Raw genomic sequence first — 288,358 nt, 5'->3', positions numbered from 1 at the left:
AACAGAATCCTGGAGTAAATAAACCTTTGGTTTCATCCAGCAGGGTTCTTCTAATGTTTTTAGCTTCTTGCCTCCTGGAGGTTTGCCAAAGCTCCCTTTTGAGATTAGTCACCTTGAGCACCACACTGACTTTTAAAGTTAGTTCTCAAACAGCGAGAATGCTGCAGAACTCAGAATACATTCTGCATTGTAAATAATGCATCACATAATGAGTTAGACAAGTTCAGTCTGGAGAATTATTTGTTAGGTATAAATTTAGCACAGAAAATACCGCATTGGCATTTAGCAAAATCAAGCTCATTTGTGTTAAAAGTGGGGTTATGTAACTGTACAAGACACCCAGTGTGCCTTTTGCAATGAAAGGGGAAAGATGGTAGAAGCACTGCATGTCACAACCACTTCACATCAGTCAGGCAAGCCCCTGCCTACCCCAGCATTTAGAGCTGCAGCCTCTGCGTTCCACGTGACTCTCATCATTCATGCAAAAATAATTCCCTGGGAGTCCTGTTTAAACTTAGTTTTAAGATTTTGTTAAAAAGACAGCCCTGAGATGGTTCAAGCTAGAGCTTCACACAAACAGCTTCTTAATATTCTTCACCCTACTCGTAGATGGAAAGATTTCACCTGGTTTGTCCAGTTTCGTAGAGCAGGCTCCTCATGAGCAGTGGCAACAGCACATCTTGGGATTCAGTCACCATCACTTTCTCAGGGAGTGAGGATTTGGGGCGGGGGATGGAGAGAGCAGGCTGGGCATAACACTACCTAAAATCTCTTTCTTACTGGTCAACAATCACCACTTCTGGCCTCATTTGCATGAAGCTACATACAATATTTTTGCCCCAATATGCATCACTTTACAGTAGCTTATATTGAACTGCATATGTTATTTTACTGCCCATTCAATTCACATAGTTCAGAAAAATCAGTATGGAAAGAAGAAGAAGAAGAAGAAGAAGAAGAAGAAGAAGAAGAAGAAGAAGAAGAAGAAGAAGAAGAAGAAGAAGAAGTGGTGCTTTTTTCAGGTGGGACACAGCATACCCCTAAACATTTTGTTAATATTTGTACTTTTGTCCATTTACTTTATTTATTTTCCCCAATTTGTACTATAAAATGGTGGGTTTTTTGAGTCAAAATGAGAGTAGCCTTAAACATCTTTTTTTGAAAAAGCACTGATAACAACAACAACAACAACAACAACAACAACAACAATGTTATTATTTGTACTCCGCCCATCTGACTAGGTTTCCCCAGCCACTCTGTGCAGCTTCCAACAAAATATAAAACCACAATAAAATAACAAACACTAAAACTTCCATTGCAACCACTTTTTTGTTCTTTGCATCCTGAACAATTTAGTCTTATAAGCCAATTTGGCCACATCATGGCTCACCCTTAATTCCTGATAATTTATGAAAAAGCTTAAAAGCAGTACCAATTTTTAGGTCACCCCGTTTCTTCCATGCCTCCATTGTGAGAACTGTCCATTTATTCCTACTCTCCAGTTCCCGTTCTTTAACCAGCTACTGAATTAGAAGAGGACCTGACTTCTTATCCCATGACTGCTGAGCTTATGTAGCAGACTTTGGTGAGGACTTTCTCAAAAGCTGTTTGGGGGGGAAAGATTTTACTGTCAATATTCCAAAACCAACATTTCCCTTCAACAATCAGAGTGTCGGAGAACAGTGCCAAATAACTAATCAGATGTGATTTCATCACCATTTTTGGAGAGGTTTGGAAATAGGAAGTTTTTGGAACTTCCCAGAAGTAGCTGGAATTAGCTTCCCCTTGTCACCACATCCTTCATTTTTATCAGTAAATTGGAACTGTTCTGCTTTCACTAGAAGTTCCCCATTGTTTCTGTCAATTAGATGCAATATCCGGTTTCCTGTTAGTTTAAACCAGTGTTAAATTTTCTGACTTTAGCCTTTGGTCATACCACTCAACACTCTTAGTCCCAGTGTATTACAAAATTCCAGGCTCTGTGCATCACCAAACTCAGTCTGAGTAGAAACCTTTTTCCGCTTCTTTAGCATTTCAGGTCTGGTTACTCAGTTGTGATGGGGAATATGCAAAGCACTAGAGGGGGGTGTTGGTTCAAGCTTTTTCCTAAGGTTCTGCATGTTGGGAGAAAACGCCCTGGGGTGCCTGCAGCCCCCATTTCTCCGGACATACTCTGGTGGGCGTAGCTCTGGAAAAGGCATCCTCTTCTTCTCCAGGGAGCCAGTGTGGTGTAGTGGTTAAGAGTGGTGGACTTGTAATCTGGTGAACCGGGTTCGATTCCCCGCTCCTCCACATGCAGCTGCTGGGTGACCTTGGGCTAGTCACACTTCTTTGAAGTCTCTCAGCCCCACTCACCTCATAGAGTTTTTGTTGTGGGGGAGGAAGGGAAAGGAGATTGTTAGCCACTTTGAGACTCCTTAGGGTAGTGATAAAGCGGGATATCAAATCCAAACTCCAGGGCACTCCCAGTGACCTACACCAGCTGGTGTAAGCACACTATCCTTCTGGCTTAACACAGCAAGAAGTTAGAGACATTGTAGTTCTAAACTACTGATTTATTTACAGAATATACAGACAAGCAATCATGGTGCTCTCTCCCAGCTCCGAGAGCAGAAGAATCCACAGTGTAAAAGTGAAAGTACAATTTTACAGTCTCATACCGGAAGAAAGATAAGCCTGTCTTCCCTTCTCACACTCCTCACAGACAGGCGTGTGAATCACACAAATCATACAATGCAGCTTCGGAGGCCTGGTTTGCTAACACTGCATCTTCTCCTCTCTGTGGGTTCTTAATCACTCGGATGCAAAGAAGCTGGTAGCAATCTCCTGAGCTCAAATGCGCACCTCAGGCTGAGAGCACTTAGGTTTGGGCATCTGGCAAGTCATAGCCAAATAAATATTTGGCAAGGTGGAAGGAGCAGAGCAATCAAACTCAATGGGTGGTTTTTCAGGTGTACCCAAGCCTGTCTTTAATGTATGATGAAAGCTACCCCATGTCTGCTGAGTTCTTTCCTTGAAATGTCTCTTTTCCTAAGCAAATCTGGCTCCTGCCTCTGCTGTGAGATTGATGGTGAGTAAATGCTCGAGGCTGAATGTTTGACTAGATGAACTTTCACCATCTGTAGTGAAAGAACTGTACTAATCAAAGTGGAGAGTTTTCTTGATGCTCCCAAAATGCCCCAGCAAAGGAGCAGATTAGATGAGATACTAAAGCTAAACGCATTGTTCATTAAGATGATGGTGATAGAGAACCATTGTGGTGTGAGATTTTCACTCTAATTATGGCATGAGTGGAAAAAAAAAAGAGCTAACGCTTTTCTTCCCTGCTACAATCCAAATGAAAATTGTTCCGGGGGGCCACTAGGTGGCGCATCGGAAGATGGCTGATAATAACATCTCTCCGACCCACACGAGGTAATTTGGAGGCTATGATGGGGGTAATTAGCCTCCTTAACCCCCCCCCAGGATTATGGGGGGGACGGCCCTTGCCTGCTGTGCCCTATACCACCCCCGAATTTGTGGGGGTGGGGGCACTAGGCACAAAGCCCTCCTGTGGGATTTTCGGCACTCCTCGACGCCGTCCCCGATTCGCGCCGCTGGTTGCAATGATCTTTAAAAGAAATAATTTGGACATGATTAATTGCACATACATCAAGGAAAAAGGGGAGTAAATACTGCTGACAGAAGAGATCTCTGATAACAAGACAACAATAAAATACGAGAAGAACGTCAAGATACGGTAATGACTGAGGGGGGAGGGGGGGAAAAACCTGCCTCTACCTTTTTATGTGACTTAACAAGAATCCCCCTCCCCTAATGAGTCAGAAATTAAGGACTTAAGCTGTGGATTTAAGGCTGTGTGGAGATAAACTTTCGATCCAAAGCAATGTTTCAAGATGAAGCTGGAAAGCTAAGAGTTTTGGAGTGACGCAGTCAGGAAAAAATGCCGTTCGCCATTTTGTGAGGCATTGTGGGAGCTCTTGGGTCTGGGAGGAGAAAGAGAGAAATAGAGTTGTTTACATATCGTGAATCAACTCCTCGGTGGGACTTAAGAGCGACAAATGCCAAAATTTACGATGGAAAAAGTGATGTTATCTACGAAGGAGATATATGGAAACCATCTGGACTTAGTGGAGGAACGGGAAATCCACACAGGATTATTACACTTGCTATCGGCTTAAGGAGACTAACAGAAGAGATCGTAAAGGAAAAAGAGAAATTATACGAACAAGATATGATGTGGCAACACCAAGATAAGACTGGATAGAATTATGAACTTTGTTCGGACTGATTGGGACTGATTTGGACATTAACGCAGTAATAAGAAGATGATCTGAATTCCCCTTTGGATCTTGAAGTATGGGTCCCCCCAACAAAATTTAAAAATTTGGCTTTGTAATTCGGAATTTATATGATGTGATTTAATTTGATGTGATTGGCCAGTTAATAAAAATTATTTTTTAAAAAAAAACAAATGAAAATTGTTCCCCCACCCCATGGTGGTTAATAAGTCCTGGAAGGTAAGATTGCACAGGTGCCTCTAGGAGGTGACCTTCCAGTGCATTGTGGTGGTGGCGGCTCATCAAAACTGAGCAATGAAAATGGGAAGGGGGGCGTTTAACAGCTGCTAGCAAGGAAAAAAATGTTATGTCAAGTGAGCCATTTAGCTCCATCTAATTTGGCTCTCTGTATTCTGGTTTAAGGAAGCAACTATGGGAGGAAAGGGGACCATGGATTCTATGTGTTTGTCATCACCTGGACATTTTTATGTATCCTCTTCATCCTGCCACTTCCTTTAAAATGGGACCTTTTCCTTTCATTCATTTTCTTTTCTCAAACAAAATTAAGAAACATGAGTGCCGATTTCCTGTTATTCAAGTAATGAGGTGACTTCACAAATGCCAACCACAACAACCAGATGACTCAGGAGTAAGTGCAGGGAACTGGATGTGAAAGCGGTTTTCCAGAAATAATTTCTTGTAAGAGCAGTGTAGTCAATCTTTCTTTCTTTTTTAAAGTAAATTTGTAGGGGAGTAAATCAGACTATATACTTCTAAAACAGCCCACAGAACAATAGTTTTCAGCTTCCTCATTCAGTATCACTCAGGTCAAAAATGCTGGGAGTTTGATGACTTCCTGCTGTAATGGCACATAAGAAGTTCTTTCTCTTTCCCTCTTATTCCCAACCAAGTGCTAATCCTTTTCTCTCTTGGTATATTCACAGAACGAGGACATAACATATTAATTCTATTGCACTCTTCTGACTTATATGGCTTCAGCGAGATTTCATTTTAATTGATTTTGTTGCCAACGTGTGAACTCTGATGCAAAAGGAAAGAAAGGAGGGTGGACTGTTGCATTGAGCAAGTGATATATGGTGCCTGCACTTCCATATGATATAACTACTCTCCAAAGCATCCGTCAGAAAAGGTCTACTTTACTTCATTAAAATAACAAATATAATCAATTCAAACATGATTTACAGGCTTTACAGTGGGAAGCAGACAGCCCTAAACTTTATTTTTAATGGATTTAAGATGTACATCATACAATATTAAGTCTCCTTAGCATGGTGTGTGAGAGCTAGTAATCAAAGTGAGAGTTCTTGTTAAATAATTCTAGCCTTGGCCCCAATTGGAGTTTCACATTACGGGCATTAATTTTAAAATGCACGCTTTGCTTTTCCATTGCATGGAAGGACTCGTTAGTAATAATTGGAGGGGAATAAGATTAACCCTTGGGTTATCTCAGTGCTTGTGCTAAGCTATTTTGTGCCCTAAACAAGGCAAACTATTTGCACACCCCCCCCCAAAAAAATCAGCTAATTACAAAATTCAAAAACAGATGTCTTGTAGAAATGATACGATTCCTCAAAATATAAAATATATAATATTATCAGAATTCTGTACTATTGCCATGTGTCATCAGACACCCATTCATGCAGGCATAGTTGAATGACACATGCATTGAAGTATGTCAAGTGAATCTCTACTTCACATTCTTCAGGATCCACTGTTGGACTCAAATCCCAATACAGTGGTACCTCGGGTTAAGTACTTAATTTGTTCCAGAGGTCCGTTCTTAACCTGAAACTGTTCTTAACCTGAAGCACCACTTTAGCTTATGGGGCCTCCTGCTGCTGCCGCACCGCCGTAGCACAATTTCTGTACTCATCCTGAAGCAAAGTTCTTAACCTGAGGTACTATTTCTGGGTTAGTGGAGTCTGTAACCTGAAGCGTATGTAACCTGAAGCGTATATAACCCGAGGTACCACTGTATTCCCAGAAAAGTACATTTCAGATCTCACTGAATTGCATCTGAATGTTTCTTAGCTGAGTAGTAGACATCTTATATTAATTAATTTCAGATATCCCTTCTTTCTGTTGGAATTCTCAAGGCAGCAAACAATATAACAAAAGCATGCAACTACATTAAGGCAGTGTGGTGCAGTGGTTAGAGCATTGGCCAGGGAGCTGCTTTGCTATGAAGTCTGCTAGGTGACCTTGGGCCAGTCATTGAACCTCAGCCTAACCCGAGTTGTTGTGAAGATGAACTGATGGCTGAGGAAAACAGTCTAAGCCACCTGGAGCTCCTTGAAAAGAAGATAGGATACAAATGTAGTGTGTAGTAGTAGTAGTAGTAGTAGTAGTAAATATGTTACCGGCTTTAACTTGCTAATATGTCTTAAAAATGGCAGACAAATCAATAATTGCATTTTAAGCCAGACAAATTAAGCTCCCTCTCCCTGTCCAAAATAACCATTGAAAAAGAAAAGAATTGGATGCCTCACCCCAAAAAGCATTCAGTGAGGGGTCAAGTAAGTTTCCCTCAGGTTGACAGGTTGTGCCAATGTCTCTGTGCCACAACAGAAATGGTCCTGTCCCCTCTGCCTGCCCAAAAGAAGCTAGAGTTGAGGCAGATCTCAGGACTCAGGCAAGTTCATACAGGAAGAGGCTGTTCTTGAGATACTGTGGTTCCAAACAATGAAGAGCCATAAGCATCGTTGTTGTTTCTATTTATGGTGTATGATTTAAAAACAAACAAACCAACACTTTAACTGAGCCCTGGAAAGAAAACTGATGGCAGTTTACCCATTTCCAAACGTTCCCTGTTTTTAATAAGCAGAAACTGAACTACAAGGCTTTGCGAAGAAACTTTGAATAAGATTGTGATATTTAAATAAGCTATAGGAGCTTCTCAAGCAATTCCCCCCTCCCCCCCAAAAAACAGCACACACATCGCTGTCTCCTTTTACTATTTCTGCCAGGGTCCTGCCATTTCTATTTCAGATGGAGACAAGGCAGCAAATGACATCAATAGCTGGCAAAGCCTTTTGTACAGAGGTGCAGCAGCTGCATCCTAGACAACCACTCTCAGGGCCCTGAAAGGGTGAAAGCATGAGTGTAGCAGGAAGCCGGCAGAAGCAGAGCTTTTTCCTGCCCCTCCAGAATGGCTTGATTGCTTCTCATCTGCTTTAATTTTTCCCTGATGACAAGCCGTGCTTGGGAGTAATAAGTGCGGCATGAACTAAATACATCACAATTGACTGCCTGCATAATAGCATTGGTGAAAAGGAATCAAATGGACTTAGGCTTCATCAACTTGCTGCTATTGATTCCCCCCCTCCCTCTAACAAAAGCGGATTTACAAGGGAGAAAAAGGATGAGGCTTTGCTTTCTATGATTTTTATTTTTTAAACGATTCTTTAAGGTAGCAGTAGAATTTGGTTGTTTTTAGATTAAGTAAATAATAATGCAATAGCCATCTGATGGCAGAGAATGGCAGGTAAGATATCACCATAGTCAATATATGCCCATTCAACCTCTTTGATGTTACAGGTGCCACATAATATGCACACTTGTAAGTAGAATGCAGAATTCCTCATGCGAAAGGCTGGACTGGATGAATCCCAAACCAGAATTAGGATTGCCGGAAGAAATATCAAAAACCTCAGATATGCAGATGACACAACCTTGATGGCAGAAAGTGAGGAGGAATTAAAGAACCTTTTAATGAGAGTGAAAGAGGAGAGCGCAAATTATGGTCTGAAGCTCAACATCAAAAAAACTAAGATCATGACCACTGGTCCCATCACCTCCTGGCAAACAGAAGAGGAAGAAATGGAGGCAGTGAGAGATTTTCCTTTCTTGGGCTCCATGATCACTCTAGATGGTGACAGCCGTCATGAAATTAAAAGATCCCTGCTTCTTGGGAGGAAAGCAATGATAAACCTAGACAGCATCTTAAAAAGCAGAGACATCACCTTGCCGACAAAGGTCCATATAGTTAAAGCCATGGTTTTCCCAGTAGTGATGTATGGAAGTGAGAGCTGGACCATAAAAAAGGCTGATCACCAAAGAATGGATGTTTTTGAATTATGGTGCTGGAGGAGACTCTTGAGAGTCTCATGGACTGCATGGAGATCCAACCTATCCATTCTTAAGGAAATCAGCCCTGAGTGCTCACTGGAGGGAAAGATCCTGAAGCTGAGGCTCCAATACTTTGGCCACATGAGAAGAGAAGACTCCCTGGAAAAGACCCTGATGTTGGGAAAGATTGAGGGCACAAGGAGAAGGGGACGACAGAGGACGAGATGGTTGGACAGTGTTCTTGAAGCTACTAACATGAGTTTGACCAAGCTGCAGGAGGCAGTGGAAGACAGGAGTGCTTGGAGTGCTCTGGTCCATGGGGTCACAAAGAGTTGGACATGACTAAATGACTAAACAACAAACAACAAGAAATCAGTCTTTCACCATGGCATCCCCCATACTTTGGAACTCCCTGCCTGTTGGCACCAGGCTAGGGCTGCCATATGTGCAGATGTTCCTGGATATTACCAGGATTTCAAAGGCAGAATTGATGTCTGCAGGGAATTTTCTGGTGTGTCCTGGTTTTTACTTTTTGAAACACAACAGCCCTACATCAGGCAGCTGTCTTTGCTGTACTCTTTTGGGTGCCTACTTAAAACATTTTTGTTTAGGCAAACCATAACACATGTAGACATTTTATGTGCTTTATTTCTTCATGAGCTCTGCAAAGGAATATAACAAAAGCAATGATTCACAGGTAAGATTTTATAACAATTCAAACAAACAAGAAATGTTAAAGCAAAGCTGTCACTAGATATGAAATAATCTCAATTTTTACCTCCCGGTTATTGAGGGGGAAAACTCCTATGGAGCCATGAAAAGAACCTTTTCTGTTCCTTGTATAGATGTTCTTTAGTTCAGAAGATAAAACAATTTGCTTATTTTGGCATAGTTTAAACTCTAGGGTTTAGAGTGCTGTCTGGCAGGGTTGGAAAGGACAAAATAGAATGAATATCTGTGTCCTGCAAGTAAATTGCAGGTGAGCACTGTTTAAAAGTTACTTGACAGTGTGGAATTGATGCTTCTCGTTACCATCCATGGCCACTGCTTTTCAAATGTTTGTTTTTCATCCACTGTTTTCTACCAATGATATGTGGCCCTCCGAATGTAAAGGGCTCCTGCCAATCAACTATTCGTTTCAAGCTTATCACTTGGAATTAAACACCAGAATCTGCATAATTAGAAATAACCTCAACCTAGAAAATGGCATAATGACAGAGTCCTTGAAATCAATGAAGGTGAAAGCTGTATGTTATAACACATTCCTATAAGCTTATGATTGAACACTGATTAGGATTTTGTCTCAGCATTACAACTCAGTGATATTTATTTGTGGAAGTTTATTTTGAGCACAGTATGACCTTACATAAGGCAGTCAAAAATGAAGTACAAACATGACTTAATTTCTGTGGCCAATTCAAGGTCTTATTGTTCATAAACGACAAGGGACTCAAATACCTGAAGGAACACCTCTCTTTGTACCATCCTGTCCATGTCTTGAAATCTTTAGGGGAGAACCTAATCACTGTCCAGATACTAGAGGAGATATATTTTACTAGGGCCTTCTCTATGTTGGCACCCCCTTATTAAATGCCTTCCCCTCTGAAGTAAGGTTAGCACCAACCAGTTTTCTGCTTGTACACTTCCTTCTGGCAACACCTGCAGCCAAGCTGGTGCCAACTGTATGTCATGAATTGGCAGGACAATGGGGAGGAGGAAAAGAAGGGAGTGGATCCCAGTGAGGGGTGTAGCTGGGACACACCAGGGCAAGCTGGGGATGGGGAAGGAGAAGATGGCATAGGAAGTTCTCATGGGGTGACAGAGGAGGATGAAGGGATGGGGGTCTGTGCACAGGAACCAGAGCAGCAAGACCCATCACCAGAGCCGGAGAGGTTCCTGTCGCCACAAACATGGTAGGGAGCAGCAGGCAAGGCACTCCAGGAGGCAGAGGCAGACAAGGGCCCACAGCTGCAATCAGCATGCAAAGTATAAAAGGGCAGCAGGGCTGAGGTGCTGTGTCTGCTGAAGATCCCATGTTGATGGACCTCAGCTTGGATGGCCCAGGATCTTTGGACATATGGATTGACCCTGGACTGGCGACTTGACATACTGACTTGCTGCCATGTAGGGCAGGAGTTCAGGACAATGTATTGGTCTGTTTTCCTTTGGACCACATCAGCGAGGCCAAGAGGGGGCAACCCAGGACCTCTATACACGCTACGCAGGCTGGCATGCAGAAGAGGTCACTTTAGTACCGCTCATGCAGCGAAAACAACACAGGAGGCAGCAGTTATGAGTTACCAGTTCCTGGAGGCATATTAGGTGCTGTGATTCTCCAGCAAATTGAGTTCTCCCCTGGAGGTGTACTCTATTGTGTCTTGAGACAGATGGATGCCAAGAAAAGTACCTTTTTAATTGAGGCCTTATTCAGGCGGACATCAAAATGCTAGGAAGCAAAATGGGAATCACCAAAAAGTAACACTTGGCACCATATTATTATAAATGATACTTTCCCAAAAGTCTGACAGGAATGTCATCCCGGTTTCACAGTCCATTCATGATGTCAGCTGGGAATATATACAATCTGCACCTTGCGATATAGCAAGAGAGTCACATCAGTACGTGGAAGATGGGCTGTCTGGAGTGCCCTGTTTTGTCCACTCCAATGGATCCTCTTGATTTTTTCCTGACATTTGTGATAAATTGTCAGGAGTTGCTTTCTTCTCAGTATCCTTCTCACTTACATTGTTCGTACTCTGCTCTCCAGCTGCCACAACACATTTCTCTGAAAAATTGAAATATGTCTTTGTATTTCAGGTAAAACTTTAGATCAGACCTAACCTGTCACACATCAACTAACATTGGCTAATAATAGCAAAGCTCCTGTGAATAATGGAACTTTAGAGTGTATACAGAATCCAATCTCCCACACAGCACTTTTCCCCCCCCCGCAACTGAAAACAATTCCATCTCTTTGCATCCTATGAGCCTGTTTTCCTAGTTATCTAACTGAACCTATTTCATCTGGCGTGTTCCCCAAATCCAATATGTCTATCCCTCTTTGAAGAAGCAACATTTAAAATGTAACAGCTGGTGATGGTTTTAAAGTTTTCATTTCCTACAAAATAATTATGCCGAAGGGTTACCTTCTGCAAACCTTCTTCAAGAACACAGAAAATAGAATTTTGAAGTTGGTGCTTAATTCATTTGTGATATTTTTACAATGTTGTAAACTGCTTTGAGACATCGTTGAAGTACGAAGCAGTATATAACTGACAAGAATCATCACCTTCTGCTACTGAAATCAATGGAACTTAAAAGTGTGTAACTTTGGTTGTTTGTGCCAAGTTATTAATATTCTTGAAAATCTATGGAAATTTGTTTTAAAATGTTTTCTATATTTGTAGACTGAATGCATTTCATCATGAAAAAAGTTGGCTACCTCTGACAAAATGATGGAACTGAAGAAAACTGAAACAAAAGTGAACTCTGTATACTTCAGAAACGATACCAAAATTAGTGGAAAGTCTTCCAGACAGATTGAATTTCTATTATCTTAAGCTGGTGCAAAAGTTTCTCAGTCAGCAGTATCTACCACCAAACATTAGTGATGCTCACATAAGAAGATAAGAAGAGCTTGCTGGATCACACCAATGTCCCATTGAGTCCAGTATTCTGTCATCACAGTACCCAAACCAATACCGATTTGAAGCCCAAAAGCAGGACCTGAGTGAAACAGCACTCCCCTTCACAGTTTGATAACATCTGGCTCACAATACAAATTTAGCTAGCTTGCAGTATACAAATATATTTTGAGAAGACAAGCTGCCCTTACCTGAAGATAATCTTCTGCTCACAAAAAATAAATAAATCAGAATATTATGAGTTCCAATACCCATTTTGCATTTGTATTGTCTGGGTTGCTCGGACTAGATTATTGGGAAGGCAATGGCTGTGTGCATTGGCTGGCTGGCTGGCACATGTTTGTTCATTGCTGAAATTACTGTAACAAAGAAGAATGAGGAAATGATTGTCAAAAAGGAAAATAGTATTGGCACAGTATGTTCACAGCAATTTCAGAAACCACTTGAATTCTACTCCTTCCTTCCCTCCCCCCATGCCCCCAAGTGTAGGGGTGTTGCATCTGGTCCCAAAGAGGTGTGAGCATCTAGAACATCAGCATGTTCAGTCTTTGTTGGCACATTTTTAATTGTCAGAGGCGGAGGTCTGTAGCTACATGCTTTGCACGTAGAAGGCATTGGGTTCAATACCCAGCATCCCCAGGTAGGGCTGGAAAACACCCCTATATGAAACCCTAAAAAAACCACTGCCAGTCAAAGTTAGCAGTACTAGGCCAGAAGGACAAATGGTCTGACTTTTTATAAGGCAGCTTCCCATATTCCCATTTCCCACACTTTGGTTTCAGTACAAAAGCCAGTTACTATTTCCCTAATAAAGCTGTCAAAAATGCAGTTCCAATACAGATATTAAACTTACAAAATCCTAACTCTTGCACACGACTTTCTTTAGAACACAACATATTCATATAAATACTGTACTCAACAACTTAGCTCCAGTCCAGGTCACTAACAAGCAAGTATTAGCTCCAGTCCTTGCTTCTCCAATCTATTATTTCACTTTAACCAATCAGCCTCACCAGCTGCTGAATATAATATTCTGGCAACCAATTAGATGCAGTGGCAAGGAACCAGTTTTTCAGATCCACAGCTGCTGCAAGAATCACTGTTTATGCAATCCACTGTGTTGCCAGGTAAGTATCCCAGCAGTGGTTACTAGCCTGTATCTAAGCAACAGCATCAGGCTCCCTCAGGCACTTTAGGATAGCAGGCCATTCATACCCTTAGGCAAAATAGAGACCTGAATGAATTTGTCCTCAACCCTTCCTTCTCAGAATTATCCTCTGAATTTTGATGGTGAATATTCTCTGGGAGTGTGAATATTTGCTGAATATTTTATGTTTGGCATCTGCATCTGACATCTGAAGGTCTTGTCTTTGATAGAATCTGACAGTTGGCATGTAGGAGCAGCCAGTGCTTAAGAGGACCCGACATGTAGCCATTGGTATTGACAGCAACTCACATGTAGCTATCAGGATTTACTCACAAGCGTGATCAAGGTGAGCAGGGAGCAGTGGCCTCCCTTCAGGCTCTCACTTCATCATCTCTCACTTCCCCAAGGTCCAACCTTGAGGACACTGGTGGGTTCTCCCAGGCCCCAGAAGACCATCTTTCCCTACTGAAGAATAGAACTGGGAGCGCTAGTCTCCAAATCTCCAGCAGGAGAATGAGTGAGTCGAGGGACCTATCTGCTCTCCTAGATGCTTGAAAGAAATTAGTTGATGCTGTTTAATGTTTCAAGCTTTTCTCTCAGCACTGCTCTATTTTATTCATGATTGGTTTATAGTATTTTGCTTGATCGTTGCTTTATCTTAAAAGAAATATATTATGTTGGAGACTGCCCTGGGATCAATCAAGAAATCTTATAAAAGTCTATATGATTATTCATGGTATGGAGAAAGCAGATAGAAAGGTATTTTCCTCCTGCCACTCATAATGCTAGAACTCAGAGTCATTCAGAAGAACAGAAGATGAGTCCTGCTGGAGCAGGTCAGTAGCCCATATAATCTAGCATCCTGTTCTCACAATGGCCAACCTGATGCCTGTGGGGAAGTCCATAACTAGGACCTGAACACAACTGTACTCTACCCTTCTGCGGTTTCCAGCAACTGATAAACTTTAAACAGTTTTAGAAAGATTAAACTTCTACTTCTATTTATGATAGCAATATACTACCTGCAGGAAGAGGGGAATACCTGTTATTGGGGAACAGCTACAGGAGAGGGCTACTGCACTTATGTCCTGCTCTGGGGTTTCCCATAGGCATCTCACTGTGGAAACAGAATGCTTGCTTAAATAATCCTGCTTGCATCCGGGCATTTCTTAATGTTCTCATGTACCATAGAGTTTGCACTTTAAATTTCAACAGAGGACAAGGTTTTAAATGTGCTTTGTTGTGTTAGGAATTGACTGTCAGTAGTGTCCCCAAACAATATTACAGTAAATAATGTCAACTTGTTAACCTTAACCGTCACAGGATGAATTGAATGTAGACTCTCTGATTCCGTAGCACATAAAAACATTAGTATAACATTAGAGTAATTTGCAGCCTTTTGGGGAGGCTATAATTCAAGAGAGTTTTCATGTAAATGAAGCAGGAGCTGCCAATACTTCAAAGAATATAGTAACATGTAAAATATGGCTGGCTTTTATAAGTACCTGTTGAGAATTTAAATGAGCAGCATCATAAAATGCTCGAATCTTCTTCTGGCAGGTTCTTCTACAAATTCTATTGCTAAAATCTCTTTTAAAGTCCTGGTGAAATTAAATGTAATCGTTTCCAATCAACTTCTCTTTCAGACTTGAGTTTAGATGAGGTAGCTGCAAGCACTGACTCTTTTTGCAGAGAAGCATTTTAATTTAGCATCATTTTGGCATGAGAAATTGGCAAGCGGAACTCCTGCTGAGGCAGTCGCTTTAATAGGTTTGGCTGAAACCCTGGGTTTTTATGCTCTTTAAGCGCATGTAATGGCTGGAAATCTCAACCTTTCTCAAGGGCTGACTGCCCAGACAGACAAACCTATCATTAGAAGGACCCACCCACGTGGACAGGCTTTTCGAATGGGAAGTTAAGATGGTCACCTATACTGTTCAAAGGAGCTGTAAGAGTATACTTGGAATCCAGTAGCACTGGATAATCAACATTGCATTGTCCATCTACTTCTGTTAGACTAAAATTCACGTCAGCCTCCGCTGGTATGACCACCAGGTTGGCTACCCCTGATCTAGCAAGACTGGGCTCTAAGAATCTAGTAGCACCGGGATAATGCTGATACCAGATTGAATGTCTGCTATTTCATCCATCACTCCATCTTACAAAATGCAACCAGAGATAGCTTCACCAGAAAGTAAATATATTTTTCTCTGTCCATCCCACCCCATTTCCCAAGGAGGGGTAGCACTTTGCCATCTAGCCTTATAAAGAGTTCTTTGAAAATCAAAAGCTTGCACATTGTATTGTATCATTTTGATTGGTCAAATAAAGCTATTGCCAAAAAGCAGATTTTGATCTGTTTTCTTGTGGGACAACACTGCATTTTGTATGATTTGGGCTAGAGTCTCAAAGCTTCTAGATCAGTTTCCTTGGCATATTGGTGGTGAGTCAAACGCATATTTGAATCCTATTCACAATCTGAATTCAGATCCTAATCCTGCTCCCTTTAAACCTCTCCCAGAGTTTGCATGTGATTTGAACAGGGGGAATGAATGGATAGGGGCTCCACTCTGCCTTACGTAACATAATCCATGCCTGGCAGCTGTCAAACATGACTGACATTCAGTTGAAGATCTCAAGCTTTCCAGTAATTTTTTGAAAGGGTTTGACTCTTTATAGCATGCCTTGAGCAGTAACTTGCAGCTGTTGGCACACATGTTTTTTAGCACGTAAGAGAGAGAGAAAACTTCACACCTAAGGCTCTGCTTATCAATAGAATATAGCTGTGACAGCTGCCACTTAATGTAGGATGATAGCAGCAAACATAATTAGTGTCTTTTTTGTTTTTTTTAAAAAAAGCTTGTGGCATATCTGTTTCCTTCACAATTGTATTAATGACTTCAGGGGAACCTCTAGTCTTAGTGAGAGAGATTGTCTTGAATTGAAACAAGACTCAACAGGATTAAGGAAGGTTGAGGATTTCAGTCTTTGTGAATTCTGATACCAGCTGACCTCATCTGTACCTCCCAGAGTAATGCGCCGATCAGAACTTGGTGATCAGCAAAGCTTTCTTGCTTCCTGAACATTCTAAAGCAATGCTCAGCTTGTAAAGGCATTAGAATGTATTTAAAGATGTGTTTCTTGTGGGGGGGGTGTTTTAAAATTATTTATTTAAATGTGAATCTTGGTGCAGATTTGGTTTCTTTTTAAATAGTAAGGTAAAGGTAAAGGCCAGACCTTGCTGCTTCTTGCTTCTCATGACCTTGGACCCTCAGCCTTCTTGACCCCCGGATCATCTGACTACGTGAATTGAAACTCCTTATCTTAGGACTGGACTGAATCTTGCATGTGGACTCTGCCAGCAGGCAAGAACTCCCCTGAGACTTGGCTGGTTGGCTGGCTTTTTATTCCACTGAGCTCTGCCATGGCTGGCAGCATAGGACTATAACATATATGGATTGTCAAAATAAATAAGAGTAACCATAGCTTAAAAGTATAGTGAATCCTTTGCATTCAAAAGGTCCTTGATCCTGACCATGTGAATATTCAGTGGAAAAAGGACATTCAGATACAGCAAGCAGAAGGGACATCTGTTGAATCCTTTTAAAACAAAACAAAACCAGTGCCAGTCAGATTACCAGGTAGTGGCAGGGGCGTACGAAGGGGGGCGGGGGCACCCCACCCCAGGTGCCACCCTCGGGGGAGCGGTGACAAGATGGCCCGCTGCCTCCCCCCCCAGCTGTAGAGCGGCCGAGGGCACACACAGTCCATACGGGCTGCCGCTTGAGCCCTGTCAGTATGGGCACCGCGCATGCACAGTCCGTATGGGCGCTATTAAGTAGTGGGTGGACATAGCAGACGACACAGAGATTTCTCCAAGTAGTTCTTTATAAGTAAGCTGGACCTGAACTGAACAGCAAACAGCTCAGCCGGCCTGCTTTTATAAGCAGTCGGCTGTCAACATTGTAACTACAGCCCAGGGTTTCCCGCCAAATTAACTTATGTGGACCTAAGTGAAAACTATATACACAATACCCCTGGTGGCCAGGGTGAGAACTTCAGTACATAACAGGTGCCACACATGTGCAGTCTGTATGCCACCACACTTCACCCCACCCCTCGGCACCCCGCCTCAGGTGCCAGAGAGGCTTCCTCCATCACTGGGTATGGGGCAATGTGGTGCCCTTCACATATTGTTGGGCTCCATCTCCCATCAGCCTCAGCTAGCCTAGCCAATGATCAGAAGTGTTGGGATGAGGAGAGGTGTGGTCCAACAACATCTGGAGGGTGTAACATTGACTATCTCTGAATTAGACAACACTAGGCTAAAATGGCCAATGGCCTGACTCATTATAAAGTAGCTACATATCCTCAATGAATAATTGTAATCTCATTCCCTTCTCACCCAAGTGGATGAATGTGGTACAAGAAGATTGTAGGGGAGGATTCTTTACGTTCTTCCTATTATTATATTTTTGTCAAATTAGAATGCAGGAGATGAATGCAGCTGCATCTTTTACCCAAAGGAAGATGGAACTTTTTTGCATATTTTTGATATGTGATCTTAACAGCAGACAGCTTTTTTTCCTCTCTCTCTCTCTCTTTCTCCCTGTACAATAAATCCTTGTAATTCCACAGTACAGGAACCTGACAGTACAGAAAGTAATCTTTATGATTGCTACAAGTCTTTGAGCAGTATATATCGTAGATTACAACCATTGCCTATTACGGGCATAATCATTACAGAGTGCTTAATTTGCTTCTGGACAGTGGGCAGCAGTAGACGGTATGGGAGAAATGCTAATACGAATCCCTTAAGTGCCAGTTAGTTTTTAGCATTTCGAGCAAGATATAATATTTTCTCTGCTATGCATTAGGGATCTTAAAAAAAAAGGGGCCAACTTATGGATCTTGTGACCCACCTTGTTAAATCTTTCCATCTAGCCTCTTAACAACCACGAAAGTTAAAATACTAGAACTTTTTTAAACAGAAGAGGTTTAAGGAATATATTAGACATTTAATGCCTTGCCATTGCAAGATGGCTCCCTAAAGGATATCTTCTACTACTTTCTTGCCGTACAATATTTCCCCACTTTTTATTTTGAATTTTCACTTCATTGCCGCACTGTGTAATGATGTTTCATTTGCCATTTGCTTTCCCTGCTTAAATTATTCCATTGCCTGATTGACCTTAAGATTAAGTTATATATATATATATATACCTTAATGTTTAATGTGATTGCCCACCCCCCTTCTTACCTGCAAGCCATTTCCCTCTTTAAATACCTGGTCATTCCTCACCATCTGCACCATTGCTATGCTTAGATGTTTAGATATGCAGATGGCCCCTCTTTCTTGCCCTCCATTTGTGGTGACAAAAAATGACAGATACCTAAGTTATATGATGAATTGAAGACACAGGCAAAATAGCATTTATCACATGATTCAGCTGTAGCCATGTATCTATTTCTCATTGTAATTCATTTTTTCTCTTGATAACTAAAAGTCCCTCCTGTTCTGTTGCCTTGTTTATTTACTTAAAATGTTTAATCTACCTCTTGGTAAAAAATACACTTCCAAAGTAGCAAACATATGCTACTTGAAACATATGCATCAATAACTAACCAAATAAAACAGCAATTTAAAAAAAATTAATGTCTAATACAATCAGAAGAAATGAGGCAATTAAACAGAAAGAGAAACATTCTGTAAAAAAAATAAAAAATGAAGGATCTTTTTTTTTTAAGTCAGCAATGATAATGCAAGGCTTCCTTTTCAGAAGTTGAAAATGGCTCGTTCTGCTGCTCATTACACATCGGTGCCAGCCAGCGAGGCATTCTTTGCAGCCTATTCGAGCCAAAAGTGGCAGCCCACATTTTGGTTGTGTACCTGGGTGGCAATGATTTGGGTTTGCTTGAAACGAAGGCTTTAAGCCTTCAGCCGCCTGGGATTTTCAGTTAATCAAGCCCTATTGGTCTGATGTTTAAATTGTGTGGTCAGACCTTCTACCATGCATAGTTTGGAATTGTGAGGAGGACCCTAGGGCAATTAATAGGGTCCTCAAAAAAGTTAGCAGGAAAGGAAGGCTTGTTGCACATGAGCTGATGGGTTGGTGATTTACCATGCAAACATCATGTCCACTAGAGTTGGGGGCCATCCTATAAATGTTGGTAACATCATCTTTTTGTCTTGGGGCCTCCAAGAGGTGCATCTCAGTGGGTAAAGGGGTACTAAACAGGCTAACTACTACCAAGAAAGTGTGGATAACCATGTGACACCTGCCCCAACCCATTGCACCCTCATTCTTCCCTCTTCCAGGTCCCAAAGGACCCATGCGTCTGGAATTGCGCATCAATTGGACACGCCTAAAATGGTCATTGCCTGTGAGTGGCTTTCTCAGAGTGGTTTAACAGTGAATCCTCCTTTCCAGGGAACTCTGGGAATTGTAGCTCCGGGAGGGTTATGTTGTTGTTTAGTCATTTAGTCATGTCCAACTCTTCATGACCCCATGGGCCAGAGCACGCCCGGCGCTCCTGTCTTCCACTGCCTCCCGCAGTTTGGTCAAACTCATGCTGATAGCTTTGAGAACACTGTCCAACCATCTCATCCTCTGTCATCCCCTTCTCCTTGTACCCTCAATCTTTCCCAACATCAGGGTCTTTTCCAGGGAGTCTTCTCTTCTCATGAGGTGGCCAAAGTATTGGAGCCTCAGCTTCAGGATCTGTCCTTCCAGTGAGCACTCAGGGCAGATTTCCTTCAGAATGGATAGGTTTGATCTTCTTGCAGTCCATGGGACTCTCAGGAGTCTCCTCCAACACCATAATTCAAAAGCATCAATTCTTTGGCGATTAGCCTTCTTTATGGTCTAGATCTCACTTCCATACATTACTACTGGGAAAACCATAGCTTTAACTATGCGGACCTTTGTTGGCAAGGTTATAGGGCTCCCCAAACAACTTTTAGCACCCTTAACAAGCCATAGTTTCCAGGATTCTTTAGGGGAAGGCTGTGACTGTGTAAAGTGGCATGATGCTGCTTTAAATGGGGCTTTTGTCTCTGATTATTTGCAAGGCTGGAAAGCTATTCTTCCTGACGATCACAATTTGCTCTTAATTATCGTGTGCATAATTAAATATATATGAGCTATGGACAAAATGCATCGTCTCCCTATCAAGGAATTAAACTTCTAGAGATCATGGGGAAACAGCTCATCTTTTAGATGGAAGGCATCTCCCCATGTTTCTGGTTACTTATTGTATCTCACCAACAAGAATGTTTCATGTGTGATGATGTAGAAAGGTACCCTTATTCTGCATGCTTATCAAGGGTTGCCAATGTGGTACCCTCCACTTATAGTCGGATATCAGGCTTGATTAGTGGACAAATAATATTTCTAAGAGATATTTCTAAATTTGTCTGGCAGGGCAAAAAGCCCAGAATTAAGTTTAAAATACTAACTGATGCTAAAGAAAGAGGGGGGTTTGCCCTGCCAGACTTAAGGTTGTACTATGAATCAGCAGCTTTTTGCTGGCTGAAAGATTGGCTGCTTCTTGAAAACACTGATGTTTTAGATTTGGAAGGATTTAACAATGCTTTTGGATGGCATGCATATTTGTGGTATGACAAGGTTAAGACGCGGGTGGTGCTGTGGGTAAAACCTCAGCGCCTAGGACTTGCCGATCGCATGGTCGGCGGTTCGAATCCCCGCGGCGGGGTGAGCTCCCGTCCTTCGGTCCCAGCTCCTGCCCACCTAGCAGTACGAAAGCACCCTTAAGTGCAAGTAGATAAATAGGTACTGCTTTATAGCGGGAAGGTAAACGGCGTTCCGTGTGCTGTTCTGGTGCAGGTTCGCCAGAGCAGCTTCGTCACGCTGGCCATGTGACCCGGAAGTGTCTGCGGACAGCGCTGGCTCCCGGCCTATAGAGTGAGATGAGCGCACAACCCTAGAGTCTGTCAAGACTGGCCCGTACGGGCAGGGGTACCTTTACCTTTACCTTTACCTAAGGTTAAGATTCACAAGAATTTCAAGAACCATATTGTAAGGAAAGCAGTGTTTAATGTCTGGACAAAATATAAAGACTTATTAGAAAATAAGACCCCGAGGTGGTTATCACCTATGGAAGCTAAAGCAGTGAAAAGACCCAATATGGAGGTCAAATGGCCAAAGTATTGGGAAATATTAGAAAGAGATGGAGACAACTGGAGATTGCAGAGTATGGAGAAACTAAAAGATAAAGTGCGAGATTGGCTACATTATGCTCAGATTAAAGAGGCTTTTAAATTGGATAAAAAGTTAGGATTCCAGGTGGAAAAATCGAAATTGGAAACAGAATTGTTAGAACCTAAGACTAAATTACTTTCAAGAATGTATAACTTGCTGCTGAGGTGGAATACACAGGATGAAACGGTTAAATCAGTTATGATAAAGTGGGCACAGGACATTGGGTATAATATCATGTTTGCTGACTGGGAAAAGTTATGGACCACCGGTATGAAGTTTACGGCATGTAATGCCTTGAAAGAAAATATTATGAAAATGATATATAGGTGGTACATGACCCCAGTCAAGCTAGCAAAAATATATCACCTGTCAGATAATAAGTGTTGGAAATGTAAGGAAACTGAAGGAATGTTCTTTCACCTCTGGTGGACTTGCCCTAAGGTTAAGGCCTTCTGGGAAATGATATACAATGAGCTGAAAAAGGTATTTAAGTATACCTTCCCCAAGAAACCAGAGGCCTTCCTCTTGGGCATTGTTGGCCAGAGGGTGCTAAAGAATGATCGAACATTTTTTATGTATGCAACAACAGCAGCAAGGATACTTGTAACGAAACATTGGAAAACTCAAGATTTGCCCATGCTGGAAGAATGGCAGATGCAACTGATGCTGGAAGAATGGCAGATGCAACTGATGGACTACATGGAGCTGGCAGAAATGACTGGCAGAATCCGAGACCTGGGAGAAGAAGCAGTGGAGGAGGATTGGAAGAAATTTAAGGACTATTTACAAAGACACTGTAAACTATATGAATGTTAAGAAGGATGAGAGATTTGAAAACAACAGGGCACCATAAAGTTAGACGAAAAGAGTATGAGAATGAGTGGATTCTATGAGAATAATAAATTTTGAACAAATAATATGTTAAAATTAGGTATTTAAGATTTAGATTATATTCAAAGTTAGGGACAAATTATTGAAAATGTGTATAATAAGAATGGAAATAAGGTGACAAATTGCTGATTAAAGATTTATCAAATATGGAATGCAGGAGCGGGAAATGTGAGGAAGTCCAAAGATGAAGAAAAGTTGGTTATTACATGATGCTAATTATTATGTTTGTTTTTGTTATTTGCATATGTCGTTTTTTTTCTGTTTTGTATTTTAAAGAAAAAACCCTTAATAAAAAATTTATTAAAAAAATGATTAGTGGACAAATATGCAGGGATAACTGGAGTTGTTGTTTGCCTAACCACATCTGGAGGACACAGTGTTGGCTACCCCCACCCCAGAGAGAGGGGAATAATATGCATTGCTTATCATTACTAATTTGACAACAGTAGCAAATCACACCAACAATATTTTATCAAGGCATCTCTTCCCAAGGCTAAAAAAGGAACATGATATGGAGAGGGAGTTTGATCAGGGTGCCAGAAAATAAGGAAAGTTCCCAATAAATAGGAATTGTGGAGCATATGCAGGCAACCAAATGAAGTTTGTGTAGAAAAGGTTCCTGATCAACCTTATACAATCATTAGGACGATAAATTAGCATCATTATGTACATCATGTTTTGCTCGATGAATGGAAAGGGGGATACAAAGTGTGTTACTATGATATGTATTTTTGTGTTTTTCTATTGTAAACTGCCCTGTGATCCTCAGAAGGGTGGTACAGAAATTAAATTTAATGATAAAAATAATAATAAATATCAAAGTAAATCATATAGTTGTGCCTTTCTTTATTGTACATGGTGATTTTTTAAATCTCAAAACATTGATATTCTTTCTTTTTTTTAATAAAATTTTTATTAATTTCCAAATTTATAACATACACAAAAACAACATAAAAACAAACACAAAAAATCATAATTTCTTAACCTTATTTCCATAAACCTCTTTTCCCGGACTTCCCCATACCTTCCCCTTTTTGCATCCTTTATTTTAAACAATTGTTCAGCAACCCTTCTTAGCCAATTAAATATAAATTCATTCTCCTTTTCAATTTCAGCCTAAACTAAACACAATTTACCGCTGCAATTCTACGTCTTCCTCTCCCTCAGCATTTTAGCACTCCTCAATTTTGTAGTAACTCTTAAGATATATTTTAAACTTCTTCCAATCTTCTTCCACAGTCTCTTTCTCTTGGTCGCGGATTCTGCCGGTCATTTCTGCCAGTCCCATAAAGTCGATCACTTTCGCTTGCCATTCCTCCAGCGTGGGTAGCTCTTGTGTCTTCCAATACTTTGCTAGGAGAATCCTTGCTGCCGTAGTAGCGTACAAAATGAAATTCTTATCCTTCTTCGGCACCAGCTGGCCGACCATACCCAAGAGAAATGCCTCTGGTTTCTTGTGAAAGGTGCACTTAAGCACTTTCTTAATCTCATTGTAAATCATTTCCCAGAAGGCCTTAATCTTTGGGCAGGTCCACCAAAGGTGGAAGAAGGTACCTTCAGTCTCTTTACATTTCCAACATTTGTTATTGGGCAAATGATAAATCTTCGCAAGCTTGACTGGGGTCATGTACCACCTGTAGATCATTTTCATAATGTTTTCTCGTAGGGCATTACATGCCGTGAATTTAATACCTGTGGTCCATAACTGCTCCCAGTCAGCAAACATAATGTCATGACCTATGTCCTGTGCCCATTTAACCATGGCTGACTTCACTGTCTCATCTATTGTATTCCACTTCAACAGCAAGTTATACATTCTTGATAAATTCTTAGTATTGGGTTCTAACAGTTCTGTTTCTAATTTCCATTTCTCCACCTGGAAACCAATTTTCCTTTCTTGTTTGTAGGCCTCCATTATTTGAAAATAATGGAGCCAATCCCGTACCTTGGACTTTATTTTCTCATAACTTTGTAGTTTAAGTTCACCACCTTCTTGTTCTAAAATTTCAGAATATTTCGGCCAATTAGTTCTCATATTGAGTTTCTTTACCTCCTTGGCCTCCATTGCTGAGAGCCACCTGGGAGTTTTATTTTCCAATAAATCTTTGTACCGAATCCAAACGTTGTATAGTGCTTTCCTAACAATGTGATTTTTAAAACCCTTGTACACTTTAGCCTTGTCATACCAAATATATGCATGCCAACCGAAGTTATTATCGAAACCTTCCAAGTCTAGAATGTCTGCATTTTCAAGAAGTAGCCAGTCTTTTAACCAGCAGAAAGCTGCCGATTCATAGTGCAGTCTTAAGTCCGGCAGGGCAAACCCCCCTCTTTCTTTAGAATCGGTAAGTATCTTAAACTTAATTCTGGGCTTTTTGCCCTGCCAGACGAATTTAGATATATCTTTCTGCCACTTCTTGAAACAGTCCAGTTTATCAACAATTTGTAATGTCTGAAACAAAAATAACATTCTAGGCAATACATTCATTTTAATTACTGCAATTCGACCTAACAAGGAAAGCTTCAGGTTTGACCATATTTCTAAGTCTTTCTTTATCTCTGTCCAGCACTTATCATAATTATCTTTAAATAGGTTTACATTCTTAGATGTCATGTTAATCCCCAGGTATTTTACACTCTTTGCCACCGCTAACCCAGTTTCCTCTTGGAATCTCTCTCTTTCAACATTTGTTAAGTTTTTTTCCAGTACCTTAGTTTTTTGTTTGTTCAACTTAAATCCTGCGACCTGGCCAAATACTTGAATTAATTCTAGAACTCTTTTGGTACTAGTGTCTGGCTCTTGCAAGGTCAATACTAGGTCGTCTGCAAAGGCCTTCAATTTGTAATGTCTGGCTCCGACCAGAATCCCTTTTACCAGCTGATCCCCCCTAATCATATTTAACAAAACCTCCAGGACCGATATAAAAAGTAATGGGGATATTGGGCACCCCTGCCGTGTCCCTTTTTCAATAGGTAGTTCATCCATAACCACATTATTTACAATTAACTTTGCCTTTTGCTCAGAATAAATTGCACTTATACCATTTTCAAACTTTTGGCCTACCCCCATCCCATGGAGATTCTTCTTCATAAATTTCCAAGATATATTGTCAAAGGCTTTCTCCGCGTCCACAAAGATTAAAACTGCCTTTGTATTAATATTCACTGTCAACATTTCTATAATGTCAATTATATTCCTTACATTGGTAGATATATGTCTACCCGGGAGAAAGCCTGCCTGATCTTTGTGAATCTCCTCCACCAGCACCTTCTTCAGTCTTTTTGCCAAAATGTCTGCAAAAATTTTGTAATCCACATTGAGTAATGATATAGGGCGGTAGTTCTTGATCTGTTTTTTATCAATCTCAGTCTTTGGTATAAGTGTAATAAAAGCTTCTTTCCACGTCTCAGGTGCCCTTTTCCCCTCTAATATCTCGTTGCAAACCTCCTTAAGCGGCTGTATTAACCAGTCCTTCAAAGCTTTGTAGTATCTGGAGGTTAATCCATCTGGCCCTGGAGATTTCCCCAATTGCATATTTTGAATGGCACCCTCTATTTCTTCTTCAGTTATTTTCTCATTTAATAGCAACATACTTTGTTGCGGAATTTTTTGTAATCCATATTTCTTGAGAAATTCTTCCATTTCTCTTTCGTTTTCCGGCCCTTGTGCGTATAATCTTCTGAAATAACTCTGAAAGCAATTGCTGATCTCATTTGGTTTAGAAATGTTCTTTCCATCTACCTCCAAACTTGTGACTGTGTTCAATTTCTGTCTCTTCTTCAATTGCCATGATAGGAGTTTTCCACATTTATCTGCCGATTCGAATTTCTTTTGTCTCATTCGCTTAATTTTCCATTCAATCTCCTGGTTCATCAATTCCATATATTGCTTCTGGTACAGTTTAATTTCTCTCAAGATCTCATGTGACTTTGGTTTAGATCTCAATTTCTTTTCACTATCTTTTATTTTTTCCAAAATTTTATCTTTCTTCTCATGCTGTTTCCTCCTTTTTAAGGAATTCTGTTGTATCAGGAAACCCCTCATCACGGCCTTGCTTGCGTCCCAGATCACTCGTTTCTCCACTTCTGTCCTCAGGTTTATCTCAAAATAGTCCTTCAAAGTCTTTTGGGCCTTTTGGTAAACCTCTGGATCTCTAAATAAGGTGTCATTCATTCTCCATCTAAAGGAGCCAGCTGTTGTTATTTTCATTTCCATCTTTACCGCATTATGGTCGGAGCATGTCTTTGGGCAGATTTCCACTTTCTTTATCTTTGGACCCATTCCACTAGTAATCCATATTTGTTCTATTCTTGTCCAGGTCATCTGTGATTCCGAAAAGTATGTTCCCTCCCTCTCGAGAGGATTTCTTGTTCTCCAGATGTCAATCAAGTCCAAATTGTCAGTCATTTCGAAGAAAGTCTTAGGTAATCTCCCGTCCTTGGAGATCACCTGTCTTTGTGCAAAACATTGATATTCTTGTGCCTTGATCAATAGGTTAGATTAGCAGATTACTGAACTTCACATAACAAACGTTCCATAAAAGGGCATGTTTTGTAATTACTAATTAGTCTGAGTAATCATTTTTAATAGGGATGCAATCCCTGTATTTACTCTGATTCCATTTATTTGGTGAAAACTTGTAAGTTAAAATGTGGCTGTTTATCCTCTGTACAGTACTCTGCTGGTGAGCAGTCTACAAAATTAATTTCCTTCACCTTTAATGAGACTCTGTTCTGTAGTTTTGTGTGCATTATTGTATGTATTAGTCATAGCTTCACTGAGGGGAAATGCAGCATCAAATTTATTGTCACAGCAATTTTCTTTAAAGTATATTAAAAGACGAATTGGCAGATTCCTAGTTCATTTGCAGTAGCCAATATTTTATGCAATATTGCCCTCTATGGGAGCACCAGATATTTTCTAGATCAGCAACAAACTTCTCTATCTATGATGTTTAGCTTTTTCCTAAGTTGCTGACTTTCTGTACCTGTATTTGTCAAGTTGCTTTTAAAAAAATCCTATCTGGGTAGCAATGGTTCTTTTATTTTTATCCTATTTCTGTCAAAGGTAGTTATTTCAGAGCTATCATATTACAATAGCAATGCATATTACTTAGTCATAAAACCCTTTGGGTTTCTTATGTATTTCGCCCCCTGAAATCAGAGCACTGACATTTCATAATAAAACACTGCATCTTGCTAAGCTGCATAGGAAATGTAAACAGATCCCTGGTCCAAGGAGATCACAAATTGAAATATACAGTGGAGAAACAGTAGAAGAGAAAGAGGAATAGACAACTGCAAGGAGGGAAGAATGTGAACTATTGCTTAATGCAGGGGCTGTCAAGCTTTTGGGGCTGGTGGGAATATTTGGATTTTTAAAGAAGCGCTGTAGGCACCATTCACAACATAGCTGCTGACATGATAAAACACAGAATTGATGCCATAGGGAATGACTTCCAGGTCTAAAAGAGGCAGACCCACAAAATGGCATGGGCATACCAAGCCCCATGTTTCAGTCACCCTATTAACATGGGAAATGCACCTTTATCAGCTGCTGTGGTGTTAACACATAACACTACTCTTCTGCTCAAAACAGATGAGAGGATGGGCATCACAATTTAGCATCCAATCAAATGTAGGCATGTTTCAGAGTGTGCGTTCAATGTAGGGGAGGCTGAGCCAGTGCAAAAAGGAACTGAGCCAGTGCAAAAAGGAATTGAGCAGGAAAAACTTCTCACAGATTTTTAGGGGGATATTTACTAATACCTTTTACAGGCCCGCTCAGGATACGGTTGGCACTGTGGTCTAAACCACAGAGCCTAGGACTTGCCGATCAGAAGGTTGGCAGTTCAAATCCCCACGACGGGATGAACTCCCATTGTTCAGTCCCAGCTCCTGCCCACCTAGCAGTTGGAAAGCACATCAAGTGAAAGTAGATAAATAGGTACCGCTCTGGCGGGAAGGTAACCGGCGTTTCTGTGCGCTGCTCTGGCTCGCCAGAAGCTGGCCACATGATCTGGAAGCTGTACGCCGGTTCCCTCGGCCAGTAAATCAAGATGAGTGCCGCAACCCCAGAGTTGTCCGCGACTGGACCTAGTGATCAGGGATACCTTTACCTTTACCTTTACCTTTACCTTTACCTTTACAGGCCCACAGGTTCAAGTAAGTGAGACCTAAGGATTAAATTAGTTTTCAGAAGGAAGATAAATATTTTTAAAAACACTCTGCAAAGGTGTATTTAGCAGGGGGCAGCAAACTTTTACATCAGGGGGCCGGTCCACTGCCCCTCAGACCTTGTGGGGGGCCGGACTATATTTTGAAGGGGGGGGGATGAATGAATTCCATGCCCCACAAATAACCCAGAGATGCATTTTAAATAAAAGGACACATTCTACTCATGTAAAAACATGCTGATTCTCGGACCATCCACGGGCCGGATTTAGAAGGTGATTGGGCCTGATCCAGCCCCTGGGCCTTAGTTTGCCTACCAATGATTTAGAGGATTTAATGGAAAGGAGAGATGATATGGTTGCATGTATATTTACATAATAATTATTGCATATTAATGGACATAATTTGCACTGATGGTGCGAATTAAGAAAGTATATGACAAGTAATGTAGTTAGTCAGACATTTGTGAGCTGTGCCATTCATTTCAAAGGAAATGGCAACTCCATATGTGCAAAGGAATGAATGTGCAAGTGTTTCTCTATTGAAATGAATGGAGATACTGGGGTGTGGGTGGGTGGGTGGGTGCAAAAAAGCCTCTGCAGCACATGCCTCTGGACCAGATGAATGCAAGCAAGAAAATACATCCAATTTGTCATGTTAGTGCATTTACTTTTTGGAATTCTCCCAATGGCATATTTAGTTTAGCTGATACTTTGCAAAAATTACTTATTTTTCAAAGATTTTTGGAAAACCATGTGAATGAGTACCAGAGTGTCTTGAATATAATAGACTGAGTTGTGTGTATAATAGTTTGACTTACATGAAAATATACTCAACAGGGCACATTATGATGAAAATAGGACAGTTCTTCATATATAAATATCTCATTGTGATAACTCAGGTATCCACTAGTCACAGACTACTTTGTCAAGAAGTAGATATTTACCATGAGTGTCCACTTTGTGTGGTTGTAGTTTTGTTTTAAATGTTTTTGCTATTTTGGTGTTAGTTAAAAAAAAAATCTTTACTGTGTGTTGCTTTGAGACAGTTGTTTAGAAGGCAATTAAAAAATCAAAGATGACTATATTTTTAATATTAAAATGGAGTGAGATCATGCTCTTCTTTTATCAAGCATTTTGATTATATTGATCAGGTGAATAATATTGTCTGAAATAATAACCAAAAAAGCAACACGCAGTGTTTTTGGCACATTTATGAACAAGTATATTTTTTTAATGGTGCTTTCATTCTTTTTTACGTTAAGAATGCCCTGGGATTTCCCCCTCCCTGTGTCTTGTCCCCCACCCCCAAATCTCAACATAGATAGAGTTGGTCATTGTGCTCATTATGATCCAGGGAAGAAATTAAGTCAGACCTTGGTATAAGTGGCTTATGTCACAGTTCCCAAAGAATGTGAGCATTCAAATGTTTCACACATTCAGGGCGATATGAATGGGAGGCTGTCACGATCATGTCACGCAAGAATTCTCTGGCTTTGTTCTTGCACTGGGTGGAATTTGGTGGCATTAGTTGAAAGTAAGCATGCAGATGGTGATTGATGGTGCTCCATGAAGACACACATCAGTGCCGAGCCCTCTGCTGTTCTGACTGAATTCCAAAATGTTGCTTCTACGTGTGTGTCAGGCCAGTTGGATTTCGTTCTTGAAGAAACTTTCAAACTGAATTTCTTCATTCCCCCTAAGACATTCACTGTGCTAGGTGCATCACAGGCAACTTTGAACCATCTTTTCAAACTGAGCAGTGTTCTTCTGCTGCCTATCCACTGAAAATCAAAATCAATTTGTTAATGTGTGTGAGAGAGAAGGAAAAGGTGAAGGAGGCAATGCTGCAATACTTCATCACAGAATAGTGGTATTTTACAGATGAGAAAGCTACCTGAAAGAACAGAAACCCTATGCAGGAATCTTAGTGCAACATTAAGAGTTCCCATTTTGGCTGGAACATTAGTAAGAGGAACTCATAAATAAGATGCTTCTTTAAAAAAAAACACAGAAACAGAAAATAAATTATGTTGGGCTAACATAAAAGCTAGAAGCCCATAATTAGGCAGATTCAAGCTTTACAGTGATTTGAATTAATTTAGCAGTAGGATTATGTGCTTTTATTGTGGGGGGGGGGGGAATGCACCAAGGGTTTGGGGGTTTCAAATTATTTTAGCCACTGTTATAAGAGCCAGTGTGGAAAGAAATGATCGATAAAGTGCAATGGAAACTTGATATCTGGATTGCTGCAAAAGGGAAAGATAAATGCTTTTGTAGTTTCACCTTTGAAAGATGCCTTTTGTAGTTTCACCTTTTATTCTGCAATGTCTTGGGGTATTGAAAGATCCACCTCCATGGATATGTTAAAGGAGTCTCCCTTTGGAACTGGTGTCTGTCTAATTAAGGCACTTTATAAGCCTTTCAGCATGTTTGAATAAGAAGAGGAGAGTGGGGGGAATAGAAAGAATCACTTAAGCTCTTAAACCAAGAGCTCACAATGCAGAGCCCTCTGATTTCGAACCATCAAGGAGAAAGAAAACCCCCAGATTGGTATTTGCATGCCATGGCTTGGGTTACAGAATGGCGCTGTCTGATGTGAGGATTGGTTTGCCAAAAGCTGCTTTTGATTTCTGTTTATTAGAATCTATGTGCCTTTAGGCAACTTGTGAGCCAAAGTAGGCTTTGACTCTTTAGATCGTTTGTTCTCTTGCGTGAGCTTTCGACTGTTGGCTCTTCAAAGGATACATCTGAAGTCTTGCCATACTGCTTTACCCACTTGTAGAACAATGTGCCACAGTGATATAAGCAATCTGTTTCTCTTTGTCCTTTCTTACAAAGCTCTTTTGACTGACACATGCAACTGATGAACATGTCAAAGAATGATGTTATACTCTTTCATTTTGTTTCCACGCTCTATAATGCTATGAGATCAGCAAGATAGGAATGACAGTCACTTCCTATTTAACCCCAGCTTTTATTTGCAAAAGGCTTCATTCTCTATACTGTTTTGCCACCGGGTCCTATGCATGATTATTTGGTCACATCAATTTCAAAAGTTGCCTCCAAGTAAGCTACTAACTAGGATTGTTGTTGCTACTGTTGTTGTGGTTCATGTGGAGCCAAAGACCGCCCACCCCAAGATGCAGACTGTATAGTCAAGGAAAATAAACACAATATATCATAAATCAAATCAACAATATATGGCAGAAGAATTGCAACCCAGGGGGACAAAAATAAAGTAAAGCCTTTCTAAGTGGAAGGATTATAGAGTGCTGTCACCAGCCCTGTACCTGACAAACTTGAGAGTTAAAAACCTGAACAGGCAAGGAACATACTGAAACTGCTTGCTGTCAATTAGAGGAATTAAAGTGCTAATCCCCATTTTCCCAAAATGAACCTCCCTTCTCGCTGTGTTAAATGCATGTAGGAAAATCATGTAGGAAGTCAGAGGCAGATGGGGTGTTGCAAGGGGAGAACTGAGTATGTAATGGGCGTGCAAATTCTGGAGCTGTGCAAGAGGCAGGATCTAGCCCATAATGACTTTTCCAAAAGTAATATAGAGTCATAGAGTTGGAAGGGACCCTGAGGATCATCTAGTCCAACCCCCTGCAATGCAGAAATATGCAGCTGTCCCGTACGGGCATTAATTCCTTGGCATTATCAGCACTGCACTCTAACCACATCAAAGTATTTTTTACAGCCCAGGGGTCCTTTTGTTGTTGTTGTTTAGTCCTTTAGTCGTGGCCAACTTTTTGTGATTCCATGGACCAGAGCACGCCAGGTACTCCTGTCTTCCACTGCCTCCCACAGTTTGATCAAACTCATGTTAGTAGCTTCGAGAACGCTGTCAAACCATTTCGTCCTCTGCCGTCCCCTTCTCCTTGTGCCCTCAATCTTTCCCAGCATCAGGGAGTCTTCTCTTCTCATGATATGGCCAAAGTATTGGAGTCCGGTTTGATCTTCTTGCAGTCCATGGGACTCTCAAGAGTCTCCTCCAGCACCATAATTCAAAAGCATTGATTCTTTGGTGATCAGCCTTATTTATGGTCCAGCTCTCACTTCCATACGTCACTACTGGGAAAACCATAGCTTTTAACTATATGAACCTTTGCTGGCAAGGTGATGTCTCTGCTTTTTAAGATGCTGTCTAGGTTTGTCATTGCTTTTCTCCCAAGAAGCAGGCATCTTTTAATTTTGTGGCTGCTGTCACCATCTGCAGTGATCATGGAGCCCAAGAAAGTAAAATCTCTCACTGTCTCCATTTCTTCCCCTTCTATTTGCCAGGAGGTGATGGGACCAGTGGCCATGATCTTCGTTTTTTTGATGTTGAGCTTCAATCCATATTTTGCGCTCTCCTCTTTCACCCTCATTAAAAGGTTCTTTAATTCCTCCTCACTTTCTGCCATCAAGGTTGTGTCATCTGCATATCTGAGGTTGTTGATATTTCTTCCAGCAATCTTAATTCTGGCTAGGGATTCATCCAGCCCAGCCTTTCGCATGATGAATTCTGCATATAAGTTAAATAGGCAGGGTGACAATATACAGCCTTGTCGTACTCATTTCCCAATTTTGAACCAATCAGTTGTTCCATATCCAGTTCTAACTGTGGCTTCTTTTCCCACATAGAGATTTCTCAGGAGACAGATGAGGTGATCAGGCACTCTCATTTCTTTAAGAACTTGCCATAGTTTGCTGTGGTCAACACAGTCAAAGGCTTTTGCACAGTCAATGAAGCAGAAGTAGATGTTTTTCTGGAACTCTCTAGCTTTCTCCATAATCCAGCGCATGTTTGCAATTTGGTCTCTGGTTCCTCTGCCCCTTCAAAATCCAGCTTGCACTTCTGGGAGTTCTCGGTCCACATATTGCTTAAGCATGCCTTGTAGAATTTTAAGCATAACCTTGCTAGCGTGTGAAATGAGTGCAATTGTATGGTAGCTGGTGCATTCTTTGGCACTGCCCTTCTTTGGGATTGGGATGTAGACTGATCTTCTCCAATCCTCTGGCTACTGCTGAGTTTTCCAAACTTGCTGGCATATTGAGTGTAGCACCTTAACAGCATCAAAAATTTAAATAGTTCAGCTGGAATACCATCACTTCCACTGGCCTTGTTATTTGCAGTGCTTTCTAAGGCCAATTTGACTTCACTCTCCAGGACGTCTGGCTCAAGGTCAGCAACCACACTGACCTTCACCCTTTACCTTTACCTCACATACCCTAACAGAAAATGAGAGATGGAACATCTGTTTCCTACTGCCCAGTTCTTTTCTTCTAGAAAAAGGTGCCAGGACTCACCATGAAGTTGTTATAGTAAGTGCCACACATTTAACCAGAGTTTTTCTTCCAGAAAAAAAAAGTGCTGGTACTGCGTACCCTTAAGTCCTCCCCCACCAAAAAAAAAAACCCCACTGCCTTTGCCTTTTATGAAAGGGCTACCAAAATATCCAATATATTCATACTTATATTTACAGGAGTAAAATGCCAAGGTTCAGGAAGTGCACGATATCCGTCTGTAGATTGTGGACGGCTTACTATAGGCTGGGTTAGCTTGAGTCAATTTGCAGAACTTCATGCTCTCTCATAATAATGAATGACATTCATAAAAATGGGAGAAGGTAGTGGGGATTCTTGAGAGACATGCCTGAGGTAGCAGCTGAGTTCATGGGGGGGGGGGGGACATGGTGCCTTTCAACTCCTGTCTTTGCTGATTTCAATCGGCTTTATTTTCCTGCAGAAGCTTAAGCAGCCCAAGCCTATCTGCATAGCCCTAACTCACTCATACCCTCCAACATTTCTCCAATGAAAATAGGGACATCCCAATCCATAGTGATAATTGTACTATTTATACCCCACACATCTTACTGGGTTGCCCCAACCACTCTGGGCAGCTTCCAACATATATAAAAACATAATAAAACATTAAACCTTACAAAAACCTCCCTATACAGAGTTGCTTTCATACGACTCGGGGGTTGGATAGCTCCATACCATCCAACGTTTCTCCAGTGAAAATAGGGACATTCTACCATACCCTCCAACATCCCAAGGAAGAGTGGGACATTGCAGGATCAAATCAGAAACCAAGATGGCTTCTCTAAATCAGGGATGTCCCTGGAAAAAGGGATGCTTGGAGGGTCTGCTAACTCCTGCTTTAGATCAGTGATGGCTAAGCTGCGGCCGTCCCAATTTTGCTCAGCTACAATTCTCACCATCATAGCTTGGCATGGTGGGAGCTGGAATCCAATAATATGTGGAGGGTTACAGGTTATCCCCCTCTGTCTTAGGCATTTTTAAATGGCACAAAGAACCTCTTCTGGTATTACTAAGAAAAGGTTAAGTCATTGCATGAGGGATTCAGCAGGGATGAATGTGCTAGTTCTACTCCCCTTGACACCATTCTTGTTATCTCCCATGTTTAGAGGGCAATATGGAAAAGTGGGGAGACCTTTGTACTCCTGGGGGCTCCCCATGTATCTTATAATCTTGATTTTCAGGGAGCTCCACAAGCAGAGGAGGACCCCCCTTTAGCCCAAAATCACCCTCCACCACCCATTGAAAATCTGATGCTTGCTTCATGGCAAGGCAGGTCTTGTATTTATTGTGTATTGCATTCTCTAGCTCCTTTCACATAAAACAAAGCAACACAAATAAGGATAGCATTTGCAGACTTCATGTTATTTCAAAAGTGGAACCAAAGTTTATACATGTGCAACTTTGTCAGCTATTGTGATCCCTGAAAAACCCTAGGCACAGATTTAATGGAGGAGGGCTGTACAAATTCAAGTTGTATGAGCATTTGCAAGAGGACAGGAAGTAGAGGACAAGAAATGAAAGCATGGTTCTTCCTTGCATTCATTCTATGCATATTTGCTGGTAAAAGGGATTCTTGCTGAGATGTTCTGTAAGACATCTGTACTTATGGAAAGTTAAGGCCTACATTTTGATAGCAATGCCTTCAATCACTGTACTTCCCTTTCTAAAACATCAATATGTCTCCACATGCAATTTAATCAATTACAGTGGTACCTCGTGTTATGTACCGTCCCCCTTGTGAATGCTTCTGGATATGCACTCTGCTAACCCAGAAATAGATGCCCCTTGTTGCGAACTTTGCCCCGGGATGCAAGCGGAAGTCGCGCTTTGGCAGCACACGTGCAGCGAGAGACACCATTAGCGAAAGCGTACCTCATGTTGGGAGCAGTTTCCGGTTACGAACGGACCTCCAGAGCTAATTAAGTTTGTAACTGGAGGTACCACTGTATTACCATTTTGAAATTAGAAAGCCAATACCATAGAGCATGTTTATATCACAATCTGGAACATCATCCTTATACCTTCAGTTATTCTTAAATTATATTATGAGAACAAACTGGAGTAATCACATTCTTTAATATTACATAGCATGAAAGCCTTTTGTGGTTTCTAGGTCTCACTCCTTTTCAAAGCAAGGAAGACTTGTATTGACTTTAGTCAGAAGAAAATGCATCCCATGAAAGACTTTCATTGTAGATAAAAAAAAAGAATGTAACCGAATCCTGAAAAATTAATGTAAATCGTAAAATATACAATGGCATTTTAACAGAAAAGGAGTAACAAAACTTACTCCATCCAATGTCAAATTGAGCTTTGTGGTTGAAGAGGTAGTTAGGGATGGATGGATCTGCCTATTTCAGAATGTTCATTCAGAAGTCCATTTTATCCTAGTTTTGCATCAGTGTGCAATTATTATTTTTAAAAATGTACAAAAAATAAATTTAAACACATATTTTATCTCAATGTATGCAGTTCTTAAAACACACATTTTATCTTAAAACACACATTTTAATGCATTTTGGTACCTTTTGAGCTGAGAACTGTCTGGCAAAATTCAGAGAATTGCAAAATCCAAGGGATAAATGCATTCCAATCAATGAGTTAGTCTGGGAGGTGTGAATTAAATCACTCGTCTTAAAAATGCAGACCAAACCGAATTCTCTTCCATCTCTATTAATGATAAGATGTTTCAAAAGAATGGGTGCAGGAAAGAGCCACTTCAGTTCTAGATCAATGCAGCATTATGGACCCAATATATTGTCGTTGTCCCCATATAATCCAGGAGGAGGGGGGGGCATTTTCATAGGGTAGGAGCAGGGAACTTTTTTCAGCCCCAGGGCTGCATTTCCTCATAAGGAACCTTCTGGGGTCTGAGTGCCACTGGCAGTTGAAGACAGAGGCAAAAGTGGAAGGAGGAATGTTAGTGACTCATTGCACATTCAGTGAAGGCTCAACCTTTGGGGGAAATGGAGCCCTGCCTCTTCAGCCTCAGTTGGCTGTCAACCAGCCTCCACTTGCTTGCCTGCCTTCCAACTGGTCCAAGGGGTGTCACTGCTTGTCAGTCATCCCGCCCGTCTGGCTGGGTTTCCCCAGTCACTCTGGGCGGCTTACAGCACATAGAAAATTGTAAAGCATCAGACATTAAATAAAATTGATACAGGGCTGACTTCAGATGTCTTTGGAAAGTTCGTTGTTTATTTCCTTGACATCTGAAGGGAGGGAGGGTGTTCCACAGGGTGCGTGCCACTGCCGAGAAGGCCCTCTGCCTGGTTTCCTGTAACCTTACTTCTCACAGTGAGGCAACCACCAGAAGGCCCTCGGAGCTGGACCTCAGTGTCTGGGCAGAATGATGGGGGTGGAGACGCTCCTTCAGGTATACTGGGCCAAGGCAGTTTAGGGCTTTAAAGATCAGCACCAACCCTTTGAATTGTGCTCAGAAACGTACTGGGAGCCAATGTAGGTCTTTCAGGACTGGTGTTATATGGCCTCAGCGGCCACTCCCAGTCACCAGTCTAGCTGCTGTATTCTGGATTAGTTGTAGTTTCCGGGTCACCTTCAAAGATACCCCACATACAGGGCATTGCAGTAGTTCAAGCGGGAGATAACCAGAGCATGCACCACTCTGACGAGACAGTCTGTGGGGAGGTAGGGTCTCAGCCTGCACATCAGATGGAGCTAGTAGACAGCTGCCGTGGACACAGAATTGGCCTGTGCCTCCATGGACAGTTGTGAGTCCAAAATGACTCCCAGGATGCGCACCTGGTCTTTCAGGGGCACAGTTACCCATTCAGGACCAGGGAGTCCCCCACACCTGCCTGGCCCCTGGCCCCCCCAAACAGTACTGTCTTGTCAGGATTCAACCTCAATCCGTTACCTGCCATCCATCCTCCAACCGCCTCCAGACACTCACAGTAACTATGCAATCTTTAGAAGACATCTGAAGGCAACCCTCTTAATGTTTCATTATGTTTTTATATATGTTGGAAGCCACCCAGAGTGGCTGGATAACCCAGTCAGATGGGCAGGGTATAAATATGATGATATAGGACATCCCTATTTTCATTGGAGAAATGCTGGATATATAACCCCACCCCACAAGAAACGTTGTATGCATATACCATGCCAATAATACAGTCAAACATTGGGTTTATAAGTAGTTTGGAATTGATGACATCCGTGCATGGATGGTGCTGAGAGGGCAACACTGTCCTTAGTGATATACTGAATAAACGTGTGCCATACAGTTTCAAAATCATCTTTCATCTTTGTGTTTCTGAGCACTCTAAGTTTCTTTGTTAGTTTCTCCTTAAGGGCTATATTAGGGACGCTGGTGGCGCTGTGGGTTAAACTACAGAGCCTAGGACTTGCCGATCAGAAGGTTGGCAGTTCGAATCCCCGCAACGGGGTGAGTTCCCGTTGCTAGGTCCCAGCTCCTGCCAACCAAGCAGTTCGAAAGCACATCAAAGTGCAAGTAGATAAATAGGTACCGTTCCGGCAGGAAGGTAAACGGCGTTTCCGTGCACTGCTCTGGTTCGCCAGAAGCGGCTTAGTCCTGCTGGCCAAATAACCTGGAAGCTGTACGCCGGCTTCCTAGGCCAATAAAGCGAGATGAGCACCGCAACCCCAGAGTTGGCCATGACTGAACCTAATGGTTAGGGGTCCCTTTACCTTTACCTTTACCTTTACCTTTACCTTTACCTTTAAGGACCATATTCCATATTCTATCCCACCATACCTCTAGAGTTGTTAGTGGCTGTTTTCCAATACTGAAGTTTTAGGATTAGAAGCATACCCATTTATTCATTTTATGACCAGTTTTCATTTTTTTCTTAAAGGAAGATGCCTTCCATATGCATTTGCACTGCATTCTACTCTTTCTGGGTGGTATCCAGTGCTGACTTTCTGCTGAAGGAAGGAACACATCAGCAGAACTGGCAGGAAATCAATTTAGGGTGATTGCCCTCACCCTGCCCTACCCCAGCTAATACAATTACACACACACACACCCAAAAAGTCGGGAGTAGATTTGCGGAGTGGGAGTGCCGGGTACAGTGCAAGGGGTGGAGAATGCCCCCAAATTGCCTCCCACTCCCATTTCGTTGATGGATTCCTTCCATCAGCAGACCCTTTTGAGTTCTGTTTAAGTGGAAGAATTGTTAGAATTAGTTCCATAATTGAAGCATGTGCAATTTCCTGCAGTTTCTCCCCTCTACATTACCAATATGAATCTGCAAATTGATAGGACTCTGGGAAAAAAGCAATTGCAATGTGTTTGCAGCGCTTTGTACCTATGATTGCATTCAGATTCTCCCCACCCCCACCCCTCTGCTATGTTTAACCAATGTGCACATGAGTGCCTGCATGCTAATAAAACCACACAAAGAATAATATTGGGCCAAATCACATCAAGATTGCTTTCATCAATGGGCCCATCTGCATCTGTGATGCAAAGTGGAGAGGGAACGGCGCACATCAGCTAAAGTAACTGAAGGCTTCGGCAAAACGCATGTGCAGAGTGGAGGATTTACACGCCTCTTTTTCTTTGCAAACAAGACCAGGTAATTTGAAACTTCAAAATCCAGGAAGAAATGAAGGAAGAGATCTAAGCCATCCTATGGGTGGGTGGGTGGGTGGGGTTTTTTAGCATAAATTTTACACATGTCCATTTCTAAATTCCAGTTTTCATGACCCCTTGGCATGTAGATTCTAGACAAAATTCTTTAGCTGAGGGACTGGGTCTTAGTCTGCCATACTTCTTCCAGGCCACATTTGGGTGGTAGGGGTTTTGGGGTGGGTTGTATGCCAGTAGTGTGCAGGATAAGAGCCAGCTGTAAGTGGGTCACCCCTTTCTCCCTCCCTTCTCTCCACCGTTTCTCTCTCTTTCTGCAGCCCTTTCTTTCTTTCTTTCTTTCTTTCTTTCTTTCTTCACCTATTCCACTCCCTCTCCCCAACCACTTTCTCTCCCTTTGCTACCGCTTCTTCTCCTGTTTTCTCTCCCTCTTTCCTACCTCCATTTAATTTATCTGAGAGGCACATGGAACTCACAGAGACTTGTTTTTAAAGATAACTCTGGAAACCTATAGTACGAAGCGCATATATACGTGTGTGTGTGTGTGTGTGTGTGTGAATGCCCTTGGTACAATAGGTTTCTCATATATATATATATATATATATGAGAGAGAAACACATTCACATCTGCTGTTCCTCCTGGAAGACGATAATAAGAACGTCAACATAAATGTTGTGCATTTGACAGTAATAAAGTGCAGGACCTATAGTTCCCCAAACATTCCTGTAGCAGAGGCAGGCAATAAAATTAAGAACTTTACCACAATTCAGGCAAAATAGGTTTTGTGAAAATAGTGGCTGGCATTTCTGGACATTCTCAGGAAAGAATCTATAGAATACAAAATGGTTAATTAAAAGATGGATTGTTGTCTGATGCAGGTAACTGACCAGCATTCTCAGGGTTCTATCTATAACTTTCCCATTAATGGGAACAAAAACCATTAATGACAATCTATAGTGTTTATAGATTACAACCTAGCTAACTGGAAGAGTCTGCCATGTGAAATGTATAGGATATCTGAGATGTAAACAATGTAAACAGTGCTTTCCCAACCTGGTGCCCTCCAAATGCTTCAGAGCACATCTTCTATAAGTCCAGCCAAGTTGGTGGAGGGTGACATAAACACATACAGTGGTACCTCGGGTTAAGAACTTAATTCGTTCTGGAGGTCCGTTCTTAACCTGAAACAGTTCTTAACCTGAGGTACCACTTTAGCTAAAGGGGCCCCCTGCTGCCACCGCGCCACCGCCACACGATTTCTGTTGTCATCCTGAAGCAAAGTTCTTAACCTGATGTACTATTTCTGGATTAGTGGAGTCTGTAAACTGAAGTGTCTGTAACTCGAGGTACCACTGTATGTTGCTTTTATCTTGGAGCTAGAGCTTTCTCTTCTTCTTCTTCTTCTTCTTCTTCTTCTTCTTCTTCTTCTTCTTCTTCTTCTTCTTTGCCCTTAATTGCTTTTTTTCTCTTTCCCTTACTGATTTTATCCTCTGCCTCTATTTTTGCCCTGTATATTCTGAAAAAGAAAACACAGAAGCGAATAATGTGTGTTGATGACTGCCTTTTTTCATCTCTTGTTACAAAGTTAGTTTTATCTTGTTGGCCATATTTCAGCAAATCAGTACAAATATTTTACATACACACAAAAAAAAGTGAGGGGGAAGAAAACTGCTGTAGGAGACACAGCTGTTGAAAAGGACTGGCTTCTTTCTACTTGCTTCCTTTCTTTGGATCCATAGCTGCACTTTTTCTCCTGATGTAACATGAGTGCTAGAAACGTACTGTTAAAGCAAAAAAGTACAGATTGTCAGGTTACTTTATTTGGATGTGTTCGTGCCTCCACTTGCACAGATCATTTTCAAATATTCTAACTATACACGGAGGCAGGGCCATTACTCCATGGTAGAGCATCTTCTCTGCCTGCAGAAGAACTCGGGTTCAATCTTGGTGTCACCAAGAAGGTCTGGGAGAGATGGCCTCAACAGCTGCTGCCAGCCAACACAGGCAATACTGGGGTAAATTGACAAAAAATGATCTGATTCAAGGGGATCATAGCAACCGGATCTGGGATAGTCTGATAACAGCAGGCAACCTTAGGAGTAGGAAAATAAGAAAGCACCCTTAAGGTAGAGTCAATAAAGTGTTAGGGCAAAAAACTGAAACTACACATATTCTTCATCCTGGCCTTTGCAACTCAATATATATGTGTTTTAGGGCCCACGGTATTCATCTTATTGTAAATTATTTTAGCTGATTTAATACCGTAGTTTATATTATTTTGTAACCCACCGAGAGACCCTATGTTGAAGAGCAGGTAAGAAATCCCATGTTTAGTGGCAACTGATGGAGTATGAACAGCTTGCGGATCTAACATATAGAATAAGAGAACAAGAACATACATTAAAAGAAGATTGCAAAATGTTTATTAAATATATGGGGGGAAATTGTGTACACTTGAAAACGTTGGCTGCATTAAGATAAATTCAACAGTGTAAGTATGTGTTGATGGATATAATAATGGAATACTGAATGGTTTGGTTTATGCAAAATATGCAGGGATTTATGATATGCAAAATGAACCATGGAAAGAGAAGAAGGGAAGTCATTGATATTTTAAGCTTGTTTAAATGAGTGTTCTAAGTTGTAAACCAGAAAATTTAATAAAAATTATATATATAAGAAGTCCCGTGCCTAGTAGTAATTAATAATAATAATAGCTCAAGTTTGGATCTGAAAGATTTGAAAGGAATACACAGTTTGGATGTCTTTTCTGATGGCAGATTCTCTAAAGTTAGGATGCTTTGCTTTCCCATTCAAGATACTTGTAAGGTACAGGGAAATATGAGGTAGTACATATATTACTAGACAAGCTGTTTTATGCTGGATTCTTGCAGTATAGCAGGCTATTCTGCTAAGCAACAAAGCTTTGGTACAGACTAAGCGTATTGATTTTAGCCTTTAAATTAAAACAAATTTCGGAGGACAAGCTTAACCACTTGGCCGAAGTCCCTCAGTAGGAGCATCTGTGCTGCTGCATTCTATTGATGTTCCATTACATGGTGTGTGTCTTGCTACGCATGGCAGAAAGGCAAGAGGAAGATGCCAGGTCTTGGAAACTACTTTCCACGCAAAATTTCAAAATGTTTATACGCTTAAAGGTTTGCAATATGTTTGATTTCAGTAGGGGGGATTAAAGCTGAGAGAGAAGAAAGCTTCAAACACATCCCAAAGTCTTGATTTCACTTGAATACATTTTGCACTGTAAAAAGGCTGCTTATATTTAGAGTATTTGTTGTGATTATCATCTATTTCTCTCTCTCTCTCTCTCTCTCTCTCACACACACACACACACAGAGAGAGAGAGAGAGAGAGCACAACTATTTGTGTTTAGAAGGCCCATTTTAATAACTTTAGAGTCTCGATTCACACATCAGTATTCATCTCCTTCCTCCTTCCTCTAAAGAGCTCAACGTGAAATGCCTGCTTCTTCTCCTATTTTATCTTCACAACAAACCTATGAGGTAGGCTAGGTTGGTTAGACTGATTGGTTGGTTGGTAAAAGTTGGTTGGTTGGTAAAAGTTCATAGGATTCTCTTTGAGTAACATACATTGATGGATGCCTTCCACCCTAAACATTCCATTAGAAGGAACACCATAGCCTATTCTTCTTGCATCAGAACTGGACCTATGTTGCTTCAGGATTTTGGATTCTGTGAGATTCATATTTGATACTGAGTTTTAATCTGTAAATTTGCTAGAGATGCCTTAGGAATTTGGGGAGGGAAAGCAGATTTTCCAGAAATCTAGGGCTGATGGGAGCTATATGGAGAAGAAATACAATTTTGTTTTCATTTTAATGAGAAACTACCAGATTCAGGGTTTTGAACCAATACTTGAACCAAAACACAGTTCGCACTTTTCAAAATCTTGCAATGCAAGTCTTCAGTGCACATAGATGCATTATATTACTGAAAAGTGTTCTTAAAATGTATATTTTAGTGACAATAACAAAATATGCATTAGATTGGGGAAATTGCTTGCAAAAAAATGTATGTGCTATAGAGCTGCATTAAAAAATGTATTAAGGTAAAGGCATTTTGAGGTGTTTTTTACTTGTTCTTTTCATATATGGCCTCCAGTAATATTGTTCTCTAGGTGGCTCACAAACATAACATGATAAAACACAACTGAAATATTGTAAAAGAACAATGCAGTCTAAAAACTTCCAGCAGAGAGAAGAATAAACCAACAGGAGAATTCATCAGTAAAACCACATTTTTCAAAAAGTCCTGGGAGAAATTTTCTTCAAAAAGAAGGCACCAGACGAACCTCTTGGGGTGGGGTGCTTTCTGAAACTGGGGTGTCACCATCAAGAAGCCACTCTCCCTGGCAGCTTCAGTTTAGTTGGTCCGGACAACCACAACAAAATATCTGAAGCAGAACTCAGAGCTTAGGTAGACATATGCAGGAGAAGGTAATACTTCAGATATCCCGCTTTCAAGCTCTTAAAGTATTTTACCTGGCACTGTGTTTGGATGATCAAGTCTTAGCTGAATAAGCTAAGATATGACTGAGCTTCATATACCCGCATGCAGTTGCTCCATGACTGCTGGAAGAAGACAGGAAGGCTGTTGCATCGAAACCAAGAAACTATGTTTAATGGCTTAAAAGACAAGCCAGGAAATAAAATTATGGAGTGAAGCAGCTGCATTTGGAGCAGGGGGCTCATTCAGCTCTCACTTATTAAGCAATATTTGTCTGAATGCAGTACAGATCAGGCAAACCTCCTTAGGAAGAGAATACAAGCTGGGTGCCACAACCGAGAAGGTCCTCTCCCCACTCATCTCAGACAGTGGGGTCAGAGACTCCAATGATGTTCTCAACACACAGGGAGGCTGATGTGTGCCTGTTGTAATGATTTCATCTGTCACTTGCCAACATAAGGGCAATAAAGCCATCCCTGGCCCAACTAGGATTTCCCTGAGATATAACCCTGTGCACCTAAGGAAATTATTCTTGGAAGAAAAGCTCTTCCAGAAAAAGCGCATCACTGAGCCAGATAACAAGTGCTGATTTCGTTCATTCCTGCACCTGTGATTCAGATCCCTTTTGATAACAATGACAGGTTGGTTTGCTTTCTTTCTTGCTCGCTTGCTTTCTAAATAAAAGGACAATGCTATGCAGTTGGGAATGAGGAATGCATTGGATGCTCCACTTTGATCACTTTGAAAATGCTGTCATTGTTCACACATTTTTTGGCAGGTCTTTTCATGTCTCCATGATCACCAGAAGGATGGGGAGAGGGACCCGTAAGGAAAATGCAATAAACAACTGATAAGATATTGCACTAGAGGTTGGAGATTACCTTAGATATAGGGTAATACCGAGGATAATTGCTAGATATTTTTAGGATGATTGGCACAGAGGCATCTGTTCTTCAGCCACACAGTTTAAAACAAAGCTGCTGCTGTGCTCTGAAGTGCAATGTTCTGTTCAAAAGGAACAGTTTGTGTGGAGTTCAGCTAATATTCACCTGTATGAGACAGGCGGTGAGCAAATGACACAGCAGCCCAAGGGTGATTATTGTTACTAGTCATGTATATAGTACTTCTGAGCACTTTGCTGTATTTCCCACAATGCTTCTGTTGTCATGGGAACTGAAGCTGAAAGATGGAGGCCTGGTGTTGGCTGTTTAGGACTGGAAGGAATTTGAACCCAAGTTTTCCATATCCAATTTTCTTATTTTTATCTCCATGTGTGTCGTCTCCTGTTCCTGGTGACCTTTAAATTATTAACTGTGAGAGTGTGTGATTGTTTACATGTTTGTAAGACATTTTTAACTTTAAAAAATATTTTATTTTTAATGGTATTGTTTTATTATTTTTGTGCTCCTTTGAGAGGGAATGCAGGATATAAATTTAATAAATACCAACAGACACAAGTGATGGCAGGAATTATTTCTGCTGCTGCATATTTGAGACACTACCTTGTTTTACTTTCTGCATATTTGAGACACTACCTTGTTTTACTTTCTGTGACTGGAATTTGTATGCTGGAATTAGTTTGCTGCTTTTATTGTTCTGTGACTATTATATTTTCATATTTCATATACTTGTTTCTTTGTTTGCTTGCTTATAAGAGTATTTACAAACTGCCAACTCATAGGGGGAAAGTATCAAAGCAGTGTACAATAAAATCGTTGGAACATCATAAAATATAAAAAATCCAATATAAAATCCAAAAATGCTGAACAAATGACCAGGACTGAATCAAATTTGTTCCCTAAAAATGGTTGATGAAACAAACAAAAAAAAAATGGTTTGGTATTATTTGTAAGCTGCCAGATAACACTGTTATTGAGTAGCATTTTATTGTTGTTGGGGGGGGGGGGAATGATTTGTACTTTTGACTGAAACAGTCAAAAAGGAGGATATTTGAGAAACAAAACCTGTTAATGTATAGCACATACAAAATCTACCTACCTACCTACCTACCTATCCATCCATGATAGATAGATAGATAGATAGATAGATAGATAGATATAGATAGATGATAGATATAGATAGATATAGATAGATAGATGATAGATATAGATAGATAGATAGATAGATAGATAGATAGATAGATAGATGATAGTTAGATAGATAGATAGATAGATAGATAGATAGAGAGACAGACTTATACTAAAATTGGGCATCTTTAAAATTTGGTCCTTCCTTTTAAAAAAACGAACAGAACAAAATCCTAAAGTTTCTAATCCTTAGGATTCAGAAGATTTACTTGAAAGTGTTTGGGAAGCATCTGGTGAATCTCCATAGCTAAGGAAGGGGCAGTTGATCTAGATCATCAGTGGTCCAGGTGTGGAATTTCTTGGTCCAATAGTGTTTTGCTCTTGCTCATCACAGCAAAATCCTTTCCTTTTTTTTTACTGAGAAGCAAATCCCACTGATTTCAATAGGACTTGCTCTCTACTAAGCAAGCACAGTGGGCACCAGAATGAATAGTTAAAATAAATAAATAAATGTAATGTGCATTTAATTTATCAGAATCAAGGAAATTGGGGTTTCTCAAATCAAAACTTGACTCCCTCCCCCCCAGTACGGAAAATACATGGAAAAGGAGGTGCGTGACCGCCCCTTGTTTTTAAACCTACAAGCCTTGTGACATTTCTGGGTTAAAGTGGTCCTAATACCGTTATGAATTCTGTGCTGGAAGGGTGAGACCTTGTCTGTCTTACGATTTTCCTCTCCTCCTTCCCCACCCCAGAATCCTTCATGTCTGTCTTTTTGATGGTCGGGAAATCACTCTTCAAACTTTTCTCTCTCCCCCCCCCCCGCCCCCATTTCTCTGTGATTTTATTTTCACAGCTTTGGCTGCAGGTGTCAAAAAGCAGCCAGTGGCATTTCCACTCCTGGATTTAATTTGGCCAGGTTTATAAAGGAGATGGCCCAACTGTACAATGACAGATTATGCAAATCCTCCAGGAGCAGCTAATCAATCACTAGGGTGTGAGCGGAATGCAGCTGATCTCTGAATTAGCTTCTGCTGGAATGTGTTTGTGTGTAACCCCACACTGTCTGAATGACATCACAACAGCTTCTAGTCCTTGAAAACCTTGAGGATGATTAGCTGAAGGAATTGGCTGCTTCTGCCAATCATAATCCTCCAAAGCCGCCTTTATAGTTCTGTAGACATGAGCGGAGAGGGAGGGAGAAAGAGAAGAGCACAGCTAGGAAAGAGGCAGAGTAGCAGCAGCAGCAGCAGCAGCTGGTATTCGGGTGATTAAGTAGTTCTCATTGCCTCTTTGCTGTTCGGTGACTGCTCCCTGGTGTAATTCCTATGTCCGAAAAGGAAGCTGCATTTTAACGGTGTGCTGAACAGAGGTTTGAATCATTCCAGCTGGCTGCTTATTCCGAAAAGGACTGTGTGTATATAAATAAAATGTGACTCTTCCAAAGGAATCCAACGGACAGGGAGCAGAGCAGAAGGAGTCTTCCCGGGATACTATTCAAGCAGTGGGTATGATATTCGCAAATAAAGGAACAACTCCTGCCTTGCCGGGAACTGGATGAAGACGTCTCAACACCAGACTCCCCTTTCCCCTCATGGACCGTTACTTGAAAATAAATTATCTTTGGGTAAGTTGCGCCATACTGTGCACAGAGCATAGCTTCAGATGAGTTTTGTGTGTGTTTACTTGTAAACATATGGTGTGCATGTGTACATATGGAATAACTGCATGTATATACATAATTCTGTAGTATATATGAAGCCTGGTGGAATGGAGGAAATGGCCAAATAACACCCACTATTCATAAAGTCTAACGTGGGGAAACTGGGGAGCATAACCAAACAAACCCAAATGCTTTTCAGTCAGGTTTCAAAGCTGAAGTATTCCGATCCACTAGGCATAACTGTGGTGATTGTTGATGGATGTCTGTCTCGAGGTTAGAAGGGTAGAATAAGTTAGCAGCAAATTAGAAAACAGTGGGAAATGGGATGGGAGGAACGAAGTTGAGGATCTTAGTCTGGACTTGCACTTCATGCTCTTTGCCCCACACTTTTTGACAGAAGAGACTATTAAAAGCCTGGCAAGGAAGGCAGATCAAAAGGTTATGATTATCTGGGATGATCCTTAAACTGAACCATTTAAAGCTCTTCCCTTGATAACTAATCTGTGAGGAAGGCAGCCCAGGCAAATTTGTTCTGTTCCACTGATTTTGTAGTTGAACAACATCTGTCCGGGACATTTAAGAGAGACTGATTGTTCTGTGTTTGCAACTACCAATTGCTTAAGTATGGGAGAAAACAGGGGCCGGGGGCGGGAGTGCAATGAGACTGGAAGAGAAAGTGCCTTCTGCTCTAGAGTTACAGCAAGAAAAACAGGGCATCCTAGCTGCTTTATCTTCTGGCTCCCAGTCACACTGCTGCCAGGAAGAAGTACTCAAAACAGAGCCATTCCTAGAAGTGATTCATACTCTTCACATAAGCCAGAAGTCAAGGCAGCTACAGCCACTTGTGTTGTATGTTTCCCATACAACCTGCTTCTATGTCCCTTAATATACATTGCCTTAGAAGTGTAGAGTCCAAGCAAAGTAATATTTTATTCCTGGATCCTGTTACTCAGGCAGTCTGTGCGTGTTTACTTAGAAGTAAATGATGAAATGTTGCATGGTGCTTGTTCCCAGGTAAGTGGACACAGGACTGCAGCTTTAGAACTGTCCTCTTTCAAAGACTACTTAGGAAGAAATTAATTCACAGCAGAAGATCCTGGACTCTCCAAAAGCTAAACACAGAGGAAACTTTTGAATCAGGAAGACTTGTATTCATCTGTTCAGGGCAGTGTGTAAAGCTGCCCAAGACCAATATGTTACTTGAAAGCAGTTTCACTGACATTAATGGAGCTCTGGTAGAGTAAAGGGGCTGATATAAGCCAAAGTCTTGTGGAAGACAAGGGGAAAGTTTTGCTTGCAAATTTTCTAAATGTTGTCAGAGAAACTGTCTATTTCACCAGCTGAGCTCTCTGCAGAAATGTTAAAAGTTATCCTTCACTCTTTAAGCTCAGGGCTTCTTTGATTATCAGCACATGTGTAATGTCTTATAGTCTCCAGAAAGGCAAATGTTCACAATTCAGTGCCAACCTGGCACAGGGTGAGGGCTTTCTATAATGCTACTGAATAGTTCCCCTCTGTCCCATCAGTCTGACAGAATAAAACAAAGCCTGTGAATTAGTTTTAAATATAAATAGCAATGGCTGAGTCACAGACCACTTGCTTGTCATTAACTCTGATTTCCCTCTCTATATACAAATTATATATTTGTATATAGAGAGGGAAATCAAAGTTAATGACAAGCAAGTGGTCTGTATGTAGGCTTTTTAAAAGCCCACAATTTCAACTCCAGCAACTTTGATCAGAACTTCATGGGTCTATAAACACTGTGATAACTGCTGGATGGTTTGACAATGGCAAGGCATCATTGTCATAATTGTCTCAGTGATCAAACTTATCATCATTCTCAGTGATCATGCCTTACTGCAGAAATGGGGCATTTCCTCCAGTTGCTAACCTTCAAAGTTGACCATACTAGATTTGTTACTCAGAAGCAAGGCTGCTGTGAAATCTAGAAAGAAATGAAAAATAGCGTACTGCGCGGAACAAATTTGTTTCATAGGTTTAACACACCTACAAACACAAATTGCATATAATGTACATACCACACTTATAAAGAAAGAAAGAAACTACATGAAATAATCCTGCATTTTAAATATATATAGACAGGCTGAAAGTTTGGGCAACAGCACAAAGCACACTTATCTGAGAATATGTCTCCTTTAACTCAGTGGGATTTACTTCCAAGTAGACATGCCTAGAATTGCTTTGTGCATGGAATGATTAGGAAAGTGTTCTTGGAAAGTATAGGCTTCCTTTGGCTCACATCCAGTATTCCTAAAATAATTTTCCTTTCCAGGTCAATTATAACTTAACTTCTCAAAAGTTGTCTGACAGGATGAGAAATTCTACTCAGCAAATGTTTCCAACATTACAGAGATGTCAAATCTAATGATAGCTTTCAGATTTTTCTTCTTCCTGGAATTATATTTTGAAATAGAGTTAAAAATTCAAGCAAAAACACTTAGAGAAACACATATAAAAATAAAATGAGGTCAATGAAGGAATAAATAAGTCCCCTGGTTGCAATCCTTAGCATATCATGCTCCTGGGATAGCTACAGGGCAAGAGCATACCCTACAGTGCCATCCTAAGCCATCTACTCAGAATTAAATTCTGCTAAATTCAGTGGGGCTTATTCCAATGTTAGTGGGGTTAGGGTTGCAGCCTAAGAAACAGAGAATTGCAAAGGCATGTTCTTTCTGACCCAATGTGAACATTTTCTAACAGCAAGTATTTACCATACCTGGTAGGTAAATTATTGACAGAGTTAGGTCAGAATCTCAGTTCCACCTGCAATTCAAGTGGCTCTCAGCAATTTGATGCTTCACTTTACAACCCCACTTCCACAAACTGGGAGAAGGAGAACTTTTGTCCCCCGATTTGCATGAAAATCTAGTGATCTAGTGATTACTTAAATTAGTCTACAACAGTATGAATTATCATTTAATAACCTTTTCTAAAGAAATAGATTCAAGGACTGGAATACAAACATATTTACTAGGGATATAGTATTTGAATATCTAACACTTGGTGGGCTGCTTCACATCTTATCATTTTCCTACATGGAAATAATCTCTTATGTAGGGAAATGCAAGCTGACTGCAATATAGGAAGTATGTCATGAATAATTTTTTAGGCTGCCAGTACAGGGATTAGGTGGCTAATGCTGCTAGACTTTATACACACACACACACACACACACACACCTATATTTGCGTAGGTACCGGTCGGTAAGTAGATGGACGGACGGATAACAGAGCCCTGGGCTCCTGCTGGGTAACACAGCAGAGAGCTGAACTCCTGGGTAGCTCATTGATGCCTGGGCCATCATCTCTGATTTCCAAGTTCTGCAGAACCTTAGCTAAGAAAATGAGAATGTTAGTATCTGGCTTTGAGCCAGACTAGGCAGGTATGGCTGTTGAGAAGAATGTTTTCTGGGTTGAATTTCATTAAAACATTATGTAAAAGCACACTATTGTACCTTAGCTTTGTCTCGGAAAAGTTTCCATTTCATATTGGCAAGCGTTCCTTTTCTCCTAATGAGAAGCTAGTGTAGCTGTACTTAATAATAATTTTAAATTCCTCCTCCTATACAGTACATTGTGAAAGACATGCAGAAGAGTGTTATATCCATTTTTTAAAAAGGAAGCGCAAATATCCTTTAATATCATTTTATAAGTGAATGGAGTTTAACCTATAAAAATGAGTGGTGTAAAAAAAGGAATATCATGCATATTAACCCAAAATCTGAGCAATTGTTAAAATACATGACTGCAGGTGATGGGTGTTAAATTGTGCCTTAGTATGGCAAAACATTAATCTAGCACATAAAGAGTGGTATTCAACTCAGTTTTACTCAGAGAAGCCCTATTGAAATGAACGTCTGTAACTCAGTGATTCATTCATTTCAGTAAGTCTGCTCTGAGTAACACTGAGTTGAATGCCACCCAATGCGTAAAGTTAGTCTTCCTTGGGAGTTTGCTAAGAGAATAGATGTTTACCTGTGGGTATATCCATGCAGGATCATCCTGCTCCTTCGCTTGTTTGGTCTGATGTGGTTATGTGCTGGCAATTGTTCTCTCACCTGCATTCTCACTCGCTTGTCTTTGGCAAGGTGGTACCTCTCAGCCACACCTGACCCATTCTCTATCCATTATATACATGTTTATTATCTGTAACATGGACTTGATCATACTGACCTACCTTACAGAATGGCTCCAAGTATTTCTGGAGCATATAAAGAAAGTCCTAGTGAAATGGCCATTGTTTACGGTGGGCACAGTGTGTATAAAGGGCCTGTTTGCGTGTTCAGACCCAGAGACCTCCCCCCTAAAGAAACACACATTTGACTCAAATTTTAGTTTTGATTTTTGGCAGAATTTAGGCCACAACTTTATTTATTACAGAAAGTGAGTGGTTGCACAGGCTATGGTTCGACTGGCTCCCTGCACCCTAGCAGGTAGCGCTGACCCAGGGCTCCAGCATAGGTCAGCCAAGGGTGGACACCTGAGGTAGGTGGAAAGCTGGGAACAGACTATGTCCACTCCCCAGTTGCTCCCCTGGATTCAGGCATGGGCACAACCCCCTCTTGGGGGTGGACCAAACCAAGTTGAGTCCCTCGATTCCTTTAACGCAATACCCTTCACATAGGGATGGCGAGACCATTCTCCCATCCCTATCACCTGAACCACAACCTTACAAGTTGTGACGATTTGCTACTCGGCAGGCGAAACCCAAATGGCACCAGCCAATCAGCCAAGTGGGGAAAATTCCTGCCGTGCCCCTGTCCCAACGACAGACAACACACGACGGCATATCAAGGTCAATTGCAAAATACCCTAAATATAGGGAGAGGTAGCCAAGTGTTCCGATGCATGAGCCAAAAGAGGAAGCTCTGGGTCATGTGCAGTGGCATATATAGGTCCCTCAATCTGCTTAGACTGCACCCCATTGGCCAGATTAAACCCAGCAATGAGGGACCTACCAATCAGGTATTGTGGCTGTCCAATGTACCCACCCACAACACAGGAGGTCAGTCTCCAGGTCTCACCGCAACACGTGCCCTCTTTGAGGGAGGACTATATTGCAAGAATCCACAGGATCCTCTGTTTGCAGAGATGCAGTACTCATGCAGTGTGCACTAAAGTGTAGGTGGGTTCCCACGAAGCAAGATGCAGTGATAACACCAAGAACCTGTATTGAACTAACAGAACTGGGCAACAGGGGCAAATCAACTGTTTATGTACATTTCTGTAGGCCTGGGCCACTCCCACTCTCAATGGGATTGGCTGTCTAAATTCATAACCCAGAGTTTAAGGGCCAATGGCAATGGCCCAAATCCTGAAATATTCTGATTGGATATCATGTCTCGAATCAGACCACAGAGGCTCAGAATCCTGAGTCCAGACTCAAGCTCAGGCAAACACAGACCACTGAATACATAACATGCACAGACACACACACATCACAAAGGATCCTAGTGAGTGAGTGCTGGACCACTCAATAACATGAACGGAGCAAGCCCTCACCACAAAATTGCCTCTCCTCCCCATTCCCAAGGAGTGTATGGCAACAATGCAGTTTTACAGGAGTCAGGAAAGGGATGCAGGGCTGCCTGATTTGTGCCTCATGTGATATACGATATTGAATCAAAACTCTCTGCCTAACTAGTCTCATTCTCGGTTCTGTTTCATGCTCACAATGGTGTGTGCTTGAATATTGGGTCATGCATAAAGCAGTATCTTGGAAAAGGAGGCACCATATTGCATTGGGCTTTGTGCCCAATCCCTCCATGTGGAACATGCCATCTGCAGTGACCCTAATGTTCCCCTAATGTGCTATTTGTATTTGCTGTGACGCTTTAGGGCCAATGACCAGAGCCCCATTTGACAGAATGAGCAGAAGGACCTTCAAAAACTGTATGGATGGTATACCACATTTTGAAGTATTCACATTTCAATTTAAATAGGTGGGGATCAAGCCATCCAGGGTAGATTCACACTATACATTTAAAGTATATTCAACATTTAAAGCCCATAACTTTCCCAAAGGATCTTGGGTATGGTCGTTTTCCCTTCACAAAAACAGCCATTTCCAGCAACCTTGACAAATGACAGTTCTCAGCATTCTTTGGGGTAAGTCATGTGCTTTAAATGTGTGTTGAACATCCTTTTAATGTACAGTGTGGATCTTCCCTCAGCCCAGTGTCTAAAACTACCTACCTGCACCACTGAACATTTTAGAAGGCTTGGCAGGTTTTCCCATGAGTGCATCAAAAAGCTAAAGAATAGCTTTTTCTTTTCCTGATCATATTTTGCCGTCTCCTCGACCCCATCTCAATATGACTAACAGTGAGCAGAGGTTACATCTACAGTTTTCTTGTCTTGTTAAAAATGGTCCCAAAGTGTTCCTGACTATTAATATTATATGACGCCAAATTCGTCTGAATAGCCTGAGGGCCATCTTCAGGGTGTTCCACCTGAGGCTGCTTCCCATTCTGCCTTTCTTGCAGCACATCATTAGAGATGGCTCAGATCCAGAGATTTTTGAGACCAACCTGTTTCTTCTCCACTTCCTGAGAAAAAGGCTGGACTTAGAAAGCAGAACCTGAGTTGGGAAGTGAAAGGGTACAGAAAGACACAATGGGAAAATACGGTAGGTCAACAAGCATTCCAAGTTCAGGAAATAGTAGATGGTCATGAAAACACCCCCTTCTCTGAACTGTAAATCTGGAGAAGTGGGGTTTTTTACCCATCTTTTTAAGGGGAGCTGATGTACAGGTTGTTTTCAGAAGAGGTATTGGCTGCTATGGGAGTCTTTCTGTCAACCTTTCTTATGAATGCACAAGTATACATAACATAATATGAGTATTAGGCATGTGTGGATTCTGTCTGTAGCATTTTTTCAAGCTCCCATGTTCACAGAAATCTTTGTCAGTGGTACACCAGCTATATTCATGTGTATATTCCAGTTCACATAGAATAAGGGTGGGGAACATTTTTTTACTCAGGATTTCTGACAGGGCTCTCTCCTAGCCTGTCCTGGAGATGCTAAGGGTTGCACTTGGGATGTTCTGCATGCAAAGCAGATGCTTTATCACTGAGCTACAACCCTTTCCATAGGAGGCCCCTCTCTGCTTCATTTTCAGTGGTGCCATCAGGGCTAAACTTTGGGACAGATGTCCAGGGCCCCACTTAGCAGAACAAGCAGGAAAGTTCATAATGCAGAAGATTGTGCAGCAATAAAACTGCTAGTGTGTTTGCAAAGCTAAGCAGGGTCTAGTATGGTTGGGGGACTGTGTGTTGAGATTCCTGCATTGCAGGGGTTTGGACTAGATGTCCGTTGGGGTTCCTTCCAACTCTATGATTCTTTTATTCTAAGTTTTAATATAGGATCGTCTGTACCATATTTGTGTTGCTAGTGATGTTTAGGAATGCAGTTTCAGCCTGATGAACACTGACAGTTTGGCAGATGTTAGCGGCACTAAGATGAAGATGCAACATGTAAGCCTTACTGGCCTCTGCTCTGTTCACAAATTCTAGTCCCCATTCCTTGTGAGATAATAGCTGGAATAGTGGGAAGGCTACTCTGACAATGTGGTGTACTTTTACCTTTGAATCTTGAGGCATTCAGGGCTGCTCAATAGGAACCAACTTCAGCAAGCGGTGAGAAGGAAGGATGTGCAATATACATGCTTTGTTTGCATGCAGTTTAGTGTTCATAATACAGACTGACCTGTGTGTTGTGGCTAGGGAAATCGGTCTAAAGTGCAAAGCGACAAGTGAAGTGTTGTTTTTGCAGTTTTCACAAATCCTGATAGACAAGGAGATGGAGAACAAAGCATCAGCTCTTGAATGCCACGGAATGTGTGAAGGAGAACATTTGGCATCCTTTAATAACACCCCAGAGTGTGCTGGGAAACGCAGCAGCCCAACACAATATTGATGCACTCAGAATGCCTCTATCATTCAAGGAGTTGGAAATGTAATAGGGTGTGGTATGTGCACAAACATTGACAGCAGGAGTGTGCAGTAACCAGAAGCCTAATAGCCCATGGCCCAAAGCACAGGTTAGCAAGTGGGGATGAGGCATCCTGACTTGCATTGGCAAGATGTATCTTGTCCTGGAGGGGTAATTTAGCCATATGTCTGAGCCTCTTCTCAGCCAGTTCTCTGCAGCAAGCATTTCTTTTTAGCCCCTGGGGGACAAATACACATTCTGCTTAGTTAATTAAAAGACAGAATCCCGCATGCGAGAAACACATAGAACCCTAGAGTTGGAGCGGGGCATGCAGGGCAGGACATCTCTTCCAACTCAGTGTAGGAAACCCATATGCCAAACATGTGGCTATCTTCCCTCCACCCCTCTGCTTGATGCACCTCCTAATGTTCAACTGAAATTGACCTTCCTATAATTTGCGCCCTGTTGGTGTTTAGAGTTAATATGCAGCTTGGAAACTTAACTGAATCCCAGTTGGAGGAGCACATTTTATCTGTGGATAGAATCGCAATGAGATTCTGGATTTGGAAAATAAGAAAGAAAATGTATTCAGGAAAATACATAGTTGATATGAAATATATTAGTTCTGTCTAAATAAGGTGGAGATACAAAGAGCTATGATTGCTTTGGTGTCTCTTCTTCCAAGGTGAGGATGAAGAGGAAGCAGGAAATGAGGTCAGCAGCACTGATGGTGTCACTGAAGGAAGGTCAATAGGTCTGCACAACTAGGACAGTCTAGGAAGGTTAGATGTTTCTCTCTCCGTACCCTTCTCATAAAGGTATGTCAGCCTACAGCCTGAATTGCACCCCAGCACTTCAATTGCACCCTTGGGGGGCAGTTGTTTTCCACATCTTCGCTGCCCTCCAGTGAACCTGTTCCAATCTACCAATCCAGAAGTGGTTCACCCAGTAGGGTGGAGCTGCAGTTCTAGCTTCCCAGCAGCAGTGTTGCTGTTGTTAATAGGGAGAGAGGAAGGGAAGGGCCAGCCATCAGAGAGGTCAGGGCTGTGCAGGTGCACCAGTGGGAATGCTGGATTGGCTCCACTGGTGCATCCCCACCATCTTGAACTTGCTTCTGGCTTGCCTCTCCTACTGCTGAGAAGCCAGCATTGTGGCCTCACCCCTGCTGCTGTCTACATCCTTAATATGTGATGTCTGAAACTGTACACAGTACTCTAGATGTGGAGTACTGTGAGGAATAGCGAGGAATAAAGCAGCATTATTACTTTGTGCAACCTGGAAACCAGGCTAGAGTTAAATGGATAAGTAAATAAACAGGCTAATGTGCCCTGCTTGATTTCTGATATAGATATTGTTCTGTAGTTGTGAACCTCCCCACCTCCCACCAATTTTTTGATTGCCTGGTTTTAAAATTAGCAACCGGATGCACAAAACCCTCATTCATTTTAGTGAAACAAATTCTTCTGCAAGCTAGCTGGAGAGGAACAAAACAAAGGCTGAGTTGTGCATCCAGGTGCTGATGTCCACTAACATCACATTGCTCTTAATCCATTGATTGTCATAACTGCTTTGTGGGGGAGACTGAGGGGGGGGGGAAGGATGAAGAACTTCGCATATGGAGAAGTTGTTTGGAAAAAGCACAAATATCCACAAAATGTCTCTTTGGATCCTAGCCCATGTATATTGAAGTAAAGATGCCAAATTTCTGCAGATTCCCTCTTTCCTGTGACGTTTCCCCCATATAAGTTACAGAGCAAGAACTGTAAGAGGTGGGAGTTTTAAGCTTGCTGTCTGTTGAGCCTGGCAAATCTGCCAATGTTGTTTTCTCTCTGTTTCTCCTTTTCCCAGTCTTGAGTTCAGTGCTCTACATTTACACATCGGTTTGCATTAAAAAAAAAATTCATGGAAACTCATCAGCACTTTAGTGTGAATTTATCCCAATATGCACATTTTTGCAGACTAATTTCCTCTATTATATTGCATTATTTTACATTCTTTCCATCAGTATATGCACGTTGATGCAATATTCACCCTAGTATATTCATGTTTGTACACTTGGTTGCAGAACAGCATTGCAAAATTTGGAGAAGTGCAAATTTTGAAGACTGGCTGGGTTTTGGTTCCTGTTTTGTTTTAAAACATGCAAATTTGGTCAGTTTGCCTTTAAATGCAAATGGAATTAATTTTTCCCCTCCATCCCTAGTGTAAATTCACATATAACATAGCAATGGGAAACCTGTGACCCTCCAGATTTGTTGGACTTCAACTCTCACAGCCCCAGCAGGTATATAATTAGAGGTGTCTAACATGATGTGCACTACAACTCCCATCATGCTAGGAGTAAGGACTGATTGGAGTCTTAACAACATCTGAAGGGCCATATTTAGCCACCCTGAAGTCTATGTCACTCCAAAGCATCTGCTGATGGGAAGGTGGTGGCTGCAGATTTTTGGCAGTGTGGTGCCAGTGGGGTCTTCAGTGAAGTTGCCCTCCCCCCAATGGAGTAGGGTTGCAGCTTGCAGAATACCCCTGGATCCATCACTATCATTGGTGATCCAAGTGGTCCCTGTAGTGTAGAGTGCCTTTAAAAATGCCACAGCCAGTATGTGGGTAACCTAGTTTTAATTATCTGTGTTCAGGAAACCTTCTGGTTAGAGTACTGCAATGTATTATATGTGGGCCTGTCCAGAAGCATCTGCTAGTACAGAATTCTGCAAACAGATTGCTAATGAGGACCAGCAGTTCAGACTTATAGCACCAGTTCTGGCATGACTGCACTGGCTTCTAATACATTTGGGGGCACAATTCAAAGTGCTGGATTTGACTTATGAAGCCTTACGTGGCTGACAAACCCATACCTTCTAGAACATATCTCTCTGCATAAACCTGTCTGGACCCTTAGGAAATCATTGGTGGCCATCCTCCAGCAAAAGTACAGTGAGTGGCTATAGGACAGAGGACTCCTTAATAGTGGGCCCCCAATTATGGAGTGTTCTCTTCAGGGATGCTGCCTTTCATAAACATGGTCCTCTTTTCAGCACCAGTCCTTGACTGCCAAGCATTTGGCTGGTGATGTTTTCTCATCTGCTGGGTTGTTTTTAATGGTGGGTCATACATCATGCATTTATGTGAGAAGCTGGATGTTTTAACTTTTTGGAAATTTATGTATCACTGCCTTTGAATTGTCACTTTGAATATTACTGTAAGTTTACTTTGGTCATGTCGATGTAAACCTCCTTGGGTTTGAGGCAATAAATAAATAAAGGGATTTTTTTTATTTTAAGGTGGAAAAAGAACAGTGCATTTATTGTACCTGCCTCATTTCCATCACTTAGCGCCACAAAAGAATTCTTCATAAAACGAGTCATTGCTTGACCTAAGCTATGTTGAAAGGATTGCATAGAAATGTAATTGTAAGAGCAATCATAGCTAGAAAAAGGCAACAGGTACTGAATGTGCCACTTCTACAGCACACAGAAGTTGGTGGTATATGGTGTATTCATATCCCGTCTTTAAAGATTCTCACATTTTGTAACATTGCCCTTACCCAGAATCATAGCACTGTAGAGTTGGAAGGGACCCTGAGGATCATCTAGTCCAACTCCCTGCAATGCAGGAATATGCAGCTGGTCTATACAGGGATCGAACCTGCAACCTTGGCGTTATCAGCACCATGGTCTAACCAACTGAGCTATCCAGGCTCATCAATACCCATGTGAGCATGTAAAAACCACCAAAGTAATATAAAAATGCATATAATCTTAAAGTATTTACAGATGTACACATTAGAATAAATAAATAAATGTATAGGGAATTTTTCATACAGCCCTCTCTACAAATCACTGAAGTGGAAGTACATTAGTTTATCTGGTTTCAGACCTACTGAAATCAGTGAGGACAGAGGACCCAGGTTTGTTTCAAAGTGCAAGAGTTCATTCAATCATTTAATAAGACTTTAGACCTCCTATTATGTAGCAATTTCTTACACCACCATGCTTATAAAGTGGTTCTCATAAAACAATAGGCGTAAAATAATACTGTGCTGGAATTCAAAATGTTTTGTAAAATCCCACCCCAAAAAAAAATTCTTGTGGAGGACTCTAGTATCCCACTCAGTTATTTTTTCTTGCAAAACCAACATGGATTTTCATGCATAATGTAATCTTTTTCCATATGCTGATTTCCATGGGATTTACTCAAAAAAGGGCATATGACAGAACCAAACTTTGCTTTTTTTAAAATGGGGTTGTTGCTCCATGAACAAATTGGTCAGTTTGAAAGACAAAGAAATAATAATCTCGGCTATCTAACACAACCGAGAGCAGAACCCAATCCAGGCCCACTGTATTCTGTGTTCACTATCAGTGTGTTGTTGTTGTTTTAATTAAAAAGAAATCCTTTTAATTTGCTTTGTGTTTGTATTCAAGCAACCATTGCAAGATGTTTCAAATAGTGTCAGCATTCCGGGGGGGGGGGGGGGCAGGAATGCCACAGCAGCTTTAACCCTGGAAACACAACACAGCTGAACTGTTTGTAGAAGTTCCAGAAACTTTATGCTGTAAAGGGAAATGCAATCTCTTTGCTACCATAAATGTTTAGTGGTTTGTGGAGTTTTGCATTCATGCTGCATTTGTGATATTTTTAGTGCATTGTGGACTTTTATATCCCTGCTGCCCCAACCATTTTACAGACCACTGTAGTCATATACATAGACAGCATGTAATGGAACACTGTAAGATTCTAGTGCACCACAAAAGTGCCAGGCAGTAGAATTCATGCGCTGATTCACACATGTGCTGAGAGCTGGAACACCTTGGTAATCATCGGCAAATCTCTTCTAAAGGAATGGCAAATTTAACCTGAGCTAGTCTTTCGAGTGCTAAAGCACATCAATGAACTTCAGTAGCTTTCCCCAACATTGTCATGAGTTTTATCTACATTCAGAAAGGCAAGCAAGTCCTGAATGTGCACACAGAAAATGATGCACGCTCCAAATCCGTTACTTCAAAGGCACTAGGATTTTGTTACATTGCCAGTTCCCATTTTGTTTAGCCAAGTGAAATCAACTAAAGAAATGTAAAAATGCATGTAATCTAAAAGGGTGGTATTCAGCTCAGTTTTACTTAGAACAGACCCATTAAAATTTATGACCATGATTTTGGCTTAGTTGAATATCAGACAAATGCCTTCGTATTACAACCCAGGATTTAGGGAAGTTTTCACTTATTCTTTCCACATCTATACAACTCTTGGCATTTATCTCTTGCCCTGGGTCTGCAGAACAGGAGGAAAATACACTCCAGGCCAGGGGACCAAGAGTCGCTGGGAAGTTGCACCTGCTGCCTCCCAGAAAGACCACCATGGCAAGGAGATCAGTATGGGCCCATCTATCATCACGAACTCATTGGCAGGCTCTCTTTTTAAGTGCAGTCCACACCAGGAAGCTTAAAAACACAAGACAGTGAAATACAAAACCAGAAAGTGAAATAAGGCACATTACAAAGGTTATTTTAAAAAATCTATCGACCAGAAAAAGGAGCAGCTGAAGGAGCCCGGTTTCCCCCTCCCTGCCAGAAAAAAACACCCTGTGTTAATGCTTGCTTTCCTCTCCCCTATCATTCCATTTTCCCCCCTTTTGTATCATGAGATCACATCCACCACATACATTTAAAAGACATTGAAAACACATAGCTTTCCCCCAGAGATTCTTGGAGACTGTTGTTTCCTGTTACAGAACTACAGTTAACAAGCTACAGTTCCCAAGATGCTTTCAATGTGTTTTTATTGTGCTTTAAATATATGGTGTGGGAAGGTTAGTCTGAGTTTGCAGTGAGTGACGTGGCCTTTTATCTCTTTACAATGCTTAGAACATTTAAAGTGAAATTTGTGGTGGTGGTGGTGGTGGTTATTTATCCTGTGTATCACAGTGCTGGTTGTGACTTCAGATTTACCACCTCTTTCCTGTGATACACCTGTGGAGTGCATGGTATTAAGCTATGCACACAGCAAAAGTTAATTTATACCTCATTAATGAGGTATGATTTCTGAAGAGTTTAAGTAGAAGGAGTCCTGCAAACCTGCACTTTAAGAGTAATCCACAATGGTCAAACAAGACATATGTCTCTTGAATCTGATTTTTCTTTTTCTAAAGCAACTATAAATCAAAACACTGGAGTGTTGTAGAGAGGGGAGAAAAAATGTATGGAAAAATATTTCTCTTCCTATCTCACATCCTGATTTTCTAATCGGGCTGAGATAGCCAAACTGGCTACAAAGGACTAGACAACAGTGGTCTAGTAATACCATGAATTGTTCCATGTGCAGCTTAACTTTAAGTGCATATCATCTCTATCACAAATATTCTACATTCCTTGGTAAAACATTCTATTATGACATATTGCTGCTGGATGTTGTGTGTGTGGTCCAAAACTTTGCAGGGTTCCTATGTGCACAGCGGAACTTCTTGAAATCTGAGATGACGCTCTTTCTTTTCCATGATGTGGGGATTCCTGTCATATACCCCAAATAGTCCACAACTCTTAGGAGATAAAAGGACAGCTTCTGGTAATACAGAGCTCTGTTTGCACACCAGATCCCCAGCATGCTGGGTTGGGAAGTGCACATTCCAAATTCATATGCAAACCAAAACACAACGGTCTTTGAAACAAATTACGCAATGCAGTTCTCCAGCCAAGTAATGTGTTCAAAAAGTGTGCATATAAATATACTTTTCGGCTTTGGCCCCAACTTGGTGGAACACTCTATCACAGGAGACCAGGGCCCTGCGGGACTTGACATCCTTCCGCAGGGCCTGCAAGACGGAGCTGTTCCGCCTGGCCTTCGGTCCGGGCCCAGTTTGACCCCCCTCTATGGGACCCTGCAAGTTACCTCTTTGGCCCTTTTATCGGCTTATGTGGGACCAACATGGATAGCTGGCCCTGATGAATATTTGAGGTTCCCGACCCCTATGGTTGTAATTCATGGGCAGTCATTTAATTTTATCCTGATTCTAATTTTAAGCTGTAATTTAATCAATTGTTTGATTGTGTTTTAATGTATTTGATATTTTATGTTAGCTGCCCTGAGCCTGGTCTTGGCCAGGGAGGGCGGGGTATAAATAAAAATTTATTTACATACAAATACTTGCTAGAGAAAATAACATACAAATGTATTACAATAGGGGAAATTGCTTTGCAGAAATGTCTTTATACGCAAAATTGCATTTAAAAAAATGTAAGTAGTAAAAATTGCATTAAAATGCAGATGCAGTTTCATTAGGATTATTTTTTAAGTCACAAAAGTGATATGGAAATGTGCACTTATTGTTGGCTCTAATCCCATGCTCTTTGTAAACCCTGGCATATGCAAAGAGCTTGCAGGGGAAAGGAGATTTATATCATATCCCAGCAGAGGATATGTGGCATCATATGCTATCTAGTCCCAGGAGACCTGGCTACAGAGAGGTGGTTAACTGCGGTCTTGAGTACTGTATGATACAAAAGCAACGGATAAGGATAAGTAAAGAAATGAGGAGTGGGAGACAAATAAAATAAAAGAGTTATCTATCACATCGATAATATTTTCCCTGTTTTGCTTTTAGTTTACCATCGCTGTTCAGTCACCAGCTGTGCGCCATAAAACCCACTGAGTATCTGTGCATATTAATGCTGCTGTTTGAGCCTCTGTATCTGCATCACCCGGCTCTTTTTATTTTTAACAGAGCTACCTTAATGTTGCATTAATGCAGGTCTCCTGGCTGAAAGAGGAAAGCAAATCATACCTCAGAAACTTGATTGTGTTGCTGGCAGCAGTACAAAAACAGCTGTAAATGTAATATATATGGACTCCACCAAAAAGCATTTGATAGTGTATCACAAAAAAAAAGTTACTTGCAAAATTCAATTAAATCAAATTGGCTCAGAGCAATGACTTGACACATGGTCCAAAATGTAGCCAAAACCCATTTTCAAATCCCAATGATACACTTTAATGTATTGAGTTGTAGTATCTTGGAAACTGTCTAGGCGCTGGCCACAGTTTTGTTTCAGTATTCAGTCTGTATATTACTTAGGAGAAGAGAAGTGGTTCAGAACAGAATCATTAGATTTGCAAATTCTGGAAACATGAGCATGGGCATAAAAGGGAATCATGGGACTGGGTCCTTTTTATAATGAAAGACCCAGAGATGAAAGAATTGTGCTCTGTGCCAGATGCTGCTCATCACCCATCGATCTCTGGCACCAAACCTTCAACAGGTTTACTGTCACAAACTACAAAACACACCCAAATACACACTTCAAATACAGTTTAGTCAATATGAGAGCCACATGGACCCATAGCCAACCCTCTGGGAACAGCTGCCATACATGGTGGCATTCAACTAACTTTATGTTAGAGTAGACCCATTAGGCTGGATTCAGCTAACTTGTTGCATGCATGGAACAAGCTTCTCTCATGCAATGGGATGGTCCTGCCTCTCCTCCACCTGCACCCTGTGCTCCCAAAATTAGCTCTGGAGAGTTGGGGGGACCTGCTGAAGAAATGTAGGGGAGCAATCCTGGTGTGCAAGCAGACCTCATTCTGCACATGCATATCCCAGTTAACGCTACATCCCAGTTAACGCTGACATGGCTAAGTTAGGTCTATTAATTTAATGTTTCTACTCTGAGTGAAACTTTGTTGAAGACCTGCTATTACCTCTGACAAAGAGATGTAGTCTGCAGCCTTGCACTTTGCTGTCTCTCAAGAATAATTGCTATAAATGCTCATAATCGGTACAACGGTCCTTATATAATGAAACATTCACAATGGTAAAAAAAATAATAACAGGAAACAGAATCTATCTCCCCAAAGGTCCTCATTTGTGCATCCTTCTGTCTTTGGCGGCTCAACTGCATCCTCAGTCCAGGCTTGAGAAGATAAGCATTGAGAATCTGAGACAGGGAAGGCAATGTGTGGCACAGGCATGCATGGAAGAATCCATAACTGCTCATTAACAGCAGAGACAAATTTTAGCCGCAAAGCTCTCTCTGCATGCATTCCATGCAGTGGCCTCTGGCTAGTTCAACCACATGACTAGCATCACCCCTATATAAAGAGAAAGTATATGCAGTGTTGATATACTGTCCTAAACAAAAGTCCATGGGATATGATGAACGCTTCATCAAGGAAGTAGAGATTAGGGTCGATCTAAAGTTGCAGGATCTTGGGTATCTCAAAGCAGACAACTGGCTCCAGCGAGGTCTGGGGTTAAACTGAAGCCTTTTATCTCTCCTAAGTTCTGTCCACTCACCTCTTTTGAAGCCTTAAAGGGATAGTCCTTTGGCCTAGAGCCTAGAACTCCACCAACAATGAATCGGCTCCTACTCTGCACACTCAACAGGCACTGAGGAGCATGATACCTATGGTGTTAAGGGAGCCAGTTTCACCAAGGGATGTCATCTCTGGGGTTCAAAGTTCAATGAGGTCAAGGGACAATGTTAAGATGAGAACATAAGAACACTGCTGGACCTTCTCATCCAGCATCCAGCTTTCAGAGTGACCCTATGGGAAGCCCATGAGCGGAACCCAAGTGCAATTGCATTCTCCCCACCCGCGATTCCCATAAACAGATACTCAGAGGAAAACTGCCCAGTAGTTCTTTCAGAAATAGCATTCGAACAGTTCCACTCTTTCGCCCATTAAATCTGAGAAGTGAGTGAACAGTGGTTGCTTTGCATTTGGCTCTTGAGATATCATCAAAGTTTTAAGAAGGACAGGAAGTTTATAAATAGTGTCTAGATCACATAGCTTACTGAAAACTGCTGAAGTAAATTCCCATCTTGAAGGAATTGCTCCTTTCGTCGTAGAGTTGAAATTGACTAGGGGTTTTGATTTTGAAGCCCATTGTAAGTTTTGCTATTAAAGCGAAGGAGCTTCTTCCGATTTGTTATGTAACTGGTGGAAGGAAGAGACTGTCCATTTCACTGCTGTCTGTCACAATCTTTGCACAAAATTGTCCCATCTTAAACAATAATACAGTATTAGACATTATTTTCTTTCTACTACAGTGGCTTGAAAAAACAGTGGTGAAACTGATAGACAAGAAACCCCCTCACTATAAAGATGAAAAATGTGTAATTGTCATTTCCTTTAAATATACACAAATATAAACACAGCTGGCCTTTGAAATTAGCATTTTTCTGAGTTTTGTAATACAGTTCTCCAAAGAGAAATGTGTATGTTGTGCAATCAAGAGAGAACGGGGGGTCAAGAGAGAAGAGAGAGAAAAGGGGAGGGCCTTCTATCTTCTATATTGTTCATAACTCCAAGGAATATTATGTTTTCAGTCACAAGTTGCCATTGTTTTCAATATCACCCTGCTATAGCCGTACTAATTTACAGATCATAGATACAACCCCACCAAAGTTAAGTGCTTTAAAATCCCATTAAATCTAATGAGAGATTTTAAGCATATCATTAACACTTTCATTGATGTGAACAGAACTTAAATGTACTTAATTTTGACTAGTTTGTGCCATGAGCTGCTTTGAAACAGAGCAGAATAAGTTTGGCCTCCATATTTCCAAAATTAGAAAACAGAAGGAGAGCATTTAAAAATAAACCTGCATCTGTCAAGATGTTTCCTCATGATTGGGATTTTGTTAGCTATATTATCAATAAATTAATCCAAAACAGATTTTCTTTTTCACCAAATATTATTTTCATAGCTTAGAATTCTGGTGCCCAACTCACCTTAAGAGAAAGAAAGACAAAAAGAGAGAAAACAACAGCCTTCTAATTTCACCTGTTCTTCTGGTCCAAAGTAAGAAATATTGTAAGTATTAATATGACAGCAATATATTATCTATGAGAATTTACATTATATTGTTTTAGCAGTAAAGTCTCCAATCCACTTTTAAACCTGTTCTTTAGATCCTTGTGACTCTGGGGTTGACTGCGAAGCCCTTTGTTTTGTAAGCTGTCTTGGTAGTAAAAGAGGTGATAGCAATTCTTGTATGAAGGAAAAATGGGAACATATTGCCCTCTAGTGTTGAAAAATATATAACTGGAATGAAAACAAATGAGATTTCATCTAAGAATGCTCTACTTCCCCCCTCCCCCCCCCTTTTCTGGTAGCAAAAATTCAAAAGGTTTTTTTTTTTGTTCTTGCTTGCTGTAAGGACCACTTATTGATTTGTTTAGGGACAGTGAATAACCCTAATGAGATTGTAAAGCCCAAGATGTGTGTGTGATATTTGATGTATTCCAAAAGTGAAGTTGCAGTGATTTATCAGTGTCACCAGAGCTTCAAAACTGCAATGAACTCTTGTGGAGAATTTCACATGATCTGCTGTATCTGTCTAGAGCCTTATCGCTTTGCAGGAAGCATCTGAAACATTACAGTTAAGCAAGAAATCTATAAACATTGGCTTAATCATGATTATGATCTCAGTAATTAAGCAGCAATTGAACTGTTACTAGCTGTAGTAATATCAGTAGTAGAAATGATAGGCGCAGTAAACTGGCTATATGTATCATTACATTTTAGTAGGCTTTTGTTGGGGGGGGGGACTTTCCAGTTATACATTCTAATATTCCAGTTATACATTTTTATATATTGTCTCTGCTTTTGAAGCCTTATCTAGAAAACATATTAATCCTTGATACTCCACCTGTAGTATGGGAGCAGTAATCAATAGCATTCTAATGCTGAGCAAGGTTAAGAGTGTTAAGCACTTTGCATACTGTAAGTATTATATAAATATCCATTTTAACATCATTAATTTCTCATTTCTATATTTACTCAATTGTCATGTTCGGGGGGCCTGCCAAATCGATCATATACATGTATACTTAAAAGTAAGACTCACTGACTTCCATGAACTAACAATCCTATGCACGCCTACTCAGAAGTCCTATTAAATACAGCAAGCTTACTCCCAGGTAAGTATAGTTAGGTCTGCAGCCTTGTTTCCAAGTATATGTGTATAAGATTGAAGCTTGACCTATAAAAAAACATCGCAGTTATAATTGCCACGAGTCAGACCTCTCCAAATGGAGGGTGGGGTATGCTGGATTTCCATGGAGAAGACTGAAGTCATCATTAATGATTGAGAAGAAGCAGCAGCAAGGTGGCCCAAGTGATGTATCACAGCATCTAAGACCAAGCTTATGACATTGGGTAACAATCTACAAAGCACTGGATATGAATACACTTCATTGAAGTTAAACAGAAAACTACTATGGGTAGTCAGTCGGCAACGCATGAAACTCTTAATCTCTGGGTGGCGGTTTCAAGCCCCACATTGGGCAAAAGTTTCCTGCATTGCAGGGGTGTAGACTAGATTGCCCTGGTGGCCTATTTCAATTCTACAATTCTGTTATTTTATTTTCCCAGAGCCAGGGCTGGCTCTGCTACAGCATTAGGATGACATTTGCCACGTGCTTCCTAAGCTAGTCTACTGTCCTCATGTGCAGTGGAAGAAGATGCCCTATGGCCAGTCTTAAAATAAGGTTCAGCTACAAGGCCATCTACATGGGAGGGAGGGTGATATCTTGTCCTTTGCCTCAGGTAGCAATTTCTCTTGGGCCAGCCCTACATAGCACATGCTTGGCAGTTCAGAATATTGAAGAGAACAGGCCCTGCTGTATATGCGGTTGAATTATCTGGCCCATAGATTGGAGCATGTCATTAAAAGGGACTAGAGACTTCTGTGAAAGGAACAAGTATCCCCCCCCCCCAGCATTTTATCAAGGCTGCTCCACCTACTGATCTTAGAGGTAAGACATGAATTGTGAAGGCCAAGCTATAAACCAGTCTCCATTCTCCCAGTCACCTGGACTCTTAAAAAAATTGATATGGGTGCCAAGAAACATAAACATTCCACCCCACCACTCCAAAACAGATATAGGTTGTTGTTGTCTAGAATCTGACAGCAGCCTTGCTATAATGCAAATGACCCTTCTGAGAGCAAGACCAAAAAATCCCAAAGATTTCACTTGCTGAATGTTTGGTTAAGATTTACCTTAACCTAAAATACCTCTTTGCCATCATTCTGCTTGCAACTAACCTTTAAAGTGAAGTTATCTTAACCTTAATTCTGCTTTTTTGTAACACGATTCATTCCAACTCTAATTACTATAGCATTTAAAAAATAATAATAATAATGATAAATTATAAATATTTTTCCACACTTAAATGACACTATGAAGGCATCCCACTGTCGTCATCTATGGTGGAATCAATAGAACTTTTTTTTTAAAGGTGACTAGCTTATTTAATTAACACATTTTAATTGCTGTATGGATTTTTCTTAACCTACTCTAATTTCTCACTTTGTTGCAGATAATGTTAATTGTCTTCTCCATTGATTATTGGCAACTGGCGCATTCAGTGAAGACGACTTCCAATATAGATTTCCAACTCTTTGGACTTCCAGCTCTGAGAGTTTCATAGTTTTGAACACTCCCCTTATAAATGCATTGCAATGGTCACATGAACGTTTGGAGAGTGGTACTGACACCATCACTTGCTCTGTTTATAATGGCACTTTAGAAGGAAGAAGCCAATTGTTGTTTTTTTAGTAACTAAATGAACAAACATAAAGTGCTGCAAAAAACATGAATCTTATTGTGAAGCTTCGTAGAAGTTTTCGAACATTGGTCGTTCTCTTAGCCACCTTCTGCTTAGCGAGCATAGTCATTTCTGCTTATTACTTGTATACAGGTCACAAGCAGGAAATAGCCCTCATTGATACCACAGGAGGGGCGGAGTGTGAGGATCTTAAACTCTTGCCATACAGGTCAATGGAGCTTAAAACGGTGAAGCCCATAGATCCATCTAGGACTGACCCGACTGTGCTGCTCTTTGTGGAGAGCCAGTACTCTCAGCTCGGCCAAGACATCATAGCCATTCTGGAGTCAAGTCGGTTTCAGTTTCAGATGGTGATTGCATCAGGAAAAGGGGACCTTCCTCCACTGGCAGACAATGGCAAAGGGAAATACATCCTTGTAATCTATGAAAATATTTTGAAGTACACCTCCATGGATTCATGGAATAGAGAACTCCTGGAAAAATACTGTGTGGAATACAGTGTTAGCATAATTGGTTTTCATAAAGCCAATGAGAACAGCTTGTCGAGCACTAAACTCAAAGGATTTCCATTACATCTCTACAATAATGCCGCTCTGCAAAACTGCTTAGTAAACCCCCAGTCTCCTCTGCTTCACATTACCAAAGCCCCAAGGGTTGAGAAAGGCCCATTACCTGGTGAAGACTGGACCATTTTCCAATATAATCACTCCACTTATCAACCAGTGCTTTTAACAGAATTTCAAGCTTCCAAACCATTCCCAGTATCACTGCCTAAGGCTTCTCTCTATGCCACAGTGATTCAGGACCTGGGGCTCCATGATGGGATTCAAAGAGTTCTTTTTGGAAACAATTTGAACTTTTGGCTGCACAAACTCATTTTTATAGATGCCATCTCCTTCCTGTCAGGGAAGAGGCTTACATTGTCCTTGGATAGATACATTCTTGTCGACATCGATGACATCTTTGTTGGGAAGGAAGGGACAAGGATGAATGTTAAAGATGTGAAGGTAAGACAAGAGTGAATGGTGAAAGCTCTTCTAAGCAATACATTTCTGACACATAAAGCATCAGAAGGCTAGTAATACCTCTCAACAGTGTTTTGTCCTGCAGTTTGCAAGCATCCACCAATCCTTTCACTCAGGGGAAGAGAACCTGGGACAATCATCCTTGACTTTGCTGGCTGAGGCTGATGGGAACTGGCATCCAACAACATTTGTAGGGCCACAGTTTTGCCATCCCTGCTATAGGTGTTTAAAGGATAGAGGTTAGGCGTTTTATTTATTGATTCATTGCCTGTTGTAAAGCTATCCATTCTCCAAACTTCTCAAAAGAACATATGAGTCCTGCCTCCAATCTGATCTTCACAACAGCCTTGTGAGGCGGGTGAGGAAGAAGGATCTGATTAGCCCAAGGCCATCCAATGAGCTTCACAGATGAATGGGAAGCCAGGTCCCTTCAGTCCCTGTCTGACACTCTGTCTCCAATACACCACACTGATTTTTGTTTGTATTTAGGCTTAAAATGTCTGGATTTATTTGTTTCCAGTTAGAGGACTTGTCTCTAACATTTCTGCTAGGGTAAATTTTGAGGTGGGAAGCTAATCAGAACTACCTGTCCTCCACATCTTAGCAATGATCGTCAGGCTAGTGGACCAATGCTTTTGCTAGTAAGAACAGCATCAGAAGGGTGGCAAACCCAAAAATAGTGAATAAACAACTTGGTCATCCAAGGGAGCTCACTGAGCTCTGGATTTAGTAGGCCTCAATGCACCCATGGGCCACTATGTAAAACAATTAAGTGTCTTTGTACTAATAAAGTTTGCATCCTGCTAAGACACTCTTGTTGACTTGAAGGGAAATGTTCTTGGAAGTTACAGCCAAAGGAATCCTCAGGGAAGAGACTGGGCAAGCCTTACATACAATTTTGAGATTAAAAATAAATTAGCAGGACTAGCGATATACCTAATTAAATTCTCCCTGGGAATTGTCTAAATGTATCTAAATATCGAATTAATCATCATTATGGGAGCCAAAACTACAACCATTTCTCCATTTCAGTACAGAGAGATTTTCATTTATGGGTGATTGTTCACCTTGTAAATGCTGGGGTTTTTTTCCTCTCTCTCTCTCTCTAAGATATATACAAATATATATACACATATATAAGCACCCTCTTTGAGCTTCTTTTCCTCACCTGTTGTCCTGGCCACAATTCCAAAGAAATCAAATCATAAAGATAGGGCATGGCTCATCAAATGTTTGCCATTTGATTTCTTTGTTATCCAGGCCAGGACAACAAGTGGTGAAAAGAAACCTGAAACTCCAGCTGTTCCCTAATGAATCAAACAAAGGCCCGTATAAGGTTCCATAATGAGATACTTTGAACCACAGCCTTAAAATGTTGCATCACTTAAATTGAACAATCTGCTTTCTGAATAAATTCTTTGTTGACTTGTGTATATATGGATTTGCAAACCTCTCTCTTTGTTTTTGCAGAGTTTTTTTTTGCTTTTCCACCCCATGCATAGTGTCTCAAATAACCTTGATGTTAGGAGCTGCAGAAATAAATAAGAGGCATATCCAGATGCCCAGCCAAGTCCAGAGACTGTTCTTTGTTTTCATTGGGGTGGAATTTAATGGTGCATTCCTCATTCTCAACCCCAGCAGCAGGATCTTGTCCAAGATTTTTCACTTTGAGCTTCTGACAATACGTTTTCCTGATGGAAAAAAAAATCAGACAGAATCATATAGAACCTGGGCATCAAAATGACATTTTTTCCAGCATAAGCTATCCATTAATCAAGATATGCTGAGGCTCCTGTCCGGTCATATCTGCTTTCTGGGGTTTGGTGATTAGAGACTTAATAGGGCCTTTTTGATAGCAGCACCTTAATTACAAAACTCACTTAACATACTTGCTTGGCACCATCTTTGCTATCTTTCATGCCCCAGGCAAAGTCCATCCCATTCTTTCAAATGGTACTAGAAGATCTCAAACGCTTTTTAGTAATAGGTCATTCATTCATTTATTCAGTTACTAGTTACTAGTTACATGTGTGGGTCCCCCCCCCCCGTGTTATTTTTGGAAGCTGCCTTAATGCCACACCTTGAGAACAATAGAATAAGCATGCATACATACATACATACATACATGTGTGTTTGGGGATGTTCTATTTTTACAGAACTAGAATATTTGCAGTGGAAATCAAGTCCATCAGATTATGGTGGCTTTCCTGGTTATATGCAATATTGTATCACACTTCTCACTTCTGTTACCATAACAGCAGACTTGCAGCCTCAATGTAACTAAATTTACTTGGAAGAAAGTGCAATTTGTTGCAGTCAGATTTCTGTAATTAATTGCACTTAGGATCCAATCTTATAAACTATCACTCCACATTAGAGTTCCAAGAATTGGGGGCAAAGTAGATGTGATGAGTGCAGCCATCCACATGCCTGCCTCATTCACATATTATATTTATTTGCATGTATTTATTATTTTTATAGCCACCTATCAATAGATATTCTTCATGTGGCTTTAAACAAAACAACATAAAAATGCAAGGAAGAATAAGAGAAATCAACAATAAATAATAAAAGACAACAACAACAATGAGACAACATAAAACAATTTACAACCAAAACTTAAAACAATTAAAACCCTGGATGAATTAAAAGGTGCTGAAATGATCAGAGAGGAAAAACCAGGTGAACCTCTCTGGGAAGGTGACTCTGTTCCTGGTATGGCTGCTCCTGTGCAGGCTAATATTTGGGGTATTTTTTTATTTTTAAAAAACCAAGTGAGAGAATATGAAGCTATATAACTCAGACATTACAGCCAACTATGTGTTCAAAAATGCTTTCTGCCGTAAAACAACAACAACCACCTTATTTCTGTAATGATTCTGGGCTATAAAATTTCTGGTCTTGTAGGTTTCTCCATCACAAGAAATGGGGAACTCACAGACAGATTTCTCTAGACATTTTGCAAAATCAGGAGATATTTTCATATTACTGAAGCGTGTATCAGAATTGCATTTTGAGAAACTATATGCCTTCCAGAAAATCAAGCAGGTACTTAAATGTCGCTATATTTTTTGGTGAACACTTTGTGTGGCTTAAATGTGTATTTTAAATACATTTTTCATTAGACAGTTAAATGACCAATTTTGTTTGGTGAAGATTATCTGAAAGTTGCTTATGGTTTAACCAAAATGGAGGTGGTATGGACATTAGACTTGAGCTAAGGTTATGGTTTGCCAGGAAATAAATGCCTATGAGATATGACCAGTAGCCTATGTTAGGGTTTGACCAGGAAGTGGGGGGTGGGGAGTGCATTTGGGGTTTGTATGCAAAAAGTGGTTGTTGAACCCTATCTCCCACATCTATTGTATCCTAATCCTTCTTCCAAGGAGCTCCGCATAGAATAGATGTTTTTATTATCCTCATGAAAACTCTATGGGAAAGGCTATGCTGAAATATTGTGCTGGGTTAAAAGTGAGCATCATGGCTGAATTGGAAATTGAACACAAATCCTCCCAACTCCTATTCCAACACCTTAACCACTACACTGCAGACTCTCTAATAAACACAATGAGAGCTCAAAATAGTATTAACACTACAGATAATCACTGATTTTAGGAACCAAAATTCTTCCATATGGCTGTATGGAAGGCAGAAGTTCTGGAGAAAAGTACTGAAGAACAGCATTCTAATCTTTTAGAGTTCTTTGAGAGGAACAAAAAGCTCATGGATAGGAGTGGTGAAGTAGGCACTGTCTCCTTCACCAAAGACTCTTGAGTAAGTTTAGCATTCATGGGGTAAGAGGATAAATCATCTAATGGATCAGTAATGGCTGAAGGAAAGGAAGCAGAGAGAATGAATGAATGGACCGAGCTCACAAAGTAGGGGTGTAAGAAGTGGGCTCCCCAAATGATTTATATTGGGACTGGTGCTTTTAAACTTGTTTCATAGAGGTGAGCAGGGTGGTGTCCCACTGACATCAACAAATTGTTCAGGGATTGTGAAAAGCTTCGAAAGGATCTCTCTGAACTGGATGAAGGGTATTAAAATGGCAAATGGGGTTCAATGATAAGAGTTGCGCTCTTCAGGTAAAGTTCCTTGGTTTCCTGTTTGCTTCATTCACAAAGTTTGCAGCAGAAAAACATGACAGCTATCAGAATTTTCTCTGCACTCAATGGATGCATGAATGGAGTAGCCAGAGGCACAGCCTTAATCCATTTTGCTACCTGTGATCAATACCTTCCTATTGATAAAAGATGTTTGCTGTCAAGAGGGAGGATACCTGCATAATACAACAGCTTGAGATTAATCAGGAGCCTGCATTTAGCTTTTAGCAGAAGCTTCTGATTTTTAGTGTTTTATTTTATTTGCTTTCAAATAAGATTGGTTTCTCTAGGTATTTGTTAATGAGTCATTTACAGGCCATAGAATTTTAGAGTCCATTAGTATCCAAGCCAAGTTCTTTCCTAATGAACATTATACAGTACTGAAAAAACAAAATCTCTGTGATTGGTTTACAGTAAGGGAAAACTACTGAGACTTAGAAAACTATCTATGAAGACTCACAGAACTGAAAATCAGTTTGCATGACCTTCCCCAATGAGTTTAAGCAACCTACTCTGCAAGAGAAGGAAAAGGTCAGGAGGAGACAAGGAGAATGGATTAAATCTAAAGCATATAGAGCTGTGGTTTATGTATTTCTGGCTGCCTAATGCTCTTTTTTTTAAAGATTGTTCTTTTCTGCTGTGTTAAAACACTAATACCTGATTTAAATGTTCAGGAAGGGTCCATGGTACAATCCTCACAGGGCTATTCCATCTCAGGATACTTGGAAAGAGGGCTGCTCATCTGGATGGGTCTCCACGATAAAATATCCCTGTGCATGAAAAGAAAAATGAAGACAACAAAATTCTAGCACAACAGCCTTCCTGACCTTTTGGTACACTGGTTTTATTTTTTCCTATGGCATTAGTTCCAAGCCCCACCAAAAACCCTAACTTGGGGTGGAAGCAAGTTCCTTATCAAAGGATATAGCACCCCACCACTGAGTTAAAAGTTAGACCTGGCTAGCTGCTGAGTAATACACTGGTACCTCAGGTTACAGATGCTTCAGGTTACAGACGCTTCAGGTTACAGACTCCGCTAACCCAGAAATAATACCTCAGGTTAAGAACAGTTTCAGGTTAAGAATGGACCTCCAGAATGAATTAAGTTCTTAACCCGAGGTTCCACTGTACAGCATTGGATTTTTGCTTTGCATTATGCTGTCTATTGCCCAGAATTGTTAAAAAAACAATTCTGGTTTGGTTATGTTGCATTTGCAACATACAATTCACCAGCTTCACATTCAAAGGACAGAACTGTCTGAATATTTCACAGTGTACTCAGCAGTGACTTTCACAAACCAGTTTCCCATTCGAGATGCAAATATTCAAGAAAAGGAAATTGCTAACAGACTGTGCAAAAATGATGCTCCAGGTTGACAAAATGTGTGTGGAAGGGGGAGTAGTTTCTTGATTGATCTGTTTGCTTTACACCCAGACCTCAATAAAATTTACAGGGTGGTTTGCAAAATTTCAAAGCACATGAAGCTAATTTAAAGTATAACTTAAAAAACATATAGCAATACAAACAGTAAAATCATTAGAAGCAACAAAACAACAACAATAACCATGCTTATTCTCACACTTAATCAACACTGAATGTGAACAACTTCACAGTCCTTATTATTTTCAGTATCCCTATCTTCTCCTTTTAATGGGCAATTCAGTTCAGTTCAGTTACCGGGGGGGGGGGGATAAACCATGACTATTATTTGTTCTGTGCTCAGGTATATCTACCAAGATGGAAAAATGCACCCCAAATGTATAGTTTCTCATTTGTTCTGAACAACTAGAAATACATTAAATACCTGGTGCAATTATAAAACATTTCTTGGTAGAAGGGCACTTGTTTTCCTATATGATATTAGGTGTTAAAAAGTGATTGTGCATGGCATGGTTTGCGTGTTGAGTCACAGTACCCACCCACCCCCCAATAATTCACACTTCACACATCAATTTTTTGTTTAAGGTTTTTGGCATAATTTTGGCCACAACTTTATTAAAATACAAAAATGTGAGTGGTTGCTTAGGCATTGGTGAAGACTATCTGTCCTTGCCCTCAGGGACAGAGCTGGCCTTCCGGACACCAGCGGAAGCCAGCTGGCCTTCCGGACACCAGCGGAAGCCAGCGTGGGAAACAAGTATTGGGTGAGAACTGAAGCTGGGCACCAGACCATCACTTCTCACCCTCATGTTCCTGTGGGGCTTGCACAGCCCAAGTCCGACTCCGGGGACAAGGACGAAAGAATGGCAAGCCCCTGGATTCCTTTAACGGAATTCCCTTTCGCATCATTTGGAGGGGTAGGCACTTACCCCTCCAAGCACCAATTTAACCAATGCCTAACCGCCAACCTTACAAGTTGTGACAATTTGCTACGCAGTAGGCAAAAACCAAATGGCACCAGCCAATCAGCCAGATGGCAAAATTCCTACCAGGCCCCCACACCAAGGTGAACGACCCCATGACAGGCATAGCAAGGTCAAGCAATCCAAAATTACCCCCCTTTAAACAAAAAGGGAGGGAGGGAGGGTGATCCGATGCAAAACGGCCGAGAGGCCGAGCCAACGTCTGGCCCTTGTATATATAGACTCTGACCCCTCCTCCAAATTGGCAACAATCAAACACCCCAGCAACCCAGTTTAACCATTTAAATGGTTCGGTTCCAACTAAATTTGCCTAGTCACTGGAGGGTGGCCTGTTCCCAACCGCAACATGTGCTCTCTGTTAGGGAGAACACGCTTTAGGAGCCTTCTCTGTGCATTTATTCAATTTCCCTCTGGGCCTCATGACCCTCAAACATTCCCTTTGGTTCGCATGTTCTAAGCATTAACCTTCATCCCTTACTTCTCAAATGATATAAAATGCCATTAGTCTTTGACACTTCCTTGGATTTTTGAAGGCCTCTATTTTTTACCCTCACCTGGTCTTTGTGCATTAAAAAGCACTTTGAACTCTGAAAGAGGCTCTCATTTCAGTGCCATAAAGACACAAATACATATAAGAGTCACACAGATCTTTTGATCATAGGGAATGAAATAGCACCATAACATCAGGGGACTATATCCTACATGTGTTCTGGAGAAGGCGTTAGGTGCGATAAAACTAATTATAGTGCTTCCATTTGGTACATTCTCTGATCCTTCTGAAAGAATCACTGATGTTATTACATACAAAGGACAGAAAAGAAAATGTGGGCTGCCCCCCCCATCCCAAATCCTTCCCCATCTGTGGCCAAACTTTTAGATATAGTTGGCATAAAATGTGTGTATAAAATCAAAAGTCTGTGAGTACCCCTATGTTGATAGTATAAATTACATTAGGTGCATTTCTTCTTTCTTGGCATTTATTGCAGAGTGTTGGTTGCCCAAGAGCATTAAAGACTTAACAAACATGCCTTCAACCTGGATATGATGCAAGTGCAAGGTGAGGGGAGCAGGATGAAAGGAAGGGGAGCACTGTGATAAACAAGTTCATGGCTGCACCCTGCTTCACACATTCAAAATTACACACACTAGGAGTCTGGTGTTCCTCTTCCCATCCATTTTCATTGCATCCAGTTTGAATGCCAACTTAAGGGTACTGTAAAAGATGCACAAAGAATGTGTTTGAGTCCAATAAAATTGTCAGAGGCAAGCCTACGATTCTCAGGGGTTCTGCTCACCTGTGGGATGAAGAACTTGTTTGACTTCATACGTTAATCTTCCTCATTAAAAATAAGAGAGATTCCCACAAAAGATGCCACATTACAAATGACAGACCACGCTGTGATTTCTGGTCTTTAATTACCATCATAGCCTTATCCAGGCGTTATTGTAAAATGCCACATACAAGGAGGAACACAGGACCAAGCATATTAACTCTACCCACTTGTGCCCATTCCCCCTCACCTTCCAGGAATTTGAGGCTAACTGAATCAGGTGTGGGTAACTTTTGACCCGCCGTACATTGCTGAATTACAACTCTCAGCACCCTCAGCAAGCATGTTCAAAAAGCTGAAATAATGGGAGATGTAGCTCAGCAGCCAAAGGGTCCTCACAACCGGCGTGAAGCAATGAAGCCTTCTGTACTCAGAGGCTTTTGTGTGATCAAGAACCCTGGAAAATCTGGGCTCTACATCATGTGAGAAGCCTACACATGTATAATCAAAATCCCAACATCTGACAGTCATTGTCAGTTCCAGGTTTTGTAATGCCCTTGGGCAAGACATCCTCCAAGGGCCTGCCTCTCTTAGTGAGTCAACCTCTTCATCACCATCTTCAGCAGATGCTCTTCTTCTTCCTCATCATTGCTACCACCAGGCCAATGATCAAGCAGGCAGTGGCATCTACTACTTATCACCACCATTATCAGGGCCACAGTGAAAGGCTGGTGGACAAACAAGTTGCAGTGGGCAAGAGGTGGAGTTGGTCTATGGAGGTCTTGTTAGTGGGGCCTACTGTTGGCAAGAACATGATTATGTCAACCCTTGGTGCCAATCTTGCACCCTTGAACTTGCAGAGAGCTTGGGGAACAGGGAATAGAGATAGCACATTTTTCACATGTCCCGTTCCACCCAGTGTGTGTAATTTCCAGTATATAATAGGATTGTGCCTTAATAGGATTGTGCACACCATTCCCCATCCTCCTCACTGGTGCTAATGCAATCTGCGTTTGGGGTAGACGTTTGACCCATCTTTGTCCCTAACCACATGTAATATCAGGCTGTCATCCTTCTTCAAGAAAATTGGCCTTCAATGAACATGGCTCAGGAACAAACACTGGAACTGCTGCAGGAATCCTATCAGGAAAGGAATTTCTAGTTTGGATTGAGAGGATTATATGAACTTCTAAATTAATGAACAGTTGCATGTACATTTCCAGGAACAGGAATTAAATCAATTAGTCCTTTTCGCACAGAGAACCAAAGTAATTCCCTCCAATTAGAGCTCTTCAGCTTCTCTATTCTTTGTTGAACAATGTGAAATATTTAGGAGAGTGTGGCAAAATTAAGCAGTGTATTAATAGTTTGTTCACTTGTTTTGGTTTTGTTCATTGCCTTACTATTTCAGGAAGCTAGACAGGAGGTAGCTAAAAAGGAAGCAACTCCCTTTTTTGGTTAAAGTAGAAGTATGCCTTTGAAGACCACATGAACATAAGAAGAGCCTGCTGGATCAGGCAACTGGCCCATCTAGTCCAGCATCCTGTTGTCACAGTGGCCAGACAGATGCCTGTGGGGAACATGCAAACTGGACATGAACACATAATATGCCTTGTTAATTGGTTTAACCACCAGCAGAAAGCAATGGATAAAGTCAATTTCCTCATCGGGTGGTATTCAACTAAGTTTTATTCAGAGTAGACCCACTGAAGTAAATGAACATGGCTAAGCTAGGTCCATTAATTTCAATAGGTCTACCCAGTGTGTTTTTTCTGGGGGGGGACCGCAGGGGTACACATACCCCTAAACATTTTGTGAATCTTTGTACTTTTGTCCATTTACTGTATTTATTTTCCCCTATTTGAACTATAGAATGGTGATTTTCCTGAGTCAAAATGAGAGTACCCCTAAACATTTTTTTTTTAGGAAAAAAGCACTGGGACTGGGTCTACTCTGATTAGGACATTGAGTCTGATTAGGACACCTCTATATCTGGATGATATTCTGCATAGTTTTTCCTCCCTACACAAATTATAAAACAATTTTAATGTCTTAAAAGTTGCTTATGTCCTTTTCAGATAATAATTACAAATATAGGTTGCATATTCTTTTCATTTCCATCAAGATGGCCTCTATTTTGTCCCACAAGTCATTCTGAACCTTAAAATGCTTCTATTTCCCACAAACACTAAATGTAATTGTCTTTAATTAGTGAGAAGCATTTGCCAAATCTTAAGCTCAACATAAACAGTGGATTTGCTGTTAGATTTTCTTCTAACACTATGTTGTTGTTTTGTTGCACTTTTGTAGACCTGTGTTGTTGTAAACATCCATGGCACCTGTTTCGTAAATGATTCATAACACTAGGAATGCTTCAAGTTGAAAATTTTCGGGGCATGCTCTGCTCAACTTTTAACATAATTTCAGCTTTTGAAGCTCGCTGTGTTCATGTGGACAGGCTTCAAAACCGTCTAATGCATTTAAGTAGGGAGACTTGGTGGATTCTATCTTTGCTAATTCTAATACAAACTGGCCTTGTTTACATCTTCTGGATTAATGTGTGCATTGGTATTTAGCCTGGAACTGACTTTGGCACTTGCTATATATTCTAATGAAGTTCTCATCTCAAAACCTTAGCAAGCTACATAATATATATTATGTAGCTTAGCAAGCTATATAATATTATATATATATATATATATATATATATGTGTGTGTGTGTGTGTGTGTGTGTGTGTATATATATATATATATATATATATATTGAGAGCAAGTACATTATTTTGTTATTTTGAGAGAAAATGGGAGTGGAACCACTGGAATGAATGATTAGGGGAAGCAATGTGAACCTTCCCATGCCACGGCTCTGCTCACTTCTGCCAGCTCAGCCATCCTCCTGCTGGCCACCAAACATGTGGGCAAAGAGGGTGATATCTCCACCAGCAGAGCCCAGCAGAATTCCAGAAATGTGGCATTTTGTGGGCATTGCTGAGCTTGCCTGGGTTCCACTAGATACCAAACCATTCTCACAACTGGCACTGGCCAACATTGGGCTTAATTCTTAACATTATTCCTGAATCTGCTCTGAGTCTTACTGTGGCTTTTACTTAAAGGTGCACTGTTCAATAGTGGGTTGGCTCCCCACTCTAATCTCCTGTCCGCTGCAGGCAGATCATTAGTGCACTGTCTCTTCCCTCCCCTTCTCCCATTCAGTTGCTGCCTAGATAAGAACTAGGCTGTGCAGCCTCACCCCCACCCCTCCATCTGATCCTGGTCCTGCTGAGGTCTGCTTCACTAGTGTGCCGCCTGCAGGGAATGAACTAGCAAACCAGATAATTGCAGCAAAAGTACAGTGGGGGCTGTTTGAAGGCCCTTTTGCAAACAGTTCCATGCTGCTCTTTGCAGACGAGAGCCAGTGTGGTGTAGTGGTTAAGAGCAGTGGACTCATAATCTGGTGAACCGGGTTCGATTCCCCGCTCCTCCACATGCAGCTGCTGGGTGACCTTGGGCTAGTCACACTTCTTTGAAGTCTCTCAGCCTCACTCACCTCACAGAGTGTTTGTTGTGGGGGAGGAAGGGAAAGGAGACTGTTAGCCGCTTTGAGACTCCTTAGGGTAGTGATAAAGTGGGATATCAAATCCAAACTCTTCTTCTCCTGCCTTTCCTTCTAAGCCCCCACCCAACATCTTTCAACAGCTCCAGATCACTCCAGGTGGAATGACCTGACCTAGGTGATTGGATATTATCCCTACTGAATCCAGTCAACGTCTGGATTTGCCAAAATTGCCTAACTTGGTTCAGGATTTGGACTGTAATGCAGCGGTGCCACCTTGTGTGTGCCTGCCACTGCAATGCGATGGGCAGGCGTGTGTGTGTGACATTGCAAGTCTGTGTTGCGGTGTCCAGTGCCAACTCCTCTTCCTCCTGCTGGCACACAGTCTTTTATACCTCATCTTTGGCATAGGGTTTTGTTTTGGGTTTTTGGTCTCTAGAGGTCCATCACAAAACTGATTGATTGATATTAGAATTGCTTCACTTCCATAATGAATGGATGCACCAACCTGACCCATTTTCTTGTATGTTGCCCAATGAATATTTATTGATGGGTAGCAATATAAACTTTATTATTATAACTAGCAATAACAATAAAGATAACTTTCAAGTCCATAACGTGCTGGAATTGTTGCATGTTATCCAGGTTCCTTTCAATAGGCCTCTGCAATGAAGCAACTGCAGCAGATGAATCACTTTTTTCATTTTTAAAAAAGCATGGAACATCTTGAAGTCAACTGTTGTCATGTTTCATAGAACTCTACATTAACCTGTGTTTTAAACAATAATGCACATTAATCAACAGGAAAAAGGGAAAACAACCACCACCCATTGTTTCCTGCATCAGAAAACAACACATTAAGTTGTGAATCAGTGCCATGGCAGAAAGGATAGCTAATCTAAACTTAAAGAGCAGTCATAATTATTGTCTTAAAAGCACTCAGCGCTGCAATAAACACTTCACGAAGAATGTCAGTTGTAATGCACTTCCGCTAGTAACAATATTACTTATGTTTCTTTAAATAGGTCTTTGTCTTCTAAATGCATGGAGAAGAAATAGCTCTGAGGCCAACAGCACCACTTAGTATCATTATACAAGAAATTTCCAAGCAACCCAGTTCAGACAGGAGCATTATTAATTCATTGGAGTGTATGCCTAATAGACAGATGGAAAGAGAGAGAGGAGAATGGTGGCTGTAGAGCAAAACTCCTTACACTTTACTGCCTGGGCATTCTTGTACAGAATCAGCAGCAGTCAGTTTTGAAACATCAACAGATATTTGGCATCATCCATGTGCTGCTCCAACAGTAGCAGTGGGTAAATCTGCCAATTTCTCAGATTTTTCCACTGTTGAGTTCCGTTCTCCATATTTCCATATCGGTTTGCTCTTTTTTAAATAGCCCTTGTGAAAGTTCTTCATTTCAATGCAAATTTATTCCAATAGATAAATTTTTGCAAAACATTTTTGAATGTTATTTGCACTAATAAATGCATATTTACACTCACTTATGCCCTAGTCTATGCATTTTCGTATGCATCACTTCACATTGCAAAATTCAGAAAAGTGTGAATTGCTTCAGAAAGTTCAAATTATAATTGCTTTTCAATGCAAAGTGGGTTGAATTTCTCCCCCAACCCTATTCAATGGGTACATTGTTTTAAGAAAGGAATTCTTATGACTTTTGGGGCTCTTCCTCAGATCTTGTACAACCCATTCCATTGCCTGTTTACTGAGAAGCTAATCTCATTTAGCTCTCAGAGTTTAGTCCCAAGGGTTGGAAAGGAGCAAGCAAAGTCTTGGAAGTCAGAAGCAGAAAGGATGCAAGGGGACTCAGGCCATTTTCAGGTTGCAACTCCCTGCAAACACAGCAAAAAAAATAAATGCTGAAGGGAGGGGGCATGTCTTCAAGGTTTCCACTACATGCCAATGAGCCAAGCTAGCATGAATTTTAAGACTTAATTAAAGGCAGCAGACCAACTCAGCAATGCAAGTGACTACAGTGGAAACAAGAGATGCAGAATGATGGGTGAGACCTGGAAAAGGAAATCAAAATCCAGAGTAGGAAGCACTTGGTAAAGGCACAAAGAAGTTTTTTTCAGGTAATGCACAGAATACCCCCTCCCTTCCTGCAGTACACTGAGGAAAGGAAAGATGGTACTTAAATTGAACTAGATAGAGAGAATCATGTTCCCAGTGGCAAACAATTTAAGAAGGGATTTTTCAAACTTCTGCCTGTGTGTTAGCTGTGAAGTAAGCCTATTTATCCATCGTGTGGGTGTCTGTGTGTGTGTGTGTGTGTGTGTTTATTAAATTTGTTAGTCACTTTATCTTGCCCAAGACAATCCAGAGTGGCTTACATATTCATTTATTTGTATTTCCATGCTACCCTTTCCCCTCAAAAGACACAGAGAGGTTAAAAATGGAAGTGACAGAACAAAATGATTAAAAATAAAATAATTTAAACATTTCAAAACGTCTAAAAAGTTGCACTGTTTTAGTGTTGTTAGCTGCCCTGAGCCCGGCTTCGGCTGGGGAGGGCGGGATATAAATAAATTTTATTATTATTATTATTATTATTAGATGTTAAAACTATAAAATCACAGATGCCCCTGTACAAAACACAAAGTACCCCCTGCGTTGACTCCTGCAAGCACTGCTTGCTCCTGGCAATGACTAATTCAAGAAAGGCTATGTAACTTGAACGGTAAAACTTCTAGAGCCAACCTTCCTTTAACTCCCAGATCAGGAGTCAAACAAGCACAGCTGTTAAGGTGCTTTGCTCTTGCATGTCTCTTGAACACCAGCAGCTTTCTATCCTGCACGGCAAGCTGATTTTTGAAGCTGAAGCAGTATGATGTGGCACAGGGAGCTGCTCAAATAAAAAGGTGGGGGAGGTCAGTGATCCCATTCAGTGTGCACAAGCACTGGGGCTGGCCTAAAGCAGCTTTCGGCTCCCAACCTCTGCCTCTTAAAACAGAGCTCTATTTCACATCTTAAAGGACCACAAGTTCCCTGCCATGGGAAGAATGTGGTGAAGTGGCTAGTACGCTTATGCTTTCATTTCCTGCATCTTTCGGAGTCTTCTCAAAACGTTTTCAGTTTTCTACCACCAGGAGAATTTCTTTAATTTGTTTATTTCCCTTTCCATCAATGTATTATGCATCAGGCCGATCCATTTATTTATTGCCCTACACAGGCTGCTAGCAACACATGCAGCCGGCAGATTAAATTCCTGCTCTTTTTTTATTGCTGTGCCATTCTCGATTCAGTAGCTTGACGCCAATATCAGCTTTAGCTTAGCCTTAGCTTCCTGTTTGTTGGCCTTATATCTTATTCATGGATTTAATAGCTCTGTTATCTGCATGTCCTTTGTGCAGATGCAATTCCAGTGCCACCGTAGCAAACATTTGAATTATTGTATCTCAGCAATTGATCTGTCCCGGTATAGTGAGAGAGCCTTTTTACCGTGGGAAACTATGTTATATAGAAAGCTAACGTAATCACTATATGAATTTTTACACACCTTCAGCCAGTTTGTGGTATGTGTGCATTGGACTCAGGAACCAAAGGAAACCTGTCTTAAATCTAATAAGGACTTGTGAGTGGATTATTTTGTGATGGAGGCCTCTTAAGGACAAATTAAATCTTTAAGGCTAATATTAGGACAAATGTGTGCTTTGAACTGGATTGGGGTGGGGTGGGGCAGGCTGTAAATGTTTAAGCACCCTTCTCTTCCTCACCACTTCTCTGCTCTTTTCCCACCTCATGAGGCATGCTTGAAAAGAATAGAAAAGAAAAGTATTTGGGACACTAGCATATATGATAAGGTTTCATGTGATCCCCTTCTGCATTGAAACTATGTGTATAGGGGTCTCACTGCTGGCTAGCTCCATAAACTAGAAGTATGGGCCAATTCCCCACCCTGCCCCAATGGCTTCACAATTCAAAAACTATGTAAAGGGGCTTAAGTACCTACCAAACATACAGAGAGTCCCCCTACATCAGTGTTTTTCAACCTTTGGTCTTGAGATATTTCTGGATTACAACTCCCTTTGTTTCTTACCATTGGCTAAGCTGACTGGGTGTTGTGGGAGTTGTATTTCAACAACCTCTAGAAGAGCACTATTCTGTAATTCAACAACCTCTAGAAGAGCACTATTCTATATAAAGGGGAATCCTGATTGACCCAGATTTCCTCTACAGTGGAGAAACCCAGTGTGTCTACACATAGCTGCCAAACTTGGAGCTTTCTGCAGGCATGTCCATCAGTTGTGGGGAGCAGGTCAAAGGGTGGGGGAAGCTGCAGGGACTCCATGACTATCTCACACATGCTTTCAACCTGTGAGGTGATGTGGAATTGTGTGGAATCCTCCCTTGCTTTTTGAGCAAGAGAGACACAAACAGTGATGGACCTCAAAGTGGGGGACAATGAGTTGAAGGAGAGTAAAAAATGCTGAGTATATTGAAAAAGAAGACACACATATGCCTCTTTCATTGTGATGGGCACAACGTGCAAATATTAAGCTTGGCAGTTTCAATAATGCTAAGTTCTCACATTAATCTTTATGTTCTGAAAGAAGTGACTTTTTTATTTGATTTTCACACACCAAACTTTTCTTCTGAAAATACCCTCATACAGCAAAACATGTCTGCGAGAACTTGAGATCTCAGCTGGTCTTTATGATGTCATAAGTAACAGATTTCATTCAGGCAATGGTAGCATACTCACTCAGATTTTTCCCCCCTCTCTGTGGAGAAAGATGAAGGACTCTTTTGACTGTAGAATGTTAAGAGAGACAGCAAAATAGTATAAAAAATATACTTCAAAAATGAGTAATACTAGTCAAGGAATACTGTTGAGGGGATAAGCCAATGAAAGAAATGCCTGTTTTTTTAAAAAAAATTACTTTCAACATCCCCAAGAATCAGAAGCATAATTAGTGTATACACTATTTAAGCATAACATTAATATCCATATCATCCACCAGAACATTCTAGAATTTCTGTTGAAATAACATTTCCCCCTACTTTGAGGTTGTTGTTTTTTTCCCTACAGTGGCATATTGAATAGATATAAATTCTCTGGGTTATGTATTCCAGAATTTATCACTTAGCAGTTTGGCATGACATGATAACAATTCTTCAGCACTTGCAGTTGGGAACAGCTCAAAGAAAATGAGATTCACTTCAGTTCTTTCTATGTCAAGAGGAAACTTACTGTATGTTTGCCTCAGCACCATGCACTTTGTGCAAAATAAGATTCCCGTGAAGGGTTTTCAGCTTCATCTATGAAAAATTATTCTCAAAGACAAAACTAGGAAGGAATCACATTACAAATTTTCCCTCCTGAAAAATATTGTTTGAGTTTTCCTCTGGAACATCACATTTGGGTTCTGCTCTTGCCAATAGTCCAACCTGTGTTCAGATAGGTGGACAAGCAATGTTCAGAATTTCAGGAGTCAGACATAGGTTGAGCTGCAACCAGTATAAGTGTTGAATTTGATCTTTCATTCACATCCATTAGTTTTTTTACACTTCCCTGAATGCTGGGATGCAGTTTCAGCGTCTCAAAAAACACATCTCAGTTATGTATACATTTAAATACAGTCAAACCTCAATTCCCAAACACCTCCATTTTGGAATGTTTTGGCTCCCAAAAGCTGAAAACCCAGAAGTAAGTGTTCTAGTTTTTGAACGTTTTTCTGAAGCCAAACATCTGACATGCCTTCTGCTTGAGTGCAGGAAGCTCCTGCAACCAATCAGAGGCTGCACCTCGGTTGTCGAACATTTTGGAAGCTGAACGGACTTCTGGAATGGATTACATTCAACAACTGAGGTTTAACTGTTCATATTTTGAGAGAAAACACACAGTTTGGTAGTCTACTAAGTTTCACTCAGGGTAGAACCACTGAAATGAATGAAAATGGCTAAGTTAGGTCCATTAATTTCAGTGGCAGAATTGCAATTCTCTGAGTTCCCTGGGAGGAGGCACTGATTGTTAAACCACGCTGGGAACTATAGCTCTGAAAGGAGAATAGGGATCTCCTAACAGCTCCCAATATCCTTATCAAACTACATTTCTTAGGATTCTTTAGGGGAAGCAATCACTCTTTGAAGTGATATGATACAACTTCAAATCTATAATGCAGATGGGGCCCAAGTTGGGAACTTCCAACAAACAGCTCATATGCTAAACAACTATGCCACAGTATGCACTGTTGTAGCACTTATCAGATTTGGAATCTGGTTACTCAACTCTCACAAAAATCCTTTCCAAAACTGAGGCTGAGATTAGCTGCAACTCTGAGCCAAATTTTGCAAAGATATGGCATTTACTACCCCATCAAGTACCCCCACCTCCATTGCTCCCACACAACATAATCTACCAACCACAGAATTAAAATGTAGTATTTTGATGGCATTATATAACGCCACTAAAAGCCATTCGTCAGTGAGTCAAATTGGTACTAATGTGCTTCCTTTATAATGTCTTTGGCTATAACCTAAATGCCTGTGTCTATTTTAACATTCTGGATTTATGAATGCAATGGAAATTCATACCACTTTTACAAAACATTTAGAATGCCACACTGCAAATATTTAAGTGAGAAAGACTCTCCTCCCTGAAAGAGAGGGGAGTGGTTGTGGGCGGGAGCCCGAGCACCGCCCAGCAGGGGGCGTTTGCCCCCTGCCTCCAGCTCACCTGGCTGGCGCTCACACACCCCCCCCCCGTGGCCATCCAACCAGGTGCCACGGAGGGGGCGTGTTCAGCAGCCTTTTGCTGCATCGCCAGCCTTTCCCTGGCCTCATTCCTCGTCGTCCCGTTGCGAGTCAACTCATCAGGATCTCCTCTTCCGCGTGCCCAGCTGAGCAACCACGTGGAGCCTGTACTTTGAAGAGGACTTTTAAAAGGGAGGTTTTGCCGTGTTGTTGCTGTTGTCCAAGCTAACCCCTTGCCTGTACCTTGTTTTTCCCTACTGATTTCCCATCATTCTACCTTATTTTCTCATTTAGATTTCTAAAGCCTTTTCTCATTGTTTCCGTCTGCTGAGCTTATTTAGTTCCAGAAATTCTACGTTACCCTTTAAGACTTTACTTCTAGTGTTCTCTGCCTCCCGTCTGCCTAAAGTCCTCCTTTTGTTTTGGGTGCATGTTGCGGGGTTAGCGACTTTGTTTTTGCCACAGTGCAGTTTTCTTCACTGCCTGGTTACTTTCCTTTTATTTGTATTATTTTGCTGTCTTGCCTCAGCACACGTGCGCTTGCAGCTTCATCCGCATACCTACTATCCTCTTTGCCTCAACACATAGCATCGAGGCTAGCTCTGCTCCTTATTTTGCCATTGCTGCACCATTTATAGTTGTTAAAGTGGTTTGTCCGTGGTTGTGAAGAACGTTGCTAATCCTCTCCCAGTTTCTCCAGCTGCATTTCTGCCGCTCCTCCCCTTTTGCCTGCCGTCTCTGTGCGTTTAAACCCAGCCTCTCTTTGCCTTTTAAATAGTATTTTGTTGACGGGCTTTGCCAGGCAAAGCTGCTTCTGCCCCATGTGGTTTACTTAACTAAAAAATCATGTTGTTGCCCCATTTTGCTTCTTTATTGCTTTAGCTGTAATCCTTCCCTTTTGTTTGTCCTTAAGACGGTCGCTGTGTGTATTCTGCTGGTGCCTGTGTGTTTGCTTTGAGTGTCTGCTGGCAGGAGGGTCGATCTTAACTCATCCTCCTCTACTGGTCTATTGGTGTTTTGGAACACGTGGTCAGGGCGTTTTGGGGGGGCAACGTTTCACCTCTCTGCCTTAACGGTCTTTATGCTGCGCTCCCCCCCCCCTCTACCACTCCCCCCCCCTCTTCCACACGTCCACAATTTCAGGGGGCGGCTGCTCCTTCCAAGCCTCCTTGCAGACTACTGTTATTGCCCCCATTTTCCTGCTTTATTGTGTTAGCTTTATTCCTCCCCTGTGCTCCGAGCTCCCCCCCTCTACCTCCCCCACCCACTTGGTTTTAAAGTGGGTATTTTATTTCCGTGTCTGCCTGGATGTTTCACTCAGTTAGTTTTAATCCAAAGTGTCCTTCCTCCCCCTCGGCTGGCCAGCCCTGCACATTGAAAACAACAGACCCTGCTTTAGCAGTTTTAAATAGTATCAAGTAGAGAGAAGGGAGAGGTTTCTTTTAATTTTGGATTGCATATTTGGCAGGGCTTCCTCCTGCAGATCTATTTCCGCTCCTTTGAGTTATTTCAGTTAAGAAGCCCCTTTTCTGTTTTTTCTTTGCTTTTAGCTTCCTTGTGGCTTTGATTTTCCAATCCCCCCCCCCCCGCTTCTTCCTCGCTGGGGGTAAAGGGAGTTGGGGAATTTGATTTTGTCTTCCTCTCACGGTGCTGCTATAGAAACGCTGTTTGAAGCTCAGCAGCTAACGAGCGGTGCTTGGGGGCATTGTTATTCAGCATACACAGTTGTAAGAGGGCCATTATTGCTGTGAGACATTTCATGCAGCTGCTTTCTTAGTGTTATCTTTTGTTCTAGCAGCCGAAGCACCGCTATTGTTGTCAGGTTGCCTGGCAACCGATCAACAGGCAGTTTCCTGTTGTCATGGCTAGGTGAAGCTAGCAGTTGGGGGGAAGCACTCAGCCATTGTTTATTGCTGATATGGCTAGTAAAATTTAGCAGCTTCAGTGGAAGTTTTGCCTCCTGTTTTCCTTGGGTTAACTACCATAGGGGAGAGGCTTCTCTTATTTGGCTGTGACCCACTTTACTTCTGCATTGATTACTCAGCATCCCAATCACATTGGGCCTGACTAATAGCATCATTTAAAATTGCCATCATTTAAATTATAGCATCACTAGTTGTTATAAATATCCACAGCAATAGTTAATTTTATCCAGTGAACATTATTATTTCAGCGTGGAAAGCGGTTTGTATCGGTAGCATATATTAGCATTACCAGTGGTATTCAATACTATTAGCACCATCGTCAATTGCTGAGTTTGGATATAAATATCGACAGTGATAATTAATTGATCGATAGTAATCAGCATTCAATCTTATTGGTACTTAGGTTAATTTGGAATTCATTGGACATCATTGGAGGCTATACTGACAAATTAACACATAATATACATATACTTAGATTGTAAGATACGTAAAATACATAGATGAATAATTTGTATAAAGATAATAAATTTTATTTATTTATTTATATATATATATAGAGAGAGAGAGAGAGAATAAGTGGAATGGCATCACATACCAAGATTAAATTGATTAACTAAATAAATAAATCTAAAGATAAATATATAAATAGACAAATAAAATTAATAAAAATAAAAAATAATAATATTTATAATAAATAATTGACATATATTTCGGAACCCTCAGTTGCTTAGATCATGGTGACAATAATGCCAAGGTTGCAGGTTCGTTCCTGTATGGAACAACTGCATACTCCTGCATTGCAAGGGGTTGGACTATATGACCCATGGGGCCCCACTCAATTCTAGAGAGCCTGGATAGCTCAATTGGTTAGAGAATGGGGCTGATAATGCCAAGGTTGGTGGTTTGTTCCCTGTATGGAACAACTGCATATTCCTGCATTGCAAGGGGTCGGACGAAATGACCCTCGGGGTCCCACACAATTCTAGAGAGCCTGGATAGCTCAACTGGTCAAGCATAGTGCTGATAATGCCCTGTATGGGACCCCTGCATATTGAATGAGATATTATAATATGAAGTAGGAAGCATCTTTATATATATATATATAGTAATAAATAACACACGCACGTCGCACATACTAATTGGATAAACAATTGAACATTTAACCAAATACTTGGAAAAATCGTTATTTATTATAAGTAAATCAATCGTTAATTAGTACATTCGTTTCAGAATCTATAACATGTGCCTATAACAACAGCTTGTAAACAGTTTCAGGTGTTTGTGGCAGTAACTTTAGCGCGTTATCCATGGCTCCTAAGAGGAAGTGCTCTGCGGCGGAATCAGCTCACACCTCAGGTTGCATGGGTGCCACATGGACGGGATAATAACCCCAAACCTACGTCACACTACCTAAATGCCTTTAGATCGTTCATTGATGATTATGAGCAGCTTTTTTCCAATCAATCCCCTAACCCCATGCCCTCCACTGCTACCCCTGATATGATATCAGATACCCAGGTGGTCCCGGAGATCCCGCCTCTCACCCAGGTTGATGACCTTCCAGGTACCTCTGCCGACCTCTTCAACGATTCTCAGTTCTCAGGTGCAGGCCCAAGCTCTTGGACAGTAACTGCAGCAGTGCAAACTGGGTCTCGGGCTCACTCGGCATCATCTGGTCCTCAGAACTGCATTGGGTCCCCTTGCGAGGAGGCCGCCGGCCTATGTCAATAACCCTGTTGTGTCCAGTTCTTCCAGTCCTTCGCAAAATAAGCAGCCCTGGGTCCAGCTTCCAGAATTGGGCACCTCTTCAGCCGGTGAGGAGGAACAGTAGCTGGAGGGGGAACTTCAGACAGCTGAGGGGGACAAACCGTCAGGCTAAAGATGCACCAAGAAGAAGCACGTGTGTAAGAAGAGCAAGTTGGAAATGGGCAACACGGAAGAAGAGTCAGAACAGCCTATGTGCCTTATTGGGGGCCGCCACCGTTAGCTATGATAAAAGTTCTGAAGGAAGGCTTCCAGGATCCCGCTAACACGCTGGGATCAATTTGAAAAGGGCATCTGGTCGGTGGTGGTCATCCCGTATGTTGAGAAGAAGCCATTAGATTCTCATCGCATGGGTAAGCCGGACTTAAGAAGGGAGCCAAAGCGCAAGGTGTGTTGGAAATTCAATAAGGGGTCATGCCAAGGCAGTCTGGTAAGTATCCGCACGAATGCGAGAGGTGTGCAGGGGTACACCCAGCCGCAGCGTGTTACAAAGAGAAGCAGCCCTTTCGGGGAGGTTGGGGGTTCCACCATTCTAGCTCCAGAGGAGCTCCCGCAGCAGGGAACAGATGATAGGGACCCTCCGGGTCTAGCATTTTCACTGATCCAGCTCCCTCCTCTCCGCAACCTCTTGTCTAGCTATCCAGACGGAAGCGCAGCATCCTTTTGTTGGAAGGGTTTTGCCAGAGGGTTTCAGAATACCAGTAACTGACTCTTTAATTGCAAAGGATTTCCCCTAACCAGATGTCAGTAAGGGAAAGGCTTGAGGTTGCAGAAAAAGAAAATAACTAAGGAAGTGGCCACAGGGAGGGTGGCTGGTCCATTCGTACACCCCCCCTATCCCAAACCTGCATATCTCGCCCCTTGGTATTGTACCCAAAAAGACCCATGGTGAGTTTAGATTAATCCACAACCTTTCTTACCCTAAGGGTCTCGCTCTCAGGTGTCTCGCTTCCGGTTGCTAGCACCTGGAGCTCATGGGCTTCAGGTCAGGGATATTGGGGCTTTTGCCTAGCGTGCCACCCACCACGGATGACATTCTGCAATACCTTTACCATCTTGACGATTTGGGACGGGACCCCAAAACTTTAAAGATACACGTAGTCACCATCAGCTTCTTTGCTAAAGCCATGTTTTCCTCTGACCCGTGCAGTGACTTCCTGATCCGCAGAGCTATTGAGGTTTGGGGCAGGCTACAACCCCCCCTAGAGCCGTAAGCCAATTTCTTACGGACTGCTATCTCAGATATGCACAAAGCTTAGGTCAATCTGCTGGGTCAAGTTCGAGGCCCGCCTCTTTTCCGCAGCATATGCGATTGCCTTCTTTGGCGCCTTGAGGGTTGGCGAAGTGGTAGCCGAGGTTAACGCAAGTGGGAGGAAGTGCAGTTGACCGAAGCTAGCATGACTGTGCTCATACGTCAATCCAAAACGGACCAGGCAGGTAGGGGTTCCCTTGTAAAACTTACAGCTTCAGCGCAGCGGGGCCCATGCCCGGTCAAAGACACTAGATGGTACCTTTACCTCAGACTGCCCGGTCCTGGCCCGCTCCTGGTTCACGAGGATGGGTCACCTTTGTTGAGACACCAATTCACAAGGGCACTCCGCAAAGTTATTGATGCCTGTGGTTTATCTTCCCAGGATTATGCGGCACACTCATTCAGGATTGGCGCCGCCACAACAGCTGCACGCTTGGGCCTGCCAGTGGATAAGATTAAGGAAATGGGCCGGTGGAATCCGATGCTTATAAAGGTTACATTCGTTAGAATGCGCCCTGCTCCTTTACCTCTACTTATCCGTAATTATTTTTTCTTTTTCTTTTTCTTTTTTTTCTCTTTCCTTTATTCTCAGCCGTTCTCAGAAGTGTCTGGATTTGTGGCCATGGTATAGTCCATTGGCCCACGTACGGTCAGTTAGCTGTGGCCTCACCCCTAACCTCGGATTGCCACCTGGAGTGCGAGTTTCCTGGTTTTCAAGACGAGGCATTGCTTATGCCATTGCTGAGAGGGAGAGTTGCCGCGTTTGGCCCTCCTGACAGCCACCTGGAGTGCGAGTTTCCTGGTTTTCGTGACGAGGCATTGCTTATGCCATTGCTGAGAGGGAGAGTTGCCGCGTTTGGCCCTCCTGACAGCCACCTGGAGTGCGAGTTTCCTGGTTTTCGTGACGAGGCATTGCTTATGCCATTGCTGAGAGGGAGAGTTGCCACGTTTGGCCCTCCTGACACCCACCTGGAGTGCGAGTTTCCTGGTCTTCGTGACGAGGCATTGCTTATGCCATTGCTGAGAGGGAGAGTTGCCGCGTTTGGCCCTCCTGACAGCCACCTGGAGTGCGAGTTTCCTGGTCTTCGTGACGAGGCATTGCTTATGCCATTGCTGAGAGGGAGAGTTGCCGCGTTTGGCCCTCCTGACAGCCACCTGGAGTGCGAGTTTCCTGGTTTTCGTGACGAGGCATTGATTATGCCATTGCTGAGAGGGAGAGTTGCCACGATTGGCCCTCCTGACAGCCACCTGGAGTGCGAGTTTCCTGGTCTTCGTGACGAGGCATTGCTTATGCCATTGCTGAGAGGGAGAGTTGCCGCGTTTGGCCCTCCTGACAGCCACCTGGAGTGCGAGTTTCCTGGTCTTCGTGACGAGGCATTGCTTATGCCATTGCTGAGAGGGAGAGTTGCCGCGTTTGGCCCTCCTGACAGCCACCTGGAGTGCGAGTTTCCTGGTCTTCGTGACGAGGCATTGCTTATGCCATTGCTGAGAGGGAGAGTTGCCGCGTTTGGCCCTCCTGACACCCACCTGGAGTGCGAGTTTCCTGGTCTTCGTGACGAGGCATTGCTTATGCCATTGCTGAGAGGGAGAGTTGCCGCGTTTGGCCCTCCTGACAGCCACCTGGAGTGCGAGTTTCCTGGTTTTCGTGATGAGGCATTGCTTATGCCATTGCTGAGAGGGAGAGTTGCCACGTTTGGCCCTCCTGACACCCATCTGGAGTGCGAGTTTCCTGGTCTTCGTGACGAGGCATTGCTTATGCCATTGCTGAGAGGGAGAGTTGCCGCGTTTGGCCCTCCTGACAGCCACCTGGAGTGCGAGTTTCCTGGTTTTCGTGACGAGGCATTGATTATGCCATTGCTGAGAGGGAGAGTTGCCATGTTTGGCCCTCCTGACACCCACCTGGAGTGCGAGTTTCCTGGTTTTCGTGATGAGGCATTGCTTATGCCATTGCTGAGAGGGAGAGTTGCCACGTTTGGCCCTCCTGACACCCACCTGGAGTGCGAGTTTCCTGGTTTTCGTGATGAGGCATTGCTTATGCCATTGCTGAGCGGGAGAGTTGCCACGTTTGGCCCTCCTGGAGTGCGAGTTTCCTGGTTTTCGTGACGAGGCATTGCTTATGCCATTGCTGAGAGGGAGAGTTGCCACGTTTGGCCCTCCTGGAGTGCGAGTTTCCTGGTTTTCGTGACGAGGCATTGCTTATGCCATTGCTGAGAGGGAGAGTTGCCACGTTTGGCCTTCCTGGAGTGCGAGTTTCCTGGTTTTCGTGACGAGGCATTGCTTATGCCATTGCTGAGAGGGAGAGTTGCCGCGTTTGGCCCTCCTGACATCCTTATCCTTCAATTAGGGGGAAATGACCTTGTTAGCAGTAGAAGTGTGGACTTGCCGTGGCACATAAAGAGAGATTTGGATGAGGTGGCTGCCTTGTGTCCCGGAACAACGGTGTTCTGGTCCTCCTTCCTGAAGAGAATTGTGTGACGCAGTGTGCAGAACTGTATGGCCATTGAAAAATCCAGGAAACTCTTAAATCGTGCATTAGCCCGTTGGGTGCACTTTTGTATGGCCGAGTCATTTATCATGACCGTATCCGGATTGGCGACCAAGCTTTATACCGGAATGATGGTGTCCACCTATCGGATCTGGGGAACAACATTTGGTTAGCTAGTGTCAGCAAAAGCATCTGGGATTGGTTACAGCTTTGAAGGTATTGGCGGCAAGCCTTTCGGCTCGGGTGGCGGTTAGGCATTGGAATAATGTGTTGTGGTGTGTCGAAGTGCTAGGTGTGGCCATCGCCTATGCCTTCAATGTTTAGGGGTATTCCGTTAAAGGAATCTGGCGGTCGTGTATTCTGTCCGATGCCTGCTTGGCGGGAGGCCATGGCACGACCCTCGGTGACAGCAGGAGGTGAGCCTATAGTTGGATCAGCATCAACAGGCTCCACCTACTGGTGAATAAACCCACTTGTTTCGATCCAATGCCTAAGCCAATACCTTTTCATTGCTGTAATCAATAAAGTGGTGGCCTTTTCTAGCCCATTAACCTTATATCACGTGTCCTTGTGTCTTCATTTCACTTCGCGGGGTCGGGTCCTCGAACCACAATATAATATATCTGTAACACGCTACCTTCCCTGCTAACTTCACCCCACCCCCATATCTCTCCCACTGATTTTGCTCTCCCAGCAAGTCTCTCCCAATATCACTGCAAATTAACTAGGTTGTGCAGTATCAGACTGATGATAAATTTAACTCCTATTCTCTCTCCCCAACCCCTTTTGTAAAAATAGTAATCCAACCATAGTGTGAGTTCTGGAATATTACAGATGCTTGCCATGTGTTTGCTGCTCGATTCATCCTGAGATCCAAGAGCGCTATAAACGCACCACTGTAGTATTGTAAAGTGTAATTTCACTGTATTTGTTATTAGGGGAGGGAATAAGGTTTCCCTTTTGTTTTCATCATTATTTCTGCTGTAACTGGAAACATGCTGCTACTACATTATCCGGAAATAAAAGCAACCCAGAAGTGCCGTAAATAATTCTGGGAGGCCACTGTAGATTGGATATCCATTAACAGTTGGCAGAGGTTTCTTCTGAAAGCTGAGAAGTAGCTTGGGTGCACAAAGAAGGGGAAGCATGTAAATCCTAGGACTAATGAAACCCACCGTGATATCTTTATGTGGTGCAGAAGCATGTTTCTAATGAAAAGCATGATCAAAATTAAAGGGTTCAGGAACCCAGACCAGACCAAATTTCATACAATCATACACAGACTTTACTAAAACAAAACTCTACAAGAGAGGAATAAACTCCAAATAATTACACAGATTAAAGTAGCTCAGAAGGTAAGAAAACAAACCCTAACTTATCCAGCTAATTAGCATAAACACTTACACTTAAATATCATTAGGCTGAGCAATGGAACAAGATGCTGTCAAAAGCCCAAATAGATGCTGACCTTGGTTTGGCTGGCTGGCTGCCAAGAGCTCCCACCAATCCAGGTTTTATGGGAACTTAGACCATGGTCTTCACCTCTTCCACACTATTATCTTGGGACACTAGCCTTGAAGTCTTAACGACAGACAGCTGTATGTAAGCTCACTATTTCTTAGGTTCTAACCCATTCCCATAAACCAGTGTTAAAAGGGTGTTATCAACCGCTGGCCCAGAGGTTCCTCACCCCTGGCCTATCCAGTTGCAGCCTGACTCCCTTAATATAGGTGTGGGGAACCTGTAGTCCAGAAGTTGTTGGACTCCAACTCCCTAGTGGTCAGGGATGTTGGGAGTTGTCATCCAAAAACATGGGCCCCTTGGGAATGAAATATGGGATGCAAATTGAATAAGCAAACCAACAACACCAGGAGAGCCCATCATGGTCTTCCTAGATTAAAAGAGAAGTGCAATGCAGGATCTAACTGGACATGTTTATCCCCTGGTCTGCAAAACTATATTTGCAGGCATCAGGTCATTTCCTTCCTTTGCTTGTTTTACCTTACATTAAAACAGGGATGTGGGGGCTGCTGTGGTCTAAACCACGGAGCCTCTTGGGCTTGCCGAACGAAAGGTCAGCAGTTCGAATCTGCACAATGGAGTGAGTTCCCATTGCTCTGTCCCAGCTTCTGCCAACCTAGCAGTTCGAAAGCACACCAGCACAAGTAGACAAATAGGTACCACTCTGGCGGGAAGGTACACGGCGTTTCCATGCATTCTGGCTTTTGTTTCCACACACACACCTCACTGGTCCTGCTTGGTACCTTGAATGTTTTTGCCTGGCCTGATTGTGTGCTTGAACTCTGATAATGGCTTTTTGTTGTCTGGATGAGAGAGAGAAGGAGACACAGGCACCAACTTTATGGGGCTAAGGACAACTCAGCTCCCACAAGTATGCAGGTATGGGGCTGAGCCTCCCAATCTTGAGGGGCTGGGCCCCACCAGACCTACTCGCATCGGGGGAGTGACCTGCCAGGCCTCCCCGTGTTGGCAGAAGGCCATGTGGCCTCTTCCCAATTTGGCATGGCATCTATTGATGCCAATGAGAGTTCATGTCAGGCACTGTAGGGGGTGGAAGCAATTTTCATAGAAACCGCAGCAAAGGGGAAAGCATTATTAATTCCCTTTGCAGGAACCCCAGTCCTAACTGGCCTCTCCAATGGCCATTTGCAGGTTTAATTAGATTGTTACAATCCTAAAGTACATTTGTAACATCATGTTTAGTTTTGCTCTTGGATCAGCCGTTGGTCCCTGATGCAATACAAGCTCACAAATAGCATCAGGTGATTTTCTGCAGAAAGTAGAACAGGAGCATGTTCAAGATTGGGGTCATGCATTGTCACATGTTTGGCCCTTGCTCCCAAATGACCATGCATAGACTTGCAGCATATGACTCAGTTTAATACCTGTAGAATGGGCATTATAGTCTCTCTTCATGTCTTGTGTAAAAATAGAAATGCAGTAAATAGCCATAGCTCATTCACAGTGCAGTGCTAGCAATGTCTCATCATGGTCATTGCAGATTATTCTCTCAGGTACTTATACTTTGGCTTGCAATGTAATGGTAAATGTCTTCTCAGAAATAAGTTCCATTGTGTTAAGTGGATATTACTCTCAGGTAAGTGGGTGCAGGATTGCAGTTTGCAGAGCATAATCAAATCAAGCAATGCTTGAAGATCTTAGCAAGGTTGATATTGTACCAGAGATTCTACTAAAAACATGTGGCAATTTCAAGTTCATGCTTTCAGACCTTATCTTGATGGGACTGCCTCCATTTTGTCCTTTTAGAGAGTTGCTGCCCTTGTCTCTGTATTTAGAAACTGCTGAGTGTATCACTTAAAACTATCTAAGTGGCCCAAAGCTTTGGTAGTTATGGAAAGTCTTTTGGCTGATTCAGGGATTTTTCTGATACCACTTACAGCTCTTGCCGGTTACATTAGACTTCATCATGTATTATGCCACAGTAAGGAAATAAGTCTGGAAAATGCATCCTTCACTGAAAAAGAATGTGTAAGGGGTGAAAAGCACTTAGCCTAGTCATAGGAAAAAGAATATTCTGCGGTTTAGCAACTCCTTGGATACAGATTGCAATTTCTGCCATTTATCTGGATACCTTTTTCTTTTTTTTACCTTGCATCAAACAACTGGGATTTATTTGCAGTATCACTGTGTCTCACATTAGAAACAAAACAAAACTCTAGATGTGATTCAATAGATTGTGAATAGGCTGTAACAATAGACTGTGGTACTGATTTTTTTAAAATAAAAAACTGGGCATTTTTATTTTTTAAAAAATCAATATTATTCTCTGCTCAGGCTACACCAATGCTTTATTTATGTAATTAGCTGAGGGCACATTTGCTGTGGGAAAAATTACAGTGAAAGCAGCTTCATTTTTTAAAAAAGAAGCCTGCCTTTAGTAATTCATCTAGGATCAAAGTAATATCCCATGTTGATGTCTTACTTCCGCATCTCTTTTTTTCCTCCTCTCTTATTTGAGCAACTTCCCTATATCTGGTTTGAATTTGGCCTCCATCTTTATGCTTTTGTCTTGTATTGCACTTATAACCTGCCATTCCATCCTGAGGTGTTGTGCATAGTGTTTGTTCCCCACACCCAGACACACACACACAGAGAGAGAGAGAGGAGAGAGAGAGAGAGAGAGAGAGAGAGAGAGAGAGAGAGAGAGTCTGTCCTCACAGTAATACTGTGGGACAGTTTGGGCTGAAATTGACACAATGCCACCAAGCGAGTTTTATGGCTAAAATGGAGATCTGAACTCCCGAACTCCAAGATCTAATTGAACACTCTGACCACTAGGCCACATAGTTATTCTTTAGCCTTGTGTTCTTGATAGAGGAAACATTAAAGCACAGCAGTAGCCTATGCTTACATCGCTCTATGTGCAAGATTTTCCCTCTCTAACATAGCAGAAAGAGGAGTGGTGGCAGTAGGTCACTGCTGGGGATGAGGAAGGTTCCTAAATTGCAAAGTAGATGTCTGTTCTGTTCTCAGAGGACTACTTAGCATGGGATGAACATATTATGGAAACATCAACACAACTGCAAGGGCCCCAGTGATGGGGCAGATATTAAAAAGATGTGCAAAAAGAATTTAGGATTTTTAGGAAAACTAGTTCCAGTAGTGATGTATGGAAGTGAGAGCTGGACCATAAAGAAGGCTGATTGCCGAAGAATTGATGCTTTTGAATTATAGTGCTGGAGGAGACTCTTGAGAGTCCCGTGGACTGCAAGAAGATCAAACCTATCCATTCTGAAGGAAACCAGCCTTGAGTGCTCACTGGAAGGACAGATCCTGAAGCTGAGGCTCCAATACTTTGGTCACCTCATGAGAAGAGAAGACACCTGGAAAAGACCGTGATGTTGGGAAAGATGGAGGGCACAAGGAGAAGGGGACGACAGAGGACTAGATGGCTGGACAGTGTTCTCGAAGCTACCAGCATCAGTTTGACCAAACTGTGGGAGGCAGTGGAAGACAGGAGTGCCTGGCGTGCTCTGGTCCAGGGGGTCACAAAGAGTCGGACACGACTAAACTACTAAACAACAAGAACAGGAAGACTAGTACTGCAGGGCATGGAGTCTCCTTTAGCAACACTGATTTGTCATGGTCACCTTTATGTGTTTTGTGCATACAGCTGCATGCTCATCCCTTCTAGTGTTTAGTGGTTGTTGAGGTTAGGTGAACAAAATATTTCAGTAGCATGGTCATTTTCAGAGCCCCTGGAAGATGAATTCACCATTGGGGCCCTTGGAAAGAAAGCAAGCCCCATAAGAAGGCATGAAGAAACTGGAGAAACATCTCAGGCAACAGCATAACAGGATGTTTGCTGTCATTTTATTTTAGGCTTGGCATTGCCCTCTGCTGAAAGTAGCATACGCCATCTTGATACAACCTGGTACTTAGCTTGTGGTGTTACTATGATCTATATGGGTAGAGAAGTCTGGTCTGCTTCTGTCCTGTGTCCATTCCATCCGCTCTTACCTTGCGTCTTTTCCAGCACCTCACAAAGTCCTAAAGCCAACTCTGTTCCGAGAAAATGTTTGGCAATTATGTAAATAATTCATGTCACTTTTTTTTAAAAGGAAACTGTTCAAAATTGGACATCATTATTGTGAAAATGTGATGCATTCTTCACAGTCAGTGGGTTGTATCCAACAAAGGAATCTCATTAGCGCAAGGACTTCTGTCTGTGTAATGGGACTTCTTTGTTACTCCCTGTCCTGTTACATATTAATGGTTCTTTTTGGATCCATTTTTAGCTGGTTTTTAGGAGAAAGAAACACAAGTAGACCCAGAGAGTTGAAACTCAGTAAAACACTTTTATTGTACACATCAAAATCACAGTCCCTAACACACACACACACACATTCTCAATCATACTCACCAATTCTACACCAATAGCTGATCAGGCTATGGCAAGAGGACAGGTTGCAGCACTGGGAATCTGGCACACGTTTCCACTTTATATACTTTCAACAAGACATTCCAGCCATCAGTTCCTCGTCCAAGTTGTTTATCACGTAGTTCCTCACATCCTCATTAGTCAATCTTGATCAACACACGTCCTTTGTTATCGGCCTGTTTGTATGTCAAGTCCCATGAGCTCAGCACATCTTCCTCACTTCGCTTGCCAACCTTATCAGTCCCACAAGTCTTAAGGAGACTCCATTTTAGAGTGGTGTTCTTCAGCCTAAAAACAGGCCTACATTCATTCCTCCATTCATACCATAAATCTCTAATGAATATGATATACTCATTACATTCCCACCCAACACACCCTGAATCTGCTTCAGAGGGTTGGAGTGAAACCCCAGAACAGATTTAGGGGACATGTTGGCAGAGGAAGAGGAAGTGTCATGGTGCATGTGGAAGTCCTTGCACGAACAGTGACTTTGTTGGATACTACCCTGTAATATTGCAACATTGTAACTATCTGGCAAAGGACAAAGGAAAGAAAGACCTCCTATATTTGTTTAATTTGTACCTTGGACTTAACAGTGGTGGAAAGAACAGGCCTAGAGTCTATCACTTAAAGGTTTTGAGAATCCTGTTAGGTGAATCTAGTCCACAGGAAACACAACCTCTCATGACAACTGCAGGAAAATTGGAGATTTGAAGATGTCTTCACTCTTCTAGTCACTTCCCCCCTCTCTCTCATAACACATAGTGCAATAGAAATGAGGTGCTAAAAACACATATATCACTACAGGCCATGTACCTCCCACTGTGGCTGGTTCGTAAGCAGTAAATTTTGAGCATAGAATTAAGATTACTGAGTTTAAGATAAATGTTTGAGATAAATGCAACGGAGGGTGAAGGGATTAAAAACAAACAAACCAAGGTTACCCAAATAAATAATTTACAGGAATAATAAAGAATTGAGAGGAAAGGTCCGATTATATTTTAGTGGAACTGAAAACAAGTCTAGCAGGCCCAGTAAATGGCCTGAAGAATTTTCTTTCTTTCTTTTTAGCTTTCAAAAGTTAGATGTATAAAACATTAACTCATTTTCATCATTTTGATTTATTTTCAGACGTGGAAAACTAAGCAGATGGCAAACTAGGAAAAGCAGTGGGTTGTGTATTGTTAGAAAATGATTTCCCCCCCCCCCTGACAATCTAATTTATATTTAGCCCACAAGTGGTTGTAATTCCTCCCAAAATAACGTTTTAATTATAAATAATGAATATTTCATAATGATTTAAATCAGTGTTTCCCCAGCTTTTGATTCCTGGAGCACAATGCTGCTGCTGCTGTTGTTTTCTGGAATAAAACTGGTTCCATAGTTATAATTATTTCAATTAAAAAGATACACATATTTGCTCAGTCGGCTCTAAAAACAATTGGCAAGTATCATATTTGCAGCTGCAAGGCAGCCCAATTAGTACTTCAGTCTGGGTCCACATTTGCCCAGGGGGTTCCCACCGTGCTTTCTGGGGTAAAGGGTATAGCTGAGCCAAAATTTCCTAGATGATGAATTTCTGAGAAAAATTGTGACATTTTCCTTCTTTTACCTCCATCCCTGCTTAAAAAGGAAGGTTACTTTGCTGAATGTTCTCCAAAACTTCTCCACCATGCTTTTTGTGGCAGCTATCCTCCCGCTCTCCTTCCCCCGGAAAGACTTTAAGTTATGGAGGATTCAAAATGGCATTCAAGCCAGTTGCTGTTACTACTTGGCCCTTAGGTGAAAAAGAAGGGAGTTATTATTCTACCACTGCTAATGGTGAGGGTCCACCCCTCTGAAAACTTATTGGATAATTTCTTCTCTCCCTGAAGAAACTGGGTGCAGTTTCTCCAACTAGAAATGTTTTGAGAGAACATTTTCCCCTGGCTTTTCTTTGGGATTCTAACACATTCTTACTCTCTCCTTCAGGCCGCAAAGAAGGGAATTCAATGTTCTACAGCACCTCAAAAAAGTAACATGTATAAAACAGTAAATATATATTTTATTTTATTTTTTTATTCACCCCAAATACAGTGGTACCTCAGGTTACATACACTTCAGGTTAAGAACTTTGCTTCAGGATGAGAACAGAAATCGTGCTCCGGCGGCGCGGCGGCAGCAGGAAGCCCCATTAGCTAAAGTGGTGCTTCAGGTTAAGAACAGTTTCAGGTTAAGAATGGACCTCCGGAACGAATTAAGTACTTAACCTGAAGTACCACTGTATATTAATGTCCAGTTGGGGAGTCCCTATCTTAGACCAGTTCCTCCTGCCGGTCCAGCTCTCCATTCATCCTGGTGCTATCCAGCACTAAAAGAAAGGAGGTGGGGGCTGCTAAGATAGTGGGGTTTATACAATTGGGCATAATATTAAATTTTATTTTCCCTTAATAAATTTGCATGCCACTTTTCAAGGACGCATCTTCTCAAAATGCTTTACAAACCATGTGCCAAGCATACAGTAAAATATAATGTTATTGAGATGGCTCCAAAGGGCTTAGTTAAAATGGCCCAGTGGGCATTAGGCATAAAGAACTCTAGAACCCACAATAGTCATTATCTAATGCATTGTGTCCACAGGAAAGGCAGGATGCGAAGAGAAGTATCCACACAAGGCATGACATTCAGAGCTTGTATCCTGGCTATTAAATGCTGGGTTTTAATTGTACCTCTTTCCTTTCACTGATGCTTTTATTTCTCTCCTTGAAAAGTTATTATTATTTTAATATTAACATTTCAATTTTTTTTTCTGCTGAAGGGTATAACTGATTTCAAGGTCTTCTTTTCATGGTTTGATGAAGGCTCAATTAAGATAAGCTTACTAGGCTATGTCACCATTGATACAACTAGCTATAGCTATTAAATCCCCAGCTCCGCATTACAAGGCTTATTTTTACCTACCTTCAGCTTCCTAGTGTGGATTTCTGTTGTCATCTCTCCAAAGTGAAGTTATCCAACCCTGTATAAAAGGGTTTTGATAATGGATGGGTTGTGAGACTTCTAACTGCACAATCGAAAGTGTTTCACTACTTCTCGAGGACACTGCAATGCCATTGACATGATTGAGCAGCAAGATTTGAGACCTAGCAGTATATCCTTCCAGATACACTGTAGTAACTGCTATTACTGCCAATAAGAGATGCCAAGTCTCAAGTAGGAAGAAAATAGTGCGCTAGAGTCCATTCATTTCAGCCATGTGAAATAGATGGTTATGGATTTCTGGATGAACCAGCAGTTTTGCTGTGTCCCAGAATTCCAATCTTTAGTCATCCTGATTCTCTTTTACTAACCCAGAGTCTCTAGGTTATGAATGTTCCTGGTTAAGAAATGATCCTGTTACTGAAAATGAAGGAATATTACTGGGATCAGTGGGAAGGGCCAGACGATACTCTATGCCAGATTAAGAATATCATTGCATCACTGTTTATATTGACCATACTGGACGAAATAATGAAAGCGTATTTTGAGTTACCTGTAGGAGTTTGCGCCCCAAAAGGTAGTTTATTCTTCCCAGCCTCCATAAGTAATATTTAACTCTGGGTGTCTTAACAGTTAATCTACAATTCTTAATTAGGAAAGGCTCCTACCTCATATATCTCACTTGTTTTCCTAGAAAAGTGGCAAACTTTTTCTCTTGGTCATTCATTTTTAAGATATTATCAGCAGCTTTATGCAAACAACTAAATAGGGTGTTGCAGTAGTAGCAATACCGATGGTCAATAACTCATGAGTAATTGGTGTATTTGTTTCCACGCTGCACCATTCATCTCGCTCAGCAGAAATTGGTAACCTATAGAGGAATGGCTGCAGGCAGGTACCCTGAATTATGGGTAATTAGATTCCAGATAGTTTTCGGATTCTTAGAGGTACAAAAGAGCAGCATAAGGCGTTTTATTGGTAACAGTACTACTACTTCTAGTGTGAAGAGCTGGGAGAAAATATGATTTTATTTTTTACTACTCTTCCTGTCTGTACATCATCTATTAATATTAAATAAGAGGTCAATTAAGTACTGCTCTCTGCTGAATAAAGACAGTTTTAGAAATATGACCATGTTAGGAAATGCATCTACAGTACAGCTAACATGGGAAAGAGCTGATAAAACTTCTTTTTATTTGTGCCACTCCACAGTTTTCAGAAAGCATGAAGAATACAATGAAAATCCAAAAATCTGAAGTTGTGGATTCTGACACATATTTTAATTATATATTGCGGGGGGGGGGGGGACTTTTAAAATGTATTAAAGTAACTACCAAACTACTAAAGCATACGCCCTGTTCCCTAGAGCTGTTGTAGCATCTTACAAAAAATATTTAGACAATCTGTTCAACAAAAGAAGACACGTAGTCGTGAAACAATATAAATATAATTAGAACTAGTACATGTAAAGCTCAGTTTTTGGAAGTGTTCAAGCATCCAAGAACACAGACAAGGGCTTCCTGTAAAGGAAAGTCTTGTTCTCAATTAGCTTCACAAATTATAAGAGTGAACAAGCCAGGTCCTCAGGCCTTGCATCTGGGCTTCGCATAGGCTGACCACTGTGAAAATAGGATCATAGAATCATAGAATTGTAGAGTTGGAATGGATCATCTAGTCCAACCCCCTGCAATGCAGTAATATGCAGCTCTCCCATTTGGGGATCGAACCTGAAACCTTGGCATTATCAGCACCATGTTCTAACCAACTGAGTATGCTGGACTAGACCAACCATTGGCCTGATCCAGCAGGCTCTTTATGTGTTATTCTTCTTTGCTGTTATTGATTTAGAAAGTTTATACCCTGCATTTCAATTGTGTTGCTCTTAAGGTGTCAGGAAAAGGGGAAGCAAGCTCTCTGCAGCTGCTCTTTCACTGTCCAGTAGATGGGACCAGGTTGGTCTCTCCTCTTTGCCATGATCTTCCAGAGGCTCTAGGTCCCCTGGAGTGTGGAGTGGAAAGAACCCAGAGTGTGCTTCCCTTTGTTTTCAGCACAAGGGCACCAGCCTCTTATTTGGGTCTACCACATGCACCCTCTCAGTTGAGCTCAATAACATGGGATCTCATGGGATATGTGGCCTAGTCAGCTGCCAATCACTGCCTTGAGTTTCATGATGGAAGAAAGGTGTAATATAAATGTACTCTATCATTCAGTTTCCCCCCTTCTTGAGAGCTGTATTGTAGAACAGATTTTAAAGTTGTAATTGTAACTGAGCCATTAAACCTGGCTGCCCAGGTACACACACAGAAAGAGAGGCATGTGCAGACTAGCTCTAGTCTCCATGGCATTTCCATATCTCTCTGCATATCCTTACAACATAGACAAAATAAGTATTCAATTAGTCACATCCATGCATGTGATACTAAAATGGCTCAGGTTATTGATTAGACTTGCCTCCCTTTTCTGATAAGAAATATGAGATTAGGTGGGGGGGCTTTACTCAATTAATCCGGCATCTGTCTTCTCTACCTTTATAAACTATTCCTCATGCAAACAAGGGATCTGGCTTCAACAGAGGTATTGATCGAGGCAGACCTTTTGGGTTAGAAGCAAAGCCTCTTTAATTACTTTGGCTGACTTTTGTTTTTTACAGCATCTCGGGGCCCATAGCTCCCACATTTTAGTGTTGTTATCACTTAGCTTATATTTAGAGTTTTTCTGTGCCAGAGGAATCATTGCCGACCCAGTCTGGTTTTGCCTTTTCTTGGCGCAGAAGTAAAGCAGAGAGAGAAAAGCTATTCCTCTGGTTTCTCTAAGGATTTGATAACCTCTTCACTCTCCTTAGCTAGAGGTGTTTTGACCTTTAATTAAAAGGCAAATTTGTTGTCTTCCATTCAGAAGACAGCAAATAATGATCTCATTAAAATGAGGTTAGTGTTTCAGGCCTTAGAGCAATAAGAGCTGAAGTCTCATTAGTAGCTAACAATCCAGAACACAGCACATAAATAAAGCTAATATGGCAGAGCAAAGAACCTTGGTGCATTAAATTTGAGCAGAATCAAATGTTTACAGTCAATGATGTCTGGGGCATGAAGTTTTAATGTACTTAATAAAGGAAAGCAAATTGCTTCCTATTAGTCATGAAATGTTCCCGGAGAACTAGCGCCCACCCCTCCAAAAAAAGTTTATTATGCAAATGAAGGAGATAGTTGTAATTAACAAGGACATTTTGGGAAAATATCACTCCTGCCTTAATAAATGTGACAATTATGAAGAATAAAGACAAGGCAACTCAAACCTACAAAATGTAATTACACGGATGAATCTAAAATGCTGCCGAGTGGAGGCAAGATATAAATAAATAAAGAGACTTATCCTGTGGACACTGAGGAGAGATTTATACTCCTACGAACAAAGGAGAAAAGCAATTAATATAATGAAACCAACAATTCCACAAAGATTCTGAGCGACTGAAGTGCTTCATTTGATTCCTTTGTTGAATACAAACTGCTAAACTAGGCATTCAGATGTGAGCCTTTCTGAATACAAAGATTCCTGATTATACTTTCCTTGAGAAGCAATATTTATTTCACCAGATTTGAAAGACTCTGTTCTTTAAAAAAAAAAATACAAAAAATCCTGAAACTATGTTGAGTTTCAATGAGAGGGAAATGGCTAAACTCATGGGTGGGTAGAAGTCCCTAAAAACAAATAGGATTTCATATTTGAAGTCTACGAGAAGCATAATTTTTATTATACTTCTCAGTCCATTCCCACTTACTTTAGGCTGGCTGCCAGCTTTGAACCTCAGCATTTTAAAACATTATGGCAGTAGGAGAAGGGGATTGTAGAGAATGGGAAACAGAAAAAGTGTATTTTCCCCTTTCTTTCCTTCTGAAATATCTCTGGGGTGTTTTGATCTTACAGCATACATCCTTCCCAACCTAATTTACCTGCTCGTGAAATATGCCTTCTCAGCTTGTTAGGCGCTTGAGTAAACCAGTTCCATCTTCCCCTACTATTGTTCTTTCTAAAAATTAACACTCATTGCAACATCTCAATATTTGCAGATTCTTGTCAGGCTCTTACGGTGGGTGGTGGCTGCTTGTTAAAACTTTTTTTTTTTATTTTAGTTTATAAACTTGCACACTTTTACTTAGCTAGGGACTCCACTTAAGTATGTAGACATGCCTCCCTTATGGGTACGTGTGCGTGTTTTGCTTCTAAACCACCCCAGCTTGCTGTTAGAAGTAATGACATCCCCAAACTTTAAATAATATAGCAGCACTGAGCATGCCTCTGGGATGTTGCTGCCATATGCTTCCTATCATACCAGTTTTAATCTGATTGTTTTCCCTGAATGCTGGCTACTGACTTCCAATACTTTTCTTTAAGAACAGATAAATAATGTATTAAGCACATATTACATCTAATTTAGAATAGATGGGGGGGCAAAGTGAAGGGAGAGTTTAATACTAATATTTGCTGTTCAATGTGGTTTATTTATTTTATACAGAGGGCAATGTAAGCATTCGCATCCACTAATTACATTCAGTTTTAGAATACAAATTCCATAAACACATGCAAAAAAAAAAAAAAGATTAACTACATTGATTCAGTTTAAATGTATACATTTTGCTCCTCCTATGGTTCAATAGACTGACAAGCAACTAATTTAGAAACAGTGGTTAACCTATGTAAAATATAACTGAGTGGAATTCATAGAATCATAGAGCTGGAAGGGATCTGAGGATGGTCTAGTCCAACCGCCTGCAGTGCAGGAAAATGAAGTTGTCCCAAATGGGGCTCAATCCCACAACCAGTGTTTCTCAAACTTGGGTCTCTGGCTGTTCTTGGACTACAGTTCCCATCATCCCTGACCACTGGGCCTGCTAGCTAAGGATGATGGGAATTGTAGTCCAAAAACAGCCAGAGCCCCAAGTTTGAGAAACACTGACCTAGAGCATTATCAGCACCATGCTCTAACCAACTGAGCTATCCAGACTGACCAACTCTAATAAATCTAGTGACTGCTTACATTTCAGAGTACCTAAAACAGAGGTTGCCAACATTTTTAGGGCACATGAAGATTTTTGAGTGAGTGCTGTGGGTGCCACTTCCCTTTGGACACTGCAGCAGAGTTGATCTGAGCCTTGAAAAGTAGATAGAACTGAAAGAGAAAGTGAGGAAGACCGTCACCCTTCCAACTTCCTCCTTCAGCTGTATGTACTTTTCAAGGGAAGAAAATGTAACTGGTCCAAACCACTCCATGGCCTCATGGCAGTAAGGGTGGGGATGGTTGGTTCATAGATTTGTGCATCTCAGGAGAAGACATCAAGGACACCATTGCATCCATAGGTGCCGAGCGGGCAACCCATGAACTATAAGATTAAAACATTCATAGCAAATTGACAACCTAAATCCAGTCCATCAGATAATTTTGAGGAAGGTTCCTTTGCACAAATGACCACTTCATTGAATAGGAGTTGGCAGGGGGAGTGTTGCAGACACAGGGAAACAAATCAGTTAATGTGCATTGGCAGAAGTGAACCCTGCTCCCTCTCTGGTGCATACAGCAAGTGCAAGTGCAATTTGAAACACAGAGGGAGAAAACACAGGCCTCAATTCAAACAGTGAACCAGATCCAGATGTTCTGTCGTCACCACATCACTAGGAGTTTCTGTGGTTACTGAACTTAGGCTGTGATCCTAAACACACTTACTAGGGAGTAATTCCAGTTGACTAAAGTGGGATTTACTTCTGGATAAACATGCAGGTGATTGCATCGCAAATTTATAAAATCTAATGATAAATTTTAAACTGTAATGTTAGTTTTCCTTAAGTCTTACACCTGTTTCTAGGTTAGATTAGAAATGGGAAGTGGAATTCACTGATATATGATCATATTTGCAAGGATTCTAAATGCTATAGCCCAAGAAACATCAGTTTTAAAAAAGAGGCTTCCCCCCCCCCTAAATGTGTGCTATTTCTTATTTGTTTCAGGCCTTACTAGAGACTCAAACTTTACTACGCACTCAGGTTGCAAATTTTACCTTCAACCTTGGATTTTCAGGAAAGTTTTACCACACAGGTAAGAAGGAACCATTTAGTTTCAGGTTAAGCAGGTGAAATACATTGAAACAATTTTGTCTTTTGCTCAGTAGCTGGTAACAGAATACTGAAATTATATTTCATTTAAAAAAAATAACGGTGTGAGAATTTCCCTCTCTAAATCTAATTTAACATTAGTTATGATATTGGAGTTTTGAATGATTCATCCTTTAAAAAGTATCAGTGAACAAATTGCCCTTCCTCATCAGGAAAAATGGTTCACCAATATATATGTTTGCTGACTAAAGAACTTTGATCTTCTGGATCTGGTTTGGCATCAGCAGTCAGCATTTTGGGGTACCTACTGAGAGTCCATGCCCCAGCAATAGGGGCACTGACAAGAGTCCCCTGGAACTGCTCTCTCCCTTCTGCATCACAACTTGCTTGTTCACCTCCTCTCCCTCTGGTCCAAACAATGGTATTAGTGAGAGTTTTAAAGCAGGAGGCGCCAGTGCCCACTTCCTTGCTGGCTAGCTGTCTGGCAAGGAAGCCAGTGATAGCAATGATGATAGATGGTGAAATTGTTAGTGAGGAGGTGGTCCTAGTGAGGCAGTGAAGCCCATGGAGTTTATTGCCCAAAGTTCCTCCAAAGCCTAGAGCTGGCACTGTTAGGAATGGCTCTTCTGAATTGGTGAGCGGATTTCTAAAACATACTAAAGTAAATGGTATATACAGTCTCTCTCTCTCTCTCTCTCTCTCCGTGTGTGTGTGTGTGTGTGAATATGAAAGCACTGTGGATCATTCTCCTAAACAGATAATCTCAGTTGAAGGATTAAAAAAAGAAGCAGACATAACTGCCAGGTATTTATGCCAATGCAAGGCAAGGCAAAGCTGGTGCCATCTCTGGCTTTCTTATCCTGTCAAGCAGAATAAGAGACAGAAAGTTGCAAAACAAAGTTCTCTGTCCACTTTTGACAGAAGTCCTATTTTTGGGATGCACATTCCGCCTTCGCTTCACACGGCTACAAACTGAGGTGACCAAAATACGTCCGTCGCCTAAGTGAGGAGGCACTGTGGGATTTATTTATTTTTTAAAGTGCACTGCCCTACCCAAGGGAGAAAAGATTTGGATTAAGGGGAATTTAAATTAAATGAAAAGAGGATTACTTCACCTTTCCAGTTCTAAGTAATTAATTGATTCTGCCCACCCGCCCACTGATTCTGCAGATTAGCATTACCTGCTTCCAGACTTCTTCTTGCATTTCCTATCTGCCCTCATTTGCTTATTTCACGCCTCTTACATGTTTAAACTTTACTTTCCCAATGTCATCCTCCTGTCTATATTTCTCCGTGAAGATACAGCTTTAAGGGTAAGCAGAGTTTTAGGGCAGTAAAATGCTCAGTGTTTTCCCCTTGAGTCTGGTACTGCTTCCTTAATCCAGGCTCCAACATTTTTCTTAGAAAACTGTTAAAACGGCAGAAATAAAGATACAAAAGTATTGACAATGATCACACAGTAGAGAAGCCTTTTTCTGCTATGACCTGCTGCAAACGACAGTTTACTTAAAACACTGGCCCTGCAGAATGCTACACAGAAATGGTTTAGCTACATTGATGATGCCATGTCTATACTGGCCTTACTCTATGTGCAAATAATTTTGCAGCCTCAGGCAAGTTTCTAAAAGCATACTGATGTCTATGGGGTGAATGCATATTGACAAAATCCTCTGGGAATTCAGGGTGGCCTATTTTCTGCAGTTTGGGATTATCTTGTGGATGAGCTCTCACTGCAAGATATTTTGTGTATGTGGCAGCCGAGTAAAGGTTTCGTTCTGAAGAGAACAACTTATGAGAGAGCAGGTTGACATGCCACCTGAGAGAATATATGAAAGTAGCCAGTGGCAAATAATAAAACAAAGATTATTATCCAAGCTGTGAAAGCAATATGGGCTGCCCAGGGGTTTGTACTTTTGCAGGTCTCCTTGTCAAGACTTCTGGCAGGTCGTCTTGTCTAGACTCTGCAAGGACATGTAATTGCTACTGTAGTGATGTCAACTCTGGAGCTGGAGATCCCCAGGGACAGTTGCTGCTGCTTTTCTTATTCTTATTTAAATTTGTATACTGCCCTTCATCCTCTCACCAGCCCCAGCCAAGGTGATGATGGGAGTTGTAGTCCAGAAACATCTGGAAAACTGATTCCTATCATCCCTGACAACTAGCTGTCCCAGCTAATAGGACTTGAAGATACAAAAGCTTGGAGTTCAGTGGCGCAGCATACTAAATACATTACCAAATAACTAATAAATCTCTAGGCAGAAAGAAAAGCAACTATGGAAGTTATCCAGAGCATATGTCCAGTGTCAGTTCAGCTCTCTACCTGTTCTTCATCTACCTTTCTCTAAAATACAATTTCTTCACATGCAAAGCTTGTTGACATCATCTCCAGCAAGCGGAAGGAGGTGGCTGAAGGCAGACATGTTCTCTTTTCTAAAATGTCTATCTCTCCCAGAACAGTCCCTGGTCAGTTCCTCAACTGTTGTTAAGGCCAGCTATAGAGAGCCACCAGCTAATTTACCTAACAAAGAGAAGGTACTGGGCAATTTTACCAGGGCTATTAATAAGACTCCAAGACTCTTATCAGGTATGTGTCAGGCAACACCTACACCAACAGAGAACCTATTCAGGGAAATCTTAGATCAAAACTCATTGAGTTGGAAGGGATTCTGAGAGGCCGTCCAGCCCAACTCCCAGTCCCATAACAATACGCAATAGAATAGATTTTCTCCAGTGGTGACTGTGCATTAGCAGAAAGCACTTACGCTTGCACAACACAGAGCACCTGTTTTTTACTGTCTCCTCTATCCACCAAAGTCTCTGTGCCCCCTAAAAATTTGTTCCTGGAGCACTATGCAATATCACAAGAAGGGAAGCTGCAGGTAAGGGGAACTGGCAAAAAAAAAAAAAAATGCCTTGCCGTGCATGAGCGGAAGCACTTTCTGCTGGCTCAAACTAAGTGAAGAAGAGCAAAGTTCAATTTGAGCCATGCTCACAGAATCACATCACTTAATCCTGGAAGGCGCTCACCCCCCCCCCAAGTGCTGGGCTCTTCCCTGTAACATGATGAGCAATAAAAGACTCCCTTTAAGGATAGCTAAAGTTCCTCAATGCTGCATGAAAATAAGCAGCCCTGGAGTAATATTCAGGTCAAAGGGCATGATTTCCTGTGAGACCTGAGCAAGCTGTAAGAAAATGAAGATGTCTAAGACTACTGACCATCCCTTAGAAGTGTCTCAGTCATCTCATAAATTGTTGCAGAACAGATAAATGCTTTGCAATCATCACTTGGGTTAAAGTAATATCCTTCCTACAGGAAGGAAGAGAATACAAGTTCTTCCCATCATTTATATCAGCATGAAACATTTCAAATGTGAGTGTACTTGGAGGGGTTGGTGAAGGAAGAGGTCACTTTACCAACCTCTCTAAGTACATCTACATTTGAAATGTTTCATGCCAATATAAACAATGGAAACACCTTGTATTTCCAGTGCTGTTCACTTTCCTAATGAGAAAGATTTTGCCCCTACTGTTGCTGATTCTGACTTATTTTCTTTTTGTTCCTCCTGTCTATCTTGGATGCCTTTTGGGAATTCACTGATAAAATTTGTATCACATACCGACTGTTAATGCTTTCTATTTCCCACTTGACTCAAACATTATCAATATTGAATTTGTGACTATTCCAAGACTGAGATGGTATGCATGTGCCTACAACTATGTATTCCCCAGCAGTTTAAAGGGCTCACTCAAAGACCATGAAGTAACTCAAGGAATTGAGGCACGTCAGTGCCTTCCATTAAGAGACCTGCTGTGCTGTATATGCCAGGCGTCCTAGATCGAAAGCACATCCCACTTAAAAAGTTAGCATTGTTTTTTGTCACTTCAGCTTAGAGGCAGCATGTCAAAGTATTCTCCATGCAAACATACACTTTATTGACTCATTATAAATAAAACATGGAGAGGTATTCTTTAATTACCGTAAATGTGGCTTGTTTACCCAAGGAGGCTTTTAATGTAAGATGCTCGACATGTTTTATTAGCACATTGAAACTGCTATGCCTTATTGACTTCTTCCTTAATGCACAATTCGCTTCTCCATCCCTAAAGTCGAGTTGACAGGGTTCCAGAAAGGAAGACAGAATTGTGAATCTGTCAGAAGGTTTATAATACTATCACAGTTATAAGAGCGCCACATAGCTATTGCACGCTACTTTCCGATTCTGCATTTAGGGATACATGAGCATACTATCCCCAACAACAAAACATGCTCAGTCAGGGTCTTGAAGGAAGTGCTTTCTGCCTCCTTTGTGCACCCCCAAAGCCCTTGGGGGAGGGGCAGCTGGGAGTGATGTCCATAGGAATGAGGTCAACAGGTTGTGAGTGTTGGAATTCTGCCTCGGTCAGAGGAATGTGCCTACCTCTCCAGGCACCGGCTGAATTCCTTTTGACCTCCCCCTGCGACTCCAGGCAGGTAAACAGGCGAGGTCTGTATCGGCGATTTTTCCCAGACTGTGAGAAAAACACACCACTGCTTCTCTCCTCCTCCCTGCTCCCCAGGGAGGGGATACAGACACAGACAGAAATGTATCTACATGTCTTTATTTCTGTCTTTAGCAGCCATACAGATAAAGATGTCTGCACTCTTCACAAACAACAGCAGAGAGAATTAAACTCCACCCATGTACAACCTGTACAGGTCATATGTCACACGCTGAGCTCACATCCGGTGGTCAATACGGAGAATGGACTGCCCCTTTCTTGCCATGGTAACAGTCACAAACATCCTGTCTGGCTTTCCAGCCACCAGCAGCTGGCTTAGCTGCTGCTTCTTTCTTCTGCATTGCTTCTTTATAGTAACAGTGAGCAGGAGGTCCTGCTTTCATTGATCTTGCTTATGTCCATTTGAAAATGAGTGCTTGCTCTTGTGATTGCTCCTGTTTGAAAGCTCAAAACATCACATGCCAGCCAGCAGCGATGCATGGAGGATGGCCAACTGCTGGAGTAGGTCATTGTCAAGATGTCCTGCTTGTGAACTTCTTAGAGGCATTTTGTCAGCCACTGTGGGAAGTAGGATGCTAGACTAGATTGCCCTTTGGTCTGATCCAGCCTTGTACTTACATTCCCAGTTTCAGAACTGAACACGGACCTGGAGGACCACAGGCTTTTAGTACAATAAGAGGAACACATGCTGCCAGCATTACTGAACCTAGATAACAATATTTATGCCAGCATTGCAGTTTAAAAAGGAATTGCTTGGGTGATAAACCTGGAAAAGAAACAGCTTTAATAGAGTTTAATTGTTGCTTCTGCACTGATGCATATCACCACTACTCAAAGAAACCATCACTCTCCAAGCGTCATGCCTTATCCATGAAAAATGTGAACTTTTGAACATTTTCTCTTGGTATTCTAGCCCTTAAAAGAGAAGAGACAGTATTCATCATGGCTGACATTTATAAAAACATTTCTATCCCACCTTTCTGTTGCAGCTAAAATACCTTGAGTCGGCTTATATCATAGTTTAATCAATAAACACAACAAAAAGACAAGCAAAAATGCATGAACAGGAAGCCTAACTGACATACTAGAATAACAATGGGACAGTAGCCATAGAAAAATCCAGTATCAGCCAGCAGTAACAACATCAGTAAGCATTTGTATAGTGCTTTCAGGTGTTCAAGGGCTACATAGGTATTGTTAGAATTCCGTCATGTGAAAGACAACAATCCCATGACTGGTATTACCTAGTTGTAATCCTTAAAGCAGCCCCAAAACCATAAATTAAGTTAGTGTTATTATCTCCCATATTGCAGATGGGGAGACTGATGACTTTCCTGCCACTTTTCCTCAGGAAAAGCCGCTCTTTACCACTGAATTGGACATCAAATGGGTTTTCCACGGAATGATATTTGTTCCAGTTCAGTGGTAAAGAGCGGGTTTTTGAGGGGGAAACTGCTCAAGTCTATGCCCAGAAAGCATGGGACAAGCACGGGACAAGTTTGGATCCTTGCTTTCTAGGCACAGGACAAGCAAAGTCTGGAAGAGCCCTGAGGGAGTGTAGCTTGCTGAAGGCAACCCTGTGAGTTCAAAGCATTGGGACTGGTGTAGCAGAAAGCAGAGGCCAGCAGTAGGCGGAACCAGAGCCAATGGCAGGCAGAGCCACCTCCTGATTGGCAGTAAAACAACAGCAGGTGGATGCTGTCTGAGAGCAGACTCCAGTTGGTGAAACAGTGCCCCATTCACCTAATGAACTGGCCTCCACTGCTGTATGCTAGGGGCGGAAATCGTCAGGGTGGAGACGAAATGGATTACATCCTAGGCTATGCAACAAAGAAATCCCTTCATGCATTTCCACCAGCCGTAGTTATGATGATGGCAGGATGTCCCGCTGATCTAACTGGATGTTGCATTGATTATGACAGCTCAGTCTTCAGCTATGATGGTAGACTGTAACAATGCAAATCTTCAGGTTTTTTTATTCATGTCCAGTGTAAACAGCACATTGGTGCTTTTTAAAAAAATTAGCTGTTCTGAGTTCAATGCTCTTGGGATAATGATGTACTTATGGCATATGGATGTGCAACATCAGCATACTAGCACTACATACCTATGGGCCACGGATCCATATTGTGTTAATGTTTCCAGACACCCAGTTAATATGTGATGCTCAGTGCATGGAATCCTTCACAGGTAACCATTCTCCTTTGATGTTGCCTTTTATAAACATGATATGGAAGTTTATTAAAAATGAAGTTACATAAACTCCAGTATCAACTATCGTCAACCTGGAAAAAGCTGTTCATGTCCACACCAGAAGATAATATTATTCATTTTGTAGGAACCATTGAAGAAGATGAAGGTGATGATCTATTGTTGAGTTCTGTGGATGAGTTCTGGTGGTTTCCTCACATGTGGAGCCACATGCAACCTCATCTCTTCCACAACGAGTCATCTCTGGTAGAACAGATGATCCTCAACAAGGAATTTGCATTAGTGAGTAACCTCTAGTTTTTGAAATATCTTTACGAGCAGATCCACATTGCTTATTTTATAGTTTTCATCCTTGAGGTAATGATAAGATCCATGATTTTAGTAGGTCTAAATCAGGGGTCCTCTAACTTTTTAGACAGGGGGCCACTTCACTGTCCCTCAGACACTGTTGGGGGCCAGACTATAGTTTGAAAAAAATATGTAGTGCACAAAAAAAAACAGGAAAAATACAATATTTAAAAGCCACACCAAAGTTGGATAACTTTACCCTTGCTCCGTGGGGGGGGGGGGTAGCATTAGCCAGATTTAGGGGCATTACGCTCCCTTCTTCAGTTCCCAGATTTGTGAGCTGGGCATACATTTGGTAAAAAGCCTATAGCCGGTAGCTTTGCCTGCTGAAACATCTGGGAGACGCTCCCAGTGCCAGCAGACAGAACCGTGGTAGTCTGAAAGCTGCCCTACATGGTGTGAGGCAGCTTCCTACGGCTCAGCACCTGTTTTCCCAGCTGGGCACCTCATTCTGCACAGGTGCCGCCCACCTGGATTTTAAGGAGTGCCCCTTCCAGAGGGTCACAGGACAGGTTGAAGGCCAAGGTGGCAGGTAGCAGTGCCCTCTCGTGCGGAAAGGCGTCCTCCTCCTCAGCAGCGCCTGTCCTCAGCGAGGGAGAAGTACCGCCGGGGGTTGAGGGTTCAACATGGACACCCACACCCCATGGAAGAGGTCCAGGCTGTGCAGGCTGCTGGGTGTCACCCACAGGATCTCACTGTCCTCCCCTCCCCACAGGGCGGCGTGGCCCCACTCCGCCTTCACCACCCACTCCCTGCCGTGTGTCTACGCAGATACCGGCAGCGGCAGCAGCCCCCCGCTCCGGTCCCAGCTCTCCCCACCACTACCACCGCTGCCCCTCAGCTCAGTCACAGCCAAGCGGATGCCAGTGCCCAGCAGCCCTTGCAGGTTCACTAGGGCCTCCAGCATCAGCAGCCCCGAGTCTGGCAGCATCTCCCCATGCCGCACCAGGACGCTGGAGCCCAAGGCAGCCGCAAGTCACGGAGCTTGCCCTGCCCCTGCTGACACTAGTAACACCCAGTCTAGCAACGGCAGCCTCCTCACGGGCCAGACCCGCACATGCCTCCCCTCGCCAGGCCCAGCTGCCTCAGGAAGGCCCAGCCCAGCCACAGCTCTGGCCCCAAGGCCGCCTTGGCCTCCAGCAGTGCAGCGCACAGCAACAGCAGTTGCTCCTCAGACCCCGCCAGGTGGACAGCCAGCACCAGAGGGCCTCCCACTGCGGCCACCATCGCCACCACGGCCTACTGCCCATCGGCCAGGGCCACCAGCAGCCCCATGGCCACGGGCAGGTCCTGCGGACAGGGTCTACCAGGCTGCGCAGCACCACCACCGCCATAGAGAGACATGGAAAGGCACTCACAGCAGCAGGGAGAAAGCCTGGGAGGACCAGAGAGAGAGGCGCAGGAAGGAGGCCCCTTCAAGGCCCCTTCAAGGGCACTTCCGGCCCAACTTTGGAAAATGCCCAGTGCGAAAGAAGACATGCAGATAACTAGAGATACGAGTGATGCAGATAACTAGAGATACGAGAGTGGAACCACTGGCAGGGGTGGGCTCATGGGGGTGGGGCGGGTTTACGGCCCTGACGGGCTGAATCTAGCCAGTGTGCCATAGTTTGAGGACCCCTGGTCCAAATCATCTGTTTTTACTCTGTTCTTATGCTGCATTTTTTCTACATTTTATTCACTGTAAGCAGCTTTGATCATTACCTTCTTAAAAGTGGGATATAAACAATTTAAATATTTGAAATAAATAATAATAAGCACTCATGCCTTCCCCATAAGCATCCAGAGAATCTTGATTTGGTGGTGATGCTGAAAAAGTCATTTTTACCCACCCCCACCTACCTACCACCACTTCATTCCAAAACAACTATTCCATGTTAACAGACATGCTTTGACATGGAGACTCATGCCTCACTGCATTGGCCAAGGAAAGTCCATAGTTCAGTATAGCACTTGCTTTATGTAGGATGGTCCAAAGTTCATGATAGGGCTGGGGGAAACTCCTGTCTAAAACCTTTGAGAGCAGCTGTGAGTTAATGCAAATGATTCTGAGCTGGATGGACCAATGGTCTGGCTTCTTATAAGGCAGTCCCTACATGATGGAACATGGAAAATTTAAATATTTCCAGTCCTTCTGTTCCAAATACACAAATGCCAATATACTGGTTTATTTTGTAGCTGAGGCACCAGATAACAAGCTGCTGAGGCAAAATCCCAACTAGGAAAGAGTTCCATGTCCTCCCCAAGAGCAGAATCAGAAATTGTATCTATCATTTTCAGAGTGTAGTCAATATTCTGAAGCATTATGTAATTATTCAGCCCATCAGTAAGATTTCAGTAAAATGATAACTGTTCTTACATTTCTCTAAATATTGAAACGGACGTCAATTTGTTAGGACGGAGGAAGCTGAATTGCATGTTTCTATAAGCCTTCTATAAATGCTCCATTTCCAAGAAAAGTTGTCAAGATGTGATGTTGCTATTTATACCAAAACTACCATCCAAGCTGGATGAAGGGAAGATGTTTCTGGCACATACAGTGTAATCATAAGTGGCCCACTTGTTTGGGGTGGGTGGGTGATAAAATTCAGCATAGAAGCAAAATAATATTTACACTTACATCACTGTCAGAAGCTTTTTCGGCCTTAGTTACAGCCTCTCTTTTCTGCCAAGTGTTGCCTTCTCAATAACCTCAGCCACCGTCAAAACCAGAAGGGAGGCGAGTGTGAGAATGCAATAATGGAAGGAAATGAACTGTCTACATCAATCAAAATATATTCATGCAACTCTACCTGGATTTGCAGATGCCTTTTTGAGACAACATGCTGATATTACATACACATAAACATTTTTATAGTGTTTTTCACATCAGCATAGTTCTCAGTCTCCTTACCTTAACATTGGGAAACTGGTCATGCCTCACAAAGGAAAGGCTGTAGCTTTGCTGTGCATCCCTTTTTAGCACTAAAAGGTAAAGGGACCCCTGACCATTAGGTACAGTCGTGACCGACTCTGGGGTTGCGGTGCTCATCTTGCTTTACTGGCCGAGGGAGCCGGCGTACAGCTTCCGGGTTATGTGGCCAGCATGACTAAGCCGCTTCTGGCAAGCCAGAGCAGCGCTCGGAAATGCTGTTTACCTTCCTGCCGGAGCGGTACCTATTTATCTACTTGCACTTTGACATGCTTTGAAACTGCTAGGTTGGCAGGAGCAGGGACCGAGCAACGGGAGCTTACCCTGTCACAGGGATTCGAACCGCCGACCTTCTGATTGGCAAGTCCTAGGCTCTGTGGTTTAACCCACAGCGCCACCCACGTACCTTTTTAGCACTAGGCTACTGCTAAATTTGATCCAGCTGCAGTGCAGAGCAATGTATCCTATATACTAATAGTAAACTTAGACACTGCTATCGACAAGAGGGATATATCAGGAGGCTCAGAGGACCTTCACACACACACACACACACACACATTGGGGGGGGGGGATTAAAGCCCAATAAGGCCCAAATCTCACTTCCACCCTTAGATAACATGAGCCATACCACATGCTCTCATTGTGGTTCTTGGTTCCCTTTCCAAAATGCACCTTAAGCTCTTTCTTGCAGCCAGGCATAATACAACACAGCTCCATGAATATCAGAGCTCCCTACCTCATCCCCATTGATTTCAGTAGATTGTGGCCAGAATATTCACAAGCCACACAATCATTAAAGCTGTAGTCCTCAATTGCACACAGCAGGATAAACATGTAATACTTTGAAATACTGAAAACTGGAAGGGTTGTTGATAGGTTCAAAATGGGGGGGGGGTGGGAATTGAAACTTTACAAAAATAAAATAATGCATTAAGCTGACACACTAAAAAAATAATCTCCTAGGGGAAGTCTCAGCCTGCCTGAACAATACTAGAAAAAACACATTCCAGTGCTAAAAGTAGATAAGAGCTTATGCAAATCTTTTAATTCAGCAAGGTGACAGCTTAGAAAATGCTGAGAGCCAACATATCACCTCTCTGCTTTTGACAAAACTGAAAGCAATTCAGCAGGGATCGCTTCTTCATCTAGCCTTGCTATGCCAACAGAGGACAAAACGATTTTCTTTCTCAGACTGTTAGAAACATTGGATCTTCTATGTTAAAACAGACAGGTGTCTGTTTCAGGGCCACAAATACACGGGACTTTCGGGGCAGCTCCCTCTCTGGGGTATTTCAATTCAGGCCACTCCCAGACATTACAGCTGTAGTTTTTTTGTGTTTTTTTAAGTCCCTATCTTTTTACTTGAGGCAAGTATGCAGACAGTAAAACCCAATTGGGTTTTATTATGATCTGTCGAGAACACTTCTGTTCAAGAAGCAGGTTCTTTTATAATTTTTCAGCTAGTGTTCAGAGCTCAATATACCCAAGCAGGTGCTGAAGCTCAAGTTGTCCAAGGCTTCTTTTAGGATGCACTTTCTCCAAACTAGACATGATATCACATATGTGATTGACTTTAATGTGCCTGGGGTGTTGTCGTCATTGTTCTAAATCACACCCAACAAATTTAGTTGCCAATAAGTCAACAGGCATATAGTACTTATAGTACTGTAACGGGAGCAGGTGGTGCTATGGTCTAAACCACTGAGCCTCTTGGGCTTGCTGATCGGAAAGTCAGTGGTTCAAATCCGCACGATGGTGTGAGCTCCTGTTGCTCTAGCTTCTGCCAACCTAGCAGTTCGAAAGCACACTAGTGCAAGTAGATAAATTAGTATTGCTGCGGCGGGAAGGTAAACGGCGTTTCCATGTGCTCGTCACGGTGTTCCGTTGCGCCAGAAGCAGTTTGGTCATGCTGACCACATGATCCAGAAAGCTGTCTGTGAACAAACGCCAGCTCCCTTGGCCTGAAAGAGAGATGAGCGCCGCACCCCATCGTCACCTTTGACTGGACTTAACAGTCCAGGGGTCTTTTACCTTTACCTTATTCTTATATTTACCATTGTCTCTGATTTGGCCTTGCTCCATAGAAAGTAACATCTCTACACATTACTAAGAAGTTACATGAATCATAGAATTGTACAGTCCACCTTCCTTCAGTGCAGGAACCTTTTGCCTTACTCTGAGCGTAAGAGTCTCATGATCTACCAACTGAGCTATCCCAACTGCTCCATTGTTCTCTGTCATCATCTTAATTCAGAAAGCATCTGGTAAAGCCTTTGATGCAAGGAATGTGCCTAGCAGAACTGCGAGTTTGAAAGGTGCTCATTTAAGCATTCAAACTAATGTACTGAAGTGCAAAGAGTATTGAAGTGAAACAACCAGTACCATTTTACTTTTAGTAAGAATATCCGCATGTACGGTAATAGGGAATCCCTTTACATTTTCTACAGATGCCAAGTCTAAACCCAGAAGTGTTAAGAGTAAATAATTCACTTTGCAAGGGCACATATTGCACTTCTAGAACTTGTGAAAACAGGAGGTGACTAATTTTGGCATTTTGACAGAAGCAATGAAATGTACAGTATCATAATTTATTGATGCTTGAATGGATCACTCAACCTTGTGTAAACATTCCAATATTTTATAGTGATCAAGCATCAAAGATCCCTTCTTCACTTTACATTTTCAGTGTGGAATATGGCCTTGTTTTTGTTTTGTTTTTTCAGAAAAAGGCCACCGATTTATTACATATTAAATTTCATCTCCAGCAACTGAGAAGAGAAGGATATTAAATTTCCTTTCAATAATATGTTAGCTTCTGTCCACTTTCTTTGATTTTATCCTTCTTACTTATCAATCTAATGTAGACATAGAGCTGTTTTGTTTGTTCAGTTTTGGGGAGCATTTCCCTACCCTTGTAAATTTCCTCCAGTGTATCTTAACACTGAAAAAACCTAACAGCTACTTTAGTTGACATTTTCAAGGGTGATAATAATTAACACCTTTGCTGCTTGACAAGCGCCCTACTGATTTTTTGTCTTATGCATTTTTATTGGCATTTCAAATGAAGAAAGGAACAGTCCAGTAAATCATGTTGTCTGCTTGGCCAAATAACAGGGTGCAACAATTATTTGATCATAGGATATGGTTATACACATTGTTGTTTTTTAAACACAGAACAGTAATTCTGGAACACTAAAGTCAACTGGATGCCAGTTATAGCATGGGGTATTCAGTTGGGCAAGGCAGTTAAGCCTTAAGACCCACGCAGATGCAATTTGATAAATGAATTCTAAAGAAGCAAATTGGACCCGTACATGATGCACCTGCCTCTGGCAAAATAGCTTGCCTTAAATTAGACATGACAATCTTGCTGCCTCGGGATAAGCCCTGAAACAAGGTGCAGGTTATCAAACCCCGGTAGGTGCTGATGAAGCTATTCCCCAAGGCTATGCCTAGAAGGCTGGACCCTTTTTCACATCAGAACCCTGCGGGTTTAAAAAATTATTTTTAACAACGGGAAGTGAGTCAGCAGTGAAGTTGTGAGCTCAAGAGCAGGAGCCCAGGATAAGGATCAAGAAAAGGTGAAGGAGGAAGAAAGTCATAGAAGAAAAATCCTCTCCAGCACATTGAGCTAGTTCTTGAAAGGAGCAAGAGACCAAGCTTTCAAGTTACATCAAATTCTTCCCCGGTGTTTTCAGAACGATTTGCATTGTGAGATTTATGGTTGCATAGGTCACTTTGATACCGTACATTTAACATGCTCTTATAGCAATTTTCAGTCATACCCTAAATAATGATGCACCAGGTGTTCAGGTTGGGCTTCAATTACCCAAAACTGTCTTAGAAAAGAGAAAGACTTTTCTCCCGGTCCTTGGCCAGGGAGCAAATAACCTGCTGGCTTTCATGCCCAGAAGGGTGAAGAATGCTTCTCTCTCATGCCATCATTGATCCCCCTGCCCTCACTTAGTTGGTTAGCTAATTAGGAGATCCTCTAAAAAGTTGTTTTTCTTTTCTTTTTTTTATAAATCATGTTTATTAGTGTTCCAATAAGAACATCCAATTAAAAAATCCATCAGATCAGCCCAGATTGGAAGATTGGAAGATTGGAATGAAGTCAGGAAAATCTGCGTTGGCAAATTGACAGTTGAAAATATATATATACACAAATAAAACTGTACCAAATGGATGAAAGGATACATGATCTCTGACATGATTGAGTATCGCACAGCCAGGGACGGGGAACTTTAAGGTGTTAAGATCGGAATGTGGAAAATATGAGAACAACAAGAAGAAGGCAGAAATGAAAATATTGGAGATATACTTCAGAGGTCCAGAGTATGGGAAGCCTGAAAAATTAATAATTAATAATTTGGATTGTAATTTGGCTTTTTTAAATTTTATTTTATTATTTTTAATTGGATTGTGATAAAAAGTTATTGTTTCAATGAATATAGCCTTCTTTATCACCTGAGTCTTTTTTCTGGGTGCAAGGGCAAGCTGTAGATATTGTACTAGCAAAACTGGAGAGCGGCTTGCAAGGCACCACTGGTGAGTCATTTGATGTGACATCTGTTGCAAGCTAGAGGGGCTTACAACAAAGTCTGTCAAGCAGTTGTGGATCGCCTGGTTGACCCTTCTGCCTCTGATCAGTCCTCCTGCTATAGAACCTTCCTTATATGTGGAAAACACACTGACTAGCAAATGATTGGAAAACGATAGACAAAAATAAGTACGGTAAGAGACAGGTGATATTTCTCCCCAAAGTGGTGCAGTTTGGAATGAATGCTTACACATCGTTGACCACTGCTGCCTCTAATGATAAACTTGTTGATATTTTATAGTATTGTCCTACAAGGAGTAGTGTTCTTTGTTTTTCACCCCCAGGAACATGGTATTCCAACTGACATGGGCTATGCAGTGGCTCCACACCATTCTGGCGTCTACCCTGTTCATATTCAGCTTTATGAAGCCTGGAAGAAAGTCTGGGGTATTAAAGTCACCAGCACTGAAGAGTACCCTCATCTGAAACCTGCACGGTACAGGCGGGGCTTCATCCACAATGGCATCATGGTACATTGCATTTCCATTACTTCATAATCGTATCTTGGCAAAAATGGCTAAAGCAATGCTATTATTCACATTGCTTGGAGTTTTAAACGTGGTCTTTAAAAACCATCAGTGACAGAGAACTTTAAGAAGCTGCCACACTTGAATTGTACATTTGCAATCCCAGCTGGTGGTTCAGTTCCCTTCCATGCTTTCACTAGAAACTGGGAGGGCACTTGAAAAGAATATCCAACCTACAAATTTCTTTAATTAATAAGTGCCAAAAAAAAATAAAATAACCCTTCAGTTTGCATGAATCACTTTACAGAGGTTTGACTATAGGCAAAATTACTGATTTATTTTGCATAAGATTTTAAATGCCTCTGGATCATGCTTTGGAAAGTAAGTGAGCATTCAGACAGGGAGCATGATTATACTTCAGAGCTATTCCTCTGGCTGCCCTTCTGTATAGGATAACAGCATACTTTATCCATGTGGTCAACAAACTCAGATGGGATGCATATTTCTCCTGCCAGTGTGCTGTGACAGGGTTCAAGCAACAGTCACCACTGCATAAAAGTGAAGCAATTCCCAGCCAAGGTACAGAGAGGACAGCTGTTTATATTTTCCACTGAATGTCATGGCATGAGGTCAAAGCTGTTGGTCCTAGGTCATGTTTACCTAGATTAACTTGGCCCATCAGTGAGGGGAAAAAGCTCTGGCTAGCTGGCAGCTGTACTAACCAAACTAGCAAGAAGAACAGATTGGAGAAAGGGGGGGGGGACCACAGATTAACATTATCTCCAAATGAAACGTCAAGGAAATTTTAGGCAGATGGAAATCAGAAACACAAATTACATGCCTTCAGTACTCTACCAGTAGGAAATATGGCTCAATATGTTTAATTAAGGGTAGTTTTTTTCTGGATCTCACTATGAAACAGGTAACATGATTACCAACATGTATTCTGAGCCCTTTATTGGTTTCTGAAATGGAGAAAGTTGGAGCCACAGAAACAAACACACTATTGCAGTTCCCAGAATGCTTCTGTGGTTGAAAGTTTTGACTTAAAGAAGTGGTTTCAAACCTTTCTTCAGAAGTAAAGAGGATTACCTTTTCATGAAAAACCATTTATATCTACACTATCTGCACTGTTTGGGGAAGCAGTTATGGCCAGAGGTTTATTTGTGTTGAAAAAGAACTACATACATTGGAAGATGGAAATACAAATAGCTACTTGTGAGGATGCTAAGGGCATCTACGTACTCTATGGTGTCACTAACACCATGTTTTACTAGAGACCAGGGTGATTCAGATCATGCTGTAATGTACGTACTCTGAATATCAACAAGGGGATGATGACAATATGTGGTAGTGATCACCGGCTTAGATGACTTTGAAAGGGGATTTGGGCAAATGCATGGTTACTAACGATGTTAGCTTTATGGAGACACCAAGATCAGAAGCAATATGCCACTGAATCCCAGCTGCTTAGGACCAACAATGGAAGAAGGTTATTGCCTTCATCTCCATAGGCATCTGACTTGACAATGTAGGAAAACAGAATGGACTAAATGGACCATTGGTCTAATCCAGCTGGGCTCTACTTACTTACTTACTTACTTACTTACTTACTTGTTTCATAATATTTATATGCCACTTGATGGTTAAGAAAAACAACCCCAAAGCCTTCTTTCCACACAAGCCCTGTGCAGGTGTTAGTTGTATGAAGAGAAGAAGCATAACGAAAGGGGTTGCAAGTTCCACACAACTACTCACCACATTTGCCCCTTTGTGTAAGTAACAAAGAGAGTTCTAGGGTTTATTTGCTTGTTTAATATACATATATGTGTTGTAGCAGGTTCCATATTAGGTGTTTCTACCTGCACAAGAGACAAAGTAGAATATATCCTCTAAGACTGCACTCAGTAGCTGCAGTTTATGTAAGTTTTTATAGTAAAAATAATTAACATGAAAAATGATATACGGTGTCTGTTTAGTCCCTGGCACCATTTTAGTTGATCAAAAGCTTTTGCATCTATTAAACTAACTGATTTAGTCAAATAAATATTAGATCCCATGAAATTTTGTGTTTAAAGATTAGGCCTAGGATTGAAGTGAATTAATTAGGGAGGGTTTTTAATGCAATTAGTACCTCCTTCCCCTCAGCTGGATCTGGCCTTTTCTTAGATCAGAAAAAATAAATCTATGACGTAATAGCAGACCTTCAATTATCAGGGGATCTAGGACATGGAGGAAACACACACACACACACACATAGATCTTTTTTGTCTTTATTTTCAGGTGCTCCCTCGACAGACGTGTGGACTTTTCACCCACACAATTTTCTACAAAGAATATCCTGGAGGGCCTCAAGAACTAGACAAAAGTATACGAGGAGGTGAACTGTTTCTTACCATCCTTCTCAACCCCGTATGTACTTCCTTTTGTTGTTATACAATTATAGTATAACTGAGGTGGTGGTGGTGGTTTTCATTCCAAAGCACAAATAAAATCAGTTTGGTCTGAGACTTATATGAGCTGCATCCAGTACAATCACTGTGTCATATTATATTTTTGAATGGTGCTATATATAAAAGATCTCAATATATTATTGTGATTATGATATCGTAGTATTTAAATGCCACTTATTCAAAACACTCCACATGCAACATTTTGTCGTAATGGTCTAATTCAATTTCAATATTATGACCCCCTTTTTACAGATACAAGGTGGGGTGGAAGAACTGAGCTAAGTCTGGCTTCCCTAATATCCTTTAGTGAGTTCACAGCAGGGCATTCAAACCAAGGAATTCACGGTTTGTCTTAGGGTGTGTCTACTTAGAGGTTTGAATTTACTAGTTTTGACTTCCCAGTTTGTATGCATAGGATTGCAGCCTTAGCTTCTATGCTACACTAATATTTCATTTCGATATGTGCCTAGTCCTGGATTTATTTCACTTAAACTCCTCCCATTAACACAGCAGAGCCATTACAATATATTCTGCAACATTGTGTCTCCATTTCCAGTGATAGTATGTCCATAAAAAATCTAAATTTGAGTATGTGTTTTCCTGCCCTGCAGAAGTGCCCACTCTTTCTTCCTAGACTGAATAAAGTCCAGGTATTTAGAATTTTGTATTGTAGGAAATACACCCAAGCAGAAAGGTTAACATGAACTAAAAGACTGGGAGAGACCTCAACATAATGGAAGTATGTTGCAGGAACCACCCACATAAAGTAACAGAATAAATCTGTATATTCCTCCATTGTGGGTAGCAAAGCAAAACATAAACCAGTGTTTCCCAACAGGGGAGCCCAGGATATTCCAAGGGGGCCACAGGTGAAAATTGTGTAAATAGAGGGCTTTCCTGTTTCAGCAATATTTCATTCTGTCCCTATCATTTTATACAGTTGTATTTTGTATAAATTATAAAAATTATAAATAAAATAATGTTCTATTTACAAACAAAATATTTAAATAGCTACCTTCCTACAGGTAGGATGGGGGAGGGTACATGATATAGCCAGGATTTTTGTTATGGAGCAGGCTTTTGTTAGGGGGGGCAGAAACTCAAATATGTATTGATTTGTATTGATTTTTACTTATGGGCATCTGCTGCCCTCCTGGGCTACATCCATGGGGGGCATAGGAAGGAAACAAGGTTGAAAGGGGACCACAGCTGGAAAAAGGTTGGTTTCAGGTTATCATATTATATAGGAGAATAGCATTCCTGCCATGAGCAGGGATGAATTTGTTCCACCGCCACCCCTTACCTGAAGGAGACTCTGAAAGGAATTTCTGCAAAGGGAAGGGGTAAGGTCACCTGAGGCAAGGTGACCAATCACAGGAAAGTGAACCTGGCCAATTTAGGGCTGGTTTGATTCCTCTCATCCTCTCTTTTACTTATGCTCAGAGGTAGGTTGAGCAATGATAGATAGAAAACAGCAAGAGCTATAGGCACCATCAAGCCTATAATTTCCCCTGATTTCCCCCTCAGCAGCTACCCTCACATTAATATATTATTCACACAGCTTCTCTCACAAGGAGCATAATAAGTTAATAAAGGCTCACTTCAGAATAGCCTTGAGATAAGTGCCAATTAAGAGATAATTAACTTGAGTTAAAAGGTTGCATGATTGTCCCACCAATGATTTACCAAACAAGCTTAATATGAATAGCTGCAAGCTTGTTTGTTTGTTTACAAATTCCTTCAAAATCCCACTAAAAATAAAGCCGTCCTTAGCAACATGTCACCATGTGCAAAATGCCACTCCCTTTATATACTTCCTGGTACAGAATTTTTCCAAACTTTATAATACAGCACTTAAAAAAAAATATGCGGACGAGATGGTTGGACAGTGTTCTCGAAGCTACCAGCATGAGTTTGACCAAACTGCAGGAGGCAGTGGAAGATAAGAGTGCCTGGCGTGCTCTGGTCCATGGGGTCACAAAGAGTTGGACACGACTAAACGACTAAACAACAACAATGATCTCCATGACTTCTTCTTTATTCAGTTTTTATTTTCTAACCCATGTACACTTTTGATTGCCTCGGGTGGTTCTTCTGGATGAGCCCCTTTCAAACTGGTAAGGCACACCATTAGCTGGAACAAAAGGCTTAAAGCAGATGGACCTTTAATTAACTCTTTAAGCAATGAACATTGGCAATACATTACCACCACCAACCTTCTAACAGCTCTTACAGTATACAATTTGAGGGCTTTATTGGGGTGGTTGTAGACAGCCCTCTATTTGAAAAGCTGCACAGTTCAAGTTGGGTTTAAAGATAAAAGAGCCACAGGAAGGGAGATCAGGGATCTTGAAGTTGCCCATCAACAGTTATCACCTGGACCACACTGAGGAAGCACACAGGTCCAGGTGATAATTGTTGTCATGCATTTTCTATTTTTTGGTGATCCATAGGCAGCTACCCTAAGCATTACTCCCTGACCCCATGATCTAAAGGCCTTTTTCTGCAGTTGGTTCTCTGTAGGAGATAGATTATCTCATGCTGGTCACAAGCTTGCCTCTTCTTTCAATCTTCACTATTTTTGCAAGCTGTATGTTCTTCTGCATGACATAAATATCGTATGTTTCTTAATTTTCATTGCTTAGTTGCTTTGTTCTTTGAAAGTACAGTCAACTTACTCTGAAAGTATATGAATATGGTAACCACACCTCCATGTTTATATGTTATCACAGTCACTCATTCCTTTGTACTTAGAATGTATCATGTTATTTTATGATAACTGACTTATAATGAAATGCCCTATTTATCAAAAATATAGGGCATTGAGCAATAGTGATATAATAATTCTTGTTTGCCAGTTTATCAGTTTTATCAGCTGATCCTGAGGCTTGTCAATGAACTTGCTATTTCTTCACTCCATTTACATGCCTTCTTAACATACCATCATTTATCAGTCAAGCTGAGTCAGTAATTCACTTTCACCATCCACCAGATCTTTGGATTTTCAAGGTTCCATTCATCCCAGCACAGTTAGGACCTGATATTTGTGATACCTTAAAATAATGTGCTGATATCCAAATCCCACTTGCACAAATGGGACTTACACTTTCTCTCCCTGTGCACCCCCAAAATCTTGGGAAAACTCTTGAATAGACTGGGAGGGCGTGGAGCTGCAGTGGGGGGGACAGAAAGGGTTATTCCATTATGTCCATTGGCATCAGATCTCACCCATACTAGCCCCATTAAATGTCCCACTAATTTAAGACCTCCAGCAAGAGTTGCCCATGTGTATATGTTACTTGATTTAAAGGTTATGAATAAACTGAGCTCTTGATGAGTATTTTTTCTAGGCCCAGACTTTTTAAACTTCTTGTGCTAGCTGTTTCTGTTCTTCACACAGTTACATAAGTAGATGTATTTCTGTCCTGTTCTTTTTCTGGACTGTTTCCGGTGCTCTCAGGAAGTTGGTCTTATGTTCCACAAAATATCCCAATTTCCAGTTGTCCAGAATAATTTTATTTTAAAGTGCAAGAAATTCTACTGGGATAGACAAAATTTTAGCTTAAAAAAAGTAGGTCATCATTTAAGTATGTGTTGTGGAGTCTAGTTTTAGACACCTATATATTAAAATGATGATGTCTGGACTTCAGGAATAAAGCATGGTTTGACTTCAAAGAGATTTAGAGTAGATTCAGATATTCGGAGCACTTTTATTGAATAAATGTTAAGTATAAGAGTACCTATACCTCAGTGTAAAGAGAACTGCTCTTTCTGAACTCTGCTTTTATTATTTAGAAGACATTTCTGTCTCCAAACTTGCTTATCACTGTCTCTACACTATGATTAGAAAATGTTCATTCCTTGACCAAGCCTTTGCTTCACTCTAATCCTTTCCAATGTACCTTCACTTCCTGCTTAAGCTTCTTATGATTTCCCCTGAACTACAGCTTGCTGAAGTTTCTGAAGTTCTGAATTCTGAAACTAGATTTCTGACTTATTTGATGTAATAGCACGCTGAAGCCCTTGATTGATTCACCATTTCAAGCATGCCATCACAAAAATTTTCAAACAGCTTGCTCTTAAAATGGCAAGTTTCTTTTTCTTTTTGCTAATACCCTGCATTTCCTCCAAGGAGCTTACAACAAGAGTTTCTCATCTAGGCACTGGCCAAGGTGCTGAAGCTTGCATCCTATGCTTTCAGACCATCTCTGCAGTCTCACCATGTTTCTCCTTGAGTAAGCTTTCACAAAGGGGAAGAGAGACTGTGGCCCACTTGAATCCCCAAAAGAAATTGCTGGCATTGAGAGAAACTTTGCAGAGCAGTGTTCACAGCAGCATGCCATAATATATCTTGAGTAAATTTACCCAAGGGATGCAGGTGGCGCTGTGGGTTAAACCAGAGAGCCTAGGGCTTGCCGACCAGAAGGTCGGCAGTTCGAATCCCCGTGACGGGGTGAGCTTCCATTGCTCAGTCCCTGCTCCTGCCAACCTAGGAGTTCAGAAGCATGTCAAAGTGCAAGAAGATAAATAGGTACCGCTCCGGCGGGTAGGTAAACGGTGTTTCCGTGCGCTGCTCTGGTTCACCATGCTGGCCACATGACCCAGAAGCTGTACGCTGGCTCCCTCGGCCAATAAAGCAAGATGAGTGCCACAACCCCAGAGTCGGTCACGACTGGACCTAATGGTCAGGGGTCCCTTTACCTTTACCTTTTAAATTTACCCAAGAGGAGGCCTTGAAGAAGTCGAAGCATTTTAACTTGAAATCTAGTAGACAATGATCCCTGTGATGCCTGTTTTCTTAACTGTTCTGTCCTGTTGATTGGAACGTTCATGTTCTGCATGAAATGTCATACTTTCCAGCCATTCTCCACGAAATCATCTCTAGCCCATCTGCCCCGTTCTTTAGGGGTCTTTTTATGGTCTTCAGTTTGAAAAGACTAGTCATTAACATTGCACTGTTCCAAATAACAGTCTTTGTCTGAACAAGGAACTTTTTATGCCATTATTTTTGACGCCATCCTTTAAAACAGGGAATGATGTGGTATCTTATGAATGTTGCTGGACTCCCATGAGGCATAGCCAGCAAAGGGCCAGACCTTATGATGGTTGTGGTGTACACACAAAAAGTGGAGGTTACCAGGTTGACTACAGCTGCTTTCGAGACACTTTGATATTTTATTATGTTTTTATATGTGTTGGAAGCAGCCCAGAGTGGCTGGGAAAACCCTGCCAGATAGGTGGGGTGTAAATAACCTCTAACCCTGTAGAGCAGATTTAGGAGGCACATGGGGGCATGCAGTGAGAGGAGAAGGGGAGGGAAGTTCTTTGTGCAGCCAAGAGTGCTTGCACTAACTCTAGTGGCTAGAGAGTTAGATACCGCCCTAAGATTTTAACAAATGCTAAAATACAATTAAGGTTGGAGCTTTTTGTACATCAGGCAAAGGAATCCCAAAGGGTGGGTTATTGCAATATCATGAATAAGCAACAGGACAACCAGGAGGGCATGATCTGTAAAATCTAACCTCAATTTGCAGGTAGATTTGAGCTTTTAATTGAGGTGTGTTGGAATCATTAATGCTGGGTAATTGGCAAAATGAATTCTTAGCAACACATCCCTGGGCTGCACATCTCTCTCCTAAAGCCAGGGTGTATTTTCCCTGAGAGCCCTCACCAACTCATCAACATAACCTCCTGCCATTATTGTATTTTCTAACTGTACACACTCTGCGAGGGAAATAGAAAATAAATTCAGCTGAGTGGGTTAGACAGCCAAAGCAGCCAAGGAAATTAGATTTAATATCCTGATTAGGACAAAATAGCTGAGTATTTGGCTGCAGGTTTATAATTTAAGATTGAATTGCAGTGTCAGCAGCATTTACCATTCATTTGGAGAGGGATGTATATGCTAGTATATCTCCCCAGCAGTCTAAAAGGCATTCAGCTTGGAGGACAGTAGTATGGTCATTGTATCATTAACATTTCACTGAGAGAGATATTGAATAATGCTATAGTTATCCAGAGGAATAACAATAGGTAATGTATTCAATAAATAATAGTGCATTAAGGGGGGGAGCAGGGAAATTTAGAGTTGCATGCACAGATGATAGCATGCATTATTCCTGAAGGACAGCATTTATGTAGATAATTTAACTGGCTGAATTACACTTGGCATGAATAGAGACCCACAGAGCAATATATCATGAGACATTGTCAAAGCTAAATTCCATTATCTGTCACTGGAGGATAGCATGTTCCACAGTTACGAAAGTATTGATCCAATAGATTTCTTTACAAAGCGCACGCAAATGCAACAGGTCACTGGGCAATTATCTTTAGGCTAAGACGCTGACTGAGCTTGGGACGGCCCCCAGTGGAGTTTTAGAAGTTGTGGTTCTGTTCAATGAACAGGCATACCTTTTGCATTTGCTCTGCGGCATGTGCTGGAAAATTACTGGGTTGGATGATTTAGAATACAGGTTTTCAAAGCCTCAAGTAATGTCTTGATTTATAGTTGTGTCTTAAGAAAATTTTGAAGAATCAGCAGTGCAAAGTATAAAGGGGGACCAAGTGAATTATCTAGACTTCCAAAACTGCTATTACAACCAGTTAAACTCTGCATGACATCTCCCAAATGGAGTGTAAATAAAAATGCTGCCTACGTGAAAATAACTCTTGGTTTCAAATTCCTTCTCCATTATCTAATAGAAATTTTGTATTTCACTGAAATTCCCAGGTCTGTTCTCTCTGTTGCCCCCAGTTTGGTTAAGCCTTTGGCAATTTAGCCCATTTAGGCCAACTCTAATTCATAAATCTGTTCAAGTAGCAGTTCTGGCTGTAAAAATGTCTGTTTACCATATTGTATTTTGCTACTGTATGTGTATAAACAGTTGGTCAACTGGCTGAAATGCTTCTCTATCCCAGTCTGGTTGTTTTAATATTATATCTTGTGCAAATTCAAAATTATGTTTCTCAACAGTGGCTTTGAGATGGCTGAGCAATTTTTATGCTGAACCAGAATTTTAAAACCTTATTATGCAGTATAATGACAAGAAAATCATTAATATTTGTATAACCATCACTTTTTGAAATACCAGATAAGTACCAGAGTTTTATGTATATCTGATGACTGCATAATATTCATAGACAAATGCAGCAATATTGTTCAAGTTCCTGGCACTGATCTCCTACATGTGTATCTATGGAATCGAATGCCTTGGATGTTTGTGTTTTTTTAAAAAAAATCAGCAGCTTCAGGCTGTTTGCATTAAGGCCTTATCAAAATGCAGAACAGCAGCAAACTGCAAGGTTTAATCAGATTATTATGATAGGTATTATTTTCCTAACAACAAGCAATTATATCATTATTATGACACATGAAACATTTCTATCACCCAAATACTGCACCAGATGGAATTTTGCATCTAACACATATTTAAAAAGAGGAGACTTAACAGCAAGTAAGAACCTTAACAAAATCTGTACACCATGTATAAATAAATGTATTTGGGGGAAATAACAGCTAGCACACTTACCTAATTGTAACATTAAATCTACAGCCTTATAGCTGATCCTCAAAGCTCAACTGGTTTAAAACTTGTTGGTTAAACCCTGGTTGCTGACCTACATGTAGTGTCTCCCTTCCAGAAGACAAAACCAAGGCAATAACAGGTGCAAACAAACCAGACAGGACAACATTCTGGGATTTAAAATTGGCCACACTGCCCCCGAATATTGACACAAATGACTGGAACAGACATTTTGCAATGTCCATCATATTGGCATCTGTCCCATCAGTTCTCTCCAAACTTTAGCAAAGTTACATTTCAGCAAACCTATCTAACAAAGGCCACTTGGCCACACACACAAACATCATTTTGTCCAGGGCTGCTTACTAAGCAACATTTCTGTTTCCCTTTGCTCACTAACCCTGGAAACTATTTCAGTTTCAATGTTGACACTTCAGTGGCGTAGCGTGGGTTGTCAGCACCCGGGGCAAGGCAAGTAATTTGCGCCCCCTAACCCATGGATTTGTACCCTAACCCCCAGATGTTGCGCCCGGTGCGGCCGGGCCCCCCTGCACCCCCCACGCTAGGCCACTGTGACACTTTCCTTTCAGTGCTTTTCCCCCCTAGAAAAATAGGTTCCAGTACTCACCATTATACAACTTGTTACAGTAAGTGCCACACTTTTTAACAACAAAAAAGAGGTGCCAGTACTAAGTATCCTTGAGCATCCTCTGAAAAAAAGCACTGTTTCCTTCCCCCTTGCTTTAACAGTACATGAAGATATTTGGCAGCAATTCAATCAAGGGTGCCACCAGGCAGCAGGACTTGCAGGCTGATGTCCCAGATCTTACTCAGGAGGAGGGTCCTGACAAGTAGGAAGTTTGGCTTTCTGTATTTTGAAGTTAGTGAACAAAGACCTGACAAAGCCTAAAACTACCCAACTGGAGCACTGAATCCAGCTGTTTCAGGAGGAAGGATGTCTACATGTACTATAAACTTTTAGTACAATATGCAAAGTTGTCATTTTTTCTAAGACTTTATCTGTGAGGCTACAAGAACAGTATGTTAAGGAAAAAATTGTTAAGAATGACACGAACACAGATGTGACAGTGTCAATTGCTGCAGCTTTAGAGACACATCAGAGGTGATGATCATATCCATTTTCATGTATTAATTATCCCAATGTTTTCTGTGTATTCCACTTCCCATGTATTCTGTCATCTGTCCTCCTTAGTATTTTAATTTCCTGCCATTTTCATTTCAGCCGTAAAATCACTTGCATCTCTTTCCCCTTCCTTTATATCCCCCTTATCTGCTCTCTTGCAAGCTTGAACGTTATTGTGGTTCATAGCTTTTGGAGCAGGAAGATCAATTTTCACCACCCAGTGCAATTTCAGGGCTACTCACGGCATCAGAAACATCCCAGTTGGAATAAAGTACTGCTTTAGTATCCATTGGAATATACAACTTTTGTAACAATAACCACACAAGAATTTATTCCCATGTTGTTTTGAATATTTAACTTTGGTATCATTCAGGATTAGCCCGTCTCGGAGACTTAACAACCCTTTATTATTTGCCCATTCTCAGTACGACAATACAACAGTTGCATGACCTTGAAATGCAGAGCAAAAAGAAACAGATTGATATAATTAACATTCTCTTTGAAGACTGAATTAAAAAGTCAAAATATTCATTTTGTGAATAAACATTTACTTTGTAAATATATCCAGTCGGGATTATGGGACTAATGATGATGTTTGATAATAATATTTGTTGGTAATAGAATTCAATTTGCAATTTCTGTCTTTTTCATTTATCATGAAATAATTCTATATATATCTATATCTATATATCTATATCTATATATTGATATAGATAGATGATAGATAGATGATAGATAGATAGATAGATGATAGATAGATAGATAGATAGATAGATAGATACGTATATAACTTATTCTACTAGCTGCATGCATGAAGAGTAGCCTTCCCCAACCTGGTGCACTCTCTCTGTGTGTGTTTTATATAAGTGATAAAATTCCCATCAATCTTAGCCAGCACACCCAGTTTGGCAGGAGTTGATGGATGTAGCTGTCGGAAACATCTAGAGGGCACCAGTTTGAGGAAGGCTGATGCATGCCCATTCATAAAATTGTGAACGTACCAGTCCTCTATTTGGAAGGGGAGTTAATTCTGCCTCACTATGCGCTGAATGCATAAGGGACGCGGGTGGCGCTGTGGGTTAAACCACAGAGCCTAGGACTTGCCGATCAGAAGGTTGGCGGTTCCAATCCTCGTGATGGGGTGAGCTCCCGTTGCTCGGTCCCTGCTCCTGCCAACCTAGCAGTTTGAAAGCATGTCAAAGTGAAAGTAGATATGTTCTATTCTAGGTGGGAAGGTAAATGGTGTTTCCGTGCACTGCTCTGGTTTGCCAGAAGCAGCTTAGTCATGCTGGTCACATGACCCGGAAGCTGTACGCCGGCTCCCTCTGCCATTAAATCGAGATGAGCACTGCAACCCCAGAGTCAGTCACAACTGGACCTAATGGTCAGGGGTCCCTTTACCTTTACCTTTACCTTTACCTTTACCTTTACCTTTATGCGCTGAACTGCTGATTGACCTTGCTGGCATTATGTGTCCTGGATATAAGCCATCTATATTGAAATTAGGATTGAGATGTGAGGCTTGACATCTTCTATGCCGTAATGAGCAAGTCGATTCCTCATTTCCCTCCCCCTCAAAAAATATTTGCTCAACTTTTAAAAACAATTCCCCAAAATGATTTTCTATGTTGGTAATCCATTACAATAAAGATTCAAATATAATAAAATAGAACCAATTCGATGACAACTAAACTAGAGCCTATAAATCATCCTTTTTATGCACCAGATATTTACTTGACATAATAACTGTTATATATAACTGCAGACAGACTACTTAATTCAGTCATGCTGACAGTTAAGACATTTACTTCAGGATTTTTTCCCTAGTGTTTAAGTGTTGTAATTTTACCAGCTATTAAAACTAACAAAATTCAGAGTTTGATTCAAAACCATTCCAAAGAAATACAAAAGCCTGTTTCTATAAAAATTAGAAGGAAGTTGCCAAGACTTTTGCCCCAAATATTCCAAGTTTCGTGCATCAAAGATGAAAGAAAAAGAGCAACACCTGGTCTTAATAGGAATTATGCATGGGCCACTTGACACAGAATTGCAGACTAATAGTTCCACAGAGACTATACAAGGACAATTTTGATATATATATATTTTCAATACACTAAATGAATTGCCCTGCACTCCTTGACCGGTACTCTTCATTCAGTCAAGCAAAGAAGTGTTCTGGCATATTTAAAGCATCCCCTGAGATGGGGCTATATATCACATGTGCTCAGTGTCCACAAGGTCTCACACTATCTGTTTTCCAGTTCATCTCCTTTACTCCCTTGCTCCACAGACTATAAAGAACTGGCCCATAAATGTTTAACAGAGAAGATAAGCTGATAAATACACCTCTAAATATTATTTCCTTGCAACTAAGACAGGAGGGTTATTTGTCTAAAATAATCCTTTAAGCCCATCAAGGCTAGCTTCTTAATAAGCCAGAAAAATTAATCAGAGGAAGTATTTTATACCATATAGCTGCCAAAAAGCAAAGTGACTCCATTCCTTTTTAGAAACACGCACGCACACACACACACACACTCATTTCACATACATACACAATATTTGCAGCCTGCAGTTATTATGATCAATCTGTGGCTAATTTTAAATTTTGTGTACACTTAATCTAAACCCATGTAAGATATATGCAAAACTGCACTGTTACTAATTTACTCATGTAGCATTTATTTATTTATTTATTTAAATAATTTTTATTAACTGGCCAATCACATCAAATTAAATCACATCATATAAATTCCGAATTACAAAGCCAAATTTTTAAATTTTGTTGGGGGAACCCATACTTCAAGATCCAAAGGGGAATTCAGATCATCTTCTTATTACTGCGTTAATGTCCAAATCAGTCCCAATCAGTCCAAACAAAGTTCATAATTCTATCCAGTCTTATCTTGGTGTTGCCACATCATATCTTGTTCGTATAGTTTCTCTTTTTCCTTTACGATCTCTTCTGTTAGTCTCCTTAAGCCGATAGCAAGTGTAATAATCCTGTGTGGATTTCCCGTTCCTTCACTAAGTCCAGATGGTTTCCATATATCTCCTTCGTAGATAACATCACTTTATCCATCGTAAATTTTGGCATTTGTCGCTCTTAAGTCCCATCGAGGAGTTGATTCACGATATGTAAACAACTCTATTTCTCTCTTTCTCCTCCCAGACCCAAGAGCTCCCACAATGCCTCACAAAATGGCGAACGGCATTTTTTCCTGACTGCGTCACTCCAAAACTCTTAGCTTTCCAGTTTCATCTTGAAACATTGCTTTGGATCGAAAGTTTATCTCCACACAGCCTTAAACCCACAGCTTAAGTCCTTAATTTCTGACTCATTAGGGGAGGGGGATTCTTGTTAAATCACATAAAAAGGTAGAGGCAGGTTTTTCCCCCCCTCCCCCCTCAGTCATTACCGTATCTTGACGTTCTTCTCGTATTTTATTGTTGTCTTGTTATCAGAGATCTCTTCTGTCAGCAATATTTACTCCCCTTTTTCCTTGATGTATGTGCAATTAATCATGTCCAAATTATTTCTTTTAAAGATCATTGCAACCAGCGGCGCGAATCGGGGACGGCGTCGAGGAGTGCTGAAAATCCCACAGGAGGGCTTTGTGCCTAGTGCCCCCACCCCCACAAATTCGGGGGTGGTATAGGGCACAGCAGGCAAGGGCCGTCCCCCCCATAATCCTGGGGGGGTTAAGGAGGCTAATTACCCCCATCATAGCCTCCAAATTACCTCGTGTGGGTCGGAGAGATGTTATTGTCAGCCATCTTCCGATGCGCCACCTAGTGGCCCCCCCTACTCATGTAGCATTTAATCCAACTATTTTCAATACTCTTCCTGCCTCTCCCCTCCAGTACAATGTTATGCATGCCTACTCAGATGTCCTAGGCTGCTTTTACATGGCAGTTTATAATGCTTCTGTTAATATTGTACATATGGAAGCAATAGGATGAATAAAAACTGACTCTTCTTGAAATACAAATTGTCCAGTCCAGAAATATGGTTCCAAAGTTTACTAAAACCAGGCATCCCCAAACTCGGCTCTCCAGATATTTTGGGACTACAATTCCCATCATCCCTGACCACTGGTCCTGTTAGCTAGGGATGATGTGAGTTGTAGTCCCAAAATATCTGGATGGCCAAGTTTGGGGATGCCTGCTCCAAACAACAATTTTACATACAAATATTTGCATAATATCATGTGTCTGTCCAAGTACTGGTACAGCCTTTTAAAAATGTGAAGTTACTTTGTCCAGAGCTGAAAACAGCTTCAGAGACCAACTCACACAAAATGGAAATTTGCAACTGAATACCTTTCTCGTGTGATCTAAAGTTAAACACCGCATGATGGTGTAGCAGAGATACATTCTACGTTAATTATCAACTCCTTCCCACAGTGGAAGTTTCCATCCTATGCATTTAGCAGTACACACACAGTTATTTTCCATTTAAATGTACAATTAAGCAATTATACTTAACAGTTTATTCTACTTCCCCAATATTTCTCTCACTGTAAATTTCCACATTTAAGTTGAGCTTTCACACATGGTAAAAGCCACTTCCAGAAATCTTGGGGAATACAATGGAACTCATTTCCATGTTAATTGCTTCCACAATAAACTAACCCAGAAAAATTGTGAGAGTAAAGTGACGAAAGTTGGGATGGTATACCAACATGTAGTTCTTTGCTGCCATTTTCAAGGGTGAATCCTGTATGGAAAGGGTGGGGGAATAGCAGTGTTGTCCATTGATGTTCACTGTTGTGTTTCCCCACATTCATTCCTGTGAATGAAATTTGGCATGGCATGCTGGTATATCAGTCAAAAAGCAACCATTCCATAATGCAACAGCTACTGCAGTGTGAAAGGAGCATTAGGAAACAAAACAGAAGCCCTAGCATTAAAATCAGGAAAAGTAACACAATACTTAATCCGTCAGAATACACCCCTGCTGTGTTCAACAGGACATACTATCTATAAAGTGTACATAGGATTTATTTTACAGTATGTCCTAACACTCTTTGAGTGTTTAGGGAAAGTGGTCAAATTTATGTTATTATTTTTTGAAAAAATAAATTTATTTTTTGAAAAAATAAATTTATAGGAAAGATTTGTGTATGATTGCTTGGAGAATCATTTCTAGTCTGAGGCTAGCTGAATTAATGATCCAAGTGTGAGGCAGTCTCAGTATGGTCCCTTACCATAATGGAAACGTTATAAAAATCATATATCAGCTTTTGGTACAAAGACTGCTGAACATGTGAAGGCAATTGCCAGACAAGCAAAAATAGCTATGAAAAATAAAGGTATTACACATATTTACTAAGTACTTCAGAATTTTGGAGCTCTGTATATAGCACAGCAAATTGTTCAGCATAGAATGAGAGTAAGAGAACGCCAGGTCTGAGCAGGTCTTCGGCAGGTTCTTCCAGTGTTACTCTGCTCTATGAATCAGCTTGGCAGTATGCGATATTTGCCAGATTATTATTATTGCCAGATATTTTTCTGGTCATTTTTCATTGCTCCATCTCTCGCAAACTAAATGGGTCTCCTCCTCAACAAAGCCAATACTGTAAAACTTATTAAATAATAATTTTTAAAAATTGAGAGTTTCTAGGTCAAGCCACTATGGATATTAAGACTTAGAACCAATTAAAAATCTTCTGAAGTGTGACTTAATTTTCAGCACACACTGGGGAGCATCTTGGCTTATTTAAGTTAATGGAACTTTGTCATTGACTTCAGCCAAACCAATTTATTTTCCATACTCCATTGCAAAATTGTTTCATTGCTTTGATTTTTTGGCCCAAACATCTTTAAAACAAAAATGAAACTGGTGTATTATCTGCCAGAATTGCTGTTTTACTTTTGCACAAATTGTTTAAGGATAGGGGGCAAAAGTAAGAGTGTCTGACTAGAAGCCACATAATACAGAAAGGTTAGAACAAAATCTATACAAAGAGCTTATTATAATAATGCTGGGAGAAGTGTGATATCTCAAAGCTAATACAGGCTAATTCTTTGTAGTTGCTATGGGACATTTTTAATTTTCAGGGCCACTTTAAGGCATTTACATTATAAAAACCTCCCAGTAACTAAGAGGTTATTGTTCATTTAGAATCGTTACATCTAGATTATGCAGTTCCCACATGTACTGTACCTAGATTGGCCTGTTTCCTAGTTCCTTCTCATCATTCGTATAGAAGAGAATATAACTGCAGAATATTTAAAATGAGAAGGGTTAACAAATGATTTCCACAGGAGATATGTTCCCTTCCCACTCTGTAAGGCTGGGCATTAATAAAAATGTTTCTGTTTAATTTGCTTTGTTTCTCTGAGCCTAGTTGTGGAAAGGATGCAGAAACATAATCTCGGGCACATTTTTTTTTAATAAAACAAAATATTTTGAAATGCACTTTAGAATAAAAATTGCACATAAACTGGTGGCATATGCTCAAAGCCTGGTGGGAAGTACAATCCTACCAGGAAACCAGGGGAGAACTGCAGACCCTCCAAGTGTCCCTGTTTTCCAGGAACAGTCCCAGATTTACAGATGTCATCCTGGTTTCTGATTTGATTCTGGAATGTCCTGCTGTTCCTTAGGATGTCCCTATTTTCATCAGATAGATATTGGAGGGTATGGTAGGTTGTCCCTAATTTCATTGGAGAAATGTTGGAGGGTATGGAGTTATCTGACCTCTGACCCATCTGAAGGCAGCCCAATATAGGGAAGTTTTTGTAATGTTTTATTATGTTTTTATATATGTTGGAAGCCCTGCAGAGTAGTTGGTGCAATCCAGTCAGATGATTGGGATATAAATAGTAAAATTCTTATTATGGAACAGGACATCCCTATCCCTAGGGTATGAACTAAAGGCTGTGTTGCAGATCCAATTCATTGTCTTCTTTCAAGGAAGACAATAAGGATTAAACAATTTCCTTAACTGAAGATGTTCTGTCATTACATAGTACAACAGAAGCAAGGAAGGAAGGAGAAACAGAACTTAAACTCACAACTCATAAAGGGACATAGGAGTTTCTGCAGCCATTCAGAAGGGCCTTATGAGGACAGATTTCCTTGTATGAGGTTGAACCTGTCTTCTGAGGGGAAGATTGGAAACATTTTACAGACTCCTGGGACATCAGTTCTGAGGCCCTACTTTTGGGGGCAAGGGCTTAATTTTTCTCCAAAAGATAAATGGTCATGTGTATTCACCCTTTTAAAAGCCACGATGACTGCTACTTTAATTTACCCATCCAAGGTGCCAATCGTGTCCTAAAGCAATGGCAGGAGGGAATTAATGATTATATATGGAGTGTTAAGTGGCTGAAAATTTCAAAAATAATAAGGCATAGAAAGGAGGAGGCTTAAACATCCTTGACACATGCTGCTATTAGGACACTGGGGTTTTTCAATGACAGTTGCAGCTTCATCTACCTTATCATCTTTGCAAATTCCTTTTCATGACAGTTGCCTCTAAGGAAAACTAGTCCTGTGCCCTGGTGGAGGGTACTTCATCAGAATTAGTCCCAAGTAACTTAGGAGATGACAGAAATAGTAATAAATAGCTGTGTGTCAGCTACAGGGTTGCAAAGGAAGTGAAAAAAATCTGTTACCTCCAGCACTCTCCATAAGATCATTTATTAAAGTGTCAGAAGGAAAAACTAAAAGGCTGTATACGGAAAGAAGAAAGCTGACTAAAAAAAATTTCTGATTAACTAAAATGGAGCCATAATGGACAAGAGCAAAATTGCCACTGAATGTTTTCAGCATTCAGCTTTAATTGGAAGATGGGCGGCTGAAGTATGCACTATCCTAGAAAAGACTGAAAAGGCATTATTTCCCGAACCAACAGAGAAGGATCAAATTAACTCAGTTGTTTGCTTGAAGTTGGGCACCAAATGGCTAAATTAATCATCATTCATAGACTCTACATAACATAAAACAGGCAGCTTTTCATAAAACTGCAAGAGTTGCAACCTGACAGCAACAAAGTTATGAAAAAGAATGACTTGTCTTTTTTTAAATTTCCAGTCTCTACCAACCTGCATCTTGCTTCTTCTCTAGTATGTTTCTTTTTTAAAACATTAGTTATAAAATCTTACACTTTGTTTATAAAAGTCCTGATGTTTTGTTTTTTTAAAATAATATTTATTAAAGTTTCAAAAATATTACAAAATGATGTTTTGTATATAGATTTGCAGAAGAAACATATTTATGGGTGTGGCTATGAATTAACAGGTGTGGCTACAACCCCCCACCCCAGTATAAATCTCATTTAGGCTAAACACATGGAGGGGAAGCAGGATCATATCTACCAATCCCACCCCAATGGTTTTGTAACCCCGGCCCCACCCCTGATACTGTAGCCTTGCAACAGTATGATTGTGCAAGGCTACCAACTGTAGGTAGTGTTTATCTACAGGTTTATGTACATAAGCTGCACTTTGTAGACTTTCTGCTGATTATGTCAATGTCTGAGGGTGGACCAGCAGTGCGAAATCATATCTGGGGCAAGTCCAGCCATTGTGCTTCCTCATTGCATTTAGCCCAGAAAGGGGAGGAATGCTTGCATCGGACTTGTATGTACTGTATTTTTCGCCCTATAAGACGCACCAGACCATGAGACGCACCTAGTTTTTGGAAGAGGAAAACAAGAAAAAAAATATTCTGAATCCCAGAAGCCAGGACAGCAAGAGGGATCCCCTGCCCGGGAGAGGCTGCACACAGCTAAGACTCCCCCAAGAGAGCCGCGCTCCTTTTAAAGAGCACGTGGAGTGTGTGTGCGGCTCTTGGGGGCTTTTTCCCAAGGAGGGAGAAGGGCAGCAAAAGCCACACACATGACTCTTTAAAGGGAGTGCTGAGTAGAGCCTCCCGCCTGCATTCACTCCATAAGCCGCACACACATTTCCCCTAACTTTTTAGGAGGGGAAAAGTGTGTCTTATACAGCGAAAAATACGGTATGTAATATCTCTCTCAAAGCTTTTCAAAATGTCCTTCTTTTGCTATGGGGTGAAATGATGATAAAATCTGTATTCAAACCTGGATTTTAAAAACTGCTAAGACTGAGCAGGGACAGATAAAATTGCTTCATGGGGTAGATTTAGTACAGAAGCCATCTCTGCATTGAGAGTTCTGAAGGAGGACATGTCACCCAAAGTCTTCAATAGTGTGATGAGAGCAGCTGCATTTTCTGTTTTCTTCTTTCCTCAGAGCTCTTAAATATACAGAAGCCCTGTCTAATATGAAACAGAACATATATCACAGCACAACACAACTTGTTGGCCGGAAGAGCAAATTTGCAATATAAACTGTTGTGTACTGAGGTTGCATGCTATGTATGCTATTTCCTTTATCAGCAACTTAGTATACACTCCAACATTCCCTGTTTACGGGAATGGTCACATTTCATGGGACTTCTTCCTGGAAATCAACATCCCTATTTTGGCTCTTTTCGAGTTGCTTTTTGAGAAATGTTATCAGTGTTAGTTGCTAGTGCCATTCTTCAAGGTTCAGATCTCCAGGGTCACTAGATGCTAAATCTCTGGGTAGGAGAATAATGGATGCTTCTGGTCTTTGGAAGAAATGCATATAAATGCATGCACATGAACACCAAGGCACCATGTTGTGCAGGACTGGTCATCTTGCATACTGCTGCTGCTGCAGTATATTTTAACTGCTATAACACATTGCCATGCTTGGATGCAGCATTGCTTATGAATACCAGGAGCTGGAAACCATGAGTGGGGTGGAGGAAGTGTTCATGTGCACGGTCCTGCTTGTGAGTTTTGTGTATGCATCTCATTAGCCACTCTGAGAACAGGATGCTCGATTAGATGGGCAATTGGCCTAATCCCGTAGGCTGTTCTTGTTTTCTGCCGATTGTTTTACCTATTTATTCAGTAAGTAAAATTCATGCATTTCTATTCCTCCGTTGAAAAATTTTTCCCTAGATGATTCATATGAAATACAATAAAGAGCATTTAAAAGAATCCCAATAAACCTTTTTTTTAAAAAAAGCTTTTATAATGCACCTTTAACAAAAAGAAGAAGGATCTGTGCAGGACCAGTTTTGCAGCAACATAAATGAATACACCAGATGGGAGGCAGAGTACAGCAATATGAACCAAAGGACAGGGATGAAACTAGATTTTGTTTCGCCCAGGTCAAAGACCCAGTTTGGCACCCCTTCTTCGAAGCACATTTGCTTACACACACAAAGGCTGGGAGGCTTCATTCAGGGCAAAAAGCCTGCCTAGCACCCCCTTCCCCAAACTAAGGCACTGTAATTGTCTTGGGGGTGATCTTTATCATAAGAATTGGGGTGCTACAAACACATTCCTATTTTCACCTCTTGGGGACTAGGATGCCATTAGCCAAGCAGTAGCATTTTCTCTGGTAAACAGATCAATACAAGTACCACCAAATGGTAAACAGAATTCTCCCTTGTTACTGCCATTACTAATTTCCTTTCTTCATGTTTGGTGAATTCCCAGAGCCAAGCACAGTTGTGTTGTTGATGTAAGTTCTTGATTGGCATGCTCTCTTGTTCTTATGCAAAAAATCATAAGCGTAAAGATATTGCACAACTTCAACCAACATGTGCAGGCACTTATTTATCATCCGTTCCTTGGGGGTTTGAGATTTAATATTGCTTGACATATAGATGTCATGTTTGGAATCCTTCAAAGGAAGGAAAGATCAGTTTGTTGCCAGCAATGTAGAAGCAGAACGCAAGATTTCAATGATGACTTTTAAAAGGAAAAGAAAAAACAACAACCCCATCCTTCAGTCTTTGGGGAAATTACTTCATTCTCTCTACAGTGGTACCTTGGGTTAAGTACTTAATTCGTTCTGGAGTCTCTTCTTAACCAGAAACTGTTCTTAACCTGAAGCACCACTTTAGCTAATGGGGCCTCCTGCTGCCACTGCGCTGCCGGAGCACGATTTCTGTTCTCATCCTGAAGCAAAATTCTTAACCCGAGGTAATATTTCGGGGTTGGTGCAGTCTGTAACCTGAAGCGTATGTAACCTGAGGTACCTTTGTATAGCAAATTTAATCAACAGTTAAAATCTGGGGTGTGTTGGATGCTATTTCATAGGAAGCAAGAGTAGGGATCCATTTCAGCTGAATCAGAGGATGGGTATACAGTTTTGGTACGTATGGTGAATGGATGTAAACCAGAGTTCATATGTGGCTCCACTGGGCTAGCAGTTGCCATCTTTTTCTGTTCTGTTTTGTTCTATTTTCCCCTCATTGGAAATAGACCCTTCAAAATGTGGGGATCTGTCATTTGTTTTACATTTGAAGCAACTTTAGGCACGCCCACTGGTGAATTTTTCATACCAACATAATGCCACCACGTGATTGTGCTTCCAGATTAAGCTTGTACAATTATAGTCAGTGTTACTACCACACCGGCTTGAAGTCTTGGAAGAAATGCTTGATGTTACATGAACATGATATGACCATGATAGATTCTGAACGAATGAAAGCATCAGTGTTGATTTGGAAAGTATAATTGGCACCCTGCAGGGATGCCATTTCAAATGGGGGGGGGGGAGCAAAATTCAGAGTCAGCTTCAAGAACCTGAGTTGGATATATTCAATATATAATTGCAACCAAAAAATGCCAGTGCATGTTAAAAAGCATTTGCTGTGGTTACATTTTTAAGCCTCATGTGAGTCGTAGCAATATTACCCCCCACTCTGCCCAGTCATTGCCCATTTAGTTGATCATAACAATCAGGGGAATAGTTTGGGGGGTACCAAGGGGTCTGTGTCCCTGGACACACAATTTTTGTGTTGGTGAAAACCAGGCGCCCCCACACAAGCAACCCCAGTGCAGCGTGGCCTGGTGCTCCTCCCTGCCTGCTAAGGGCTCCGTCAGTCGGCTGGTCTCCCCCCTGCATGGGTGGGCAGGCAGCTCAGGACAGCCCTGTTTTGCTCCTTTGGTGATGGAGTTGCTCTACTGGCATCGGTGGCAAGGGCTGGGCTGGTATCCCCTGTCCGTCACGCACGCCCACCCCGTGTGCCAGCAACTGACGCTATGCCACTAATAACAATAACCAACATGTAAAACCAACGAACCAAAGAGAAAGGTGGAATAATCATGTGGAATAATCACATGAAATGAACAACGAACATTATAATTAATTATAATTAATTAACAATAATTTAAGTTCAACACGGGGAGCTTTTGATCATAAATTCAAAAGAAAAATCAGGAGTGAATGAAATGGATGCAATTATAAAATTATATCCTGTTCCATTAAGGCTATGCCAAGGGCATAAAGCATTGTAATGATTGTATAAGCAGTATATCAGATCAATAGAGGGCATTGTTCCATGCTCTTCATTCTTAATAAGATTCTGTATCATCTTGTTTTTGTGTTGAGAAAGTTCCTGAAAAGTTTAAGATGCTGAACTCCTGTGCAGCTTCAATAACTTGCAAGCCTTTGGTAATGTGTGGTTCTATGAGCAAGTGTTGCAATATTACAGAGGAATAATATTGCAGTTTTAGCCTATTTCCCAGAGTAGATATAAGTTCTGCTATGCCCTCCGATTCTCATATTTCCGTATGTTCATATGATTGATAACATCTTCTACATTCTGTGCATGTGCTGTATTTTTTTAAGTATTGTTAACTCCTCATAGGTCTCGGTAATAAGGCATGTTATATAAGTATAAGCCCCTCACAACAAGACTGAATTTCTACCCAGGGCTAGAACAGTGGAATTTACAAGTCTGAGATGTATTGACAAACCTACATGGGAAATTAAAATGCCATTGCTTGGATCAGAATTGCAGCCAGAGCAATATTTCTTGCTCTCCCACAGAACCTGCTGCACCAAAAGCTGGTAATTCAGCTACAAAAGTAATGCATGCTCTCTGGGAACTTTGCTTGTTATTAATTTCTCTGTAAAATTGAATTTATGTTTTTCATTCGAGACAACAAATAATTGCATTATATTTACAAACCTGAAAAATGCCAGCATGTGTTTTATCAGTTCTCAAGGAAAGTTACAGCCTGAGCCTGAGAACCCACCTGTATGTATAAAGCCAACACTTTCATCAGTCACATACCTAGAAGGAGAACTGATTTGGACCTAAGCTACAGAAACAGGTGCAATGGATGAATTAGCTGAATGCGGCTAGTAAAGGGGAGAGCCTATCAAACAAGGCTGGGCTACCTAAGAACTCTGTAGAGGCTGGCCTGTACAATGTATAAAGGTAAAGGGACCCCTGACCATTAGGTCCAGTCGCGAACGACTCTGGGGTTGTGGCGCTCATCTCGCTTTATTGGCAGAGGGAGCTGGCATACAGCTTCCGGGTCATGTGGCCAGCATGACTAAGCTGCTTCTGGCAAACCAGAGCAGTGCACAGAAATGCCATTTACCTTCCCACCGGGAAGGCATCTACTTTCACTTTGACGTGCTTTCAAACTGCTAGGTTGGCAGGAACAGGGACCAGGCAATGGGAGTTCACCCCATCACAGGGATTTGAACCGCCAACCTTCTGATTGGCAAGCCCTAGGCTCTGTGGTTTAGACCACAGCGCCACCCATGTCCCGTACAATGTATACATGGCAAAAAAGGAATGACAGGAGGGCCATACTCCATTGCCCCTGAACATACTGTCCTAACAACAGGTCTATGTACACTCTAAAGAGGCAAACTTCTAAAAGTTGTGATTAATGTATGAAGTTAGTGGCCACCTATCAGGGATGATGTAGTAGTAGATTTCCTGCATTGACTGGGAGTTGAACTAGGTGATCTTCGAAATCCCTTTCTACTCTATGATTCTGTGAACTTAATGATAAGGACTTTAAACAAATATACTGCATCTATTTTAGAAAGTTTTTCAGACTTCTCTGTCTTGGCAGGGTTGGAACACAGGAAGTTGCCTTATACTGAGGCTGTGTGCACACATAGCCTTCAAAATCTTCAGGGGCCATTTTTTCACTGTGTACTTTTCTACATAGTGGTTTGCAGTTGTACATGCCTTTATGCTGTAACTCCGTCTAACACGGCAGCGACTGTGTTGTCTGTATACACAGGTGGGATAGGGACGACTTGGGCATGACATTGCATGTACAGCATCCCAGGAGGATGCCTGCATCCAGCACCTGAGTCAGACTACTGGTCTAGCTGGCTCAGTATTGTCTACACGGACTGGCAGCAGCTCCACAGGGTTCCAGGAAGTATTCTCTCCCAGCTCTACCTGGAGAGCCCAAGGACAGAACCTGAGACATTTTTTTCTTCAGATACTCTACTCCTGAGCTGTGCCCCCCACGGGAAGGAGGCATATCTGTCTTTTCTTTGATTGCTGGGAGCTCCTAGGTTATTTCCAGAGAAAGTAAGAGAGATGTTAGGTAGCTAAAGCTCTCTGTTAAACATTTAGTGCATGATTTCTCAAAATCTGAAAATAAGGCTGAAATCCTAAAAGTAATTACTTATATGATTCTGCTACTCTACTGAACTATCACAGAAGGAGATGGAATGGGTAGCAAAGCCACTGCCATGTTTGTTGAGATTCTATGATGTCATAACTGGCCATATTATTAAATATGTGCTTATTTTCTAAAGAAAATGTTTAGGGGTACTCTCTTTTCAACTCAAGAAAATCACCATTTTATAGTTCAAATCGGGGGAAATAAATACAGTAAATGGACAAAAGTACAAAGATTCACAGAATGTTTAGGGGTATGTGTACCCCTGCGTTCCCCCAGAAAAAAGCACTGATTAAATACATTTCCTATGAAACCAATTGTGAGTCCTATCTATCTTTTTCCCCTCTATATTCAAACCAGATCATAGTTACCTTGTTATATCTTATTCTTCAACTTTCATCTCACTTCTTTCTTTGAGGCAAACGTTCCTTTTTTTCTAATGCATCTAAACAAACTGGACTGTCTCTGCACTGTCCCCAATGCTTTCATCAGTGGAGTTTGCAACAGGAAATACCAACGCTAACCCTTGAATAATCATCAAACCACTAGCTGAGAGGGAACTGGGAATGTGGTGGGTGGTGTTCAGAGGACAGAAGTTAGAGAGAGAGAAAGAAAAATGTCTCCTTCAGGAGAACGAACTATAACCAGTTTGACAGAAGTATGTTTTCCCCTTGAGTGACATCTGGAATTCATACCCCCAGATAACTCATTGCTTTCATGTATCTCCATGCTTGATGCATCAAAGAGTAGAGGACAAAAGCAGATAAAGGAAATTACACAAAACATTACAGCATGAAAAGGGCCTATTGGTTACAGTTTATGTAACAGGTGCAGGAAAGGAACAAATGATGTGCTCAAAGAAGAAAAAGAGCAAGTAGTATAACTATCTCTCGGAAATAAAATTGAAATTGCAGGTATCATTTTTGCTCTCAAACTTCCAAAAACGAAGGCAAAAACTATCAGGAAAACAGTAGAGATAGTGTGTCAGACAGTGAGTTTAACATGTTTGGATGAAATAAAGAAAACATATTTCAGAGTGCAACTCCATAGCCAATTGAAGCACATGATCCTGATCCGTAAATGAAATGGCCTTTTCATGTTCTTGTTTCTCAGTAGGAGCTATTGAATACCCAGGTGGACATAACTCAAAACTTAGATTCTGTTTCTCAATGAACATGTGACAGTAAGACAAAACTTAGAATATACGTCCACACTATCCACGTAGTCTTACACTTCCTCAATGTTGTTCCAGCTTGGATTCTTATTCTTGGTCACATTTTAAGTGTGACAGTGAGATGTAACCAAGCCTTAAGATGAGACACTCCACCATCAGATTGCAAACTTGAATTCTATATCTTGGTCACATTCAGATTTGATTCTTGACACTTGTAGAGCACTTCTTAGCGTTCAGAGCTTCTCAAAGGCAAACCCTGCCCCAGCTTCTAGTAGAAAAGAGAAATTATCCCTGCAGTCTATAGCATATCTACTCAGAAGTAAGTCCTACTGAATTAAATAGTGCTTACTCACTAGTAAGTGAGGTTAGGGTAGCAGCCTAAAACTTGCCGGGTCTCTTAAAAATAACTTAATTTGAGCAGAGGGTGCTCCCATGTTAAGCTTTCCAGTACCCCCCACCCACCCAAAAACAAATACGTTCTCCATCCCAATAACATTGTTGAGCTGGAAGAAGCAGAGTTCAAAATAGATTCCAGGGCCCATCCTGGTAGTCTCTAACTCAGTAAGCTATGCTATAGCCTCAAGTCACTGCACCACTTATTTCAGAAATTAGGTTCTGGAATCAACTGCTCATTAGATCTTGCCATGTGAAGTTTCCTGCTAAATGAGCACTGCTTTAGGATCAGCATAATGGCTGAGAGAGCCCTCAGAATGCAGCCAAGTGCTGTGTGAATGCATTTCACCTAGAATTAATAGCACTGCGTTTAGCATGTATTGCCTTTTTAATGAATCAGGTCTGTGCTGGAAGGGAAAGAAAAATGGTTTGTCAAGCGATCGCTGGTTGAAATACAGCAAGAGCCTTCTGTTCTTTGTTTGAACAGCTGCCCTCTTAAAGATGCCTTAATGAAGTCACTGTCCAGGCTTTTTATTCGGGAAGATTGGTCTTTACAAGCTCATCTGTCTTAAGTCAAAACAGTTCCTATTTGTTAATAAGTCACTAACCAAATATTATGAATGAGACTCCGGGAAGCTAGTAAATAGCCAGATGTAGGATGCAATTTTTGTTGCATTATGTCAGCTAAAGGAATTTTTTTTTGAAAAAGCAATGCAAATGGCAAATGGTATTTCCTCAGTTTATTTTTTTCTAAATGACAACTAGCAACTTAACGGTGCTAAATAGCAGATTAAATGTACATGTGAGCTTCAAGTGCAGTCCTATAAACACCCAAGAACTTGCTGGTTTCTAAGTCAGGGTGCTCCAACTATTCATACCAAATGGGCCACAATAGTACTTTGACATGGAACCCATGGGCCACTCACTGTCTTGTTAGGTAGGAGGGGGGAGTGAGGCCAGAATTTGTCCCACCACCACCAGACCTCCCACCTCCTTCCCAAAGCTGGGAAAGCACTAACTAGGATTTAGGAAGGAGGTGGGAGGGCTCTAGGACCCAGGCAGAGCCCTCCTGCCTCCTTCCCAAAGGCCAGCACCTTGCTTACCTGCATTGGCAAGGTGAGGGCTGGGGGGGAGGCATCATATGTTCCTGAGGGCCACCAAAAAGGTCTAAAGTTGATTGCATAGTCCAGCATTCTTCTCCAATTGCATCCAGTGATTTTGCACCAGCTGCCTGTGCCTCACTCAGCCGATGCAGAAAATATACAGTGAGCTCACCACATTTTGCTGATAGGAGACTCAGAGTGAGACAAAAACAGCCTGAATGACCTTCTGTGAAATAAAGTGGATACAGCGCTAACACAGTTATGGATGGGTCATGAGGGACACTTCCTCCTAAGTTCCATCCATCTTCACCTTATGGATGTACTAAAAGCTTTATAAATATTTTAGCAAACTAATGGACATGTTTTTAAACACTGTGAACCCACAGTTAAAGAAGTGGCACATTGGCAGAAGCTGCAGGGGCGAAAATGGAAAAGCAAATGGCTCCTTATCTTGCGGTTATTCTAGAAAGCGGAAGAGGAGGGTGTGAATGCAGATCTCTAGGTCTCAGCAGGCTTTCAAGGCTTTCCCTTCAGCTCCATGCCTGAAAAACACTTACAGCAGAACTATTCATTTCTGAGTTACATGGCACTGCCAGTCCAGTGGTGTAGTGATAAACATGGAAGTACAGGAGCTCATTATGATTGCCCCATAACCATGTCCACTAGGAATGTCCAGAAATGCAGACAGTTCTAGGTGTGTGGGTGTGTGGTTGATATGTATACACATACAGTGGTACCTCAAGTTACAAACGCCTCAGGTTACAAATGCTTCAGGTTATAAACTCCGCTAACCTGGAAGAGTTACCATAAGTTAATAACTTTGCCCCAGGATGAGAACAGAAATTGTTTGTCGGGGGTGCATCGGCAGCAAGAGGCCCCATCAGCGAAAGCACACCTCTTGTTAAGAACAGTTTCAGGTTAAGAATGGACCTCCGGAACAAATTAAGTTCATAACTAGATGTACCACTGTACACACACACATTGAAAAGCCATAGTGCATAGCATGTTGGCAATACTATGCATAGTTTCCTGGGACTAAGTAGTGCTTACTTCTGATTGCATAGGTTCAAGTCCCAGAATTGTACTCACCTACATTTCCTCCATTACACACAAGTAAGTACATGCATCTTTATAGATTGCAGGAATTAACTTGTGGGATTGCACAAATCCGTGCAGGATAGGTCTATAAGTCATGATAACTAAACGAAACCCCCATTTTTAGAAGCAGGACACGTCTATTCTAGATAGTGAGGTCAGGTGAGAGGCCTGTTGCATAAAGGCTATTTGTAAACATCTGGCCGGCTGTTGCTGGAGTCTTGTTCTGATCTACCTGGGATATTCTTAAATAATGCCTAGCTATGCCCATAAATATAAATTAGTGTGCACATATGGTAACAAATGTGAAGGCAAAAGCCGGTTCAGAAACTAAGAGTCATTCCTCCCAGGTAGAAGCCTTTCTGAACTTCAGGCCCACCTGAAGTGGGTTGCCTGGATGTCAACAAACTGGGTTGCCTTCAGGTGGCTTGCCTAGATGTCAACAAACCCTGCACTCCCTTCCCCACCACGTATTTATTCATTACTTATATCCCACTACTACTCCAGAAGTTTAAGATGATGTGCATGGTTCCTCCTTCCCCCCTCCCCTTCTTATTGTCACAACAATCTTGTGAAGCAGGTTGGGCTGAGAGTTGGATATAGTATCAACAAAAATATAATGTCCAGCTTATAAGTTAATGGTGCCACTCTATTTTGCTGACAGACTTTAGCTGGAGTGTGTTTAGTCCTGGGAACCATAATTTTAAAAGTATAGCGACAGCTTGGAATGTGTGCAGAAAAGGGTGATAAAGCTGGTGAGAAGGGCCTAGAGACCAAGTCCTATGAAGAAGTCCAGTTGAAGGACGTGGGTGTGTTTAACCTGAAGAAGAGACAAGAGACAATGTGATAGCCGTCCTTGGATGGGATTCTGCCATTTCTGAACTCTCCACACTAGCCGTCCCTGCCACCATCCTCTTCAACCCTGCCCTAAGTCGGCTGCTCCATTAGTGAGCAGTTATTTGCACTGGAAAGTTGGCTGTGATGTCCACATTGGCCCCAAGACAAAGAGAAATTTGTCATTGATTACAAATGCCCAGTAAATGTAAAATCCTGGCTGTTCTTTTGTTTTCCACATTGAGATGCCATTAGCAGACTACAGCAAAATGCCACTCCAGGGAATATATTACTGAGAGATCACTATATTTCTCAGATGCTAAGGGGGAAAATGCTTCCGCCACGGTTTTTTTTCCTCATAATGCTGTCAGAAGCGTACCATAATGACTACAAAACATACTGTTTAGCATGTCTTTCCCTAATTGCAGTGGTGGCATTAGTTAATTTACATTGCCTCCGACAAAATGCATATTTCTTGTTAACCCAGGAGTGAATCCACTGGAAACAAAAGCGAAGTATGATAATTGCTTACTGCTTTTCTTATCTCTTGATAACTGTATAATTAACTCATTTTCCATGTACATCCTAATTTTAGTTAATCCAGTGTATACAAGTTTGTGAATAACAAAGATAGGCTGAATGGACAGAAAGCTGGATAGAAAGCATCTATTGATAAAGCACTGACTTTGCACTCATGAAAGTTAATTTTAAATCTCTGTATGAATTGTCCTCTATGCTGTTCCATATTTGAAAGTGGTGTCACTATCCAAAAACCCACAATTAGGCAAAAGAGAAAATGAAATAAGTTTGTATAAAAGATAAGCTGAAGAGAAATAATATTTTCTTCAGATCAAATGTCCAACACATCAGTGCCATGAGGCATACGGAGCTGGAAAACCAGCTAAATAGGATTGTGAAATTGTAAACAAACGAAGAATCTATCTGCTCAGCTACATGCAACATTAGCAACATGATTAGCAATCATGGGGTGGGGTGGGTGGGTGAATCTGAAAGCAACAGACATGGGTCCATCTGATTGTTATCAATATTTCTGTGTTTAAACTTTATTTCCCCAGCCAGAATCTCCATGAGATCCAACCACATCATGCACATAAAATTCCCAAGTGACTATTTTCAGGGTCTCTCCCCACCTGTTTATAGCCCTTGATAACAATGCAACATAGTCAATAAGAAGATATCAAGACAAATTAAGAGAAATGGTTCATACCTTCACTCTGCCATATTGTGGTAAAAAACAAAAAAGCTTGCAAGAAAGGAATGCAATCTCCCCTATGATTAAAGCAGTACTTTTGTACACTGGCCTAAGCCCTGATGCGGGTGGTGCTGTGGGTTAAACCGCAGAGCCTAGGGCTTGCCGAACAGAAGGTCAGTGGTTCGAATCCCCACGACGGGGTGAGCTCCCATTGCTTGGTCCCTGCTCCTGCCAACCTAGCAGTTTGAAAGCACGTCAAAGTGCAAGTAGATAAATAGGTACCGCTCTGGTGGGAAGGTAAACAGCGTTTCTGTGCGCTGCTCTGGTTCTCCAGAAACGGCTTAGTCATGCTGGCCACATGACCTGGAAGCTGTACGCCGGCTCCCTCAGCCAATAAAGCAAGATGAGCGCCGCAACCCCAGACTTGTCCGCGACTGGACCTAATGGTCAGGGGTCCCCTTTACCCTTTACCTTTAAGCCCTGAATAGAAAAGGAAGCATTCATCCCATGTAGAGCTATTGTTGTTGTTAATACAATTTATTATCTGCCTTTCACCCTAAGATCCTAGGGCTGGTTACACAATTACAACACAACATTGTTGGAGCCAATTGACATGAGCAAAGGGAATGATTGTAGCCATATTGTTCTTTTCAAGACTGTAAGCAAATTATATGAGTCTCTAGTAGCTAACAACATTCATCACACCTTGAAAAAAGGGAAGTGCATTAGATCGAGTGCAGATGCTGCTACAACTGTGATTACCTATCCCATCCCATTATCTGTGGATTTAAGAGTTGAAGCTGTGAGAGCCTCTGAAAACTACTACACCTTGTGATGCAACAGCAAAAGAAGGTGGAAAACTATTGTGAAATCCAAGGCATATTCTGCTGTACACAGAGATGCTGTAAAAACTGCTATTATCCTTCCTTTAAAACAAAAACAACAGCAAATGCAGGATATAAATTTGCTGAAAAGCATCCTTGCATAGTGACAGAAGGGAATGGATGTTAGAACACTTTAAATAACAACAAAAATGTTTTAACTTCAGGTTGGGAACATAGTTGCTGCCACCTAGCAATGTCCTCCTGCTACTACAACAAACAAGTATTTCGTCTGTTCACCTTTCAGATCAGTATCTTCATGACTCACTTGTCTAACTACGGGAATGACCGCTTGGGTTTGTACACGTTTGTCAATCTGGCCAGCTTTGTCCAGAGCTGGACAAACCTGAAGCTGCAGACCCTACGTCCCATTCAGCTGGCTCACAAGTATTTTGAGCTCTTCCCTGAGCAAAAAGACCCACTCTGGCAGGTAAGGAGACCCAGCTGACTGAACAGCAGGAGCCCGGCATTCATTCACAATATTGTTTTAGGGAAGACTGCTGTGGGGGGAGGGGGAGAACTATAAATGCAACGTCTACTAATTAAGACATTTAAATCTGTTTTTAAATGGCCTTTCAAAATCATTTAATTCCCCTTTCAAAGTCAGCAGTTTGGCCTAGGAATACATTAGCTAGAAGATAAGGTACTGTCTGTCACATTACCTTCATTAGCACCTGCCTAGAGCTAGGCTGTAAAAAAACAGCTATTACACTGACTGTTGTTTATAAGAGACAAAGAGTGTTTGTGTGCTCTTCATATCATGCCTTCCCCTTTATTTGCTTGATGCATTGCATTAACTTGTTTTGATGAACAGCCTGCTAGATGACTACAGACAGAGCAAGCAGACAAGCCATGTTATAACATGGAATCCTTGCAACTCCAATTACCGCAAGCAACCTGGAGGAATGGTAGCATTTGGGATGCATTTATTTGACTATTTTGAAGAAAATATACACAAGTACCTAACTAAGGAGGGGGTCTATAGCCTCTTGTGCCATAGGAAAAATGCACCCCTGGTCAAAATGCGCCAACTCTTGCCCCGCTTAGGCTGCATAGATGCCATATATTTAAAGCACATTTAAAACAGATTGCTTTCCCCCAAATAATCCTTGGAACTGTCGTTTGTTAACACTGCTAGGAATTGTAGGTCCGTGAAGGGTAAACTACAGTTTCCAAGATTCTTTGCTTTTTATATATATGGCATAATTACAGCCTAGGTCCTTATGTAGTTTGGAAGAGAGTAGGGCAGATGAAAGTTTCCCCAAATACTGAAATATCTACCATTTCATTATTCCTTGTCTAAAGAAAGCTGCAGTTATTAGAACCGGACTAAATATTTTCACATTTCAATTTTTCCACCAAAAATAGCAATTTAGGGATACGTAGTAATGTAAATATTTTTCCCAAATCCTTCAATGTTAGTTAAATTATTGCTCTCTTTCAAACTTGTTCCCTGCCATGGATTCCTGTGTCTGCTGCTGTATTAGTAGCATCCCAGTGTGGTGTAGCGGTGTAGTGGTTAAGAGCGGTAGTCTCGTAATCTGGGGAACTGGGTTCGCTTCCCCGCTCCTCCACATGCAGCTTCTGGGTGACCTTGGGCCAGTAACACTTCTTTGAAGTCTCTCAGCCCCACTCACCTCACAGAGTGTTTGTTGTGGGGGAGGAAGGGAAAGGAGAATGTTAGCCGCTTTGAGACTCTTGAAGGGGAGTGAAAGGCGGGATATCAAATCCAAACTCTTCTTCTTCATCATCCCTCCCCCTTCCTCTTCTTCTTCTTCCTGGATTAGTCACATGAGCTATCCCAGCCAATATCACATAGTGAACAACATGACATCACAGTTCTATATAGCCAATACTTGATGATGTCAGTGAAGGCAAAGTACATTGAGAGTAAGGGCTAGGTTTGTTAGATTATTAGATATGGGTGATCCTAGCAATTGGGGGATCATGTAGCTGGTTGGGTTGACACAGCCAATCAATTTGGCTACTGAAGGCAAATTAAGACAGCAAGAAAGGAAATCTAAATGATCAGGAGAACAATTTCAGAAGCATTTCTTTAAAAACAGGGAGTACCTTTCAACTTCATTGTAAGAGGGGCTGTCTTTCAAAACTGCTGAAAATGAATACAATAAATATTTTTGTCTCAGGCCTACTAATTATACTATCAAATGTCTCTTGCTTCTTCGTGCAATGGATATTACATATTTTTACAGTATAAGTAACTTATAATTTGGTCTCTTTTTCATGGTTTTTTAGATCCACCTCATGACTCTTCATTGTGCATTTTCAAATACACTAATGTCCTCTGGACTTTTCTGAAAGATGCCATACTCTGACTTTTTAATCACTTATTTGCCTCATATATTCCAAATCACTCTTCCCAAGCTCAGGGTGACTACAATTTAATTAAAAACATGTAAATTGTGTGATGCAACACTTTGAAACAGTGACGGACTAGGTGACCTTCCAGGGTTGCAGATTCACCTATTTTAATATATTGTCATCTACATCGGGTGGCTTCAAAAAAATGTGAAAGCAAAATTTGTGTCTGCCATATCATTCGGTCAACTGTAGCAGATGTACATCAAGAACTGAAGTCAGCAAGTTGGTAACTGCCATACACTTGACCACATGCGTGTATATTATTATAGTAATTTTTATACATTTGATACCTGCCCTTCATTAGCAAGTCCCAGGATAGGTTACAACAATTTAATATTCAGTCCTAAAAACAATTACAGCAAATGACAGTCCCAGTAAAAGGGTGTTTCATGTGTACCATCCTAACTTTTGTTCCTGGGAACTTTAATAAAAGTATCTTAGTGGGGCCGGGCTGAGAAACAGCTCTTTATAACCTTGAAAGACAAATTTCACTACAATTTTCATTGCTGAAAGAAAGGATTACCCATTTGCTTTAAGCCATGATGCCTGTGAACTGCAATAAAGCTGTATGATCAATACCATCTGAATATCTAGCCCACTGTATTTAACACACCAGGATCCCCTACAAAGGCAATTCCAGCATGATAATTCTTTTGAAGAGCCTCCTTTCACTTTCTTCTCACATTTTATTTCTCATTAACGCATGGCAGAAGGATAAATGGCTAAATAACCTCGATCTGCGATCTTTCGCTTTTTTTGTGTCGCCCTGAGAATGTTCAATGTTGCCAAAACACTTTATCTTGGAAACATAATTGCCACCTGAGTTTGAAGTGGATAAATTTAACTTTAAGTAACAATTCCATTGATTTGCTTCTTTTAAAAGAAGAAATAAAACCAACCAAACTGTAAATTTTGGATAATCAAATATCAGAACTGGCAACATCCATTATTAAACATTGATGTAGCACATAAAGTGCAAACATTACCTTGCGATGCACATATTCCTAAGAGCCTTGTGAGGTAAGATGCAAATAGCCCTATTTTACATCTGGGGAACTCCAGTTGACTGTTTAGTAGGGTGATATGCAATGGTTATGTTCCCCAGCCTATGCAGGCTGACTATGCACAGCAGCAACTACTGCTGGTGTATATGTATATGTACAGAAAAGAAATCACAGAAAGGTCTCATCAGTACATTGGTGTGAAGGCATTGTGCTAGATAGTCTGTTGCCACAAGGCAGTTCTTTTATGCTGCATTGTTCTGAGAAGGTCAGCAAATTCACTGGAGCTAAACAAATGCAATACAAATTGGGATTTGAACTTACAGACCAGAAATTAATGCCGAGTGCTCCTATTTAAACTGAGTTGTTCAACTGTGGTTTGTCAGGCAAACTACAGGGTGGTGTTTTCACACTATAATTGCACACATCAAACCACGTATTTTAAGTGTAGGTTTTTCTTCATGTGTGAAGTTTTATTCTGAATCTTATTTTGGAAAGCTTATTAATGAGAAGAATATACACACCTACAAACAGTGGGGAGAAATAGCATTTTGTTGTTAAAAAGAAAAACAATCACAAAGAGAAAAAAACTACCAAATAATTTGTCAGAATAAATAATTTAAAATATAGGCTAGCTTTGGGCATGATATTCAAGTGACAGTTTTGTTACAGCATATAAAATTAATTTCAGCCTTCTCATTAACAGTAATTTGGATACATTCTCTTGCACCTGGGCTTCAAGATCAGATCTGTGGTCAACCAGGGAGTGGCAGGATTCTTCTTGCATTCCATCGCAGGAAGTGAGGAGCATTCACTACACAGGACATTTCAGTCGGACAGAATGTCAGAATACTTGAATTTCTTCCAGGAATTAACCCACTCCTTTCTTTCAATCAGAATCCATGTGATGACAGACGACATCGGGATATCTGGTCTAGGGATAAAACGTGTGACCATCTACCAAAATTTCTTGTGATTGGACCTCAGAAAACAGGTAATTGAATGCTGCAGTGGTATCATTAAACAAGATTCAAAAGTAAGGCAGGATCCGACCTTTTGTCCAGGATGTGGTTATTTGGAGAGCTGCTGACCTTGATAAAAGCCATGAACCGCACTCAGAGAGCTTTCCTGTGGACCCTAACATTTTCAGTGCTTGACCAAGTGTTGAGCATGGAAAGATATTGATTGCTGGAGTAGAATTCTCCTGCTCAACACTGAATCTTTATCAAAGTAGGGATGGACATTAAACTGCATTACTGTACTGTATGCCGGACTTGGTCTCACAGTCCTTCTACCTGACCACTGGTGCTGTTTTGCAGTCAAGTAGTCCAATACCAGGTAATCATGTGGCCCCAGACACACTATTGACCATATAGTTAGTAACCCACACAATGTCATCCTAAAATAGTGACATTATTTGGTCTTCCACTTTTCTCTGGTAGTCATTTTTCATTCATAAATTTAGAAACCACTATTCAAGCTCAGCAGACTTCCTGGGTTGTTCTTTCTCTTCCAGACATTTTTAGTTTAAGAACTTACAGCCTTCTCCGTTTTTGTGACAATGCAATATCCATGGAGATAAGGAGAAGGAATAAAGGTAAAGGTAAAGGTACCCCTGCCCGTACGGGCCAGTCTTGACAGACTCTGGGGTTGTGCGCCCATCTCACTCAAGAGGCCGGGGGCCAGCGCTGTCCGGAGACACTTCCGGGTCACGTGGCCAGCGTGACAAAGCTGCATCTGGCGAGCCAGCGCAGCACACGGAAACGCCGTTTACCTTCCCACCAGTAAGTGGTCCCTATTTATCTACTTGCACCCGGGGGTGCTTTCGAACTGCTAGGTTGGCAGGCGCTGGGACCGAGCAGCGGGAGCGCACCCCGCCGCGGGGATTCGAACCGCCGACCTTTCGATCGGCAAGCCCTAGGTGCTGAGGCTTTTTACCCACAGCGCCACCCGCGTCCCTCAAAGGAGAAGGAATAATCTCCACCATAAAAGTCATTCCTGCTGTTCCCTTTATAACCACTTCTTGTCTCAGCTCTGTGCAATTGTCTGATGTCTCTTGATTTAAAGAGACAAAACTGATAAATTGGGAAATGAGATACAAACTAGGTCAGAAAAGAGAGAAACTCCAATTTTTTTTAGCAATCTCCTGAGTAAATCTATTGTGGTCTAAAGGCAGAAACACAATTGCTGAGCTGCTTCTATTTCAGTGACAGAGAAGCGAAGGAGGAGATACTACACCAAAGATTCATTGTTTAGCCAATCCCATAGTCCAGCATGCCTTAACAAAAGAACCCAGTGACAAATAGTATTTTTTACTTATCCACCTCAGGGTTGCATAAGCAAACTTGAAAGTGTGATAAGTGAATAAGAGAGACATGTATTTGAAAGCAAGTACTGTATACCCATATAGCACAGAGGTATAGCAATCAGAGAACCTGGACTGGCTACAGGTTCCTTTCAAATAATAATAATAATAATAATAATAATAATAATAATAATAAATTTGTTTATTTATACCCTGCCCATCTGGCTGGGTTTCCCCAGCCACTCTGGATGGCTTCCAACAGAATTTGAAGCACAATAGAACATCCAACTTTAAAAACTTCCCTAAACAGGGCTGCCTTCAGATGTCTTCTAGAAGTCAGATAGTTGTTTATTTTCTTGACATCTGATGGGAGGGCATTCCACAGGGCAGGCGCCACTACCAAGAAAGCCATCTGCCTGGTTGACTTGGTTGCAAACTCAGGTTTGTTGCAACTTATTGTATAGAAAGTCCCTACCATGTTTTAAATATCCATGCAGTGCTATGGATCTGCATCTATAGATTTCAGGATTATTATTTTTATTATTATTTATTGAATTTATATAACGCCCTATATCCGCAGGTCTCAGGGAGGTTCACAGGATAAAATCAGAACAAAAACCATAAAGTACATAATCAAAATAAAAACAACAACAAACCAATAACACCCCCCCAAAAAAAAACACCCATATTTTAAAAGGGCATAAGATGTCAATCAAATCAACCAAAGGTCTGGTTAAAGAGGAACATTTTTGCCTGGCGCCTAAAGGTGTATAATGAAGGTGCCAGATGGACCTCCCTCGGGAGAGCATTCCACAAATTGAAAACTTAGAAGTTAATGTTTCACCAACAGTGCAAAGTTAGCTGGTGATGAGCAATTGATGGATTATCACTCTTCATAAAAAACCATCATCAGCTCTGAGCCACTGCAGCTTTCCTCCCACAGAACTTCGTATTACATTCTTAAAGAAACCCCAGGAGTTCCTATCACATAACCTAGTTTGGCAGCTAAAAGACAGCTTTTAAAATAATCTAAAACTAATTACATAAAACAGTTTTGTTTTTGTATCTTTGGTGATGAGGGGAATCTGCTACTGTAGGAAAGTTTGAAATCAGAAATTATTTCATCTTCTGTGACCAAGCCATGAATTCTCTTAATTGGTTTCACTTCTAGAAGTCCAGTTTTGCTTGGTTGAATTTGGGCATAGGAGACTTAACAGCACAATCCTACACATGTTTACTCAGAAGTAAGTCCAACTGTATTCAATGGGCTTCAGTGGTATTCAATGAGTGTTTAGGATTACAGACTTATACTTCAATTCTAACTGCATTTATTGGGAGTAGGTTAAACCAGTTTTTATTATTTTAACCCAATATTTCATTTCATTTTTTATACTTTAGATGCCACAACATAATTACAACATAATATGGCTGGACCTCTAAGGTTCAGATCCATCTCCAACCCCAATGTACCTGGATAGTACTTTCAGCCTAGCCTGCCTCACAGGACAGTGCAAATGAAAAGAAAAATGGATTTGTGAATACCTACCATGTGCTCTTGAGAGAAAAGTGGCAGAGAAAGTGAACTTTTAAAAGTGAGTTTGCTTTGATAGCTGTTATTTTAGACAAAGGGACGCGGGTGGCGCTGTGGGTAAAACCTCAGTGTCTAGGACTTGCCGATCATATGGTCGGCAGTTCGAATCCCTGCGGCAGGGTGAGCTCCCGTCTTCCGGTCCCAGCTCCTGCCCACCTAGCAGTTTGAAAGCACCCCTAAGTGCAAGTAGATAAATAGGTACCGCTTTATAGCGGGAAGGTAAACGGCGTTTCCGTGTGCTGCGCTGGTGCTGGCTCGCCAGAGCAGCTTCATCATGCTGGCCACGTGACCCACCCGGAAGTGTCTCCGGACAGCGCTGGCTCCCGGCCTCTTAAGTGAGATGAGCGCACAACCCTAGAGTCGTACATGACTGGCCCGTACGGGCAAGGGTACCTTTACCTTTACCTATTTTAGACAAAGGGTTGAGCCACCTAATATTTCAGATGGACAGGAACATGTCAAACCAGAAAGATATCTAAAAATGAAATGAACATAAAGTAGATCATTATCATATTGAAAAGATTTCTCAGATCCGGGATAAATTTTACTTTTAAACATATATGCATACTTCCCACTGTAGTCAGTAGGGGCCTCATTAACTCACCAGAGAGAAGGATTTAAGTAAAAAGCAATTAAAATAAACCTTTGCCAGGGTTGATATATAAAATACATATTTTTAACATACCTTTCCATTACTGAGATGCTTTACATCTTTTACACTTCCCTACACTATCATATTAATCCTTCCTTCTGTGTTTTTTCCCCTGTAGGAACAACAGCGCTTTATTTATTTCTCCTTATGCATCCTTCCATCATTAGTAATCTCCCTAGTCCAAAAACCTTTGAAGAGGTTCAGTTCTTTAATGGCAACAACTATCACAAGGGAATTGACTGGTAAGTGGAAGAAAAACAAAACAAAGCAAATGTCCATTGTTAGCATATGCCAAACCACAAAGGAGCAATTATAGAAGTATCTGTGACATCTACATAATTTCCAGATAAGTTTTTGGTGCATAGTGCTTTGAGAATGAATAAGAAATTAGTTTGTACTGATGTGATGCTTGCCAAAATGTTGCACTTTTTTCATCTCGTCTGACTTTACAGTATCAATATTTACATTCCTCATAAACAAACACAGTTGAGGAAAGAGTTAGATTTTCATTTTTATTCTGTTTATGTCCCTTTTAATTTGTTTTTAATTGCCTGTTCTTGATGTTGTATAAATTATTATCAGCAGCAATGAAAAATTCAAGTTCAGTGTGGGGAATAATGTGGAAAGGAAAGGAAAAGTAGAAGTATCATTTTGCTATTATTTTAACTGATGGGGCATCTATTTGTTCATTAGTTACCCCAATGTATATCTTTGACCGTGCTGCTTAGGCTTCCAAGTGTTGTAATGTTTACTTTGGAGTGAGAGGAAATAACTGGTTTAATGTATTTTCCCATCCCCATCAGCATTGCTGACATTGGTTTTTTACTTGCTTGCAGGTACATGAATTTTTTTCCTACTCCTTCTAACCTCACCACTGATATTGTGTTTGAGAAAAGTGCCAACTACTTCCATTCAGAAGACGCTCCCAGGCGTGCATTCTCCTTGATCCCCAAGGCAAAAATCATCACCATTCTCATCGATCCATCAGACCGGGCATATTCCTGGTATCAGGTATGGAGCTTGTACTTGAAGAAGTGATCTAACAGTAGTGATAAGTCTAGTTCATATACACTACTTGTGGCATCATAGGAGTCATATCCTTATGCCTTACCAAAGGACCTGGTTCCTTCTCTGTTAGCACTGCCCCCATTTCACCTTATCAGAGATGGGTGGGCAGAAGAAGCCATGAGCAAATAGTTCTAGCACTACAGTCGTAACTTGGTTTTCAAACAGAATGCGTTCTGGAAGTCCATTTGACTTCTGAAACGTTTGGAAACCAAGGCACAGCTTCTGATTGGCTGCAGGAGCATCCTGCAGCCAACTGGAAGCCACAGAAGCCGCACCAGACGTTCAGCTTCCGAGGCAAAGTTCACAAACCAGAACACCTACTTCCGGGTATGTGATGTTCAAGTTCCAAGTTGTTTGTGAACTAAGCTGTTCAAAAAACAAGGTACGACTGTACTGCAGTCAAGTACAAATCAGATGTCAAATACCTAGACACAGTGTTAGATACCCACACTGGCAAGTGAATCTTTTTCACCTATGTTCCACCGCATCAGTGACTGTTGGTTCCAGTGAGCCAGGTATTTCAGAATGGTTGGTGGGGAGGTTTTTATTTTTTTTGGGGGGGGGGAGGAGTTGCTATTATGTTATGCATTTTTATTTTGTGTTTTTATGTTGTAAACCTCCCTGTGATATTTGGATTAAGGGCAGAATATAAATTTAGTTAATATTAATAATAATATAAATAAAAGGTTCTCACCAGCCGACACCAGTCAAAAGGAGAGCAGTGGCGTTTTGTATCCACTGTAGTTTCCAAACTGTCTTCAGGGGCATTCCGATGTAGAACTCACTACAGTGAATGACAGTGGCTAGATTGGGGAGAAAAGATTGGGAAATATCAGGCATTCCACCTGACTTGTGGTTAATTAACATTCAGTTTTCTTCAACTAGCACCAGCGTTCTCATGAGGACTCAGCTGCCCTAAAATTCAATTTCTATGAAGTGATTACTTCTGATGACTGGGCACCCAGTGACCTGAAGGCTCTACAGAAAAGATGTTTGACCCCTGGCTGGTATGCTATCCACATAGAAAGGTGGCTAACACACTTCCCCACTTCACAGGTAACTTTCCCTCTCTGCCAATAATTTCCCTGTGATAAATGATAATCATAACTTGGTAACATGTTTAATATTGTCGCATGCTTAATAATGAATTGCAATATTGTAGCTTGTTTAATAATGGATTGATAAACCTCAAGCATTCATCTTGTGGCTCATCTTAAAAGACAAAGCACTTCAGCATACACATTCATACACAAGTTCAGTTTTTAAAGAGCTGAAAAACCCATTGGTATCTAAAAAAATGGGGGTTCTGCTGAGGAATTTTGAAATATTTTCCCTAGAAGGTTGCTAAAAATGAAGTACAGTGGTACCTCGGGTTAAGTACTTAATTTGTTCCAGAGGTCTGTTCTTAACCTGAAACTGTTCTTAACCTGAAGCACCACTTTAGCTAATGGGGCCTCCCACTGCCGCCGCGCCGCCGGAGCCCGATTTCTGTTCTTATCCTGAAGCAAAGTTCTTAACCTGAAGCAATATTTCTGGGTTAGTGGAGTGTGTAACCTGAAGGGTATGTAACCTGAAGTGTATGTAACCCGAGGTACCACTGTAAATATGTTGCTGCTGCCTAAAGTTTATTAAAAATAAATAAATTCCTCTAGCCCTGCTTTTTAATTATAATTATTTGTGTGTGAACTTGACCTTAGGAGAAGCAGGAGAGAGCCTACAGGTTTTCTTGAACCCCAGCTCCCCTCAGCCCCAGCCTGCATAGCCTATGGTTGGGGAATTATGTGTGCTGCTATTCAGTAACATCTAGAAGACCACACATTCTCCTTCTCTGCCTTGAGGGTGTTACAAATGTGCCATGGAAGGGCAAGAACCCCCTAAATTCAGCCACAGCATGGAATTCCATTAAATCCAATGCTGAGAAGACATCACTTTTGCTCTGCATCCCAGGACTGATAGAATTTCAGGGCTCCTCTTTCCCTCCTGCCATGACACTTTGCTTTACTGCTTTAGCCTGAGAATGTACCAGGGATGTGGGCAAGGATATGCATTCACGCAGAATCCTCCATTCTCTCCAGGCATGCCAGCTGCTCTAGAATCTTCACACTCTTAGTGCAAACTCTAATGGGTTTTATAAAGCATGTCTGGGTAAAAGCACTTAGAAAACGTCCCAGAAAAAAGCCAGCTCTCCCGCTCACGAGGAGTTCAATCAAACAGTTTTTAAAAACTCACCAGGCCTTCATGCTAGTCGTGCAAAGATCTAAAGAGCACCTGGCTTGCCCAGGAACACTGGGGCTGGCGGGATTGCATGCTTGTGTTCATATGTTCAGGCAAATGCCTGAACGTGGCTTTTATCTGTGCCAAAGAACACTGGGAAATCGAAAGAGAGAGGTCTGTGAGGTTTGTGTGCATGCAGAGCAGCAGTAGGCTTGAAAGGGCCAGAGGTGCCTACCTCTCTGAGCCCATGATGAGGCATGAGAACACAATTTGCAACTCAAGCCAAACACAGCCCACACACTGTTACCAGTGGCCCACTAGGAGTTTGATCAACCTCCTCTTGTTGTAGTAAGATTGCAGCCTTGCCAACCATTGCCAGAAATGTAACACATATGCCAGCTCTGATTTTATCAGAGTGACTGCAGATCCTTCAGTCTGCTTCCTTTCTTCTAAAATGAGCCTCTTTCGCAGCTTGCCCGGTTGGTGTTACAAAGGCTAGTAACTGTAAGCACTTAGCAACTGTGCTAAAGTGCAGTTGTGGGACACTCATAATTAATAATGTGCACTCAGAATTTCAATAATTTAAAATAAGCTCAGTCAAAAATGATATCCAGCAAGGAAACTTTAAAAGCTGTGTGCAGCTTCTTGCAACCATAGCAGCATGTTATATTTCTCATCTATATTCATAGCAGTCTATTATTATTATTATTATTATTATTATTATTATTATTATTATTATTATTATTATCATCATCATCATCATCATCACCAGCAGTTCCAAGGGCTGGTTAGAAGAACTTAAAATTCAGAATTAAAAACAGTTTAAATGTTGGAGAGCTTATAGGTAAAGGTAAAGGATAAAGGGACCCCTGACCATTAGATCCAGTCATGACCGACTCTGGGGTTGCAACGCTCATCTCGCTTTATTGGCTGAGGGAGCCGGCGTACAGCTTCTGGGTCATGTGGCCAGCATGACTAAGCCGCTTCTGGCGAACCAGAGCAGCGCACGGAAATGCCGTTGACGTTCCCACCGGAGCAGTACCTATTTATCTACTTACACTTTGATGTGCTTTCAAACTGCTAGGTTGGCAGGAGCAGGGACCAAGCAACGGGAGCTCACCCTGTGGCGGGGATTCGAACCTCTGACTTTCTGATCGGCAAGTCCTAGGCTCTGTGGTTTAACCCACAGTACCAGCTTTTCCAAATCTGTCCAGTACCAGGTTGAAAAATTTGGAGGAGCCTGCCCCATGCCTTGAATGTTACTCCTATAGATCCATTGAGGTCTACAGCTTCATGCATGTAGGCACCAAACTGAATGTGAATGTGCAGAGGTGGAGATAGGACCAGTGGGTGTACTGACATCATTTCTTTGCGTGTTCACTTTTCAGTATATACCTTTGGGGTGCTGGGGGAAGCATTCACACAGTTCTGTGGTCATTTGGCAAATTTATTTTGCAAATATGTTACCTTTACAGTTTGTAAATGCATTTGTAGTGTCGTATCATAGAAAACAAGATCCAATCACATACTCAGCTTTTGTCTAGGTATCTTGTAATTCATGCAACACTACCGCACACTTCATCTGAGATTTTTATTTAAACAAACAATTTATCTATCCATACAGTTACTAATAATTGATGGACAGCAGCTAAGAAGTGACCCAGCAACCGTAATGGATGAAGTTCAAAAGTTTTTGGGAGTTTCTCCTCATTATAATTATTCAGAAGCCCTAACGTAAGTCCCCTTTACTTCCTTTTTTAAACCCTTTGGTTGTCATCCTCTGCATCTGAATTTTGCACAGGTAATTATTATATGGTTATTAGGCGAATGTTTACACAAGAATAAAGATCTTCACCCATTGCACTATTGGGTAACAGACTGGAAACGCTCAGCATTCTGAAGTCACATTATCGTCTCGGGGGGTTCTCATGTTTTCATGTTCAGTGGGCTCAGGATGCATACAGATGTACATAAAAATAAAGCCCAACCTGGGTTTTATAGTCTGCATCTTTGCTAACCCAAAGATTGCATGATTCTTTTTGTAAGGAAACCAAGTTCTTTTCCCTTTTAAGTCATTTGAAACCTTTTTTCATCTTCGATGTACTGCCCATGGATGGCGACTTCTTTGCTGTAACTTCTGGAAACTCTGTGAATAAAATATTCCCACATTTGCAAAGCTAACTGTCTGTGATTTATTCTTGCCTAAGTATTTTAAAGGTTTGTTTAAAAGATGGTTGAATCCAGATGTAAATCTAAGCACGTTTCAGTGTGCTTGGTTTCCTTACAAAAAGGATCATGCTATCTTTGGGTGAGCAAAGATGCAGACTATAAAATATCATTTTAGAGAGATTCAGCCCACTTGTAGTGAGCCATTGCCACATGGCTATTTGCTTGTTCCACAAAACAGAAAGAGAAAGACTGGGAGGGAGAAAACAAAAGGCTGTAGGGAGCCTGCTAAGCTCCACCTCATTGGCAGCCTGAGCTCTGGTTAACCCTTTCATGCACACAAGTGTGAATCAGTAACTATATTACAACAGTGGATTGTGCCCACTCTCCACAATACCAGTGGTTATAAAATCAATGCAAGCTTCTGCAGTTTCATTGCTTAGGGCTCATCCAGAGTTGGCAGCAAAGCACACATTTGTTCTGGTCTTTTTTGACAGATGCCTGTCCTGATTTTCCTCAGCTCCACCTTATTATTTCTCCTGTAATCAGTTATTTTTGGTGTCCTAACATGAGTAGGTGTATAATTTGTTGGGTACCACTCCTCCAACCTGCCCACTTCCCCACTCCTCTTTATGGTCAGTTGAGGTGCCTTGCTACCACCACCCCTTTTTTAAAAGGGCACCATTGCACCAAATCATCCGCCTGCCTTTGTTTTACTTGATTAAAGAAAGAGAAAGAGTAAAAAGGAAAAAGAGAGTAGTTATAGAGAATGAGGAAGAGGAAAGTAATTTGGGGTTAGATTTTAAAAGGAGAAACTTTTTAAAAGCTTGTCAAATTAGCACTGTTTCTTGGTAAAGTTATATACATTTCCTGGAAAGCATATATATTGTTTGGAGCATAAGTTCTACAGCTTTATTTCTTTCCTTGTGCATAGGCAGTGACATTGCTTCTCCTCTTGGGAAATTACTGGAAGCTAGCAAAAGTACTTTGCTATGCAAAAAGGAGATTGGGAAATTGTAGATAGAAATGAATCTCCTCTCAATATATCCTTTTTAAATCAATGATTTATTTAATTTTAATTGATACCACAACTAAAATACAATTTAGAGGCTGAGGAATAGAAGTAACAGACCGAGCTGGGAGGGAAAATACTTCTCTATATCTGAAATGTGTTTTTATATGTGGGTATATTCAGGTTCATTGCTATTATCGGAACAAGCCCAAGGCAAAGAAAAAAAAATACTTTTGGCAGCTAATTACTGTTATATTCCAACCAATTATTCTGCGGCCTTCCAAAACATCTGCTAAATAGTGAAAACATTGCAAACTTTTCCAGCATTTTACATATGCTGTGACAGTATATTCAAAACTAATATATTTGGTTCCTTCATTAGTATGATATTTTTTTAAAAAAAAAAAATACAGTTCCTCCATCTTTGATTTGACATTTCAAATTCTTGCCCAGATTTCTTTTGCATTGGAAAGGTGAAAATGACTGCCAGAGATAACTGCCATTGAGTGTTGTGAAGCTTTGGCTTTCCCCCATGTATATCTTCCACTAATTTAGGCAAACTTTTGTAGGTTTGACCCTCAGAAAGGGTTTTGGTGTCAACTACTGGAAGGAGGAAAGACAAAATGCCTGGGGAAAAGTAAAGGCCGAAAATACCCACCAATGGATCAAGAGGTACAATTTTCTTCATATATCTAAACTTTACAGCTGTACTAACATTAGGTACCATTTTAATGTCTCAGTGAAGAAAAAAGGGGGGTTCACTACTAGGAGCAGTACCAGCTCCAGGTTCAATTGGAGGTCTTTTGCAAGATGCCACCAAGGAGTTTCCCGTCTCTGAGTGGGTCTGCCTTCTGTTGCTGCTGCCCATTGGCTTGCCCTTTTGGTCCAGGACCAATCCACATAGCCCACTAGAGGGAGGGGGGAAGCAAGCAGAGGTTGCTGCTCCTTCTCCTTGCTCCTGTCATTGCTCATGTGCTCAGAGAGGGAAGCCAAACATTTAGCAGAAGCAGTGAGAAGCAGTAAGACCAGAAGATCTGAGGGATGACGATGGGCAACTTGTAGAGGCAGGAATCTCAGCAGAGGCTTGACACTGCTAACCCTCGTTGCTGGTCCTGATTGGAAACTGAATTGTGCCTTTATTGTGCAGGGCTAATAGCAGTGATTTATGTTGAAAGCTTATTATCAGAAATATAATATACTAGTGGGGTGTGCCTAGTGCTGCCCTGGATTTTATATATATATATAAAAAAACATATTGTGGTTTTAAAACGGATAGTGTAATTTATGAGTTTGAACCCATCACGCTAAAAAAATTGTGAAGACACAACAAAGTCTCATTTTCATCTGCCATCTTGATTCAAAATGGTGCTTGGCATTCAAAGACTCTCACCCCCAAATTAGGAACCCTTGTGCCAAGTTTTTTGGGTGGGGCAAATTCATATCACAGTCACATTTCAGTCTGCCATATTGAATCAAAATGGTGCCCAACATCCAAGCATTGATGTCTGCCATCCCCTCTTCAGGAACCCTCATGCCAAGTTTGTGGACGCTATATCAAGAGGCATCCAAACCGATGCCAAACCGGGATGAAGTCATGCCAAAGTAATGTTTTGATTCAAAATGTCACCCAGTGTCCAAGCAGTAATGAAGTCTGCCACTCCACCTCAGGAACCCTCTAGCCAAGTTCAGTGATCAAACATTACACCTGACTTCATGTGACTTTGCTCACAAAAGCAGGCACATCCATTTTTTGTTTAATTGTTATTGATTTATCATAGTCTTATGTACAAACAGCCCTACATAAAATAGCAGAAACATACACAGAGCATATTCAGTATAAAAAATAAATTACAAGATGGAGTTACATATAGCCAAGATTTTAAGATGAATCTATATAGCCCAGCAGGCACATCCATCACAAGAGAAAAGCAAGACTGCCGTGAATAAAATATATGAGCTACGCATGTGTTTTGATTTGTAGAACAAAGAAACAAGCTTATTAAGGGGTTGGCTGAGATCCCCCTATAGCTTTCAAGTGGCCTGAGAAAAGGTATTTATAAGAATTATTGTTTTAGGTAAATCCTATGCAGAGGACTCAGTCTGACAGTTGCTTTGTTTTCTTATTGACAGTCTAGGGCATTCCTTTCAAACTACTACAGAGATCACAATGTGGAACTATCCAAACTGCTGCACAGACTGGGACAACCTTTGCCATCGTGGCTAAGACAAGAACTTCAGAAAGTGAGATAGCAAAGAGACACCAAAGCGCCGATGCCCTGCTTTTTTCACTCTCCCACTCTTCAAGTTCCCGGTTCACGTCCGATTATTAGTGAAGGATCTCATGAATAATTCTTTCTCAAGAGCAAATTTTTAAAAGGCCACACACACACACACACACACACAACCAGAAAAGAGCAAAATTGTTAAATATGCACAGGCTGACAGTTATTAGTAGCCGTTTTTAGTCAGCTTCTGGGGAAAGATTCTGAGCTATGAGGCATTGTTCTTTATCCAGTCTGGGGCTCAGACTTATTCTGTTTACCAGACAGTCACAAGAAACTGTATGTATGATCGATAGTCTTCATCCTATATGACAAATTACAGTCTGTCAAGACACAAGCAAAGGATGGAAACATCTCTCGGTGGATTGCGAGGTTTGTAATTTCCTTGACAACTGCAATTTTAGTCAGCTTCTATATCCCTCCCTGCTTTGTTATTTTGGGGCTCATCTTGCAGCTAGCCCCTCCTCCCCCCAGTAAAATGAAGGCAGTTACATTCTCCAGGGGTCTGCATTCCTGTAGGTATGCTTGCTTGTTCTGTGCTGCTTGTTTTATTCCTTCTTCTTAATAATATAGAACACTTCAGTCGGGGTGTGTGTGTGTGTATATATATATACATATGTATATGTATATGTATATGTATATGTATATGTATATGTATATGTATATGTATATGTATATGTATATGTATATAGGCCAGCAGAAGCTCAAGTCTGTTGTTGTAGCATGTTTCTTAAGGAGACGTTGCTGCTTACAAAGTTACAGCTACTATGCAGTGTCCATTATTCCACATGGTGGCCACCAGCTTGTGTATAGCATCTCGGCCTCAGGTTGACTTTTGAGTGGTTGTAGCAATAATAACTGTCTCACCTATGTGCTGTGAGACTTCACACAAGAAACTGGTCATGTGGCAATGACTGCCTCATTGAGTCAATGGTGCCGTTAGGTGATTTTAGACTCAAGACATAACAGTCTTACAAGGCCTCCCCTCTTTAGATGGCGCTGTGTCTTTCTTAATTTTCAAATATGGTAAGACAACGGCACTGCTGTGTTTGGGGGCCTCCTGCACATTCTGGGCTTTTTCCCTAAAGCCCTATCTTCCTAGTACCAGTATGTGGAGTGACTTCAAGCAACCTCCATATGGTGACTTTCTTGACCTTGGGCTAGTCACACTTCTTTGAAGTCTCTCAGCCTCACTCACCTCACAGAGTGTTTGTTGTGGGGGAGGAAGGGAAAGGAGAATGTTAGCCGCTTTGAGACTCCTGAAGGGGAGTGAAAGGCGGGATATCAAATCCAAACTCTTCTTCTTCTTCTTCCCCATGAATCACCTCCTACCACTGGTGGAGGAAGAGGGGTGCGGGGGGAGCGCAGTGCCTCTGGAAGTGTAATCCTGGTGGGGTGCCATCACGGCTGCCCTCCCACCCACACTGGGTGCCACGCCCCCAGGATGCACACCACGCCCCTGCGGGTGGCACATCGTGCCCCTAGGAAACGCTCCAGCTCCCCACCTGCTCTCCGCCCTCCAGTGCCGGAGCATGAAGCGCCGCCACTGCCTCCTACATTACCAAACAAAATGCTGATTTTCTGTGACTGTCACAAGAATTTTTCAGCAAGTACCCAGTTAAAACTTCAATGGGAGCTTTCGTGCTGAGTAGCAACCATGCTTCGAAATAAGTTTTAAGTGTATCGCTGAGGACTTTACATAAAGTATGTCACACATCAGGTAAGGGATAGTATCACAAAGTTGTGTTAAAGAAAGAACTGTGTTGATTAACAGGACAAAGTGGATCATGGAGTATTAAAAATGATTTGCAACAGTGACTTTTTAATGGTGCCTTAAGGCTGAAAGCCTGTACTCTCTTTCCTAGGAGCAAGACCCATTGAACTCAGTGAAATTTCTAAATAGATGTGTATAGGAAGGTGCTGTGTGATTTTTAACAAAGCATACCACAAATTGCTTGTGTGACCCACACCATTTCTGTTGTCCTGTTTTGATTAGACATGAAACCACTTCCTGGTATCATAGGCCTAGTCTCATGGAGTGTACTGCTTCACATTTCAAAACAAACCAAACACAAAAACAAAGAGCACCCACACAGAAAACTAGTGTGTCAGGGGAGACTAGGCTAGAACAACCCTTCTTGGCATCTAGGTTTCCATGTGCAGGGATTTATTTAGTATAGAGGATATGGTGTGCTTTGAAGAGGTGAAATATACAAGCATAATTGTTGATCCAATTCTCACAATGCTTGAATTATGAAATGAAATAAAATATGTATCTTGGGGGAAGGAACTAATTAACTCTACAAGACACATCTCCTGACAATTTAGACATAAAGTTGACTCATAAGTTGCATGCATTTAACTTACGCAATTGCAGCTTTCTGTGGTTGGTCGTCGGCCAGCTGACATCACACAGATTAAAGGCACTGCAAGGCGGAGAGATTTGAAAGCTCTTTCTGTGCTGGGAACACCAGTCTCAGGCATGCCTTCCAGGCTTGTGTGGGCTGTTGTGTGAGAGCTTAAGAGCAATTTCCACAATAGGTTGGATCTAAGCCGTACACTTGTTCTCTGAAACAGGTTTGCTAAGGAGCACATTTGTGCTGGATAAACAACTGATCTTTGTCAGTGTTTGTAAAAAGCAAAAAGAAGGAGGAAAAGGTTCTGACCTCCCTTTGTCTCCTCAGCCTGGTCCTTGGACCCTTGTCGGCACAAAAAGAGTCCACGAGAATATCCTTGCAGAGTTTTATTCTTAAAAGTCTTTGTGCAAAAGTGACTGAACAACTATACACACCAACACTAACCAACCAACCAACCCAAACACCAGCAACCAAACTAACATTTCTCACTCTATATATACAACTTGGTGCAGGCCGCTGACTCATGCTGAGCCAGCTTTATTCGCATTAAAGAAACAGCGGCCATTTTAGCCGTGACAATCTTGTGGGGTGTAATCACTCATTTATGCTTCTGGCATCACTGAACATTGGTTCTGAGTAGAAGGAGCTGAAGCTTCCTCCCCTTGACTTGGTGTCAACAGAAAAGAGTCCGCCCCATATTCATAATTTCTCTAGCCTAATAATATCCATACAATAAAATTTGCCTTCCTTGTTAAGATTCCCCATAGGCTCTAATTTGGTATCACAGTGTCTTGCGAGCTTTCTTAATATTAGCATTATTTTTCCTTACAATCTCTCACCACTTTAGTACATGCAAGCAACCTCGCGGCTGTTTTAAAAGTGTTTGTAGAGGGGTTTTGTCTATGCCATAGATAGCTTTAAAAGGGGGGCGAAGGCGAATTTGTGGAGTTTCCAGAGTAGCGATGCCGTCAAGGGGGGTGGTAATAAATGCTTCATTTAAAGAAAACATGTTTTCTTTTTCTCTGCATCCAGTGTCTCTTTCCTATGCATTTTATAAAGTGTGGACTCAAGAACTGGATGCTCCCCAACACTGCTGCATCTACAGCAACGAATAAAGATTCACAAGCGACACAAACTCTTACATCTGCCATGGTGCAAGAACTGGATTTATATAAATATATATAGAAAACATAATCGCTCCCCCCCCCCACACACACAAACACACTGGAAAATAATTCCAATATGTACTTTGATGTTTAATGCCTTGAAAATGGATTGTTTTCTACCGAACTGTTGCAAATCCCATTTGCCTGGATATATACTTGATGCTGGAACTAAAGGGGACAAAACTTTCAATCACCCTGGAATATTTTTTAGGTTTCTTTGTTTGTTTAGGGGACTAAACTATGTGCATACACCTTATTTTTTCTTCCTCACACTTCTACAGAATAAACATTTCTGCTGCAAGATTCTGTAGATGGTCTCCTGTTGTTTCCCTTTGGATTCCTAGAAGGGCTCCTCTTATTTTCTTATGATACCTCCAAGTGGTTGGATGCCTAAGATCATCATGTGGCCTACTGTACAAAGGATATAGCTCTATGTGGAAGGCTGTCCTGTTCAAATCCATTAAGGAGCAGGGACTACAGGTAGCACCTAAGCAGCAGATGGAGTAGGCACAAAGATCACCAGGTCATAGTCTTCCCCACAATGGCGAGATGGCTTATATTTCTGTTTAAATTGTGATATGTCATTTAAAATCTGCACCTATTCATATAAATTAGCTTATGCAATTTTTATGCAACGCTTGTGCTCTCTCAACCAACCCACACCCCAGTGGCCTGATACCTCTCAGGTGGAATGCCCTTCGTTGTGCGACTGGACCGCCTGGGCACAAACTCAGGTATTTCCTCTGACTCTGATCACCTACTGGCCGCAGTGAGTCAGAGGAAATACCTGAGTTTGTGCCCAGGCGGTCCAGTCGCACAACGAAGGGAATTCCACCTGAGAGGTATCAGGCCACTGGGGTGTGGGTTGGTTTCGCACAATGCGAGTCTGAGAGTTGTGAGGATGTTCCACAGGTGCCTGACAGAAACGCCAGGAAAAGGCGCAAGGCATTGGGGAAGTGTTTGATCTCACAGAGGTCTGTAAAGGTACATCCACAGGTCTCATCAGAATGCAAGGCGAGAAGGGGTGTAGAGATTCAGAACTTACAGGGTTAAGATGTTCTGAGTGACGCCTCACATTCTGACGCAAGTTTTGGAAGGAGGGAGGAGTTCTACTCACTATTCTCTTTGTCTTCGAAAGAGAAGGGCGGCCATGAATGCTAGCAGCCCAGGACCAATTAGTAAACCAATTAGTCACGCTTAATTATTCAACAAATCAGTGTCCTATTTTGTCCTGTTTATTTTGCTGAACCGTATCCTCTTTTTTTATGAGTGCACAAGCGACCGTCCTACCACCTGGTCCCTAAGCACTGAAGATTAAACAGTTCAAGACGTAAAGGTTTCCACTCCATCAATAGTTTTATTCCTCCTCCGCCAGCCTCCAGTTACCTTGGCGCTTGTCCTGAAGCTGCACAGATGAATGTTTAGCAATAGTGCTGTGTCTTAAGGGCTTCTCCAAATGATTGGCTTGAAGGATATCTTTTATCACATTTTTGGCCTTTGGGGGAATAATCCTGCAACACCTGATTCAAAGACAGTAGCCTCACATCAAGTTCAGAAGAAATGGATGGGACACAGTGCTGTTTCTTGGCAGAGGACAGAGGTAGCTGTGCTGCTGTTTTTGACCTCTTCTTCTTTTCCTTTTATTGATGTCATGCATCCCAGCACCTATGAGGAAGGGCACTTAGCCCATAAGTAGGGAATTCATGCATTGGGGTCACAATTGACTAGTCACAAAGCAATATCCAATATCTGGAGAAGCCCCATTTCAGTTCCCTGCCAAGTGGGTAGATTTGGACACTGCAGGAAATGTGAAAGGCATTTCCCTTCTTCCTGTGTTCCTAGTTTCATGCCTGGTGTCGCACAAGGTGTGAGCTTGCATCATCACACTGTACAATTTGCTCACGTCTTTGGCTGCTGGTGGCTGTGCCTGGAAATACAAAGTATGGTGATGTCACATCACACATTGTACACATTTCTTTTCCCCCTGCAAGCGGAAAAGCAGTGGTGGAGATTTTAGGTGTGTGGGGTGGGGAGACCCACCAGAGGTAAGAAAGAGTTAAGAAGTACTTTCCCCTACCCATTTCCCCATCCACATTGGTCTTCCTACTGCAGATCACAATCTCTACAGCTGCATTTTGTTAAAAGAATGGTAAGTTTTGTATGTGGGAGGGGCGCAGGTGGCGCTGTGGTCTAAACCACTGAGCCTCTTGGGCTTGCCGATCAGAAGGTCGGCGGTTCGAATCCCCACGACGGGGTGAGCTCCCTTTGCTCGGTCCCTGTTCCTGCCAACCTAGCAGTTCGAAAGTATGTCAAAGTACAAGTAGATCAATAGGTACTGCTCCAGCAGGAAGGTAAACAGCATTTCCGTGCGTAGCTCTGGTTTGCTGTACGCTGTACACTGTACGCTGGCTCCCTCGGCTAGTAAAGCAAGATGAGTGCCCAGAGTCGTCCGCGACTGGACCTAACGGTCAGGGGTCCCTTTACCTTTGCCTTTAAGTTTTGCATGGAAGTGAACAAATGGAGTAGTTCACCCCTAGCCTTTGTATCCTGAGAAAGTCACCTCTTTGAGGCTTGCTTCCAAAATTAAGGTCGGAACATGGTGCCCACCTGGAAACTGTATAACACTTCATCATGGATATGGCCAGCCATATCTAAGAGATCTCTCTGGTGCTTGGAAAGCCCCATCTGAAATATTCAGAATATTTGTAACTTACTTTATGTGAAAGAATACTTTCTCCAGCCTGCGGTCTGTACCTAGTGCAGGCAAGTCAGGATATCTGCTAGTTCTTGTCTGCATTGATCCTAGCCTGGCATTAAATATTTTCAGTGTTGAAATGGGGTGGATTCTCATAACCAACAGTCCTGGAATGGTGCTGCCAATCCTCTTAAAGTCTTCCCATTGACAATTGTGCAGGCATTAAAGGGAAATGACTGGAAGCCAAATAGCTATAGGGTCAACAAATGCTGTGGCCCCCAGTATTATCACTCATCCTCTCTGCCTCATCAGTATGGGAATATATTTAGTTACTTTCTTTACAATTATTTCTCTCTGTTTCTCTCTGCCCCCCCTCCCCTTGAGCTTGTGGAAATGTTAAAAGGACACTAAGTGAGTGTGCAGCCATGAAATAGTCACTCTTTGCATTCCTGTGACCTTTTCTGTTCTTACATAAAAGGCTCTACAACAGCATAAAGGATTATTACTATTATTAGCTATTCTAAATGCAATGTTGACCATTTGCACTTCAACCTGCTCCTTTCCTTGAGGCTGGTGGCTGCCACATCATTTTGGGAAATGAAATCAGTTGTGTCTACAGCTGGTTTTTTTATTTTTTACTACATACTTAACACCAAAGCAGTGAAGCACTTTCAAATGGAAACAATCTAGATTATTCTGGTAAGCTCTTTAACCATTTCTTCTGCACAGTTATTGTAGTACAAAAGGAGGGGGAGGGGCCGAAATACTGGGAAATAATAGAAAAAATTGGAGATAATTGGAGGCTGCAGAGCTTTGAAAAATTAAAGAATAGGGTGCAAGACTGGTTTCATTATGCTCAAATTCAAGAGGTTTTTAAGTCAGACAAAAAAATAGGATTCCAGGTGGAAAAATCGAAATTAGAGACAGAACTGTTAGAACCTAAGACCAAGGCGCTTTCGAGAATGTATAACTTGCTGCTTAAATGGAACACCCAGGATGAGATAGTCAAATCAGCCATGATAAAATGGGCTCAGGATATTGGGTACAACATTATGTTAGAAGACTGGGAAAGGTTATGGACCACTGGAATGAAATTCACGGCATGTAATGCCCTGAAGGAAAATATTATGAAAATGATATATAGGTGGTACATGACCCCAGTCAAACTTGCAAAAATATATCATCGGTCTGATAATAAATGTTGGAAATGTAAGGAGGCTGAAGGGACATTCTTTCATCTCTGGTGGACTTGTCCAAAAGTGAAGGCCTTCTGGGAAATGATCTATAATGAGTTAAAAAAGGTGTTTAGATACACCTTCCCTAAGAAACCAGAGGCCTTCCTCCTGGGCATTGTGGACCAAAAGGTGTTAAAGAAGGATAGAACTTTTTTTATGTATGCAACTACAGCAGCAAGAATACTCATTGCAAAATATTGGAAAATACAAGACCTTCCCACGCTGGAAGAGTGGCAGACGCAGTTGATGGACTATATGGAACTGGCTGAAATGACTGGCAGAATCCGAGATCTGGGAGAAGAGACAATGGAAGAGGACTGGAAGAAATTTAAGGACTATTTACAAAAACATTATAAGTTGTATGAATGTTAAGAATCTGCATGACTTGGAAATTTTAGCTCCTGCAATTAGATTAGGAAAATAGAAAGTTAAGTTATAAGTAAGAAAAAGTTGAAATTTAAAGTTATTTTATGTATTATCTTAAGGTATAAATATTTGACAAAAGGTACTTTAAATTTAGAAGTAAAACACTCTGAAAGATATAAATAAGATACGAAACAAGGTAATAATTTGCTGATATGTTTATTGTAAAGAACGCAGGGTGAGGGAGATGTGGGGAAGTCCAGTTAGTAACTTAAAAATGTATTTTGAAAGTTGGATTGTTTTTCTTTCTTTCTTTTTTCTGGTTTGTCCTTCTTTTTCTTTTCTGTAAACTGAAAATGTAATAAAAATTTTAATAAAAAAAACAAAAGGAGGGGGAGGGCTGGCTTTGGTAATAATAATGATTATTCCCTTGAATTAAAAAACAAAACCCCGGTGTTTCAGATTAGCCCACCAAAGAAAGAGATACACATACATGCCTGGTTCATTCACAATGCAAACCCAAACCATGGCTAAGCATGGACAAACCAGGATGAAAGTACTCTGAGGAAAAATATAAGGCCCTTTCGCTTCTCTCCCATGCTACCTGGAGCTAAGCCATGGTTTGGCTTAGCAATGCATCCACACCCAGGTTCATGTTTTGTCTTGTTCCAGACAAACTCTGCACTGTAGCCAAGGTTTGTTCTTGACTTAGCACTTGTGTTTTTCCAGGGGGAGGTGGGTATGTTTAGCCTGGAAAAGAGGAGACTGAAAGGAGTTATGATAGCCATCTTCAAATGTCTCAAGGGCTGCCACAGAGAACATAGAGCAAGCTTGTTTTCTTATGCTCCAGAGGGTAGGACCAAACCAATGGCTTCAAGTCACAAGAAAGGAGATTCTGACTAAATATCAGGAAGAACTTTCTGACAGTAAGAGACGTTCAACAGTGGAACGGTCTCCCTCCGGAGGTTATGGACTCTCCTTCCTTGGAGGTTTTTAAGCAGAGCTGGATGACCATCTGCCATGGATGCTCTAGCTGAGATTGCTGTATTGCAGGGCATTGGGCTAGATGACCCTTCCAGTCCCTTCTACAATTCTATGATTCTAAGATAAGACCTCTATGTATTTATTGGAGCAAATATGTAGCTCTGAATGAGGGTAACCGCGGGAGATAGAAAATTAGGCCCACAGCAAGTTTGATTCCAGAATAATAATGAAGTTTATCACATTTGTTATCATTGTCACAGCTAATAATTAGCAACTAATAACTTAACAACTAATAATAATGTAAAAAAACCCACCAAAAGAGTGCTTTAAAAAATAATAGACACAACAATACTTTGATGACACATAATATGTAAATAAAGTTTATTTTTTTATCCAACTATATTTGCTTGAAGCATTTCGTTGGCACACTTCTGGAATATTAAGTATTTGCTAACTTTAAAACTCATAAGTATAAAAGGTTCTTTTAAATAATTATAGAAAGAAGGGTGGGGTATGCTCTGATATATTCCTATAAGTCAGAGGTGCAGAAACCTTTAGGCCCATATGTGGTGATATCCACTCCTATGAGGATATTGAGATTAGTAGGAGTAGCCTAGCAACTTCTGTCTCTTCTGATACGTCAGCGCCAGTAAACATTGATTTTGTGGAGAGGAGTCATTAGGCTGTTGAAAGTTGTGTTTGCAAGCACCTTCCATCATTTCTGAAAAAGTTTACTGGGTTATTTGACATTAACACTCAACAAATATTGAGGGTCCCGTCCCCGCAAAAAATAAACAAAAATAAAATTAAAAGGCCCAATTTCCCAGCACTTCCCCTTCACAACTAGTCAGGGACCCTTCCTCAAGGCCTCTATTCATATCTCTGTCATTTTCTTGCCCTTCTGTCTACTTCCATACACATTACTTGGGAGCATGTTGATGCCTTACTTTGGGAAAGGGCGTAAGGGACAGGAGAATGTTCCCTTCCAGACACAAAATGTAGGCTTGTTTATGAACTGGTGATCCCCAGCAAGAAATGATTTTCTTTAGCCAGAGGGCCTACAGAGTCTCTCCTGTGTCAAAAAGAACATGTCACCTGTTACTTTTCCCCATGGTAGTAATAGAAGGAATTTGTACCGTGTGAGTTTGACATAATTTAGTGTAAACTTGACAGATGTGCATTCATCTTTAATTACAAAGTGGATTGAGTTTCTCCCCCATCCTTACCCTATGGCAAAGCTTTTTTGCCCCTTGGTTGTGGGGAGACTGTCAGGAAAGGCAGGAGAGCAGCACAGGTATGGCGTGAGCCCCATTTCCAGACAGGCCTAGCTTAAATGATGCAACTCAAAATGGGGTCAGCCTGCCTATCTGTCCACATTTAGAGCTGCCCCATTTTGGAATCTTCCTTCATTCCTGGTCCTTGCCCCGTGGAATGAAGATCTAAGAAAGCCTTCAGAGACCATCCAACATGTTAGGATATGAAATTTCCTTCTATCTACCCAGTCCTCTTCTTCAACCATCCAATTATCAAATGGATTGTAAACAGACATTTGGTACTTTGAAGGCTCGTATTGCAGGATTTCAAAATGTCATAAAGGAGGAATGCATTTCAGTCACTGAAATGACACCCAAATGCCAAAATGGAATGCTTCCCATGTCCATTTCAGATTCATTAAAGAGATGCCAGCCTTTGTGCAGCTGAGCTGATGCGCCAATGCCTCAGGCTGCCCCTCTTATCGTAGGACTCCTCCAGATGTCCTTTTCATTGTACATTCATGTTTATTTGTGCTCATTATGGTATGGGAGTGGTTATATGCAATCCCCCTTTCAGTACTGTTTGCCCCTAAGAAAGGTTTGTGATGGGCGTACTCCTTTATTTCCAGTCAGTCCATGTCCTGTAGCTACCTGCTGAAACCACGTAACTTTTCATGCCACAGATGTTTCAGGGGTGTTGCCTTTTGTCACACTTTTGTTGCACTGATGTTTGGAAAGATTGGGGGTACAAGGAGAAGGGGATGACAGAGGACAAGATGGTTGGACAGTGTTCTCGGAGCTACCAACATGAGTTTGACCAAGCTGCGGGAGGCAGTGGAAGACAGGAGTGCCTGGTGTGCTCTGGTCCATGGGGTCACGAAGAGTCAGACACGAGAGAGCAGTTACACTGGGGAGGCTTCACAGAACAACTAATAAAACACAATGCTGTGTAGATGGTCCAGTATAAACCCACCACTAACACACTCTTACTGCAGCAACGACAATAACACTTGAGGAAGAAGAAAAAATCCCCAGTCTTTAGAAGCCCACTATCAACACATCCTTTTAAAAATAGTGAATTTGTGTCATTCTCCATTAATCAAAAATGTAAAAATATAGAATTGTAGTGTTAAAAGGGTCATCAAGTCCAACTCCCTGCAATGCTAATTTTTCTGCTCTCAGGAGTGGCGGGTAGCTGGCATGGGGTACCTGTTGGGCAGGAAGAAGTGCCTTGTGTACTGCTGAATACGACATAAGACTTTGTTTTCCTACCAAAAAAGAAGAAGCTACACCTGGAACACTGCAGGAACTTCAAGAGCACCTTCTTACTTAGCACTAGGATGCTGGGAAGGTTCCTTAGCCTGGGGAATGAGATCTCTCTCTCCAACCAATGACTATCTCTGGGTAGGTGACTGGAGAGAGCCCACTCAGCCCTTGTAGCTATGACAAGAAGGATCCAACTATCTCTTCTCTAGAGAAGGGGGAGCCAACATGCCATCCTCTAGATGTTGTTAGTCTACATCTCCCATAATCCCTGACCACTGGTCATGCTGATGGGAGTTGTAGGCCCATAACATCTGGAAGGTGCTATATTGGCTACACCTATTGCAGAAGGACGCAGGTGGCGCTGTGGGTTAAAGCCTCAGCGCCTAGGACTTGCCGATCGAAAGGTCGGCAGTTCGAATCCCTGCGGCGGGGTGCGCTCCCGCTGCTCGGTCCCAGCGCCTGCCAACCTAGCAGTTCGAAAGCACCTCCGGGTGCAAGTAGATAAATAGGGACCGCTTACCAGCGGGAAGGTAAACGGCGTTTCCGTGTGCGGCTCTGGCTCTGGCTCTAGCCAGAGCAGCGATGTCACGCTGGCCACGTGACCCAGAAGTGTCTCCGGACAGCGCTGGCCCCCGGCCTCTTAAGTGAGATGGGCGCACAACCCCAGAGTCTGTCAAGACTGGCCCGTATGGGCAGGGGTACCTTTACCTTTACCTTTTATTGCAGAAGGACAGTACTCAATATGTGCAGGCAGTGATAACAATAGGGTTTCTGAACAAACAACTTCTCAACACAGAGCATTCAAAGGGATTGCAGATCAAAAAGGTAGCTTTTAGGATTAATTTAGATGTAAACTACAAAATGAAAAAAGCAATCACCATGGTGATCAAAGAAAAGGTTATTCAACGGGTTGAGGGTCTACTAGTTTAGAAGGACTTTGAAGGGGATGGCTATACTCGGGGATCTTGTCAATGACCATGTTAGGACTATGTGCAGATAAACTTTAGCAGCTGGATCACATCAAAGACCAAATACACAGAGCATCTATTTGCATATCTGGTTCCTTATCCAGCTACGGATGCAAACACACAATCCTGTGGATCCAGGTGTGACCCCAGCTGGATTTTTGCAATTATGTGGTCCCTTCTTGCAGACAACAAGCGACAAAATGGCTCTCAGCAGGGCATGAAGAGACCAAGCATGAGGGGTATTTATTGGACTGAGGGGAATAGCAGAATAAAATATAGAATATCCCTGTATTACAACGACTTTGAACTGCTTTGCTCTGCTTTTCATTTCCCATTGTTTATGATTACCGTGTAAACTGCCCTTACCCAGCAGGTGTAGAATAGCACAAAGTGGACTGGGCTGGACTATCACAATTATCTGCTAGTCTTATTTGTTCCTATCACTAATACAATTTTTCTCCTCAGCCCTGGGGAACATCTGTAATTACACTTTTAAAAACACAAACCTGCTCCAAATGGATGTATAACATGGATGTTGGGGGGGGGTCCCCCACAAAGGATGACTTTATTTAGGACAGATCTCACGGGAATCTTATCTCACCTTCAAGCAATGCCAGTGGAATTGCTTTTGTCAGATTTTCCTATATTAGAATACATATAACCCCCCCCCCAAAAAAAAAAATCACCCACCAAGATCCCCCAAGGCTCAGACTTTTACAGGTTAAAAAAAGATCCAGCAGAAGCAAAATTCTCCTGTGTGTCAACCTTAATTTCACCATCTTAGCCGCGCTGCCTGCATTTTTAATTAAGTGCAAGACAAGTGGAGAAAACGGTAAGCGAGAAACAAGGAGGTAAAGGATTATTATAATCCAATTGAGACATAATTAAATGCAGATATCAAAGACTCATTGCATAGAACCTGCCTGAGACTTGGGAGTAGATGTTTGTGTTCAGTTCTCTCCTGTAGCCTCTTCATAATTCAGGGTGTTGTGTTGGGGTTGTTTTTTTCTGTTTGTAATAACGAAGAAGGGGAAATGGCTGCTGATCGGATAGTAAATCAGTCAAAATAAATCAAAAGCAGCAGAAAATCTATAAACCTACAGTACAGCATAATCTCTCTCTGGTGACCTGCTTCACTCCTTCGATGCTAGTTTCTCTCTCTGAGTTCAGGGAAGAAATGTACCTCAGTGGTCGTAAAGTGCATGCTTGGCATGCAAACAGGCCCAGGTCCAATTCCAGATGTTTCCAGGTGGGGCTGAGAGAGAGCCCTGCCTGAAACCCTGGGGAGCCACGGCCAGTCAGTGTTGATGGTACTGAGCTCGATAGCCCTCTGCTCTGACTCAGGAGATGGCCGCTTCCCATTCTCCATCCCCCACCCCAAAACAAACAATAATAATAATAATGATTTGTTGGGCGGCTTCCAACAAAGTATTAAAATACAGTGGTCTGTTAAACATTAAAAGCTTCCCTAAACAGGGCTGCCTTCAGATGTCTTCTAAAAGTCTGGTAGTTGTTCTTCTCTTTGACATCTGGTGGGAGGGCGTTCCACAGTGCAGGTGCCACTACCGAGAAGGCCCTCTACCTGGTTCCCTGTAACTTGGCTTCTCGCACTGAGGGAACCGCCAGAAGGCCCTCGGTGCTGGACCTCAGTGTCCGGGCAGGACAAACAAACAAAACCCAAAATCTCTAGACTCTCAATAGTCAAAATCACAACTTCAAGTTATTTCTGTACTACAAGAAAGCTAGTGGAAAGGTGAGCACCCCACTGCTCAATTCAGAATGGGTTTACTTGAAGTTACTTTAGGCTGCATTTGACTTGGGCCTGGCTGTCATGCCATAGGGCTCCAGCTCCCCATCCTCAGAGGAAGATGCTGAGGATGCAGGAGACCTCTTGGATCCAATTCACCAATGGTAGGTAGTTTCAGGGGCAGATGCTCTTCAGGGGGCGGGACTAACTGAGCCTGCAGGCTTCACTAAAGTACACTCAGTGAGGCCTACGCTGTCCTCTGCAGGGTCTGCTCACCTGCGCACCCTCCCTTTGTTTGTCTGTTGTGTTGTTATGTACTTGACCTTCCTATGGACAACGTTGGTCGCCATATTCAGGGCTGGGCAGAATTTTGTCCTTCAGACCAATTGGCACTATCTGTGGGTTTTGCCTACCTCATAGCAATTGCAACAGCTTTGGCGGTCTAGGCATTGGGCTGGACTTAGTCTTGGTGGAGGGGACATTGTAAGCCTTCGTCTGCCCCTCCAAAGGAAAGGGGTATCCCATTGAAGGAGGTGCTTCTATCTGGATGCCCAGGCAGGGGGCTAAGGCCATCGCACTCCTCAAGGCGGCACTCATGCGGGGTTGATCCCTTTTTATGTATGTCATAGGTCCTTCTCACCTCAGGGGCGACCCCCATGGAAATACTTCCAGCAGGCAGGCTTGTTGTTAATGGTTATACCCAATGCCTATGCCAAACCTATTACATCTGCAATCAATAAAAGATGCGGTCTTATTTAAGCCAAAATTTGTATATCATGTCGTGACTGGTTCTTTTATTAAGTCAGAGTATTGGGGGCTGTGGTGCTTGGGCATGCAAGTTATACTTCCATTCTTTATAATAAAGTTTCTATGGAGTTCAAAGCTTTGCGTACATCTTCACTGCTTGATTTAGTGAAAAGGATTCCCTTGGCTATTTTGATCTTCTGAATCTGGCCTATAATACAATTTGATAAATGAAGACTTCTTCAACAGGATTTTGATCAGTAGAAAGTACAACAAATACAGAAATAAAATGTTTCCTGAAGATTGGAATCACAGTTTGCTCCAGCAAATGTTTTTTTGTGCTGCATTTTTAGTGTTTGCTCTAATCTGATTCGGGACTTTTAGAAAGGCATGAAATAATGAGAATCACATATTGGCTTCTGTAAAAGATAAAACTCTCCAAAATGCCTGCTTGAAACTCCATAAAAAAGAGTATTTCAACAGGGTAACATAGCATTGCCAGTTCCTGCTGAGATCAAATCATCCTGATGGAACAATACATAGTTATTTTATGTTCAGATAGAATTGCCAAATGATCTATCTTTTTAAAAATAAAAAAGTTCTTTACAAATTGCAGAAGCATAGGGAGATGCTCTATTTAATGCTTGCGATAAATTCCTGAAAGGCAGGGATTGGCGCCAAATTTGGTCTTCTAAGCCTCTCTAGCTGGTGCTTAAGATGCTCCCCAGGTCACACCCTTGCTCCTAGGTCACACATTCTCTGAAATAAAAAATAAAACTGTAACTTTGAATTCAAAAGCAGCAGGGTTTTTTTAAACACACACACATACAAGAACAATCGTATATTCAAAACCGTTAAATGCAAAACAGAATAACCATGTTTACAAAGCCTGCATGTAAGAACCATCAGGAATGGAGCCAGTGTTGCCTCTTTTGCAGAGGAATCCTACCACCAGGTGCTGCCCTGTCTTGCATTCCCACTCAGTGAACCTCTGGTGGTGGTGGAGAACACAACAGGGTTTCCTAAGATGATCTCAACCTACAGGCAGGTTCACGCAGGAACAGGGGGTCTTTCAGATATCCTAGCCCTCAGCCATTTCTTTGCAATTCTGTCATCTAACAAATAAAGGACACAAACAAGAGGTTTGGTTTTCCCCAGTCCTCTAGATCCCTCAAGCACCGAGTGAAAGACAGACCCACCATCATCTTTCGTACAGTTCTCTGTTGCCTTACTGACAATTCCCAATTATTTCCTTATAGTTTGGCTATAATGGAAAGAGAAAGGCTAATGAAAGGGTAGGGCTATTTGTTGGGCATCTTTGGGGGGGGAGCAGTATAAACACCGACAATTTGGAAACACTGGCCTGCGAGTACTCCAATTGGAGATCAGCCTTTTCCAAAGGTGTCGTGGACTTTGAAGACACTCGAACTCAGGACGAAAGGGAGAAACGTGATAAGAGGAAGGCACGTTTGGCAAACCCTCACTGTGATCAGCTCCTGTCCAAAAGCCTATGTCCCCACTGTGGAAGGACGTGTGAATTCAGAATTGGCCTCCACCGTCACTTACGGACTCACTGTTAAGACTGTGTCCACGGAAGACAATCTTACTCGGTTACGAGTGATCGCAGAGGAAGAGGAAGAGGAAGAAGAAGAAGAAGAAGAAGAAGAAGAAGAAGAAGAAGAAGAAGAAGTTGGGCATGTTTGTGAGAAAGATACCTGACGTGAATATGGAGGAGCAATCAACAGTGATTCATCCAGACTTCATCAAATTCATCATTAAGCAAAATCTCCAACTACGTGCACAGGCATTAACAGTAATAGCCTGGCTTTCCACACCGGCTAATGACATTTTGATAGACTGCCTTCCTGCAGTTAGGGAGCTATCCTCAGCTTGGACTGCATAATTTACATTGCCAACAAAGGATTGCCTCACAGTTATTTAAACACCCAGGCCCTTGTCTTGCCAGGCAGTGATTAATTGGAATCCTGCCCACACGGACTCGGTGCCTGTTGATAGAGCAGGTTGTCGAGGGCAGGTGACACAGCACATCGCTCACTGTCACCGCCTAATAGCCTGGTTATTTATGCTGATTCATCCCCTTCTCCAAAACGGAGACCATATGGCATGACTGCAAGGGGGTTGGGGGGGGATAAAAGCTTTGAAGCCATTAAGAGTGCCAAAATAATGTGGATGAGGAAAAAATGGCAAACACTTCAACAAAGGTGAAGGACATCGCTGTTCCTGATTGAACATTACGCTTTGGAGACAGAAGTGTGTGGCAGTAATAGGGAGCAGATAGTCACCTGAGCAACAGAAAATACTACTGCATTACTCCCCACTCCCCCAAGTGTTGAGTAGTTCCAAGGGAAGCATGTCCTGTGTTTCCTTGTTTGGGAGGAAAGGAGGGCACTCTTTGGAGACTGATAGAGTTTTTGTTTACATAACAGAAGAAGACCCCTGCTGGATCATGCCAAGGGCCTATCTAGCACAGCATCCTCTTCTCACAGTGCCAACCAGATGTCTATGAGATGCCCACAAGTAGGACCTGAGTCCAACAGCATTCTCCTCACTTATGATTCCCCAAAACTGGCATCCATTTAGAGGCATATAGCTTCTGACTGTGAAGGTAGATCGTAGTTATTATGGCTGGCAGCCACTGATAGACTTATCCTCTATGATCTTATTCTTTTTGAAAGCCATCTAAGTTGGTGGCATTGGCTTATTTACAAATTCACAGAGTAGGCATGGAGGCAAATAGTCTGCGCTCCCACCAGGCAGCTGTTCTGCTACTGCACACCAGGTTTCCCAGCTACAAAGAGCTTGTAGTCCAAAGAGCTTGTAGTCTGTTAATTGGCCTCTTGCAACTCTATGCTTTGTTAACATTTGCCTATGTCTTTTCAATAAAAGATGAAACTATGTGGTTGCATAACAAGTTTATGTTGAAAAGGTACCTCACTAGGCAAAATTCTTGGACATCATTAAAGCCAGAAAGGCTTGGTAATGGACCTAAAGGACCTCAGTTAAAACCATGTGAGCTGCATATTGACTGCAGCGGAAAACCCTAGGTGAAATTAGAAATGGCTGAACCACTTGACAGCACTAGAAATTGCCCTGCTTTCTCATCCAGATTGCATGAAACGTCTGAGAATGTCTGGAAATATCTGGTTCCACTAGGAAACATATCAGAATCTTAGAGAGTTCCAGCAGGGGTGGAGGAAGCGGGGTGCAGTGGGTGCGTCTGACCCGGGTGTCACCACTGAGGGGGGTGACAAAATTCCGGGTGGCACTCACCATGGTGCCTGCAGCACACCCGAGCCATGCGTCTCTCCTGGGAGAGTCGTGGTGGCTTGGGCATGCGCAGGCTCCACGCTGCCCAAATGGTCTGCCCACTGCTTCCCCCCCAGCTGTAGGGCGGCAGAGTGGGAGGAGGCAGGCAGACTCTGGAGGCCCTGCGGTGCGCCCCGCCCCTATGGGTGGCTCACCCTGCCCCATGGGCAGCTTGCCCCACCCCTGGGCATGCCGCCCTAGGCGCCCAAACGGCTTCTCCGCCGCTGAGTTTCCAGTCAGTTGTGACCATCAACAGAGACTTCCAGTCTTGTGCATCATACAGTAGCTCAACAACATGGCTTAAGCATCTGGAACTTTCTGGGGTGCATCAGTTTCTTTTTAGGGACAGGCAAATCTGTCTCTTTCCAGTGCTGTAGTCCAAAACAGCTAGATGGCTCAAGGTTGGCAAAGTTAATGCCAGTCTTAAAAAGAGCATATTCTGTTGGTGGCAAAGATGAAAATAGATATAAAAGGAGTATTCCCTAGATGTCAAGATCAAGATATGGAGCAAGTATTCTTTGATGAGAGAACCGCAGCAGAGATTTAAAATCACAAAATATGCAACAAAGGAAAAGTGTGGAAATATAGGATGAAAGACCTTTAAAAGATTTACTTCTAAGTTCCTTTCAAAGTTCACCTCTTTCCCTAGCATTGAAAAATGACCACACAACTGGTAAGTTAAAAAATTGTTTACTTACAAATCTCCAAAGGTCAGAGTCAGGTGTTTTTTTCATAGAGCAGCCAGAAAACACATGCAATAAAACCTGGTTTAGTTCCTGAAGTACTGGTACAGGACCTAAATAATAGCTTGTAAAAGCCATATGGTCTGAGCTTAGAGCAACCAGCTTAGATCACATGTTGAACTTCTCAGGTAGACTGAGAGACAACAGTAAGTCTAATTACCTTGTTCCTCCCAAGTTGAGCTAAGCCTGGCAGGACAACTTACTCTATGCTCTTAACCCTTTCATGCATTAATTAAACATGTTGGTTATATGAGGCTGGTTATCCCACATATTCATGAAAGGATTTTTCCCCCAAATAAAGAAAAAACAGGAATAGACTACTTTTATTTGCCAAGCCATAGTTAGTGCAAGACTCTGTTTGTAACACCTCTTTGCAAATATGCATGTTAGGTTAAAAAAGAAAGAAATGAAGTGATTTCGCACAATCTTAAAATAAAGTTAAACTGGTAGACAAGCTGTGTTAATCACACCAGAGCTCATTTCATTGCTGGTGCCCTCTTTGAAACTCTTTTCAGTCGCACCATCCAATACTGACAAGGCGTGAAGTGAAGTTGCTTCCTATATGCTGCTCTTTCGTCACAACTGATCTAATATTATCTTTGATTAGACACCTCCTTGTGACCATGATTAACCTCTTCCAAGCTAAAGCTTTCTCTCTTCAGGTGAGATGCTGATATAATTGAGGCACACGCAGATGAAATTTGATACCTCCCCATTACAAATCTGCTGCTCCCCTACTTCCCTCAGCAAAGCATGTGAATATGCGAAAGAGAGAGGGCGCAGGGAAAAGGCTGCTGGGCTTTTGCTTCACAAGAGCAAGGCTTCAGATCACAATGACCTGAAGTCTCTCCAGAGCTGGGATCTAGTTTGAAGCAGGTTCCCTGTGTGAGCTTCCTAACAACTCGGCTGGCTGTTTCATACCTCTGGCACTGCCTTGAGCATTGTTTTAACTAAGGAAAGGTGCCATACAAATAAAATTATGTATGTATATATGTAATAACAGCAGTAGCAACAACTAACACAGAAACTCCCAAAAGGTTTATCAGAAGGGTGTTAGAAACTCATCTGCAACAATTTGCACATCATTAGGATGCATGGTTTCGACTTCCTGGCATTTCTTTTGAGAATGCAAGCAAGGAAATATAACACTGAAAGCAACACTCAGTCTTCAGAAAGTAAAATGTATGTAGATAATATACAATAAATAAATAAACAAATTGTTATATATAAATTGGACATATAATGACCCCATATAATGCAGTGACTTCTTGCAGTTACAGGGTGGGAGGGGCCACAATGTCCAGGACTTCCTCTTTGAAGTCCTCTTTCTCTTCAATATGCCATCCATTGGGGGCGTATTGTATATTGTCCTTCATACAGATCTATCCCAGGGCGTTTGCAATGAGTTATGATGAAATGCAATTACAAAATTAACATACCACCAAAAAATCAGTTAAAACAAAAGCACCTTGCAAGGTCCCAGTTCCAAAACCGAGTACTATTTTTCTAGAAAAAGAGGTGCCGGAACTCACCATAAACACCTTCCTTGTTTTCTTAGAATGGCAGTGGCACCCACCTGAGAGGTGCTGGAACTGAGTTTCAGTGAGTTTCAGCTGGAAAAAAAGCCCTGCTCAAACCCATTCACAATGAAGAATGGATGGCTCAGTTATAGTGCTGAAAATAGAGTTTCCTTCCCTACTGGATCAGAAAAGTTAATTCAAGGTGCGCCCTTCCAAAAAAACAACAACCAGGCACTGAAGAACATCAATTTAGGCACCAGACAAACTTCCCTGCAGAGGAAATCCAATAGTTTGCATGGATATTGGACAGCTCTTCATACATAAGGAGCACCTCATGAGTTCTTTTGTTGTGTAGGGGGAGGCAGAGGTCATTAGCACCACAATAGCTTAGATGCGTAGGTATTTTTCAGCAAGGCTGGTGAAAGAGTAAAGTGATGTGTTTCTGCCACATACTTTCCACGTCAAAACAACCCCTCTCAGATCACCTATGTGTTGTACAGAGTCACGCTCTAAAATAGCTAAAAGTACTTCTGAAATCCCACGCCGTAAAACCATGGAGAGAAAGGAAGCATGATTCAGTGTTCTTAAGCCGAAGAATACTTGCAGATTGCACTTTTTCAAGTTGTTGTTATGGATGCTCATAAATTGAAGGCTGCAGGTAAAAATAGACACTTGTTTCAGCCCCAAAACTCTATTCGGTTGAGAAAGCAAACTGAAGTTTAAGGGCATGGCTCCAGGGGCCTTGAATGGCACCACATAGATAGACTGTACTTTTCTCAGTTGATTAATGTAACTCACCGTCACTAATAAAACAGCAGCAACAACAATACTGGAAGATAACAGCATGGGAATCTCAGATCAGATCAAAGGAACATTATGAATCCATCCAGCTCATAAGAAGCCCATTCAATTTTTTTGTGGTGAAATAGCCTTTTCTCTCAGCTATTGAGAGCACCTTTGCCTTAAAACAAGGAAGCTCTGTTGAGGCCCACCTGTCTCCACCTGAACCTTAATTTACTGATATGCAAAGTGTAATCAAGTTATAAGAATAGCATATACATGGTCATTTCACTGCATTGTGTCATTGGCTTCTCTTCCATCTTACCATGTGCTGAATTCAATGCCATTTAGTTTCTGATGACTGCTTCCTGAGCTGGCACGGAGAGAGGGATCTCCCACATTCTCAGTTACTGACATCCCAGAAGCTCTCTTAGGCTGCAGAAATGTCCGTGTCCAAATCCTGGCAATGACAATCATTGGGGGAAACCATTATGAATCATATGAATAACTTGAAAAGGGTGTTTAAATGATTAGTAAAGCAACAGACTTTGCCACTGATGGAAGCTTCAATGCCGGGGGTGGGGATTAAACCCCATAAAAATTCAGCAGCATAGTCTTAGTATCAGTAGATTGATACTGCAGTAGTGTAGTTTTGAAGCTGAAATTCCTGCAATTCTGGAAGTGCATCCTAATGTCTCTCTAGGCATGAGTTCTTGGGATAAAGAGGGTAGAATGCTGTGCCCAACAGAAGGCAAACCAATAATTCCTGGAGTTAAATGGCACGATCACTCTTCAGAGGCAAGCAGAGAAGTGATTTTGTCTGACGTTTGTTACTTAGTGTTATCATAGGCAGCAGTTAGGGAGCATGACAACAGCAGGTTTCCAAAGTGGGCTTGACTGAGAAGACCATGGAGAATCATTACTTGCCATTTGCTAGCTAATTAACCAAGGAAGCAATGTATGCATGCAAGCCGGAAAAATATGTGCTCTTGAACAATTTTGAAGTGGAAGTGTTTGGTTTTAAAAAAATAAATAAATGGCATGGACACTACGAGTTCTGTGCCACTAAAAACAACAACAACGCCCAAATGTTTACATTTGGGTGGTTCAGAAAGGGAAATCAATTTCTTGTTGAAGGTCTCAAATGCAGTATAATCTTATAGTCTCAGACTACCCAGAGCGTGATATTACATAGAGACAGAAGTGTAATTTACAAGAACGTATCAAGCTATCAGTCTGGACAGATGTGAATTGATATACTTAAATAAGTGTTTCGTATTGATCTACAAAGTTTCTGTACCTTTTGAGCTGGCATCAACAGTGTATGCTATGCATGGATCCAGAGCAATGCATACCTGGAGAAAGCAAAGCAAAGCGCTTTGTTTTTTAAAAAAAATATTGATTGCCTATATAAAAGGTCATTTTGGAAGATTTATTTCAAGGTTTTCTCCTTTCACCACATTCTACCAAGGCAACTTATATATATAGGGTTGATATTTTTGGAGGAAGAAATGTGGGGGATAAGCAGGCCAACGTAATATAGAAGAATAAATATCAGAGTAGATATGCTGAGATACATACATATATATATATGAATGATTTCTTGGTTTTCAAAGGTATGTGCAATGTTTATTTTAATTAAATTTGTGTACCACCCTTCGTCTGAAGATCACAGGGTGGTTCACAACATACATATACAAAATGAAAATGCAAAATACACAATAATAACAATTTAAAAAATCATTCCCCCTCCTGCAAACACAAAGGCTTTTTCACAGGTCTGCTCCACAAAAAGAAATAACAATGTCAGCTCAACACTGGAGCACCGAGCTGAACTTTGTGGGTACAGGTGTCAGAAGAGAAAATTCTGATTTTGGCTGTTCAAATTGCCTATGAAAGAGGAAGCTGAATTATAGCAATGAACTGCAGCTATTCCGTTCAGTTCTTAGGTGACAGGGGCCCAGGCTCAATTTGTATTTGTTGTATAATAGCTTTACCTTTACATGATAAATATAAGATCAACCTCCTGCTTTAAAAAACTACAGGTATTTCTGGCAGCTGAAGTGGCAGCTATGCTACTGTTCACATGGACATATGAAGTTGCCTTATACCAAATCAGACCATTGGTCAATCTAGCTCAGTATTGTCACTGCACTGACTGGTGGCTGTTTCTGGCCTGAGACCATCGAAGCCTTGTTAGCAGAGTACAGTGGTATCTTGGGTTACATATGCTTCAGGTTACAGACTCCACTAATCCAGAAATATTACCTCAGGATAAGAAGTTTGCTTCAGGATGAGAACAGAAATCGTGCTCCGGCAGTGCGGAGGCAGCAGGAGGCCCCATTAGCTAAAGTGGTGCTTCAGGTTAAGAACAGTTTTAGGTGAAGAACGGACCTCTGGAACGAATTAAGTACGTAACCCGAGGTACCACTGTAGCTAGATTGCAGCCAGGAAGCCAAACCATGTGCAATACAGACTCTTTTCTTGAAATTATAACAATGTCCAAACACTTGCCAAAATATTCAAACGTTCCTACTTGCAGAATATATAGCTAAAGAAAAACATATGCAAAGTATTTACATTTGCATGCTTATCCAAGTATGGGTTTATTTTGTCTTAATTGAAGATTGTTTGAATGTTTAAGGAAGAAGCTGCAAACACGCTGGTCAAAATGTTTCCCTCTCTAAGGCTCATCTTCCTTCCACCATTCAACCAACTGAAGTGAATAAGCTAAGTATACTGAGGGGGGGGGGGGGAAACATCTGAGGAGCTGTCACAGACTGTACCACTGGACTTTTGGCCCCACTGTTTACAACGGTTGTCAATATTTCAATGTGGAACATATGTACATAACTCAATATGCATTTGCTACATCTGAACAGGCACTGGTCCATCAAACCTTATGCCACAATACATCTGTTAGTCTTTAACATGTCACGCTGTTCTTCTAGGGAAGCTTTGGTTCCTGGTGAGCTCCGAGAGCCCAACTAGACATTTTAGAAAACATTTTGTTGCAGATTTCAAAAAAGTGCCACCATCAGGTTAAGAGAGGACGAAGCCACCAGGAAATAACTTATATACAAGCACAATTATTTCTCTCCCCCGCCCCTCCATCAGAGAATAACAGTACAAAGAACATAGTCAATTTATAGCTTCTTCGCTGAAAGCATGCAGCACTTTTTTTAGCACAGCGGTGAATATTTTGCTTTATTTTCTCAGCCTTCTCTGTACCTTGACTTATGGCAGATCATTAACTACATGGCTGACGAAAACTTCCATGAAGAACCTTGAGCTCCTTCCTTCTGTCTAGCTGCAAGAAGAGAGAGATGCCCTGAATAATGCATCGCTCTGTGCCTGCAGAAAAGCAAACACAAAGAGCAACATGAAGCTTTACAGACCACGTTTGATTACCATGTTCTCCTCCTCTTCCTACCACCAGTTCCCTCCCTGGCATTTCTGAGTCTTTGTGCTCTCAAACTACAACAGGAGGAGATGAAGTTGGCAAAGCAGGAACAAGTATTAATGCGGTGGGAGGGAGGTAAGGGAGAAAACACTGAGAGTTTGCCTACATTTTAGCTTGGCTTGGGCCATAGGGTGTGTACAGCCTTCTGCTGAAGACAGGGATTCCTCAAAGAAACCACTAAGAGTACAGTCTTAACCCTGCACCCATATGTTGATGACTGTCCTTGCTAGCCTGCACTTCCTTCTCTGCTAGACTTTGTTACAGAGAGAAGCATGGCTGGTGGATACAGATCCTGCCACAGCAGACACCCCAGGTATTCCTGAGCTGGCAGAAAGCTTCAGCTGCTGGTTCTTCTGCAGCATTCATAAGTGGGAAACTCTGAAACAGGGTGCTTGGGGAGCAGGGTGTCAGTAGCTTAGGATCCCCCAGATCTAGTCTGCTTGGCTAGAAACATATTGTTTCATAGATTCATAGAATTGTAGGGTTGCGAGGATCCTAAGGGTCATGCAGTCCAAGCCCCGTCAATGTGAGAATCACAGCTAAAGAATCCCTAATTCATCTAAGTCCATATTATCAGTACTCTAGGATTTCCAGTAGCAGAAATTGGTCCACCCTTTAATAATTCTCTTTGCCCTTTTCTGGACCTTTTCCAACAAGCAGAACTCTACACATTATTCCAGATGTGATAGACCATCTTTGGAGGTTTTCAAGCAGAGGTTGTATGTCCACCTGTCATATATGATCTAGAACTCAGCTACACAGCTGCAAATAAAACGTTTTCAGTGTGTTTTAAGTGAAATATACAATGTGCCACTAGATGGCGATGGTGAGCCCTATGGAAAATTCAATGTATATTTAAAAACACTTTTTTTAAAAGCATTTTTCAGTACAGTTTTTATATGTGTGTAGGTTCCACCCTAGTTGCGATTCCTGCACTATAGGGGGTTGGAGTGGATGCTCCTAAGAGTCCCTTCCAACTCTGCAAAACTATAATTATATTATTTGTATGGTGTTAAGATATTCCTTTTCAACTGGATATGATGCCTGTGCATTTTTAAATCCTTGACTAAGACTGCAATCCCAACCCCACTTACTTGGGAATTCAATAGGACTTCTGAGCAGACAGAAGCTTTGCTGAAAGTCCATATGCATTTATTTACATACGCACTGCAGTGTGGAGATTTAGACAAAATAGTGAATTACTGCTCAGTTTTCCTTGCAGTTTTTGATAGTGGTAGATTAAATCTTCCTTCATATATACATGCCAACACACTTAATTCCTATCACACTCTGGGGTGCTAATGCTGTTCTACAATTTAGCACTTCTTGTCAACATGGTATGTCTCCAGGAGTTTTGCTATTAAAAAATAATCAGCAGTGTTATTTTGATCTCTTGCACATACATACATTAGTCCATTTATTTCCCTTTAAATAATTTTAGTATCTCACTGGAGAGGGGGGAGGGACCCCTCAAGCCTCCTCTATAAATTATTTAGCAATCCTCACAGAAATAAATTAAATCCACAGGGTAAACATTCTTGGGTGAATTTTGCTGCGTTGTACAGACATGAAATAATAATGCTTAGCGTTTAAGTACATTTACATCTTCAAAGCATAATGCAAATATTCACTATTAAGCCTTCCCACAGCCTTCTGTGTAAGTGTCTATATATGTGTTTGTGTGTTTAGAAAAAGGAAAGGAAAATCTGAGAAATGGTGCTGTTTTCTAAACCAGAGGAAAGAAACTCAGACTCCAAAATACACAGACAGAAGCCCTATATGCACTACCCCTCTCCTCTGCATTCATGAATTTGCAAAGAGAAGCAGGATTGTGCCCACTAGGCATGCCTTCCCACATGCCCATGGGCTGTGTTCCCAGCAACCATGCATTGAGCATTAGTGAGAAAGGTGCCTCTTCATGTACAGCTGAATGCACACAGATTTCCTGCCGGGGATTGGGAGCCCTGGGACACTCAGGATTCTTGACCAGGAGGAAGTATACCTGCATGTACAGGTGTATGAGAGCAAGCCTCTTTTTCACTACAAGTAATATGTGGCTGCTGGAAGGCATGCTGAATAGGCATGCTTACCTAATGCCAAGGGGCAGGTGCTGCCACACTATAACATTGATTTCTTGCAAGTGCAGAATGGGTATTATTTAACACCTGTTAACAGGGTCCGTTCAGCATTCTGGTTTGAAGACCAAGTCAGTCCTGCATATGTTGAGTTCTTAATCTCTCCTTGTACTCTAAAATAGGACCGGGCTTTTCTGGCTCTTGAACCTTGCTCCAGATTGCCTCTACACTGGAACTAGTCCTGAAATCTGCAAATTGAAGCAGAACAACACAATATATCAGCAGCTTGACTATATTGCAACCCCTGCCAGCTTACTAGCAGGTAGAGATTCCACTTTCTCTCCCCCCCCCCTTTCTTTGTCTTTGATTTTACAGATTCGTAGTAAATCAACAATACAACACATAAATGAAATGTTCAAAAAATTAGCATGAGAGAAAGTGACAGAGTCTTTCTTACTTCTGTTTAACAGTTAAGATGTTATGTCTCCCACCCGCTGCCTTGAACTGTATCACACCATGATGATCCGTGTTTCCACAGAATAGCACCCTGCGTTAGCTATCTCTGTTTAGAAATGTAATTAAGTCATACAAAGATACTTTAGCTTCCTTTCCTTGTCCTTTAGCCTTTCTTTACTTGTATTGAAAGTTTCTCTAGGGACTGTATGCTCCAGGTTTGTTACTACCACAACTCTCTAAAAGCAGAAGGTTTCCATTGTACATTTATACTGTATTTTATGCTGTTTTTTTGTTGCATCAATTAAGTGTTTTAAATTTGTTGTTAGCCGCCCTGAGCCCAGTTTTCTGAAAAGGAACGGGTGGGGTATTAATAATAATAATAATAATAATAATAATAATAATAATAATAATTTATTTCTATGAGTCTGCAAATAAAAAAAAGATTAGCAACTCTTTCTATGTCAAAATCCTCACTGTCCCCCTCATCAATGAATAGAAGTGTTCATTTGGGATGTTTTCTTATCATTTGTGATGTTGTAAAAGGTAAAAGGTAAAGGTACCCCTGCCCGTACGGGCCAGTCTTGACAGACTCTGGGGTTGTGCGCCCATCTCACTTAAGAGGCCAGGGGCCAGCGCTGTCCGGAGACACTTCCGGGTCACGTGGCCAGCGTGACATCGCTGCTCTGGCAAGCCAGAGCCGCACACGGAAACGCCGTTTACCTTCCCGCTGGTAAGCGGTCCCTATTTATCTACTTGCACCTGGAGGTGCTTTCGAACTGCTAGGTTGGCAGGCGCTGGGACCGAGCAGCGGGAGCGCACCCCGCCGCAGGGATTCGAACCGCCGACCTTTCGATCGGCAAGTCCTAGGCGCTGAGGCTTTAACCCACAGCGCCACCTGCGTCCCTTGTGATGTTGTAGCACTTATTAAACACTGAACCCAACATGCTTCTTCCACTTCCACTTCCACCACATGTGGAAGAAAGTGCCAAGTAGTTCACTGCCTTTCCCACAATGAACGCTACTCTTTTTAAAAACGAGACTCAGTTTCTGGGAATTCGGGTGCCACCAGGAGAAAATGTTCTGAGTTTTCCTTTATTTTGGTCCCTATTGAACTGAGAGATTGGATGTCCTTTTGACCATTTTGCTATGCTCTTTTTGTTCTTGCCAAATAGAGATCCTTATTCAAAAGATACAAGAAACATCAGCAGGTAAAAGCATTTATCTGGATGGGGCTGCTAAACAAGAGAGATGCTGGACCATTTGCTGTTGTTGTTTCAATCTACTCAAGCTGCTCAGAAAAAGAATTATACAGTATATATCATTTTACTTTAACTACATTGGGTTGTAACTAGCTATCGTTGCATTCACACAACAGTTTATTCCATTTCCCCATCCTTTCCCCAGCTGTTAATTTGCACATCATATTTGAGCTTTAAAAGCCACTTCCAGAAATATAGCAGAATATAGCACAAGTTTAGTGCTCATTTCCATGCCATTTGCTTCCAGGGGGAAGAAATCCATTTGCAAATAACAGACAAATGACCATTAAACTTGTGCTACATTCCACTATATTTCCAGAAGTGGCCTTTACATTGAGTGAAAGCTCAAATACAATGCGGAAATTAACAGAAATGTCAGGGAAATTGAATAAACTGTACTCATTGAAATCAATGACTCTAAGTTAGTCATGCCCATTAATTTCAACAGGTCTGCTCTGAGTAGGATTAACATTGAAAACAACCCATTGTTTGAAACTTTGGTATTCTGTGGTTATTGAAGCTTTCAGAAAATTCAATGCATTTTACAAGAAAGCCATTACTGACAGAGTGGACCAAACATATCAAGGACTGAGATGAGAAAAAAGCACTGATTTTTCATGCTCTTCTCCCAGTGCTCAGTATCAGATTGCCAGGCCAAAGCAATAGCTAAAATATTAATCTGTTGTGACTGGTGCTAATCCAGCTCAGGAAGACAAAAAGATGTTCGTCTGAATAAACATGGGCTTGTCCTGATATCAAACAACTGACTTACATGATGGCTGAAAAGATGAAATTTATGTCACTGTGAAACGACTAACCCAGCTGCCAAAGACAACATTACTGCCTCTGTTTTATTTCTCTTCAGACTGTTTCAGAAGAGGCTTGATGAATCGTAGGGTAGTGCAAAATGATGAAGTTGTACCTACTGGATTTGATAAATCAGGTCTTTGGGGAAGGCAACACTATTAAGGAAATGTGTGTTGAAACACAAAGCGCCACAAGAGAGCCTCAGACTGTGAATAACTTTCAGTGCCAAAGTCAACTATCTTGCTCAATATTTGGCACTGTAATTTAATTTTCAAACAAGGAGCCTGATAATCTTTATTAAGTTAGTGTCCCTAAAGCCATCCAATATTACACATTGCCTACTATGTCATTGGAAACAGTACCTGGAGATACCAAAGACGATTCATTGTAGTAGATAGGTTTCTATAAGATAAAAAGCAACTGAGGCGGTGAAGTTTGCTACTAAACATGAACTTTTGCAGAGGTTCAGTTCTTGGGCTACAAGGACCATCACGTTTTTATTCTAATCTAATAGGATGCATGTAACCAAAACAACAAAGTAACCACAAGAGGGTGACCGTTTCCCCGCATTCAAAGCTGTCTCTGCCATTAGGCAGACTGACGCGGCTGCCTCAGGTTGCAAAAGCCCAAAGGTGGCAGCCTTGCAGGCACCCTGCCACCTCCACAGAAGCAGCACTGATATAGGTGCCGATTACAGCTGAAATCAGGTCTGAAATTGTGCAAGATCTTGCAGAGTATGCAATTAAAGCATCCATGAAAGATGACCACCCACCTTCTGCTTATAAGCTTTCAAGGAAAAATAGTTCATCACCTTCCAAGGTAGTCTAACCCACTGTCAAAGAAACTCCTACCACCAGAAAATTATTCCCAATGTTTAGTCAGGATCTCCTTTCTTGTAACTTGAATCCATTGGTTCTGGTCCTAGGCTCCATAGCAGGAGAAAACAAGCTTGCTTCATTAATGTAATCTTAAACAGATCTTCCATGTGACAGTCCTTTAGTTATTTGAAGATGGCTATCATATCTCCTCTCCTAAACACACCTAACTCCCTCATAATAATGTGAACTTGATTTCTGATGGCTGTGCAGGATATAAACTTAGCACAAGGAGGTGTGATCAGAAACATCCACTACATCAGAAATGAATAGAGAACTTGGCCTTTAGGGGCTCTAGCTTGCCATGATTTGGAGGGCAAAAAATGTAGTATTTTGAAAATGGAAATTCATTGTTCAAATTGCATCTTCAAGCCACAGCAGATCCCACAACACATTTTATTTATTGATTCCAGGTATTTATATACTCCACTTAATCATCCAAGATAATACAGTGTATATAAAAATTTCAAAAAAGGCATATAATGGATAAAAACAACTAAAATTAGTCCTAAAGACAGAAGCATAATTCCCCTATATGACGGATTCTCTAGACTTAAGTCAGCACGATAGCCTTCGGCTGAAACTCCCACACTCAGTCTTATACTCTAGCAGTGTCTTAAATAAATTGTCTATGACTATTTTACTTTCTGCAAAAAAAAAGGAAAGGAAGTAACAGTAAAGAAATAGGGGTATGTAAATGCAAAATGAAATTCACCAGTACAACCCAAGCAAAAAAATAAACTATCAGTGCTTCTTTGTGTAATTTGTATTGCAATATATATCAAAGTGCATGTTTTGGAGCACTGAGCCAAACAAAGGCCACTGATGTCATAAACATTGGCCTTGTTTATTATTATTATTATTATTATTATTATTATTATTATTTAGTTCAGTCATACTTACTTCCTAATACTCTTTTTTTCTAGTCACTTAGAAAAACCAGCTGGACATAAAGAAAATTTTTCTCCATATATTGGCTTCAGGGTATTTCATTCTGTGTTGTGCCATCTAGTGGCTAATCATGTTCATTACCTCCACTTTGATTTTCCGCACCCCTAAAAAGAGTAATAAGGATCTTTTAACGGTAAAATCAGGCACAGCTAAGCTGAGACCAGCTTCACAAAATACCTCAGGAACCCTTCCATGTCACTATTTGGGACATGCCTTAGGAGTAGGATCATCTTGTTGACTTTGAATTATAGGGCTGCCGTACGTCTGGGTTTTCCTAGTCACATCTGGTAATCAGATTGGCGTCTGGGCGGATTTTTGTGGAATCGGCAAAATGTCTGGGGAAACCCAGATGTATGGCAAGTAGGGTGTTTTTGTTTTTTGTTTTTTAAATGCTTTACAAATCAAATAAACACCCCCCGCTGCCCCCCACCCCCGCCCAAAGCTCAACAGCTTTGTCTGGATTTTCACTTTTGGCAATATGGCAACCCTAGAATTCAAGGCACATACATACCTGGAGTCTAGTTCTCACAAGGTAGGTGCTCCTGATCAAGAAACAGAGCAGAGCAGGACGCTCCTTGGGGAACAACTGTATTGCTTCTAACAAGGCATGGAAGACAGAGTTGGGAAGCAAAAGGTGGTGCTTAAAATCTCTCTTAAAGCCACAGGCTTTACACAGAACCTGGAGCCCAATAAAAGCTCCTTGTAGCATGCCCCTGATACTCATTAAAAATCATACTTTTAAGCCCTCCATAAGAACTAGAAAAAACTTTTCCATCACAAGATTTCCCCAGAAACCAGGCACATGGCAATGGAACAGTGCACTGCAGGGGATAATGACCTAGGAATGCCCTAGAACCTAGAGTTCAAACATTTGTTAATTGTGGTTTCCATGAGCAGAAGTGGCTGATTTAGATATGGATTAGCTAGTGCTTTTAATACACAAAGGGCTTTGCCGATTTGCTCATTCTCACAACACTGCAACACAGCTTGCGAGCATTACTGGTCAGCAGGTGGCAAACTGAGTCAGAAAGACTCCATATATCACCTATAGCTTTCATCGGGCACCAATTTAAACTATGCCATAAATGTGTTTGCTGCATATTTACCAGCAAGCACTGTAGGTGTGCAGGAGACTGGGACATAGGATGGACATCAGGGAACTCCTTATTTATTCGTGCATTTATTTATTTGAATATTTAAATCCCACCCTCCATCTGTAGGGTAGGTTACAGCCATAAGTACAAACCACCCAATATTAAAATTAAGTAAAAGCTGCCAGTGAAGAAGCTGAGGTAAGAACCAAAGAAGAGCTCTGCTGGATCAGGCCAAAGTCCCATCTAATCCAGCATCCTGTTTTCACAGTGGTCAAGCAGACGTCTACAGGAAACTGGCGAGCAGGACCTAAAAACAAAGGTATTCTTCCCAAGTTGTGATTGGGAAGTAGTAAAGTAGTATCCAGAGACATAGAGACTCCATCAGTAGATGTAGAACATACCCCATTGCGGGAAGTAGCCATGGATGGTCCATGAATTTGTCTAATTCTCCTTTAAAGCCATCCAAGGTGGTAACCATCACTGCCACTTGTGGCATCCATTTTCCATAGTTTAACTATGCAGCATGTGAAGAAGTACCTTCTTTCATCTGTCCTGAATCATCCAATGTTCAGCTTCCTGAAAGGTAAAGGGACCCCTGACCATTAGGTCCAGTCGTGGCCGACTCTGGGGTTGCGGTGCTCATCTCGCTTTATTGGTCAAAGGAGCCGGCGTACAGTTTCCGGGTCATGTGGCCAGCATGACTAAGCTGCTTCTGGCGAACCAGCGCAGCACACAGAAACGCCGTTTACCTTCCTGCCGGAGCAGTACCTATTTATCTACTTGCACTTTGATGTGCTTTCAAACTGCTAGGTTGGCAGGAGCAGGGACTGAGCAACGGGAGCTCACCCCGTTGCAGGGATTCGAACCACCGACCTTCTGATTGGCAAGTCCTAGGCTCAGTGGTTTAACCCACAGCGCCACCCGCGTCATCAGCTTCCTTAGCTGTCCCCAAATTCTGGTGTTATGGGGCAGAAAAACATTTTTTCTACCCTGGCACAGGTCTACTGTTTTTAACATCTTCTTCTTCTTTGCTGATCACTCACTCATAGCTGAGTAAGATTGTCTTCCATAAACATGGATTTAACAGTGAGTCTGTGACTGTAGAGGCCAATTCTGAATCCACACGTCCTTCCACAGTGGGGACATAGGCTTTCAGATGGGAGTTGATCACAGTGAGGGTTTGCCAAACGTGCCTTCCTCTTAGCATGTTTCTTCCTTTTGTCCTGATTTCGAGTGTCTTCAAAGCCCATGACATCTCTGGTAAAGGCTGTTCTCCAATTGGAATGCCCGCAGGCCAGTGTTTCCCAGTTGTCGGTGTTTATACAGTGGTACCTCTGGTTGCGAACAGGATCCATTCTGGTGGCCCATTCGTAACATGAAAAGAGCATAACCTGAAGTGCCATATCTGCGCAGGTCCACGGTGCGATTTGGCACTTGTGCACGTGCGCGAAGCGTGATTTAGTGCTTCTGTGCATTCAGCGAAACCCAGAAGTAACCCTTTACGGTACTTCTGGGTCGCCACAGGACGTAACCTGAAAGAACATAACATGAAGCAAACGTAACATGAGGTATGACTGTAAGACATTCTTCTTAGATTTGCCTTGTGACAGTCTTTAAACCTCTTTTGTTGACCACCAGCATTACGCTTTCCATTTTAAAGTTCAGAATAGCTCTTGCTTCACACCATGACACAGGAATCACTAATATATATCCAATACCTGCTGATATATACCCACAACAAAAGCAAAATTGCATAAACCATCCTTCTTCCATAAGCACCTCTAATGTATATGTGCGTCAAATAAAACGCAGTGTGTAAACTGTGAACCGGCCCTGAGAATCCATTTGAACCCAGGGGCTTTCTATTTATTATAAATATGGACTCTGCATGAAATAAATGAGCCTCAGGTTAAACCTGTCATTTCACAAAAGGTTCCACAGAGAAAGGAGAAGTGGTTAAATCTACAGGGTTAAATATTCAGCAGTGGGAAAGCACAATCACATCTTCTCAATCTGTCGTGGGTTGTTGTGCACATTTACATTGCTGAGAATGAAAGCTGGGACGGGGGTGGGGGGAGAATGGGATTAGAATTAGTATCATCTTGAAGTTCAAATTTGAGTTGGCTGTCAGGAAACAATCGTCTGAAAAAGCATAGCGACAGCTGCCCTTCTTGTCAGCGACAAGCTGCAGTGAAATCTCCTCCCTGCTTATCCGCCTTATGACAATGACCAGGCAGAAATTCAAGAGGGACTCTCAGAACAAAGTCCAGCTTTGTGGCACATGTCAAAAGGCCTGCATTAGCGTTCTGATCCTGGTGGCTCACTACATAAAAGGCAAAGTCTCCACAAGCCGTACAGTGGCTGCAATTTGAGACAAACTGGCCTATTATGATGCCACGCCACCCCCTCAGTTCCTTGCCTCTTTGAATTATGTCTTTCTGCATTTATTTCCTCTATGGCAAAGCTGATAAAACGGAGGAATCTGAGGGGAAATGCCATCTGCTTTCCTGTTGCAGGAATCCTTTCACATTTCAGCAGCGTCCTAGGCGAGGCCAAAATTTGGTGTCCTCCACCCTGCCTCTCACCTTCCATTCTGTTCAATTTCCTACATCATAGTTGCAGTGCCCTACAGCACCCCCCCCCCAAAAAAAGCTCAGCGCCCAGTGCAGCAGAACTGGTCACACTGGCTTAAACCGGTCTCTGCCTGTTGGGGGCCTACAGAACTACTGGATTGGTACTTTTTATTTTTTATATACATAAAAAAAACACTCTTCCCTTTATAGAGGGAAATTGACAGAGTTGCATATTATCTAGCGTTCTGTTCCAAGAAATGGTGGTCTTGTGGTTTGACATCTGGAAATTCAGAACAAGCTGTATCACAACAGCCTGAGCATTGTAGATGGTAAGCTCAAGGCTGCGTTGCTGCAATGTGCTCTATGTAGAGCTGGCCTGAGGGCTGGACCAGAAACTCCAGATGCTACAGAATGCAGCAGCCAGACTGCCGACAAAATGGGACAGACTTGTTAAAACATCTGGCTGCCCATCTATTACCCAGCCAGGTTAAAGTTCCCTGTATTAATTTACAAGACTTGAACAACTTAGCTCCAGGGTATCTTGGGGACAACCTGTGCTCTTATATCCCAGCTTGATCACTGAGAGCATCTGTAGAAACATCACTGATTCTCCCCTGAGTTGGAGAGGTTCATTGTACAAACACAAAACCAAGCCTATCATGTCACTGGATTCTGCCGGTGTCTTCCGCATTAAAGTTTAAACGTTTGCTGAAAACTTCTTTATGCCGGCAGGCTTTTTCAGGCAATTAAGAAAGAACTTTTTTTCCGGGTTTTTTTTTTTTTTGAGATAGTTAGCTGGTGCTCTGTAATTTTTATTTTTTATGTGGTTTTTATTGTTCCTATATAGCAATTGTTAAACCACTTCGGTATCTGATACTTGAGATTGTGGTGCAAAGCATTTTTGGAAGTAAATAAACAGTGTTTGTTTCCTCCTTGCTATCCTCCCTTCAAATGCTTTTCCTGTTTCGCTGGAAGCCAAAGCATAAGGATTTCTGATTTTGGGGGTAGGAATGATGTGCCACAGGACAAACTCCCACCAATATTAGTTGGCCTTGCTATGAAGTAGTCACTGTTTCCAACTTTTTGGTATCTGTGTCATTGAAAATTACAGGGGAAGGAGTTATTTTGGGTATGTTCCCAAGAATACCTGAATATACCAAGTGAACATTATGGATATCTACTGAGTATATATCCTGAATGGGCAAATCTGTCAATTTCAATTTTTCCCAATCTTGAGGTCAGTTCTCCACATTTCCACACCAGTTCGCAATAAATAATTAATTATTAAATTATGAAAATTTATCAGAATTATTATTATTTATTTCATTTCTATACCGCTTTATATTTTTAAGAAAAATCACAAAGTGGTTTACAGCATATTAAAACATCAATAAAACAATCCAGAATCAAACATTTCTGAAGAAAGTCAAATGTAAAGTATACAGTCAAAGCAACAAAATTAACAGAAAACTAAAATATTATCTTCCGGATTTTTTTTTTAAAAAACCCACTACGAAGGAGGTCAACTACAGAAATTTACTGAGAATATCTCTGAGTACACCCATGCTTGTGTGCAAATTTGTCGAATATGCATATTTCTGCAAAACTACTTCCCCTAACATAATGCATTTCCCTGAAATAATGCATATTATTTTCACTGACATATACTTTTCAATGGGGACTTCACCAAGTATATGCATTATCGTCACCAATTACTTGACAGGAAACAGCATTGCAAACGTTGGAGAAGCATGAATTTCAAAGGCTGGACACGTTTCAGTCCATGTATTGTTTCAGTCAGTGGCATTGCAATGGGGGTGCGGGTGGGGGGGCGGTTCACCCCGGGTGCCATGTCTGGGGGTGACAAAAAGGCACCCCGCGGGGGCTCGCCCCGCCGCAGTGGCGAGAGCAGCCATTGCACCGCCGCAGCTGCATGAGGAAGATCCTCCGTTCGCGGCTGTAGCCGTGAGCAGAGGATCCCGGCGCTGGCGGCAAACCACTAGGTACAGCACATGTACGGCGTCACTACGTACGGCGCACCATACGTAGCGATCCTGCACATGCACCCTATGTAGCAACACCCGCCCTGGGTGTCACGACGCCTTCGTTCGCCCCGGTTTCAGAAAGTGTGAATGAGGCAGGTTTTTTTCTTGAAATGCAAACTCTAATCAGATTTCTCTCCCATCCCTGCTATGAATTAACTGCAACATCCCTTCCAAGCTGTTCCCCTGTCTCCACTTAGACAAGGAGAAATTCTGCTGCAGGCCTGGGTTAGAAACCCTCCATTGCTGGTTGTGAAGGACAGTTCAAGCTTCAGGGCCCCCAAAATGTCCACCACTGCATGTGCTGTTCCTCCTACACTAGCATGCTGCCCTTGTGTGCAGTGGAAGATACTTTCCTTTCACCACCATTGAAGTAAGAGTCAACTGCCCATCTGATTGGCTTCTGTTTGTGTCTTGTGGCATGCCCTCCAATATTTCTCTGATGAAATTAGGGACATCCCATTCCATAATGATAATTTTACTATTTATACCTCCACACATCTTACTGGATTGCTCCAGCCACTCTGGGCAGCTTCCAACATATATAAAAACATAATTAAACATTAAACATTCCCTATACAGGATTGCCTTCAGATGGCTTGGGTGTCGGATAACTCCATACCCTCCAAAATTTCTCCAGCGAAAATGTGGACATCCTAAGGAGAAATGGGACATTCTGGGATCAAATCAGAAACCGGGATGGCATCTCTAAATCAGGAATGGCTGTGGAAAATAGGAACAAGGAGGGTCTGCTGTGGGAGGGCACCATCTTGTCCCTTGCCTCAGGCAGCAAAATGTATTGAGCCAGCCCTGGTCAACAGACAACAACAAACCAACCTAAGCCTTTAATATGTGGCTTACAAGCATGTTAGTACTTCTCTCTCTCTCTCTCTCTCTCTCTCTCTCTCTCTCTCTTCTTCCCACAACCCATGTCATTGGTATTAACTTGTGACTTTGAGAAAGGATTTCTATTTCTAGCCTAGTTTGCAGCTTGCTCTTACTATGTGATACGTTTTAAAGGTAAAAAGGAAGGAAGGAAGGAAGGAAGGAAGGAAGGAAGGTCTATTTCCTTCTAAAACAGATCTCTTTATGATTGCATTGAATTGAAGGATGTGAGGGGAACAAACTTCTGCCTAGATCAGCTCATACTTAAAGACAGACCTCATTAGGTAGAAATACACTTTAACACATTTCTGTAGTTGCACTTCTCTGGCCTCTAATATGATTTGGAGGTGTTCTTAGCTGCATTGAACAAAATATTAATAACAATTTATCTAAACTGCAAAGCTGTTAATAAAATCTGTTTGCTAACAATACGAAAGCACCAGGGCTGATTTCTCACCAGCAATGAAAAGAAAATGCAATTCATTACAAAACTATATAGTTCTTTGGTACTTCACAGCAAGAAAATAAATATTTAGGGATGACCCACTTTCTCCCATTCTACCTGTTATAAACCACCCTGGGATAAATATGGAGGGAGGCATATTAATGCAATAAACAAGCAACTATCTATTAAATGGGAAACATTTAAATATCCAGTGAATAGTTGCCATTACAATTCACAGGTGAGAATTGTGAAAAGAATTTGTGGTGGCAAATCAACTACAGCTCTTCCCATCTTAAATAGTAGTACTATTAACTGATGAAGCAAAAATTACAACAGGAAAAACTAACGATCAAACATGGAGCTATTTGTCCTGGTTCTCAGGCTAACCTAAAATAGTGTCTTCCCCAGGATCAACTATCTGAGACACTGCAACCCTTAGGTGAGGCCTTATAGCTGGTGCCACTGAGGGTTGCAGGCTGGTATTTTCAGTAGTCATTCCCCATTTGTGGAATGCTCTCCCTCATAATGTGCATCTATCTCCATCATGACTGGCTTATAGGATAAAGTTTAAAACATTCCTGTTTGCCCAGGCATTTGATGTCTGAAAGCCACTGTTCTGGGCAACCCTGAAATCACTCGCATAATTTTTAAACTGTTTGTAACTGTTTATTTATTACATTTAGATAGATCTACCTTTCCTCCAAAGGAGCTCAATGTGGTGCATGCGGTTCTCCCTCTTTCCTTACTGTTATCCAAGGTTGGTTAGGCTGAGAGATGGTGACTGGTCGAAGGCCATGCAGGGAACTTCATGGCAGGTAAAGTCCAGCCAAAGGCGACTATGGGGTGCAGCACTCATCTCACTTTCAGACCGAGGGTGCCGACGTTTGTCCACAGACGGCTTTCCAGGTCATGTGACCAGCATGACTAAACACTTCTGGCACAAGAGAACACAGTGATGAGTGCCAGAATGCATGGAAACCACCACAGCAGTACCTATTTATCTACTTGCAGTGGCATGCTTTCGAACTGCTAGGTTGGCAGGAGCTGAGACAAAGCAACGGGAGCTCAGCCAGTCATGGGGATTCGAACTGCCAACCTTCCAAACAGCAGGCCCAAAGAGGCTTAGTGGTTTAGATCACAGTGCCGTCAACCCTGGTCTCCCAGGTCTTAGTCCAACGCTCTATCAACTACACCACAGGGGCTCTGTTTTCTAGAATGCTATGTTTTACACTGGTGATATGTTTGCTATCCTGGGCCTCAAAATAACCACCACCACAGCCACACTTGTGTGTGGCAAAGTCGGGGGTGGGGAGATATATATAGATTTCAAAACTTATATTTCCCTTTTTTCCTTACTGAGTCCTTACTGAGTCAGATTCCAATCAAGAAGTCTGCTTTCATATCAGAGCTGTGCTATATTCCTAATTATCTTGAAACATGCTGAAACCTCGGTGTGCCTAATGTTTGGCTTCTGCAAGCATATGTTCCTCATTGCTATTTTTGTGAGAGAGAAAGCATCAAGGTATTAAAAGCGCTGGCAGGCAACTTGCGGTAACACTTACAGATGGAAACCTTCAGCTAAGCAAGTACAAAATGTCTGTAGGTGGAAGAATGCTCACCTCCTGCCAACTGTCGTCATAGCCAGCCCAATAAACTTGTGCATTAGTATTCAGAGGTTAAGGCTGTGTACACACACCCATTTACTCTGCAACCAGCATGCTCCCACTACTGGTTTGTAAAGCCATGTACGCATGGTGTTAGCCACAATCCATATCTATCCCATAGGTTCTTGAGAAATACTGTGTCAGGAAAGCATGAGCAATATGAAGACATCCAGACCCCCTCTCTCCACCCACTGGTGTGGACAGACAGCAGGTGACTTGGAAATGCACAAATGCATTCTGATATGTTGCAGTGGGGAGCCTCACTGTGTTTTAAGCCAGTCATGTATAACACAGCCTCAGCACAGATGAAAGCAACTCGCTTGCCTACAGCTGTGTTGCGAATTCTTGCCTGCAACTTCCCACTGGGCTGAGAAGCAGAGACTTCTAGCAAGCAGTTGATGATCAATGCGTCTAACAGCATGATCCTATCCATGTTTACCAGATGTAAGTCCCGCTGTGTTTAATGGGGCTGACTTCTAGGTAAATGTGCACAGGATTGCAGCCTAAAAGTTATCAGCAACAATTAACAGAAACCGGATAACCCTAACCGAACAAGTGCGTTTCTTTGTCCCTGTCTCATTGCTGATAGGAAGCAAATTTAAAACAACACACAAATCTATCTCATAACCATGCAGAACATCAGCACTTCAGTCAATTTTTGTTATTTGCTCCCATTCTAAATTGTGATCCTTCCTGCCTGAAGCTTGTACTCTTATTAACTGGACTGTGTATTCCCTGTCTTTGTAGCATTTAGAAAAAGGAATACATTTGCCTCCAGCCCGAGTTTACTAAGGGTTCTATACTGTCATTGAATAATAGCTAACGTTACAGCCTTGGATATCTTGTTTTCCCCAACAAGGCATCTTCTGTGTGAAATGAAATCTATCTGATGACTTTTTTTGTTTCAGAGGATGCCATTAATCCAAGGTAAATGGGCTTTGCTTGGCAGCCTCTTTGGTTTATCTCCAGGATGTGAAAGTATACCTTGTAAATGGTGACATTACTAAAAACATCCAACTGTTGGGAACATTTTTGCGTCTTCTCTTCTGTATTTCCGTCTTGTGACTGCCGACAGATCTGCTTCCTTAAATGTTACGATCTGCTTTCCTCCAGCCCTGCCATCTCCTTATCACAGATACTGTTCCCCTTGGCTGCCTTTTAAATGGAAACCGGATGGAAATGGCTACTAAGATTCAAATGGAAAAGTGAAATGAATTATCATTAAAGGCTGATTCTAAAATACAGACACACGACAAGCATTATAGCCAAGAAAAGAGAAAAAAAGGATATGCTGACATGCATAATCTGAATGCAAATATCGAATAGCTAAAGCTCACTGGTATCTTTAACATAAGTGTGATGGGAATAGTATAGGAATGCATAATGAAACTTCAGTACTTCACACACACACCTGCTGTGAATTTTTCATTGCCTGAAGTTAATTACATTCGGTTCTTATTCAGTGCAGAGATGTAGCCCTCAATCAACAGTAAACCTAATGTGAAGACCCAATTGATCAACTTCTTTGCCACTGGCAAGTATAAAGTAATTTATCACCTAATTCACTGCTTTTTTTCTGATGCTGTTGTTACTATGCAGTCCCTGGACACTGGCATAAATCCTTCTCAAATTTTAATCAGCTTGAATTCTAATTGGCATTAATTTTGTAGTAATTAAATAGTCATAGGGACGCAGGTGGCACTGTGGTTAAACCACAGAACCTAGGACTTGCCGATCAGAAGGTTGGCGGTTCGAAGCCCCGCAATGGGGTGAGCTCCCGTTGCTTGGTCCCTGCTCCTGCCAACCTAGCAGTTCGAAAGCACGTCAAAATGCAAGTAGATAAATAGGTACTGCTCTGGCGGGAAGGTAAACGGCGTTTCCGTGCACTGCTCTAGTTTGCCAGAAGCGGCTTAGTCATGCTGGCCACATGACCCGGAAGCTGTACGCCGGCTCCCTCGGCCAATAAAGCGAAATGAGCGCCGCAACCCCAGAGTCGGTCACAACTGGACCTAATGGTCAGGGGTCCCTTTACCTTAATTAAATAGTCACCACTTACCTCAGGGGTAGGGAACCTGTGGTTGCCCAAGTATTGCTGAACTCTCACATCCCCGGCCAACATGGCCAAGAGTCAGGATTGATGGGAGCTGTAGTCCAGCCAGGGGTGTCAACTTGAACAAAATATTGGAGGGGCAAGTAAGTCCCGTCTCACACAATCAATCACATGATGGGGTGCACACACACCATTTGAATGGCAGTGCCCATGAACTTTGAGGGGGACCCAGCCCCCTCAAATATTTTATTGTGGGGAAGATGAGGACCCCATGGCCCCTAGGAGTTGACTCCAGCTGTGTCTGCAGGACCACAAGTTTCCTTCATTGCTGACTTACCAGATACTAGGCTGTGCAAAAGCAGCACAACATGAAAAATAAAGCCATTTGCCACACAAGCAAAAGAGCCCTTATTCTTCCCTGTGGATATTGTATGTATTCATGGGCATAAGAGTTCAATAGTGCCAAGTGGCCTGCCATCCGCACGCCCAGTGGAAGCATGAAATGGACTCTGTGCGCATACAGCGGTGTTTCCATAGGCTTCTCCATGCAATTGGGAACCCTTCTATTTGCAAATCACTTTAATCTCATCCCATCAAATATGGAAGGGGTTGGGGAACTCTGCAATGAAAAGTGATAAAGGGGACTCTATCCTTGAGGAACTCTACAAGGAGGAAGCTATGAGCTTTGACTATTCTTCAGACTAAGAAAGATGTGAACTTTAAAAGGAGGGGTGACTGTGTAATGGTAATCGTGCTAACAAACAGCGCTCATTTAATACCTTTGCAAGGAAACAGTCAAACCATCCTTCACCTTAATATGATCTCGTCCTTGTTCTAAATCCATTTTGGCTGAAATGTAATAGCAATGCATTTGTTTATATAACTGCAGCGATTGCAAAGGAGTTTGATGTGTGCTTTCTTCTTTTCTCTCTGAGCAGCAAAAAGTTTGGGATTAAAAGGTAACTCTTTACCAGAGGGGGACATACTGTTGGGGACTCACAACCATGTGGGGAGCCAGTCATATGTAGCATGAAAACATGGTTCAAGAATTTTACCACTTCCCCTGTTTCCCATATTTCTGATAGAAGTGATAATGTGATGGCATTTACCCCAAGTCTTTTTTGTTTCAGCACCCCATCTTTGGAATGCTCTCCCCAAGCTCTTTGCCTGTTGCATAGTTTGATTAATTTTAGGTGCAGGGCTAACAGAGTTCAGTATGGATTAGTCCCTGGTAGGTGTACAATGGTCATTGGCCTTATTTATTAAAGGTGTACAGTGGTACTTTGATTTAAGACCGTAACCCATTCCAGAAGTCCCGTCTTAAAACAAAGCGGACTTAAAACAAGGCGTGCTTTCCCATAGAAAGTAATTGAAAATGGATAGATCCGTTCTAGACAATGAAAAACACCCCCTAAAACAGCAATTTAACACAAATTTTACTGTCTAACGAGACCATTGATCCATAAAATGAAGGCAATAATCAATGTACTGTATTATAAAATAAATAAGACCATATTGTAGATGGAAAAAAATAACATCCCCCCCCCTTACATGCACTGATGATAGTCATTGTTTGGATGGGGGGCTTTAATCATTTCTGCAGTCACACAATCAACCAGTAGCTGAACTGGGTTCCACACAGTCACAAAATCGACGAAGCCACAAGCCACAGTCACAGGTCAGTCCCATAAAACAAAGTCACAGCCAAAAAACTGAAAAAGCCACACAAACCAAAACGCAAAAAAAAGCAAAAACAAAACCTCCAAATATTACCTCTGTGTTGTGTGGGTTCTCAGGACTCAACAGCTAGCAGTCTCAACAGGAAGCCTCTGATTAGCAGCAAGGGACTCAATTAACAAACGAAACACACTCAGCAGGAACCAGATGATGAAAAGCGACCCCTAAAACAGCAGCTGGGCCCGACTTATATCAAAAAATGACTCAACCCAGAGCACTCATTTCCAGGTTGCAATTGGACTAAGTCCAAGATGGACTTATAATAGACTGGACTTTAGTCAAGGTACCATTGTACATATATATTTTATGGTTATTTGTTTAAATTATGTGTTTCAAAATTGTTGTTGTTTGTTGTCTTAGATCACAGGTGGAGAACCCATGGCTCTCCAGATGTTGTTGGCATCATGGGCCTGGGGCTTAAAGGATTCAGAGTCCAACAACATTTAGAGGGCCACTGCTTTACCATCGCTTTCTTAGAAGGTGCCTGTAAGCTGCCTTGACTGCTAAAAAAAAAACCCTCTTAGCTGCTACTTGTCAAGAGAGGCAAACGCTTTCAGACTTTGATCAAGTGTATGGATGTGTGGCATCTGCAAGTATCCCACAGGCTTGAGATAAAGAAGTTTAAAATCTGAGTGTAAAGACTCTGACTCCCTGCCATTCCTTGGAAGCTGACATCCTGTCCAAAGCTCCAAGAAAGGACCTCAGAGTGATCAGTTGCTGGAATATTACCATTTGGATGAGATCATATATACTTACTGCACACCACATGCCAATGTTAAAAGTCCTTGAAATGTATTTGAATGAGCACCTACCCTCCAACATTTCTCTGATGAAAGTAGGGATGTCCTATTCCATTATTATTATTATTATTATTATTATTATTATTATTATTATTCCGCCCATCTGACTGGGTTGCCCCAGGCACTCTGGGCAGCTTCCAACAGATACAAGAACTCAATAAATCATCAAACATTTTTTTAAAAAAGCTTCCCTATACAGGGCTGCCTTCAGATGTCTTCTAAAGGTTGCACAGTTACTTATCTCCTTGGCTTGGGGGAGTCGCCTAACTCTATGCCCTCCAACATTTACCTGATGAAAATAGATACGTCCTAAGGAAAAGCAGGACATTCCAGGATCAAATCAGAAACCAGGATGGTACAAAAAGTGAATAAAGAGTGGGCTATCTTTAAGGTATATATCAAAATTTATGTGGAAAAAGTAGAATTTCTGGCAGATATTGAGTGAATCCAGAAAACAATTAGAGTGAAAGGAGAGTAAAGTTAAGATAGAAGAAGAGATTAAAGAAGTAATGAAATGTGTTTAAGCTAGTTGGAAAAATAAAGTAGTGTAACAAGAACGTAGTGTAACAAGTACAAGAAGTCAAGTCACTTGGTCGGTGTCTGTGTGGGGTAGGTGTGTAGGTATGTTGATATGTACAGTATAGGTAGGTATTATATACAGCAATGTAGGTATGTTTTATGTTATGAATATAAGGTAGTGTGTTATGTACATGTATTGTGTAATTGTGCAAATGTATATGTATGTGTTTTATATGTTGATAAAATTTACTTAATAATAATAATAATAATAATAAATAAATAAAAAGAAAGAAAGAAAGAAAGAAAGAAAGAAAGAAAGAAAGAAAGAAACCAGGAAGGCTCCTGCAAATCTGGGACTGTCCCTGGAAAGTAGGAACACTTGGAGGATCTGTGAGCAGTGGATTAATATTAATTGGGTTATTTCCCACACCAGTTTCTGCCTTTTGTCCTTATGAATGTATGTTGTTATTGCTTCTGCAGTTAATTCCTCATTGGCTGAAAAGTACACAACCTGCACCTTTACTGGCAGTGCTGTTCTCCATACACTATACTGCAGAAGAAAACCTTTTCTGACTTACGGGCTGGATTCCAACCACCTCCACCATCTGCAGGTCATTTTAACAGGTGGGCAGATGGCTCAAGGGGTTTTCTCAGAAGGATGGAGGACATGTGTGCTAGGTCCTGTTGGTATAACCGGGGGCGGGGAGAGAGATGTCCCTATTTTCATCTGAGGAATGCTGGAGGCTATGGGATTGCAGGTGGGGGAAATACATACATTGTCTACCACACAGAGAATTGTCTCCCTCACAGAGATAATATTTCCAGAGTTCCCTGGAAAAAAAGGAAATGACTGTTAAAACACTCTGGAAATTAGTTATTTGAGGGGAATAGGATTTCCTAAAAGCTAGCAGAACCCTGAGTAAACTAGTTCCCAGGATTCTTTTGGGGGAACCATGATGGCTTAAGTTGCTTTGCTACTGCTTTAAATAGATAGTGCAGATGGGGCTAGAGTGAAAATTTGAGGAAACTGCATCAAAACACAGTATTTCAGAAGAGACTAGTGGGTTGTGGGTAATTTTGGGAACAGGTGGATTGCGGGTAATTTTAAAGAACAGTTGTGACAATGCGCTGAACCAGAGTAAAGGACAATATCTGCATATCCTTATCTTAGTTTTCTGCTAAAAACTGTGAAGATGCTCTTCACAGTTGGACATAATCCAAAGAAAACTGAATTATTTCCACCACTAGATGTCACCAAAGGCTAAGAAATATTTTAAAAGATGACCATAATGTCAATATATCACTTGAAACAAGGAAAAAAGTGCCTTGGTTTCATTACATTATAACCAGTGCTTTTTTCTGGGGGGACGCAGGGGGACGCATACCCCTAAACATTTTGTGAATCTTTGTACTTTTGTCCATTTACTGTATTTATTTTTCCCAATTTGAACTATAAAATCGTGATTTTGTTGAGCCAAAATGAGAGTACCCCTAAACATATTTTTTTAGGAAAAAAAGGCATTGATTATAACGCTCTTGGAAAGTAAGTCCATATATTTAATAAGTATGGATTGTATCAGATTAAATCATACTCAGAGTAAACCATGAGCATCACACACTTAAGTTAATTGATTTTTATGTATCAAATCAAATCAATTTTTATTGCGGTCAAAGACCAGACAGCAAAGTTAACAAAAGCAACATATATAGCCCACACTGTAAAATAACTCATTTGTTTCTGTCTGGGGGCCACCACAAAGAAGGCCCTACCACATAGTGCCATCCTATGGACTTCTGAAGTTGGCAGAATTACTAGCAAGTCTTTCCCTGCTTATCTTAACTTCCCAGCTGGCCTGAATGGGAGGAGAGTTCTTTTGGCTATTTGTGACCTGGGTCATTTGGGGCTTTAGATGTCAAAGTCAAGATCTTGAACTGGACCCAGAAGCAAATTGGGTACCAGTGTAATTCTTCCAAGACTGATATAGGATATGGGGTGTAATTCTCAGATCATTGCAGTGCTATTTTTACAGAACAAGAGGTGCTAGAACTCACCATGAACACCTATCTTGTTCTCTTATAATGGCAATAGCGCCCACCTGAGAGGTGCCTGAACTGAGTTCCAGCTGAAAAAAAGCCCTGCCTCATGTTAAATCAAGAATTGCACTCTGAAACCCTGTACAAAATGGCAAGAGAGCATGAGGTGTTTTATCTTTGGTAGCATAAGGTAAGGTAAGGTAAAGGCCCCCTGGACAGTTATGTCCAGTCACAGGCGACTATGGGGTGCGGCTCTCATCTTGCTTTTCAGGCCAAGGGAGCCGGCGTTTCTCCTCAGACAGCTTTCCAGGTCATGTGGCCAGCATGACTAAACCGCTTCTGGAGCACGGAGGACAGTGACAGAAGCCACAGTACATGGAAACACTGTTCACCTTCCCGCCACAGAGGTACCTATTTATCTACTTTCACTAGTGTGCTTTTGAACTGCTAGATTGGCAGAAGCTGGGACAGAGCAACGGGAGCTCACCCTGTCGTGCATATGCCTTACAACATCTTGGATGGCTTGTGCAGTTGGACTAGCCCTGGGAGATGCCAGAGCACTTCTGAGGTAGACGCGGGTGGCGCTGTGGTCTAAACCTCATGACCCGGAAGCTGTACGACGGCTCCCTTGGCCAGTAAAGTGAGATGTGCGCCGCAACCCCAGAGTCGTCGGCGACTGGACCTAACAGTCAGGGATCCCTTTACCTTTACCTTTATCTTTACATTATAAGGAAAGGAAAGGAAAAGATGTGCATCCATTTTATGACTGCTGCCTTGCACATATTTTGAAACACTGAGTAGAGAAACAACAGGAGAATCACCCTGTGCACCGGAAAAATTGCTCATAGGAAGCCATTTTGTTGAAACCACTTTAGAAAACTCCCACTAACCTAATTAGGTACAGAAGCACACTCTTACTTGTTATAGCCACATAATTGGCACGTGTACACACACAAACAAGACACCTTTGTAACACAGTCACTGTGGAAACACCTTAAACTCCCCATTGATTCATGAAACTCACTGGCTGACATTAGGCCAGTCTCCATCATTCAGCTTCAAGGATAAAATAGAGGGAGTAATGCACATTGCTTTGAGCTCCTTGAAGGAAAGGTGGGACAGACAGGTAATAAATTCAGAAAATTATTGTTGGTACTAGGATTGCCATATTTCAAAAAGTAAAATTCATTACACCCCCAAAATGGATGAGCTTTTTTTTCCTTTTCTTTTTAGGAAACCACCAACATTGTTGAGCTTTTTGGGGGAAACCTCCCCCCCCCAACAGGGACGTGGGTGGCACTGTGGGTTAAAGCCTCAGCGCCTAGGACTTGCTGATCGAAAGGTCGGCGGTTCGAATCCCCGCAGCAGGGTGCGCTCCCGTCGTTCGGTCCCAGCGCCTGCCAACCTAGCAGTTCAAAAGCACCCCCGGGTGCAAGTAGATAAATAGGGACTGCTTACCAGTGGGAAGGTAAACGGCGTTCTGTGTGCTGTGTTGGCTCGCCAGATGCGGACAGCGCTGGCTCCCGGCCTCTAGAGATGAGCGCACAACCCTAGAGTCTGTCAAGACTGGCCCGTACGGGCAGGGGTACCTTGACCTTTTTTACCCCCCCCCCCCAAAAAAAATAGTGGTTTTAAAGCTTTTGGAGCTGTTTCACCATTGCCATACATCCAGATTTTCCTTTACATTTTGCCAATTTGGCAAAAATCCCCCCATGCTATTTTTACACCCGGAAACCAGGGCATGCCAGGAATTTTCCTGACATATGGCAAGCCTATTGGTACTCATGAGGCTTCATAGCATAATTTTTGAAATAAATTATATCTGGATTTATATTTTTAAAAAGCTTTGTACTACTACTACTGCTGCTGCTGCTGCTGCTGCTACTACTACTACTACTACTATTTGTATACTGCCCTTCATCCATAGATCTCAAGGCAGTTCACAGGGGGGCACCTTTTGTGTGGTTGTGCACAGCCCCCCGGATCCCAGTGCGACTCCTGGTAGTTCAGGCTGGCTTCATCCTTCCCAGGCTGGATACCTGGAGGTCTCTGCCTACCTCAGCCAATCGCCCAATCCCACCTGGGGAGGCGTTGCCAGGGGTTTGGCCAGGTAAAGGGAGGGACCACCCTGCCCACACAACAGTAGGTGAATCTTACCTGAGAAGCAGCAGTTGGCTCCAGAGCTTCTCCCACCCTCCCCTCCCTCAGTTAAGTCTTCTTTTGCAAGTTAACCTCTTCTTCATGACCCGGAAGCTGTACACCGGCTCCCTTGGCCAATAAAGCGAGATGAGCACCGCAACCCCAGAGTTGGTCACGACTGGACCTAATGGTCAGGGGTCCCTTTACCTTTACCCTTCTTCACAGGTTCACAGGTGCTGCTACGTCAGGGTCGCTGTTGAAGGGCCGGAAAGGAACTTTCCTGCACTGGCAGGTTTTGCCTTTCCCGTAGCAAAACGTTACAACTTTGGCGGTTTCAGGCCTTGGGCATAATCCTTTAGTCTATCTTCCTAAATGGGGGGGGAGGGGCGTGAAGTGGTGACCCATGCCCCCCTTGCGGCGGTGATACCAGGGTTCCCCATTAAAGGGGTCTTGAGGGGAGGTATTGGCCATAAGCTGAGAGGTTGTCATTGCTTACCCCTCCAACGGCGGCGAAACAGGGGACGGGCTATCTGCTTGAACATATGTTCTCCAGAGCCAGTCCAACACCACACATTCTGGATAACCCCCCAGCTGGGGACTGGGAAGGATAAATGCCCAATGCCTGAGCCAAGGTTTCCCCACATCTAAAACTTAATAAAGCTGTGGCCAATTTTAATCCCATAGCACGTTGTCTTGAGTCATTACTCCACTCGGGGGTTGCCTGGCGGTTGGGGGGACTCCGCCTGTCCGTGCAATGACCCCAGATCTTTTAGGAAAAGGAAAATCTGTAATAAATATGAAACAGTGTGAGGAGATAATAATACTGGAGGATAAGTATCAAATTGCTTTTGTGGTAGAGATAATTCTGTCCATTTCAGGTTTCACTGTGGTGGTTAATAAGATTACTGGGGGGGGGGGGTTGTTTCAGGTTGAATCTGTGGGCAGGACTATCTGGTGCGGGCAATCCAGACTTCTGTAATGGAGATAAAGTTTAATTATAATATACTACGTGGGCAAATGCAGGCCAGCATGAAACCAAAAACTGAATAACAAGGACTCTCCTCCCTGAAAGAGAGGGGAGTGGTTGTGGACGGGAGCCCGAGCACCGCTCCTAGCAGGGGGCGTTGCCCACTGCCTCCAGCTCACCTGGCTGGCACTCACGCCCCCCCGGTGGCCGTCCAACCAGGTGCAATGGGGGGGCGTGTCCAGCAGCCTTTATGCTGCAGTGCCAGCCTCCCCCCCGGCCTCATTTCTCTTTGTCGTCCTGGGCGAGTCACCCACCCTCCACTCCCTTTGAGTTAGGGCTTAGGTCATTGGCCTTGCTATGGACCTTAGGTTGGTCGCCCTGATTGCCCGGGGGGCCTGGTAGGAGTTTTTCCATTTGGCATTAGGCTTTTTGGTTTTTTCGCCTACCTCGTAGCAATCGTCACAACTTTTTGGTGGTATTGGTGGGTAGGTTAGGCATTGGAATAATGTGTTGTGGTGTGTCAAAGTGCTAGGTGTGGCCATCGCCTATGCCTTCAATTTCTAGGGGTATTCCGTTAATGGAATCTGGCGGTCGTGTATTCCGTCCGAAGCCTGCTTGGCGGGAGGCCATGGCACGACCCTCGGTGACATCAGGGGTGAGCCTATAGTTGGATTAGCATCAACAGGTGATGAACCCCTGGTGAATAAACCCACTTGTTTCGCGATCCAATGCCTAAGCCAATACCTTTTCATTGCTGTAATAAATAAAGTTGTGGCCTTTTCTAGCCCATTAACCTTATATCACGTGTCCCCGTGTCTTCATTTTACTTCGCGGGGGTCGGGTCCTCGAACCACAATAACCCCAAGGAAGAACTATTTCCAGTTGAACTAGGATCAGTGTTTGCACTGCATTGTGAGCCCAATGTATCTTAAACCACATCGGAAACAGTGGATTCATTCTGACATAAGCATAAGTCATAAAATGCACTATATATGCTCAGATATTAGAAAATATCTCTACGTGGAGCATTCTGAGTAGAGCTGAGCCAAAACTTCCCAGAAAACATTTTTCTGAGACAAATCCTGAAATTTTCTTTTCTCTCCCTTCTAGAAAAAGCAGGTACTTGTGCACTTTTCTTTTCCTTTGGGTGGCCACCATTTTCCCTCCACAGAACCCTGAAATGATGCTAGGTCCTCGGGCATTGTGGAAGCACAGAAATACCAGAGGAGAGGAGCTGTGCTGGGGCACATCCCTGAGAAATATAAGAATTCTGCCTCCCCCAAGAAGAAATTTGGTGAAATCCCCCCCCCCCCGTTTCTTTGACCACAAATAAGGAGAATTTCAAGAGGCAACATGCACACAGCCCTAATTATGCATCATGAAGCTCCATGAAATAGGTAATGTAAGACTTGGTTTTACCTGCCTCTTGCAGGTTGTGACCCATATTGGTGTGCTGAATGAAAAATACTCTCGCTTAAATAAATCACCGCCAGGAAATAACAACTGTAACTCAGAGCATTGTGGTGTTAATTCCTCTTTGCACCTGCACACTTAGACGATGACCCAGCTGGAAGTAAATATTTCCAAACATTTAACATAATCCTCCAGGATTGGATCCAACTTAAGTTATGCTTAGAGAAGACCCGCCAAAATCATTAGGACTGAAATTAGCCTTCAATGGGTCCACAATAAACATGTCTAAGTCTGGATCGAAGCCATTGTTTATAAGCATAAGGAGATTTCTATTTTGTTCTTTTTTAGGAGGGGAAACATTGCTTAAAGTGTCCAAATTATTTTGCACATACAAGAAGCAACCTTTGCCTGACAGTTGATAAAAATGGTTTCATTTGCCTGTGGCATTTTCATTAATGGCTGCTTTATCAGTCTGCCAGTACTTTACCTGCTAAAACCAATAATGAATGTTTATTTGAAAGGATCTGGCCAGAGTTTTCCTACTGTTATCTCGGTTAAACAATGTTTTACTTATTGCGGGCTCCTTGAAATTCACAAGATCCTTTTCCTATGTGAATGCTAGAAGGAAACAGAAATGAATGCACAGGCTGAAACAAAAATTCCATATTCTGAGACTGAACCGGGCCTTCAACCTTATGGTCCCTGGAAGGATAGAATGTTTTGGATCTCCCTCTCTGAAGGCAAAGAGATGCCTACCTTCCAAGAGGGAGACCTTACCCCTGACATCAGAGCTCTGGGATCAAAAGGAGTTATAAAGTGCTGAGGGTAGATTGGTTGAAGTCTATAGACCCAAACATGCCAGTTTCCTAACATCCCTTTAACATGGGGGAAAGTATATATTAGGCCTGTGTCTGACATATGTATTTTCACTCCCAACATGGAGCGAGAAGGGGGGCTGGCTCAGTGAGAGAGAAGTGACTTTGCATGGAGAAGGTCCCGTGTTCAATCTCCAGGTAGGGCTGGAAGAGACTCCTGTCTGAAACCCTTGAGCACTGCTGCCAGTCATTGCAGACAGTACTGAACTGCATGGACCAATGGTCTGACTCAATATATGGCAGCTTCCTATGTTCCTAAGAAGACTGGGAAGGAGCAGAAGAACATTGCTCTAATTTCAGTTTTGTCCTGCTGCTGCAAGCCTGGCAGTGAGCAGGATCAGGCGGGTTCTTCCTCCTGCTGCCCCTTGGGATGGCAGCCCAAAGAAGCTGGACTGAGCTAACAAAGTTGTTCTGTAAGGATAGTTTTCCAGCTGGAGGGCTGTTTGTTCAAAACCAGCCCCACATGAAAGCTATGCATTAACACTGAAAATAGCAGCCTCAAGGAGCGCAATGGAAGGATGCTTCTCCTTCTCCCCAAGTGTAGGATGTTATGGCGCTGCAATGGGCTTGTGGCTAAAATCTGACTTGCGTGGTGTGTGTTCCCTGTACAATCCTCTCTGCTATTATGTCTTAAGTGAGCTGTCTTATTAACCACATGCTGTGTAAGGAGGCATTTCTTTTCCGTCCTTCGAGCCTTCTTCCCTTTTTGTGCCCATCAAAAGGTGCCTCCTTTCCTCTATTATGCAACAAAGAAAATGGAGACGCAGCTCAGCTTTCACTATGCCCTTTATAAACACCTCAATGAGATCACTCTGCATCTCTTTTGCAGGCTTAATAATCCTGGTCTTTGTAAGCTCTTGAACATAAGCTACAGTTTCTGCTTCTATTGTCCATTGTCTGAGCATCTTAAGGGTCCACACAAAAGGCAAAGGGGAGAAGAGAAAAGCATGTGTGCAATTTATATTTATTTTTGAGACCTATATTATTTGATGGTTTAAATGTTGACTGGCACTGGCACACCAGCTGGAAAGTCTTACTGAACCTCACTTATATCTGGCAGTAGTATGCAATACATATGGGATGAATCAAAAGAATATACTCTGGCTGTACTCCAAAAAGCTACGTTGCATGCCCTCACAATGTTGAGCCTACACAGTGAAAATTTAATTTTTTGTCTTTAGCCAGCAGATTGTCACCTCATGTAGGTGCCTTCAAATCGACCCTTCCAGAAAGTGATTTGCATTGCAGGGCAGGGAGCCAAATGCCCAGGAAACATGAAAGTGACCTTAAGCACACTGAACTAATGGAGTCTTTTGGCTAATGTGTATTGTACCTATTCTTGTAATCAGCCATTCAATGTTTAACATGCATGCCTTGTTTAAGACAATATGTGTGACGTATTCACCTTCCCATCTACAGAGGGAAAATAGAGGAGGCAAAATCTACAATGGTGGTTCCCAATTGGTGGTCTGCGGACCCCCAAGGGGTCCATGGCACCATTCCCATAACAAAAACTACCACAGAGATATCGAAATTTTCAAAACTAGGGGCTCCATGGCTTGGCTTTTGAAAAACAGGGGGTCTGCAGTACTTAGCTAATTGAGAACCACTGCTCTACAGGACTGCACTATCAACCTGTTTATGATCCATGCACATCAAAGGTCTTGCATATTTATATACACAATGATAAATGCCTTTGTGCACACACATGCGAAGGGGTGAGATGAGAATCTCTTTACTGAAAGGAGCCACTTATCTACAATACCTGCACTGCGATTGGGAAACTTTCTTCTGGTCCCCATTTTACATGCTTGTATTTTTATTAAGAGTGCAAAAAGTCAGCTTAGATAAGGAGACCAAAGCCCTTATCGTTGTCAGATTCTTCCGACTATTCTTTATTCTTTTTCTCCTCCTCCTCCTCCTCCTCCTCCTCCGAAGCAGCACCACTAGCAGGTCCACCTCCTTTGCAAGTAGGCAGCAAAGAAATCAGATCACCACTACAAACTCCTATGTTACAGTTCCTATGTTACAGACTTCTAATATTAATATTAGCCAATACCTTTGTAAACAGACCAGGAAGCTTCAACCTTCATTCCAAAGTATTTTCAAGGAATCTAAAAGCCACCTTTGCAGCTGCCTTGTGAGAAGGGAGCTGTCCAGGAAGTATTGTCTGTTATTGCCTTTCATAACTTGCATCCTTTTGTATCACTGACAAAAGAATTATTTCTTTTGCCCCCGAAGTCAGAAGCAAGAGTGATAATTGTTCTTGCTGACCAGGAGCAACAGGGCCTGGCTTCCTTCCAAACAGCCAGTACACACTCTGTATAAATTCAAAGGTAAAGGTAAAGGACACCTGACGGTTAAGTCCAGTCGCAGACGACTCTGGGGTTGCAGCGCTCATCTCACTTTACAGGCCGAGGGAGTTGGCGTTTGTCCGCAGACAGTTTTTCTGGGTCATGTGACCAGCATGACTAAGCTGCTTCTGGCGCAACGAAACACCAAAACCAGAGCAGCACACGGAAACGCCGTTTACCTTCCCACCAGAGTGGTACCTATTTCTCTACTTACACTTTTTTTGTGTGTGCTTTCGAACTGCTAGGTTGGCAGGAGCTGGGACAGAGCAACGGGAGTTCAGCCCGTCATGGGGATTTGAACCACCAACCTTCTGGTCAGCAAGCCCAAGAGGCTCAGTGGTTTAGACCACAGCATCACCCACATCCCTGTATAAATTAGGTCATTTTAAATATATTATGTTTGCAAACTGAAGTCAAAACTCTCTTGGACAAAACCAAAGTGGGAGCACAAATAACTTTTTAATAAGTTCCCATAGATTGGGCGGGGTGCTGGAGCATAGGAATGGCATCACTGAGTGCTCTGCCCTTTCATTCACCCTGATTCATTCACACCTGTATCCTGCATCTTTCAGGAAATTGAGAAAGTACATTAAGCAACCATTTAATGAGTATGAGACCCAGGATAAGTTATGAGAATCATAAATTGGATCCTGAACCTCCTGGTACTCAGGATATTTTGGCTCCCAAATGCCGCAAACCTGGAAGTGAGTGTTCCAGTTTGCGAAATTTTTTTGGAACCTGAACGTACGACAGTGCTTCCATGGCTTCTGATTGGCTGCAGAAGCCAAGCTTTGATTTGCGAAAATTTTGGAAGTCAAACAGACTTCCGGAATCGATTCTGTTCCAACTTCCAAGGTACACCTGTATTATTTATTGCACTCATTAATTGCTTTTCTTTACAAAACGTAACCCAAAGCCACTTGCAAAATTGAATCCATGTCTTTTTATCTTAGCATTTAGTGGATATACTGTAATTTATGGAACTGCTGGAGGTAAAAGATATGGATGAATCCCAACTGAAGAACTGTAGCAGGGCAGCTTCAGACAGATTCAGGGCTCTTCTCATCTAAATCAGGATCTCTCCAAAGTGCCTGAGCCGAAGATGCCTAAAACCATTCAGAGATTTGTATGTTTAAAAACAACATTGCAGTGTACCCTTGAAACATTTCCCCTGACTGCTGAACATGCAGCTCCCACTATCCAAATGCTTGTTGTATGAAAATTCACTTAGCCAAACATGAGGAATTCATACCCAACCTCACTATGCACACAGCAGATTCAAATATTCAAACAGCCGGACCTGTGTGTAGTACTGTGAACAAATCAGTAGTCTTAAACAAGCCTTAGTTTTTGTATTTTGCTGGTCTGGGGCAGCTGTTTCACCAGAAACCATGGTGGAAGTCAGCAAGCAAGATCAGACAAATAAGAGCATGTTTTCCTTCCTCCTATTCCTTTTGCAATGTTTTGGAGATTTTTCCAGGGTTTTTCCATCATTTTGGTGTCAAAATTCCATGGTCGGGAACACATTATAAATTTTCCCATAGGCATCAAGGGAAATCATTAACTCACTGTGTGAACACTTGCCTGAGAATGCATTGCATTAGGATAGTGAGACCTGCATGTATACTAAAATGCAGGGTGGGAAAGGAGCTGTTTTGTGACAGCAGGTCTAGCTTTCAACCAGAGATTATTTTAACAGGGCTCTCCAAAAACAGTGCTTTAGGGGAATGATAATGTAACTTACTGTCTTGTTCTTGTCTGTTCTGAGTTCTTTGCTAGTTCTACTCATGGTGCCTGCTCAGAAAATTCCAGACATTCGTATCCATCTGCCTCTGTGCTATATGCCCATTCATCCACTCCTGTTCAAACAACTACTTATCATCTCTGTGATCTTTGGTGCCAATTGTGGAGAACACATGCCTGTAATTGTCCCCCTACACACCTTACTCCCTAGAACCTGCCCCCATCCCTCTGGAACATTGTAGTCTACTTGCGCAAGGGCACCAGTACAACTTATCCCATCTTCATCATAAAATTGTTACCCACAAAAACCACAAGGAGAGAAACAAATACCCTTTAGTTCTCTCACCAGCACCCAAATAAACTTCACAGGTACTAGCACAAAAAACCCCTAGACCTATCTGAAGGATTGTTTTAAAATCACATTATAGTTTGAAAATATATCTGATGGTTTTGAATATTATAATACATTGAATTATGTCTTACTCCTTGTCGGACAGAAGTAGGTCTCCAAATCTTTTTCTACAATAGAAAAGTGATACTTGACAAATGCTAATTTTTTAAAAGCCCTAGGAGATAACACAGCAGAGAGAGCATGATACTGAAGGAATGTGAGGACCAGGGTTAAGCCTACCCCTGAGGAATTAAAAAATAACCTTGGGAGATTCTAAGCTAGCTAATGTGTTTTTAAATAAGGGTATCTCAAAATGGTTGTGATCCATCCAGTATTTGGCACTTTCAAGTCCTTTCGTTTTTATTTCAGCGAAGACTGCTCAATTTTGACTGCATCAGGCCTACGGTAGCAAAGATAAATAAATGTATCAAAGCCACAAAACACTTAATTACAATAAAGAACTAATGAAAAGAAATAAAGAAATAAAGATGAATGATGGGACACTGTAGAAACTTGGGGTATAGAAGAATATAGGAAAATTCAATCAGATTCAGGGTGAGTTCCAACATAGTATAAGGTGGTGTCTACTAGCATAACAGGGCTTCTTCTTCACATTCCTCCCATAAACTTCTGTACTTGCCAGAATATGAGCTGGAAGGTGGGAGGAAGCCTCCATAGCAGCTTCTGGGGGGCTGAAGTAGGGAAAACAGCAAATAGATTTCTCCGTGTGAAAGTGGACAGGCAGCACAGGATGTCCCCTTCAGCTTGTTCTATCAATACAACACTAGGATGACAAAAGTCACAGCTGGTGAGGTTCTTCTATACAACCACTAAACGCAGGGCGGTGAACCTTTATCAGCCATTGCCAGATATGGGCAGAGCCAGAGGCAAAACTAGGTGGAACAATTAACGTAAAATGTAAATGGTATCTTTGTACAAAAGGCTAGTTTTCACACACGCAGGCACACACCCCTCTCTATCTCCCCATCCAAGCAAGCTACAGACATTATCAAAATTCAAGTACACATTCCAGCCAGTCAAAAACTCTAAGAAAATATCCAAAAAAACATCAGTAGGGTGCATGGCTGAGGAGGACCCCAAGGCCTAGGCAGATAGCCTTGGAGGGCAAGACTTGGTCCCTGAGCCTAAGGCTCCTCAGCCCTGACTTAAGTGTATGAAGTCCTCTCAGGGCATGGACCTCACAATTGTACAGTGGTACCTCAGGTTACATATGCTTCAGGTTACATACGCTTCAGGTTACAGACTCCACTAACCCAGAAATAGTGCTTCAGGTTACAAACTTTGCTTCAGGAGAACAGAAATCGTGCTCCGGAGGCGCGGCAGCAGCAGGAGGCCCCATTAGCTAAAGTGGTGCTTCAGGTTAAGAACAGTTTCAGGTTAAGAACAGACCTCCGGAACGAAGATGGGACACTGTAGAAACTTGGGGTATAGAAGAATATAGGAAAATTCAATCAGATTCGGGGTGAGTTCCAACATAGTATAAGGTGGTGTCTACTAGCATAACAGGGCTTCTTCTTCACATTCCTCCCATAAACTTCTGTACTTGCCAGAATATGAGCTGGAAGGTGGGAGGAAGCCTCCATAGCAGCTTCTGGGGGGCTGAAGTAGGGAAAACAGCAAATAGATTTCTCCGTGTGAAAGTGGACAGGCAGCACAGGATGTCCCCTTCAGCTTGTTCTATCAATACAACACTAGGATGACAAAAGTCACAGCTGGTGAGGTTCTTCTATACAACCACTAAACGCAGGGCGGTGAACCTTTATCAGCCATTGCCAGATATGGGCAGAGCCAGAGGCAAAACTAGGTGGAACAATTAACGTAAAATGTAAATGGTATCTTTGTACAAAAGGCTAGTTTTCACACACGCAGGCACACACCCCTCTCTATCTCCCCATCCAAGCAAGCTACAGACATTATCAAAATTCAAGTACACATTCCAGCCAGTCAAAAACTCTAAGAAAATATCCAAAAAAACATCAGTAGGGTGCATGGCTGAGGAGGACCCCAAGGCCTAGGCAGATAGCCTTGGAGGGCAAGACTTGGTCCCTGAGCCTAAGGCTCCTCAGCCCTGACTTAAGTGTATGAAGTCCTCTCAGGGCATGGACCTCACAATTGTACAGTGGTACCTCAGGTTACATATGCTTCAGGTTACATACGCTTCAGGTTACAGACTCCACTAACCCAGAAATAGTGCTTCAGGTTACAAACTTTGCTTCAGGAGAACAGAAATCGTGCTCCGGAGGCGCGGCAGCAGCAGGAGGCCCCATTAGCTAAAGTGGTGCTTCAGGTTAAGAACAGTTTCAGGTTAAGAACAGACCTCCGGAACGAAGATGGGACACTGTAGAAACTTGGGGTATAGAAGAATATAGGAAAATTCAATCAGATTCGGGGTGAGTTCCAACATAGTATAAGGTGGTGTCTACTAGCATAACAGGGCTTCTTCTTCACATTCCTCCCATAAACTTCTGTACTTGCCAGAATATGAGCTGGAAGGTGGGAGGAAGCCTCCATAGCAGCTTCTGGGGGGCTGAAGTAGGGAAAACAGCAAATAGATTTCTCCGTGTGAAAGTGGACAGGCAGCACAGGATGTCCCCTTCAGCTTGTTCTATCAATACAACACTAGGATGACAAAAGTCACAGCTGGTGAGGTTCTTCTATACAACCACTAAACGCAGGGCGGTGAACCTTTATCAGCCATTGCCAGATATGGGCAGAGCCAGAGGCAAAACTAGGTGGAACAATTAACGTAAAATGTAAATGGTATCTTTGTACAAAAGGCTAGTTTTCACACACGCAGGCACACACCCCTCTCTATCTCCCCATCCAAGCAAGCTACAGACATTATCAAAATTCAAGTACACATTCCAGCCAGTCAAAAACTCTAAGAAAATATCCAAAACAACATCAGTAGGGTGCATGGCTGAGGAGGACCCCAAGGCCTAGGCAGATAGCCTTGGAGGGCAAGACTTGGTCCCTGAGCCTAAGGCTCCTCAGCCCTGACTTAAGTGTATGAAGTCCTCTCAGGGCATGGACCTCACAATTGTACAGTGGTACCTCAGGTTACATATGCTTCAGGTTACATACGCTTCAGGTTACAGACTCCACTAACCCAGAAATAGTGCTTCAGGTTACAAACTTTGCTTCAGGAGAACAGAAATCGTGCTCCGGAGGCGCGGCAGCAGCAGGAGGCCCCATTAGCTAAAGTGGTGCTTCAGGTTAAGAACAGTTTCAGGTTAAGAACAGACCTCCGGAACAAATTAAGTACTTAACCCGAGGTACCACTGTACCTTATAATTTATGAAATCAGGAATTGGGTATTTGGGTTCTTTACTTCTCAAAAGTGCATGCAGAATTCTGTACTGCTAACTCTAACTCATGTTAAGTACCCATGATGGAAACATGTAGAGAATAAGTCCACTTTTTCCTCATGAGATACTGAAGTAACGTCATTCATAGTGCTTTTGTTCCCTCCTCTTACGGACAAATCAAATACTTAATGTAAGACAATGAAAGGGTTTGCATGTGTTTCATTATTCTTCTGTTCTGCAGATCAATGTTTCCCAATCTGTGGGTCACAAAGTCTGTACAACGGGATCATGGATTTTATAGGTAAAACTCATATATATATATATATATATATATATATATATATATATATATTACCTCTTACAACTTTTTGGTTTGTTGGTGTATTATAATGCTGTGGTGACACTTGTAACCAAATGCCAAAAAGGCTTGAATCTTACATGTTTGCAGGCAGAAGATCCACAACAATTTGCCACAAGGTGATTGTGCAGGATTTTTGAATGCCTAATGCAGCTCGCCTCTGATATGCAGGTGCCCAAATGGTGAGCTGTAACAGTCATTCAAAAACAGTGCAGGATGCAAGCACCTTGTGAAGGACTGACACCTGAACTGCTGCCAAGGTTCATTAATAGTTAAGCCAAGGTTGATTTTACATTTGCTTAGTCAAAATTTGTAAGCTACATTTCTGCTGAAGAAACAGAGACACGAGAGTAGGCATGAAACCCATTTACAATTTACAAAGTTGTCTTGTGCAAAAACTCACTGGACTGCTGTGTGATAGGACCATCCAAGATACATTTTTGGAAGTGGGATTTCCCCAAAATTACTCCGTTACTGCGTTTCCTGAACTTGCCGATACAGGAATATCTGTGCTGCTCCCGTTCGGTAGTGTGTATCGTTGAAAGGTAGTTTTTTCAGCAATAACTGCCATTTAGACAAAATATAGTAGGCTATATATCAATAATGATCTGGGACCATCAAACCCCAACTCACTGGCAAAATGCAAGCCCAGCCACCTCACCAATACTTGTCGAAATAGACATAGTTCTATTTTGGTGTACAGAAAACAAAAAGTAGATTTCTCCTTGTGAAAGTGGCCGGGAACATGAGAGGAAAAACAGTCTTGAGTCAAGCGGTTCTGTCTTCTTTCAACTCACTTAGCCCCTAGACTGTATCAGTGTTTTATTCTAGGTTTTTTATACCTCATAAAATGTGTGCAAACCAAGCCTTGAATAGAAAAGCCCATGGGTTCCACCATTTCTGAAGCCTTGGGAGTCTCCTCCTCAATGTACATGTGCTAAATATGTCTTCAAAGCATAACTATATCAGCTTTAAAAATCTGTACCCACATCCTAAAAATCCACTTGTCAGTAATTTTCCAAACATAGCTTTCCATCTTACCATATAGAAACACCATTTATCATGTGAAAACTGAGGACACGTTGTCTTGTTATATAATCCTTCCAGTGCTAAAAGTTGTTTACCTTGAAATGGGGGGGAAAAGCCCTTCAAAGCACAAATGTATCAATACAATGGCATCACTATGCCAATATGTCCAAGTACTGGAGCTCCCTTCAGCTATTTTAAATGCACACATTGGCAGATCAAGCTACATATGATGCTTATCACTTGAAGCTGCATGTATTTTATTTTTGAATAAATGGACCAACTCGTCTCTTCACACCCTGTGGGGACTAAAAATTTACATACACACATTCTGTGCATTTAACAAATGAGGTGCTGGTACTCACATCTTCATATAAGCGCCACAGGCACAACCCCCTCCCCCCCAAAGTGATGGAACTCTGTACCAGTGAGTAGCATTACCAAAAAGTACTAATGTGCATGTGTAAATGCATAAATACACTCCCCGCCCACACACTATACTACCAATTGACATTCATATAAAGTTTAGCCTTCTGTCATGAAGTTGACCAAAAAAATCTATTCTTCAGGGTGGGGATAGTCTATTTTTGCTTTGTTTTGCTTTCACAGGCCTCAGAATTCTGTTTAATCCCATTCCTACATTAATCTGACTTTTTAAACAAGGCATGAAAATTCACATTAAGTACATAATCACTTGCTTTGAACACATTCCTTCGTTCTCAGAACACGCAGTTCTAAATGAACTTTAACTTGAAAGACACAATTTGATACATTTGAGCTAAACAGCAATGTCAATGTGGAATTGTGTGTTTTAAACTATTTGTTTGTTTGTGCGCGTTATAAAATGTTGTGTGTTCTTCTGGAGCCAATACAAAAGCAGCTTAGTTAAATGCGTGTCATAATTTCTGTTTATTCAGTTATTTTAAGCACCTCTCCGAGTACTCAGGTAACACGGGTTTTAATTCACTGAATAGCAGAAAAATTAACTCCATCTTCACTATTCAAACTGAGCAACGCTAATTTTACACTATCACCCAATAATGCTGACAAGATGCAATCTTGATTTATAAAAATCATATGAAAGACAATGGCTCAAATGAATTTGCTGTTCCTGAACTGCTCCCATTGAGGTTTCTGAAGGATCATCTTTCCCTGAAGGGAAATGAGGAGAAAAAGAAACAGCTGGGTGAAATGCCAACACCCAGCTTTCATTGTTTTATTCCCTTTGTAAACTACTCTGAGGTTTTTAACAATCAGGTGGTGTATAATTTTTATGAAATAAAATAATAGATAATAAACAAACTCAGGAAAATTACATGGCAAGTTAACTTTCTTAACTATACAGTGGTACCTCTGGTTACAGACGCTTCAGGTTGCAGACTCCGCTAACCCAGAAATAGTACCTTGAGTTAAGAACTTTGCTTCAGGATGTGAACAGAAATTGCGTGGCGGCAGGAGGCCCCATTAGCTAAAGTGGTATCTCAGGTTAAGAACAGTTTCAGGTTAAGAACAGACCTCCAGAACGAATTAAGTTCTTAACCCAAGGGACTACTGTACTAAGAAATTAATTATTTGGGAACAGCAGTCTCATGAGAGTCTCTCCCAACCAATTTATTGTGAAGGTATAATACTAAGGACTACAAGATCATCAAAACTTTGGGGGCAAACAGGACTCTATAGCAACCACTTTGAGGTTATGTGAAAACATTTGTTGCAAATCAGTTGTGACAACTGGTTGCCAAAAGGACAAGTTGCTGCTGTGCACGTGACAAGCTGGGTGAATTTTCTCACATAGATCATGATGTGCCTTTTGGGGATATTCACGGTAGCCAATTCACATGAACAGTGTTCCTCACAGACACATCTAATAAACACAAGGAAGTTTTTGTCGAAGTAGCTCTTCCTAAATAGTTACACTAATCAACCCTAGCTTCCATTACTCCCAGTAGGGATTTACTTCTACAAACATATCTCGAGTGGTCTCGTCTACAAACATATCTAGAATAAAAAGTGTCCGGTATGTTAGGGAGCATACAAACTAGGTACAAGATAGAGATACCTGGAAGATTTTCTGGAAATTAGCTATTCCTCAATCTAAATAACTTCAATATTAGTACCACACTGATTCTTTTCTTGCTTTATTTTTCACACAGTGAGCAATGTCCAAGAATTTCCGTATGATGAAAAACTGCACTGTACTAGAACACAATGTTGCAGACTTAAGTGAGCCCATTTTATTAAACTGACGGTGGACCAAAGGCATGAAGAAATAGGAGCATTTCTTCTTTTCAACTGTGTTATGTAATGTGTGACTGAGTGTATATACAGAACATACGCACACAAGAATATAAAACCTAACAGATATTAGCCATGCACACAAAGGGTATAGCTGTTAAGTATACACATAAACAGACAAGTGTGTTTGAATAAAGATGTGCTTCCAACTATTTGTTTCTATATTAAATCCATGTTTATTGCTTAAGTTGTATCACAGTGGAGATTAAATTATTCTTAATCATCCGGTCAGTGCTTGTGTACCATCAATAAGAAAAACATTAAAACCAACTCATTCATACACTCTAGGTCCTGTCACTTTCCCAACACTCATTGCCTCTTTGTGTTCCTTTAAGTTGCCACATATTGATAGGATTGTAAAAAGATAAAGCTAACAGACTTACTGATAATATCATTTTTTCTTCAAGTATTTGGAAAGGCAGTACAACTGTCCTGTACTGAATATTAGAAGCACATTTGCAATGCTACTTTATTGCTACAAGATAGAGGCTCCTGATGGGATGATAATGGAATGCCATGTCACTGTGTATGAAGATGATTTTTAGCATTCTGTTTTGTTCAGAACTCTTCCCATGTTAGTGAACAACACTCAGTAGAGACTTCCCGCCCCCAGCCCCTGCTGTTAAGACATGGGATTTCAAACTGCAAATAAATACAGCGGACACTCACAACATGTGCAGTGCAAATTCCAAGTAAACAGAATGACATGGAAATTAATAAACTCATAGTTGCCAACACTGGTTCAATAGGACCGTCCTGATATTTGCTCAACGCCCTATGTTCCCATTCTCTGTTTAAAGCCAGAAAAGTCTGGTATCGGCTACAGTGATTGAAAGTGTTGTGCAGAAGGGCAGCTATGGGCGTGGGCAGAGACAAACATTCCAACTAGGTTTCCTAGGTTCAATGTCATGCATGATATCAAACCTCTACAAAGACAGCAGTAACTGACAAAAAGGATAGCCTCCAATTTATTCAGAGAATTGATGTTGGCAACTATGTAACATGGATTGTGTGGCCCAGACCAGCAGAAGGAACACAGATAGAACTATTGACAGTGAACCTCAGAACCACCATGGCTCTGGGGTGCGAGTGGGGAACTTAATTGCAATAATATAAAAGCAAAGACATTCAACTTTGTAACAAATCCCAAAGGTGGTTTGATTCTGCATTGCTCAAGGGACATGGCAAGACCTTTTCCAAAGAGCCTGGGGCAGATTTTCTTTCCCCTCTGCTTCATTTGTTTTTCTAAATCTATCTAATCTATCCACACAGCCCTTGTAATTATCAAAATAAAACAACACCCTTACAATGGCATAAATTAATGGATATGTGGAAAGTGAAGAAGGAAGATAAAATATACATAAATATAAAATTACAGCTTACGGTACTCTTGTGCAATTTCCTTTTCTCTAAAGAAATGGAAGAGAAAGGAAGAGTTAAGAAGTATATCAAAATTAGTGTTTTGTTATCATATTCTTCAGTGCCGTTTAAGAATATGATTTATATGGCTGCATTATGATTCTGCAGTTTGTTCACTGCTATATACCAAACACCAGGAAAGATGACTTTAACATCATTGCCAGATAACATAGTGAAACTTCAAGGAATCAAAACAAAGTTCTCTCTGGAAAAATGTGAATGAATATATGAAAAAAAGGAAGAATAGTTGCCAAGTAAGAGTGAACCTTTCCTTATCTGGGACGCACACATGTAGATTCACAAATGGAGAAGTCATAAATATACTTATTGAATTACTTCAGAGAATTAAGGCTTCTAAAAAAACTTCAGTGCCAGAATAACTTTTTGCATCAGTATTAAGAATAAAATACATTTTGCATTTTAGGTTGTGCTTCATTTTTCTAAAGATTTTCCTTAGTTCTGCAAAATTTAATCGCATAAGATTACATACTGTAGGGGAGCGTTAGAACTGTTTATTGTTTTGCTTTAAGTAGGTGTTAGACTAAGTTACAGCTATAAAATTCAATTATAGAACTGATTCGCTGCTAATGTACATTGGGTAGTTGGCTCATTTCACCTTTTTTTCATGTTTAATGTGGCCATTTCTTCTATACTTGCCATTTGGTATCCCATTTTGGTAATGTCCATTAATGGTAGCATGTTCATCAGTGGACCAAAGATGTTTGCTTTGCTTGCGGATAAATTTTGCTATCCTGACCAAAACGTAGCAGAGTAAGGCAGTACCAAGCAGTACAATAACGGCAATATCCAATAAGAAATACTGATATAAAGAGACTGTGAAAACAGCAGCGCGTAGATGCTGTGCTCCATTATGACGAAGGATGTAATTAATCCAGTAGACTGTTCGATCAACAGGATGACCCGGTTGGTCTTTATGAATTTCAGACAGCTTCTGGGCCCTTTTTCTGTAGCTGTGAAGTGGAAAAACAGAACTAATTCAGCATATTGCATCTATGCAATTCCCCCAATTAATTGCTTCATCACCTCTGAATGTAATTTTCTGGAGGTGAATCTATGAAATCTATTTATTATATTGTTACATTTCTGTTTTGCCCTTCCTTTAGAGGAGCCCAGGGCATTATAATATAAAATAAAATGCATCTGATATTATACAACACAATCATAAATATCTATAAAATATCAACCATTAAAACTCAGTGGACAGTTGCATATGGCTACTATAACTACTTTATAGACTTGTTTTTCCACATTAGTGGAAGCTTAGCAAAGGAATCTTACCTGGGATCATTAATAACTTTCACTAGTGCTTTATATAATTCATCCTCCGTAATAGTCTTCCAGTTTAATAATATTCCCATGCCTTTGGCCTGCACTCGGGTCATAGTGTCATAATGATCTCCGAAAAGAGGAATTCCCACCACAGGTACACCGTGGTACATGGTTTCAAAAATGCTGTTCAGACCACCATGACTCAGGAAGACCTTAATCTTAGAGTGACCTAAAGCGGCAAGAGGCAAGGTGTAGGGAAGAAAACGCTTCATGTTAACTTTAACTTATCATAAAATACCGTATCTATGTACTTAATAAATAGGCATTTGCATAAACTTAGAATGGGAATAGGAGGGCTTCCCCATCTCCCTTGGAAAAGTGCTTTTTCATTGCAGGTGACATGTGCATGTGGCAGTGTTGTTGCCATGGCTGCAGAACACAGAAACAAGCTATTGCTTGCCAAGCCACTTTTCGAACTACACACGAGATCTAAATTCTGTCTTCATGCTTCAAAGTGTGGGCAATAAAAACATCAGTGGCTTCACTTTTCAAACAATGGTCAGAGCAGATGCTAAGTAGGTGTATATACTGCCAAGAGAGGCAATCTCCCTTAAATGCTACATTATTAGCGATAATATAGCTGATGTACCACTAAGAACATTAGTATACCTTTGGTAGTGCAAAGAAAAGAGCCAGTGTGGTGTAGTGGTTAGTGTGTTGGACTAAGACCTGGGAGACCAGGGTTCAAATCCCCACTCAAGTCATGAAATCCACTGGGCGACCACTGCAGTCACTACCTCACAAGGCTGTTATTGTTAGGTTAAACTGGGGAGGCGGAGAAGCACGTATACCACCTTGATCTCCCTGGAGGAAAAGGTGGTATACTGACATAATAAATAATAAACAAATAAAACCATATTCACAACCAAAAGTGAATACAGAAAGTGGACATATCTTTCCGAAACACTATTTGAGCTATCAGAACCTGGGTTTTTAATAATAAATACCAAATCTAGAAATCCAATGTATTTTACAAATAAGATACAATGGGATTTTAGTGTTTAAGAGCAGAGAGAACTAAACATCACTTCCAATTCTACTTACCCAGTAAGTCATTCTGCGGTAACCATTCTATGAGTTTTGTATTGTTACCCAAATTCCTAGGTTTCTTCCCCGAATACCTAACACAGAGAAAAGAAACCAGTTTCAAAATGCATTCTAAGGAAGATCTATAGAACAATTTGCTAGCTCCTTTTCTACTGTGCAAGTGACTTGCAAATCAAAGGATTTAAAATCCAGTATGCAATTCATTAAAAATAGAAACACATAGCTTATGTGTTAGGACAAGGGTAGGCAATTTCTGGACCTCGGGCCAAAATACACCTGCCAGGGCTACCCAAGAGGCTGTTTTGGCCAAGTGAAACACACCTGTCCTATACCTGACATGATATATGTTGCCGCCTTCTCAGCATGTTAACACCTATGCTCTGCACTGCTTGCTGATGTACTTCAATGGCTGAGTTCAAGGTGTTACCATTAGTATACAATGCCCTTAACAACTTGACACCAGTTTACCCATATGTACCCAATCAACTGCTTCAATTGGAGGAACAGGCATTTTATAGCTGCCACATAATACTTGCACCGCATCTGTAAGAAGACAATCATTTAGTGTGGCAGCACCAAAACTTTGGAACTCCCTGCCTACTGGTATCAGGCAGGTGCCTTCACTGTATTCTTTTTGGTGTCTGAAGATATTCTTATTTAGACAAGCCTATGCAGGTGTTTAGGGACACGGGTGGCGCTTTGGGTTAAACCACAGAGCCTAGGACTTGCTGATCAGAAGGTCGGCGGTTCGAATCCCCGCAACAGGGTGAGCTCCCGTTGCTCGGTCCCTGCTCCTGCCCACCTAGCAGTTGGAAAGCATGTCAAAGCGCAAGTAGATAAATAGGTACTCCTCCGGCGGGAAGGTAAACGGCGTTTCCATGCGCTGCTCTGGTTTGCCAGAAACGGCTTAGTCATGCTGGCCACATGACCCGGAAGATGTACGCCGGCTCCTTTGGCCAATAAAGCGAGATGAGCGCCGCAACCCCAGAGTCAGTCACGACTGGACCTAATGGTCAGGGGTCCCTTTACCTTTTATGCAGATGTTTAGAAAGTTTGTATGAGTTTTAATTTGTTTTACTCTCTTCCATCGTGGTTTTTAACTTTCTGTAATTTTCTAAATTTTATCTTTTTTGTAAACCGTTTTGAGTGGTACATAAATCTTATGAAATAAATAAAATAAATACATGTTATGAAGTGTGCGGCAGCTAAAGTTGTGGCTGGACCAAAAACTGGGAGTTGCAGGCACTGCCAATCAGCTGGTTGATGGTGCCCACAAAGACCTTGTGGCTCTTTGGAAGCCCTGACTGGCGGTTTGCCGATAGCTGTGCATGGCGCTTTGAAGCATCAGATCACTGTCAGGGTTTCAAAGTGGCTCACTGCAAGCACCACAAACATCTGATTGGCAGGACTGGGGCAGGCCACTTGTTTAACATGGCCCATGGGAGGGTGGAGTTCTCTGCCCCTGGGTTAGGACAAGGGCAGAAAATCAGGTGCATCAAATGAGGCACAGGTGATGGATTTTAAAAGTTTCACAAATAGGCTAAAAGCCAAATACATCAGATCAGTTTTCAGTTCAAGAAAGCGCATGCAATGTAACACACTGATGATAAATAAGACTGTTAAAATTCAAATTAAACAACCATGTAATATTTGCAATACATTTTTAGACCCCCCCCCCTTGATTTGGACCTTAAGAGTTATTTTCTTGGCCTACACTTCTTTCCCACCTGTTGTGAACTGCAACTTAAAAGTTCTGTGGGCAGGTAGTACAGAAAGGTGAGTGAATGCGCCTGGAATAGACGGTGCCACTCCTTTGTATTTTTTGCTGCCTGTGTTGCACTCTCCTAGACAAGACTTGGGCTGCATAAACACCATCCATTCAAAGCACATCCCCACCCCACAAAAAAAAGCAGGCAGGTGCAATTTACCCTTCACAGAACCACAAATCCTATAACCCTAAACAAATTACGATTCCCAGAATTCTTTGAATGAGAAATGTGCTTTCAATATGCTTTAAACGCATGGACTTGGTCCTGGATATCCATAAATGTTTTAAACCCATTGACAAAGCTATTGTGCTATTATACATACCTCCAAATAACTCGTTGAGGAAGTCTTGCCAGAGCATGAGCCAATTTATGTGCTATATCTTCTGACAAGTATTTGACTCCTGCTCCAAATGAAACAAGGACAAAGCCTTTTTCATTAGCACCATCCACCCACGTTTGGAGATCCTGAGAAAATAAAGAGCTTGCTGTCACGGCTAGCAAACACCATGCCACAAAGTGAAATGCTCCCTTATCATCAAACAGTGTCAAAACAAATCCATACGATAAATGCAGTTTTGTTGAAGATTCATTATTTCATTAATTAAAAACAACTGTGAGTACAATCCAGAAAGCACAAATGCAACAAGTGCAGAATTGAAACCCAGCCCATGGAATTACTAGATACTCAAAGGGAAATAGATTTCCATCACCCGCTACAGGGCATCCGATATTTAGGGAGTCAAGGATGGGATAAAAGGAGGAAGTAATCAAGTAGCCTGAGCATGTCACTAGTTAAGTCCTTCCTCCTCATCCCATAAGTCAGGAGGATCCTGCACAATCAAAACCATGAGCAAACTAGACTTTTTTTGAGGCTCTCCTATTGCTGCCCATAGCTCGAGGCATCTCATGACTAAGGTGGAGATGGAACCACAAACTGGCATACACACTGGACACCTGAGCATCCTCCCGGGGCTGATCAGTTGCACCAAGGATTCATACACTATCTTGGTATGCAGGGTAATGTATTGATTGTGCCTAAAGCACTTAATGCAGTTCTGAAAGTCATTTCTAACATGCAAATACCACTATGACTTTCAGGAATGGATTCAACTGCTGAATCACAGCCTATTGTCTGTAACTGTAATTTTTTTTTAAAAAAATGACCTGTTTCATAAGGAGAGTGTAAATTGAGCCAAGAATGTCTCAGCTGTGTGGCTGTGGTCAAATGGTGACTCAATCGCCAAGCAATTCAGGATCAATCCCTTTTCCTCTCCACCTTTTCCCCAGCTGAAAGAGGAAGCAGCACTTTTTTACAGGGAAAGCAGGCAGGTTGGCAGTTTGCAAAGATGGGGGCCAAGAGACACATGCTTGGCCATAGGAGCCAACTCCTATAGGAGGGGTCTTCAGCCCCCCCCCCATAAAATATTTGAGGGAGGAGCGCCACCCAAGTTTATGGGCATTGCCATTCAAATTGTGTGCGTGCATCGTACCATGATGATCTATTTATGTGGGGCAGGGCTTACATGTGCCCCTCTAATATTTTATTCAAATTGGCACCCCTGTGTCTGGCTGAAGAAGTCTTGAGGGAGATGCAGTCATAGCAGGGACTGCTACTCTTGGCCATATGTATGATTGCAACCTCTAAGTCTTGCGGTGTGGGCCATCTTGTGGACGGATGTGGCAGGACAGTGAAATACATGAGCTATGACCCAGAAGGCCTTAGCCATTAAGTTAATTGGAAGCACTAGGCAAGCGACTCTTTCTTAGCTTTTCATCTACAGCCTGAACTTTGGAGGTAATACAAATTTACATATTGTTCCTGAAGACTTTTAAATTTCCAGCACTCTGAGCAGAGTTTTTAAAAATAGTACAAATATAATCCAGAATATTACAATCACTAGAATAATACAAGGCCCACGCATTTTTACATGTAATTGGAAAACCCCAAGACGTGAACTTTGCCTCTCATATTCCAGCACAAAGTCAGCCAAATCACTCATGGGAGATCTGATGCAACAATACTGTACATACTTGAAACTTTGGGGTAATGCCAGTAGAATAAGTGATTAATTATATGCTTGCAGAATGTAAACTTTATTTACTTTATTCAGTAGCAAAGATTAGCATCACACAAGGAAATACTTTTTGAGGTAAATCAGTAACCAAGAATAAAAGAATAATAAAAGAACCCAAATATCTGAAAGTTACAGAATATTTTTCACTTACTGACCGACACTTCATCTGAGGCAGATTGGGGGGGTTTTGGTCCTAGAATTTTCACAAGCCCTTAGTGAAGTCAACATATTTTCTAATTTAAGGATAGGAATCTTTGAGGTTTCCATATTCCTACACCTCCTGCAACATCCCCATCTCCCTTGAATTGACTAGTGTCCTCATCTAACCCTTCCATGTGCACCTTTTATTATTTTCCTACCAACTCCAAATTGTACACACACACACACACACACACACACACACACCCCCCGCAGCACTGCTATTCTTCCTCTTTGTCATATTATCAACCCCTTCTTGCTTGTTTCCTGCAGTATTCAAAAACAGTACTCTCTCCCCTTTCCTCAAGAAACTGTTGTTTGGCCTATCCTTCAATTACTAGAGCATGTTGCATTAACTTCTTGTTCAGACTACTTCAATCTTGACTGTCTCCAGTCTGGCTTCCACCCTCTGCAGGTCACTGAAATCACCCTCATTAAAATCACTTACACATCAGAATGCCTCTGTCTCATCCATCTTCAATTCACTGCTGCCTTCCATACACTTGATTTCTTTAGCCATGACTTTATCCTAAGCTGATTCCACTCCAACCTTATTCCTTCAGTATTTCCACAGTGGAAGTGCTTCCTCTCTCCACTGGAGAGCCATATATTCTTGGCCTTTCTCTCCACACACTGTCTCTGTGAGACCTTATCAAATCCCATCCCATTACAATGACAATGACAATATCCAGTTTCACATCTCTCTACCTGATACTTTTACGCCTTCATCCACTCCTGTATCCCCACCTGATATTTGTCCTTGAATGCTTTAATGTCTTAGCATAGCCAACTCTGAATTTCTGGTTTTTCCACCCAAGCCCTTCTCATTGTACTTTCTACTTATTAGTCGACAATGTCTCCTGTCACCCTGCTGTATAGACACAAACCTTTTATCTGTCTCTTTTCTCCCCTATATTTTGCTGTGAAGTCACAATGCTTCTGTGTTTACAGCATGGCAAAAATTTGGCCCTTCCTCTCTATTCTCTTGGTGAAAACTCCAGTTCATATTACAGTCAGCTCTTGAACTAAATTCTACAATTACAGATAGGTAGCCATGTTGGTCTGCCATAGTCAAAACAAAATAAAAAAATTCCTTCCAGTAGCACCTTAAAGACCAACTAAGTTAGTTCTTGGTATGAGCTTTCGTGTGCATGCACACTTCTTCAGATACACTGAAACAGAAGTCACCAGACCCTTCTATATAGTGAGAAGGTGGGGAGGGGTATTACTCAGAAGGGTGGTGGGATTGGGTGATTCACAGATTCAGTGTATCTGAAGAAGTGTGCATGCACACGAAAGCTCATACCAAGAACTAACTTAGTTGGTCTTTAAGGTGCTACTGGAAGGAATTTTTTTTATTTTGTTTTAAATTCTACAATATTTGCTTTTATGATCTTCCGTTGACTTATTGGAGGCTTCTCCGTCCCCGTCCCCCCAGCACTTTACAGACAAAACCATTCACCTCTTTCATGGATACTAGCCATGATGCCTGTTCTGCCCCTTTTCAAATCTCTATACTGGCTTCCTGCCCACTCCTGAATCCAGCACAAATTTCTTGTTCTTATGCTGAAAGTCCTCGACAGCCTTACATCCTCCTCTCCTCATTCTGATTTCCCTGTACATGTCTTCAAATGACATTTGCTTCTCCTTTTCCACCAACTTGCCACTCCTTACCACTCTCCTGTGTCAAATTATAGGGCAGGAACTGCCCTCCTGCACTCTGCAAAGCACCTTACACAGCAGAAGCACTATATAAAAAACTCCAATTGTAAAATCACAGGTGAGGTCCATCTAAAATGTATTGTATTTATGTAAGTGAAGCCTTGTAACCAATGGGATATGTATGACGACAGCTAGAAGGCAGAACTGACTGGCACGTGCTCATCTTTCTCTAACAGTAGTACAAGGCTAGATATTCCGAATGCCTATAGCATGTACTCATGATGCAGGTCAGCACCACGGAAAGCTTCAAGTGGGCAACTTGCTCCTGTGAAGACTGGAGGTGAACTGTGGCCTTACAAGTTCCTCCACCCAATCAACCCATCCTAAACCCCACCTCCCTGTGAGGGAAATTTTGTAGGTTGGTGGCTGGGCCCAGGGAATCCTAAGAAGTGATTGCTCCTAATGAGGACTCAATTTCATATACTGATGGAACTTCTCAGTCAAATCTTTGGCTGCAGGCCTTTGATCTTTATTTTAGTCTTCACTTCAGAAAGCCCAGGGCAGTATGAAGGCAACTTATATTCCTTTTCATGCCTTATTATTAGTAGTATTATTATTACCAATTTATTGAGTTTATATAACACCCTATACCCGGAGGTCTCAGGGCAGTTCACAGAAAAGATCACAACATATATAATCAGAATAAAAACAACAACCCAATAACACACACACACACACACCCCCAGAAGAGCAGCATTTTAAAAGGGTATTGTATGTCAAACATACCAACCAAAGGCCTAGTTATTGGCACTTTTACATCTCTATTACCTACCTGACATTTTTGTTTCAACCGTGCCCATCAGAACTGGTCTCATAAATCTGAACTGGATTTGAAAGGGTACCACAAAGAAGGGAAATGTGGATGTTGCCCTGGTCAAAAGTTCCATCAAAGTCATTTGAATTAAAATCCAGAATATTGTTCTAAGGTAAGAATCATATCAAACTATATTTTATCCCTATCAGCAATGGAACTGAGTTAAGTTGATTAGTGGACATGCCTCCTAACACTGATAACATTTCACTAACAAAACAGAAACATGGGCAATTATGTTAGTACCATTCTGCATACACAGATCTTTCTTCAGAGCAGGTTCTAATCTGGAAATGAGTATTAGCTATATTTTAAACCTAAACTTCAGCTACATTTCCAAAAAATCAGGTTCCATTTAGGAAACTGTTGCAAAGACAAAACATTATGTCAAATCACATGAATTCATATTCTTATGGAAGGTCATACACTTTAGGAGAGGGTTTCAAGCGTGTGAATTAGCACTACTAAAGTGCTCCCTGCAGTTTTGCTTTAACCATTTTAGTATTTATATAAAAAATACAAGATATCAGACAGATATGGTATTGTATTTACAGTACTGTGTGATCTTTGTTCTCTTTGGTTTTTCTAGCTAGCTATTCTGCACAGCTGTGACTATAGTGTGAGGTCCCAGCTGGCAGTAACCAGTGGTGCCTAATACTGAGCTTTGTTTCAGATAAACAAAGCACATAAATACAAACATAACTTGGTTTCAGTGTCTGCAGCTCTCTCCCTGTTCAGCTGTTGGAATCAAATATGCAGAAGCATCAGCGCCTATTTGCCCAAGACTTTTGTGAGCAATCATCAATTCACAAAAATATATCTTGATGATGTTACTGTACAAGCCATGAATACATAATTTATAAAATAATTATTTAGAAAAAAACTGAAAGATGAGCTACCTTATTAGTAGGTAAAATTAAGTTTATTGAAGTTTTGTTACAAATACTATATATAAAAGGCTACATTTAAAAAGCTTTTACCCCATCATAAATGCTTTCTGGAAAATCAGTGGAGGATATTCTAGGAGAATGCATTTGCTTAAAAATAATAATTTTTAGATGCAATGTTTCACATAAATCTATAAAAATAATTCTTAAATCAGTCTGAGAATATATACTAAGTCTATCCAATGTCTGTAACATTTGTATGAGCAATGGAGTTTCAAAGCACCTCAACATGATGGTACATGTTGCTGCTACAACTTTTATCTTAGAAGGATGTGGTCTCAAAATTAGGGTCTAACAAATAGTCTATTTCTTCTTACATTACAAATCTTAGAAACATGTGCGCGTCCATTTCCAAATAGAAAACCCATGATCAGGAAAGCATATAAGAAACAGAAACAGAAAATATAAAAATAATAATCCTGGCACTGTCTGAAGTGACAACCTCACAGTTCTTAATACCGCATCAATAAGAAGCTAATTTTTCAAGGCAATCTAACTTTGGAAATCATTCAACTATTCTGCATTTTATTGTTTTGTCTTTTTGAAAACCACTTTGAGGGTTTTTTTTACAATAAATTAATAAATCAGCAGCCCTGCAACCCTTTCCTTTTAAAGTTACTCTTGTCAAGAAGCATGTCAGAGATAAACTAAAGGTAAAAAGGGGAATCAGATCACTTCTTCCATTCCCTCTGGCAAACTGCTCAAGTGATAGGATGGAAGGGCACAGTGGCTTCAACAGCATGCTAGCAGTACACCAGAAAAAATGGGGGGGGGGAGTCCCTTATCTCTCTCCTTGATACAAAATATCATTCATTACATTCCGGCTAATCATCACTGGTGCTCCTTGCTAGCCACCCCATTAAATGTAATTTAAATAGAAAGATGGGAATGGGTTTGGGAAATCACTGGGTGAATAAACTAGGAATCTCTTAATCTCATAGAAAATAATTTTGGAGTTCATAAAGCTCATCTCCCTTTTAAGATGCGCCTCAGAGAGCTTGTATCAAGCCTGGAGAACTTTATCAGCACCTCTATGAAAAGTTTTCCCACATTTTGCTTTAATCCAAATATCTAGCCTCCTTCAGCCATAGCCCTAGCATCAATATGGAGTATAACCAATTTTAAGAAACACCTCCTTGAACTAGGTCTGACACTGTCAAAAATGCAATCTAGACTTAACTTGGGGGGGGGGGGAGAAAAAGTACTTCTTTTTAAACAGTGTGTATGAGTGACTTTCCACATTGCTAGTTATAGTTGACAATGGAAGCAATGCACGAAAATGCAACTCTGAATTGAGAATTTATCTGAAAATGGCTGCTTCAATGTCTTCCATTTACTGATGTCCTCTACTCATATTTAGAGCTCTCGTGCACATACTGTGCCTGCCAGAAGCAACAGCAAGTGCCGCTCCAATTTGCAGTGCTGTCAAAGGAGAAGTGAGCTAACCCCCCGCCTTCCTTGCTCCCTTCACTTGCCAAATGGCGAGAGTGACCCATTTCTGGGTCAGCCTCAAACTGTGAGACCACCATTGCTGGAGAAAGCAAGGAGAGAGGTGTAGGACAGCACAGCCTCCTCCCTGCTAACCTCTGTCCCAAATCTACTACAGTGGTACCTTGGGTTAGACGCTTCAGGTTACAGACGCTTCAGGTTACAGACTCCGCTAACCGCTAACCCAGAAATAGTACCTCGGGTTAAGAACTTTGCTTCAGGATGAGAACAGAAATTGTGCGGCGGCAGCACAGCGGCAGCGGGAGGCCCCATTAGCTAAAATGGTGCTTCAGGTTAAGAACAGTTTCAGGTTAAGAATGGACCCCCAGAACAAATTAAGTTCTTAACCCGAGGGACCATTGTATAGCTGTTACAAGTATAACCATCAGCGGAAAAAGAAACCTGACTGCCCAAATTCTAAACACCAGCAGCTAGTGAAATTAGATCAAGGATTAATTCACAAACACCTGAAAACCAATTCACAATAGTTTGGGCAATATTTCCAAATTTCATATCATCCTTTAAATTTGCATGAATTGAGCCAAATACAGATCAGTGGCTCTTCATGCAGTAAAACTAATTCCAAAACTACTCAGAATTGTATTGTTCACTGGTAATAGAAATCCCTACTTGAACCCCCAACATTCATTTTTCTACATGCAAATAGCTTCTTATTTGGGGGAGCATTCTGTCGCATTCTCTACCTAAAACTGGCAGTTCTTAGCTCAAAAGAAGCGTCACTACCAATATGAAATATGCATTTCATTCAAAGCAGTGATACGATAGTAAGAGCTCCTCCCCTTAGAAATGAAGGAGATTAGTTTAAAGTCAGGGAGGAATAAACTACAGGTTCTTAAATTATTGTTCATGATACAACAATAACAATTAAAATTACATTTCATTACTCAACATTACAACTTATTCTCCCTGAGCTGCAATGGGGTAGGCAGAATGGCTGTAGATCAGTGGCAGAGCACACATGCTTTCCTTGCAAAAGATCTCAGGTTCAATCCACAGCATCTCCAAGTAGGAAAGGCCCCATTTGGAAAAGCCATTTCCAGTCAGGGTACACAATACTGACCAAGAGAAAACTGAGCCTGGCTCAGTAAAAGACAGTTCTCATTATCCCTGTAAACGCTTTCCATCTATGAACTTCCATCTATGAAATTCTACCAGATAACCTAATCACCAGGATTTTTGAGAAGAAAAAAAACTGACTATCTAACAAGAAACATTTCACATTTCTTAAGCACAGAGAAAGAAGGAATAAAGGAAATTATGACCGGTGTTTGCAAATCGGAAAGGCCAAAAACCTAATATATACTGCATTTCTTTTAGGTTATGAAAAGCTGCTTCCTGCACCCTCACTATGTTACTTAATAATAATTAAAAATCCTTCCAGCAGCACCTTAGAAACCAACTAAGTTTGTTATTGCTATGAGCTTCATACCAATAACAAACTTAGCTGGTCTCTAAGGTGCTGCTGGAAGGAATTTTTTTGTTTGTTTGTTTCGACTACGGCAGACCAACATGGCTACCTACCTGTGTAACTATGTTATTTAAGTATAATTCTGTAGAAGAAACTCAGAACAGGCATCTTCCAAACATTTTTACAAGTTTAATTGCAGTGATAAACAACATAAATAGGCATCTGAATAGATTTAGCTGCATAAAACTCACGCCTTTATTTATGCAAAAATGTTTAGCAAGGCAGTTTTTACCAAGCTGAAAGCATTATGAAAGGTTACAAAATAATTTAATCTTCTTTGCAAAGTGATAGTGCTCAGTTAATCCACAGAACACCACAAATTTTCACTTTGCTTCCTATTAAAACTCATTATTGTGGTCACTACTGACACCACTACTGACCACCATTATTGTGGTCACTACTGACAAGTCCTCTGCATTTGCAGAGGTCTCAGGGAATGGAGAGATATTTGCCATTTTGCAGAACATACCAGTAGTGTGTCACTACTGCAACGTCCTATAAATGCACAAACAGGGGGAGAGGGGAAGCACTTTCTCTTTTCTTACCATGTTTTCTTGAGAGGAAAGAAGTGGTACTTTCTGTTCCTTCCTGAAAACTTTTTCTGGGAGACAGCTGCTAGTACTGTCTTAAAATGACTCTTCTTTCATACAAGGAGAATGAAGAAGGAAGCAAGAGAGAGTCTCTCATGCCTGAGCTGGACTTCGTCCACAGGTGCATACATACTCATATGCACTACCGGCAAGCAATGCTTCAATCCTCAGTTCATGACTTCCAGACTTTGAGAAAGGGCGGAGCTTTGTCAGTTTTCAATTTAAACCATTTTCCCTCTTACAGGTCACCAATTCACACGAGTGCAAATGCACATAAAGTTACAGCACAAATGTATGTGTGTGTGATTTCATTAGGCTTGCATTCATAACATGCAATTTTTTAAGGAAAAAACCCCACTGAAAATTGATCACTGTACTTAATTCAGAAGGCAAGACGAACAGAACAACCATCACGTACAGAACAAATCTGAGCAACTCTACATATTACTTAAACTGAACAAAAATAGTTTTTTATGCATATGCATAAAGATTATTCAACTAAAATGTTACATACCAAAATATCCTATTAAAAATGAGTGAGTTGATGCTGAGAATAATGCTGAACACACTGATACTCTTTCTATGACCAAGTTCAATGAGGCTTACTCCCATGTACGTAGAGATAGGATTATAGTCTTTTAGCTAAAATTTGGGTGGCTGCATTTTCCTTCATTCTTTATGCCTCTTTTCTACTTTTCCTAATCATAATTTTAACATTCTATTTTGGTGCCTGCTGGAAACATTCTTATTTAGACCAGCCTACCCAGATGCTTAGAAAGTTAGTATGAATTTGTTAGTAACAAATTTGTTCATTTGTTTTAGTCTAATCTGCTGTGGTTTTAACTTTCCGCATATTTCAAATTATGGGTGTAAATTTTTTGGTGATAATTTTATTCTTTTATCTTTTTCATAACCTGCTTTGAGGGTTTTTTCTACAATTAAGGAGGGTATAAATTTTATGAAATAAAAGATAAATAAATAATGAAATTGTGAGAATTATCTACAAGAGTATTCCTATTTACTCTGGGTTCCACAGATTATAGTAGCACTAAATGTTTAAATCAGGACTCTCAAGAGATAAAGTGTACAATGCATTACATAGTCACAAAACCCAAAACTCTCCCTAAAGAGCAGTATTACCAAAGAACAAAACTTCCCCAAGATAAAATTGGAACAAAATACGCCGTGGGAAACCACCACTAACACCTGAAGAATCAGAGGGCAGAAGACCAGCAGCTGCCATTCAGATGGGATGGAGAAAGGAATAAAGTACACATGAGAAAGAGGAAAGGCATATTGGCGGGTGGGGTGGGGGGCACAATAAAGAATCATTCGGAGTGGAGAGAGAAAAGGAGTGTGTACAATGAACAGGACAGGACAGGATAGCCCCTTGAAAATGTTTTTGTAAGCCTGAACCAACTCGAATTAGTTCTCAAACACTTTTGGGAATTTAAGATGTTGAATTCTTTAGTTCAAAAACCTCAAGTCCATTTGGGAGCATGCAAACCCTTGTGTACAGCTAAAGTAACTGAGGACTGTGGCATTTAAATCACTGCTCTGTCATAGACTCACTGTCTACCATATGTAGGCTATCCAAACCCTGCTGCTGCTGCTCTCTGTATGCTCCACAAAGCCTTGGGGATCCATGCCCATCTTTCCCCACTACCCAGCCAATGAGCCATCGGCTGGGCAGCGGAGAAAATATCTGTTCCTTTGCTGCTAATCAGAATGGAAATAGGCATTTTGTGCACTCTGCCTGCCTGTGTGCATGCATTTCTATCTATGCAGTCCCCAATCCACCAGGCTCTGCCATCTGCAGCCTCAGAGACAAGATTGCACATTTCTGCTGTATACCTGGATGTTGGCTGGTTTCTCACTTAGGAGATTAAGAACCGTCACAAGTATGTCATCTGCTACAATCACAGATAGATAAATTTGCTCCTTGTTTCTTGCCTAATAATCTCCAGACTAAAATTCATTATGACTAAATAGTTGAGGTGTTATCTGCCCTTGTTTACTGACATAATGCCTTACCACTTTCATAATTCCTTAATTAAAAATAAGTACCAAAAAGAATTAGCAACTTTGTAGAGTCAGAAGTATTCCATCTACATCAGATGTAGGCATCTGTATAATTATTATTAATTATTATTATTATTATTACTACTACTACTACTACTACTATTATTATTTGTACCCCAACCATCCGGCTGGGCTTTTCAAGCCACTCTGGGCAGCTTCCTACAAGGATTAAAAATACATTACTTCCCTGAACAGGGCTGCCTTCAGATGTCTTCTAAAAGTCAGATAGTTGTTTATCTCTTTGAGGGTGGGAGGGCGTTCCACAGGGCGGGCACCACTACTGGAAAGGTCCTCTGCAATATTAACTTAAGCAACCACAACTTGCCTCTTCCAGATAATTAAAATGGTTTCTTAGCTTTTTCTTAACTTAAAGCTGTTGGCTTTCATCTAGAATTGGTTTCACAGACCTGATTCTAGAAAAGCAAAGCAATTACTTTCAAGTCAGTGAATTTAAATCATGCTCAGAATGTAAAAATGGAACACTGTGTGCCAGTAAATTTGTGTGTGTGCATGTGCTGTATGTGTGCTATTTGTATGTGCCCCCTATGCAATTCTTAAAAGGGTTGGCTAACCTTGAATGCAGCCCTCAGGCTGAAAAAGTCTAGCAATCTGTGCACTAGTCCTAGAAATAAGTGAGCATATGAAACCTTATTACAAAATACACCTGTCCTGTGATCTTGAGAAGCCACAGAAAAATAGTTTAAAAACAGAGTATAAAACAGTAGTTGTACGAAATCATCATACATAAAGGTAAAAAACAAAAACAAAAAAACTCTGCAAACCTTACTTCTGGTAGAGGATTGGCTGGTCTGGTAAGGATTCCTCCCACATACACAACATTTGGAAGGGTGGGTCTTGGAAACTCTAGTGCTACATCAGTACACAGCATCCACAGGCTAGAATCATGAACCAAGTCATACATGGACCTTGCTGGCTGTACATTGTACTTCTGCATTATCCTTTCGTATTTTGGCAGAACCAAAAAGTTGACTCCAAATCTTGAAACCAGGTATACAACAGTGTTCTTAAGCCTCTCTAGCAAGTTCATATGATCTGTGAGAAGTGAATTAAATTCTGGAACATATGCTAAAGGTGATGGAGCACCTACTTCTGCTGGATACCAAAGTCCAGTGGAAAAAACTGCGTATTTAATCCCTAAAAGATGAGCAATAACAAATCCACACATTTCATTAGGATCCACTAGCAGCAGGTCAAATTTTTCCTGTTTCAGGGCATGCAGGAGCTTCTTGTTGCCTACAATCATGTCACAATTCTTGGAATAGTGTTCCAGAATGTCAAACAGTTCCAGGGCTGTTAGTCTCCCAGAAAAGATACTCCTCATTTTGGATTGAAGAAACTCATCTGAGGTGCTGGTATTAAAGATTCCTGGGTAACGCTGCAGTCTATAGTGATTAGATGGAGGGATGTCTCTGCCCTCAGACAGAAGGAAAACTGTTTGGTGGCCTTGCTCGTGCAAGGCTGAGGCCAGGGTCTTGAAAATATACAGATGGCTTTCAAACATAATTGGCGGCACAATAACGATTTTGGCAGCCCTTGAGATTCCGACAGCACTCCAAAGAAGAATGAAAAATGGAATGTAAGACTTCATAGCTGAAATGACAAACAAAAAGAATTAATTCAACATATGTTATTCAGAACATAAAAAATAAACACTGCCCAGTAACAATGTGAAGTATCTGATATTTTAAACTCCAACATCACATTGTTCATTATTATATCATGTAAACAATGTAGCCTGGACAAGAGATGGGACGAAGTTCTGGCTACCCAATTGGGTTAGATGCATTTCCAAAGAGGACCCAAGACGTGATGCTTTTTGGTCCATTCCAGTATTACATCTCCCCACTATGCCTGCAGCCCTTCAGACCACTAAATGGCCAGTGCTCAATGTAGCTGCTTGCTTGACATGAAATAAACCTCAACAGATGAAGTGAGCCCAATTGCTGCCTAGGAGCCATTCCAGGATTCCTCTTGTCTTTTCCAAGGCTCCCTGCATGCCGGGTGCAGTCACTGAAGAACTTCTGATGCACTAGGCCTCCCATTGACTTCTCCACAGCCAAGAATTAGATGGCCAATTTCACTGTCCTCTGAGCACACTGAAAAACTACATGCTGTGATAGGCTCCTTTCATACAGCAAGAGTAAATTGTAGAATCCCTTCTGGATGCTTCCCTGTCCTCTGGAATTTTGGTGGAGCATTTGTTTCACTCTCCATCAGAACTGTTCTGGACTCTGCACCACAAAGTCACAAGATTTCACAAGTCATTTTATGAGACACAAGTCACTCCAACATCAGTCATGCATGATTTCACAGGGCCTGCTCCATCTTATTTAACACTAAGTGCAACTTTCAAGAGATAAATAGATGGGAGAATCACAGAAAGTATTAACCGTTAATGTCAGTCAATGCAATCAGCTTAAATACAACACATAGGTATCAAGTCTGAAAACTGCCCAGAACCATGAGTTTGCAGTCACCTGTATGGTACCAAAATACTACCCACCACTGCTGCAGTTAAGAACCATGTCAACTCATAGCACAACACAATAGAGGCTATTTCAACAAACCACAAGATAAAACTCATCTCTGAATAGGCAAATTGTAGAAAAATATTAAAATGAAAATTCAGTGCATTAATAAAATTATATGCATAATATAGCACATTCCATTAACACATAATATGATCCTCAGTTAATAAAAACTGTATTAGCAACTACTGCCACTATAAATAACATAATTTGCTCCAAGTGGGGTCATAATTTTGTCTTTTAACCTAATTCAAATTATATAAAAAATAGTATAGTATTACAAACAAACCAGAATATGTATATTTTCTAGTTACAACTGCCCCTGTGATCAATTAATCATACATTTCATTATTTAAAACACAAATTAAACTTTTCAACCCTCATTTTTTATTCCTAAAATTAACATAAGCACAAATCTGTAGAAAGCCCAGGGAGGAGGAGGAGGAGGAGGAGGAGGAGGAGGAGGAGGAGAAGAAGAAGAAGAAGAAGAAGAAGAAGAAGAAGAAGAAGAAGAAGAAGAAGAAGAAGAAGAATTTACATGCCTTCCATATGACTGGGTTGCCCCAACCACTCTGGGCCAGCTTCCAATAATTAGAAACATTAGTCAATAATGTTCCAATAATTAAAAATTCCAGTAATTAAAAACATAATTATTTCCTTTACATGTAACAGGAAGGCGTTCCACAGGGAGGGCACAACTTCCAAGAAAGCCCTCAATAGTAACAAACCCAACATTTTATGCACGCACCCAATTGTTACATATTTCCCAGAAAGCCTCTATCATTTTAATTGGCCATAAGGCCTTCTGTAATAGTGCTTCCTCTTATTCAGAAGAACTCCACTGGGTAGAAGATATTATGTGTGATTACAGTGTAAGTAAGCAGCCACTCCCTTATTACCACATCAATTAAAATCAATAGGAAGACTTCCAGGTTAGCGCCATCGACTAATGGCGGATTCCCTCCAAGCTCCGGAGGGAATCGGCTCCGCAGGATCGGGTCTTGTCCGCGGCGGCGATGCGGGGACCTTTAAAAATCACAGGCACGGATGCCTGTGAGCGTGGTGACTCGGCGGGCACCATTTGCGCCCCCCCAAGCTGCGAAGGAGCCTTTTTAAAGGCTCCGGAACGGGGACGGTGTGCGGCACGGTGCTGTGAGTAGACTGCTCCTTCTGCGGAGTGAAGCCGCAAGCCATTGTCGGAGAGCGCTGACTATTTTTGGAACAATTGGACTTTGAAGGAACAACCCGTGAGTAGTACGAAAATTGGAATTTAAAGAAAATTTTGTTGAATCAGGAACGAGCGGGGAAGGGTTAAAAAGGAAGTCCCCCCCCCTTTGTAAATAATCTAAAGCAAAGGACCTGCTATCTAAGGTCGAGAGAATCTTTTCTTTCTTGTTTTTTAAAAGATTTTAACTTTCACGATTTGACATTATAAGAAATTTTACTGGAGGATAAAAGATTAACTTTGGGAGCTGAAGTTTCACCCCCCAACCTGGACCCGGGAGCGTCCCGCGATAGAGCCTGTTGATGAAGTATTGAAGAGTTTGACAGCTGTCAAGTTAGCTGTCAGAGGAAAAAGAGAACTTTGTTTCTGTTGCTTCTGCTGGTTATATTTGTTGCAATTTGTTGAAAATAAGGAAGGGCTGATACAAACTAACTTGATTTTTGGACTTGAGCTGAAAGGAACATTAAGGAACCAAAAACCCCCTAGAGGGGGTTTAGGGACATTACAAAAATGGCTGGAGGAGGGAAAATCCAGGCTGAATTGGAAAGAGCATTTGTTCTCTTGGGAAAGTTACAAGGCCAAATCGATGTTTTGGCTATAAACGTCACAACTCTGGACTTAACAGTAAATAACATTGTTGAATCTGATAAGGATTTGAAGCAGGAAGCCTATTCAATTGGAGAAATAGAGAAACTTGAGAGCCATGAGAAAATGGAGAAGGAAACATATGCTGCCCCTGAAGAAGAGGAAGGAGGAGCTGTAATTTTGCAGATGTTAAAGGAGAGATGCAATTTGTGGCCTGACATGATGGTAACAAAGGAAAATAAAAATCTGATGTGGAAAGTCTGGCCTGAATTGGAGAGCAGAAAACTGAGAGATCTCCTTATGTGGAAATCTGAAGACCGAAGGACTATAAATCTGACTAAGGTGGAAGTCGGAGCTTTGGGGACATTTGGACTTGAAAGGAGCATGAAACAAGATGTGGAGTACCCCACAGGCTTTACTTTTAAGAATGGAGGTCAGGCTGGAAGAAACATGGATCCTGTTGGGCCGGAGCCTCTCCGAGATTTGGGATTTAACATTAAGGACTATCAAAAAAACCGGCAGAGAGGAATTGAAAGAGATTTAAGAGCCTCGGATGTGAGATCTCCAGGCTAAACAGTATATTGAGACTGATGGACACTTCTTGGGGACTGAAACCGGGAAAGGGGCGGGTGGAGTCTGGGAATCCAAAGGGTATATAATTATAACTTGCTCTGTATTTATTTTGTTCTGCTATCTGTATGGAAATTGGGAAAGTCGTGGAAGGGAAAGAGGAGGAGGGGAAGAAGAAGAAGAAGAAGAAGAAGAAGAAGAAGAAGAAGAAGAAGAAGAAGAAGAATTTACATGCCTCCCATATGACTGGGTTGACCCAACCACTCTGGGCCAGCTTCCAATAATTAGAAACATTAGTCAATAATGTTCTAATAATTAAAAATTCCAGTAATTAAAAACATAGTTATTTCCTTTACATGTAACGGGAAGGCGTTCCACAGGGAGGGCGCAACTTCCAAGAAAGCCCTCAATAGTAACAAACCCAACATTTTATGCAAGCACCCAATTGTTACATTTCCCAGAAAGCCTCTATCATTTTAATTGGCCATAACGCCTTCTGTAAAAGTGCTTCCTCTTATTCAGAAGAACTCCACTGGGTAGAAGATATTATGTGTGATTACAGTGTAAGTAAGCAGCCACTCTTATTTACTTACTTACAGTGTAAGTAAGCAGCCAATTGATTTATTACCACATCAATTAAAATCAATAGGAAGAGTCATGCACTTCCCTTGAAACATAATAATTCTGTGCTCATCCACTAGAATAATAATTTTAAGAAAAACAGTAACAGGATAACACCTTTTTTTAACCAAAAGGTTATAAAATTGCTTTGAAGGACTCTTTCTCAGGCTGGCTATTATGTTAAACAAAAACTGCAAAAACAGTGTATGTTTAGGGTACAGCAGAAAAGACCCAGTGGAGCCATACTGTAATGTTATTTCAAAAATGTAGAAAACGTACTCTCAGAATGAAAACAGAAGCTTTTCTTTCATGATTTGCATGGGATGAAGGAGATGTATTTCATGACTGCTATGTATTGGGATTGTGGTATGCATATGGGAGGAAACCCATAGGGCAGGCTTGGTCCATAACCACTTACCGTATATTAGACAAAACACACCTAGAGCAAAACTTAGCTATTTATAGATACAAACTCATACTAGTACAAGATAGAATGCATAACGGCTGTGGAAACAGAAACAAAACTGTGTAAACACCATATAGTTAAACTTTAACCATTCTAACAGCCTATCAAATAAACTAAGCTTCTGCAGGGAAGGGCTCTGCAGGGAAGGGCTCAACAAACAGTAAAAACATAAAAACATAAAAACAGTAAAAACATAAAAAGCCAAATAAAAGAATAACAGAGATTTAGTTCAGCACCTTGCTTTGGCTGAGACCTTGCAGAGTTATAGAAACTGTCCCTACACTACAAAAAAATCTAGAAATCTCAGTCTCGCTTTCCCACCAAGCAGGATAGCCGGGGGGGGGGCAGAAGAAGCTCTCAGTGGTGCCAATGTGACCTTTTACCCCCACCCCCACTATGCATGCTATCCAGCAGGAAATTTTGGGGGGAGTTGCAGCAGGTGGGAAGGGTTTTCTAAGACTACATGCTGTGCAGGAACATAATTTATGTTGGGAAGGGAAGGATCGAGAGAAATAAAAATATGAGGTGGCCCTATCTGCCACTGTCTTTGGAATGTGATTTATTTCACTTATGATAATCATGATTTCATAGAAACAGCACAAAACTATTAAAGTGGAGACAGGGCCAGCAGTCAAACCCCAGAAAAACATTATTTACCTTCCAGCTTGTCCCTGGCCATCTACGGCCCCACTAACAGATTATTGGTTGGGGCCATAGATTATCGCCAGGAATGCAGCTCTCAAGAAAAAGTGACCCACCTTTTTTTAACTGTTGGTTTTTACATTGTAAGACACCCTAGAAACCATTTTAGGCTTAAGGGGTGTGGTATAAATACTTGTAATTCACCTTTTTTTAAGCATTCAGAATTAAATCTATTTTTAAAAAAACAGAAATGGAAAATGAACTTGCCTGGTACTGGCAATCCTCTTCCCTGCTCCAAAAGAAAATAGCAGGGGAAGGAAACGGCAGACCAGTTGGGTCAACATGTAACCTTCCACAATGGCTGTCCTATGGGCTAATCCACGCTTGCAGAAGTTTCTCCTTTAAGTCTTACCATGAACAGTAAGACTTAAGAAAAGAGTTGGAAAAGGTTCAGTAAAGGGCAACCAAAATGATCAAAGGGATGAAACAACTCTACCATGAGGAAAGATTGCAGCATTGGGGTCTTTTTCATTTAAAGCAGAAGTGAGTGAGAGGAAACATGATAAAGGTTTATAAAATTGTGCATGGAATGGATACAGTCATAGGCAAGGCTATGATGGCTACTAGCCATGATGGCCATGTACTACTTCCAATGTCAGAGGCAGTATGCCCCTAAATACCACTTTCTTGGAACTGCAGGCACACAGAATGCTTTTCACTCATGTCCCACTTGGGGGCTTCCCACAGGCGTCTGGTCAACCAAGATGTTGGGCTAGATAGGCCATTGGCCTAATCAAGCAGGTTTGTCTTACATTTTTAGCTGTGACCTCGTTCAAACAGATGCAACAAGATTCATGCAAGCACAATGTCCAAGGACACCCACTTTACACTGCTTATGCTGTTAAACCTGTACAGTACATTCAAGCTGTACATTCAAACATAGTTAACTAATATAGGCAAGCTCTGTATACAAACCAAAGATTTTATGGTATTGATGAAGTAGAGCTTAAAGCCTATAATGTAAGAAAAGGTACACTTTTTAGAGCGTGTTTTACAATTGCACCGCACTACAGGTATACACACGTTTCCAAAACACTCAAGGAACCTATCTCCTGCAATCACAAGCACAACTATGAGCCAAACTACTGCATGGCCTAAACACTGTGCAAAATCTACCTATTCCCCTCCTGCTGATAGAAATGGGTTGGCCCTGAGCTGTCCTTAGTTTTGAGTGGAATGTGGGTATTACATGATTGCAGCTCAGAGGCTCTGTAAATGGCCTGTGGTTTTTCCAGGCCATGGCTTCTAGGATTGCTTAGAATTTGTGAGAGCTGACTAGCAGTTTGTTTGTGCTGATACTGGACACGGAATTATGTCAGCACAACACATAGGGTTTGTAGATTAAGCCCCACATAATTCTAAAGCAGGCCAGCTTTCCAATGAGTACATCCTTAACAATACCATCTATAGGTCTTATTGATCCACCAGATAGTCATTACGGTCAGTAGCCCCAGAACTATGAAACTACTTTAAAAGCAAGCAGGGCAGACAGAACCAAGCCTACAACTAATGTCCCCATTGCCTCTTTTCACCCAGATAACAACAATTCCAGAATGGGATTTCAGCTGTCTGCAAGGAGAGGGTTCTACCCTCCTTGCCCATACACCCTTTTTGATTTTAAAATTCAACTGTTCTGTGGATGAGGAAAGTTCCCCATGCTTATAAAAATGAACACAAGTGGCTCTTGCATCTAATTCGCACCCCCCCTTCCCTAAATGAGAGGTTAAAGCAAATTGGCACTGGAAAGCAAAATTGATAAACACAGCTTTACAACCCATTATTTCTAACATACTAAAGCTCAATTCTCATACCAATCAGAAGCTGGTCATTTAAACATACTGCATTTTTTACTACCTCTCTCTATGGGGTACCTTTTACCTACAGCACCTTTAATAAGGTGAAGTGTTTGAAAACTCCTTTCTGAACTCAGAAATACTAGAAACATCAAAAATAAACAGCAGTCCTTTACACACATCTCTCTATATAAGCCCCACTGAAACCAGTGGGACTTACTTCCAAGTAAACTCAGATAGGTATGACCTGCATTTCTGCCAATCATTAAATATCTCTATTCTCAACAGAAGAATTGACCAAATTACAATATATAAGGACATTAATCTCTCTGACATTTCAGCCACAGGTGAAAAAGTCCGGGGAAATAGGGAAAACACAGTTAAGCATCTTACCTCATATCTTTCTTTGTTCAGTTCACTTCGCTCCTTCCTGAGCAGTTTAAGTCTCTTCAGCAAGAAGAAAAAGTCATGGCTAAAGAGAGGTTCTTCAAACCAATTAGCAGCACTTTAGTGCCAGCAGCTCAGCAATCTTTATAGCCTCAGTCTCACTCATCATATTACCAGGAGGTTTTAAATTATTTGTTACATCATAAGAGATAGCAAAGCAGGGCAGGACTCTTAGCACATTATCTGCTTAATTAATATGTCTTTAACCTCTTGAAATCGCCATTCCAATCCAAAGAATTTACATGCCTTCCATATGACTGGGTTGACCCAACCACTCTGGGCCAGCTTCCAATAATTAGAAACATTAGTCAATAATGTTCCAATAATTAAAAATTCCAGTAATTAAAAACATAGTTATTTCCTTTACATGTAATAGGAAGGCGTTCCACAGGGAGGGGGCAACTTCCAAGAAAGCCCTCAGTAGTAACAAACCCAACATTTTATGCAAGCACCCAATTGAAACATATTTCCCAGAAAGCCTCTATCATTTTAATTGGCCATGACGCGTTCTGTAATAGTGCTTCCTCTTATTCAGAAGAACTCCACTGGGTAGAAGATATTATGTGTGATTACAGTGTAAGTAAGCAGCCCCTCCCTTATTATCACATCAATTAAAATCAATAGGAAGAGTCATGCCCTTCCCTTGAAACATATTAATTCATTAAATTTAGTGTAATGTACGTCACAGATCTCACACCATGGTCTGCAGACAGTGCTGGAACTAAAAGATGGGCAACCCTTTCACGATTACCTATGCGTCCCTTCTGAACTGAAACATTCTCAAAGGAGCTATAGGAGCTACTGGCAGGTGCAAAGGTACCCACAGGCACCACACTGCCTATTCATTTGCTGAGAGCGTGCTTGAAACTTACTTCCTTGCATGTTTATACTTATTATACAAATTCTGGGAGATTTTTTTTGAAGTGTTAAAGCAGAACAAGCAACATTCTGAGTTTCTGGATGAGCCAGTGTGCATTTGCAGTTAAAGTGGAACTTGTAGTTTGATATGTGATAAAAGCAGGAGGGTAAGAGAGCAAGTGATATGGACAAACACCATAATGGTCAAGGAAATCTTTATCTCAGGGACAGTGGGAGCCAGTGCTGCTTGAAGAATGTGCAGAAGCAAAATGTATATGAGATCAAATGCTTACTTCACAACACATGCTTATAAAAATGAACACAAGTGTCTCTTGCATCTAATTCGCACCCCCCCCCCCTTGCCTAAATGAGAGGTTAAAGCAAATCGGCACTGGAAAGCAAAATGGATAAACAGCTTTACAACCCATTATTTCTAACATGCTAAAGCTCAGTTCTCATACCAATCAGAAGCTGGTCATTTGAACATACTGCATTTTTTACTACCTCTCTCTATGGGGTGAAGTGTTTGAAAACTCCTCAATGTAGCTGCTTGCTTGACATGAAATAAACCTCAACAGATGAAGTGAGCCCAATTGCTGCCTAGGAGCCATTCCAGGACTCCTCTTGTCTTTTCCAAGGCTCCCTGCATGCCGGGTGCAGTCACTGAAGAACTTCTGATGCACTAGGCCTCCCATTGACTTCTCCACAGCCAAGAATTAGATGGCCAATTTCACTGTCCTCTGAGCACACTGAAAAACTACATGCTGTGATAGGCTCCTTTCATACAGCAAGAGTAAATTGTAGAATCCCTTCTGGATGCTTCCCTGTCCTCTGGAATTTTGGTGGAGCATTTGTTTCACTCTCCATCAGAACTGTTCTGGACTCTGCACCACAAAGTCACAAGATTTCACAAGTCATTTTATGAGACACAAGTCACTCCAACATCAGTCATGTATGATTTCACAGGGCCTGCTCCATCTTATTTAACACTAAGTGCAACTTTCAAGAGATAAATAGATGGGAGAATCACAGAAAGTATTAATCGTTAATGTCAGTCAATGCAATCAGCTTAAATACAACACATAGGTATCAAGTCTGAAAACTGCCCAGAACCATGAGTTTGCAGTCACCTGTATGGTACCAAAATACTACCCACCACTGCTGCAGTTAAGAACCATGTCAACTCATAGCACAACACAATAAAGGCTATTTCAACAAACCACAAGATAAAACTCATCTCTGAATAGGCAATTTGTAGAAAAATATTAAAATGAAAATTCAGTGCATTAATAAAATTATATGCATAATATAGCACATTCCATTAACACATAATATGATCCTCAGTTAATAAAAACTGTATTAGCAACTACTGCCACTATAAATAACATAATTTGCTCCAAGTGGGGTTATAATTTTGTCTTTTAACCTAATTCAAATTATATAAAAAATAGTATAGTATTACAAACAAACCAGAATATGTATATTTTCTAGTTACAACTGCCCCTGTGATCAATTAATCATACATTTCATTATTTAAAACACAAATTAAACTTTTCAACCCTCATTTTTTATTCCTAAAATTAACATAAGCACAAATCTGTAGAAAGCCCAGGGAGGAGGAGGAGGAGGAGGAGGAGGAGGAGGAGGAGAAGAAGAAGAAGAAGAAGAAGAAGAAGAAGAAGAAGAAGAAGAAGAAGAAGAAGAAGAATTTACATGCCTCCCATATGACTGGGTTGCCCCAACCACTCTGGGCCAGCTTCCAATAATTAGAAACATTAGTCAATAATGTTCCAATAATTAAAAATTCCAGTAATTAAAAACATAGTTATTTCCTTTACATGTAACAGGAAGGCGTTCCACAGGGAGGGCACAACTTCCAAGAAAGCCCTCAATAGTAACAAACCCAACATTTTATGCACGCACCCAATTGTTACATATTTCCCAGAAAGCCTCTATCATTTTAATTGGCCATAAGGCCTTCTGTAATAGTGCTTCCTCTTATCCAGAAGAACTCCACTGGGTAGAAGATATTATGTGTGATTACAGTGTAAGTAAGCAGCCACTCCGTTATTACCACATCAATTAAAATCAATAGGAAGACTTCCAGGTTAGCGCCATCGACTAATGGCGGATTCCCTCTGAGCTCCGGAGGGAATCGGCTCCGCAGGATCGGGTCTTGTCCGCTGCGGCGATGCGGGGACCTTTAAAAATCACAGGCATGGATGCCTGTGAGCGTGGTGACTCGGCGGGCACCATTTGCGCCCCCCCAAGCTGCGAAGGAGCCTTTTCAAAGGCTCCGGAACGGGGACAGGGTGTGGCACAGTGCTGTGAGTAGACTGCTCCTTCTGCGGAGTGAAGCCGCAAGCCATTGTCGGAGAGCGCTGACTTTTTTTGGAACAATTGGACTTTGAAGTAACAACCCGTGAGTAGTACGGAAATTGGAATTTAAAGAAAATTTTGTTGAATCAGGAACGAGCGGGGAAGGGTTAAAAAGGAAGTCCGCCCCCCCCCTTTGTAAATAATCTAAAGCAAAGGACCTGCTATCTAAGGTCGAGAGAATCTTTTCTTTCTTGTTTTTTAAAAGATTTTAACTTTCACGATTTGACATTATAAGAAATTTTACTGGAGGATAAAAGATTAACTTTGGGAGCTGAAGTTTCACCCCCCCAACCTGGACCCGGGAGCGTCCCGCGATAGAGCCTGTTGATGAAGTATTGAAGAGTTTGACAGCTGTCAAGTTAGCTGTCAGAGGAAAAAGAGAACTTTGTTTCTGTTGCTTCTGCTGGTTATATTTGTTGCAATTTGTTGAAAATAAGGAAGGGCTGATACAAACTAACTTGATTTTTGGACTTGAGCTGAAAGGAACATTAAGGAACCAAAAAACCCCTAGAGGGGGTTTAGGGACATTACAAAAATGGCTGGAGGAGGGAAAATCCAGGCTGAATTGGAAAGAGCATTTGTTCTCTTGGGAAAGTTACAAGGCCAAATCGATGTTTTGGCTATAAACGTCACAACTCTGGACTTAACAGTAAATAACATTGTTGAATCTGATAAGGATTTGAAGCAGGAAGCCTATTCAATTGGAGAAATAGAGAAACTTGAGAGCCATGAGAAAATGGAGAAGGAGACATATGCTGCCCCTGAAGAAGAGGAAGGAGGAGCTGTAATTTTGCAGATGTTAAAGGAGAGCTGCAATTTGTGGCCTGACATGATGGTAACAAAGGAAAATAAAAATCTGATGTGGAAAGTCTGGCCTGAATTGGAGAGCAGAAAACTGAGAGATCTCCTTATGTGGAGATCTGAAGACCGAAGGACTATAAATCTGACTAAGGTGGAAGTCGGAGCTTTGGGGACATTTGGACTTGAAAGGAGCATGAAACAAGATGTGGAGTACCCCACAGGCTTTACTTTTAAGTATGGAGGTCAGGCTGGAAGAAACATGGATCCTGTTGGGCCGGAGCCTCTCCGAGATTTGGGATTTAACATTAAGGACTATCAAAAAAACCGGCAGAGAGGAATTGAAAGAGATTTAAGAGCCTCGGATGTGAGATCTCCAGGCTAAACAGTATATTGAGACTGATGGACACTTCTTGGGGACTGAAACCGGGAAAGGGGCGGGTGGAGTCTGGGAATCCAAAGGGTATATAATTATAACTTGCTCTGTTTTTATTTTGTTCTGCTATCTGTATGGAAATTGGGAAAGTTGTGGAAGGGAAATTTTGGTCGACTTTAGGAAAAATGTTTAAGAATGAGCAATGATGTATAAGTATTGATGTTTAAGTTTGGATAAGTTAAAATTGGTTTTCAAAATGGTCTATATTAAATGAAAATAAGGTCTGCAAAAATAAATTGAGGAAATGGAAGAAGAGGAAAAGTAACATAACAACATGTTAAAATAAATTATTAAGTTAAGGTTGAGAAATAAGTAATAAGGATTTGCTGGGTTAATAATTTAAATTGGAATACAAGAAGGGGAGGTGTGAGGAGGTCTGAGAAACAAGTCAAATGAAAATAAGTAACTGAAATTGTATGTGTTTTTAATTGTTTTTTAAGTTTTGGATTTTTGTATTTCGTTTATTTTTTGTTTATTTTTGTTTTTGTGTGGTTTTTGAAAATGCCAATTAATATTCATTTTAAAAAAATCAATAGGAAGAGTCATGCACTTCCCTTGAAACATATTAATTCATTAAATTTAGTGTAATGTACGTCACAGATCTCACACCATGGTCTGCAGACAGTGCTGGAACTAAAAGATGGGCAACCCTTTCAAGATTACCTATGCGTCCCTTCTGAACTGAAACATTCTCAAAGGAGCTATAGGAGCTACTGGCAGCTGCAAAGGTACCCACAGGCACCACACTGCTTATTCATTTGCTGAGAGCGTGCTTGAAACTTACTTCCTTGCATGTTTATCCTTATTATACATATTCTGGGAGATATTTTTTGAAGTGTTTGTCGGGAATCAAGCCCATATCAGGAGAAACTGGCAACTCTCCCAGGCACCCAGCTTGATCTCCTGTTGACCTCCCTGGCTGCATTCCCCAGCAAGATCCAGGCTAGGCCGCAATAGGCGATCCTTCTCAGTGTGAGAAGGACACACCCCTCTTTCCTGCCCTCCCCCGGGCAGGGGAAAGAGATAGACAGAAACGTATTTACATGCCTCTATTTCTGTCTTTGCAGCATTACAAAAAAACTCCTTTCTGAACTCAGAAATACTAGAAACATCAAAAATAAACAGCAGTCCTTCTCTCTATATAAGCCCCACTGAAACCAGTGGGACTTACTTCCAAGTAAACTCAGATAGGTATGACCTGCATTTCTGCCAATCATTAAATATCTCTATTCTCAACAGAAGAATTGACCAAATTACAATATATAAGGACATTAATCTCTCTGACATTTCAGCCACAGGTGAAAAAGTCCGGGGAAATAGGGAAAACACAGTTAAGCACGTTACCTCATATCTTTCTTTGTTCAGTTCACTTCGCTCCTTCCTGAGCAGTTTAAGTCTCTTCAGCAAGAAGAAAAAGTCATGGCTAAACCAATTAGCAGCACTTTAGTGCCAGCAGCTCAGCAATCTTTACAGCCTCAGTCTCACTCATCATGTTACCAGGAGGTTTTAAATTACTTGTTACATCATAAGAGATAGCAAAGCAGGGCAGGACTCTTAGCACATTATCTGCTTAATTAATATGTCTTTAACCTCTTGAAATCGCCATTCCAATCCAAATTAGCAGTTAATTAGTTGTAATAGTTTAGCGACTCTACTTCATTGTCAAACACTGACTGTGCTATGGAAACATCCCTGAAGCTGAGACAGTAAGGCATACAAAGTTATAGGTATCACCACCTCAGAGACAGTGCCACACACACCAGCAACTGTTTACTTTCTATCCTACTCTTTTTACTTTACTTTCTTTCCCTGCGAAGTAAAGATCTTGATAGTTCTCCAGAAAGGCCCCCGTCTGACCCAACAGCCAGCTAAATTATCAAGTTCCCTCAATCAAGAGACCACCCCCTGTTTGTGTTGGAATTTCAGTTAGAATGTGGTGGTTTGAAATCAAAAAAGCCATTTCTGAACAGTTCCAGCCAATAGGCTTCAGTTATGCTATTATGTCAGAGAAAGAGGAAGGTGATTAGCCAAATGTGCCATTTATGATGCTCCAGGGCCTTTATGAACTCAGGCAGTGATTTCAAATTGTTCTGCATGGAACATCCTGATCTTGTTTTGCCTCCAAGGTATATAAAATAGGCATAACAGTAAGTTTTGGAAGAACAGCTTCAGTTGGTATAATTGTTTTGAATTACACAGAGGTTTCCATAAGGAAGAGTTTAAGAGTCCTTTATTCCTGGCTACACAGAAAGCAATCTAGGCTACTAATATAGTGTATGATAAGCAGAAGGCTGAATTACGTAAGGTATTTGACATACTGAACATTGGTCTAACTGGTTTGTTTGTTTTGCCAAAGTTGTTGTATAAGTTGAACAACACAGAGAGACTCTATAAAGAATATTAGAAGAGGTCAGTGATCCCACAGACATTGATGCTGATTCCACCCCCCCTTCTGTTTATTCACTGGTCATCTGAATAGGGTTTTTGAGAGAAGAGCAAAAATATGTGCATTTGTAAACTACTCTGTTCCATACATAATTGTAAAGATGTCTTCTGCTGTGTGACTGATTAAGAATTCTATGCAGTTTAGTTAAAGCAGTGAACTTGCAGAACACAACTTTGTGGGTGGAAACACTTAGGGTTTTACATACTGTTCCTGGCCACATGAAAATATATACTACTTGTACTCTTACTCGGCCCTATGATCTACATAGATGGGCAGACTAGAACTGAAGTTAATAAATATATTGCAGAATCACTCATTTTTACAAATGATATGCCCAATATTATAAAACAGCCTTACTGTGCTACTGCTAGGAATTTAACTGATTTCAAAATATTTTTTTCATGAAATAAAAATATGTATATTTGCAACACCAGGGGTCTATATTGCAAGTTGCACTTTCTTCTGTAGGAATGTTCTTACACTGCTTGCGCTGTGCATTCCCTCTCACTTTTATAGGTGGTAACTCAGTAGTAGAGCATATGCTATGCACACGAAAGATCCCGTATTTATGCTCTCCCCCCCCCTAAAAAAAACTCCTGGGGGACGCAGGTGGCGCTGTGGGTTAAACCACAGAACCTAGGGCTTGCTGATCAGAAGGTCGGCGGTTCGAATCCCTGCGACGGGGTGAGCTCCCGTTGCTCAGTCCCTGCTCCTGCCAACCTAGCAGTTCGAAAGCACATCAAAGTGCAAGTAGATAAATAGGGAAGGTAAATGGCATTTCCGTGCGCTGCTCTGGTTTGCCAGAAGCGGCTTAGTCATGCTGGTCACATGACCCGGAAGCTGTACGCCAGCTCCTTCGGCCAATAAAGCGAGATGAGCACCGCAACCCCAGAGTCGGCTACAACTGGACCTAATGGTCAGGGGTACCGTTACCTTTTGCCGAAACCCTGGGGAGCAACTGCTACTCAGTGTACACAATAGCTAGCTGGATGGGTCAATGGTCTGATCTGGTATAAGGCAGTTTCTGATTTTCCTGCTTCATCATAATCCACAATGTAAAAATCAAAGTGGATCTAAGTTTCAAAGTGAATAATAAATTTCACTGATTTGATAATAATAAAATTACTGTGGAAAACATTTGGGGGAAATCAGAGCTATATTGCTAAATGATTCTCCCAGTAGCCTATAAACCTATGTAACACAACTCTTATCAGTTTTGCCACTTAAACATAAGGCATATATCTGTACTGCACAATTAACCATACTATACTTTTGTGTAAAATAAGCCCAGGACTGCAGCAAGAAGTTTTGCCAGGCATTCTGTTTTATCTAAGTGCAGTCAAGAGTCCACAATAAATTAGCATATGAATCTGCACTAGTGATGACACTGAAAAAACAACAACATAAGGCATGCGGTATTTTAAACATTAGTAATCCTCCTCTAAATTATAGAGCAATATACCTCTTTGAACACAAGTCAGGAGTAATATATTTTCTTTTTCATTGCTGAATGTCTAAAAACCTGATTTCCTTCATTTTCCAAAATCATACAATGAAATTATATATTCCTCCCTATCACCCTTCATACATACATCTGACAAAGCTTATGTCACCATAAACCCTATAGATAATAACATTTACTTATTCCTAAATTTCCACAGCAGTGTCTTTTTGAATATCTGAACTTTTGAAATGTCTCCATAAATAGGTTTTTCTAAAGAAATCAAAGAACTTAATCTTGAATGCAGTTTCTTATAGATGAGTTTTGAAAGATCACAAGAAATACAAAGGAACAGGAATACCCTCCCCCCTTTTATCTAACTTGAGAGCTTACTTGAGTTTACTATTATTTTCCACTAACATCAATTTTGCCCAATATGTGGTTATATAAAATTTATCTTCTGTCGCTACCATCAAAGCATTTCAGCTATCTTTCTTAAATAAACTGGCCGCAGACTTCAATTCACGGTTTCCTAAAGAGTAGAACAAGCATAATCTGAAAGTTGAATGGAAAACGTATGAGCATAATCACCATCTTTTTACCTGCTGAGGCCTGCAGTGTGTTACAAAGCAGCATTGCCGGAGGAACAGATCCCTAATAGAAAATCCCTCAGAGAGAATATCCGGTACAGGAGAGGGAGACAAAGGAACCATCTAACATGCAGTCTGTAAGCAAATATACAACCAGAAATAGTGAAGAAATGGAAAGCAATCAGCTTGCGCTGAAGGTTCCAGAGGAGAAGAAACATACATAAATGAACAGGACACTCCAGGGCTTCAGAAAGATGAAGGCCTACCTAAGGCCTTTACAGATTTCCATCTAGGGCAGGCTGACAAATTGTCATATTAAAATGAGGAAAAACTGCAGATAAAGGCATGCATGCTTCATCTCCCTCTAGAGGGCCGGAGGACTTGAATCTCAGATTACTTGGGAAGGTAACATATTTTAAGAGTTAATCTTGCCGGCTTCATCTTTTTACTGCTAATTTATACTGTCTCTTATAACGCAGAGTTCCAAGGCAATATTTCTCACGAAACATTGACAGGTGGAAGCACGACAGGCTTGTGGTCTTTCCAACCTTATAAAAGGAAGCGTCAAGCTCTTCAATATGATTCCATGTGATACAAACCAGTGGACAGTATGAATTAAATTTCCTAATTTTAAACCAGGCTTCCTCAAACTCGGCCCTCCAGATGTTTTGAGACTACAATTCCCATCATCCCTGACCACTGGTCCTGCTAGCTAGGGGTCATGGGAGTTGTAGGCCAAAAACATATGGAGGGCCAAGGTTGAGGAAGCCTGTTTTAAACCATAGCATCTGTGGGTGGGGGCATCTACTGAAGGATAACCACAAACAATTCTATGCAAATAGAATGAATAATAATAATAATAATTTATTATTTGTACCCCGCCCAAATGGCTGGGCTTCCCCAGCCACTCTGGGTGGCTTCCCAAAAAAAAAAAAAAATTAAAATACTCTAATACATCAAACATTAAAAGCTTCCCTAAACAGGGCTGCCTTCAGATGGCTTCTAAAAGTCTGGTAGTTGTTGTTCTCTTTGACATCTGGTGGGAGGGCATTCCACAGGGAGGGTGCCACTACTGAGAAGGCCCTCTGCCTGGTTCCCTGTAACTTGGGAATATTTGGATTTCTGTCTTATTACGTTTGGCTTGGTACAAGGTAGCTATCCTGATGTCACACCAGTAGGCTACCCTTTACTCATTAATATTATGAATCGCACTGTGCAATTATCAGGAGGAACGCCATGCTGCTAGATAATTTCAGGCATCAAACACACTGCCAGACAACCTGCATATGAATAGCTCTATTCATGGATGGAAGCAGACCCTCCAAGTGTCCCTATTTTCCATGAACAGTCCCAGATTTACAGAAGCTGTCCTAGTTTCTGATTTGATGCCAGAATGTCCCACTTTTCCTTAGGATGTCCCTATTTTCATCAGAGAAATGTTGGAAGGTATGGAGTTATGCAACCCCCAAGCCAAGGAGATAAGTAACTATACAACATTTAGAAGACCTCTATTATACAGGACTGCCTTCAGAGAAGTTTTAAAATGTTTAATGTTTTATTATGCTTTTGTTGGAAGCCACCCAGGGTGACTGGAGCAACCCAGTCAGATGGGCACGGTATTGTTATTATTATATAGAACGTCCCTATTTTCATTGGAGAAATGTTGGAAGGTATGTGGAAGCTGATGAACGAGAAGCTGCTCACATGTAAGTTTTCTTGATGTACAGTCAACAACAACATGCAGAGGCCAACTTGAAGTATGTCCAATACCAGAGGTGTAGCCCTGCTCCCGGTAGTTGTGTGGAGGCAGCTTAGAAAGCCAATTATCTGGATTCTGCAAACTCTACAGCAGAAATAATGTATTTGCTCTGTTTCTGACCTCATCACATTTCTATGACTTGCAGTGTAATTCTACACGTCAACTCACAGGCAAGTCTCACCAAGCTCAGTGAGATTTACTAACAGACTTAGTTGCACTTACTGGACAATGCTGTGCATGCTTACTCTGAAATAAGTTCCTATCAGCTTCATGCCTAGTAATTGTTTAGAGCTGTAGTCTAACTCACAGAATGAATCTCAATGTAAAATGCATTAAAAGTCTGATAGTTCATGCCTTTCTGTTTCTGTTGCAAATCAACACTCAGTAAAACAAAATGGCATTTTACATTCCAAATGGCAATTCCGTGTTTAGAAATTGCTTAAGACAGGGTTACAAGGTGTGAAGACACACATGTCTTCATTTGGAATATGAAGAAAAAAGAATGCATAGCTGTCAAGTGTCCCTTTTTTGAAGGGACAGTCCCTTATTCCAACACCATGTCCCGCTGTTGTCCCTTATTGATGGATGTCCCTTAAATGTCCCTTAAATGATGTCCCTTAAATTTCAAAGGAAGCAGCTCCTCTCCCTCCCTCCCTGCCGGCCAGGGAGGAGGGAGGCTTCAACTGTGTTGCTTGGCTGTGTTGCTCACCCCATAAGAAGTCTAAGAACGACTGGGGGTGGAGCTTGCATGCCTTGTGTGTGGCTAGTTAATGCAAGCTGAGGGGGTTTTTGAATGCTGGACGCCATTTTGTTGCACATGCTGCTGCAAACTTTGCAGTGCAAAGCCAGGCTGGGGAGCCATCTTAAGTTGAGGCTGCATAGGCCTTGTGGTGCATGTGATTCAGATTCTATTCAGTTGAACCTCTGGTTACAAAGTTGGTTGGACAGTGTTCTCAAAGCTACCAGCATGAGTTTGACCAGACTGCAGGAGGACAGGAAGACTGGAGTGCCTGGAACAGGTGAGGCTGCAGGTCCCTTATTTTGGCTGCTGGTCCCTTATTTTCAAATCTGTAAGTTGACAGCTATGGGAATGTCTTTGTGATGCAGGAGTTGGGAGGGAAGCAATTTCCTGATGCAGTACTGTGGTACCTTGGGTTAAGTACTTAATTCGTTCCGGAGGTCCGTTCTTAACCTGAAACTGTTCTTAACCTGAAGCACCACTTTAGCTAATGGGACCTATTGCTGCTGCCGCGCCGCCGGAGCACGATTCCTGTTCTCATCCTGAAGCAAAGTTCTTAACCCAAGGTACTATTTCTGGGTTAGCGGAGTCTGTAACCTGAAGTGTATGTAACCCAAGCTACCACTGTACTCTTAAAGGAACAGGAACCCTACCCTCCATTGCAAATGGCACTTGGGCCATACTGCTAATTATCAACATGTAAAATAAAGACAGAGGGTTGTATTCAACTTTTACTCAGAGAAGATCCATTAATCAACCAAAATTATCACAGACATTAATTTCAATCCAGAGTGTATCATTAGAATGAGGGTTTGAAAGGCTGAACAATAGTTCAATTCTCTACTACAGGCTTCCTCAACCTCAGCCCTCCAGATGTTTTTGGCCTACAACTTCCATGATCCCTAGCTAGCAGGACCAGTGGTCAGGGATGATGGGAAGTGTAGTCTCAAAACACCTGGAGGGCTGAGGTTGAGGAAGCCTGCTCTACTATCTCAGCTTGCAGAAAGATAACACATGTAGGTGATAAGGGGCGTTTCTGAAAACTTTGCATGGGTGTGTAAACGCAGGCATCCCCAAACTCGGCCCTCCAGATGTTTTGGGACTACAATTCCCATCATCCCTGACCACTGGTCTCGTTACCTAGGGATGATGGGAGTTGTAGTCCCTAAACACCTGGAGGGCCGAGTTTGGGGATGCCTGTGTAAACGTATTAGAAGGAATAATTTAGATTTGTCCAATAATAAGAAATGCATTATATTTATTTTACTTCATAAAATTTATATAATGCTTGATTGTAAAAATAAACAAACCTCAAAGTAATTTATGAAGCAAAGAAGTCTCCACCTGAACTATATTGACACAGACTGAGAGCACTTGATGTCAAAAAAAAGTATAGAGAAGCTTTTAAAGTTTAAACAGACAGGTGCTGACAAATGTCTCGATCAGGATATATTAGAAATACATATACTAAACCTCCCATGTACTCAGTGTGGGGGACAAGATAAAAAATGGTTAAGGAGAGTTAATTCAAAAATCGACCAGGTTTTTTTAGGTGGATTGATACTTTACTCCAGTTCGGTGGGAACAACTTCCTTGCGAATTTGCCCCAAAACGGAATGTGACATTTGTGTGATAAAGAACACCAGATGCACAGGGTTCTGTCTAACATTGTGGGGACCTGGCACGCACATGACTTCACACTGTGGAAAGAGGCCTGATGGGCCCTCCTGCGGCTGTGACAGTCTCCGCTTCAGTAGGAGGGGCCGACATAGCCCATCACAGCCACAGCAGGCCATTTGGAGGGCATGACATGCCCCATCAGGCTTCCTTTCATGGTGTGGGCTATTGAATACTGAGGCGGGCCAGCCCCCTCATTTAAAATTGGGGGGCTCAGCCCCCACAGCCCCACATGGATGACGCCCTTGAAGAACAGCATCCCCCCCCCGTGGTTCCTTCATCTAGACAAGTGGTTCCTAAACTCCCCCCCTCCCTCCACCAGACTACTTGAAAATTGCCTAGGATTTTATTGTAATGTGCTGCGTTAAATTCTGTATGATTTTTAATTGTATTTCCACAGACATGCCGCAGACCACCTGAATGATGCTCACAAACTCTGATCTAGATTTTACCAGAGCTGCAAGGGAAAAAAAGACAGAGAAAGTGACCCTCTTGACACTAACTCTACAGGAATATACAAATGAACATCAGGTTGTTGCAAGACCGAAAAAAAGAAACTCTAGGTCAGAAATTATTAGAAAGAATATCGGAAAAAGCATCATACTGCTGCTAAATAAATTTATTGTGCAGACATTTTATAAAAAATAATATTTATTCCAATTTTAAAGGTTACAAAAAGAAAACACTAAATTCACACTAAATACAAACAGACAAAAAAATAGGAAAAAAGAAAAAAGAAAAAAAGAAAAACAGCACAGAAAAATACGAACAAAAATCAAAACAAACCTTCCCGTAACTTATTTTTCATCTACTTATTTCCTTGACCTCCTCACGCCTCCCTTTTTTGTATTCTAGTTCAATTAGATGTTTCAGCAAGTCCTTCCAACTTTGTTTTTATCCTAATAATTTATCTGAATATACTGTTATTCATGTCTTTCACAAATTAAAATGTCAATTTTAACCTAATCCTTATATCATTTCTGCTAAGACCACATTACTTCATTCCAACAACCTTCTAACATTCCTTAATTTTACAATGTTTCTGTAAATAGACTTTAAATTTTTTCCAATCTTCTTCCACCGACTCTTCACCTTGGTCTCGGATTCTGCCAGTCATTTCCGCCAATTCCATATAGTCCATCACTTTCATCTGCCATTTTTCCCGGGTGGGTAAATCTTGTGTCTTCCAATACTTCGCGATGAGTATTCTTGCTGCTGTTGTTGCATACATAAAGAAAGTTCTGTCCCTCTTTGGCACCAATTGGCCGACCATGCCCAGGAAAAAGGCCTCTGGTTTCTTCTGAAAGGTATACTTAAATACCTTTTTCATTTCATTATAGATCATCTCCCAGGAAGTCTTAATCCTTGGGCATGTCCACCAAAGGTGAAAGAATGTACCTTCAGTCTCTTTACATTTCCAACATTTATTATCGGGAAAATGATAGATTTTTGCAAGCTTGACCGGGGTCATGTGCCACCTGTTATTGTGCAGACATATTTAAAGTATTGTTTGCAGTTCTGCTTACACAGTCATACTTAAGTTAAAGGTAAATGTAAAGGTACCCCTGCCCGTACGGACCAGTCTTGACAGACTCTGGGGTTGTGCGCCCATCTCACTTAAGAGGCCAGGGGCCAGCGCTGTCCGGAGACACTTCCGGGTCACGTGGCCAGCGTGACATCGCTGCTCTGGCGAGCCAGAGCTGCACACGGAAACGCCGTTTACCTTCCCGCTGGTAAGCGGTCCCTATTTATCTACTTGCACCCGGAGGTGCTTTCGAACTGCTAGGTTGGCAGGCGCTGGGACCGAGCAGCGGGAGCGCACCCCGCCGCAGGGATTCGAACCGCCGACCTTTCGATTGGCAAGTCCTAGGCGCTGAGGCTTTAACCCACCTGCGTCCCCATACTTAAGTTATCTGATCGTAAAATTTCATATCCTTTAAAAGCAAGTTAAACAGCTTATACAATCGTAAAGCAAAACCAGACAAAAGCAGCTCTGTATAGATTAAACAAAACAAAAGAGGTGGGTCCCACAAAGATTCCTCAACTGCCAAAGGCCAAGGTAAAGACACATGACCCCAGCATACAATGGAAGCTGGATAATGAAACTGCTAGGCACATGTCTGTGGCGAAAGGAGTTCCACAATTTAGGAGTTACTGCAAAGAAAGCCTTCTCCTGCATTGCCATTCACCACACTTCAGAGGGTGGTGGAACCTATCAAGAGAGCTTCTTTCCTGTTTTTAACACCTGATGGGGTCCTGTTGGAATAGATGGTGCATTTCAGACATTTGAGGCCTAAGTTGTTAATAGCTTTAAACATCAATATGAACATCTTGAATTAGGCCTGGAAACAAACTGGCAACCAGAGCAGCTGTTTTAAAACCCAATTATATGTGCTCCAAACAGTCTACCTGATCAGTGACACAGTCACTGCATTTTTGGGCCAGATTTCCCAATCATCAAGGGCAGCCACACATAGAGTGCCTTGCAGCAGTCCAGCCTGGAAGTTAAAAGAGTATGGAGTATGGATCTAAAATTCCAAAGAGACTGGAGTAAATTTATTGACTATATAAATAATAACTGTAGAAGTTTGAAGACACTAGCAGGATTGAAATAAATCCTACGATGTAGACTTTATAATATAAGACTAAACTGTGAGATATAGATTTGAAAAGGGAAAGCTTGTTGGCGGGATGGAGGGAAGTCATAAACTTGGCAGAGCAGTAGGGAATGAGATTGGTAGGCCCATATTGGAAATTACTGTTTAAAGTGAAAGTTCAATAAAAATTATATTAAAAAAAGAGAGAGCATGGAGTATTGTAGCCAAGTAATTCTCTGCCCAGCACTGCCTGTAGCTCACAAACCAGCACCATAGCCAGAAAGAGGCACTGGAATATAGCTGAAAATTGGTACCAACTGGACAATTTAAATGGTCAAGGGTTTGGAGAAACTTTCTCATAAGAAAAAGAGTTACTAATGGGGCTATGTTAGATAGATCCATAAACAATGTGGAAAGAATAAAAACAGTCCAAATTTTAGTACACTAAGGCTACAACTTAAGTGGGGGTTATGCTCCAGGGATACCACCTAAAGCCAAAATTGCGTATAGCCAAAACACATTGGGTTTAATGACAGGTGGGATTACCAAAGTAATTTTTCCTGGAACCCTGTCCCATTTCCATACTCTTGTTATTTTTATTTTTTTCAAATATTTGCCACACGTGTAAAGCTAAATACATACAAATTACTGTAAATGCACATAAGTCAAGGTTTTGCTGTATATGAGAATTTGTTAACACAAATTAAATAAGGAGAGCCCTCCTGGCAGATCAAAAACCTGCTTAATCCAGCATGTCGTTTCCAACCGTGGCCCCTATGAAAAGCCCAAAATCAGGATATTAATGCAATAGCAACTGGTATACAGCAACATGCTGCCTCTGCAGACAGTTGCATAGCCATTATGACTGACAGCCTTATGCTGGGCATGTCCAAAGTCCATTCTGGGGGGCCTAATCCGGCCCGCCAGTCGATTTAATCCAGGCCCCATGGCAGTATATGTCCTGAGGTAAAATCCTTAAAAAAGCTCAGCAACTTTGGTCGACCCCCACGCATGTTCACTTCATCAAATCTGACCCTCTCTGAAAAAAGTTTGGGCACCCCGCCTTATGCTTTATGAATTTGGTTAATCCTGTTTTAAAACCATCTAAACTGGTGACCATTGAAAGTAGCTTCAGAACATATACAGTTGACATATGACTTGTCAATAAGTATGCAAAATTTACTAGTCTGTGGAAAAAAATTACTAGGCTGATTGCTTATATATCTAATAATACTTTGTGGCTCCAAATTAGGCAGATTTAACTTTTGTAAAGCTTTGTCCTGTCTAGTCTGGCCCAACCGAAGACATGATTATGTCTGAGGCAAAACAGCAAATGCTGATCCCACCACTCAAGTCAAGGTACATAGTAAGGTAAAGGTCCAGTCATGGCCGACTCTGGGGTTGCAGCGCTCATCTCGCTTTACTGGCCGAGGGAGCCGGCATACAGCTTCCGGGTCATGTGGCCAGAATGACTAAGCTGCTTCTGGCGAACCAGAGCAGCGAACTGAAACGCCGTTTACCTTCCCGCCAGAGCGGTACCTATTTATCTACTTGCACTTTGATGTGCTTTCGAACTGCTAGGTTGGCAGGAGCAGGGACCGAGCAACGGGAGCTCACCCCGTCGAGGGGATTCAAACCATTGATCTTCTGATCGGCAAGTCCTAGGCTCTGTGGTTTAACCCACAGTGCCACCCGCATCCCAGGTACATGGTACCCGTCCCCCAAATCCCACAAGTACTTGCCCCAGGTAGTAATATTACAATAATACTAACTTACCTAACAACTTGCTGCATTTCATAACCCCAAAAATCAGCCACCCCCTCATTTTGTGTTTGGAGATGCTCATTATCACAATTAGATGGGAGGCTGTTTAGAAGTGTACAGGCATTTGTTTACACCACACATAGTTAAGCAATAAAAAATTATTGGCTCTTTCCAAATCCCCTGGCTTCTTCCCACTTCCATTTTGCATGAAGATGATGGGCACTCCTCAAGCCGCCTGATAAATCTGTAATCATATTTCTACACCTTTCTTTCCATGCCTCTTTCCCAATTTTTATTATATAACTCAGCCCCTTCATTTTTCCTCACTTCAGGCACCCACCCAATCACTGTTTCTCACTTTATCAGCAGTGTCATTTCACATTTTAGAATTGGGGATATCATCAGCGAGTATGAAGGATTGTGTGCAAGAATAAAGAAATTGCTTCACCTTTTCAGATTTCAATACAGTGGTACCTTGGGATGCGAACGGGATCCGTTCCGGAGCTCCGTTCGCATCCCGAATGGAACACAAGACGCGACAATGCGTCTGAGCGTGCTGCGTTTCACCACTTCCGCGCACGCGCGTGACATAATTTTGAGCTTCTGCGCGAGCAGCGAAACCCGGAAGTAACGCGCAACTCGAACACACTCAACCCGAAGCATATTCAACTCGAGGTATGACTGTAAATTGTGGCTAGAACATTTGTTGTGACTAGTATAGCTGGTTTTTTAAAAAAATCTCGTAACAACTATTGAACCTTCATGACTTCTGGCCTACTTACACAGACCCATTTAAAATGTATATATAGCTGAAACTCTGAGCTCCTGAGGAGCAGTCACATGTGAGCTAAAAGACAAAAGGTGGGACCAATAACCAGGGGCGCCGACATAAAAAATATTGGGGGGGGGCGGGGGCCCATACCGACTTATAAAAAATATTGGGGGGGCCCAAGACCTCCAAACCGCTGCTGCTGGGGGAAGGAAAGGGGCGAGCCCCGGGCTGCCCCGACCTTAAGTGAACCTGTGAGGGCCCGCCCTTTGCGGCAGCCGATTGGCTGCCGCCGTGGGCGGTGAATATTAATGAGCTAGGGGGAATCCCCGCTTCTCGTGGGGCTGACGCCAGCCCCGCGAGATTGTTGATGGGTCGAGAGCCCGCAACCCCACCCCCTCTCTTGATCAGGAGTGGCTTTGTTTTTCTTAAATTATTGGGGGGGCAGAGCCCCCCCAAACGAATTTTTGAGGGGGCTCGGGCCCCCTCAGGCCCCATGGAGTCGGCGCCTATGCCAGTAACCTTTTCCTTTTATGGCACCCCAGTATTTCCAACAGCATGGCCTCCTCCCCTTCACTCCCCCGCCCCCCATTCTCACTTAGCCCAAACCTCATTCGCCTCCCCAAACGTCATTCACCCCCATCATTTCTTACATTTTAACCAAGCCCCATTACCAAACACCACTCCTTGGCTTCCACCAGACTTGTCCCGAAACAAATTCTCCCAATTCAATGTCACCTTATTTTGCTAATTTATGCCAACGTCCTTTGTCAAGCCGTGTTATGGCTTACTCCTATTTCTCTGGATTGCATAGCTTGAGTAAAACATTAACCTTCATCAAGGTTTGGAAGAGGGAGCTCCATTAGTGTACAAAAATGCATAACCTCTACCCAAAGTGCTGGTGTACGGCAGTGGTGCCTTCAGGGCAGGACTTTGGGCAGAAGTTCCTAGTCCTATCCAGCAAAACGTGCATGCCCTCCCCCATGCAGCATGACTGGTTCACCACATTATCAAGTATAGGAATAAATACACATTATTATCTCAAGCTTACTGTAGTTTCATTTTTCCTAGCTGCACCACTAAAACAAGGTAACTGGCAAATTTGTCGTGTTCTGTGCCTATTTATCTGCTCAAACATCAGGATGAGTCAAGAAGAATGTTTACTTTTCCTTGAAGTAATATCTACCTCCCCTTTATATATTGTTGATCATATATAAAAATTTTCTCTACTGTGCCAGCCTGAAACTGGTACAGCAAAATCTCACGGGGATTCAGGTGTGGCAGTGGATCTGCCACTCTCATCATCCCTCAGGGCATGATTAGCATTGTTCTGTAGGACTGGAGAGATGTAATTTCAGATAGCCACAAATTGACCTTGTGCCAGTCACTATTTCTCAGGCTATGCAACCACACAGGGTGCTTGTCAAGATAGCATTTGGCAGTATCTTTGGAGGAAAGATAGAGGATACGAATGTGGTACATTAAAAATAAATGATTATGTTATGCCACTATTTCTATTATAATATAAATTCCAATTTTTTAAACAAATCATAATCCAGTAATGTCTAGCAACCATCACTGGAGGGGTCTATCAAGAAATCCGCAATCCTTTTTTATTTGTGAGATAGTTTTGGTTGAACTTAATTGCGTACTGTATGGAAGGACAAGTTAGCAGCCAAAATATTTTAATCAGAAAAAAAGTTTGCTTAAGCAAATTGAAGAGCTATATGTTCCTACTGTATTTAATTATTTCTTTGGCTATTTACTGTATTCATTTTTATGCCAGTGCCTAAATATATTCAAACAAAATTGAATACTTCACTTTCAATGTCACAACAAAAATGAATCTGTATCTACCAATATCTACACAAAATTAGTTTTTAAACTGTGATAAAAGTACAAGTAGCCATATTGTATTAAAAGGCATTTTGTCATTTAAATACTTCAGTTTCACAGCTCCTATACAAAAATAATGAACGCTTTGCATGACTGGCAAGGATTGTGGCATTACGGTTCTAAGAAGGACAAAGAATGTGAAGAAACGGTAGCATTGGAACAGATGGAGAGGAGGTGCTTACTGCAGTGGTGCAGCAGAAGCAAATGAGCAAAGTCAAGCTGTACCTGGGATTTTAGTTCTCCTAAAGCCTTTGCAACACACTATTCTTCTTCTTTAGAGTAGACTGTATCTAGATGGTACCTGTCCTGTATTATTATTATTCCACACAGTCTGTTCCTTTTCCAAATACCGTATATAGCTGAGACTCCACTAGCATTTTGTCAAGGACCCATCATCGGTTCCCACATGAAGCATCATCTCTCTCTCTACAAGCCAGGTGTGTTCAGCCTAACAATACACATTTGAGTTTGTGCCATTCAGTTTTTTTCAGATACACCTTCCATTCTACCCTTCTTAACCAGATCAGAGGAGCAGTGCAACTCAGCACTAGTTAATTCCCTATATTCCAATGCCCAGGGCTTTTTTCAGCCAGAACTCACCAGAACTCAGTTCTGGCACCTCTCAGGTAGGAGCAATTACCATTGTAAGACAACAAGGGAGGCATTCATAGTGAGTTCCGGCACTTCTTTTTCTAGAAAAATAGCACTGCCTATGCCCTTTCTGTATGCATATCCCCTCCAATGACAACTGTCTATAATCCCCCCAGAAGACTTTCAACTCCTGCCTGCAATACTGGACCTGCTCCTAGCAAGTTCAAATAAGCCCTCTAGTTCACCCCACCATGCTTCTGAGCTACTGATCTCACTTCCATACAAGCCTGCTTGGCCTGCTGCCCAAGAGAGGCTCCCCACACCCTCTTTCTTTCTTCTTCTACTGGCATTACATATCCCAAACACAACGTATAGAGGCCCTAGAAATAAGCTCTACTTCCAGGTCTAGGAGCTCCACACCATCTGTTCATGGCAATGGCACTAAGTTTTGTTGTTGTTCCTGGGAGACCAGCCTCTTTCCCTCCCCAAAGATACTCTCCCTTTTCTGAAGCACTTTTTAAAACAAAGCCCCTCATCCCCCCCCCTCCAGCGGGCTGTTGGATGCACAACCATGGGCATAACCAAAGGGGACGGGGAGGGCAGCTGCTCCCCCCCCCATCAAACAAACGAACAAATAAATAATACTTAACTAGCCAACCACATGGCAGATAGCTCAATTCTGCCCCCCCCCAAAAAAACACACATAAAGCCTGCCCTCCTGCAGCCATGTGCACAGCCTGCCTCTACTTCCCTTAATGTACTCTTTCGTCCAAATCCTCACCCGTTCTTTTCTTCCTCCTCCAGAAACTTCCAACTTACTTCCGCAGACACAAAAACCCCTTTTTTCTGGAAGCAACCCCTTCCCCCTTCCCACCCCCACGACCCCCTACCCTTGATGCCTCCTTCCCACGGGCCCCGGGCTTAAGGTCGCCAGCCCCCAACGGGGCGTCGGGCACCGTCCCGCCAGTCAAGGGCAGCCGGGAGTTCAGTTGCGTGGGGAGAAGGAGTCTGCGGCTGGGGAAATAAGTTGAAAGTTTCTGCAGGAGGAAGAAAAGAGCGGGCGAGGATTTGGACGAGGCTCCTCTCAGAAGCAGCCCTCTCCAAGTCCTCCTCGGCGCCCTCCGGCCAACTTCCTCGCCCGAGACACGTGCGCGCATATATATACATACTGTACATATACTGTATACACAAACTCCCGGAGTGGAAGGAGACAGACGCGCGCGGGGACACATAATAGATACATACTCTTGCCTGGGGGCGCGCGCGCGCTCCCCCCTCTCTCTACACACACACATAGGGAGAGAGAGCAAAACACACACATACACACACCCCGGACTGGGATACTAAGCTGTGTGTCCACAACTCCCACCCACCCCTTCTCCCTCCACAGCACACCCGTGATGCTCTGTCTCCACCTGCGGTTCCTAAGCTACCCGCGCCCTTCAGTTTCCCAGCGCAGCGTCGACTCCACCCCTGCCCCCGGCTTCCGTCTCCCCTCGGCGACCCTCCCCAGCAGTGGCGTAGCGTGGGTTGTCAGCACCCGGGGCAAAGCAAGTAATTTGCGCCCCCTAACCCGTGGATTTGCGCCCCCTAACCCGTGGATTTGCGCCCCCTAACCCGTGGATTTGCCCTAACCCCAGATGTTGCGCCCGGTGCGGCCGGGCCCCCCTGCACCCCCCATGCTACGCCACTGCTCCCCAGCCCTCGTGGCCAAGTGCGGGCTCGCAGGCTGGCGCGCGCACACACACAACCCGCACCCCGGGCGTGCGCCCGCCCGCCCCGCCGGCCAACTTTCCCACCTGCCCAACCCCTCTTCTCCAGCAGCGACGCCTGTTTCACCTTCAGCATCCCCTTCTCGCAGCCTGCCTTTCTCTTGCCAGCGCCAAGAGGCAGCCGCATCCTCGGCTTCCTGCAAAGCTCCTCCGCTTCCTTACCTCACTTCAGGACCTGATCCCCTGCCTTTGCCTCGGAAATGGGGGCGAGAAGAGGAAGCGTCAGAGAGGGTTGGGGAGCGTCTAGCCCGCGGCGATGTCCCGCCCGTCCCTTTTAAACGCACTGGGCGTTTGCTGCTCTTTTCCAAATCCGCTGCAGAGGCGGCGGCCGGTCCGGGAGAAGCAGCAGATTCCCTTCGCTCCCCTAGGTGTCTCTTCCGCTATCAGCCGCTGTACCTGACGCGGAGCTCGGCTGCTGCCTCCGGGCTGGAGGAGGAAGCAAGCAAGGGGGTGCAACTTCAGGGTTCCCTCAACTTCTCATCACTTGGGCGCCCCCTTGATCTCCCTCCTCCTCCTGCTGCTGATCGCCCCCGGGCTTCAGAGCTGGGCCCTCAGTATCAGCTGCGCACATGGACCGCTCGTGACATTGAGAGCGCACCTCCCAAGCACAGCCGCGCGCTGCACCAGCGAAAGGTCCCTGGAGAGAGACGGGAAGGTCAGGCAGCTACTGCTACTGCCGCCGCCGGCTCCAGGTCTCTCCAGGAAGGAGGAGATCCGTTTCCCCTCCCCCTCCTCCCACGCCGACAGCCGCTCTCAGTGGCCCCCCGGGCACCTTCCGATGGCATGCACTGACCCCGGCTCCCAGTGCAGCAGCAGCAGCAGCAGGGACCGCTCCATGGGGCAGCCCCTATTCCCACCTCCCAGCGGGCGGGACCGAGCCTCCCTCCCTCCCCAAGGCGCCTGGCCACTTACAGAGGGGCGCTCTCGGGCAGGAGGAGGTGTCAGCGGAGCTAGGGATCGGGACTGGGGCGAAAAAGGACACCACCACGCAGCTGCTTCCAGACGCTGCACGGGGCTGACGTCTTGGTGGGGTGGGCTGTACCATCGCTGCAGCACCGAAAAGGTGATCGATCAAAGCGGGGTGCAAATAAATGGGAGGGGCGGGTTCGCCTGATTCATTGGTCCCAAAGTATTAGCGAAAGTGTCGATTGCATCTCGCCGAGCAGCCCAGCATCTTGGTGCAGCAGCAGCAGCAGCAGGAGCACCACAAGCAAAAGGATGCAGCGTTGTCCTGCATCCTTCTGGCTCCAGCGAGGCTCAGCGTGAGAGGAGACGGCGCTAGGTCCGCTTCCGAGTAAACGCAGGGTGTTCGGTCTACAACACCCCAATGCTGCTCGCGTTTGATCCCTTTGCAACGTGAAATTGAAGTTGGCTGGAATGCAAGTTTGAATTTTAAAATGGTTTTCTGTCCACAGGTTAGCACCATCAGTGTATAAGACTCCAATTTTTTTACAAATTTTTTAAAAGTAAAAAAATCTTACACACGGAAAAATATGGTACATCATTCCAGTAAATCCAAACCCTAGAACTTGCATCACATCACTCAATCTGCAAAATCAGCATCCTTTGCATGCAAAAAGTCCCACTTTCCCTAGCATCTCCAGGTAACGCTGGGAAAGAGTCTGAAATGCTGGAAAGCTGCTGCCAGTCAGTGCTGA

At 41.7% G+C, this 288,358-nt stretch overlaps 2 protein-coding genes and 1 long non-coding RNA gene across 10 annotated transcripts; 2 read left to right on the top strand and 1 right to left on the bottom strand.

The window, feature by feature from the left end:
* The first annotated feature begins 46,947 nt into the window (after positions 1-46,947).
* LOC307223872 (bifunctional heparan sulfate N-deacetylase/N-sulfotransferase 4) lies at positions 46,948-175,619 on the top strand. Of its 2 annotated transcripts, XM_079990211.1 has the most exons (16): positions 46,948-47,466; positions 66,171-66,277; positions 68,789-70,044; positions 110,382-110,469; positions 117,325-117,479; positions 125,341-125,526; positions 127,807-127,935; positions 158,051-158,233; positions 162,084-162,180; positions 165,853-165,976; positions 166,571-166,745; positions 167,688-167,858; positions 170,641-170,750; positions 172,764-172,866; positions 174,325-175,076; positions 175,169-175,619. In XM_079990211.1, exons 3-15 carry the CDS (start codon positions 69,064-69,066, stop codon positions 174,442-174,444), a joined length of 2,622 nt encoding a protein of 873 aa, XP_079846337.1. In that variant the 5' UTR covers positions 46,948-47,466; positions 66,171-66,277; positions 68,789-69,063; the 3' UTR covers positions 174,445-175,076; positions 175,169-175,619. The 2 variants fall into 2 exon arrangements, with proteins under 2 accessions (XP_079846337.1, XP_079846336.1); XM_079990210.1 differs by lacking the exon at positions 66,171-66,277.
* A 64,533-nt stretch (positions 175,620-240,152) lies between these two features.
* UGT8 (UDP glycosyltransferase 8) lies at positions 240,153-287,483 on the bottom strand. 6 transcript variants are annotated; one of them, XM_079990242.1, is made up of 6 exons: positions 286,863-287,483; positions 256,018-256,841; positions 244,151-244,293; positions 242,057-242,133; positions 240,962-241,181; positions 240,153-240,633 (listed from the first exon to the last, which is right to left on the bottom strand). In XM_079990242.1, exons 2-6 carry the CDS (start codon positions 256,837-256,839, stop codon positions 240,270-240,272), a joined length of 1,626 nt encoding a protein of 541 aa, XP_079846368.1. In that variant the 5' UTR covers positions 256,840-256,841; positions 286,863-287,483; the 3' UTR covers positions 240,153-240,269. The 6 variants fall into 6 exon arrangements, with proteins under 6 accessions (XP_079846368.1, XP_079846371.1, XP_079846369.1 ...); XM_079990245.1 differs by lacking the exon at positions 286,863-287,483 and adding an exon at positions 286,768-286,789; XM_079990243.1 differs by lacking the exon at positions 286,863-287,483 and adding an exon at positions 273,357-273,437.
* Positions 270,657-277,945, top strand: LOC307223934. 2 transcript variants are annotated; one of them, XR_013842322.1, is made up of 3 exons: positions 270,657-270,785; positions 273,157-273,541; positions 277,712-277,945. It is a non-coding gene; the product is annotated as an uncharacterized lncRNA (long non-coding RNA). The 2 variants fall into 2 exon arrangements; XR_013842323.1 differs by having other exon boundaries at positions 270,662-270,806.
* Positions 287,484-288,358: the final 875 nt, after the last annotated feature.

The sequence above is a fragment of the Podarcis cretensis genome, assembly GCF_951804945.1.
Source record: "Podarcis cretensis genome assembly, chromosome: 9".
Lineage (NCBI taxonomy): Eukaryota > Metazoa > Chordata > Lepidosauria > Squamata > Lacertidae > Podarcis > Podarcis cretensis.
This window is presented reverse-complemented; position numbering and strand designations above follow the sequence as displayed.

Coding starts and splice junctions, on each gene's coding strand:
- UGT8 (XM_079990240.1), bottom strand. CDS start 273,182: ATGCTGCTTTGTAACACACTGCAGGCCTCAGCAG. Junction 256,842..273,148: donor CACACTGCAGGCCTCAGCAG/GTAAAAAGATGG, acceptor TTGTCATTTCAG/CTATGAAGTCTTACATTCCA. Junction 244,294..256,017: donor CAGCCAATCCTCTACCAGAA/GTAAGGTTTGCA, acceptor TTATTTTCTCAG/GATCTCCAAACGTGGGTGGA.
- LOC307223872 (XM_079990210.1), top strand. CDS start 69,064: ATGAATCTTATTGTGAAGCTTCGTAGAAGTTTTCGAACATTGGTCGTT. Junction 117,480..125,340: donor TCAACAAGGAATTTGCATTA/GTGAGTAACCTC, acceptor TTTCACCCCCAG/GAACATGGTATTCCAACTGA. Junction 172,867..174,324: donor ACCCACCAATGGATCAAGAG/GTACAATTTTCT, acceptor TCTTATTGACAG/TCTAGGGCATTCCTTTCAAA.